The sequence below is a fragment of the Pseudopipra pipra genome, chromosome 1 (genome assembly GCF_036250125.1).
Source record: "Pseudopipra pipra isolate bDixPip1 chromosome 1, bDixPip1.hap1, whole genome shotgun sequence".
Classification (NCBI taxonomy): domain Eukaryota; kingdom Metazoa; phylum Chordata; class Aves; order Passeriformes; family Pipridae; genus Pseudopipra; species Pseudopipra pipra.
In genome coordinates, this window is record NC_087549.1 from 129,140,955 (window position 1) to 129,429,312 (window position 288,358).

At 38.1% G+C, this 288,358-nt stretch overlaps 1 protein-coding gene across 5 annotated transcripts; it reads right to left on the reverse strand.

Annotated features, from left to right (window-relative positions):
- Nucleotides 1-84,414: 84,414 nt before the first annotated feature.
- Nucleotides 84,415-228,221, reverse strand: NXPH1 (neurexophilin 1). Of its 5 annotated transcripts, none has more exons than XM_064676482.1 (3): nucleotides 228,120-228,221; nucleotides 227,007-227,168; nucleotides 84,415-86,347 (listed from the first exon to the last, which is right to left on the reverse strand). In XM_064676482.1, exons 2-3 carry the CDS (start codon nucleotides 227,058-227,060, stop codon nucleotides 85,586-85,588), a joined length of 816 nt encoding a protein of 271 aa, XP_064532552.1. In that variant the 5' UTR covers nucleotides 227,061-227,168; nucleotides 228,120-228,221; the 3' UTR covers nucleotides 84,415-85,585. The 5 variants fall into 5 exon arrangements, with proteins under 5 accessions (XP_064532552.1, XP_064532543.1, XP_064532561.1 ...); XM_064676473.1 differs by lacking the exon at nucleotides 228,120-228,221 and adding an exon at nucleotides 227,867-227,955; XM_064676491.1 differs by lacking the exon at nucleotides 228,120-228,221 and adding an exon at nucleotides 227,684-227,772.
- Between the last annotated feature and the right edge of the window lie 60,137 nt (nucleotides 228,222-288,358).

A 288,358-nucleotide genomic window follows, 5' to 3' on the forward strand; every position in this document is an offset into this window, starting at 1 on the left:
CTGTACATAGTGTTCCAGGTGTGGCCTAACAAGCCTGAGTAGAGTGAGACAATGACTTCTTTAACTCTGTTGGTGAAGTCCTTATTGAAGCAGCCCAGCATCTTGTTGGCTTTCTTTGCTGCATCAGGACACTGTTCACACCAGTGATTCATCTGTGAGCTTCTGAGTCTGCTCAAAACCAAGAAAAGTGTAGCAGAGATGGAAAAGTGGATGAATACCCTTTGAGAACTACAAGGACATAACCAGGCTGTGAAGAGACACAGAAAAGTAAAAGATCAGCTAGAATTGAAATTGGCCAGATGATGTCAAAAACCACAAAAAAGAATTCTTCAGGTGTGTAAATAACAAGCAGAGGCATAAATGGAATGTCTTGCTCCATTTACTTCCCTTATCGTTAAAGGGGATGAACTGTTTTGTGCTTTCAGGAGAGCATTCTTGAAAAACTCCCAGCACTCGCTAGCTCCTTTATCCTCCATGGATGCTTCCCATGGAATCATTCCCAGCTGAGCTCTGAGTGAGTTGAAGTTTGCTCTTCTAAAATCTAAAATTTTTTCTTAGTACTAACCTTCAGTGTGCTCAGTAGGATCCCAAAATCCACACTAATGTGCAGCCAAGGCTATCAGGAACTGAGATATTTCAAAGCAGATTTTCTTGGTTTGTGAGAGGCAAGCCCAGCAGTACCTCATTCCTGGTTGGCATTTTAACATTTGTATGAGGAAGCAATCCTCTATGCATTCCAGAATATTGATGAATGAGGTCTGGGCTGCTGTATTTTTCTTCCAACAAACATCTGGTTAGTTGAAATCACTCATAAGAACCAGGTTCCACTGACTCGAAGCTTACTTAAGTTACCCAAATATTGTTTCATTGGCCTTATCATCTTGGTTTGGAGATGGGTAGCAGATGTGTACTGCAAGATCCCCCTTGGAGACAATCCCTCTGATTCAGAGACATTTGATAGGACTCCCACAACTGCCATATTTGACTTCTATACATTCAGGGTTCTCCTTAACATAGATCACGACTCCTCATCCTCTTCATTCCAGCCTGTCTTCATGAAGCAGCTTATATCCATCCATCATGATCCTCCAGTCATGTTTCAGTTATTTTAATGATATCATACATTTCTGACTAGACAAGGAGCTCCAGTTCCTCCTACTTGTTCCCAGGCTGTGTGCATTGGTATACATACACTTGAGGTGACTGGTCTTCTGTTGTTCATCTTGGGAGGCAACTAAGGGACATTTGTCACTGCTCTGTCTGGCCTGGATTATTCCCAGGTTGGTTACAATGGCATGAGCATTGCCACTTTGTACTCTGCCCCCAAAGTCCTTCCGTTTAAAGCCCACCTCATCAAGTAGGTCATACTACTGCCAAAGATGCCCTTGCCTCTTCTAGACAAATGTATCCCAACCCTCCCTTGTATGTTTCAGTCATCAAAAATATCCTCTTGTCATAAAATCCAAAACCCTCAAGACAGGGTCAGCCAGAATTTGATTTGCATAATATATCTATTTCTGGCTGCACCTTTTTCTCTAACTGGTAAAATGGAAGAAAAGACAACTTGGGCACCAATACTTTGCTTGCATACCCAGAGCTTTGTATCCTTCCTTGATTCTGTCTGGGTTCTGGCTGTCATTTCATTTGTTCCCACATGAAAGGGTAGCAATGGATAGTAGGTCTCTGCTCTTGACAAGCAGTGACACCCTCTTGGCAGCATCTCAGACCTTAGGTCCCAGAAGGCAGCACACCTCTCATGACTCCCTTTCAGCCTACAGGTGAGCACCTGAGTGCCCCTTAACAGAGTCACCCACTACAGGCACTCATTGTTTCTTTTTTGCAGTGTATACGTCTGAAATATCTGTAAGGTAACAAACATTATTGTCCCCATTTCTGAGCAGAGAATTGAAGCACTAGGAGATTAAGTTGCCCAAAGTGATACAGGCAGTAAGGAATAAATCCTAGTCTTCTAACACCAACTCAGTGCTTTAGTAATCCTCTCAGTTACAGTTGCTATAAGAAAATAAGTCTGAGCCCTTGTAAATATTGCCTAGACCTCTAGATGTGTAATCCTACTTGAATGCATAATGTCTGTTTCATTGGCTGGAGAACTGAAAGTCAGCTAACCATATGAAGACATCATTATAACACTGTAACACCGCCCATGATCACTGACATTCTGCTGTTGCTGCTCTGGATGGTCACAGTAAAGTCAGGTCAGAATCTGCAGGGACATAAAGTTATAGATTATTCTATCAAAATGTTAAATAATGGTTTTGAAATTTAGTGCATATATAAAAGATTATATCTGTACATATACCAAACACAGTACTCAGTTTTCTTTTAATATCAAGAAATAGCTGCTTACTACAATTTAAAATACTCTCTTCATGAGCTAAAGGTGAAGGTCACCACATTGGTCTGAAGTTCTATGTCATGGATAACACAGCAAAAAGCAAAAAATATTCAATTTTGCATAACTAAAATGTGCCTATTAGCATTACCAGTTTCAGGGGACTGGTTAGTTATTGCCAATGTGAACCTCTGGTATTCAAGTTTGAGGTATATAAATGACTAAGCAGAGAATGCCTGAAATTTGCTCAGGTTATGACAGCTGAGACCACAAAAATATTAATGAAGGTAAAATCAACAGAAGCAGAATTTTAAAGCATACCCAGAAAAATAAAAATCAGCTAGGTAAGATTCAGCTGATACTAATGGGTATGTTGACACATTTTGAAAGCAGTGGTAAAAGGGCAAAATGTCACAAATTTGAAAAGACTTTGAAGTCTTTTTGAGTTTGATGTTTATAAATGGTATTCAATGGTAATGTTAGTTATTTGATCTCTAAGCTTTGCTAAATGATTCAAATTTAACCAACTAGAATAAACCTCCAGTGGTTCAGAAAGGTTAACTGTACAGTATACTGTGACAGGATATTTCACCACATATTAATGATCTCTCACTGTTTGCTTTCTCTTGTACCAAGTATTGTCATTTTAATTCCCAAAAGCTTCTGCTGTTTCTTTATTGTTCTTTTACCCTCTGATTTACTCTGGAACTCTTCTCCACTCTTATGCAGGGTTATTATAGCCACTGTTTTGTCTCCTAGCACAGAAATGGGGAACACCATGTCAATATATCTTTTCACATCTTTTCTCCACTATTTATTAATTCAGATAAGATATTGGAAAGTCACACAGCACAAAAGCTCTTCTCATGATCAATATGGGTAGCAAGGGTCTACACATTTTTCGTTTTATACTGCTTTTTCTGCCCTTAGACTTAATCTCAGCATCCATTTTGTCCCAGAACTCACCACCACAGTTGAAAGCTGAGCCCTGTATGTGTACTTCCTACCAGTGCTCCCCTCTCATATCTTCTCAGCAGAGACAGATAGCTGAAGATGTCTGCCCCAGCTTCTCCAGGCTGCCCAGTACCACCACCACCACCACCTTGTTAAAAGCAGAAAGCAATAAACCTCAAAGATTCAGCTGCAGTTTTGTCTGCTCCAGAGAGGTCTGTCAGCTCACCTAGAACTGCTTATATAGAATGAAAACAGATCAGACATATGAAAAGGGGCAACTGAGAGAAAAGAGAAGGTAAACCAAGGCAAATTTAAGGCTAAAATAAAGTAAAAATATTTGGGTTTTAATACCATGTACCAACAAAGACTAACTTGAAAAACACAAAAATTACCTTTAACTATAAGCATGGAAAAAATTAAATGGAGTAGTAACTGAAATTTAGCTGAGGTTCATCTGGAAACATTATTTTGTGATATACTTCCCTAGCAGTGATGTTGAGGGGTATAATATCTACCCTTCTTTACACAGAGTTTAAGAACTCCTTTGAGTTTTTCTTATGAAACCAAACCTTTGGAATAATAGAAATCTCTACCTGGGACATATTACAGCAGAGAACCTAAGTGCTAGAAATATCTTGGAGGGATGGAGAGCAAAGGGAATGACAGCATGCAAGTATGCTACGATGTAACATGCACACCATCAGCAACAGCATATTAGCCAACCTCACTGAAATCCTAGCTAAAAGTATCCACAGTCTGAAATCAAGATATTAAATACTGTCCTTTCCAAATCAACGTAATCTCAAAAGTTAAGAAAGACTCATTTCTGTGGGACAGAAAATTCCAAAGAATCACAGCACTTCCTGTGAAGGTATTAGAGTGGTCAAATAAGTTTTTATCAGGTCCAGGGATGAGAGAGAATGACAGAAAGTCAAACTTTTGAGGTTTCAGTGCAGCAGACACTGCATTTGGCCTAAACTACTTGATAGCATTTCCCTGAACATGGTGACCATGAAAGGTCTAAGGCCTGTTCACAGGAGGCCAGTGCTGACTTGCTGACACTGCCCCTCTCTTTGCCCCATTCCCCACAGCCAGAAACATGGCAACAAAAGCAGGTGCTTTTGTGCCTTTTCTTTGTGCTTCTTTTGCTTCCACTGCATGGAAGTCTGCGGTGTCCCTTCCCTCACGAGTACCCCACTGGCAGGCAAGTTTTACCCAGGCAGCATGAAGCAAAAGCTGGCAGGGAGATAAGTTGTAGCTGTGGTCTTCCCAGGTGTTCCCTATAAAAAGAATCTGAGAAGTTCCTATCATTTATTCCCCTAAATCTCAACATGATACCTAATTGTGTGGTAATGTGAGTATTAAGATTTTTTTTAAAGGCAATGAAAAGTGATGCCTGGATATTGAGGAAATGTATATACAAAGTAAAATATGGCATAGAAATATGACCTATATTTGCACATAACTACACGTGCTTTAGCACACTGCTGTCCCTGTAGGTTTGTGAATCCACTGTCTTCCCAAATCAAAAGTGTTTTGAGACAAACAGTGACCCCACATCTTTATATAGTGCCAGCATCAGCCTATAACTGTACAAGTATTTCCAGTAGGAGATTTGAATATTAAGCTTTTCCCCAAAAGGGAAAATATCAACAGACATTGAAAGATTTGGGACAGGAAATCATTACTTGACAATCATGTAGGTTGCCTTTATGCTTCTAATCATAAACTTGTCATCTTATATTCTGCCAAGAATTAATTGTCTTTAATTTAGTTTAAAGGAAGAATACAATTGTTTTGCCACTAGAAATAGAAAAGAGACAAGGAATTATGAATTTAGAATATATTACATGTCTGTGAGAAGTGACTGGAAAATAAAAAATAATTCTGCCCTGTCTGCCTCCTTATACCCCCTCTAAGGAGAAACAAGATCAAGAAAATAACAGAAGAACAACTCAATTTTTTCTATGTAAAGAGGGGATTGTTATCAGTAGTGATAGCTTGAAAGCAACAAATTGAAATTTTTTCAACGGCCATTATTCTGGGAGAAAATTTTAGTTCTCCTAACTAAAACTTTTTAAATTAACACAGCAGGAATTAATTTGCCTTGGAAAGGATCTTTAGGTACTTTAGAATTTTTATCACAACATAGCTCAGTAGTTGTGCAGTTACCTGCATACACGTGTCCTTTAGTTTAAGATCCTCCTTTGACCAATGCAGACAAGGACACTATTATATCCAAACTGAGTATCCTTGCTATGGAAATAAGATCTATCATATCCTTTCTTTATCACTGTGACATTCTATATAAATAACCCATTGGTCAGCCACTTAAAGACTGACCCAATGCTCACCGTATACCCTTGAGAAACAAGAAACAGAGACCCAAGCACCCACCCTGATAAACATTTAATCATTTATCTGACATAATCATCTCCAATAAGACCACTTGTGAAAGGACACTACATTCTGCCAGCTACTCTGCATATCTAGTCAGTAGGAAAGCCCTTGCTAATCTTGTTCCATCTATAATTACATGCTAAAGGAAAAAAAAACATGATAATAGACAGCTTTTTGTCCTAGCACACTACTTAGATCACTATAAAGGCTAGAAGAGTTCATATGGGAAATGAGGGGGAAGGTTTGAGCTAGAATTATTTATTGATGACAGTGATATATTTTTTTTGCTAATTTTTAAATCAAGATGTGGTCCAGGTTAAAGCAGTTATTGTTCAGGGAAATCTCACGGCCCAGCCTGTCAGGAGGGCTTATTAGATGATTACAGTAAATTCTTTGGGCTCTGTAAATTCAGAATTTTTGAAGATAACACAAAATGAAAAGGCAAGTCAGCAGCAAGGGATAATGAAATAGCTGTTAGTGACCGACTGAGCTGGTTACATTATGTTATTTGTTCTGAATAAGACAACTAGGAAACACTCAGACAGCAGCCAAAGTTCCTTCAGATATGAGGATAAATATCTAGCCTGAACAACCATATGAGATTATGGACAGAAAAGGATCTTTTGGGTTTCTCCACAAATCCAAAAAGAGTAGAGATCTGTTCTTTTCTTCCAAGGCTGTTTCTTATTTAGGCAGATGGAGCTGCCATGATAAAGTACTGCTCCTCTGTGAAGTTTTTCATAACCTGAATATTCTTCTTGTGTTGGATTTCCTTTAAGTCACCAGTATTTTGACCAGATTTCATAGTAGTGAAGTACAGCAGAGAGCAGGAAGTTCTTACTCTAGGTGTCTACCATGCAGCCTGGCTACAGCAGACTTACACTCAGAACTCCATTATAGTCTTAAGGAGGTAATCATTACAGTTAATGAAGTTTAAAGAACAATGCATCCGATCAAATTTAGGACAAGATGAACTGCTATCTAAATGCCATTGACTATATTGACTATATCTCCATTGACTCTAGTGGGACTTACACAATTAATTCAAAAATGGGCAGATACATTACATATAACCAAGGCAAGATAGATCTTAACTAGGACCTTTCCATTATATGGGTAATGAAAATCCTCATGGCTACATTAGGTAGCATCCATGATATGCCTGCACAAGATCTTTTGTTTAAATCTCTTTGTTTCATCTGAAATTGAACTGAAGGCTGCTCTCAGCCTTTATCATGGCTAAGAAATTGAGAGCAAGCAGACACTGCTAGTAGTACCATTCCTTGTGTGACATGGCGTAAAAGAAGTGCTGTACCTTAGTAATGCTATACTGGCTGGCCATCTTGGTTTGAGCAGACTACTGACTTTGATGTGTGCATGAATATGCATATATATATATGCATCCCTAGAAATCAAACTGTACCTTTATCTGCTTATAACAATACACCAAATTCCATAACACAAAGCATAGCTGTACTTCAGAGTTGAAATTTTCCAACATCTGACTGTTTCAGCTCACATTGATTGGAAATGAGCATGTTGGATCTACAGTATTCCACTATTACTTGTCTTGGATTTTAAAATGTGTTTAGCTATGTGTGATGTAATGCAATTATTTTAACATAAATCTGAATCCCAATACATAAGTACAAGAATCTAAATATAGGAAAAAAAAAGAAAAAAAGTACTATGGATGTTTTAGAAAGAGGTATGTCACAATATTTTAAAGAATGCTAGAAGGTGAAATGTTTCTTGTAATATCTGTTCTCATAAAGTATATGCAAATGTTCATTATAATGAATAAAAGATTATTAAACCCTTCTGTACCCTGAATCCATGTTTGGCTCGACCTTATCTCATTAAGAACTTGGTGCTGAAATAATATCTGCCAGATGGCATTATAATTCTGGGTCCAAAGAGCATGGGCTTATTCCTTCAGGTGAAATGTTTTCAGCCAGGATACATCAGTAGTGGTCTCCTGCTACTTTTAAAGTTTGTTTAGCAGAGACCAATAGCTTGTCTAAAAATACAGATATACAGTAATTCCAACACTTTAACTGATAGGAATACAATTTCTAATGACCAGCTGGGACATTCCATTTTATTCCTTGTTATTGATTCTGGCAGGAAACATAATCAGTGAGTTTTTCTCAAAAGTTCACTAATAAAATAATTGGTTTTTAGAGAATTATAGGGTTCATGGATCTTTTAGATTGGGTGTTACAATTAAATTGTTTTATTTTCATTGCTGACAATATGTCTGTAACTTCCTGTTTTTCAAAAATTCTATTCCTCTCTGGGCATAGATTATTTACTGACGAAAGTAAACAACAGGAAATTGTTTCTCCAAAAGCACAGGACAATCTTCAGTTCTTGTGCAAGACAGCAGTGAAGAGATTCTTTGTACTTTTACAGATGAATACATGAAACTTCAATGTGCAGACCATAAGCTATGTCATTTTGGAAAGAAATTCCTGTCATTCTAAGCATGGAGTGATCAAGCACAACTGCCATAGGTTAGTATGGAAACTAGAAGCAAAAGGATAAAGAAACTCCATTTGAGCTTTCAAAACCATAGGGAAGTAAAAAAGGCATATCTAGCTATTAAAAATAAGCATGATACATAAATACAAACCTCATCAATTTCTTCTTGTTTGAGTCGTGATACAGCAACACAGTAGGGCCAGGTGGATTACATAGACTATCCTGAGCAGTGGACTAATGAAAAGAAGTAAACTTGAAAATAGAAATGCAATAAAAATAAAGGCAGAAATGGGAGTTTGATAGTCAGGAGAGAAAGAAAAGCTGCCAAAAAGTCCTGTGTGAGCCACAATGACAGTCCTGTTATCCCAGACAAACTCTCTTCCACCTAAGAGTCTGCCCAAGGACATGAACACTGAAAACAGCTCCATGCAAATGTAAGGAAAGACTGAAGGTCTGTTTCTGGATGTCATCTCAGAGCCAGACCAACCAGCCAGTTGTGCCAGAATATATTATTGAAGCTACCAAACCTTTGCTTGTAGAAAGTATGTGTTTCAGTATGACAATAGGTCAGTAGAATATTTATTGAAAGTATGGCCACCATGAGTGAGTCACTCAAAACCTGGGCTTCAGACAGTATTGGAAAAGAGCTACTTTACCAGGAAGAATACATTTTGACTCATCAAAATTACTCTCTTTTTCAGTCAGCAGGTTCTCAGACAGAATGATAGTGCTCAGAAGAGAACTTCACAGGTTTTCTTTAAATACCAAACAGAGAGACTCTATAACTTGACCTGGACTGAAATCACCACAAACTAAATCTTTCTGCCAACAGAGTATACAAACACTTCTGCACAAATGATTCTGAAAGTCAGTGGACCTCTACAGGATGAAAAATTAAACACAATAAATCCATTCAGATATTCTAAATAATTATAGCCTACATTATTATGGTCGGGAATTATGACATATCAGACTGTAATCACTGACTATAAAGACATCAGTATGTTAAGTATTGTGGTTCCACTAGATAATACTGTGCTGCTACCCACATACATATTCATGTAATACACATATAACCTCAACATCTCAGTAATAGTAAAAGAGACTTGCAGAAACCCTTCATTTTTCTTATTTTTTTTTTAATTTTCTGTCTGTGTGTGATTAACACCATTGTGCTGATCTAGAGTTTCAGTCTTCAGGCTTTAAGAGTAACACAAAGCAACCAGAACTGATAGTCAGCAAACAGCAGGGAAATGTTTTCAGAGCAGGAGAAACAGAAGATATTTTTGATCATGTTTTTGACCTGTCCCAGTGACCCTGTGGAGCACAGCACAAAACTTCATGAAAAGAAATATTTGTTTAAAAAGGTCTCTGAATCCCAGGATGCTGTAGCAGAAATTGTAGGCTGCTTTTTTAACAAAAAGCCTCTTGAGGGTGTTAACTATATTCAGGGTGTATATTGTATTCTTACTCTGCACCAGTTCTTTATATTGATCGTAAGCATATACTCATTTTAGTGCCTCAAAGATTACCTATGAAAATTTAGCTTTCATCATGGTCACACAGGTTTGGGTCAGCCTAGCATGTAGACATAATTTTAGTTTGATGATGTTTCTTTAAGTACCTTAGCAAGAAGTGCAGTGCATTTCCAAAATGTTAACTTTCCATAGTTGTAAACACGAAAATAACCAATTCCATTTGAAGAACTGCAGATTAGAATAATGGTATTAAATCACATTAATCTTTCTGCTTTGATGTACACCTTCTTTCTCCAGCAACAGCAATCATCCTAGTAGGGAAGAAAGTAATAGTAGATCTTCTGATACTTAAGAGTTCAACCACAATCTATGAGGTTTAGCAGAGACCCTTAATTCTCTGAAGCCAAATTAGAATATAAGACAAACTAGTTTTATTTCAACTCTCAGTTTCCTGAATTTTTCTCATCTTTCTTTACAGCACTTACACAATCTTCCTGTGCCTAAGACCTTTCAATTCCATAATCCTCCCTCTAGCTGTAACCTCTAAATGCAAACAAGGGACCTCAGCTGGTGGTTCTGGCTGTCTGCTAAACAGTCTTCTCATGACCCTGTTACAAAGTCCCCTTGTGTTACACAGAAAATGCTCCCTAATTCACTTATAACTACCTTAAGCTTTAGAAAAGATCATGGCACAAAAAATTTGCACCAAACCCCTTCAGACCTGTATATTTCTGCAAAGAGCCACAGCAATTTTATACATAGAGAAGAGCAAAGAGGAATCCCACAGGACTTTGGATCTGATTCATACAAGTTCATCTGATGGGCCAGAGAACACCTTTGTGTCTGTCCCTCACTCCTGACCTTGTATATGAGCATAGTCCAGCTCCAAATTTAGAGGCTATTTTTTATTTTATCTGAAAAATTTTAAATTTGTTTCATTTTCACCAATCAAGCATAAATCCTCAGCAACATCAGATAATAATGAAAGAGAACCAAGTGGAAACAGTCAACAGTTCAGAAAAAAAATTAATGGAATTTCTCTACAGCGTAAGTCAAACTTTTTCTGTAAGAAAATTCTGTATTCTTTAAACTTTATTTCCAATCTTTCCTCTCCCCTTTGTTGTATTTACTCGAGTCCCATCCCAAGGGCACCAAAAAGGCTGACAAACATCAGCAACCTGAGGCCCCACAGGCTATTTTGGAATAACTCTCAGAAGACTAAGAACAAGCAACCTCTACATTGGATCATAAGACTGGCCATGGTCAGGGGAATTGACACAAAGTCCTGTTTGCCAAAGTGATTTTTTCCAGTCTGAGTTTCCTGCTGCAAATGCCAAATGCTTTGCTCAGCTGTTTATTAGTCAGAACTTAGCAAGTTCTTTGCAGACTCTGCAATATATTTTGAGCTTATATGGATGGTGCTATAAGACATCTACAGAATGGATCTCCAGATATTACTGATGACAGGTCACATGCATTGTTAGAATGAAAGTGAAAAAATTACGGTTGTATACAAGTGTCATGGTTGGTTGGTTGGTTTGTGGGTTGTCTTTCTTCCAGATTGTATAAGATCTAAGAAGCTGGTTTTCTAGTTGAGAAAGGGGATGGTTGAGTCATTTTCACTCCCAATGTGAAAAAATGAAGCAGATAAATATTCTTCCTTGGTAGGAGGAAAAATTTCATTTCCTTGAAGGTTAGAGGTCAAATTTATGCCTTCACCATGTAAAAAGCAATGTCTTTTTAATGGACATTTGACTACCTAATAATTTTTTGCCAAAAAGCCATATTCCTTAGAAACAAGTTAATTTCAGAAATGATGACGGACTGTCTGTTGGGAGGTCTAGCTTGCAGGCTACTGGCCTCCAATCTTGGGGAAGGGAGATGATGCTACTCAGAGCTCTGTTGTCCCTGAGTGATGGTGTACAGATGAAGTCCTAACATATAGAATAGGAACATAAATCAACATAGTTTTTATAAGATGTCAGGAGCATTTTACATTTGGGAATGGTTTTCTGACCTCTTCTTGTGAGGAAAAGAAAGTAAGTTCCTGCCTTGTTGATCTTTATCAAAGAAAGTTCACCAAGTTTCTTATTCTCATCCTGTTCTGCAGTGACTGATTGCCTCTCTAGCTCTGTTATGAGGCAAGCAGTTAGTTCTCATGAGCATAAATGTCTTCAGAACTACTCCAAAGGATTCAGAAGTTAGAATAGATAAAGATATTAGAGACACACATTTACACACTTCACATACAAGTTGTAGAGTATGACCACATGCATCTCATTCTCTGACAAGACCAGACTATAATATATTAATATAAAAAATATGAAGACATTTGTTTTGGAAACAGTAAGCAGAATATTTTGATCTGACTCATGCAGTCGTTAGGACACACTAATTATACAGGTTGACATTCCCCACAGGCAACGAGAAAAGGCTACCATTGCCAACAGCTTACATATATGTAAGATGACCTTTTGTATGGATGTATTACTTTGTTTGTGGTGGGACTAAAAGGATGTGGAAGCAAAAGAGTGCATACATTTTACAAGATTAAAGCAAGGTATCCAAATTCAACCACTCTCTTCTTCTCATTTTCAAAAAACTGAAAAAGACAATCTTGATGTCTTCCTATGTCACTGAATGGCTCTTTGTCCTAGCTTTTCTTCTGCTACTTACAAGGCAAAGCATCTCCTTTCTTGTAGAGTAAAAGAAAAAATAATCTCACCAGTTTTAACCAGGGAAAGGATGGACGAGTTATGGTACACTTGAAATTCCCAGGGAAAATTTTAGACGAAACAAGAAGAGAGTTAATTTCTCTGTATTGTCAGCAGGCATCCTTCACACCACAGTGAAAATTCCAGAACAGAATAGTAAGATCCAAATAACAAGGTAAATCATAATAATTATAACAAATAAATAACAGTATTAAGACATATCCCAGTCATCTCTTTTGCCTTTTATTTTGTCAGAGGCATTCTACTTTTTTTCTATTAAAATAAAACAAATAAAAAGCAACAACATTCTTTATCTGCTTTTAAAATATTATTTTAAGAAATGGATCCCTCTCAGCAATTTTATTAAAATAAAATTGCATATATTCTGCTTTTAAAAGTGGAAATGATGCTGTGCTTTTGATTTCTTTCTGAAGTAACAAATTGCACAGCACCAGAATGCTACTTACCATTACTGGTTCTGGCCTTAGGGAATGTTACTTTATTACCTTTCCAAACCATACTTCAGAGGAATTAATTAATTGATGCTCTTAGCAGTCTCATCCTGACAAAAACATATGATACTCAAATGTTAAACATGGAAGCTAAGATGAAACTGTCAGGAGAGGGCTGAAAGTGGTTATTAATATGGGTTTTGATAAATATCTTCTCAGGCTCACACTGTGCCTCGTCTACTTTCATCTTGGAAAGTAGTTAATCTGATTGATGAAGATCCTGTTTCAGATTGTCTCCACGCTGAGTTTAATAACTGTGCTTTTTTTTCCTCAAAAATAAAAAGTCTCTTATTGCAAGGCAAAAAAGCCTTGCACTGGCATGTTTTGCAATCATGTAAGAAGCCTAACAGTGAAACCTTTGGGTTTTTCACTCTCCATGCTCAAACAGTGTTGCTTAATTACCATCCCATCCCACACATGACAGCATCCAGTCCACTCCCTCCTCCCTGTGTGCTTTGCAAAGCAGACTCTGATAAGAAAATTGTCATATGCTGTTAATGTTAAGCCCTTGGGCTTAAAAGAGTAAGCTCATCATGGCATCCTATCAGGCCTCCGGCACAAAGGGGCGACACAGCAAGCCAGTTTTGTGTCATTACCAACATTCCAATGTTAAAAATGAACAAGCTGTGTTTTTCTTATTATTTAAATTCTTCTGTTTTAAACATATAGTCACAGTTATGCTTGCCAAGCTGAATAAAAAGGTGTACAGATTAACATCTGTAGACACACTACCATACAGTATGCAATTATTCATGTTAGAAAAAGCAAAACTTCAAAATAGAAGAAAGCTTCAGATATACAGTGTTACTGTATGGATACATGAAAAATAGGCAATGGGGTTGCTAATAATTAGTAAATCAGCTTTGCTTATGTCATGCAAGTGTCATTGTAATACATCTGCAAAAAATTCTTTAGTTAATTTGAACCTTAAATATTTTCTTCACAAATATTTTGAAGTACAGTGAAAAGGCGTAACACCTTAGCTATTTCTTCTATCATATCAATGCAGTTCCCCTTGCACTCTACTCCATTAAGATTACTTCCTTGAGACATTCCCTTACCTATATCACCTTTCTTTATTAATCCCATCATGAACTCCCCCTTGTCTATAATATTTAAAAGAAATTATTTTATTTGTATCCACAACTTACAAAAGAGACTGCAAATCCAACTCGAGCCTCCTGATTAACCCATTTTCATTACCTTCCTAGTATCACAGAATCACAGAATGCCTGAGGTTAGAAGGAGTCTCTGAAGGTCATATTGTCCCACACCTGGTCAAGCAGGACCACCTAGAGTCAAACTTTTTAATATCTTCAAGGAGGAAGATTCCACAGCCTCCCTGGGCAACCTGTGACTGATGCTGAGTGCATTGCACCCTCTCAAACATGTCCTTTACTGAAATGACGGGAGGAGCTTGACGGCCATTAGATTACTCCAGTGTGGAGATGACTGTCTGCCACAACAACCTGTATCACACCACTGCCACTCTGAACTACCCTGACTGACTCATGTCTGCATAGATTTGGGTAGTGACAAGTTTGTTTTTAGGGAAACAAGGTCCTACAATCAGAGTGCTGAAGATAGGATATATTCAAAACCTGCAAGGAAACTCTCATTAAAATATCTCCCAAGTAACTAATTCCATACATAATCTTGGATAACACTGAGGGTTACTGCAATATTGAGGCACAGTGTGAATCCATAGTCTAGCCAAGACTTTACAGCCCTTCAAGAAATTGTCTGGGAAATGTTATTTTGTATGAAAAACACTGACACATCAGAAAATAAATTTAGAAAAGCTCCATTTCAGCTGCCTTTTTGTTCCAAAATCTATGTTACAGAAAGTTCTTTTTTGTGTGTGTTTATCTGAAAGAGCTCTTTGTCTCAAATTTTAGTTGTTTTTTCCAATTAAAAAAATGAAGTGAAAATATATGTAAATAATTGTAAAAAACTTCCAATTCACTGAAACTTTATTGTTATACTGATACCATGGAAATATTTTTGAGAGTGCAGTAAAGATATTTTCAAATTGAAAAGAATTGCAGTATATTAGGATAGAGCCCCCTGAAGCCCTCTCTTAGCAACGTGGATAAACTCAGTTTTGATCCTGCAAGACCAGGGTGTTTACTGGGAGCAAATTACTCCTTGTCCTAGCAGCTGGGGCCATAACAGACATCTGAGGGGAAAGAGAAGATGTGAATCTGTGTACAGGGGAGAGGAAGCACCTGAAGAGCCAGGTTTGTCATTCCTTGAAGTGGTAAGGAACAGGGAAGGTTAGTATTGAAACCAGGCATCTATAAGAGGCAGGTGCTATTTTTCTCCACATACCCAAACACTTTATTGTTTATTGGTGTTACTGGCGGTACTGCAGAAACTGATATGGCTTTCCAGGACCTAAACACTGATAAAGGAAATAAGAAAGGCACACAATATCCACTGTTCATCAGTTCCCACATGTAAACTAGGGCTGTTCCTTCCTTCCCTCACCAGGGCTAGTATCTACTAGCAGTTATTTACTGTGAAGGAAGTCACACTACTACCCGAAAATGCCACATACACTGTGGCATACCGGTAGGAATCCGAGTGTGCTGCTAGTCAAAAGACTGATGATATCTCTGTCTCTTTTGAAATGGAAGAAAACCTTCTCACATACCCCGACTCCAACAGAGCACTAAAATCTAGGGCAGTGTGTATGCTTTCTCAAACACTGAAGAGGAGAGGGGAGGGGAGGGAAGACAAAAAAAATAGTTACTCTTTCCTGAAAGTTAGTGCCTTGATAAACCTATTGCAATACAACATGGTTGAACAGCACTATCAGATAATGCTGCTCATAGCAATTCTAAACATTACACAAGTGCCTTGGGTGCTGCAGCATTTTACATATACTTTCCTGGAGGAACAGCACACTGAGTCAACTGCTAGCAAATCTAGAACACAAACTTTGCAGGGAAGGGCTGGAAATACTCAGGCTGTCTATCTACAGAGGAGCAGCTGGTGGATTTCACTGCACATTGGTGTTGCTTGTTTTGTTTTGTGTCGTTTGAGATAAGTTACAGAGACTGCAAGAAGGAAAAATCAAATGATACTAAGGGCCAAACAGAGATTATTTAATATTAAAACAGAAATAAAATCATACTCTTCTTGCTTTACAAAAAAGGAAAAAAGGTGGGGAAATGAGTATTTTTATAATGATGCTGAGTCAGATTTTCTCTTATACTCTCTTTTTATGGTTTCACAACAGAAGGGAGGACAACAAGCAAAGGTATATCTGCCACTGGGAATTATCTTTGCATGGGTGTCCCAGTAGGACACAAGCAGATGTGGATTTTGTCCTAATGAGCATTGCCACTCATTCCCATAGCAGGGCTGATAGGCCTTGTATCAAGAAAGTAACATTAGGACTGGAATGACATGGGCTCATTCATTCATGATAGTAAAGATGAATTGCTGAATAACAACGTTTCATCTGCAAAAGGACACACCAAAAAATTTCACAACTGGTTACATCATCAGAATTTTGCTCCCCAAATTCTTCATGGTCAGCCCATTTTTCATATCAAAACCAAATTCATTTTTCAGAAGGGTATTTATAATGTGCACATAGTAAAGAAGATGTCCTGCTTTTCTGAGGTCTCCTCTGACATGCTGGACTCTTACTCTAATGCACTCTTGAAAAAAGGAGCAACCTGACTGTCTTTTGGTGGTAGTTTGATATAATAAAAAAGAGAGAGATGGTTTCCTCTGCTGAAACACAGAAGTATGAGTGCTGTGAGCACTGTAGGGAAAGAAAGTAAGTGAGAGTTCTGCATAGGAGAGAGGCAGAAATTATGGGGGAAAGAAAAACAAGGAAAAAAAAAGAAAAATAAAACAAAATTTAAAAAAAAAAAGAACAAAAATAAAAAAAGGGAAATTTCCTTTAAGTGAGAAAGGAATTCTTGGTGGATGGAGAAAATAAATTCCTTGGTAGAGCAAACCCAGGAAAAGCTAGTAAAATTAAATATTTTGCATGACAAATTTAAAATTATTGTCCTTTATAAGTAGATAGAAGGCAGTTTTTCTGTTTTCATTGGAATTTTCCTTAAAGCTGCTATGAATATCATCTTTCATGTGTGGAGGAGAGAGAGGGATGGGAAAATAAGAGGATTCTACCATGATGATCCATAGTAAAGAAATCAGTATAACCCCCTCCTCTTTCTCCCTATTAGTTACTGGACTGGTGCTCTTTTGTCTCTTCCTATAGCATTAAATGGTATGTAGCAGAAGAAACTCAGTGGAGGATCTCTTAAAATTTCTTCACCATCCATATCAATAATGACTATCACCCATCAACTAATTCTTCCCACTCTATCCTCTTATCTTCTGATTTGTTTTCTGTTTTGTCTATATCATTCTTACTCACCAGATTTTGTCCCATACCGAGGCTAGTGGGTCTTATTGAACCTGGGAAAATCATACAATATACAATTATGCAATCAATCAACTCCTCATCTTGGGATATGGTCCTTATCTGTCTAGGCCAGTGCTAAAGGAGCAAATATCTTTCGTAAATGAGCACATTCTATCAACATGGTTAAAATTTGTCTGCTAGCAGGAAAAGTCAATTGGCTCATCAGTTTGAGTACTGGGGAGTACCCTGCCCTTTTTTTTACTTTGCTATTGCTACATTTAATACAAAGACAGCAATTAGTCTTCTGAAAAAAATATAGCTGAGGTTTAACTTATTTGAGAGGAGAGAGGTGAACATTCCACACATCAAGCAGTAGCTTTGCAAAAAAAAAAAAAAAAAAACCAAAAAAAACCCCCAGTATACAGTTGGAAAATTACTATTAAGAAATGCAGTTTTAAAAATACAAATTGGTATCAAATTGGCTGCAGCTCTGAGAAGCTGTGAGGATACACATTAGTTACTTTAACTGCTATAGAAGAAATCATAGGCCTAAGTGTCTTGCTCTTGTTTGTATCAATCTCTGTGAGTGTTAAAGTGATAAGTATGTCTGACAAGTTTCATTTCAAAGAAACCGCTTTGTGACTAACAATGAGTTGATCTCATTACCTGCTTCTTGTATCAGTCTGGTGAAAGAGTAAATCTGAAGTTCAATTTGTCAGTCTTTCTTCTTAATCAGTGTGGAAAAAAAGTCTTTAAACTGAAGTAACTAATTCAGAAGAAAAAAAAAAAGAGAAAACTAGACATTCTTATCTTTTGAAATCTGGATTCTAGCTGGGGGTTGCATTGTTTTATTAAAATACCTTTTATAAGCCTGAGATATTAACTAGTCTAGAAAGAACATTCATCAAAACTTCAGTTAGTCTCTGAAAAGCAGTTAGGTCTGAGGGAAATAAAATTAAATAAGAAAATTCAGTGCCACAGAGGAATGTTCCCAAAAGCAAAAGAGAATATAAAAGTGCTAGTATATATTAAGTAGTCTACCACATACCAAATACCACACAGAACAAGCTATTACATAATTATAATTAACGTTGCTTAATTGCATTCCCACAATGTTATTACCAAAGACCAAGAATCAAGAAACCTTCACTCATGTATGAGTCTCATTCACTAGAATGCATCACCTTTGGATTTACAGGCTTCCACAACAAACTGAATCAAAGCACCAGATACTCTCTTGGTTCATCACTATGTTTCTTGTATCACCTTGTAAAATATGACCATTTAAAGAATGTATTGGCTGGCATTAAGTCTTCTTGCATTAGGTTAGGTCATTGTAAAGAATTTCAGTTTCAAATAAGAGGGTAAGACTCTCAAGAGTAGGGCACTATACTCAAGTAGTAGAAAATACAAGTGATTAGGAAAATAACAGCATTCAAAATGAGTCATAGAATGAGGAACAGGGCTAGATGGAGTGACTGTGGAGAATGTAATAGCAAAAGATAGTGGACAAATTAGAAAGAAAAGGGTTATTTATAACATCAGTTGAAAGAAGAGTGAAGATGAAGAATCAACAAGGTGACCTCAAAGACACTCAGTCAAGAAAAGGCCTGAAATGGGAAGAGGCTTAAAGTGCCTAAGAGCAAAAAGTCTCTCAAGGAATATCAAAGAGTTCGCGGTGATAACAAGCTAACAACCTGAACTAGAATTAGAAAATGCAACATTTAATGTAAAAGTTATATTTATAGTGTTCAAACATTATTATTTAGGCCTTCAAAGTTCAAGTTATTGGCTAAAATAAAGCAAATACGCATTTTTCCCAACTCCACATTATTATATATTGGATACGCTTGAGTTAACTATTTCAGTTTTATTTCACAAAATTGATGCACAGGAGAAGCTTTTCAGAAATAAAAGTTGAAACATATTTTTTTACAGAAATTCAAAGGAACATGTCAGCCTTTTCAATTTAAAAAAAAAATCAAAAAAATTGGCTTTGCATTCTGTAATGATCTGAAAAAGCATAGGGAAAAAATCCATGTGAAAATGAGTAAAAATTCCACAAAACAAAAAGAAAGTCTCTGTTTTGTGGGAATGGTTTGCTAAATACGGCACTGAGCAGTACCTATATGCCCTACCCCTTGGCATTGTCATTGACCTAGGTGGGACTATGTTGCACAGGGTTTAATTTGGTACATTTGTTCTATCTCACTTGTCTTCACCAAATCCTACTTTCAGTTCTAGCCACCCCATCACTTCACTACCTGTGCTTGACTTAGCAAGCAGACTTGTCCCCTGGCCATGTCATATATAAGTGGAGAATTTCTGCTGAATTTCTTCTTTCCTACATTATCTTTAGCACTTTCCCCATCTATTTTATATTACATCTTGAGACCTACTTGACAAAACCTTACTAAGTATTTTGATTGGATGCAAAATTATATTTTCTTCTATGAGCTTGGATTTTTTGCCAAACTACATCTTTCATAATAGACGAAGTTTATAGGGTTTCCAGTGCTTTCCAGGAAATGAGGCAAGGATGAGGCTGGGATACATTAAGAGGAATGTGGTCCATACAGAGAACTTAAACCACTAGGGAGACATGAAATAGGAAGCTCCAGGACTGTAATTGGAATAGTGTAGTTACTGTTGTCCCAAAATAAAATTTCTTCATTGCATTTGAAAATGAAGATATTTCAGTTAAGGACAATTTTTCTTGTGATGTTCCTAAACTGGAAAAGAATGTACAACCAGTTCCCTATCTTCACACTGACAATATCTTTCCATATAACAACCCTATGGCAGGAAGTATTTTGACAGAAAACTGCCAATGAGTCTTTCCTAGGAGGAGAGAAATAAAAAAAAAAAAAAAAAAAAAAAAATGAGAGAGAGAGAAAACAGGTTTAAATGTGCATTTTCACAAATTTACTAAAAATTTGTTTGAGTCAAAGTCATGATAATTGAGAGAGACTGGTGAAGGTTATTTAGTCCAGTCTTTCACTCAAAGCAAAGCAAGTGATGTTGTGTATACATCAACTCTATAAACCACTGGTCATTTAATGGAATGCAACCCTGTGAGCAAGGAAAAAAAGTAGTTTTAGGGATAAAAAGAAAGCAAAGATTTTGTCATATCTCTGGTACTCTGGATATTGTAAGTTTGTGTATAATATGGAGACGAAGATCAGTGGAGAAAGAGCACAACATGAAAGCATACTAGAAGACATTGAGACACAGTCCCATATGGAGGAGGAAGAAAGAATCATCATCATTCTCCTCCCAGCAAAGGGGAAGAAACTCTATCACCAACATCACTGTTTCTTCAGATACTAGACTCTGGTTATTTAGTGATAGCAATGGGTTTTTTTATTATTATTATTAAGAAAATATTATTTTCCTGAGAGTTGTAAACAATAACTTCATATTATGACCTAGGTTTCCTACACAAGTTAAAAGGCTAGATGTCTGTATTCATTTTTCCAGGAAAAAAATGAAAAATATAAAAGGTTTTTTTCAGTATTATATCAGTAACCTGATCTCAGAGAAGAGGGAGGCTGACTCATGATTTCTGAATGCTGAACTCCTGAGATTGGCCACACTGGTGATTAGAAGAAACGTTCCTCAAAGGCAATAGGAAAAAAGAAAAGAAATAATTGTATGTGGTTAATTTACAAGTATGAAAATGAAACAAAGATGCAGATGGTAAAGAAATATAAGGGCAGGAGAAACTGGATGAACATCAGTGTTTACAGGAATGGTGATGAGGGAGAAAGAAACAATGGCAGTAATGGTAAGTGAGAAACATCATCTATGGCAGTCAATACTCAATGAGAGCAGTGTTCAATCAATATGCAAAGAAGCACCTAAAGTGGCTACAGCACAACACTCAGCAAAGTGAAAATGGCTGTGGCACATACAGTGTGCATTTGTTAATCAACAAACAGCTGAATTTGTGCCATCTACTGTGACATGCATGAGGCAGGGAACAGGTAAAGGTTAAGTGAACAAAATGTGATTGATTATTAACAAGGCCAGCAAGCAGGTGAGAAGCAAAGGCAGTTAAGACTGAAGATGAAAAGCACAGTTCTTTGTAATGACAACAGAAAATGCCTAACACACACACACACACACACACACACACACACACACACACACACACTTGCAACTCTGCTCTGCTCAGGGCTTTTCCAGCCTCACACACACCAGAGGAGCTGCAGAGTGGCTCACGCAGGCTGAAAATCTCCCACAGTAATACCCCATCCTTCTGTCCCAGTCTCTAACTGCTAAGGAATCCCTCAAGCAAATTCTATCTTCTTCCAGGCATATCCTTAACATTCGTACAATACCACATTTTTACTTGTATATTAGAGTAGTAAGTAGGAACTAAGATTAGCTGCCACTACCATATACATTCTATATCACTAGCAATAATACACACTCTTCTCTTTTAGATCCTTTTGCTATACAGAGCTTGAGTATTTCTTTGGCCTGTTCCCTGTCTGGATCCTTACGTTCATTTGATACTTATACTTGTGGAGCTTACTTTTGTTGTCACATATAATGAAATAAATGCATCTTTTCAACAGAACAGAGAAGAACATACCAACAGTACATTTCAGTCAGTCTAGAAATGAAGAGTGAAAACATTAGTTACAGGCTTTAGAGAAAAGAAGGACAGCCACTGGATGTTCATAGACTGGGGAATAACATGCTAGAAAGCAGTGCTACAGAAGGAGAACTGGGAATCCTGGTCAATGGCAAGTTGAATATGAGTCAGCAGTGCCCTGGCAGCCAGGAGAGCCAACCGTGTCCTTGGGGGCATCAGGCAAAGCATCACCAGATGGACAAGGGAGGGGATTGTCCCACTCAGCTCTCCCCTGGTGCAGCCTCCCCTCAAATACTGTGCTCAGTTTCGGTCACTGTGATACAAGATATTGAGCTGTTGGAGAGTGTACAAAGAAGGGTGATGAAGATGGTGAAGGGCCTTGAGGAGAAGCCATTATGAGGAGCAGCTGAGGTCCCTTGGTCTATTCAGCCTGGAGAAGAGGAGACTGAGGGGAGACCTCATTGCCGTTACAACTTCCTCGTGAGGGGAAGAGGAGGGGCAGGCACTGATCTCTTCTCAGTGGTGACCGGAGACAGAACCCAAGGGAATGGCCTGAAGTTCTGTCAGGGGAGGTTTTCATTGGGTATTAGAAAAAGGTTCTTCCCCCTCGAGGGTGTTTGGGCACTGGAATAGGCTCCCCAGGGAAGTGGTCACAGCACCAAGGCTGACAGATTTCAAGAAGTGTTGGATACTCTCAGGCACATGGTGTGACTCTTGGGGATGGTCCTGTGCAAGTCTAAGGGCTGGACTCAATGATGGCATATTCTGTGATTCTGTGATTCCTCCAGTGATGATCTGGCAGTTTGCTCTTAAGGTTTGTATTTGTTTGTTTGGGGTTCTTTGGAGATGGGGTAGGATTGGGGTTTTTTTCAGTTTATGAGCAGATATATTATGAAAGGAAGGTGAACAGGTACAATCAATTATGTCAACATTCTACAACAGGATCTACCAAGACATTTGTAACCCATAATTAATGTACCTTGTTTATTTAGCAAAACTGGCCAAGATGGCTGTTCAAAAGCATTTTCTCAGCATCATCAGGAATCTGAATACTACCCTTTGAATAACTGAACATGTCATGCAATCATCCGCTCTGACAAAAAGAATAGTTATCATTAGTCTGTAATGGACATAGCATTTATGAGATTACAGAACCATTTTCTGCATGGATGACAAAATTCTACAACACATTATACATTTTAGATACAAAATATTCAAAACTGATATAAGGCCTTGAGCTTCTCAGTAAATCTGACTTAGTTTGCCCATAGTAATTTGAAGTGGAAGAGATTTAGCACAGGAAAAATACTGTACGTATGCCTAAAAAAGACTCATGCAAAACTTGCTTTCTCTGGCCTGAGATAATTTTACACCATGGTATTATAGAGTTAGATATTATAGATTACGTATCGCTTCTATTACTCTCCTGCAATAGTCAAACAGTACAGTGCACAATACAGAATCACATATTTTTCATAGGTATGCTGTTCTTGGAAATATGTTTTAAGTAGAAATAATACCAGGAAAATACTTTCCAAGTTTCTTTTTGATTATAAAACAACTTTTTCTTTTTATTAAAAATGAATATGAAACCACACTTGTACAGACCCTCAAAATTCATTCTTTTCTTAGAATCCTATAATTTGGAAAAAATCTTTTCATTAAATCTACATATAATCATGCTCTCTAGCATGTTTTATAAAATTGGCGTTTTCCTGGGGAAACCTCCATGAAAGTATATAAACTATGTCTTACTCTCAAAAAGTCTTTAGTGTAAAGGAATAAAAAATGAGCTGTTTCTGTGTGCTACTTTGTACAGTTTCTCTCAGGTATCATTACCAACTAAAACAGTTATTCCATATGATAATTAGATTTATCTATAGACATATGGAGTTCTGCACACACCTTCATAACTGTAGAAAAAATATAGGCATAAATATTCAGATAGATGGATATTACTATGTCCTCTTTTACCTGCAAGTGAACAAAAGAGCGTATAATTTAGAAGAATAAATGTTAGCAATAATGTCCAGAGTATCACAAGCTTACCATTGAATTTTATATTTTCTGTAACATAAACAGTGAGAGTAGAAGCCTGTAAATAAATTAAGGGCAAAACAGCCCTCTATAACAAAAGGCACATATTATGTTATGTTAAGAGAAAAAAAAAAAAGCCTTAATGAATGACAAGAAAATTCACACATCTTAAGGAGCTGTTTAGCAGAGTTCCATGCAGGTGTGCTTAAATCTACAGAGATTTGGGAGCACTCAGTAATGATTTTCAAATTTATGTGTTAATCTCATCCACACTGGACAGAAGGTAAGAATCTCCAGGATATCTGACAGAAGAGAAAGACATTATCAATGAATAGTGATGTAGGGATAAGGGCTGTTTTAGTGTTCAGCTGTTGCTGGTCACTGGGATTTGGTTCAACTGAGAGCCATTACAAGTTTCACAGTGTAGGAAGGCTACACTTGCTATTTCCACCTTACCAAACATCACATTATCCAGCTGCAAAACCCAAACAGAATTGAATTTGATTATTCACGCTTACAGAGCAAGTTTTCAGAGAAGATCACTGTTCTATATTCATTAACATAACTATGGATTTTTGCAACCTAAGCAAAAGTAACTTCTTGCCTATTATGGTACTAGCAATAGAGACTCTACAATGCTGTATGATGTAGAAGATGTCTAGATAGAGGCCAGGGTTTTGCAGGACACTATGCTCATGGAAAGGGACTTTGAGAAGGACAGATTGACTAGTCATTGTGACTCCCACAAGGTAAAGTTCACAAGTGAAGGGCGAATATAACATAGTCAGCCTCAGTGAGAAATTTGTCTACAGAAGGAAATGTGCTAGTTACTGGAAGAGATTTTCTCTCACACAGTTATGCCCATCTGCATAATTGTAAACTTTAGCTTACAGTTTTATTACCCAGCTACCCATATCTTAACATGGATTAAGATATTGGAATGTAAGGATTTAGACTTTATTCAATATTAGTCCATTGTGTTTCAACAGGACAGAAGCTGTATATTGAAAAGAGAGAGGGGAAAGGTAGTTTCATGTCTGCTGATACAATACAGAAAGGTGTGAGAGGGAGTTTCCCATTCTCATCTCCATGTGTCTGAACCCTTTACACAATGTGAGGTGACATTAAAAAGACATTTGTGTGAGCTGGCAAGGAAGAAAATGATGAAACCAGACAGAGGTCCAGAGATATAACGCTCTGATAGATAAGCAATAAGCAGCTATGGCAATCTGAGTTCATTACAGAAGACATAAATCAAAAAGACCTGATTCAGTGAGGGCAAATGGAGATGCCATGTAGCACAGGAAAAAGGCTAATACTGTGACCTCTCATAAAGTCAGAATTATTGTAAGGTGGAAAACATGGGGCTGCCTATGAAGAGTACTTGATGAAACGTGCAGGCAGGTTTGGCAAATTCTCTGAGGTACTGGGCTATACAGAAGAATTCCGGCCAAAGCAGTCCTCAGGAGAATGCACTGGTTACTGACCCTGAGCAAAGCTACCTCTGTATCAGTTTAAAAAGCTTAGCCTTCTCTCCTCTTCCCCACCTTCAATTTTCCCAAGGAGAAAATGCTGTTCAGATTCAATTCCAACTATCCCAATTTTACAGTTCCTGAATTTTTTTTTCCAACATTGTTATCTTGCAACCATATAGTATATACATGCAGAAAAATGCTAAAAAAATATGACAATATAGTTTCCTCAGATTTTAAGGGGAATTAACAATTATCCCCAAAGCAGTAATATTTGGAATGAGGAGGTATGTTTCCTTGGCATTTTTAATCCCCTTGGGTGAGATCTTAGCATATTCCAGGTAGGATTTCCTATGGAGGCCATATTTATATGGGCTATATTGGCCCTTAAAGAATAGTAAGTCATAGTGAGGTTTACAAAAGCATCCAATTTTATTGTGGGTTAAAATTATCAAACCTAGGCTGAAAAGCAAAAAAAGTGAAAAAAAACCTCTCACGGTATTTGAACACTCTACTCAACTAAATTGAATTTAAAAGCAAACACCACACGGAAAAAAAAAAAAAGTAAGCCTTCTGTTCCTATGTTATTTATGATCTTATGAAAATTCCACCTTTAGCAGCTGTCACTTTTTTATTTTGACAAAAAATAAAAATGTCTGAGTTCTAGAAGTAATTGCAACCTCATCTCATGTTTTCTGCATTAAAAAAGAAAATAATTAGGCATATAACACCATTCTTATGGTCACTCAGTAGCAGTAGTTGCCAAACTACCTTTGATAAAGTCAGTGAATTGACTGGGCTGCTTCAGTGATCATTGATGGCTGCTACCTATTTCCCCGTCTTTAGCTGCTGCAAAAAATTATTAGTCTAACTAAGACAAAAATAATGCTAATGTCCCAGAATTCTGTTGCAAGATAAAATGAGTGAAGAACCAATCTTATGTTTGGATCCTATTTGAAATGTTATTCATGACATTTTACAACAAAAGTTGCAATTAGTGTCATGGACATTGCTGTCATTGCATCGCAAACACTTTGTTTCTTGTCTGTCAAAATCCGAGCAGCTGTCACAATTCAACTAAATTAAAAAGAATTTTAATTAGAAATCCCTACCTTATAAAATTTCCCCTATACTTTAGCTAAAGTCAAAGTAGTAATTATACTGCTTAGATTTCAGTCAGACATGCAGTCTTCAAACTTTAAAATAGAAAATATTGCCTTTTCTGCTTTTCTGAATGTCAAGAGTGATTATAAAAAATGGAGGTTAACTGAGATTAAAATATTACTGTATATTCCCAGTATTAGAAAGTAATACTGTGAAAAAAAATTAAAATCACATATCTATTATATGTAATCCTCTATCTCTTAAGTGTTTTCTATGTAGAAAGTTGAGGCATTTACCTTAGAACAAATTAATTGTAGTGGGCACATTAAAGAGGCATTCAGAATCAGAGACTGAGTTTGCATAATAGTTTTTCAGGTACTCAGAGAGACAGATTCCACCAAAATTCTTGTTATTTAAAAGCAGTTAATGATTCAGAAAAATATCTAATGTAGCTACAGTCCCCACAAAGCTGCTGGTTTGGGCAGAATAAGAAAGGAGAGCTGGTTTTAAACCTTTTATCCAACTCTACAGGGGCTGTTATTATAGTGAAGGCGGTGCAGTATCATACAAATTATGAAAAGGCTTTCAGCTGTGACTGGCTCTATTAATTTATTAATTAGTCTAAATGTTATTTAACCTGTAAAACCAGGTTAATCCTTAAAAATAGTTTTCAGTAAAGTCCTATGCATTTTTTGCAAAACTTCGTAAATATTTCTACTTCTTAAAAAATCTTCTTAAAACTTAGACTTTATTTTTCAGCAGATACATTATTCAGCCAACTCTTTATTGTTATTTGCTTATCTCAACAAATTCACCAACACATTTCTTACAGAGTAACAAATAGATTCAGCAAAATATTAATAGTCAGGCCTCTGTCCAAAAATTTCTGCAGAAAGATAACAAGGTATTTGAGTAATGAGGGAGCTAAACTTATTCATGAACAGACATAAATGTTTAATTTTGTTGAATAAGTTATTCACTGTTAATCATTCTTTTATTTCCATGTATCCTTGATTTGTTTCCCATTTGACTGTCCATTTCATTTTTTTTAAATATATTTACTGTCTCCTTTTATACAAAAGGCCACATTTTCAGAGTTAGACATATGAAATAAAAGCACGCTGAGGTATCCAAGTAAGTGACCTGATTTTTAGAAATGTTGAGACTCAGCTTCCAGTGAGATCAATATATATTGATTCTACGTACTACATTCTCTTTATGCGGTTGAAAACATACCAATATTGCCATCCAGTATTTCATCAGGAAGCTATAAAAATTCTTAGATATCTGTATTATTGACAAACTGAAAGTAAGTGTCAAACTATAATTCCAGTGGTGCATAGTGTTAGTAATGCTCAACATTGATTTGTAGAGTTTGAATTAGAGAACTTACTTATGTATTCTCTGAAATGTTACAAAAGTTTTCAAACAGAATGTCATAGAGAAGTGACTCTTACCTCTCTGACAGTTCACTTGAAGTCTTCTTTCTTAGAGATGTAGTTACTAACAGTACATATTTATATCCTACATTTTGTGTAAAAACAGTTTCCCTCTGAAGCCAAGCCACTGATCCTGAAAGGTTTGTTATGTTTTGTTCATATCGTTCCTACCATCCCGAAAATGTCATAACTTCCCTCACCTATAGCTCCTACTGGATTATAAACTGGAAAAATCGACATCCTATCTCTGTTAACCTTTGGCAAAGCTTGAGGAACTATTTCTTGCTCATGAAAAAGCCATCTAATTGCTAATCTATAATCCTTTTAATATGCTCTACATTGTGGATTGATCTATTGCCAGCTGACCCAGCAGTGCCCATGGCTATATTAATCCTATTATTCACATGTTCCAATGGAACTCTTTAATGAAGTCTGAAAGGCTTGCATACTACTGATATTAAGGATGGTTACACTTGTATTGCACCTAGTAATGGAACACTCTACTGTATTCCCTAATTGTGCAAATTACTTTTTTTCCCAAGGCATAATTTATGTCTACTATGAGTTTTATCATATTGTTTTCATCTGTGTTCTTTGGTTTTTTTTAGGGGGACAACTTATTTACAACATAAATGCTATGTTTTTAATATCTTAATAAGCATTACATTCCTTGACCAGACTGAAAATAAAATTACGAAGGTAAACGAAGATGTTCTGAAAAGCAGGAGTCTATACAAATAGTAATAGTATCTTGTATAATTAGAATTTAACCCGATGATTTAAAACCACTCTAAAAACAAGGACAAATTGGTAGACCTTAAAATACTCTTTTAGGAAAACATATTTAACAATATTATAAATCTGTAGAGTAAGAAACTAATGAAACGTTAATAATAATGACATTGCTATCATCTGCCACAGTTCTTCAATCTTGACTGTCATTCTTTATCACAGAAAATACAGAAACATTAAGCTTTGCATTGACTTCTCTTTTAGGAGTTTGAAACAATTCACAACTGTTGAGGCTTATGTAATCACTTTCAGTGTCCCACATTAAAAACAAATCTATCTTTCCACTCCATACGTAGCACAGCAACTAAGCAAATCATCTGTAAATACAGCATCAGAAATAAATTTCTAATCCAGCCATCTGTAATCCAGTGCAATTTGGAAAATAAAGGCCCCTATTCCCTATACTGATGCTCTTCTCTGAGTCTTATTATGGTTTGGGTCATGTATCTCCACAAAACCTGCCCTGCAGTTACAAGAGAAATCACTTACCTTTCATGATGCCATAAGAAAAATAATTGCCTGTTCACTCAAAAAATCACTCAAAACAATTGTTACATGTTTCTCTGTCAACCATCCCAAGAAATAAGAGTATTAAGACACAATCTGTGTTTTCTAAACTGTATCTCTGCTATGTTAACATCTTACCCAAAAATGGCAGTAGTCTCCATTTGCATTGTATTGGAAATTAACATTTTATTATTAACCCCTAAAAATTAAAGAATAGTAAGGAATTTTTAATGTCTCAGCTGCTGATTGATCAGGAGAATACATAGGCTCCTCACTGGTAAAAAATTATTATCAAAGCCTCAACTGAGTAGTAAGCTTTAGCTACCTGAACTTTTACTCTTAGATCTGTTGCAAAATATTAAATCTATCCCATAAAGCATTACCTTAGACAAGTAATGTAACCATGTAGTGTTTATTACCTCCTTAGCCTTAATAAGGTTTATGTATTTATATGAAAATAAAGATTCACAACAAAATATGCTTACAATAGCCAGCTTATATTACACAATATTGTACAACTGGCTATTTGCTTGGGCTTCCTAAACACCAAGAAAACAAGGATGTATGCATGTTGTCTCTAAAACACTTCATTAAGATTGTCTAATTAGAATGCTACTTAATTATCCGATATATTTGCTACAAGTGCTCATAAGCAAGAGTCACATGTCTAATTCAGGATAATATTTTAAAATGCACTACAGTGATGGCTTTGAGTGTCATAACTATAAATACAACAACAGCAGTTGGAAATTACTCAACACATATGAGCATTCTTGGCAAAATACTGGTCTCACAAAAATCTCTTGAAATAATAATCTCCTCCAGCAAGCAGTGATGCTCACTTCCTCTATGGCTTATTCTTATAAGTCAACTGCTTTCCCTGGACATTCTGCCCAATTCCTTCGTGGGTCCTGCCACAGAGCATCCTTCTTTCCTCTCTGCACATGCAGCTGAAGTTCCTGACAAATAAAATCAGAGAGACTAAGGAATTCAGTCTGTCTTTTCACGGTGTCAGAAATTTTGGGCCTATTTCATAGGACCTCTGTCCTGCAGCATAGACCCAGACAGCATTTCCCATGACTGAGAGGCCAGGATCAACTATAAAATACTTTCTTATGCTATTTTGCCTCACTTTCCTAAGCTATAGAAGGTAAGTATCTATGCAACCCTCCTGAAACATTTCCCACATTAAGGGAATCACCTAGAAATGAGACATATGGTGATTAAAGACACTTGATAAGCCAGAACTGGAGACTGAAAATGCATCTGGAATTTCAGTGCAACCCAGCTACCCACTTTGAGTATTCTTTTGTCTTATCAGTAACCTCATTGTTATCCCAAAGAACCCCTGAATTAGGGGAGATTCAGCATGGACAGTAGCATTACAAACTACAACAGAGAATAGGTAAGAGAGGTAAGTGAAAAAATAAGTAGTTCAACTAAGGGAAATCAATAGACTGTTCAACCCTTGGCATTACATGCTATTAACATAAATGTGCTCATTAGTCTGCTAATAGATTTACCAGCCAAAAGCATTTTTCCCCTTTAGGAGCATGGACAACACAGAACACTAGAGTCTCTGACTCCCTTAAAGGAAGAGAACTGTGTGAATGTTAAATATATTTCCCTTTAACCAATACTAGCAAACACTCATCAAATTGAAAAAAACCAACCAAACAAACAAACAAACAAAACCCCACACCCCAAAACTGTCAAACTAACCAAACAAAAAAAGTTACAGTTGGCTATGCAGGACACCAACATTACTCCGCTAATACTTTAGTTAGAAGTTGCTCAATTAACTGAAGCAGAAAACCATCAAAGCAACCATTAAGGGGGTTGAGAACCAAGTTAGGACAATGTTATCAGTCACATAGGCTGAAGGGCAATATATGAAAGGCCCAGAAGATCATGGGTTACATGAAAAATGAAAACCATCTGTGGAAATGTATGTAGAAGTTGATTTATTTTCTACTATTTCAGATTCCTGAGATCCTGGCCAAATGCTTTATGTTCTCCATTATTAGGATTTAAGTTTCTTACCAGCTTATTTGTTTAATGTATTATCTTTGAAAGAAACTAAAGAAAGGTGGTTAAGATTTTAGTTTTGGAGGCAAGGAAAATAGGGAGGAAATTATTAATAAAATCTTAGATTTTGACTTAATGATGTTGATTGTCACTATCAGTGTATTTCCACATTATTTCTAAGATATCTGTGACAGTGTATCTTTAGCAGCCATATATATGCATCACTGATCTGATATGTTCTCTAGGAACTGTTGAAGTAAATTGACATGGATTCACTTGAATCTTAAGGTATTGGGGTTTTGTTTCACTTTGAGATTTTTTTCAAGCAATTTTAAAAAATTTTTAATTTCCCCTAAAAAAATCTTTATTTAGTTCCATGAGGAGTGTAATAGTTTCCTCATTGCTTTTTGAAGTTAAAAATGAGATGATCTTTTCCTAATGAATTTTTAACTCTTGAGGTTGTCAATTTGTAGTTTGGGTGCTGATGACTTTGAGCATCTTTGCAAGACTCTTCATAAAGTTTCTGTTGTTGATGATCCAGTTAGAGAATTTGAGAAGAGTGAAAGCTATTCAGATACTTCTGCTAATATACTGATTAGCTCTATTAAAATTATCAGATTCACAAGTGTGTTAGACATACTGTGTTATTCAGATGACTTTACTCTGGGAGTCAGCTAGTAGAGCTCAGTGCAGTCCTGACCTCCTGCCAGGCAGTCACTTTCAAATTTTTGAATAAAGTTGCCATTATATGTAAGATTAGTGAATCATTTCTCTGTTGTTTGCTGGATTACTTTCTGTTATTTACTTTCCCCAGAAATATGTATTAGAATTCACATATCACTAGTTCATCACAAAGATAAGTTATTAATTCTGCATAATAATTTGGAGGTGCAATATGGGATGCTTCTCTGTACAAAGTGCAGCACAAACTTTATTTAAGTTTCCCAAAATTAAATGACTGGCCACTGTATCATTTTCATGGTAGTATACTGTGTTCCTAATTACTACTAAAATAAAACAAGCAAGTCAATATTTAGCAAATAAGTGACAGTAAATTCACAGGTTAAGCACCCATTGCAAAGAACAGCTCAACTATATTTAAAAGTCCAAAATAAAAGTTAATTGTAGATTGCCATAACTATCTGATTTCGGAGTTGATCGATCAAAGAAACTTAAGCAGCAATATATTCCATAAAATTGTGAGAACCTTGCAGCAAAGCCATCAAACACAAATAGCAACATTAATCAAAAACGGCTCACTGCAATAAGTGAAGGTTTAATAAGTATAAATGTACTGAAGCAAAACATTTAGTTAACCCTACATGCTCTGCTGAATCAGCAGACTGCACCATAGGTTGTTCTAGTAAATCATATTTGTATCATGAAGTAATTGAAGGAATTAGTTCCTGTAGTGCTAACAGTCTATTTATTTCCATTGTGAAGAAAATTTTAGCATGGAAGAAGAGAGAGATTTATAGTTCATTTGCATCAGATAAAAATAAAGATTTTGTTTATGCTAAGTCCAATGGAAAAAATATTACCTGAGGAATAAATTCAAATACTTTCAGAAAAATCTTATATTTTTTTCTTAAAATCTGACCAAAAAAAGCAGGTTCTAGGTAAATGTTAACATAAAGGTTGAAAAATATTTAACTAATTTTTTGGGCCATATTTTCATTGTTGTTGTTTTATACTGATGCAGACTTATCAGAGGGGTTTTTTCTCTTCTTCCTCAGGCTAATTCTAGAGAACATTTCTTAACAGTCTAGTTATTTTGAAACAGTTAGTGTTCTCAGTGGGCTGTGTCTGAGTTATACTGTGCAGAGTCTAACCAGGAAGACAAAAATTTCACATAGGGAAGAGAAAAAAATCAAACTCTTTAAAATAAGTCAGTTTGGAATGTACTTTACTTCAAGACATACTTCATTAATTGAGTGGGGTTTTATTCCCTTCCTGTTAGTTACATTTAAACTCAATAAAACTCATAAAGGAAAAATATGGTATGATGGAAAAAAATGGGGGATGCGCTTTTTTTTCCCCTTGTGATAGAAATAGATGACATAAATTTGACCTTAATAATAACTCCTTCAATGCATTAAGATAAACTTGATAAAGTCTATGTGCAGTTCAGCTTGTATGCACTGTGAACCAGGCAGTAGACATACAGCAAATCCAGGCCCTGAAATGTGTGAATTTTTTCTGAAAAGAACTATGGTTGAATAAATATGAGACTTAAGATCATGAAAGTATCTGGAAGGACCCAGAAATACGGCTAATAAATAAAGCAACCTAGTGAGGATGGACACTGAATCTGAAGGGTTACTATTTTGTCCCAGGAAAGCTGAGGAACCAAGGAGCTGTGCAAAGAATGTGTGCTATGGAGAAAAGGGACATAGTTTCTCCATCTTCTAAACTTCTGAACTAGCAACTAGAAGAAATTTTGAGCATGCACCATGGATTGCAGTAAGGTGAAAACAGCTAATCCTCGGATGAGCTACCTCCCACTTGCAACTATCCATCCATCCCACCGATTTCAGGATATTATGGAGGTTGATGCTGTTATGAGTTAAAACTTCCAGAACAGGGAACTTTTACATCTCATATCTACCTATGCGTTTTGAACTGCTCCCAGTGGCAGCATCTCTGTAAGGGAAAAGATCTATTGACTCAGACAGTAATACCACAAAGAAAGCATTTATTTCCTTTTGTTCTTTCCTCTTCTACACTAGGTTTCTATTAAACTCTTCAAACCTTCGAAGAAAAATAATGTAAAAACAGTCAAAAATTTACTTATTGGATCAAATATTTGAGTGCTGGGAGACCTAAACTGAAACTCTTTCTAGATTCAGACTAGGGACTTGGGTACCTTTCTTCATATTACACCAGATGTTTCTCATTATCTCCATTTTGAATTCTTAGTGGTACAAAATAACTTCCAATATTGCAAAAATCCTACATAATAAGTTTATGTCAGTAATTTTAGAAGGAAGTTCATCAGATGAAGTAGCTGGAAATAGAAGACAGACTTTAAAAATAAGTTATTTCACGATGCTTAGCAAAATACCAGCAAACTCAAAATAAATCACAGTTTAAAACAAAACATTTTAGTTAAAGAATTATACTTAATGGTCTGAAAGGACAAGATAGTTAACTGGTTAAAAACAGTGAATAATGAACCAGAAAAGAGGCTGGAATGTGTCTGAAAACCAGTATCATAATTAAGTACATAAATCACAGTACAAATCAAAGTTATAATTTTAATTTAAAGATTTATTTTTGCAGCTTTTTTGTAGTTCTCTCTTGAGCATCAGTACTAACAGATTGGGAAACAGCTATTTTGTTAAAAATTTTCTCCCAGTCCTAGTTGACCAAGCAAATCCATTTTGACAAAAAGTGATTGCTTTGCTTCACCTGCATAGTTTCAACGTGGCACTGGGCACAGAAATATCACTGAAAGGATGCCTATGAATTTTGATGTTCCCTTTGGGATAGTGGAGGAAGGGATTGACTGTGCTGGCTTCAATGGACAGGTTTGCCAGTTATTGCTCTGATAAGGTCTGGTTCCCTATGATATTAGCTTGGTTGGATGTTCAGCTCTTGTGGTGAGTTTGACAAGATCAAGATGGTGTTCAAATTAAGAGAATTTTCTCTATAGGGGGAGAAATGGAGGAAGGTGTTTTAAAATACTGTGTTGCAATATCAAGTGTTATAATTCAAAGATTTTCATATATATTAGTTTACGTTATACCATGTGAAACCTAACACTACAGAGTTTGTGGTGTTTGTAACTTGTTTGGCTTCTGTTTTCTGCTTTAAATTTGTACATGATATTGAGGCACTGAGAAACTGATCCTTCATAGTTGTGTGTTTCTAACTGCATATTAATTGAACATTATTTGTAAATACTGCTTTATACTTTAAAGATAGACACTTCATTTGCCATAAGACTTACTCTTGCATGGAAAATAAGGCCTTATGTTTCTGCCATTTCCTAGACTAACTCTTTGTAGACTACTTAAATAGATAGATAGATAGATAGATAGATAGATAGATAGATAGATAGATAGATAGATAGATAGATAGACAGATATCAATGCTTGAGTTTTCACGTCTCTAATTTGGTCTGCGTTCCAAGAGTGGGCTGGAGGTTTGTCCAAAACTGACACAATAAAAATAAATTTAAAAATAAAACACACACACACACAAACCAACCCAAAACACAACACATAAAACCTCAAAATATTTGAAGCACAGAAACATTTCAAGATATTGCAAATACTTTCTCTTCTTCAGTTTCCTATCTCTAAAAGGACATCAACTTTATGACAGCCCTTGCTAAGTCACAGCTATATATGTAAACCTGGAGATAGAAAACTGCTTAATGGCAAGATGCAGAATTTGGCTTGATGTAGAAAGAAACAGAATATTGATTCCTCATAATGTAATGTATTTTGGCAACTAAAATAAGTGTAAGACCTAGTTTACTGAGCAAAAAGACCATTGTTTTCCTTATGTTTTGTATATTTAAACTACATATATAACTACATTCTTTTGTAATTGTACCATATTTTTTTAAAGAAAGCTTTTGGATTAAATTTGGAACATCTGTTTAGGAAAAGGCAATTATTCATCCTGCTATTTTCCAACATAAATAGTATTGAAAACAGTGAAAATGAGCAGAAAATATCATTTGAGCATGAAAACAATCTTAAATAGAAAAAAATAAAGTTTTTCTATTTTGTAGTATTCCTCATTTTCCTATTAAACATTATCCACCTTCTCTAATGCAGAATTCAATTTCCAGCACAAAAGAGATAAAACATTGATAATGGTAATGGATATTAATCTGAAATGGAATGAAGAAAAAATAGAAGCATGCATTAAAATATGCTAATGTTATTGTTTGCCTAATATCCATAATATCATAATATGTTTTTAATGTATTTAGGCAAACTGGAAACAACTGACATTAACAGCAGATAATAAATCCCTTTACTTAGTAAGTCCAGTTATAATTTACATGCTGAGATCATTGTGTTTCCTGTCACACATTTGCAATGAAAATAGCAGTGAAATAAATTAATCTAGCAGTACTGAAGTTGGCACCGCAGTACAGTCTCTCGGCGGTTTTGAGTCTCAAACACGTCCCAAACATTCAGACAAAAACAAACAGGACATACAGTATCATATATACTACCTCACACAAGAGAGTTCTCTTAACACACAGAGAAACTGCCAATATGCCCTTGGAAAATGTATTGCATTAAACATGTCGATATCAAACACTATCAGCGTAATGAAAGAGATGTTCAGGATTCCAAGTGGATTGAATGACACTGATAACTTCATTCACAAGTAATAGTCAATATAAAATATGATTTTCTTAATAGAGCAGAGCACAGTATTGATAATTAAATAAACTTCTAATAATGAATCTGTCACAAAGCAAGAAGTACTATGAATCATTCATAGTTACACGCTTGAGGCAAAAAGTGAAAAATGGCTGATTTTTTTTCACTTTTTTTCTCCCAGATTTGCTCTTCCAAATTAACCGGTCAAACCAGCTGAATAATGAGGTCAAATTTTTGACAGGGTTAAAACTTCAAAGGTTAGGGTTAATAAAAAACAATCTTTTTAAATAAGGTGGCAGTGTGACCTTAATGTTCACTAAATTACTCAAGATTTTTTAAAATAAGAAACTATGGTAGAAGTTACATAAGGTTTGCATTGCAAAGCTGGAGTAAATAATATCTGTTCTTAATATTTCACTCTAATTCCTCCAAATACATTTTCTTTCTTTAGTCCAGTCCAATCTAGACATGTCTCATGTCACTGCTTGGGCTAAGAACTGAAACACAGCACAACTCTCCCATAATCTCTCCACAGAGTTTTTGGTTTTTAGGTACTCCCAAGAAATACAATCATTCTTGATACAATAGGAAAGTTCTGACATTTCTGAGAAGATGGACTGCTAAAGATGCCTCAGGCAGGGACCTCACTCAATGCCATGCAAAGAGACAGAACTTCCTTGAAAGAAAGAATATTGAATGAAAAGAAAAAATTATGCCACATTTGCAAATGGCACCAAATTGGAGAAGACAGTCAGCAGGCTCAAAGTCAGGGCAGCCATCCAAAGGGACCTGTAGGGGCTGGAAGAATGGGCGCAGGGGCCTGTTGAAGTTCAGCAAGGACAAGTACTGAGTCCCACACATGTGGAGACACCACCTTGTAATGATACTGGCTGGGAAACAGCTCTGCTAAAGGGCCTGGAGCAGTTTGCAGAATGTGAGTGGGATGAGCACGAGCCCAGTGATAGTTAATGATGCTGCAAGGCTGTAAACTGGCCCTAGTATTTTGTTGTCCTGTCTCACTCCGCTGAGTTTTGTGTAGATGAAAAAAGACCGGGCAGGATAGAGACTACTCAGTCAAATAGCCAATGAAGTCTGGAAAAAATGCTGGAGACCCTGGAGAAAACACTAGTCCAAAGGAGCTCGAGTGCTCCAGAATCTACCCTTCTGTTATTTTGCTCCCATCTTCATCCTTCTGAGAGTCAAGTAACAACAGAAAACATTTCTATGTTGTGGTCTATGTAGTGTAGATTTATATATCTTATATAATTTTAAAACAAGTTAGCTTAATTTACAAAATTAGATAAATTAGCTTGCATTGTGTTCCACTCTGCTGTGACTAGTCTTCTTCCACTTAACTCACTGAGAGCTAACTTTACCATAGCGACACAATTCTGAAAACTGCAAGGGAAAAAACAGCTCTGGAGAGAAACTACTCAGTAGGTAATTGGTGACCGCTAGTATCGGTTCACCAGTGATGTGTCAAGCATCACTGCTATGCAACACAATTCTCTGCATGTTCCTAGATCTTGGACACTTTGTGTTCCCTAGGACTGCAAGGCAGGGTTAATAGTTTTGCACAGACATTTTCTAGTCTGTCTCATGTTCTTTCTCTGCTGTGCCATATTTCTTCATTTTCTTCATTAAAAAGAATTTACTTTCTTACAATCAGATTCATAGGCTGAGTAATGCAAGTAGCTCTGTATTATACTCACATTCCCAATTAGTTCCTCTCTATTGAAGAAGTAGATCCAGGACAGTTTCTCTTCTGCATGCATTTTCTACTTTCTGCATCATAAAGCTGTCTTCTCTGTATTCTAGGAACTACTTTCATGTTTTACTGTCTTCATTACCTAATGGGTTTCAAAATGGTTATTGTTAAGTCCCTCGTGAATATAGCAGCTTCTGTGTTTTAACACTTCAAGAGACAACACAGAAATTGTCCATTCCAAATTAGGTGACCTATAACAAATAAACAGAACCATTTCTTCATCAGACCCATTTATTTTTCAAGGTATATATTACCTCTAGCTGGTATTGTTTTGTTTTCTTATTTTTCTATATATTGATTCAAATAGTTTATTTCAGGGTGTATTTTCACTTTTTCTTTTTTTTTTTTTTGGTATTTTAATTCTCACCTAGGACTATGTTGGTTTATGTTTTCTACTGTTATTACGTTTTAACATTTTTGTTGCCCTTTGTTTTCTTCTCCTGACACATGTTGCATCTTACTTTTTTTACTGTTTAATCTAAGTAGCCTAGAGCAACTAAAAGATTTCTTTTTTTCTTTCAAATGAAAATTAACCATTTTACCTTGTGGGCTTTGCCAGAAAAGATGAAGATCTTTGTCATCTATTTGTATACATTCCTTTAAGAAAGCATGTTCTGTATATTAACTAACACATACAGTAAGGCACTGTAGTTGCTAGGAGAATTTTTCACTACAATAACAGAACAAATAGTGATTTGTCTGAATATAATTTATAGCCTCCCTGAGGCTGCTGTAAATTATGCATCTTCTTTTACTCACAGAATGTCTTACAAATGTCTACTGAAGATACCTCTTTTTCTACCTTTGGTTTTTCCTGTAATATTTCATATTTTTAATACTGAACAGCAATATTTTCATAAAAAATAATAACATGCTTCATTTTTTTCTAAATGCTAACATCCACAATTATGTATGATTTCCTTATAAGTAAGCTCTGTAAAGCAGCCAGCTTCTAATGACATAGAGTGGTTGCTATTGTCTAATCATTATGGAGCATAGTATAAGTTGTAGAATGTCCATTCTTTCTTTCTTCTCACCAAGGGCATTAAGGACATTTTGGATGTAACTGAAGTATTTCGGAGAATCACAGGATGAGTCAGGTTGGAAGGGACAGAGTGGGTCATCTGGTCAAGAAGGGTTATCCTATAGAACAAGTGCTAAGTTTTTGGTAATTTTAAAACTTCCCTGTGAGATGCTAAAAATCAAACCAGAGTAAATTATCATTTTTTTGTATTGGTTTCCATTCACAGAGAAGTGTTCTAACAAGCTCCCTAGAAAGAGAGCTCTAATTTTATGTCATACATCTTGGTCATAGAGTGGAACATCGGAAACTGTCACTTGCTCAATCACTTTTGGTTGTCAGAACTGACTTATTGACCTCTACTAAAATTTCTGGGAAACTTCATATCCTTCAGTTTACAGATTGCAAAATTATTTACAGAATAATGTTATCATGTACGCATGGAATCAATTTAAGCAGGTTCCAAAGGAACTAATAATTATAATTTAAAATAATCATTTAAAATAACAGTCTTACCTAAATCACATTTACAGCTTCCAGTAAGTTCCAGTGTTCTCAAAACAAGAAAACATAGGAAAAATAAACTCACAAATAAAAAAAAATGAAAACATGAGGTCTCTGGTATATAATTTGTGCAGTGTCCAAAAGTTAAGAATAGTCAAGTTCTTTAGCAATACTTGTGATTATAGTTTGTTTTCATGGTATTAATTTTAAAGATACAGGTATTTGCACCCAATGAAAAGGTAACTGCATTTTATACACTCATATAACATGAAGTCTGAAGGCAGTGGTATTTTGATGAATATAAAATATAATGTCTAAGGCAATAAGTGTCAAAATTGACACTCTAAAAACCATGATAAAAACTTATAGTAAGAAAATTTCTTACTTATTTAAATGATCAAAGATTTTATCGTTTATGGAAAAATGTACTTTTGACCTCATACTCCTAAGCCTATATTGTCCTCAGCTCATGGTAAGGCATAAAAGCCTGAGCAAATCCAAAAGTTATGTTGATTAAACTATTCATTTCAGTCATAGAGCAAGTGCAGTAAATTATACTAAATGCAGAACAAGACAGCAGAAAACAAAGGAAATAGCTCAGGAAAATGACTTATTTTAAAAGGCAGAATGGTCTTAAACTGTACAGCAAACCTTGAAGAAAATTCATAGCCATATTGGCTAGGTTATCTAGATTATTCCAGTGTAGGATTGTAGTGGCTTGACCCTAGCTGGACAATGGATGCCCATCAAGCTGTTCTACCACCCCCCTCCTCAGCTGGGCAGAGGAGAGAAAATATAAGGAAAGGCTCGTGGATCAAAATAAAGACAGGGACAGATCACTCAGTAGTTGCCGTCATATGCAAAACAGACTGAACTTGGGGAAATTAGTTATTTATTATGAATCAAAATCAGAACACAATAATGAGAAAAATAAAAACCAAATCTTAAAACACCTTCCCCTTCTCCTCCCTTGTTCCTGGGCTCAACTTTACTCCCAGTTTCCTCTACCTTCTTTCCTCCCAATGGCACAGGGGTTGGGGAATGAGGCCTGAAGTCAGTTCATCACATGATGTTTCTGCTGTTCCTTCCTTTTGGGGTAGGACTCCTCATACTCTTCCCCTGCTCCATGTGAGGTCCCTCTCACAGGAGACAGTACTACATGAGCTTCTCCAACATGAGTCCTTCCCACAGGCTGCAGCTCTTCATGAACTGCCCCAGTGTGGGTCCCCCACAGGTCACTGTGCCAGCAAATCTGCTCTAGTATCATCTCCTCTGTCTCCATGACTCCACAGGTCCTGCCAGGACCTTGCTCAAGTGCAGGATTCCCATGTGGTCACAGGTTTCTTGGGATGCATGGAGTCCTGTACAGGCTGCAGGTGGATCTCTGAAGCTGTGTGGACCTCCATGGGCTGCAGGGGGACAACCTGCCTCACCATGGTCTTTACCAAGGACTTCAGGGTCATCTCTGCTCCAGCACCTGGAGCACCTCCACCCACTCCTTCTTCACTGATTGTGGTGTCTGCAGAGCTGTGTCCCTCACATATTCTCACTCGTCCCTTATCTGTCTAGAGTTGCTGTTGTGCAGCACCTTTTTCCCCTTCTGAACTATGTTATCCCAGAAGTGCTACGACCATTGCTGACAGACAGGCTCAGCCTTGGCCAGCCGTTCATCTTACAGCCAGCTGGCTTTGGCTCCATTGGTCATAAGGTAAGCTGCTAGCAGCTTCTTACAGAAGCCAGCCCTGTAGCCCCCCTGCTACCAAAACCTTGCCACACAAACCAAATGCAAGGACTTCCACTTAAGTCTTTTTATTTAAAGAAAGGAGAGCAAACAGTTGCATCTAAACAGTTGATTTTTTTTTTCACTGCTGGTTTGATTTTCTTAACTGACCTCATTTATGTTCTTCAGGAGGATCATATGAGCATCAGATGCAACACAAACATGGTAGATGAGAACATAGCTACAGTGGCCAAGGGCAAAAGGATAGAAATATGGAGCATTGTGATAGAATGGCTTAAACTTCCAAGAGAAAACCACTTCTCCTGCTGTGTATGGAAAACCAAATCATCATATATGTTTTCAGGACATGTTTAACCTCTTGGGTCTGTGACATTTGATTTTAAACCCAACAATACTACAAATTACTCTGGGATTTTAGACTTGCTGTGAAAGAATTTTGAAAATATTAGCTAGTTTTTAAAGAAACATGCCAGTAAATATTATTTGAAGGCATGAGCACTGAAGAACAGGGTAAGAAATTATTATCTTAGCCTGTGGTGACTCTGCCTCAAATCAAAATTGAGACTTCTGAAGGATTTTATGGAAGAAATAGAGAGCATCTCCAAAGAATCATAGAATCAGCTGGGTTGGAAAAGACCTCTGAGATTATCAAGTCCCACCCTTGATCCACTACCACTGCGGTTACTAGACCATGGCACTAAGTGCCACATCCAGTCTCGTCTTAAAAACCCCAAGGAGAATCCACCACTTCCCTTGGCAGCCTATTCCAATGCTTGATTATCCTCTCAAAAGGCAGTAGCTAAGTGCTGCTCTTGTGGGATATGCAAATTGCAAATTCAAGATGTTAAGATGTTCTTTCCAAATGAGTCAGGGCAAAGATGCGAGATCTGTTCTTCCATACTGTTAGAGCATGGCTATCTCTTTGCAATGATAGGATTATTTTTTTCTAGTTTTGACAGAAATTAAATGCTAAATAAGAGAAATCTGTCTTGATTTAAAAAAACAAAACAAAACAAAACAAAACAACAAAAAAACCAAAACAAAAACCACCAAACAAACAAACAACAACAAAACAAAAACCACCAAACCAGTACATTCATGTGGGAAGTTCCCTTCCAGGGCCTCAGCATTTTCTACTGAAAATTTCTCAATTTTTAATATAATTTTTATAGGCCCTATTACTTAGTTCCCAGGGTTTTCAGACTACTAAAATTTGTCATAGTACATTATAAAAGTCCTCCTTAATAAGGATATGCTTAATAACAATAAATAATAAAAAAGGAGCCTAGAGTTAAAGATAAAAGATACTTCAACTGTAGCTCTGCAAACTAAACCATTACATGGGCTCAATGCTACCACTAACTTCAAGATTTTACTAAGCAAATCTACCTGATCTCTAGTTCTTTCTGCATTTTTAGGTTATAGCCAGTCTCTGATTCCTGAATTTGTGACAGCATTGTCCTGTGTATTACTTGTCCTCTATTGTATCTTAAAGTTAGCTTTCTGCAATGAAAATTTTCTCATGTTTCACACACCCAAAGAACGAAGGAGGTTCAGAGTAGTTTATAGCCACAACTGTTTTAGAATAAGTAGAGGGTTTACAGTTTTTGCTGATTTGAAACATAGGACCTTATGATACAAGGTCCAAGGTGATTCAAGGGAAAAAATTTCAGATGTTTTCAAGTTTTTCGAGTTAGTGGCTGATCTGCCCCAGTACAAAGGAAAATTTTAAGCATAGACTGAGACAGCCTTCACCTTGATCTCTGACACAAGAAGAAAAAGGGGAAAAGATTTGACTGTCAGCTGCTGAGGAATGTAAATGAAGGTTGCTGTTTTATTATTAACTTGATTGATATATTCTAGGTAAAAGCACTCTGGAGCACTCCTGTTAGGTAGTGATATTGGGTGAAATAGCTGTTTTGCATCTCCCCACTTATCATTATGTTAATTAAGTTAGTAAAGTTACAGCCTGTAGCTGTAATCGTATTCTTATGTATGTATCTTATTTGCCTCAGGTGTTTGAATCAACACACAGGTCTTATCAAGTCTGACAAAATACATATTTTTTTTACATAATTACTAGTTTAAAAGTAAGTTTTTGGGGTTTGGGATGTATGCACTTACCGGTACATTGAAATTTTTTCGTTTTTTTGGAACGATACCAAAGGGACATGTACATAACTTTCAAAGTACAACTGCAGTTCCCACATACAAACTCAGGTTACCTGAATGAGGACTTTTAATGAGCTCAGGATAGTGTAGACAATCATATTTCTTTTTTAACAGTATTTTATAGGTCGTTACTTCAAATAGATTAACCTCTACCTATTTAAATTCTTTTTGACTAATTGGATGAGAGTTTGCCAAATATCCTAAAATTTCTTATTTCCACCCAGATTTCAGAACAGTCTTTGTCTGTATTATTAACAGGGTTGTTTTCTGACCTTGCTCTAAATACTGATAGTGCAATTAGGTTTGAAATTAAAATACAAGTGAGAGGAGAAAATTCACTTAAGTCAAAGAAACACTTATAATTCCCATCATTTAGCAGTTCTGAATTAGCCTATAGAATCCAAAAGGCACTATTGAAACCTAAGAAAAAACCAGCTTCATCACAGTTTGTGCTGTTATAGTTTGAAAAAAATTATATTGAAATAGAAACATCTGTATAAAATAAACAAAAAAATTAGTTTATATATAAAAGAATTTTTGAGGACCTCTGGAAGAAAAGACTTGATAAGCAGGAAAATCCAGATTATTTCTACAGTATTTCTCATTCATCCCTCTGAAACATACAATTTCAGCTGCTATCAGAGACAGGCTGTAAAGTAAATGTTCCTTTGATTCTACCATATATCATTACATGGGACCAACAGGATTTAAAGAATCTTAGCCTGTTTAAGAACTTCTTCCTTATTTGTTTCTTCACCTCACCACAGACAATCAGTATAAATGCAAAGTAGAAGATGGCAAACAGTAGGCTGACAAGATGTATTCAACACAACCTCAATCTGTAGACTTGCACACCCTTGTGGAAGACCCTGCAGGCCTTTTAGTGTGGAAGACAAGTTGATGCGGTTGACAGGGCTGAAGGATGGGATGCCATCCAAAGGGACCTGGACAAGCTTAAGAATTGGCCCATGGGAACTCATGAGGATGAACAAAGCCAAGTGTGAGGTCCTGCACACAGTTTGGGGCAATATTCCTTATGAATACAGCCTGGGGTATGCAGGGATTGAGAGCAGCCCTGCCAAGAAAGACTTGAGTGTGCTGGTGGATGAGAGGCTGGACATGACCCAGGAATGTGCACCTGCAGCCCAGAAAGCCAGTTGTGTCCTGGGCTGCATCAAAAGCAGCATGGCCAGTAGGTCAAGGGAGGTGATTCTGGCCCTCTCCTCCACTCTGATGAGGCCCCACCTGGAGTGCTGCATCCAGCTCTGGGGGCCCTAGCACAGGAAGGACATCAGCCTATTGGAGTGAGTTCAAAGGAGGGCCAAGATGATTAGAGGGATGGAGTACCTCTCTATGAGGAAAGGCTGAGAGAATTGAGTTCATTCAGTCAACAGAAGAAAGGGCTCCAGGAAGACTTTATTGCAGCCTTTCAGTACGTGAAGGATGCCTATAAGAGATGGGGACAAACTTTTTATCAGGGTCTGTTGTGACAGGACAAAGGGAAATGGCTTTAAATTAAAGGACAGTCAATTTAGATTAGATACAGGAAAGAAATTTTTTACAATGAGTATTGTGAGACTTTGGAACAGGTTGCCCAGAGAGGTGGTAGGTGCCCCATCGCTGGAAATTCAAGGTCAGGGTTGGAAAGGCTCTGAGTAACCTGATCTAGTTGAAGTTGTCCTTGTTCACTGCAGTGAGGTTGGACTAGATGACCTTTAAAAGATCCCTTCCTGATTCTATGATTTTATGAAGAGACAATGGAAAAATCTAATTGGAGATTTGGGACAGAATATGTGGCTGGATGCTAGTTTGAGGGCGTGGGAAGATAAGGAGGTTGAATTCAGAATTTCTGTGGGCCCTTTGGGTCCAGAGCTGATTTGGCAGTTTTGGGAAAGAATGTGGAAAGGAGATTGTAAATGAAAGGGACATAATTTAAATAAATAATGGAGATTAAATAATGTTAAGTATTTCATATCAGGACTCGAAAATTGAAATTCAGAAGCCAAAAGACAAACACACAAAAAATTCATTCATTAAAAATAAATAATCTTATTATTTTGAAACTAAACTGAAAAGATAACTGACTCATGAATCTCCGGTTTGGAAAGTTAGTCTGGTTGGGCTTTGGGTTTTGTTTGTTTGATTGTTTGTTTGTTTGTTTGTGGGTTTTTCCCATAATACCCAGTGGCGTTTCCATCTTGATATTCAGTGAAGTTCTTCTGTGTTCATACATGAACTACTGAATGCAACAGAACAATCAGTTGGCAGACTATCAGTTGCAATGAGACTCTGAGTTGCAATGACATGATGACAGTGATAGCCTTGCTATCATAAATAAAAGCCTTTCTTTCTATAGAAACCAGTAGAGTAAGCAAATACTTTCTTTGTTTGAGATAGTTTGGATTCTAACAACAAATTTCAGACCTGATCTGAATGTCTCTTAAGGTCAATAGAAAGTCCAGCATTTAGGCTGGACTTCTAATCAGGTTTAGTTGTTTTTTGTGGGTTTTTTTGAAAGAGAAATTACATCATATTTTCTTCTGAAAGAAGTTCATTGAAGACAATAGTTATACTCAATGATGTATGGAAAACTGACAATGTTTTTATCCCAGCTAGTGCCTTGTTTCCCTCCATTCTGCAACTGCAGTCAATTTTATGTTTAACTATATTTTACAATGTAAAAGTTTAGCTAAACTCTTATATCATCCAAATTTTGCCCTTTAATTTCATTCTCAGAAAAAAAAAGTCTATCATACTCTAGTGCATGATTATTTGATTAGGTTGTGTCTGCTTAATTTTAATCAGCAATGCTAACATGTCAGGAAAAATTATCTCAGTCCAGCCCATTCTCAAAACTGTCTCTGACTCATAAATTCTTTGTTAGGATGACACAAAACACATGAAGTGAGTGTGGATTTTCCCTTGAATGGTAGATGGACCAGCCATCACGTGCATAGTATTGGTATCAGCAGTTCCACAGCGTGCAGTCTGTTCCAATTTTACTGTAAATGCCTTTTTCTGCATCTGATTCACCTAACAGCCTCAGATATCAGTAAACAACACAAGTGTTTATGATAGCCTATTTGTACAGTCATAATTTAAAGAAATACTCATCAAGGATACCAATTTACAGATGTTCTCATCTCCTTAGATTTAGAAAACTTACATCATGTTTGGGTTTAGTTTTCACTTTGGGTTTGACAATTTAGAGGGGAGTTCTTTTTCCAGTTCTCTGTAGGTCAGACAAATTAGCAATGTTAGTTCTAGTACAAATCACGAAGTTTTTGTATTGATTTCACAGACACCTCAAACAAGATTTTGAAAAAGAAAACCTATTAGGAAACTTAATCATTTATAGTAAAATTATGTTAGCTACTACTTGGCAAGATTGCTTTAGAACTAAGGCTTTGAAGCCTGTCACAGGTCTTAAAAATAAAATTGTTTGAGTAGTTGAGAAGAACTGTATTAAAATGCAAATTTCCAGCTGTTAATATTTCTTCAAAAACCAATAATCCCTCAAGGCCACCAATATGTCAGATACTTAATGGAAAAACATCCCTTAGGCAGAATGGCCTTTCTAAGTTGACTTTTGATTAAACTTAAAATACTATATAGCAGAAAAACTTAAAATCAAAAAGAGGATATAAATATAGTACTAGACTAAAATGTCATAAAGAATGCAATTGGAGGGGCATATTTAAGGTCACTAATTTTTAAGTAATTTTCTACCTTTTTTGAGGATTAGCCAAGGAAATAATTGCTAATTTAAGGTATACCTACAAATGGGTCCAGAGGTAACAGAAACTAATATTTTAACAGAAATAATATTTTTTCAAAGTAATACAGATGTACAAATAAAGTTCAGACATAGTTGGTGTGTAAAGCACAGAACTCAAAGTCTCCAATGCTAAACATTCATGCTTCTACTCTGTTGTACAAAACATGAAACTTGAGACTCAAAATTGTCATGTGAGAATGCAACAGATCTTATTTTCCCTGGCTACCAAATTCCAAGACTCTATGCGTCTCTGTCAAATACAGGACAAATATTTCCTTTGAAAAGTGACTGGATCAAAAGTCTACCCCTGTTCCCATGGAAACATAATTGTAAGAAGGACTGGGATCTTGGATCTTGGTTTGCTTAGGTTGCAGTACACTATGACTGAATACATCAAAACTTTGAGGAAATTAAATATTTTGTTTATGTTAAAATAAATATTATGTTTAAATATTAAATCAATCATAGAATGAATAACTGCTAGCATCTTGAATGACATCATTCCTAAATGTTGTCCTATAAAACAGATTTGTGGAAAAGAAATCACAAAATGTCGGTTTCCTGATTGTCACAGCCTGTGACAAGCGTGCTGCTGCAATATCACTCTTCACAATGAAAACTTTGAGGCAGCAAGGTAAAAAAGCATGAGAGATCCACACAGTTTGTAGTGTCAATGAGTGAAGAGAATATTTAGTAGCAAGAAAAGGGAGCTCCATGTGCCTGAAGTATAAACCAGGCTCAGTTCATCTTTAATGTAGAGCACAATTGTTTTGAACAGGAATTGGACAAGTGTTTTGGTCAGATAAGAAAATCTTATGTGATCATGACGAAACAGCAGCTGAATTCTCAGCTGGTGTGAAGCAAAATATTCCTACTAATGTATCTTGAAGATACAAAAATCTGTATCAGTGAAGGACATGACGTTGAATTGGATCTCAGAAGATGTGGTATGATGTTCTTAATCTGTAATATAATCCCAAAGAACATATTTTCAGTACTAAGGGTATCTTATAGTCCTTCAAAATATAATATTTGGTACAGTTTCTCTATAGCTTTGAGTCTTCAGTCAATGCATTAATCTAGTGAATGTGAACCAAGTAAAAGGAATGAAATAACTGAGTAAAACACTTGAGGCAGGAGCAACATCAGGCCCCCATTTTCAAATAGAACACTAGTTTTAGCAGTGCTGATCCATAAGCTCCCCGAAGAGTTACAGAGGCACCCTGAAATCTGTATTCCTCCCAATCAGTTCTCGATATCTAAGAAACCTAAATGCCCTAGGTCTCACCTGAAGGTGTCCAATCATCTTCCCATGTAACTTAAGCTCATGATAAAAGATTATGAATTTTTACCTCCGAGTTTAAAGAATGCAATGCATTTTCTCTCAGTAGCTAATAATCTAATCTAGTTATCTTTAAAGATACTTAAAAAAACACCTATCCTTTTGAAACGTCATGGGTTTAGTTTCTGGTGAGGACCTAGAGCAGAAAAAGCAGAATCAGGCATGGACACTTCATGTGATCATCAGGTTTCTAGTTCACTGAGTACCCAGTTCTACTCTGCAAAAAGAAAAAAAAAAGAAGTCTAAAGAAACAAGAAATTGTGTTTTAATTTTCTGTTGTCCTTTTTTTTTTTTAATCACAAGGAGGTCACTTGCTGGGAGTTGAGGACACCACATTAAAGACAAGAACCAGTCTTGATTATGATCAGTGACCACATAAATCTTGGCTGTGACCGATGAACAAAATGTACTTATTGACATAGTGTTTCACAGCAGCACTTCAGAGAGCATCAAAATAGCTATACAAACTGGAATCATTTATATCAGGTGGAGGATGAATAATTGTTCTGCCTTTGTTTATCTGTCAGGAAGTTATGACAATCTTTTGAAAGTTAGTGGTATTGCTCTTTTATTTAATCTACTTTCTGATTTTATTTTCCCCAGGGTCCATTAGGAGTTGAATTTTAGTTTCTAATAAATTCAAACATTCTCTGGTCACTAAATAGTTGTTTTGTTTAGTTTTGTTTAGTTTTAATTTAATTATTTCTAACAGGCCTTTTTACATTTTAGTGGACAGATGAGAAGACATTCTTTTCATTCGTTTACCTTTCATCTTTAAAAGATATATTTTGTCTTTTAGTTTGGTAAGGAAGTTGCTTGAGCATTGCCAGATTCCTAATTAATTCCCTAAATGATAGTGTTGTTTGGGATTCCTTTTGGGCTTTTGGGTTTCTTGCATTTAAATGGCTTTTTACTTTACTATCCAATTATATCATCAGATGGCTTTGTTATATTGTAGGTAATTTTTTTTATTATTCACACAGGAAGGTATTATGAATGGTTTACATTTAGACATATGGTATTTTTAACTACAAATTTCAAAAGAGCCTTATCTTAAATAGTTGAAAAACAATTAAATTTTCCATCAGAGAAAGAACATGAATAAGTTAAAAATAATGAATTTCTGTAAAACATATCCCAACGATCAGTGTTGTTTAAAAAATTAAATTCTTTGTCATTCTTATAAAAATTGTTTAAACTAAGAATTTTATTATGTTGTAAAATGAGGTTTTATCATCAAAGAAAGACAAAAGTAAGAAAGAAAAAGTCTGATAACTGACTTGGATTTACTACCCAGCAATAATGCTTATTTTGAATGTCCCCCTTGAATTACTATAAGTAATGGAATTTTTCTTGTTTGATCTGTTGAGTCACTGTCATTTTGTTGAGTGGGTAAGATTATACTTACCTGTGAAATCGACTGGTATATTAAAAATGAATTGTTTCCTTTGGCATCAGCTTATGATTTGCTTGTCTTTTGCCCAAAGTGGTAAATAGATTTACAACCTGTCATTTCCAACTATGATGGCCTGACCTTGGCCAGATGACAGATTCTCATCCAACCACTCCCTCCATTCCCCTCCTCTCACAGACCTTCTGACCTTCTGCTGGGGAAGACAAAAGATCAAAAAAGCTTTCAGGTTAAAACAACACCTTCCTTCTATCCCTCCTTTTTCCCAGGCTCAAATTCACTCCTTCATTCCCAACTTCTCTGCTTTCTCCCTGCTCCAAACAGTGCAGGAGGATGAGGAATGGGGAGGGGAGGTGGCTATTGTCAGTCCATAGCAGTTCCTTTCTGCTGCTCCATCCTTTTATTCTGCTCTAGTGTGGCCTCTCCATGGGCTGCAGTCCTTCGGGGAAAACCTGCTCCTGCATGGGGTCTCCTCAGATCACAATTCCTTTAGGAAATACCCACATGCTCCAGTATGAAGTCCTCCATGCAGTGTGGATATCTTCATCAGCATGGTCCTTCCGTGGGCTGTAGGACAACACCTGATCAACCCTGATCTCTTCCACAGGCTGCGCAGGATTCTCTGGCCCTGGACTATCTCCTCCTTCTTCTCTAACTCTCGTGTTCCTACTGCTGCTCCTCACTGGTTTTACATGCTCCTATTTGTCTGTTTTTTCCAAAGAGGCTTCACCAGCTTTTCTTATGAGCTCAGCTGTGTCATGTGGTAGATCCATGGAGCAGCTGGCAGGAGCTGGCTGTTTCCAGCATAGGACAATCCCTGACCTTCTCCCTCAGAGGCCACCCCTGCAACCACACCATTCACCATCAGATACTTCTAATAAGTATCTTGATAATCAATGTTCATATACATTTTCCCAAAAATGGAGCTAAGTTTTTTAGGAAAATAAATTGGGAAAGGATTCCTAACTAATGTTTAAAATCTGTAAAAATATATGCATATTTACTAAAAACTTTCTCAACTAACAAAGTACTATAATTTTCTCTTTTCAGTGCAGTCTTTTAACATTCCCTTATCTAGGCTGCATATCTCAGTAAACTGGCAAAGTCTGCCAAATCATATTTACATATCAGAGAAGTCATACCCTTTAAGTATCATCTGTAAAACCAAGTGTCTCTTTAAGTCAGAAAGTACACAATCAAGAGCTTAATAATACCAATGCCACAAAAATAAATTTGAATTATTTTATTGATAAACATTTTTGCATGTCTATTAAGATTTACTTCCTGTAATGGTTTTGCACAAACGTGCAATAGCAAGCAGCAGTTTCTTGCTGTAAATGAAAATAGAGGTAATGATACCAGATGGATGAGGAGACAAAGGGTCAAATCAACCATAAACAGAAGTGTCAGAAGAAATCTGATTAATTTTCAACATGTTGGTAAATGAATAAGGCCCCTTTGTTCAATTTGCAACCAAAACAATAGCTGTAAAACTACAATGTCGTAGGCAGACAAACACTCTGTACACCAGTATATGAGCATTGTGACACCAAAGGGGCAAAGATATGTGTAGTTTAATGTAGGAGGGATCCAGGTAACAACAAATCATAATTAAAAACAAAATAAGCACCAGAGACTGTAAATAGGCATGATATAATGCCAAATACACAAGAAGGATACTCACACATGAAGTAATTATTAAAGACTAGCAGTTATGTAGATTCAGGGATATTAACCAATAATTTGTGGAGGTTTTAATGAATGCATTTGTAATGTCTTTTTCTAAAGCCCAGAACTGTTATGTTTTGTCAGTATCTTAAGCACTCCAGTCTCCAGTTTCCTAAATTATATCTATATCTACATGTAAATATATTCTGTTGCAATAAACTTCATGGGATTTCTCCATCAACAATTTTTTAACGTGAAAATTTTAAACTTTTAACATCCAACCATTTCCAAAATGCCAAAGGATCACCTAGGCATCACTGCACAAACTCATAACAAGTCTGCTGAGTAAGGAAAACCAACACTGCTTCAAAAGCACCTCCTTAAACTCCTTTCCTGAGAGCATCCTTCAAGTTACCCTAATATACCAAGTGAGCAAAGTCAACAAAAGTAACTTAAGCAGGGGATGTTTTTTCCCTCTCTTTAGCCTAACATGGTGCTGTCACCTGCACTACCAAATCCTGGTCCCACAGTGGGAGTGAAGTTTGAGATACTAAGTCCCCTCAGTGTTCCTTCTCTACTAGGAGAAGCAATGTAGCTTGGAGAGGAGAAAAGAAAATTCAGATACATAGAACCGCACATAAAACCACCAAGTGTGAAAAGTCTAAGGCGTGAGGCAGGCAATAGGAAATCTAGGACAGATGGTGTGGTAAAGGCATGATCATAAGCATTAGTCCATTCAGGTCTCTGCTGCTACCTGAATAGCTCATGTTCAGAGTAGTCCCTGATGAGTGTCTTCAAGAGCTGGTTGTGCCAGAAAGTTCCTCAGTACCAACAATCCACGTTCAATTTCCACGATCATACTGGCGGCTTATGATGATGATGGAGATTTTCTGCATCCCACATTCCCAGTCTGGGGCAGAGAGTCAGGATGCAGTCTCCAGTGATCGGAAAGTCTCTGCATTTGGACTCCACAGAAAACATTCCCTAGAAAAATCATACAATGCACTTCCAGTGTCATCTCCATATAGTCAGCCCTCTCTGGGAAAAAAGAAAATAAAAATCAAACAACAGAATGAACATCATACAAATGGAACAAGTTTTGGTGTATGGGCAAGATGGGAATCCTGATACATCCAGGATCTTGGGATTTATCTGTAGGATGTGTATCCGCTGTACATAATTCCTAAAAGCAATCACAGTAGGGGAAGGCTGTGTCTCTTCTCTACTATTATCCCCAAATCTGATGCATAGATGGTTTTGTTAATCCTGTGTACTGTGTAGCATTTGGGAATTGGCAGTGTAAGAATATACTTCTACAGTATGTAACATGCTATGTAGATAAATTCTTATGTAAGAAAATTCTGTAACCTTAATTTTCCTTTTGATATACCTTACATTTTGATTTGCTGTTCATTCAAGTGACTGAAAGTTTCTCCTGAGAGCAGATTTAATAGAAAAAAAAAAAAGTGTGAAAAAAAGAAGAAAGAGAGAGCTAATGAATATGATGTTTAGTATGCTGTCAGCCATTTAAGGCTTATGCTGCCACAACTCCAGTTAGCTGAGCACAGCAGTAGTTATGAGGAGTAATGAGTTTGCCAGACATTTGGAAATTCTCTCCTGCTGTGTTCTGTCAGTTGAAAAAGAGGGAGACAGTGATGGTCAATTTAAACATAATGGATTAACCATAACTGGCACCTAAAGAACAATAAAGCAAAGACCAAATGGCAGGATCTGTCCAACTAGTTCGTAAGGTCCCTGAATATGACAACAATTATTTCATTTTAAGTTTTACTTGAAAAGGAAAATGCAGCTATAGATTCAGTAGCCAGAAAACACTTAATTAGAAATACTCATATTCTATCAGGAAAAAAAGATAATTTATGACATAATAATGAATATTAAAGATGGTTACATATTTTAACTCTTTTTTTCTGCTCAATTTAAAGTATAGAGGTATTTCTTGATAATTTTGAGCGATAGATAAGAAAAAGATGCATGCCAAATATATTTCTCCAGTTCTAGTGACACTCTTGTGAAAGAACAGAGATCACTTTCCTTCTGCATTTATCTCCTCAGAAAGACTGAAGTCTGAATTTTTAAAAAACAAAGTAGATCTTCGTAGATGTCACCATGCTGCACAGTCTGGATATTCGTTATTTTCTGGTGAAAGAGGAATTCGACATCAGATTTTCCACTCCAAAAGAATATGCCTCTGCCATTTGGTTGTTTAAATCAACTCTATATGAAAAATTCATCCTGCTCGAACTTTATTTTCAAAGTATTATTTTAGTATTAACAAGAAAGAAAAAAAAGTAAAAAGGAAAAAAACTCAAACTCACTAAAAAATGACATTTTTCTTCCTTTCGAGCGAGTAAGATTAAATAAAATGCTTCAGCATTATAGAATTAAGTCAAATTAATTTCACTTGTGTTCAGTTCTACTATTTAGCTGGAGAAAGTGAGTGAGCGCTATGAAGTTGTTTCTTATTTCAAATACAAACTAGAAGACTCATCAAAGGAAAGGATTTTCTTTTCCCACACTAAGGAACCCAAATCTTAGTTTATGAGGCTGAGCTAGTGTAACACTCTGGCCCCAGAGCCACAAGCTCATGGGCTCATCCAGGAGTCTTACTTTAATATATATATATATATATGGTTCTTTAATATGTCGAGACAAGGTCAAGCAAATAACCCACAGACTTATTCCCAAGAGGTACTTTTATTGATAATTTAGGGGACAAAATAGGTGAACTTGGCAAAAGTTCAAAAGGGCACCACACAAGCTAGACAAAACGTTCCACCACACTACTAACCCACCACAACACTTGAGTCAAAATCCAATCCCTCCAGCTTTAAGCTACCCAAAGCATCAAGAAAGGAGCAAAGAAAGAGAAGCAGAGAGATCAAGAAGAGAGAAGGAGAAAGAGGGAGAGACAAATTGCGCAGCTACCATTGGAACCTTTTAGCAGACCAGCTCTCACAAGTCCAATGGCAGGGCCGTGACATGAGGCAAACATATGCCTATGCTTTTATCTGCTCTGGTCCCTGTGGCCAACCCCCCCCAGGAGGGGTCTCTGACCCACCAGCCACTCTGGGGTTCCAGGCCAGGGTGAGGGGCGGTGTCCTCACTGTCCCTGCCAACCTGAGGCTGGGTTAGAGGCTCCAGGAGGTTTGGTGTGTTGAAGTTTCGCTAGGGCTGCTTTTGACTGGCAGCTGCTCCAGGGCTTCCCTGTGTGGGGTCCAGGGGCCTGTCATGAGGGATACGATGCAACCTCCCCTCCGTGAGGTTCAACCCATCCCTTCCCCCTCCACACACACACACACACACTTTTAAACCCCACTCAAGGTTGTTCCAACCCAGCAATTACTGACCTGGTGTCTAACAGCTTGTCCCTCTGTGATTCTGCTATAAACAGCAGAGGAAAGAAAAGGCACCTCTAGACAATTACTTATCTCCCTAAAATGGCCATAGATGGATCAGAATAATTGTATCTATTTTTGTTTATATTTGCTATAAAGGGAGTCTCACGTGTTTAATTCTGAATTAAATATTTAGTTTTTAGACATCTAAATTTTGTGCAAATTTTTTTGCCACCAATGTAGCTCATTTGATTATTTTTATATTTAATTTCTTTTGGGATAACAAAGAAAATTATTTTTTCCCTAAAATCCAATTCTACGTGATTTCAACGGTGCCCATTTTCAAACAGCGGAAGCGGGACTAAATATATACAATTTGTATCATGTTATATCAGTTAAGTATGCAAAGCAAACAAGTAATATTGATCATTCTTGACAATGCTCCACTGTTTAATCTGTGATATGAGAAATAACAACTTTCTATTTTCTTTTAGACCACAGCAGTGGCTTGTTGCAGGCATATTTGGAAAACTGGAAGTCCACAGCATTATGAGCCAACCCTCTGGGAGCACCCTGGGAGCCACTGGAATGCATCAAAACAATAGTGCTAGAAGAGATTTTAGTTCACAGATCACTAGCTTGATTGAATATAGAACTTAAATGGCTAACTATTTTCTTTTTATTTTTAAATATTAAATAATTATGGGGCAGATTTATTTAAAACCAAGAAAACAAGAATTGGGCATGCCAGGCTCAGAACTTCATCTGCTTTGTCTTCATCAAGTATCTTGGCTGTAGAAGAGGCATGCAAATGAGCCTCTGGAGTACCTGGATAATGTAAAAAGCTGTGCCAGATTTACTTAAGGGAGGTAGTGCTGAATCACAGCATTCAAATGTTTGTGTCCAACAGAAGCTCAGAGAAACAGAGTTAATGTAAGGCCTAAAACCTTCCTTTCCACATGCATTGGATGTAACTATATTCCCACTCTTGTCATATAATGGGAATACATGATTTTGTCACATCACTTGGCAGACATACAACTTGGTGCACGCCATATCAGGGTGAGCTCCTGTTGGGCATGCAGCAGTTCATGTTGTGTTTATGTGTACAGGAAGAAGGGAACTGTAATTGTTTACTGGCCACTTGTAAACACCTAATGCTACAGCACTGAAGCAAATGCTGGCATCTGACTTTCCCAAATAATTCCCTGCCTGCTTAACACACTGTCTAAGCAGCACAGAAGGACTGCAGCTTTTACAACTAGATAAGGAGAGCAGCTTACAGCAAGAATGACAATAGGCTTAGGTACCGTAATCCACAGCCATAGCTGTAGCCTAGACAGAGTTTTGTGAACTGCATATAAACCTATCCTGGTCTCACAGAGTGTTCTTGCTATTCAAAAACATTTCATAAAGTGCTTTTACATGTAGCTCTGTCACCCACTGTAATGTCTGAACTGTATCATCTTTTCTGCTACATGATTATTTTTTATCCAGGATTCCTGGTACAGTTTCTACTCTTTGAATGGACAACAAAGGAGTTTAAGGAGGCAACTTACAAGTGAAAAATAGAAAAGACTAATCCTCCTCAGATATTAAATATTTCTGTTAAAAATTCTCCCTAGCTTTTCTATTTGGCAATATTTTATGAGGAAAATAATGAATTTTCAAATGCTAATATGTAACAAACACAATAAGGGGAAACAGAGTTACCACAATCATTCACAAAAATATTCTAAACTGATTTTTCATACAAAGGCAATGCTCTATTTCACAGTTTTCTTTTATCACTCAGAGAATAGTACCTGTTACTAAACAAGGGATTCTAGGATATTTCCAGTATGGAATAATGAATAAGGTTTAAAGCTAAAGGAGAATCACAGAAGAAAACCAGCTGCTGCTTCCCAGAAGACAAAAAAGAGGCTCCTGCTGCCTCTTTTCTGATATTATAATGTCACAATGCACTGCAAAGTTCCCAAAGCATTGATCAGCATCTAGATGCACCAAAGAATGGAGTGGTGTGGAGGCACCACAGCCCCTCTTCCAAACATCTTGCAGGAAAAGAATATGTGTCATTTATCCATCAAGAAACAATAGACCCAGATTTATCAATTATGGCTAAAGTCACACAAACTCCAAGAAAAAAAAGTACAAGAAGGAGATTGAGATGGGAAAAGATCAGAGGAAGACTTCTATCAAAACTGCTGGGATTGCTGACAAGCTGAACCTGCCTTCCTCCCACCCTGTCCAGGGACGCTGGTCAGGTGAGAAACTTATTCTCTGTGTGCTGACTACTGCTTTTAAGGACTAGATCTTGCTTTCACTTCATATTTTAGTAGATTATTTTGTTTTAGAGTTTGTGCTTGTGCTTTGCTTTATAGTATTATTACATGGGTTTAAGTGTGGCTTTGTGTCACTGACAATCATTAACTTTTATTAGCTTGTCACAATTTTTATTAATAAAAAGTGTTATTCCACAAACTGCTAGAGTGAGTCCCTTCTAAAGGTGCTAACAGTTTGTTGACAGTGGAATAACTCATGGGAGATATTTGCTAAGGGATTTTCCCTTTCACTCTTAAGGAGCAGTCCCCAAAATAGTAATCGAATTACCCTAATCTTGTGATTTTATTTGATGAAGAATTCCTGTGTGGAATAACAGGCAGACTAGATTGGATTTATATGGTTTTATTTTCCCTGGGACACTAACAGAAAAATATATCTTTAAGGGTCCTGCATATTCCCCCCTTTTACATGACATCCAGCAAAGGGATTCCAAGGTATTTCCAGCAACCTGTATAATTTGTACTTAAGCACAACTGAACCCTTGAAGAAATAATTTTCTCTGTTTGGAACAATGTGAAAGAAACAATATGGTAGAGAAGGGCATGACCTTAATGCTCCAGTTTTTGAAAGCAAATACTCATGAGGTTAATCCAATTTGCAACTAGTTAAGAATTCTGCAGTTAAATAAATATAATACCCATACCCACATAGATGTCAGTGGTACAATAAACTCATATTGGCTGATTTAGCTGGCAGGAGCTGGTTTATCCTGGGCTGGAGAGTAAGTCTTTGTTCTGACATTGTTTCTAGTCCTATTTTGAAAACAATAAGTTTTCAAAGCTAGTGGGTAGCTATAGTTTTCCATAACTACCAGTGGGAAAGCAGCATGATTTTTGTGCTTAGAGTATTCACAGGGGCCTGACTTTTACCCTGGTCTTGTCCTTATTCTGATATGTAACAGGATGCCACTCACTTGTTGTCTGTGTTGCCATAGTCTGTCCAGATTCTAACATATTCAGGGAAATTCTTCTAACTATAAATGCAGAAATTAACTTCAAATTTCTATGCTTTGGGTGAGAGGCTAAATCTTAGAGCATATTGACTACATATTCAGACACCTAATTACAGGCACCTAATCTGAATCTTTATTCAGTTTTATCTGTGAACATTTTTTGCTGTGATACTGAAATGTCTCCACAAAACAAAAAGTATTTATTAAAAATCTGTCTGAAATTTGATAGCAATAATTTTATTGTCTGAACTACATTATCATCTTCCACTTTCATTCATTTCATGGCTCGGCGTCACGAACGAAGATTTAGGAAGACTCTATCCATGTTTGTTACAAGCACACTGGTGGCTTATGAGCCAGACGAGATAGACATACGAGATAGACATATTCGATTGCAAAAGGCACAGCAGAAAGACTCCTTAGGTGGTATATTCTGCAAGACACGATTCTTTCTGCGTTCTTCCACTTTAAAGCAGAGATAAATGCAGATTTCTGAAAGATGTACATCACTGTCACAAGATAGAAGACAGAAAGTTCAGAAAACAGAATGATCCATGTCTGGAGAAGCAAGAAGGAGACTTAGGAGTCAATTTCTTGCTCTGTCACTGACTCTGTTTATGTCCTTAGGCATACCAATTAGCTTTTTTTCCCCTCTGCTGGTCTTCCCTGAAGGATTAATAAAGTTATTTCCCTACCTCAGAATATTTGACAGATAATCCACACAAGACTCCGAAGCATTTGCATACAAGGCTACCAGTACTAGTCTACAAAAGGGCATTTAATAGAGACTCAGCACCAGACCCCTATTACAGACTCCTCTTCGATGCCTTTACTCGTTGCTTTTCATTTACATTAGCCCAATCCCCACACTGCACAGCCACACAAAGTGCAGCTACACAACAATCAAGATCTTTAAAACCAGCTTCCACACTTCAGTTCATATAACCAGCTGGATCAGTGCTGAAAACTTTTTAGATTTTTTTTTGTCTCAAATTTCTCTTATATGTTTTTGCTTCTTTTCTTTCTTGTTCCTCCTCCCACCTTTCTTTTCCATTTCTGATCCTGAAGCACACCGAGTTACATCTTGTAACACAGGTTTCTCAGACCTCTCCTAATTGGCAAAACCCTCCTGAGAGGATGAATTTTTAGCATTTCAACATCTCATATTATTGCTGTAATCTTTTACATAAGAGCTGCCAGACAAAAACGATTCAGGTTCTGTTTGCCAAATGAGATGACTAATAGGAGTGGACAATGGAAGTGCAGATAGACCTTTTTGTCTCATTCTACCCCACGAACCTGCAAATATATCACCATTTAGTTCAGTGGCATTTTTGAGTGTTGGCAGGAGTTATTTATAATATTTTTACACATTCAAACTAGAAAATAATCCTCCTATTTTCAAAACCATTATCTCTTAGAGTTTACATATCCTCAAAGTCATATTAAATCCTAGTGTAGGGTATAAAGACTTTTTCTAATTAATTCAATTTGGTTATGCAGATTTGGTTCTGTCTACATAATATTTTCACATAGCATTTTTAATATTACATCTTTTACAAAGAGATTAGACTTCAGAAATTAAAATAAAAATCTGTGTGAAAAACAGGATGATGTTGGTTTTTCTTTAACTTGAGCATCTACTTCTTCTGTAAGCTAATGGCTGCTGAGCAGACTAAAGTTCTTAAGTTGAAATGTGACTGCATAAATCATGTAAAACAATTCAAAGTTTCTAGGCATCGAGAGGCTTGCAGACTTGAGGTGTGATTGAAGAGTAATAATGTGCTTTTGTCAGTGAGTTAGCCTGGATCTGAAAAATAGACTAGCTGATTGAAGGACTTGACCTAATGATCTTATTCTTTTATCTCTACTCTGTCCTTCTTTCCAGTCCACTCTAGATTTTTGTTCCCCATTTCTTAGTAGACAAAAATGTTCCCTCCATTACACTTATGTAAATGAATTTCACTGAGCCTGTTAGTTTTAGTGAGATCACTTTTTATGGTACCTTTACTATTTTCAGTTGATGTGACAGACCTAGAAATAGATAATAAAAATATCTTTGGCACAGAGATGACAGACATTTTTTCCAGAAAATTCCAAATTACTCAGATCCAAAACTATTTAACTAGATTAACAACACTTTATATAAATATAGACAAGATTAAAAAAAAAAATTGTACAAATACCAAAAAGCATGAAAAAATATACCTACTTCAATATGAATATTTAGATTTATCTTGATTGTATCATGTAATGCTGTACTATTTAGTGTGCTTAGTATGTCCTAAATAATTCCCCATCTAGAAAAGACTATTATGGGTTTACCAGGACTTTTCCCAGACCATATTAATTATTTCACATATAATGTTATTATCTAAGGTACGTGCTAAAGGAGTACTTGAGATTTTTTTTTATGACCTGCACCATATTGTACTTGTCTTGTTCCAGCACAGAAAAAAATTCCAAGCTTGACACCTGAAATAAATTATTTTCTTCATTTCACCTAACATTCTCTATGTTTCCAATGCAGGTAAAGAACACTTAACATCCTACTAGACACTGGGAATAAAAGGTCATTTAAGGAACAAAAAATGCAATATACATTTCTTACATCTTTATAAGTTACCTTATCCATAGTTGTCATCTTTGTCATCAGAGCAGAAGGACATTCTGATGTTAATAAAATTTATGTGAATGGCATTGTACTGTCTCACAGGTGATTTCAGATTTTGATGTTCTTGCAGAAAAATGCAGGTTTAATTTTGAATGGTTAACAGGGAAATTAGTGAAGATGTATGATTTAAATTAGATATAACTGAAAATGGCTGCTGACAATTAGATGCCTTCCAAAAGTGCATTTCTTCTAAGCTGCTCTATCACAGAAAATAAAGAGATTACCATATCTTTCCATGATCCTCGCTATCAATCATTTACGACGTGCTTTGGCTGTTTAAAAATAAGAATAAAATCATTAAACTTCTTTTGCAAAAGATAATGCTGCTTGAAATTAAAGGAATGGTTTTTCTTCCTGTTGTCATTTTCAGAGTGCAACTAACAACTGATTTATTTTAGTATACATTTATAAAGTAGGGCTGCAATTTTTTAAATGTTATTTCTCTGTCTTAAGCCAATATTACATCTGTGTTACTTCCCACACAAGAGGGCATCCATAAGGAAAAAACCCTGTCTTACTTTGTTTATTTTTATATCTGATTTATTGTTTCTAGGGATTTAATCAAAGTTTCTGCTCGGAAACCTAATTTTTGAAACTAATTTACATCTTACTAGCTATTCTAAAATGCAACTAATCAGCAGAAGACTCATTTTGTGTTTAACTTTTTAGCTGAGAGGAGGATTTTTAAAGGGAAATTCATCCAGTACCAAAAGGTTTGCAAAAGTTTTGCACTCGTTATTTATGCCCTCTATTCAGGCTATAAGTGAAATTCTCAGTCCTGCTTGGTCGGGAGACTTTAACCCAATTAAAAAGCCCTTGACAAAATAGGCTACTGCATTTCAGGCTCAGTTAGCCTTGGGAAAAATCATCAGAGATAGGGACACAACAACATGGTCAATTAACATGACTTCAGATACATTAGCCCAGCTCTGCAATGCCATTAACTAAAATCAAGTGAACTAACACAATTAAATGGAAGAGCCTCTTTATCCATCCAAATATACCCCAAAGACTAAGAAAGATGACCCAATGTCTGCCAGATCTTTTCAGGGAAGACACAGTAAAAGCTCCATCTGGAGCACTATTGTATCTTTAGGTACAGCCATGTATGCAAGTTAAACTAGAAATCAGAGCTAAGTTTTGTACTAATCCTCTGTGTCTCCTTTTTTTTTGCATAGACGCTTACCACTCAAATGCCTTACAGCAGCAATGAAGCATCATCCCTCTTTATCTCTTCTGTGATCCATCTACACTGCATATTCATCAGGCCAGCATACAGCTCTGTTTGGCCTGACAGAGTTCAAGAAGCATTTGGACAATACTCTTGGGCACATGATGTGACTCTTGGGGATGGTCCTGTGCAGAGCCAAGAGTTGGACTTGATGATCTTTGTGGGTCCCTTCCAACTTGGAATATTCTCTGATTCTGCTTCCTAGTGACTCATTGAACGTAATATTGTTTTTATCCATGGAGAACCATCACTGTCAGTATATAATCAGAAGAAGGTTCTTATTCATCTAATTTAATGTTTTGCACAGTACCTAATAAGTAGGGGACCAGGTGGGGGAAGTTTAAGTTCTCAAGTAGCACAGATCATGAATCATAATATTAAGCCTACAGCATCAAGTACTTAAGAACTATTACTTATCTGCAATAAGAGAGGGCATTCAATCATTACAAGCATACTACTAATCAAAGAGAATTTCACTGTGTATTTACACAGATGCTCTCATATACCTACACATCTAGCATATTAAAAAGATGAAATAATCAAACAACCAATTTCATAACCCACAATATAGTCACAGGAATATCAATAGATACATGAAAATAAAACTACTTGCAAATATATATTTCAACTTGTCTTTGACTACACTGGAGAGATTTAGCATAAACAGCATCTGCAGAAAGTGTCAGTACTGTTGAAAGTTATTTCATAAAACTGGTTATCACTTCTTGTCAGGCTACAGAGGAAAACCTCTTCATCTTCTTCATACGCACTTACCCAGGTTGCCAAGTTTTAGTGAAGAAAAAAGAATCACCTCTTCTCTGTGAATGTGTGAGAATAATTTCTCTAGGTACCTATGATTGCAGATACAGAAGAGGTGGAGGGGTGGCACTGTATGTAATAGAAGGGTTAGAATGTATGGAGCTCACAGTGGACAGTGGCACAGTTGAGAGCCTCCAGGTAAGAATCAAGGGGCAAACAAATAATGTGGATGTGCTATAGACCTCCTGGCCAGGACAGTGATGCTGACAAATGATTCTTTGAGAAACTAAAGGACACTTCCATGTCAAATGCCCTTGTCCTTATGGGGGACTCCAGCTTGCAGGAAAATAGTTGCAAGCATCACACAGTTGGTACAACCCAGGCCAAAAGATTCCTAAAAAAACCTAGATGACAACTTTATGGAACACATCCTAAGAGAGCTGACTGGATAAGATGCCCTCCTTGCTCTGCTGCTTGTCAATAGAGTGGATCTCATGAGCAAAGTGAAGATTGGTGGCCTTCTTGGCCTCAGCCACCACAAAGTAATCAAGTTTAAAATCTCTGTTGACAGGAGGAAAAGTGCCAGCAAAACCTCAACTCTGGAAATGAGGAGAACAGACTTCAAGCTGCTCAGGGAATTAGTAAGTAATATCCCCTGGGAAAGTGTCTTTCCAGGTGATGGCGTCCATCAGTGCTGCTGACTTCTCAAACATCACCTCCTTAGAGCACAGGAGCAGCAATTCCCGAATGTCGAAAGTCAGGTATGTGAGGCAGAAAGCCAGCTTGGCTGAGCAGGGATCTTCTCTTGGAAATAAGAAAAAAAAGAAAGGTGTATATCCAGTAGAAGCACGGTCAAGTGACATGGGAAGAACATAGAGATGCTTCTTGCCACTGAAAGGAGACTATTCTTTTGGCCAAAGCTCAACTGGAGTGGAAGGTGATCAGAAATATGGGAGACAATAAAGAGAGTTTTTTCAAATATATTAATGGCAATAGACAATGCAAAAATAACATCAGGTGATTACAGGATGAGAATGGTCACCTCACAAACAGGAACAGAGACAAGGCAGAGGAGTTTAACACTTTCATTGCCTCTGTCTTCCATATGGATGACAGACCAAGGGGGTCTCAGTGACCTCAGCTGGAGGACCATGACTGCCAGAATGATCAACTCCCAGCTGACCATAACATTGTGCAGGATCTGTTGCTCAAGCTGGATCCCTACAAATCTATGAGGCCTGATGGGATTCATTCAAGAATCCTCAAACATTTGGCTGATGTCATCACAAAACCTCTCAAAGATTTTTGAGTGGTCTTGGGAATCTGGAGAGGACTCAGCTGACTGGAAGCCAGTGAACGTTGTCCAGATTCTCAAGAAGGGCAAGAATGAGAGCTCTGGAAACTACAGACCTGTCAGTCTCACTTCAGTGACTAGCAAAATTATGGAGAAGATTATTCTGGGAAATATTGGAAAAACACCTGAAAGACAACGCAGTCATCAGTCACAGCCAGCACAGCTTCATGAGAGGGAAATTCTGCTTATCCAACCTGATTTCCTTTTATAACAAGGTTAGCCACTGAGTTGATCAAGGGAAGCCAGTTGATGTATCTTTTTGGATTTCAGTAAAGCTTTTGATACTGTCTCTCACAGGATCCTCCAGACAAAATGTCCAGCACACAGATGAATAAACACATCATGCAGTGGGTGAGTAATTGGCTCACGGATCGAGCACAGAGGATAATAGTGAATGGGGTGACATCAGACTGGTGACCTGTCACTAGTGGGGTTCCACAGGGCTCCATCATGGGCCCTGTGCTCTTCAACATCTTCATAAATGACTTGGACATGGGACTGGAAGGGACACTAAGCAACTTGCAGATGATACAAAAATGGGAGGAGCTGTTGACTCCCTCAAAGAACAGGTAGGCCCTGCAGAGAGACCTCAACAAATTAAAAGACTGGGCAATCATCAACTGTAAGAGACTGAAAAGGTTTATGGCTTAAACATTAAAATCACCTAAGCTGACTCCCGGCCAGAACATGCCTCCGAGATTTCAGGGATTTGGGCTGTGATTTAAGTCTCCTGGTGGGAACTTCAGATAATATAAAGTTGGCACTATTGTCTAATCCTCTCAGGTTTAAGGGTAAGTAAACAAGTCTGGGAGGAGGCCATAGCCCACAGCCTCTTTTGCACACTCCCCCCCCCCCCCCCCCCCCCATTCCCCCGTGAGAGATTTGGCTGTTAATGCTAATGGCTCAAATAATCAGCAAAATGGCTGAGTACCCCACACCTCAAGGCTACAAGCTGGCTGTTAAACAAGATAAGGAAAGAGGCAAATCTTGTGATACCTGGTTGTGTTTCTTTGTCCTGACACAGGAACAATTCACACATAGCCTGAAGATATTCATCTCTTCTAATGGGCCATAATGGATTCACCTGTGCTGACCTAACAGGCAGCTGTAAGGTCTTAGCAGGTGTCAAAGACTCCTGAAACATCCTGTGATCCTGCATTACATCATCCAGTGTAGAACTCTCCGCCTCAGCAGAAATACCAGGGAACATTCCCACCTAGCCTAAGCCCAATAAAAGACCACACGTGGACTTAACACTTGGTTTTCCTCCCTCAGCATACCAGACTTTCCTAACACCCCTGGGCTTCACCACCAATGGACTCCTTCCTTGACCACCACAGATTTTTTCCCTCACCACCCTGGGCTTACCTTGACAAATCCAGAATACAGCCATGACTTTGACAAGACTGGGCCTCTTATCACCAAAAGGACCACAAGAAGAGGATCAGCAGGATGTTGGAATGCATGGAATGGTATTTTTTCTACTGAATCTGTCTCTCTGTCAATCTCTTTCCTCCTTTCTATCTTTTCCCTATTTCTTTCTATCTCTCTCAACTTCCCATTTCCAGTTACATAAAAATTCATACTATTGACTGTGGGATATGATCTTATTTGCACCTTAATTCAGGCAGAGGCATCTTTCTCGTAATTTTAAAGAACCTGATCATAATGCCAACCATATGAAGTTCAACAAGGGAAAATGCCAAATTCTGCACCTAGGATGGGGCAACCCTGGATGTTCGTACAGACTGGGGAAGGAGATGCTGGAAAGCAGTACCATGGAAAGCGACCCAGGGGTCTTGGTCGATGGCAAGTTGAATATAAGTCAGCAGTGCCCTGGCAGCCAGGAGGGCCAACCATCTCCTGGGGGCATCAGGCAAAGCATCACCAGCTGCTCAAGGGAGGGGATTGTCCCGCTCTGCCCTGTACTGATGCGGCCTCACCTTGGGTATTGTGGCAGTTTTGGTCACTGCAATATAAGAAAGATATTAAGCTGTTAGAGAGTGTCCAAAGGAGGGCAAAGGAGATGGTGAAGGGCCTTGGGGAGCAGCTGAGGTCACTTGGTCTGTTCAGCCTGGAGGAGACTGAGGGGAGACCTCATTGCAGTTACAACTTCCTTGCAAGGGGAAGAGGAGGGGCAGGCATTGATGTGTGGGGACCAGAAACAGAATCCAAGGGAATGGCCTGGAGTTGTGTCGGGAGGTTTACGTTGGATATTAGAAAAAGGTTCTTCCCCCAGAGGGTGTTTGGGCACTGGAACAGGCTCCCCAGGGAAGTGGTCACAGTATCAAGCCTGACAGAGTTCAAGAAGTGTTTAAATGATACTCTCATGCACATGGTGTGACTCTTGGGAATGGGTGTAGAGCTGAAGTGTTGGACTCAATGATCCTTGTGGATGCCTTCCAATTTGGCATATTCTGTGATTCTGTGATAATAACTGGAAAAGAGCAGACTGAAGAGATTAAAAGGACATGTTGAGACATAGCATGTGACAGTCTCCAAAGAACTGGTATGCTCTGTGGACCAGACATCATATTAAATCTGTAAGAAATTATGAACTGAGAATGCCAACAGTCTGTCAAATCTATGCAAGGCCAGCAGCACACACTGGGTTCAACAATAGGCTGTTCATCTGGAACCCCATCCAGAAAGGTGATGACTGCACACACTGCAGGACTGTGCACATACCTTAAGAAGAAGGTACCTTGAGGGACAGTCCATACACTTACCTCTAAACCATTGGTCCAAGAGGTTTCAAACTTTGAAAAGAGCTGGAGTCTGGGATTCCAGCCTACTGCCTTGCAGAAAATGCAGCAGGAGGCTAAAATTACTCAAATGATCTCAAATAAAAGCATGCATAGAATTTAAGTATCTTCAATCCACTGTGATTGGTAATGCCTAAGAATACATTTATGGAAGTGTTACTTTTGTTCCAGATTTTGTTGATAAGTTTATTAAGTCTAACTGCCCCCACAAAGAAGGAAAACATTTTTTCAACATGTTGACATTGAACGCATCAATTTGTTTTGTCCTAGATATCTTATTTTATTTACTGTTTTCATAAAGAAGTATTGACCTCTCCTGACAGTTAGAGAGAAGTTTTAACTTTTAAAGTCCAAAATAGGCACAAATTGCTATTTTGTTTTACTCTCTGGTTTTATATTATTGCTTTGAATTGTAATGTACTGCAATTTCATTTGCAGTCTGTACCATCTTTCTAGGGAGATCAATTAAAGATAACCAGGCAAATTCTTGATTACATTCAGGCGGTCAATTTTAATATTACTTACAAGAGGAGATTGTAATCTTATCAAAGATGTAATCTCTCCATTTTTTCTTTTGCTTTCTGGGAGACTTGAGCATTTTAATTTGAACCAATGCGATATGGAATATGAGCAAAGTCCAATTTAATGCTGTTCCATCAAATAAGTTAAATAAATAAGTGTAATGAAGAGAAATCAAAGGTACAAAAAATATTTCCATTAGGCTGCCCAGAAATGCAATGACATTTCTGGTAGCATATTCTAAGAGGCAGTGAATCTCAAAGTCAGTGCAGTGTGTCAGGGAAGTATCAAATTAATACCAATTTCAGAGGAAAATACAACCTCTTACTGGATTAAGAATGACTTTATATTTGTCTTTATATTCCAAAAATAGCTTAGTAGCTTTGAAAGAGAACAATGAGGTAGCTTGTCTCCAATAACTGCAGCCTTCTATGAATATAGAAATGTCAGGTACTTCCTTTTTGTACAACATTTCATGAATTGTTAATACCAGTACACTGATTATAAGGTGGGTGTGAGATATTTGCTTTAGTGAAAATCAGAACTGATATTTTAATGTATAATTTTAGATGTCTAAGTTGAGACTTTTGTAAACAAACTGTTGAAATACATAGATTATGTTTCTATCAAGCTTTCATTTTGCATACATGACTTGCCGCACTGAAAATCCAAAGTGTTTCTACTGAACAGATGTAAGCATTTTAGGTCTGCTGAAATTAGTTAAATTCTTCTGCAAACTAACATTTTAATATAAACAGGATTCAATCATTTAGCAACTTTCAAAATGCCTTGCTAGTCATTATTTGCACATAGGTCTAGGTAAAGGTGTCTGAGATAGGAAAGAATTATTTAATGTACTCTAGAGGTCTTAAGCATGCAAGGTTGATCCCACTGAAGTAAGTGGAACCATGCCAACACGTAAAGGTGGACCAGAGTGCAGTACTGTCAGTGGTCCAACACAGCTTTCGACTTTTGCTTGTTCTACGCTGAGTGCAAGACCCAGTTAAGCTGGCTTAAAATTAACAAAATAAAATTATGCAAAGCTATGTTTAATTATTTGGGTTTGGAGATTAGGCAGGAGTGAAAAAATATAGCATTTTGTTTATCTTTTGTTACATTTTTGTAAGCACGTGACTGACATTGCAGCAAAGAAGACTAAGTGTCCTGGCCTTCATTAGGAGGCATATTGCCAGGAGGTCAAGAGATGTAGTCCTTCCCCTCTGTTCAACACTGGTGAGGCCACACCTGGAATACTAGGTCCAGCTTTGGGTTCCACAGTACAAGACGACAGGCTGGAGACCATCCACTGAAGGGCCACAGAGATGATTAAGGGACGGAGGCATCCCTCAGATGAGTAGACTGGTATTGAGCCTGAAGAAAACTCAGGGGAAACCCCATCAAAGTGCATGAATATCTAAATGGAGGCAGTAGAGAGGATGGAGCCAGGCTCTTTTCAGTGGTGATCTGTGACAGACCAAGAGTCAATGGACACAGACTGAAACACTGAAAGTTTCATGATTCTGTGCCCCATGTATCCCATATTCCTTTTGGAAAGTATCAGAAGTATATAAGGGCTCTCAAGACCAGCTTTGGTAAATATGGGCTTCTGAAACCAGGGGAGTGGGAGGAATGAAAAAACAGGAGTCACAAGGAACTGAGCTCAGAGTTCAGCACTGCCATCTTTATGTGGGCCTGTAAAGCCCAAGTTCAGCTAGATCCCACCTCACAGATGCAACTTAGCCTCTTAGGACTTCATGATGCTACAAGGCCTGCATTTACTGAGCACCACTTCCACGAACTGTGCCAACCTGAAAGTCTAGTATTCACTGCAGGCCACAAGGATCCTCACATTTATCTGAGAAGACATCCACAGGACCACCTGGGGACACATGCATCTGTGGCAGTAGATTCTTTTACAAAAGTCTTTGGGCCCCATCTTTAGAAGGATTTAGGGGTCTTCTAGCTCAACAAACATGCTGCCAGTGATCCTAGCCAGATTTGACTAAGCTGCTGTGTAGGCATCCAGAATCTACCACATAGTAGAGTGAGAGAAGGAAGTAGAAAAACTGAGCTGGATTTGATAACACCAAGACAGATAACTTGTCCCACTGTACATCTCACATGAAATCAGGCTTCTCAGTCTCTCTTCCCATTTACAGTACCTCTTTCAGACACAGCTGGTGTCATTTGGCTGTTATGCAGATGTTCCAGCTGTTAAGGACTTTAATCTGGCCCTTCTGCTACAGAGTTTACAGGATAGAAAGCACTTTATGTGAATTATATATCATTCACAAACTAGATGTTCCCAGTTTCTGTAATAGTCCATCTTCAAAGCCTCAAGGCTGGAGCTAGTGTTCCAAGCAGCTAATCAGTAGGGAAAGTTGCAGCAGTGCTTTGGATGCTGTGAAGCTGCCAGTTGCAAGAGACTATACACATAGCTGAATTGGACACCTGGGAGGTTAGGCTGTAGTTATAGCTGTGAAAACAGCAGCCGTGCCAATACTATGAATCTAAGCACCAATCTGTTGTTCTGGGAGCCTGAATTATTTTGAAAGCCCTAGCAAAAGACTGTCAAGGAGACTTAGGGCTACAGCTATAGCTTGTGATGGGATGTTTCACAGGTACTTTCTCAGGTCCTGAGATAATCACATCAGTTCAGGTCCACTCCAATATGTAAAATGGGATGGTCACTTGACTTAGAACCCTGCTGAGACTGGTATAGCTGGTGAATGGGAGAAACTTCCCTTAGGAAAGAGAACTATTTTTCTGGTCACAGCAGTGCAGGGTAGATATCACAAGACTCCCATGCCTCTCAGTGACTTATGAAAAACTGACCTTCAGATTTCAAGTAATTTCATAGTGGCATTTTACTTCTTTTTCTCAGTTTCTAGAACAAAAATAATGACTATTCCACCAGCAAAGAGTAGAAGGTAATGATGAAGCTAAATATGGTACATGCAGGGCTTATGTTCCCATGAAACATCTGTCTCACTGCAATTATGTAAGTCTCTCACTTCCCCAAACAAAGCTAGAAATATCTTATTTAAAGCAACACTGTCGAAAAAAACAGTTTTCTCATTAGAGTGTCAAACATTACCTTCTGATACTTGCTTGTGTTCTTCCTGGTTGTAGCAAACTCTAATTTTAAAATTGTAGCAGCATTTAATGAAAAAACAGTCCAAAATTTTTCTGACCTACAACAAAGAGAGTTCTGCCTACCTCAATTCCATTTAGAGAATCTGATATATTTTAAACTACCTTTGAGGTAACACTAAAAGCCCCACATTTATTTACTAATTTTGCATAAAATTTACCAGTCAGCAGGGCTAGCTACAAAGCATAAGCCGTACTAATTTTTTTTTTTCTGCCTAAAATGAGACTTGTAATTCAATTATGTACTCATAGGGGGAGAAAATGATGCATGTTCCAGCCAGCAGCCCCCATTGTCCACATGTGCATTCTCAGATCAAACAGATCTAATAATTCCTTGTTAAAGTCATCATTTCCCATTAGATGAGCAACTGTGGCTGGTAAAAGGTAATGGTTACAGTGTGTTACACAATTAACACAGTGTGAAATGAACTGAAATATGTTTTCTAAAGACAATTTTCAATGGAAATGGAGTACTTAGATTCTGTGTATCAAAAATACAGATTCAAATGTGGACTGTGCTGAACACTTTTACAAAACTGACAGTGTTCTCACTCACAGCAGTTCTTCTACTACACGTAAAATTAGTATGCTGTCAAAAGCGTATTGAACATTCCTTAGGGCTATGAAAGAGAAAACTTGCATTAGAAGAAAATCATTTGAAGTTATGGATATGCATAAATGATGGAAATATTTTCAGGTATTATAATGGTTCCTGCCACAAAATGTACTAAAAATTCAGATAATCAGAAGGACTTCAACGGATAATAGATAGCAAGTTTAGTGTAAGTAGAGTGAATTAGAAAATTATATTGGTCTGAGAAAACATAAACTTGCAAACTCTTGAGTGAGCAGTTTACTGTGTTTTCTACATGACATGTTCCAAACTACCCTAAAATAACTCAAGTAGTCACTGAACCACGATATCCACCAGTTCATAGATTCAGAAGTTGCCTATCAAGTATTGCAGCTTCTGTCTGTCAATATAGAGAGCAGGTTTGGTAGCAGAGATCTCATCTGAATAAAGAAAACTAAGAATTCATATGTCCTTTCACGTTGTAGAGCATTTTTACTACCTGTAGACTAAATGCAATTCTGTAGAATTTGAGGAAATGAAACTACCTAGTATCTCACCTGGATAATGACAAACTGCTGGAAATTGATAGAAGGTGCTCCAGAAGATAATGTTATAAAATCCGTTCTTCAAGTGCATAAGTCATCACCAAAAGTAGCTGAGACTCTAGAGCCATTTGGACAGGTCTGTATGTGACTGTGTGCCTGCTAACAATTCTTGCTTTTTCAGTAGATTTATTTGTATGAGGCAGTCTAATCAGCTTTGAGCACTGTGAAGGTTAATGTACAAGTGGCAGCCTCTGACCATTTAGACAATTCCTGAGGTATTGTTCTACTCAACAAAGCAAATATCTAAATCTTAGATGGCCTTTAGGAATCTTTGGTGTCAAAAAGCACCATGTTAGAATCATAGAATCACAGAATGGCTTGGGTTAGAATAGAATCATAGAATCATTTTATCTTAGAAAGAGGGTGCAGTAGCACTGAGATAGTTTTGAGACACTAGGCAGTATGTCCTTTTCCTTCTCCTCCTCCCTTACCTTTTGGCATCCATAAGGTACACCCTCAAACTCCCATCTCAGTTTGACTAGTTTTTGGGACAGGGACTGTCTGTGTTTCTGGCTGTACAGTGGCTATGATCATATATCCCATTATGCAAATAGTAAGTAATATCAAGCAATAAATAAATAACCATATGACAAACATCAAAAAACAATAGTTCCATTCCTCTGTTTGCAATGGTCTGAAAAGAGACTCGTTTTGTAGGACTGTCCCTTTTGCAGTATCAAGATCACACTCTGTGTTCCCTGGGAATGGGATGAAGAGGTGTTTAATTTTTGAAGATGAGGAAGAAAAGCCACCAAGTAAAACATCCACCGGGGAAATCTTGTCTCTCAAAAACAAGGGAAAGATTGGTTCAGCTATCTTGTCTCATTGAGAAGATTTAATAATGTTAGTCTATGAGGCAGTCACACTTTTATTTAGACTGTGGTGTCTTTGGGTTGTAGTACTAGTCATTAAAATCCTGGCAGAAAATCCAGTGACTCCAGTGTGAATCTTGACACAAATTTTGGTGGGCTTGAAGTTGAATATCACATGAACACTTAGATGTGCATTTGAGACTGTTCCAAAACTGCATACTTCAAATAATGTCATTGTTTTTTATCTAAGAAAAGAATGTCAAAATTGCAGACCAAAAACTCAGTATGAACACTTAGAAGATTTGTTTCCCTCAGAGTGTAAATTTGACCTTGTAACTATGACCTCTGTGAAAGTGATGTAATGCACCCTGCCTGAACAGTGAAATTCTAGACCATGATATCTCTTTCCATAGTTGAAAATACACATAAAAGAAAACATAAACTCTTAAATCAAACACACTGTACCCTTTTGCGGATGATGTCCAGATAGGTTACTTCAGATGATTGGCAGACAGACACAGTTTACAGTCAAATCTCTTAGAAACCAACAATTTATTTTCAGTCTTCAGACCTTCCAAACTACTCTTTGTGACTCAGATTGTCTGTACATGATTTTTTCAATACACTAAAGGCATTTGATAGTTCAAACTTACAAAGTAGACATTGGCAATAATGATGCTCTTCAATAGCTCTTTTTCAGAAACTTCAAAACAGTGACCTGTAATTGTAGATGTTGGCATATCTCAGCAGAAAAGCTTTTCTTCAAGTGGAATACATACAATAAAAGACACTTCCATATTTGTCTAGAGCAGTAGTGAAGGAGGCAGAGGAAAATGTGAGGACCTTCGCATAAGGCATGCAGAAACATTTTTAGTTAGGAAAATAAGTCAGATCTATCTTCTCACTTTGAACAGCAGGAAGCAGCATGAGTGAGAAGAGACCACATGGAAGCAAGAGCTGATGCAGTGCCACAGGGAAGAGCTACTCAACAGTTGTTGTCTCCTCACTATGTCCAAAGACATAGTCCTTGGAAAGGAGAGGTTCCACACTATCTCCTACTTAGTCTGATGTTATAGAGGACTAATAACATAAGAAATACAACTAAGTGAAAAATAGAAAGACCCAACTCTGACAGAATTTCTGCAAGAAATGAGCCAATTTGTGACTGTCAGGCTGTGAGGCAATTGAGAATAACTGGAATTTTAGTTCTAATAGGGAACAATGATGCAAGTAAACTCTGAACATATTGACTGTTCAGTGAACAAGTAAATAGAGACAGAGACACTGCCCTCTGTTGCAATGTAAATGGTCTTTAATTTGTTTTGTTTAAGCTGTAGAGATTAGGTTCACAGAAGAACAAATGCATCTTGAAGCCCATCAAGCTTCTCCATATGAAACTGAACCCAAAAATTCACACAATTCTTGCTTAGCTGATCACCGTCACCTCAAATAACCAGATCTCCGAGATTAGCTCAATTGGTTAAAACTTGGTGCTAATAATGCCAAGATCATGGGTTTAATCCCCTGTATGGGCCATTCCCTTAAGAGTTGGACTTGATGATCTTTGTGGGGCCCTTCCAACCCAGAATATTCTGTGATTCTGTGATCCCCTTCCCCGAAAGACTTAGTCCAAAATTGTCGTTGTTCACCTGCTGTTTATCAGGAGAGAGGGTAAAACCTACACTTCTAACAATTTTAAACAATAAAACTCCAGGACACTTGAAAGCTTCTACTCTGCTTAAGGACCAACCACAATGAAATTTGAATGTGTAACCTATGCCTAAGCCCTAGACTTTTCTCTTCTTGAACCCTGGAGATGCTCAATCTGGTAGGCTTTTTCAGAGCACATAAAACAGAAGAGAAATCACAGCCTTAGAGAAGGCAGGTACAGTGGGGAAGTTGACAGTAGTAGGAAACTCTGAACTGGAATTCACATCTTCCACTTTCTAAGCAAGTGAGTAACCAGATGGTTCTTGTAGGAATGGTGGGGATAAAACCTGTATATTTTAAAAGGGAAACCTTTTTTCACCTATTTGAAGGAAATATAGAATGGAGGACTGATTCAACTTATACTGCAGTTGTCATGAGATCTGATTCAGAGAAAAAGACAAGACTGAGTGTTTGGAGACAACAAGCCAGAAGAAGAAGTAAAAAACTTTTTTTACCAGTAATCTGCCAAAACCAGAAGAGTGTTAAATGAAATAACTTCTCAGTTCCAGTCCAGGATCCACAAATTTATTCATGCACTTTTCTACAGCCAGGCTTGAACTGACTTCACTTGTCCTGTGAATTTACTTCCCTCCAACCTGAAAGCTGTGCAGCTGTATCACCTCAGTGATGTTCTCACATGTGAACCCATCGCAGAGGTCTATTAGCATGGAAGAGTGTGTTAATGCAGCTTCCTCCTTTTATCCATTCTGAGCAGAGCACTGGCAAAGTCTGTCTCTGTCTGCAAGTAATCAAATAGACCTGGACCTTTGTTTTCACACGAAGCTACTCTACATGTTATGATAGCCACATTAGCATCAGAGGTAAATAGCTAATAGTAAAACAGTGTAAAGGGTAGATGTAGGTGAGTTTGTTTTCCAAATATTTGTAGTAAAAATTTTATAAAGAAGAGTCAAATTCAGTTTAAAACTAAATTATGAAAATTTAATGATGAGCAAACTGAAATTATATTTCTAGAGCTAAATTCTTGTTTTGAGAAGAAGGTACCATTAACATATAACATAGCTTCTCTTAGGCATGTAGTATCCTTTAAAATGTGGCAGCTGATCTAACAGTTATACAAAAGCCATTTTCCCAAACGGAAGCCTCTGATCCAGGCATACTAACAGGCCAGAGGTAACAGGTGCTTCTAATACTTTAGAAACTTTCAACTAAGATCCCAAAGAAACAGCAAATATAATTCTCCAGAGAATTATTTCACTCATTAATATGTAAAGGAATTAGGCCCTTATTAATTGTCACCAGTTCCAAGAGAAACACTTCTCTGCCTCAACTTTACATGCAAGAATCTCCTTAAGGTTTAAAGTTTATGACCTTTCTTCCTCCCAAAAGATAAATTATAAAAGTAGCTCATGCCCCCAACAGATGAAAGTTATCTCTTCTGGTGAATAATTTGTTGAGTGTTCTGTTCAGTCTCCAGCTAATAATTTCTTTAAACTTGTGTGATTGTGGTCTAAAAACTTTAACTGTAAAAATGCCATGTTAGTTACTCTGGCAATGTTAAAATTCCACCTGTGCCATCTTGCAAAAATCTACAATATCATTAAAGACTACAAAGACCTGTAACTTTTAAAGGTAAAAGGGAAGGAGAGAATCACATTATTTAATACCAAATTTTTCTTGATAAATGTGGGGATTGCTCTGAAATCAATAACAAGAAATTCAATAGAGACAAGTGTAGAGTACTACACTTGGGTCTTGTCTACCCGAACAGATTAGTACAGTAAACTAAAGCATGAATTTACAGTACACTAACTTTTCATGCTGACTCTTTGCTAGGTAGTGAGTATAGCTCTGTGTGGTGTCATCTACTTCCCATGTTGCAGGAAGCCAACATTAGTGTGGGCTACAAGTATCCACAGGGGAAGCTGACATGGAGTGTGCTGTAAATTTATACCGTCTTGCTGAAAATTGGCAGTTGAAATTCTGCCAGAGAAAAAAATAACTGCACAAATGTGGAATAACAGGTTAGACAACATTACTGCATAAGCAAGTTGTATTCACCACAACCAGCATAGTCAATGTTAATGAAAAATAACTATGACATTGGTATTAATACTCTCTTTTATTCCTTTTTAAATCTATATCAGTCATGCTAAAATGTAGACCTTCTAGTGGCCTGTACTTGGCTCAAATATATTCTTTGCAATTAGCTGCAGGCCAGCAACACCTATTGAGTGAAGCCTGACAGCAAGTTACTGGGACTCTAATTTTACATCTGATTGTTTACCACCCTTTTTTCAGTGTCTCTTCTAACTTAACTTCCTCTTCTTTGCTACATGTAAAAAGAAATTTTAATGTTGTTTCTCATCATTGAAAAGAACAATAAATAAGTATGATAATTATAATTATATGTAAATTATCCTTATATTTATATGTGTTGTTTTATTATTCATTTGCATTATTATTTACTTGGCATTCTACATGCCTCCTAGTTATCCATATATACTTTGCATTATTGAATGGGTTCTATGCTAAATTTACAGCTTGGGTTCAACACATCCTATACTAGGACCCAGTTAACCCAAAACAATGAATCTTTGAGTTGACTGCGTTTCTCTTCCACAAAGATAGCAGATGGAAATGATCTTACACTGAGAGATGAAAAATCAACACCTGCTAGGGAAAGAGTGGAGAGCAAATTTAAAGTATGCCAACTGGATAACTAAAAGTTCTGGAAATTTACATATTAAAAACGTGAAAGTTACAGAAAGTTAATTGACTTCCGTTGGCAACTAGTTGTCAGATGTTCTAAGTCATATAAGAGTAACGAAAGGAACACAATGTAAAGCCTTTTAAAAATAATGTTAATAATATCTGGGGGACAATAAGATGAACTGAAAGTAATAGACTAAGCCTACAGGCTGGCAATTACAACTGTATATTAGCCTGCTACCTAGAAACATACAAAAAATAGAGTGAAAGTAAATGGAAATAGTGTGTATTTCCTCGTAATGATGTGAAATTTTATTACTGATTTTTTCTACCTCCAAGCAAATCACTAGTGACATTTAACACAGGCAACACATTTTTTTACATCGGTTCCAAGACCTATGAATAAAGTAACTACTTTTTATGGCATACTGAAGTCTGTACCTGAGATTAATTACAAGTACCACTACCACTTGTTGCTTAGTATTTCTAAATTAGTTGATGCAATCAGCTCATTAGCTCAGTTTTAGTAAAATACGTAATTATATATCTCATCCGCTCCTATGTGTAAACACATTAGTGCGGAGCACAACTAACATCTGATCTCAAACAGACAAAAGGACTTCAAACAAAACATAGAGTAAGAAGAAACATCAAACAGGGAAGAAGGCACATCAGAAATCAATCAGAAAACAGCAATAAAATACTTCTTATCTATGACATCGGAGCAGTTAGCTAGAAGTAAATCTAAGTAATGTGCTAATGAAGTTCACAGACAATTCTTATATCTCTGAGGTTAGAAATGTATTGAGAATGGGGATAAACAGGTAGAGTTGCATGAAGTAGTGGTGTAGGAAAGTAACCACTAATATATCTGAAGACTGCCACTTCTAAACTCAAATGATAAATGAGAAAGGATATTGAAAAGTAGTATAATTAAGGCTTGCCATTTCTACTAGAAGTAATAGCAGAGAGCTCATTAGCAGTGATTTTTTTGCAGTTTGAGACCTGAAAGAGACCATTGTATCTATGAATGTGGAGGAAGTTTGTTAAAGATGATGAGACTTTTTATCATTGGAATTCCATCTAAAACATTGCATTCATTTGTAGTCTTTAGTTGTAGTAGAGACTGAGGAAATAGGAGTTGTTCTGAAAAGACCAACACTATTCTTTCAGAGTGGTTAATGAAACGAAGCTTTACAGGTAATACTTGTGCAATTAGCAAAGTAAACTAAATTGAGAAAATTTGAGTGATTCCCATGAATAAACAAACAGGATGTTTTTACCTCAATAGGAGGAAAAATCTTTTGGGAGTGTAAATTCAGTAACAGGATAGTCTGCAGGGTAAAAAAAGTAGAAACTTGCTCAACACTTGCAGAAGAATAGTAGAAAAAGTTTTAGAAAATAATACTTCATTCAAAAATGAGAGATTACTTAATAAAACATTCCTCACAGTTATAGTTTGGATTAAAGAAGTGGTAAGTCTCTGATACGCAGACAAGAAATTATCATTCCATAATATGGGATGATACTGAAAAATTTTGGTGAGCTCTTGAGAAAAATACAAGGATTTGTGAAGAGCTACAGTTAACTTATTGAAGTTCATCAGCTAAAAGTTTTCTAACGTTGTTCTCAAGTCAAGGAAGATTCAATTGCGAATTCATTTGATATACAAGTTGTGTTGCTACAGCCAGTCTGTCCACATTATTAACTGGACATGACCTACCGGTCAGTAGCAAAATAAAGTCCAGAGCACTTGATGTCATATGCCTATATATCAGTTTGTTTCATAGAGTTTATGAGTAAACTCCACACTTGGAGTGTTAAAGTGAATTATTGCTATATAAATGCATTTCTTATACCTCTAGGTTTAAAAAAAAAACACACATAGAAACAAACAAACGCAGCAAAACAAACATGCAAAGAACTCAAGATCACCATGGTCCCTGCAAGTCAAGTTCTATTATTTCTGGTTTGTTCACTATCATCAATTACAATTCTGGATTTTACATGTAACCAGTTGAAAGGAGTCCAGAGCATACGCCACTGGAGGGAGTATGTTGCAATTGTAGAAACTTCCTTACAAAAAATTCCTTTTTTATTTTCAAGACCTCCCCACTCTATGACTAATCAAAATACTTTCATGCAAGAAATTCAAAAATGCTTTCTAAATATGGCATAATAAATTTCATCACAACTGTAGCTATTGGAGACTGAAATAATTAAAATGGCTTTTTATTCATGCTTCATAAGTGACCCCATTTTTCCCCAGGTTACCTGTTTCTACATAGTCTTTTGCATTTCATTTTAGTTTTGCTATGACCTAGATGAGGAACTAAAGATCTCATGTTATTTATGCCTAAGTCTAGTTTTACTTGTTTTCTAACGAACAGATCTGTAAATACGTTGGGCTTTTCCCAGAAACTCAATAACCCTTTCATAAAATACTGGACGTAGTCTCTGATTTTTTTTTGAGATAGCTAATTTCCACATCTTCAGTGATGTGTATGAACTGTTTCGACTTTATAAATTCTCTTTTGGTCCCTCTAATTTCCTGTTAACAACAGACAGAAGTTCATTTCACACACCACTAAAGCCTTCCCTCATAGCAATATTCTATTTGATACATGCCTGAAGTACACTTTGAACAAGGAATAAATCTCATACATGCTCCATCTTCTCAAATACTTTCTTTGACAACAGGACCATAGTACTCTTAAAATTAAAGTTCAGGTGAGTCATTGGCTTGCTCCTGATCCAAAGCACCTACAAAAAACTACATTTCTTTCTTCATCCCAAAGGCAAACTAATATAAAGGATTTAAGATTATGTATACCATACACAGAGCACTAGTCCAAGCTTAAACAGAGATCCACCAGATCTCACCGCCTTTCAAACAGAATTAAAAAATCTTATAGATATTTTCCAGTGAGAAAATTAACTCCTGTACAAAACAAAGTAATGTTCTTGTTAGTTTGGGTACTTTAACTAATTAGCATAGAATACAGGAAAAGATGAAAAAATGTCATCTTTAGCCATAGTATGCATCAAACCTTTTGAAGGGATCATGCTACATGTATTAGATCATATTGTCAGATATTTATTACCCAAGGAAACACAATATTCCCACAGTCCCACAATTTATTGTAACTTTACAAATGACAGTTTATTTTTAGTAAGCGTTCCTCTCATGAACAGAAAAGAGTGTTAATCATATACATAAATATTTATTTTCTCAATTTTACCTAGAAAATTATTTAGTCTGTCAATTTTAGCATAATTTCAGTAAGATATTGCCCCTTTAGAAAAGAAAAAAAAAGAAAAAAGGAAAATACTTTTTATTAGATGATACTCTGTGCTTCCACTGTCAAAATGTTTTTGGAAATAGTATTCATATTCATAAATTAAAGACATAACAGTAACTCATCTAAAGACTTTAGCATAAATTATAATTAAATTTTCCATTGCAGGAAAAGCTACACTTCCCATGAATTCCAGACTGAATCAGAAGTTTTGTGAAAGGTCAGGGTTGTTTATATGTCATTGATGTATGTATGAGATTTTGTATCTCATTTTATGTATCTCTCTTTTTTGTGAACTGTGTATATTTTCAAAAAAATCTTAAACAGTATGCTTTAAATTTATAAATACATGGTTCACAAGAACTCTGCAGTATACTGTCTTCAAAATTAAGAGTTCTGGCATCAAAATTATTCCTGAATAGATATCATATGCATTTCTGTATTATGCAGTTCCTAGCACAACAAATCTTTGATGCAGCCATTAGAGGTCTCTGGCAGTGCTAGACATGTAGTTAAGTACAAATCACTAGAGAAAAGCTTCTCTTCCATTACTAAACGAAGTCAGATACAATTTTGCTACCTCTGCCATAGAAGGACATAGACTGATCCATATGATACAAAGACCAAGGTTCATTCTCTTCTGGTGAAGAATAATTCTTCAGATCATGTTTCTAAGCCTTAGATTGATTTTACTGTAAGAGTAGTAGATACTTTTTAATCCTTGTTTTCCTACACAATTCTCTAACACATAATTTTCGGAGCAGTTTATGATATTCTTACAGAATTGCAAGTTACAACATAGGATTCAGGACACATGAGGATATCATGATTAATCATGGTAAAACTGCCCTCTGACCAAATTACTCCAGCAGTATTACTTAAATCTCTAGGCTAACATGAGTTTGAACACAAGAAGACTTCCATTCTGCTCTCCTATAAATAGAGTTTGAATATTTCTTAGTTTATTGTAAATTACTAGAGTAATTTTCAACATTTTCTGACATCATATCTTTTAAGCAAGGGAAACTTTAAAAAACAATGTCTGTGTAAAGATGAATTTATCAATTTGCTTACTATCAGTGATAAAAGGGGAGAAAAGGATAAAACTTTACAAGCAATTTCATGAGGAGGCATATTTTCTGTCTCATGTTCAAGTATTTTGACAACACTAACAAGGGAATATCTTACAGCTTTCCGTCACTGTTTAGAACTTTGATCAGTGAGTTTTGCAGTGGTTTTTTGCACACCTGTTTCCTATATCTTGGATTCCTTTTCTCAAAAGCACAGGAAGTTGCACATAAATTATATCACTGATCCATGCAAGGCAAGTATAATATACTGATATTTGCTCAAGTGCATGATCCATGTATTTTTGCACCAGGTTATTGGTAATTGGTAATTGCACCAGGTAATTGGTTCCATTAAAATATCCCTTTTTGTGATTTCTTTGTAGTGAAAATAAGACGCAAAGCATGATATAAATGGTAAAAAAAACCCAAAAAACAAACAAAACAAAAAACAGAAACAGTCTCTTGGTTTCTTAAAAATAAATAACTTAAACTTCTTTAATCCTAAAAAATATATCTTTAGAGATATACATCTTTATTATGTCTAGATTTAGTGAGTTATACTGTGGCAACATTTGCCTGGCCTAGCACTCCATTAAGGCATTGTTCATGTGCAAGACCCAGATACCCACACATACATTGTTTAACTGAATTACCACATTCACGTTCATTAAATTCCTTTTTCAAATGGCAAAACCAAAAACATTCTTTAACAAAGTTAGCAAACACAAAATATTTCCCAAATAGATTGAATGAAATGCAATAAACTAGCACCTAAGTTATACATTATCTATTTTGATATTAGATCACTGTTTCACAACCCAACCACCAAAAGAACTCTTTCAAGTTCAAACTCAAGAATGCTTATGAAGAATAACAAGTTCTTCAAAGGTTTAAGATTAAATAATAATATGACTAACTGTGATAGAGGCAGATAAAGTACCAACTACCATAATTAATAGGATTAAAATCATTGCATGACGAATAATTCTTTCTTTGTATGGATGTTACCTGAAAAGAGGACAAATATTTACACATTAACAGAATGTATATATTTCATAAATTTATGGGAAGTTTTAAAAATATAGAAAATAATGAAACTGTACCAGCAATAGTATTTCACATCCATTTTTCAGGAATATAAACAAGAACACAAAGTATGTAATGTTCAATTATAATACAGATTGCTACTATTGCTAATCATATTTAACACTGGAGTTCAACATACTATTAAATGGAAATTTATATTGAAATCAATAACAAAATTCCCATTGATTTAATAGACCCAAGTTTTAACTACTGGTAACAACACAAATAACTTATGGTTTATATTCAGAACAAGTACTTTTCATAGAGCACAAGTGCTAAACACTACCATTTTAATCACAATTCCTGTCAAATTAAAAAAAATTTGTATCTTATCATATTTCTGAGTGAGATCAGAATACGGATGGCATGGTTTGGACAATTTCTTTCTCCAAATCTGCACAGGGTCAAGGGTCACAAGTTTGTCCTGGGAAATGTCATACCTGGTGAAGAAATTCCCACAGGCATATCTATTTGAAGAAGCCAAAGCAATAATAATATGGAAGTCTCCTCTCCTACTCACACATCAGTGGGAAAACATTTACTTTCAATAATGTTATCCACTTGTTTTATTTCAGTCTCATTTAGATTCTGCACATTTCAGCAAGAGGGGTTCACAACTGGAAGTTGTTTCAAACTTTTCACTTCTTGGAGTGTTTATTGGGATTTTGGAGAAGCTGTTCATAACACTGGGCATAGTTGGAAGCTGACCCATATCTGCATTCACAGCTTTGACACAAGAGCACAGAACCTGCAGGTAAGGGAGGAAGGATGGAAGAAAACATTACCAGGAATGATAATTCTGAAAGATATGATATGAAATACTGAGTTCTTCTTTGGGCAGTCTTCTTTTAGGCATGGACTTCTTCTATTTGCTGGTTCCCTGGATGCTGGGTGTAAAGTATTCCTCTATACGCACACACACACACACACACAAAGAAAAAAAATATATGTATATAAAAGCTATGAGCTTTTTGCTTATAGGAAGAAAATTCCTTTGTACCATAAAACGGGATCTCTTCATTCCATAAAGAGAGATCAGTACCTCAGAGAAGGCTAGAATTAAGGCAAAGACAGGCCTGTGGACACAGAGAGTGGCTCCATGTTTTCCCACTTTTAAATCATAATGGATCATTTTAAACAAAGCCCTGCACCTGTAATTTGTTATCCAAGTGGGGGCTTCTACTCAATTAGCAAGACCCTTCAGTAATAAAATCTGCTTGCTAGAAATAGGGCTCAAGAAATTTTTACATGTTCAACATATATAAGTACTTGCACACACTCACGCACACACGTACATATACACGCACAAACATGCACACACACAAATTTATAGATAGAGGTATATATATATGTGCATACGCAAAGAGACAGTATTGAAAAGCATATTAGACTTGGAGTGTTATCTGCTTGTCAGAACCATTTAAACTACTATCTACACAGTACATATTGAAACTCAACTTATGGATTTTTTATTTTTATATACAGTTCATTTTTCTCTGGAAATAAAATATCTAAATACAGACAGACTGTAGTAATGTTGTATATGTATAGCTTTCAACAATACTTTAGCTGAATAAATGCTTTGTACATAGTTCTGTCTTTTAATGGAGTTTACAGCTACATTGATAAAATGGATTCCTCATTTCCTTGATTGTTTTTAACCAATAACAAGCAGAGAGACAATTACAAGTTAATATTAATAAGCAGCTCAAATAACACTGGTTAAATTATGTACAATACAAACCATTCATACAAATGAAGACTAGGATATTGAATTTGTTACAATATTTTGTAATAAAGATAAGACAGCCACTTATAACTTACATGTTCTCCGCCAGGCATTTTCCTTCTTAGAGATCAATTGCAGTTTTTAAGTAACTTGGCCTAAACTCAAACAAGTTTAAAGAATCAGAGCTTAAAGAGTCAGAGAAACATGAAACCAGTATGTCTGCTCACATGTAAATTCCAAATGTTTGCCCATCTTTACTAGGAAGAGGCTCACTCCACGGAAAAAGAGCCACCTAACACCACCTCGAATGTGCCTACTGTATGCTGGAAAAAGTCATGACGCTTTGCTGTGTTCATATAATAAGAAATACTGAGCTCTAGACACACATTTTTCCCATTTTAACAAGTATTTACTCCTACAGTATTGTTTACCAGTACAGCTACTTCAAGCAGTAGAATGCATGACTGGGGATTATTGATTGGCATGTACTCAAAGGACTTTCAAGGAGATTTCCATAACAGTCTGCATTAGAAACCTTGTTCTATCTAGTTAATCCATTTTGCTCGATGAGAAGTTATCCTTAAACCTTAGACATGAGACAATGAAAGCTTTCTTAATAGGAATCTCAGTAATGTGCACTGAAAAGTATGTGTCTCTGTGTATGTGTATGGTTTTATTTCAAATCCATAGTGATTTACACCTAGATTGATACATGGAGCTGACTGGGCAAAAATTACATCAGATTGTTTTCCACTAACATATTTGCAGCCATTTGACAGCAGCAGCAGCAGGTAGACACATTCCAGGCAATAGATGTGGCCTTCCTCCTTGAGGTTACAGACCTGTCATACAACCTCTTATTCCCCAGGCTTCAGTCTCAGACAGAAGTTGGTCCTCACCCTGATGGGAAGTAGGGTGTGTCACTGTGGTAGTTGTAATCAGGACACACCTTCTGTACTAGTTTATAATCTGTACTATAAAAGGAAATGTAAATACAGATTACTTTAAAGGGCTTGGAGCAGAGCCATGATACGTGGCTCTGGGTCTGCTCCTGATAACACGTTTTTGAAGGGTCATAGTTGCAGAGTGTGTTCTTGGTAGCCTTGTCAACCTTTTCATACTCAATTCGACAGTTAAAGGACTTGGAATCTTTGGCATCAATCACTGTCTGTTGTGCCAAGTCAAATTCCACTATTTTTGTAGGGGGCACTAGGCTCACAGATACATTCCCTTGACCAGTGGAGTTATGCCTGAAGTAAACACTAAATGTCCCATTGCCATGGTCAACGATTTTCCCTGTTATTAATAGATTTAACTTCACAGTCTTGATGTTGGAATGAAAATCTCCCCAGCCAAACATTTTCTTAAATTTCCCAGTCTTGACAATGGGCCGTCTCTTTGCTCTGGGTCGAGGCTCTTGCAGATCTGTGGAGTTCCTCAGCCAGTCCCAGAGATCTTGCTCGGAATAAGTTTCTGGGGCATCATATCGCAGGTCCAAATCTGTATCATTTTCCTTTCCACGAAAAGTCTGTGACAGCAGTCGGCTGATGGATAAGTCTTTGCTACTTTCTGTCCATATATGCTTCAGTGTGGATTTGGAGCTTCCTGATTTTAGTAGTTCTGTTTTTCCTCCATTTGTTAAATTTGCACAGGTAACCTGAAAAAAGAAGGGAAGAAGGAGAAGATATATTGAGATATGTAATGCTACCACTTGAGACCAAAATGACCATATTTCAAAATCATAGGGAATTTTTTTTTTTTGAGAAATTAAATTATATGTCTCTACTCAGTAAACCAAACCAGAAATGTCTATTTTCCTCTATTTTCCAAGGAGTTATTACTTAATTCTCCTTTGCCAGTTTTTTACACTGCCCTTCAGATTTAATCCCAAGACATTCAAAATATTCTCCTGTTATGATGTCTGTAAGTGATGAGTAGGTAACGAATTACTACAAAAAACAAGGTACATAGCCTTGTCATCCTTCGGTCTGTATGTGGCTGTATGGGGCATCTCAGAGTGAAGCATTCTGGCTTGAATGTTCTCTCTGCAAAGTGGCTGTGTTCTCCATTATCAGAGTCACATTCATTTTTTTTTGCTGCCCCTAGTGTCCACTGTCAGGGTGCTGTCTTGGTGGTGCCAGCCTGACCATGCTCAGAAGCCATGTCATTATGAATCTAATAAGAGTAATATAATTTCCCTACTCTTTTTATGAGTACACACTGGTCTGTGTTCTTGACTGGGACCCTCAGTCACAACTACAAAATAAATAAAGAATAATGAAAATTTTAATGAGTTTGACATCGACAGCTGTACATACTGTGTAATCCACCTCAATTAATACAGGAGGAGTCACAGTCTTTTCTTATAGTCCCTTACAGACTAGCTACTGATTTGCCTTGTCTGTATCTAGTATGACGTGCATTTCTCCTTCCTTGCTTCATTTCTTTTTTCACCATTTCCTCCCCAAATCAAATAGTGATCTGTGTAAGACAGAAAGCCTTTTGTGTACTTACAAGAAAAATAAGGCCACCAATTTTAAAGTACTAATGAAAAAAATTTGCAAAATCACATTTAAAAGAAGACAAAGTCTTGCACAATTTCCTACAAAATCATATATTTCAGACATAGTTTATCACAAAATTTACTGTCAGAGCAATTTGTCTTACTTATAGTTTTTCTCTTTGCCTTAATTGAGTGGAAAACAGAAAACAGATGCAGGCTCGCAGCTGTCTAACATGCAGCACTGGCAGAGAGCTCTGATGGAGTGTTGCAGGGAGTGCTGGAATTGGTGGGGCAGCGGGTGGATGCAAAGTGACTGACGACACGTTATTCCATTCCCTCTGAAAATTTTCACCACACACACTGCCCCATTTTCTAACATTTGCACTGCTCTGAAGAGGCCATCACGTTTCTTATTTCCCTTTTCACGGCTACATATGAGATTCTGAATATGCCTCCTTTATTCCTCTGATTTACATGCTTCTATCATACTTGCAGTTACATCTTTCTCTTCACTTAAAAATGAATTGAGAGCATTCCCTACCCAGGAAACCCATTGGAAACCAGATAGTATTTAAATCATGTCCCCTCCCTTCTGGTACAACTGCAGGTATATGTCACAGAGGATATCTATCATAGCATGGCCTTTTCATTTCCTAAAAACTCTGAAATTGAAGCATGCTTTCATTAACTTCAGTAGTTTTTCAAGGTCAGTTGAAGGCATATACATAAAATCAGTCTAAATTGTCTTAATACACTAATTAGATAGGAGATGTGCCCCCAGCCTTTTACAGTAAATACATAGATAATTAAGTCTGTCACACCCCACACTATACCTCCCCAGTTAATTTCAAGTTGGTGGGCCAAAAAGGATAATAGATAAAATATGGGTTTAATTCAGAATTTTGCCAAAGATATTACTTCTTCATCTTTTGAATGGACAGAAGGATTAAACACAGACTAGCATTTCGATAGCCAGTTCATAGTTACATTTTAGCATCAACACAGTGAGCCAGGAGAGAAGCTGTAATAAAATGCACTGATGGTGCACTGGTTAATGAAGCAGCAATGAAAATGTCACAGGAAGAGAGAAAGAGACTCAGAATATATTTTTTTTTTCTGTGGCATATGGGGAAAGAGGGAAAATAAGAAAAGAAATGTGGTTAAAAGGAAAAATGTGCCTGTCTAGCATGAATCTGTCAACATGCTATGAATCTAAGCAGTTAGCCAGCAGAGCTCGTAATCTGTAGGTAGGATATGGACTGCTTATCACCGTAGTTTTCTTTGCTCACAGTTTTTTTTAATCTTTGTTTTTCTTTCTTCATCTTCAATCATCTTCATCTTCAATTATTTACATTTCATAGGATTACACTACAACTTCCATGTAACAAGATGCAAGAGTATCTTCCAAGTAACAAGATGACTTTAAAAGAAGTGTCTCCTTTTTTTCAGATATATAAAACTGAACATTCAGGAAAGGAAGGAGATATTTTCTGAAATGATTGCTGACTGATCCAATACATTGAATAACATTGAAAAAAGTGTTTTTTTGAAAGCCAGCATATTTCATGGAAATAGACGATTTAGATTCCGTGCATTCTATACTGCTTCATACCTGATCTAACAGATACAATTGACTGTTACTGTCATCGATTTTGTAATACCTGAAAGACTTCTGGTCATGCAGTTAGCCCCGAGACCTCTGTTTGCAATTTTCAGTGTGGATAACTGGCTATATTCATGATTAAAGGCCTGAACCTGCCCTCCCGAGTCAAGTGTCTGTGTAAGCACTAAAAAAACAGCCCACAAGGGTTAATAAAAAAGCTCTATAATTCATTTTTCTTCGCTAACATTTTCCAACCAACTGCTTTCTCATATACTGTTAGTATACTATGTGCTATAGAAAGTAGCTATATGTATCCTCAGAGACTCACACACCCAATAACACAGAGCATTGCTGTGTAATAGAATTTCTGCAAATGCAGCACTTTTTTCACATGAACCGATCCACAACTTTCTTCGATCTCTGCTTTCCAAACGCAAGGCTGAAATAATACAGGAAAGAGTGTACAAATGCATGAGATTTTGCCCTTAGTAGTGTGAAACTGAAACATAGACCTATTCTAGTGGTGCATGGAAAAAGAGCTGATTTCAAGTGGATAATAAAACAGCCAGCAGCCTAAATTCTATAGAGGTTTTTTTTGTCCTCTTCCTTGATGGTATCTGCATATAGTTCAGAAACTTGCATACTCTACCTCATAAATTAGTTCACTATAACCAGAGTTGCCTTCTCTTCCACAGCGAAGTGTCACTTCTGTAATGAAACAGGAGGAAGTCTGGCCCACTTGTAATGGCTCTAGCTAGGATAGAGTCGATTTTTCTTTATAGGAGCTCATACAGTGCTATGGTTTAGACTTTTGACCCACATGCTGACAGCATGCTAATGTTCTAGCTCTGGCTGAACAGAGTTTTCCCAGCACCAAGGCCTTCTATTTTTCTCTTGGTCCCTCAAGTGAATAGACTGGGGAGGTGCACAGTGGATTGGGAGTGGACACAACTGAGCAAAGAACTTGAATTAACCAAAGATATATTCCATAATATGTAACATCGTGCTTAGCAATTAAAAGTCTGGGTTTAGAGGGGGTTAACCATCTTTTGTTCAGAAACTGACTGGTCACCACCCTACCCCTGGGAGTTAGTGAGCATTGACTTTGCATCACTTGTTCTGGTTTGTTCTCTTTCTCTTCTCACTTCTCTTCTCTTTCTCTTTTCTTTCTCTTCTCTCCCGCTTATCCTTCACTTATTAAGCTTTTCTTTATCTTGACTCCCAAGTTTTCTTGCTTTTATTCTTCCATTCCTCTTCCTCTGTCCCATAGGGGAAAGGTAGAAAGTAAGCAAAGACCTGTGAGCTACCTAGCTGCCCACCAGTGTTAACCCACAACCCCACCGCAGTGCAATAAATCAATGTTGCAAGAGGGCTGAGTAGGGGGATTTCCTCCGTGAATGCATAGTTAGAACTGGATTTGAATGATGATGATGGCAAAAATGTCCATATAGAAAAATAGTAAAGAAGCAAAAAGATCCAGAAATGCTTATCCAAGGGTGCGAATGTCATTGGAAAAGCAATCATTAAGCATGACAGACTGACATTTGGTTCTGGTCTTGTACTTTTAATAGAAAGTACAGATTTCCACTACCTAGTAAAGTCTACTGATATCCAAAAAGTACCAGGAGCTGACTGCTTGGTAGCTATTTTCCTATGAATAATGAATAATGAAAAATTTCTATTCCATTTCTTCTGCTTCTTCTATGGAGAAGCAAAGACTGTGGTTTCACTGGGCACTATATCCCAAAGCATCATTAAAAAAAGACAGAAATTGTTCTGTAATAAATTTTTGAATCCATTAAAATAGAATACTCCATTCATTCTGTATTCTTTGTTTTGAAGGTGAAAATTTTTTTGGAATGGTGTTTAACATCATTAAACATTTTTTAATGAATATATGTAGTTCTTTTAGGACTTCCTAAAGGAAAGGCAGTTTATTTGTCTCAGAAATTTTGGAATTCTCTTTCAAGACACTGAGCCCTGACTGTTTTGTCAGGTCAAACCTGAACATTTGGAGCAGAGAAAATGAAATTGAAAAAGGATCTTGGGAATCCATGAAAGTGTCAAGTGATGATTTAGGCCCTCTTCGCAGTTTAAAATCAACCATAGGTGTATCAACATTAATTTAAGGCTGATCAATTTAGAGATTAAAAAATTAGTAATTCAAAAAGGTACAGAATGCCTCTTGATTTCTCACTCTTTTCCTTTTATTCTAGCTCTATTACAGTTCATTACCTATAATTATAGTATTGGTTTAGAAATTATGCATTTATTCCTCCAAATGTGTGACTACTTGAGGGCAAATCAAAATATAAACAATCAATCTAATACTCAAGGTGATAAATCTCTCTCTTCAGGTAAATAACTAATCAAAACCAAGATTGTTTTTGCTGACATAACACTGCAAGAACTTGGCAGCACTGTGTTTGCATATGCTCTCTATAAAAGAATTTAGAATTTTCTTTCCTCAGTAAGATAACTCAGATAACAACACACGTTAAAAAGTACTGATGGACATTACAGTAAGCTGAACCATTATCGAGGCAGGACAGCACTCAGAAAGTTTTCAATGAATCCCATGTTCTCATATTAATCCTGCTTATGGAATGGGTGAAGGAAAATCTGGACCTAGTTTACTTTTCTACTCAGATCAATTTTTCTTCCTATACCTGTCTACACACTGTACAAAGTTACAGCAGCATTTAAGCATTTTATTTAATTAATAATTTCCAGACAAGTCAAATTCAATATTCTACAGGAATTTGATGATAAACAAAGAAACTGAGAATACAAGTTGATGGAGATATTACAATAAGAAGATGGGGGTGTAAAACACACTGAAGGACTTGTACCTGTTGCAAACTGACACTTTTTCAAAAGGGAGGACAAACACAAAAACCCACACATATTAATATTTCACAGAAACAAACCTCTCTGGTTTTAACTTACAAGCCTTTTGCTGCATGACTTGAAAAAAATTAAGGATGTGAGTTGGTCAATCAAAAAATGCAAACTCAGCTGAGTCTGAAAAATGGAACAGTAACTCCTGATCTACTGTGTCAAATGAGAACGCAAAAGTGGCTATGCAGGATCAAACCAAAGGCTCATTTAGAAAAATCTTCTTCTCTCCAAAAACAACTGTAAGAGATGCCTGGAGAAGAGCAAGAACATGGCCTCCTAAGTTCTTCCCAGCTGTCAATTCTAGTTTCCACTGCTAGGTATTGTTTCTGTATGTTTCAGTAACTCTCAATAGACTGCTCTTCTGTGCATTTGCTCACTCTGACACTTTGTAAACTTTTAATCTTCACAATGTACTTCAGCAATGAGTTTCACAGCTCTATTTCCTCATACAGTTTGTTTTGAACCTGGCTCCTGAAGCCCTTGGAGTACTTTTCATTCTCCAGATGGAAAATTCAGGCTCTATCCAAATTTCCCATGCTCCTCTTTATTTTTCTTTGCTGCTACACATTAAACTTTTTTTGTACAAATATCAGTGAGTGGAAAATTTTATGATTTCTAGCTACATACAGCATCCTACTTCTAGCCCACTAGTACATGTCTCAGTTGTATCCATTCATAATAGTAAAAAAATATTGAACATTTTTCCAGCCCTGACCCTCCTGGGCCACACAAATAATCCTTGTACATAAGCAATTCTATACATATACCTTTGAATTTCCTTTTTGTCCTTCTCTGAAGCCCACTTGGTTCCACTCCCAGTTCTGTCTTTAAAATGAGGAGACCAGAATGGAGCACAGTATCCAAGATTTGTCAGAGCCATGGTCCTGTATGATGGCAAATATGTCCTTCCACTACTAGTTCAGTCTTTTTTCTCAACTAATTCATAATATTTTATTTGGGTTTGATCATTAATGAACACTGAACTGATGTTTGTATGAAACTGACAACACTAAAATTTCAATCCTAATTATACATGGAACTGGGATTTATATTTATAATATGTTTCACATTACTTAGGCTACCACAGAATTTCATTCCGTAATTTACTGTCTATTTACTAATTCTGGTAAGATCTCTCTGCTGTTCCTCCCTCTTGGATCTTATCTTTTCTACTCTGAGATATTTTGCCATTAACAAACTTTCTCACTCACCTTCCTCCAGTCATTTACAAAAATGTATTGAACAGCAGAGGTCCTTGCTCAGAGCCCTGCAGAAGAGTTGTTGTGACCTCCTTTCATTATCGACCACAGAAAAAGAGGCATTTGAAGTTTTCAATAATGCTTTCTAAAGTAATCACTTAGAATCATTCACTTCAGCATAAAAATTATAATTTGTTGTCACAGAAAACAGAGGCAAGGTAATATTTTTTACTGTCTTTAAGTTAGGAAATTGAACTTAAGATACACCGTTACTAAAATTTTTGCATAGAAATTCCTTAGGATTCGTAAAATTCAGATTAATACTATCAACTGCGCTCAGCTCAGCTTTAAATTCTGTATTTTTCTTGTTTTAATCTGTGAGCTATCATTCTTGTTTCAAATGGCCCTTGTTAAAACAAAAATGTGGCTACCTGAGTTTTTTCATCATTCACACAGCAGCGGTTATGCAAGATGAGAAAGCTGATATAAATTCAGCTGACAACAGCTGATATAAATTCAGTAAAATCTAACATCATTGAAATGAGAACGCCTATATCAGTTGATATCTCTTTGCGATCTGACTAAGAATCAAAGACTAATTAGAAAATTTGCACCCACAGAAAGATGAGGGCAAGTATAAACCAACACTGGTTTTTTTGGAGTCATTATAATTCTTAACAGTTGTTATCATAAAATATTAAGATATTCCAGTGGCTGCTCTGCAAAAGAATAAAAACTAGCAAAAGTTACAATTTTGCAGTGCTTTCTACACAATGTAAGTTGCCTGTTATAAATAGATCTGAAAACTAGGAAGTCTCGAATAATTTTCAGGAAATACAAGGGTGATAAAGCACCTTAAGTGGTTGGTTCCCACAAGAATACTTAAGAACTACCATACAAGAATTTTGCTTTTGAGTTTCATTTTTTCTCCTTTGCATTCTTGTGGACTATGGCTTAAGCTGTGACACTGCCACAAGCCCTGCAAATGGTAACAAACAGATGAAAGAAAGTGGTGGCCTGCCACCTCTTAGGTCCCGATCAGACAATATTCTGTGCCAGTCCAGTCCGTGATCTAGGGTGGAAATCACCTCACTGATTACCTTATTCACCTGGAAATCTGGTCTGAGGTCTAAACTATTCATCTAGGTTTATTCCATAATCAAGAGAGAGAGAGAAACAGAATGAACTGCTTCCTCTCCCTCCGTGAGGTATTGATGAACATTCAAAACTGAATTAATGCTCTTTACCTAGAGGCTTAATGATGACCAGGAATAACCTGACCTATGGTGCATAGTTTGCCCTGTAGACAGTAATATGGAGAGAACCCAAAGGCTGCAGGCTGGAAGCGGGCCAATGAATGCTCTATGTAAATGCCTTCCGAAATGCTCTACTCATGTTCAAGTCCACTATACATCCATAAGCATGCTGAAGCCAGTGGTGTGTTACTCAAACAGCAAGGTGTGCAGAATTGCTGGTATTGTTCCTACTTATAGATATAGGAGATTTTCCAACTGGAGGTTTCCTTTGAGAAGCAGTGTCACTTTGTACTATTCTGTTATCTTTTGAGTTTGATTTAATCATATGAATAATTTTCACAAGTATTTAAAATCAGAAAAATTAGTCTTATCGAGCTTCTTTTGTTCTCTAACGACTAAAAGAACTTTAAAAAGGCTTTTAAAAAGTGTTTAGTCATCTAAGACAAATAAGTACTTTAAATCAGACTTAGATTGTAATTACAGAGACATTTCTTCTGGTAGCAGTGCCCTAACTGATATTTTTCTCTTTCTCCTTTTTTTCTCTGCTTCATTCTTCCAGTGCTGCCCTCTCAGCTGTGGCAGTCAGCTTTTTGTAAGATAAAGACTTTCTTTATCCTTTCACAAATTTTTGGAGTGGAAATCAGACTTGGAATTAAACATCCAGACTCCTCTATCTGCCTGGAGAAGATTGGGGACTTTTAACGAGAAACAAAAATCACAGATCCACAACAGGAAGTGATGAAAAGCCAGCCCTACAAAATGTTCCACCCTTTTTCTAGAAAGCAGGGATGAAGATACACACTGCTGTCACTGTTGTCTTTCAAAGAAGGAAGCTCCTTGTTTTTTTCCTTCAGAAATGTAGCTCTGAGAGAAACAAAAGCAAGTGATTTTCCTTGTCTATTTTATTTAAGAACTTGATAGCATTAGCAGGTCAAAACAAAAGTCCATCTAGTCCCATATTACACCTCCAACAATGGCTAAAAGTTGGGTTTATCAAGGAATACAAAATTAGGGAGAGAATACACCACATGTACCAGAAAATCTTTTCCATATTCAAATCTGTGCAGATCAAGGACTTCTTAAGCTGGATATGTGGCCATGAATTTTATAACTTTCAATAAACATCACTTACAAGAACTTGTCTTTTTCTCTATGAAACTTCCAGCATGTGAAACACCCTGCAACCAGCCATTCCTCATCTCTGCTTCAGACTCTCTGAGAATCTTCTCCTCCTGTTTGTTCTGAACAAGTCACATCCCAGCTTCATCTGATGCCACCTAAATTCTTGTCCAGTAGGCCACAACAAAATCTAGCAAAGAAGCAGCATTTTTCCTGTGCGGTTCAGGCAGAATTTTGCTGCCTGGACGCTCAGGCCAGGCAAAGCTGTAAAAATTTATGGTTGGCACGAGAGGAGCTTCCTGGTCAAAAAATAAAGAAGGTGTTTTCTGAGTTACAGGTACTTCCAGAACTAGGCAGCTCCAAAGGTATTAGTCAAAGGACAGCATAAAAGTGTAGGTTTGGAGTACATAGGAAACGTGGAATACATCCAATCAATTTATGGGCCAAATCATGACCCATCACTAAAGTCAACTATAAAAACTCTAGAGGAGTAGAAGGATGAAGATCATGGCTTGGCTTCGCGAACGAAGATTTGGGAAGGGCTCTACCCACATTTGTTAAAAGCACGCTGGTGGCTAAAAAGGCCAATACGAGACTGTGCAAAAGGCACAGCAGAAAGACTCCTTAGGTGGTATATTCTGCAAGGCACGATTCTTTCTGCATTGTCTTTTCTCCTCAAGGGTGATCCTGTGTGCGTTCTCAAAAGCATCAGCAGCGTTATAGATGGTGTGTCTCCAGACCTCCCCATTGGAGGCCAGAGTAGACCAGTTATGTTGATCAATATGGCCAAGGCTAAGATGTTGTTTCAGGGAGTCTTTGTATCTTCTCTTTAGGGCTCTTCTCTTGCTGCAGCCGGTGGCAAGTTCACCATAGAGCACGATCTTAGGGAGGCGGTAGTCAGAAGGATGAAGATAGTGTGGTATTATGTAGCTTAATTTTATTTTCTTGCCCAGTTAAGGCAGAATGGAAGGTGTTTTGTTTGTAAGACATCATTTCTCTTTCGATTTAGAAAACATCATGATATCACATATAATTGTCTGTGAACTGAAGGACCAAATGAGTTACATTGCTCTATGAAAATCTTCACATTAGAATTTTACAGCTTTCTGATTTTTGCCTTAAAAGAACAGAAATCAAGCCAAAATATTTCTAATAGCAAAGATGCAAGTGAATGTATAAAGATTTGGAAAGGGATTGAAATATAATTGTATGAAATATCCTATTAACTATTGCCCTAAGTTTTACATTTTTAGAAAGACTTTAAACTAAACTCTTGAAGCCTGCTGTCTATGTTGTCATTACAGATTTTTTACTTCAGTGGATTATGACTTTTGAAAATTCACCCCATCTCCATTCAGCAGGGGATTAAACTTCCATGGAATAAATTAAAATGAGTTAAAAATGTCTAACAGAGTTTTAAGACCCCTGTATTATGCCAATATTACAGAGTGCTGCTAACTTTGAAATGAAAGTCTAGCTAGGTAAATAAATTTTGACAAGGATCTATTGTTCTTGTTCCACATTCCTATAAGCCTTCTTTTATTAATATTAGCTTGCCATTTTCTGCATACATGTAGAAAGTAATATTAAATAAAATTAGATTTTATATGAAAGGACACAGAGCAACATTTTAATCAAAATTTGCACTATAGTTTGCTTTATACATAACACACTGAAGAAAACATCCATTTTCATAGCAGTAGGCATATCTTCTGAAGAAGGTGAAAAAGACTATAACCTGATATGTCATGGTACTATATAACGGACAAGACCACCGTACAATATTAGAATACTATTAGCATACTCTTAGCATACTCTGTTAGTATTACTAATTTTCTACAAGCAGTTTCAAATCATCCACTGTCAATGCAAAAGTTTAATAAAATTAAATGTACCCAAAGAGTTTGTGGCTCCCATGTCTGATACCATAGTTTTCCAAAGAAAAGCATTAGAATGTTGATACAGCTGAGTCACTTTCCATGTAGATATTCATGGGTGTATCCTAGAAATATGAATTTGAACAAAGATGTCTTTTGAGGAGATTTAACTCCCACTGATGTTGGCAGAGTGCATATTTCCACATAAAGAAATTTTATGTAAATGAGATATTTGTTAAATAAAAAAAAGGAGGCTTCCACAAGTACAAGAAATTCTCTTGCAAAAATATAAATTCCTTTCATTGAAATTGCTTGTTCTTCACTATGAGTTATGCATCTATTACAAACAGCTGAGTACTTCAGGAAAGGCATTTTAAAAGCACAGAGGAAGCTGTTCCAATGTTCAATCAGAGTTTGGCATATCCCTGCTAATCTTCATGCCTTCGTCTTCACCTTATGCCCTTGCCAGATACACATACTGACTTCTCAGAAGCCTTCTGTGATCTCAGAGAAGAAGGTTTTCTTCTCTTTGAATTTTAACCAGATACAGCAATATATTCCCTTTCTAACTGTGTTTGTTTGATAGGCATTGATCATTCATTCATTTGGTCAATGGATATCAACACCTATTAAAATCCATCTCTTAGGAAAGAGGTCTGTTTCTTTGATGTTGTTCTGGTAAGAAAGGGAAAGATAAAACAGCTTTTCTATTGCAAGGGTACTAAATTTTTATTGAGATTTTCTTGATGGTTTTGTCAAGGTCTGCTAATTCTTACTGGGATATGCTCAGCAGTAAGCAGCATGGGGGCACCAGCTCTGCTGAGCAAGCCAGGTGCTGCACATTGTTTTCCTGGCTATGACACACATAAACATGTTGCTATGCTCCTGAAGTGCAAAGATGTCAAAGAAATACAGATCGGCCTGTTGGAAACCAGGAGACACCACGTTACATATTTACAAGATCCAGGCAAAATTTAATCTTGATCCAAATCTGTGCAGGACTCTATTGTCAGTGTACATTTGCTTAGTCGGGATACAGGGAAAACAAGCAGCCTCAATAAAAGTACTAGTCCCACTTGCTTACAGAGCTGGTCTTTCTGTGACTGGACACACGTATTACAAGAGACCTATTATGCCATTAAGAGGAATAGAGCTACAGAGTACCAGAAGGGTGTACCATAAACCAATTTCTCTATTTCCTATTATATGGTAACATTCATTCAATATGGTGCTTCTTTGTAGTGACTATCTCTGAGCTTGCACAGAACTTTTTAAGGTCTATGGTAGCTTTCCGAGTTGATACAAACAGACATTGTAAGGGAAGCTAACACAGCCAAACAGAATAGAATACCCAATAGAAAAGCAACATTGTCTGTGCCTGACAGTAGTCTTGTATTTTCTCTTGCTATAGTATCACACCTAATTAAAACCGAAAATTAATAGCCAGCAGGATTAATCAAATTCCATATGCAAATAGTTGGCTCATGAGAGCCATGGTCCAATTGCTAATACTATCAGTAAGGTCATTAATTTAAATTGAGATGAGTTAAGAGTCCTTTGGGCATTGACACATAAGTTGAAGGAGGTTATTCATTGCTAAGTTTTTCACACTGTAATAAAAAAGTTAAGAAGAGAATACGTGAATATTGCTTCAGCAAAACAGCTTCTAGGATGAGCTTGTCTGTGGAGGACCATGAATCTTCTCCTGTAACATACAGTAGTTCTGATACATCTCTTTAAATTCATATTAAGATGTACTGAAGCAAGTTAAAGACAAGACTGTTCAAGGTCTAATAAACTGATATCTTTGGTGTTATTTTATGGCTGCTGACTTCTGCTGAGTACCTTCAAATTACAGAAAGACTTTTCTGGTTTTAAAGAAAAATTTGAGTACCAGTTTCATAAACCCTTCAGAAAACTTTTCCAGCCTTCAGAAAAGGTCAAGACATTTCCAATTAGTGAGAAATACTAACTCAACTTGTAAACAGAAATACTGGAGCTCTGGAGCAGTGGTTATACATGTGCAAATACAGTGCATTCTCAGCTCACCATCTCTTCAGCTCACCTCAGAACTAGCTCCATGGTCTTGATCTATCACTGCATTTCTAGGGATGACTAGAAGAAATGTAGTCTTTACAGGCAAACTATAATATAGTGATGTACACCTATGAACTTTCTCCAAGCGCTTACAGCTAAAATATTTTAAGTTGCATGGTAACAGAATGACTGCAGCATAATAAAGTAGTGATGGCATTATATTACTCTTCCTACATAAAGAATAAAAACATAAAATTTATTATTCTGACCTTGTATCACAAGGACTTCTCAGATATGTAAAAAAAATTTAACTGGCCTATCAAAATAGACTTAAACTAAAGGGGAAACCTGCAAAGCTTGGTTACCAGAAGGTTTCTTTTTAATTTAAACAGAACACTGAAGTCTGAAAAATTAAGGTGGAATCCTTATAAGTTTGGGCTTCATTGTTTACTCAAAGGGCATGTTTTTATATTCTTAAAGTATAACAAATTCAGGGTTCAGGGTGAATCAGGTATTATTGGTTCCAAATCTGCACAAGTCAGGAAATAAAGTGGCACAAAAAAATGGATTCAGGAACAGGAACTTTTCACACCAAGTTCCCGAAATCCTGATACTTGGAATCCATTCTGCTTTGACCCCTAACTGTTCTGATCATCACCACCTTGACCATACTGACTTATCTGAGCCAATTCTATCTGCAGTTCCACTCTTGCAGCCTTCTGCATGAACAGGATTTTGATGGAGTGATTCAGACAGGAATTAAGTGCTTTGCCTTTCTTAGAATAAACATTACTTCAAAGACAGGTCCAGATCACTGTTCATTAATATATTCCTATGTCTTCCCAAAAAAGCAAATAAAATTTTTCCATTGTCTCATCTTCTATATCTTTGTGGCTGAGCAGCAGCACAAAACAATTTAACATTAGCAAGCAAATATCATTTGTTACCTGCCAAATGCTGATACAAAAGATAACTATGAAAAAGCAATAATATCCTCATTCTAAGGCAATAGGTAACATGTCTTTGCTATAATATACCTGCTAAATAACATTCAATGAACTCATAAAAGCATTTAATTTAAATATAAATGCTTAGCAGTTCCATTTTTCGAGTGTAAATGACACTCCCACTTGTGTTTCTCCTAAGTGCATTTTCAGAATAGACATCCTTTCAGAATCTACATTTAATGTTATATATTATTACTATTACTGCAATGCTCACAAATCTCCCTGTGGTCAGGGTTAGGGTGTACTAAACATATATAGTCACCACCCTAGAAAGCTTTCTCACTGAAACAGATTTGGCAAAGACAAAGCTAAAAGAAGAAATTTGGTGATGTCCTGACTCCATTGCAGAGCTAAGAGTTAGTACAAATCTCTGGACTTTTCTTTCCCATATCATATCCAGGATGTACCAATAAAAAAGGTTGATTCCAATAATTGGTTATACATAACGTCATTAGCTGTTTTAAAAAGATGCAGGCTCAAGGAAACAAAGTCCGCTCAGAAGTGAGTTGTGTTATTAATCTCACTAAGTCCTTTTTAACAAGAAGCCTGAAAACCACTTGTAGACCAGTTTTCTACAGAAGCAGGGACAGCTGTCATTGGTAATAAGAAATGCTTGACTTCTTTCTCTGACAAAAAATAATAGTGAAAATAATCATACTAATATATTATATGATTATTGTGTTACAATGTCATTGGAAAACAAAAAAAAAGAAACAAAATTGGATTCACAGTTCAGAAGACATTACAGATGTCTTCCAAAATGTGAATCCCTCAAGTTCCCCTTTATCCTTCAGCTGTCAGTCAACAGCAGCTCTGTGTAGTCCACAAGCTACTTAGTGAATAACAAGAATATTTTTCTATTGTTTTATATTTACTCAGTAAAAATCTCAGGATAAAATTTTTGCAAATGTACCAGAAACCAGCAACATCTTACTCATTTTTTTTTTCAAGCTGTTAGCTTTTTAAAGTGTTTTCTTTCTTAGTTTGCTAAGAATATAGATGTCATGGGTTGAGATTGGCCCCCCTGAGAACCGGGGGGCTCAGAGGTGATTGAGTGCCAGAGCAGTGTTCCCTGAAGAGCCAATCACCACTCATCTTGTTCGCTTCTGCTGAAAAAAAATCATTTATACACAACCACCGGAAGCTGTTGGCAATTTTCTGTTGGTGTCTGCTGCTGTGTGTAGGTGTAGAAGGCCAGGGGGTGGCTGGGCCTCCTTCTTCCCCCACCTCCGGGGGTGGGTGGGAAGGGGAGCCCTGTGCTCCCCCCAGCTCTGCCTAGGCCAGAGTTAGTAGGCAGCATTTGGAGTGAGTGTTTGTGAGGGACGCGACTCACAACACCTGAGGTAAGAGGGAGGAGGCCAGGCCCTCTTCCCCCCCCTGCAGCCGCAGGACGCTCGGGACAGTGTATAACTAGACCGAGCTGTCTGTGGCCAAGGCTAGGGGGCTTTTCTCTCTCACTGTTAAGTGGAAGTGGATGCAAAGCTCAGCGTTGAAGCGGAGTCAAAGTGGATGGGCTGAATGCACCTCGGTGCCAGGGACAAGAATCCCAGGCAAAATTGGAGACAGGCCAGAGAGAGAGGCTCGGGAGTTGTCCTGCCGAGGTTTGACCGGGGGCAGCCAAAAACTGACTTGGAAGATGCTATGATAAACTGACTGAATTACAGCAGCCTGCAGAACAGAGGTATGAGACTGAGAGAGAGAGATCACACAGCAGAAATGATACAGAACCAAAGAGAAAGGACTCGGAGCTATCTTGGACTTCATGAAGAAGAAAGAACTGCAGCAAACAGCTGAAGGTTGGTGGGGGAGGGTTCAGGGGCCCCGAACACTCCCACGAGAGAGAGATTGGTTACCTATCAGCCTGAAAAGGCTTTTCCTGGACTAATTGAGGGAGAAGTTTGGAAGGGACTGATAGAAATGTATAATAATATATATATAGTTGTTTTTAGCTTGTATAGTATTTATTTGTGTAAATAAAATGTATATATGCTTCCCCCTTCCCCTGTAGAAGCCTCTGGCCTGAAAGGTTTCTCTTTGGTGTTGAGATAAATTGTAGGAAGGGGTGAGGGAAGCCTGGAAATTGGATTTTGGATTTCTAATGTGGCTCAAACTGCCACAATAGATAACTAAGACAAGGGAATTTAGGACAACAAGAAAAGTCCACTTGGTACTTGCTACAAGATCCTTTAAGCATTTTATCCACCCATTGAATATTTTTTTTCGTCCATTCATCTTATGGATTTTGTTGCTAAAATATGGAAGAATTTTCATCTAGCGGAATCCAGAAATATTCCTAGATGAATTAATAGAATAGATTTTCTGATAATTTCAGAACAGCATGTACACAGATTTGGCCTAAGAGATATTATGTTTACAAGAAAGACATTCTATCACTCACCAGTTACAGGACTATGAGAATACCAAGCTTTGGAATTTAAGGTTTTGTTATAGCATTATAGTAACCCTAAACAAATGCCTGAAGCCTAAGTCCCAACACCAAACCCTAATTCATTCTAAGTCCATAAAATATAACCTCTCATCTACCCTAAGTTAGTTGATGCCCAAGAAAGAGAAGGGCAGGCCTTATGTGTACAATACACATCATTTAGCTATGTTATACTTTCCCTAAAACTACTCGTGCATTTTCAATTATGATTGTGTACTTTGAGTAAAGCAGAATAGGATCTTTTGCCAGCTTCATTAATAATTAATAATAATTTTATAATAATAATCTTTCAGCAGATCCATGTCAGATTAATCCAGCTGAGAATCAACCATGCATATTTAAAGTTATCAGATAAAACCTGTCAGTGTTAAATTGCAGGTTATCCTGCATTCAGAGCACTTCAAATAATCTTCAGCTTTATTTGTGGTCCAAAATATCATTTGATATCACTCAGGATGAAAGATTTCCAAACAGAATACAAAAATCCCAGGCAGAGAGACTGCAATTTCAGCTTGTCCTTCAGACCCAAAATGGCAGTAATTTTTGTTATGGGGAATGGCAGTAAAGGCTGCATGGCAGTGTCTGTGCCTGTTCAATTACTGTCCATTCTAATCAGATTGCTAACAAGGGATCATTAGGAGTTTGGTGTTTATGATGTAAAATATCTACTAGGAATTGGATTTTGATCATCACTTCATTTTACATCTGTTTCCCGCTAACCAATGGAACAAAGATTGTTAATCACTCTTGACCTTTCCTGGACTTGAACTGGTAATTTGATTGCTAATCCCTACTGAGGGACTCTGGAGAACACTATAGAGCCCTTCAGGCATGCAGCTTGACCCTCTCTGTTCAACATTGGTTTTAACCAACAACATCATCAAGAATATGCTCAGATTTGACAATGTTAATTACAGCTTTGGCCATAGTTTCCAGATGAAGTATAGAAGAAACTGTCTAACTAGGAACATTAAAAATATCTGCTGAGCTCTAGGTGATTCTACATGAATCAAAAAAGTATCTCAATCCAAGAAGCTCTTACAGTCAAAAAGATTTTGCAGACTCACACTACTGCATTGCCAATTTATTCCTAAAAAACGCCCAACTCCTGGCAATTAGAACTCTTAAGGGGCTGGTCAAAATATGTTAGTTTTGGCTTGTTTTGAAATCTTCCCACAAATGGTAATATAATTCCAAACCAGCTGAGATTCACTTTGTGTTGAATTTCACTCTAAAAAAGGATCATACAGCAAAGTGAGGAACAAAAGGTTTTCCCCTCCTCAAATTTCAAGCTACAGCATGAAGAGCATTTTCTTTGTGTCACTTTTCTGAATACAGTTGGGTTATTCTAAGTTCCATATCTCTGAATCTAATCTTTTTCCTTGATTATTTTCAAATTTACATTCAATTATATTTCAAACTAACATTTACTAACTGAGAGAGAAGAAAAATAGTGGCATTATGATTTAACATGCATTCAGGTCTTATTGCAAAGCTTAAAACTGGAGGAACATGAACTTCTACATGCACTTTGTCTACCAGATTAAAATGACATTAAACTGATAATAATTTTCCTGTAAATGCCAGTGCCTAGTAGTGTTGCAGTTTCGTGCTTCTTACATGTGTTTGTCAATATATACTGGGTTTTTACAGGATTTAAGATCATATTTGTAACTGAGCTTAGAATCACATTTCTGTTTTAAACCTACCTATTGAAGATTTCTCTATTGAGTTACATTTACTTTTCTGTAATACTTAGAGCACATCATCATTGAAAACTTGAATGAGGTGTCTACTGACCTGACACTATACTGATTAATATCTCAGACAGAAATACTAGCAAGGTCCCTCAAAGCAGACAAACTGTTTGCACATGAAGCTGTGCAGAAGCTAATTAGATCTACCCATTAGAAGAGCTTATTAACTTGGGCACTGTGCTGAGCACTGATGCAGCTCTGTGCTTACTGGTTCAGGAGACAGCTCGCACAGTTCTAACTTAGAGGTCTGCACTGAATTTGTTGTATTATCAGGGCTCTCATTTTCTTCATTTTTATCCATTGAAAAATGTAAGTCTTCCAAAGTAAATACAAATCACAGTAGTTGTATGTGTTCACTGGAGGGAGTAATTTCCCATGTAAACTGAGTTTAGGCTTCACAGAGGGGCACCTGAAAGGTACCTCTGTTTGATGGGCTACCAGCCACTCAGGTTGCACCTCAAGGCACAAAGAGAACTGGTTTCCTAGTATGCAAATTATAGTACTAGTTGACTGCACCTTAGTGGAATTACTCCAGAACTACACCATCATAAACAGAAGTTCTAATCTGCCCCACATGGTTACTGAATAGACCAGTCAACAACAGCTTACTAAAATGAGTAATTAATGTTTGTAAGTACTGAGAACATTTTCCATTTCTTGCTGTCTTGGTCATACTACGGCAGGCCTAAACAAGTAACAAAATTTATTTTTAAATAAATATTTTGAGCAGTTTAAGCCAAGAAAATAAAAAGCTCTCTGCTCTAAAATCTCAGGAAGAGACACATGCAAGTCCCCACAGAAAGCTGACTGAGAAAGTGTGGTTTGTGTTGTGCTGGAAATATTTCCTTGACTAAGAAATTTCAAACTTTCCTCTAACAAATCACACATTGATCTTTCTTAAGCGCTCAAGGAACCAGCAAAACACAGCAAGAGCAATGAAAAGACTCAGTACTTTTGAGCCATTCCCAGCACTCCTTCTATTGCTGCAGCTCCTCCAGGAGGGCACCTTGCCAGCTTCCACAAACAAATCCCCAGCACAAGGGGACAGAGGTATTGGATGGACTCAGTCAACAGCAACTTTTGGCCAGTGTGCCAGGCCACCTGTTCTAGGAGGGATCGAGCCATGGAGAAGGGTTGAATTCAATTTCCTTAGCTATTCTCTTTACACAGCTTCCCAGCATTTATCAAATCTCTGCTACCTGGAGAAACTCTCTTTACGGCAAGCAGACAGTGGGGACAATGGTGTGTGGGGACAGTGGTGTGTTTCCCCACCCCATACCATATTCTTAATCTTGAATCACAGAATATTCTGAGTTGGAAGGGACCCACAAGGATTATCAAGTCTGACTCTTAAGCATATAGCCCATACTGGGATAGAATCTGCAATCAGCATTTTGACACTAGAAACCCCTAAGTAATGGCTACAAATATTACAATGGAAGTACACAGTTTTTTCCTCTGAAGAATGAAGAAATTTCTGGCAAATTAAGACAAAAAAAAACCCAAAAATTCCTCATTCATTTCTGTGAAAATTAATTAAAACTTTGGGGGACTGAATTAGTGAAACAGCCACAGCCCAGAGGGTACTTTCTATCCATTGTCTCAAATTATTTACCACACTAAAGCTCAAAAGTTTGCAGAAACTTAAACCCATTCACCACCAAAACTCTCCTTCTTAGTTATTAATATAGTCCAAAGACAGTGATCTCAGCAACAAATCAACAGTAACTTATAGCACAGACAAATGCAAGCCATATGGAAACCACTTCTTCCTTTACTTTGCAACATAAAGAACAATAAATACTTTGATATTATGGAAAGATATTTACATGATTCAATGCTAGTGTTGACCATTTATAAAACATAACAAAAATACATGATGTGAATCTTGTTATACTGTGGGAACATAATATAAAAATAATATCCTGTTCAAATACAGCACTTTTTGTTAAAGATATCTAAGAACTTTACTTTAGAATCATCTGTCTCCTACATACGAATTATCAAAGTAATGAAAGTTAAACAATTTTCTCAAAGCACCCAAAATTGTTCTGAATGCCACTTTGACTGCAAAACTTTAACATCACCAAAACCAATCCAAGAAGAACCAAGGACAGTTACATTGCATTTTCAGTGAGTGTAGTAATTGAAATGTAGTCCTAGCAGAAAAGAACAGACAATAGAATTTGTTTAAGTGGGATCAATTTTAAGCTAATAAATGTCTGCTTTGATCAAAAATTCAGGAAACAATTACAAAATTAAAAATAGAAAGTATAAATAACTAATAGCATATTTTGAAAGGAAATGTGTAAATTGAAATCCAAATGATGCAATTTTTCCCCCCCAGTAAACCACCTGAATTTGGCTCAATGAAAAATGAGACAAGACAGACAAGAATACAAAGTTTCCCAGTGCTGGGCCATCACTGGCAAAGTCACAGAGAGAAATGAAGGTTTATAGTTGGTTTGGACCCATGTGACACTTTCTGGAGAAGCAAGTTTTTATTCAGAAAAGGAACAGATGTTTTGGCAGATAGCATAGAAAGAATCCTGTCAGAGACTATAAACTAGGCTTGAAGGGGAAAAAAAAGAGTCTGAAAAAAATGTGAAGCATAAAACAAAAGAACCAAAAATGACACGGATAAAACAGAAATGCAGAAAAAAAAGACAAGGGCTTTGTTAAAATTGAAAAGAAAAAGTAAATGTGGTAAACTCTTTGTAACTTTGGAAGAAGTTTTAAGGCAAAAAAAATGAAACTTATCTCTCTTCCACTGACACAGCTCATTGCAGTATGAGACTGGGAGATTAATTTTATAGCTGCAGACAGAAATCAAATAAAAGGAAGAGTCAATGCCCTTTTTAAGCACCAGTAGAGAAAGATCACAAGTACACAGCCAATATTAAAATGCAGCCAAGGTTTATGGCCAACATTTAAGTAGATTTGTACTGGAAGAACAAAAAATAACCAACCCTGTAAACAGAGATGGGCATACTATCACCTTACCTGCCCTGCACCCAGAAATTTTCTTCTTTCATTTCTTGGCAATAAAGAAGCTCCTTCTGTACCAGACAAACGTTTTTAAAACTTGAAACTCAAAATCACCAAGCCAATTCCTCTCAATACCCTCAGTCTTCATAAAGAAGTGCTTTGTCAAGAAATTCTTAGCCTACTCCATTCTGAAATCTACTGCTGCTGGACAACAGCATTTTAAAAAGTCCTCTTTAACCTCCAAGAATAGCCTTTTCTGGAAGAATACACCTGTTATCAAGGTAGCAAAGCCCGTTAGGCAGTCCTGTCATGTGCTAAGAATGAAGACCCAGCAGAAGATACTATGGCACACCTTGGTACAGATGCCTAAGTTGCAAAAAAATGAGGCCATATGTGAGGTGTACTCCCAGCTGTGTGCCTACTGCGATGACACTGATCCTCAAACAAGTGTTAACAAAGGATTCAGATGTTGTATGTTGGCTGGTCCACAGTTTGAGCCCACACACCTATCCTTATCATGAAGTAAATTCAAGACATTTCAAGACCATTTGTGCATAAACAACACCAGAAAGTTATCACAGGGAAAAAACAAAAGTATATATTTTTATTACAGAATACTCAAATTCACACCTTAAATTCCACCACAATAAACTTCCTACATCCCAAAATGACACTATCTGGCCTGCAGGGATGCAATTTAAGGTAAGGTTCCTGAAAATATCAAAAAGACTAAAGTTAGTGTTTTAATTTTGTCCTGAATATGTTTTTGTTTTAATTTTGTCCTGTTTTGATGAGGAAAGACCCATACAATAACACTGAATATATTAGAAATTAGAAATGTAATATAAATGTAATTAGAAATGTAATTAGAAATGAAATATCACAATGAAAGTGTTACATACTTCTGTCTTTTGGATGATAACCCCTATATTGAGTCTTAAAGAGGTGCCATTTTTTGCACAGAAAGACATAGAGTATGTCTGTAAAAACAAGAAACCATGAGAAAATTTACAGTCAGAGAAATGTACAGAAGAACTACAAGGAATTGAATGCAATGTCCCAGTAAAACTGACAGGAAGAAATAAGAAGGTTCATCTGGATAGAAAATTGACCATATAAACATTTTTTTGCAATATATATTCCCATTTAGAAAGTTCTCTGTCTTCAGTCAAAACCAGATTTTCCTGTCTGGTGGACATGAAAGCTCAAATTCACCTCTGCAAATTAACTGTGTTCTTTCCGCTTCATACATCAACTATTATGTGCAACATTATTTCTGGATTTGTATCTTAGCTTACAATTTGATGATTATGGTACACCAGGGAGAAGAGAATGCACCTTGCTCTGCCACAGCAATATTTTTATTGACTCGACAGTACTGAATTGGGAAATTTCTTTTTGTCAGCAAAGTAAGCAGGTCTGTCTTCAAAGATTTAAAGAGTGCAGATCTGGCATCAGTGATCAGTTGATGCTTGCAATGACAATGGGATGGCAAAAGTGTCTGCTTTGTCTAGGAAGCTACTGCAACTATTTAGTAGCAGAAGCAGAAACATTTATCACAGAATCACAGAATATACCAAGTTGGAAGGGACCATCAAGGACCATCGAGTCCAATTCTTAGGCCTGTGCAGGATCATTCCTGACAAGAGTCACACCATGTGCCTGAAAGTATTGTCCAAATGCTTCTTGAACTCTGCCACAGGGACGACAGGGATGACCAGACTTTTGTCATCATTTTCTCTGGGAAAAATGTGTTTCTTCGTGAAAGGAGAGACTTTCTGCACCCTCACCACCAAACCACCACTTCATTTTCAGCCTGTTATTCATTACTAAGAAATAATATGAAGTAATCTCTACAATGGTTCCCACTGACTACATAGATTTCAGGCTTTGTGATATATGATCAGTCCCCCTGGGAAAGTTTATAGCCTCACAGTTAAGTCCTTCAGATTCCAGAACCATTAGACAAGATATGAAGTAAGATCTTTCAGCTTACTCTCTCACAAATTCTCTGAGGTATCTAGCAAGATCTTTTCTACTCCTCCCCCAAAAGACTCCTCAAAATCTTTGACTCTGAAAACTGGGTTTCTATCTCCTGAGAAACAAATTCTTCACTCGTGAAGTCTGATTAAAAGTAAATCTCCCTTGTTCTGTAAAGAAGAAACAACAGAAATCATTTGTTACTGAAGGAAAAGCCACAAGTCCAAAATGCCAGAGGACAGATGGATTGATCAAAAAGACAATGAAGTCTTTCCATTAACTTTGATAGACTTTGGTCTTAAGTCATTAATCAGCACTGTTAAGAACTGTGGATCTTGTAAAGAGGTTTTGTACTGGAAAAACAGAAAGAAAAAATACAATCTTGACATTTCCACTAGACAAGAAAAACTCAGGGGATGTACTCACAGTCATTCCACAGTTGCTAGATTATAATAACCAGTTTTATATTTAAATAGAGCAGGTCAATGACAAATTCAGTACGTAACTAATGACATTTTTTTATCACCAAGTTATATGACTGATTCTTGTCATGACTGGTGGCAAACACTTTTTTTTTTTTTTTTCATTTTAGAAATAAATGCTTTGGTTACAATAAACAGATCCATGTTTTCCTTTACAGAATTATTAGCTCATGTATTTTTATATGGACATTCTCAATGTATCAAGATATTACTAGAAGATTTAAAATTACGTAGATGATGTAAATGTTTGCATCACAGACTTTGTGATTTTTTTATAGCATGCTAAAATAATTTATATTCAATAGGTGTATTTATGGATCCTTGATGTTGCTTGTTTTCTTGCTGCTATCACATATTACGTAGAAAATTAGTTATATGCCTACCATTTTTTCATCTAGATCATCCTCCGATTAATGTTGGCTTGCATGTGACTATAGAGGATTAGTCATTTTTATACTTTTTATCTTGTTCCTCCTACAGCTTTCTTACATTTTTTTCTACCTGATATGTACAAACCAGTTCACTGAACCCTCTTCCTTATCTACTTCAGGCAAGGGTGAATTATTTTGCTTACTTGTACTATAATGCCAAATTCTTCACAGCTGCAAATCATTACTTCTTGCTCTTTTACTCACCTATGCTCCTCCTTCTTTGTGTCGCTCTAGTAAATAAAAATTAGCATAATGCTGATCCTCACAAAATGGTTCAAATAATTTGCCTTCATTTGTATTTTCCTTACCGGAAAACTCCATGACTCTTTCATCTCATGAAGATAATCATAATCTCTTATCCAAGTAAGCTGAACTTTTCAGTCCTTGTTGTAGCTGCCATTGGCCGAGATTTAACCCAAACTGGCAACAACTCTACTGAGGAATCTGATGGTTTCAAAGCCTTTGTGGTGCCACTGAACCCTCAAAATATTGCAAGGAATTACCAGCTGCGAAAATGAAGTCCCAGGGGCATATACATGCAAAACAATGTTGGCTGGCTAGAAACGCTTCTAAAAATCTGGGCTATCTTTTAGACTGTGCGTGGACAAAGCTTCTTAAAATCATCAGCACTTATGTACCTGTCTCTCTCTCCCTAGTTAACTTTTAATCTAATTGAGACTGGTGCTTAAATCAATTGAATGTCTTCCTTTCCTGAGTGAGTTCTCTCTTTCGACAAATAATGCCTTTCTGAAAGTGAATGTTTAGCTGTCACTGTCCTCAAGAGCAGGAACGATACCTAAATATTATTAATTTCCTGCCTCTCAGTTTCTACTCATCCCTTATAAGTCCACCAATATTTTCCCTCTATTATAATGTGATTTGCCTATACCTGTTTAGATTCTTGTGTTTCTCATTTCTGGGACAGACTCCATCTGCCCCTGGAGTTTTGCTAGTCTTTAGACATTCTAATATCCTAATCATCTGTTCAGGTATGGTCTTGATTTCCCTCAGTATTTCTTTTTCCTCTTGTAGGAAATTTACATCTATTTCCAGCATCTGTCACCCACTCTCTTGTGAATGTTAAGACAAATAATTAATTTAACGTCTAGAAGTTCTAACCATTAATTATACTAGCTTCTTACTCCTGCTGGTGTTCATGGACTCCTCATGCAAACTACTTTAAAATTACTTCACAAAACACCTCAGCATGTCTTCTTCCATGTTGAATTTTCTATAGGCTTAGAATTCCCACAAAGAATATGTATTTGCCTTCTTATTCTATAAAAAAACTAAAGTAGAAATCCATTGTGTGCACTAGTTTTCTTCAAATCTCCCATTAACTACCTGGGCTCAAATGGGTCATGTAGTAATTGCCTTGATCATCTGTATCAAACCCCTGATTTTCAGGGAAGCTAACCTTTTTTTTGCAAGCATTTTAATAAAGTAAGTCTTGAAACAGAAATTTTAATTGTGAGGATTATTTTAAAATTCAAAGTAGTCACCTGAAGCTTTGGAAAAAATCTGATGGGATGGCATAAATACCTGTCCAATAAAATCTAACAGTAAGTTTCTGTCACTATAACTACTCACACTGTATTTTTTTATGCATTTGTATGCATATATATTACTTTTTAACTTTCTCTATTGGCCTCATTCAGACAAAAGATTTTTTAGCTTTCCATATTAGAAAAGAGGGACAGACCGCACCACTGACACACTTGCTCTTGACAGCAGCCGGTGCTTCCCTTTTATCTATAAAAATTTGTCACATGTTCCTCCCATCATCTGCTTTGTAAACAAATCCATGTCCTACGTGATACATTTCAGTCTAAATTTTTTAGTTTCTATGTAGCATATTTAATGAATGTCCATTGATATTCACCCACAAAGCCAAAGGTCTTGTCCAGACGGTCATAATCCACTTCAAATCTCTACCCTCACAGCATCTGGTCTTCTGGTTAACTCTGATCCTCTCACACAGAATCTAAAGGAACAAAAGTGTCAGCCTTTTTGACCGCCTGTTTATGATTTTCTAAGTAATCAGATATAAGTTATTTGCCTTCATCTTCAAATTCTTTCTCATTTTTTATCCTACCTATCATCTCCAATGAGCTCTGTCTCATCAGGCCATAATGTTGGCTTCCATTATCCATTTGTCAGATATTTTTAAACAAGCTCCTCTGTGATTTTTTTTCGAAGCATCTGCCACACAACCTCATTATCTTCCTTCAAATCCCTCATTAAAACTCTCTTGCTGTGATGCCTACAAAAAAAAAACCACGAGAAAATGTTTAAGCTAATATTGCACTGAGGTGCTTTGTCTCATACTGACCAACATTGCCTCATTGTTTCCTTGTGCTCTTTTAGCTGTCTGGATCCATGTGTTGTCCCTTACATTTGAATCATAGCCTCCCCATGTGGTCTTGGTTTATGAATTAATGCTCTTTGGTGTTGATAACATAAATAAGAATCAGAAGAAAAGGCTTTTCCCCTCATTATACTTTGCTAGTTCCTGCAAACATGTTCACACTTCTCTTTTGTGTTAGTTTCTAGCAAGTAATTATAAAAAGCACTATAATATAATCTGAAGTCCTCTCTCCCTTTTCAGAGGGGAACACCCAAGTGAAGGACTAATTCATTCTCTATTCAGAAAAAAACATTTGAAAAGGAGAACTATGAGCAAGAGGGAAAAGCTAGTGTTTCAGCACTTTTTTTGCCACAGAGGACAGAGAAGTTCAACTCCATTTTCTTTCCATCTTGTTCCTTCCCCTTAGGACAGAACAAATAGGATTTGCTTGAATGAAAGGATGAGGCCTTTCCTGTGGATTAGTGATTTCCTTCCTTCCTTCCCTGACCCTGTTTGCTGGGTACAGTCAAAGTCCTGCTGCTTTTGAAGGTACAGAATCCTGCTCTGGTACCTCCCATGGAAAGGAAAGTATTTTCCTTCAGGAAGGGAAAGAATTATTTTTCCACTAATAGTGGAGAAAATAATGAAAAGCATATGTTTTTCTCTTTAGATATTTCACAGCATCTCAGCCCAGCATTATTTCCATTCTCAGGTCTTAAGTTTCTTTGTAATCTTCCCAAAGCAGCTCTGCACCCACACTGAAGGGAGCCCTTCCTAAGAATTGAACCTCCTCTGCATGGATCTGAGAGTGACAGTGAGGTCTGACATTCCTAGTTCGGCTTTTAAGTCCTCTGTGTATATAATATGTCCTTAGCCACTGTATCTTCCTTTTCCACCTTGTCTCTTTTTGTCCTTTTTACCAGATTAATATAACACTCATACATCGCTCAAGGAATGAACCCTGTTCACAAGGAGGATAGTTATTTCCCTAGTCTGACACATTATCACTGTGGATACTACACAGAGGTATAGAAATTAGCTTAGACAGAAATACAATTCATTAATGTGCTCAGCAGATACCTATCTAACAGCTGGAGAAAAACTTTAGCACCTTTCTGACGAGAGATACGCATGAAAGAAAAATATATAAATTTGTACACCTATCAAATTACCCACAGACATTAGTAAATCATACAGCATTTGCTCATTTTGACGTGAACAGTCAGTTTTGACAACTGTCTATCCTATATAGAAAAAAAACACAAAGTCATGAGCTTTGTATTGCTCAAGTGAGATAGGACTTTGGGAAAGTTTGATACTAAATTTCTCCTCTGTGTCTCCATTTTTTTAACAAAAAACACTGACAATGCAAGCTACCAAATTATATCACTTATGTTCATGAAAGACTAGACTCTGCATCCTGTCCTTTTAATCAATCTGAGTTATGGAGAAATGTTTTAATTATGAGAGCTTAGGCAGTCATAGAGATTTAGTAGTTCATTAATCCCGTAACACATCCATGGGAGGTAAGCATGGAACTGCAGCAAAGGCACTGGGCAGGGCCAGAGGCTATTCCAGGGCAGAAACAGCTTGGAGGCAATATGGCACAGGTGTAATCTTCACCTCTTCAGGAGGCATTTCAGAATTGCAGCTGTGGAGTTTCTTTGTGCTCCTGGGGGACTAAGGCAGCTCCATGCTGTTAGCATAATCTCACTTTGCAAAGACAGCAAATGCAAATGTACTGTCCCCCCTTTGATTTCGTGTTGACAACATTGTGTCAAGGCTGATCAACCAGTTTCCATTTCATTGTAATTTCTTATCTCAAGAGAAATTCAACTCTTTACAACTTTCACATCAGAAACCTATTGAAAAAATAATAATGAATAATGCAGCCGATCAGGAAGCTGGTTTTCCTATAGTTAGCACCTGCTAGTGTCTTACTAGCAGCTACACGACTCTAATGGACATGTTATAAAAGAACGGACTTTCTGTCCATGCAACACAAATAGGGCTAGCAAACTTGTCTCAGCCCACAAGAAAGATACTTCAAACTTAAGAAGAAACTCCTAGGCTCTTGGAAAAAAAAAAAAAAAATTTAAAAAATTCAGAAAAACCAAACCCAAACCCAAACCCAGCAACTATAGTCCATAGTCTTCCAGAATTTCTCTATTTTTTTTTTTATTTTCTTCGGTGGGTTTTAATTACTTTCCTAATATAACTTTCAACACATCTCATACCAATATCAGCTTCAATCTGTCTCCAAATTCAAGGAGACATCTTCACCTTAAATTGTGCTCTGATTTAGCAAGAAATGACCTTGCAAGACAGCATGACGGGCAATTTAAGTGAGCTGAAGAAATGTAAATTAACAACAGATTAAGATATTAGAACTTGTTTTAGATTATTTGTGTAATTATATGAATATAAAAAAAAACTTAATCAGAAAAGGAAAAGCAATAATGTGATCATGTAACAAATGAAATCGAAGAGGAGAATCAATTACCTGATCTACAGTCAATGGACCCAATTTGAAGATATGCACCATTTACAAGGATCTTTTGAATAATTCGCTCAGGGAAAAAAAGTTCAAAAAGTGCTGTCCAATAAAGCAGACAGTTTTACAGTTCATTTAAGCCATGTTTCTTTATGCACAAGTAGCCATATCTCCATTATGCATCCAAGGGTGCACAATCACAAAACAAGGTGGACTGTGACAGAAAGGGACATGACCTGTTCCAGCACACAAGATATATGCATTACCAGTACTCATTTAGTTGAGGAAAAGTAAAATAGGTATAAAATGTCTAACTGCATGATGTACCATAACTTAAAATAAATGCTCAGTACCTTTGAGGGCTTTACTCTGAGCTTTGCTGCAATAAAAATAAAGGATGAAGAGGAGAAGAAAGAAATGCAGTCACTTAGAGAAATTGCCAAAGAAAAGATTACAGAATCACAGAATCTGCTGAATTGGAAGAGACCCATAAGGATCATCAAGTCCAACTCTTAGCCCTGAACAGGACCACCCCCAAGAGTCACCAAGATATTTATGTTAAACCTGAGACATGCAATTTGCAGGTTTTGTGGTCCCATATACTTTACCAAGACCTGTCACTGACTTGTAAGATAATATAAATCATTACCAGTAAAGGTTGATTACTCAGATTTTGATGGATATAACAGGTACCAAACGTATAGATAACTTGAATACACAAATCCAGTGGGATAGTTTAATAAATTGGGCAAAAGCAACAGAAGGGATTTTTTTAAAGCCCAAATAAAATATAAATTTTATTAAAAAGAATAGTCAGAATCTTACTTCACACCATGTACTACAGTACCTGAAACCACTGGATAGAGAACAGACTAAACCGGCTGAAAGATCCCATCACCCCAGACCTTTACAAAATTTCAATAAAAAGAAAATTTCAAGGAAAAGTGTAGTAATGTTATCTTGTACATTTGGCAATGGCCTGAGAACTGCAAGAATGTAATGTCCCAGTCTGCTGTCTACATTTCAAGAAAAATGTTGATGAACTGTAGTCAGTTTAGAAGAGCCTTGAAGATCAGATCTCTTCATAGCTAAATACTCTAAGAGCTAAATATTTTTACAGAAGATGAGGAATTATTTCATCAACAGCTTATATGGGAAACAGAAATTTAACAATAGCTTCTCTGCTCTACAGCAGAGCACAATTTTAAGGACTCATCCTAAAAATCTTCGGGAAAAAAGATGGATAATAATACAAATAAAAGACATCAGCTTTGGAAAAAAAAATAGGAATTAAAAATCTGGAACATCTGATCTTACATAAGCCAAAAGTTTCTAAACCTTTATAGCACAACCAAAGCAGAATTGTGCACACATCACAGTTTTCTCAGAGATAAGGTACAAAGAAATACAGAAGGATCTACATTCACAGTGAAAGAAAGACTGCAAGACATGAAATGGGAACAGTTAAAATATGTTACCAACAGAAATACTTTTGAAGCCATTAGTGGACAAACATTCAATTAAGATTAAAAGAAGATAGCTCAGTATTGACTTCACCAATATATCTACTTTCATTGAAGGAAAATAAAGATTATTAGATGATGAACGCCCTGAATATCTTCAACAGCGGCAGGACATCTTACACTTTCTACAGTTTTAGTACAGAAAATGAAGAAGTGGGGGGGAAAAAAAAGGAAATAAAAGAAGTGTTTCATGATATTGAAACTAGATTACTTTGAACAGATTTTATGGAGTGCCTTTACTGAGTACTGCATTTTCTGCTATAACTACTCACAAACATCCTTGAATAGCACAGATGAGGTTACTATCAGCTAGAGTGATCGTGCACCTACTAAGTAAAGACAGAAAACTTTGTCTCTTGGCACCAAAAACCTAGAGGGAGGCAACAGTAAATTATATGAGTGTCTGTAAGAGAAATATAAGAAAAAAAATTGACATAGTAGAGAAAACAGAAAACATATGAGCACTTATATAAGACACACACACAAATGTGAAGTATTGATTGAGAAAAAAAATCTGGAGGCTGCTGTATTAAGTTGCATGTGTTGATAGCAAAAGGAAAGACATCAGAAAAACAAAGGGCAGCAGAAAAGCAGAGCTTCCAGAAGTATATCCACATACAAAGACTGTAAATTAGTTTAACTTTGACCTAGTACACAATATGGACAGTGTGCCAGTGTAATCAGTGCCATACTGAGGAATATGAAAAGGCTGAAGGAGAAGCTGTAAGACTACAAAGATAATACAAAGATAAAACAAGAGAATGGATCAGAATTAACTTACTAAAAACATGAATATCCTCCATGACTTCAGGACACAGTTAACTGCGTGAAGAATACTATGTTCACTCTTGAACCCATTGGTACAGGGGTCAGCCAACTGGAGTTAATCCAGTGGAATGACATGAAGATGTTTAAGGTGCTAAAGCACATGACATAGGAGGCTAAAAAAATTGGGTGTAGTCTACAGAAAACTGTAAGGAAGATTTCTACTACCTAAAAGGAATCTATAGAGAGAATGGAGACAGGCTTTCATAGGAAATTTTGTATAAAGACAAGAAGTAAAGAGAAATTCCTGTTGAACATAAAAATTTTCTCACCATGAGTATAGTCGAACATGGTAACAGGTGCTTGAGAGATTGTAACACATATATGTACCACACTGGACTAAACACAGCACTGCTCAATCTGATCACCTTCAAATTTAGCTCTACTATGAGAAAAAGATTGAGGTAAATTACCTCCAGAAGACAAAAGGAAAAGACAAAGCTATGGTTATGCAAGCCCTCCTTCAAATCAGTAATAGGAGTAACAAAATACAGGCTGAAAACAATTAGCTATATTTAAAAACCAGTTCAAAAATCTGAGAGAGAAGAGTTAATTGATACTGAAAAGTAGGAGAATTTTAGGAAGGCTTCAGGTGACAAGCTGAGAAGCAAAGGTAATTATTAGCTGGTTATTAGTGAAAAAATACAGGGAAGTTGGTGTAGAAAGAGTGACCACTGCTGTTCCATGAAATCTGTAGCTATAAGGCCTTTAGCTAAAAGCCTGTAGCTTTTTAATATCCAATGGCATAAGAAAATTTGCTTCCCAAACTTTTCTTTTGAAGCTATTTCATACCTTTCCTTTGAATACCAGGTCTGAAAGGTCAGAGAGGGAAGGAATATTTTGTGAGAAGCATTCACCCACTGGAAAACAAATTTTTATAGCCATTATTGTTTTTCTTTAGGAGTTCATTCAAGTAGAGATTTGTTGTTCAATTATAACACTTCCCCTCCCCAGTTGCCTTAAGGGCATTTGGCGTACCAGGTGAAATACATTATATTCTGGGAAATTCAAATACAAGATTCAGGACTTTTGATGGTTCCTTTGGAGGAGATACTTACTATGGTGTGATGGTGAGCATTGCAAATTTTACATTTGTTCCTCAGGCAAGAGTGGACCTTTTCAGAGGATTATAGTTTGCAGAGAATTTGCTTCTGATGACTGAGTTTAGGCAGTCTGAGACTGTTCAAACATTTTACAGGTGTATCAATGCATGAAGAAAAGAATATCAATAATAAGAAAGTCTAATGAAAGATAAAAATGGAAATAATTTTATTACAAGGAATGGAAGTACAGAAATATGGTAGGAGTGCTTAGACAAGCTCCATAAAGAAAATGAAAAATCTAACAACAAATAGCCACTTTCCAGGCTGCTGAGACAAATTTTGAAGAGACTCAAGACACAATCAGAACTGTTAGAAATAACAAGCACCAGGTGTTGCTGCTGAAATGTTAAAAACAAGAAGATGTAATCTTAAAGACCTGATCCAATAATTTTTTTGATGTGGTGGTCTGTGAGAATGCTAAGGGAACTGAAGAAAGCAGGCATATTTCTATATTCAAAAAGGAAGACAAAATGTAAAGTGACAGTCTGCTTTCTCTACTTATTATGATTCATAGAATCCTAGCTTTAACACTTTTATATAGATTTTGCCCTCAGAGGCAACAAAGAGTAGGAGAATGCAAGTGTTTCCAGGCATATATAACATTTCATAAATCTCATCTCTATGTATCAGATATTTTCAATGCTTCAGTGACAAAGAAAAATTGTAGTATGATCAGCATACATATTTTAAATAGTTTTTAAGAACCGTACGATAGTATTTTCCAACATGGTCTTTGTACTGCAGTAAAAGAGCTGTGAAATAAAATTATTAGTGTGGCACAGTTGTCTTTACATTATTTAAATTTTGACTATGGCATAGGAAATTCCTATGCAATTTGCCAGAAATATGGGATTATGAAAGGCAAAACATGTGTGGAAAAGATCTGGTATGAACCTGTAAGATTATGAGGAATATAGAATAGGGGAAAAAAGTAGTTCTCAATAAAATTCAGTAGCAAATTATACAGTCAGAACTCTAGGAAAACATTCAGTTACAAATTTCTTGAAAACTGTTCTTATACTACTATTTGAGGCAGAAAAATATGGCAAGCGCTGCTAAGAATCTATAATGTCAAGGTGATGACAGAGAAGAAATGAGAATCTGAGCTTGATTCATCAAAATGGTGTTCCAAATTTATAACAGTTGGCCTTCAGTGAAATTGATAGCTTCATGAGTATAATCTCAGTAGAGAGTCAGGATGAGTATAAGCTCAATAGTGAGTTGTGTTTATTCATTGAGCAAGAGCTTCCTTTGCTATAGTTGGTATTTGTAGCCTGTCCTTGGTCATACCTTGTTCAAAGTATATTTCTGAATTATTGTTAGACTTGTCTTGATACTGTATTTCATTACATTCAGATTTTGCTGATCCTGATTGTAATATTCAGATGCAAGATACAACTGTGCATTGTCTTTATTCTGTTTTAATTTAATAAAAGTTACTTACCTCAATCATTTCTGCTTTGCCTTTTGCTTTCAGTGACCATTTCATGCCCTTCTTCTTTATCTAGTAATTATCGCTCTAGGCAGTTGCTAGATCCAGTTAGATTGAGTTCATTACTAGTCTTGATTTGACGAGTCACGTTGTTATTTCAAAATCAGCAGAAGAAGCACCTTATACTCTTATTGGATATTAGCATATCTTACTACAGACAATTTCTCATTCTTTTTCCTTTTTAATAAACAATTCCTCATAGGAAGAAAGATGCAAATTGGCATCTCTGAGCCAAAAGAAGGGTAAATAGGTCATTAACCTTGGAAAGGAATCACATGCTATCACGTGGCATTTAATCAGTATGAGATTTCCTTCAAGAGGCAAAGTTTGCCCCTGCTCTCCTTTCACAGATCATCAATAGCTTTTTAATAAAGAAAAATTAGCTGAAGATAGTGTCATTTGTCTAGGGTTATGTAATGATCTTTAGAAATGTTTCCTGAACACAGTGTCAAAACTGAACGATCTCCATGTCGGTACTTTTATTTATTTTCTGTTTCTGCCTAATTTAACACAGTCTGGCTACTGTGTTATGAAAATTACAACTGAATATTACAGCTGAGGAAAGAATTGAAATATCTTTTTAAATAACAGAATAAAACTCTTCTTCTTCTGGTTTATCTTTAAAACAGATGTTAAATGTCTAGATCGGCCTACAGAATGCCATCAAGTTCAACAAATCTAGTTTTTGCTGGGCCGAGAGAATGAAAGAGATCAGAACCCAATTGTGTTACCAGTAAGATTTTTCTAATCCTTCAGCATTCAAATCAGAAATTATTCAATTAAATTGCTTCCTTTAAAATTATGTCTTTTCAGAAATGCTGTTTTAAATTCACCCCTAAAAACATAAAATTTATTATATAGAAAAAATGGACTGTACCTGCAAGTGAACAGTGCCATTTATGAACTAAAATTAATTGTATTTCTCACAAGAATCAACTCAGTAGCAACAGGATACTCTGTTTAGATGAGCTATACCTGAATAAGAGTGTGATTTACAGGGTATTTTTTCAAACAGCCAGAGTATAGTCATGATGCTAAGAGAGAAGTTCTATGCTTTAAACAAAATCCCTATGTTCATCCAAACATTTGTTTTGTTTTGATTTAGAAAGTAATAGTTTCTCCCCTTCCAAAGCTTAGAAATTAAAAGGTATAATCCAAATCCATAAAAAAACCACAATATAAATTAGGGAGATGTACTATTAGATCCCCTAAATAGATAACATGATCACTGCTCTATTAATCCAATCCAGCATCTGGCAACACTGACCACTTGAATTTTAAAAAAAAACCCAAACAAGTGGTTACTCCTTAAAATTGAACTAAAATTGCCCTCGGGCACAACTAGGGCTACTACTATAGCACAAATATTTGACAATGTAGTGAAATTACAAAGTTATATCATCAAAATAAAAGAAGGTGGTGCCATAAAAGTAAATGTAAAACGTGTTTATCATAGTTCGATTTTTGAGATCCTCCTATATACTGCACATTAGGATTTTGTTTCTTAGTTGTCTTCTGTATTCTTTATTTATACCTATTTTTTACTTATGTCTCTACATCATAAGATCAGATCACCTGAAGCTATGACTTCCCCAGACAGACAGAAGCAAAAGATATGTCACGAGTACTCTTGCATAACAGTGTACACACACCTACGCATATGCAAACCAAATGAAATAAGTATGATGAAGAAGCAGCATCATTTGGAAAGCAATATTGCACCTGATGTCAAAAAAATACACCCAAGAAGAAATAATATCATAGGTTTGGTAACTACACATAACTGGCACTCATAACATTTTAGGGAGACCAAGAAATTGAGAAAGTACATGATTGTTGTCCTTTTTCTGAGATACCTTCCTTTCACAGTTTGGAAATGCACAGTTTTCTTTTCCAAAGGCATATTCACTTAGGAACTACATAACTAGGAATACAGAACTTCCTGAAGGTTGCCAAATGTATCTGAAACACTGCAAAAGTGTCAAACTTACCTTATGTGTTTAAACGTAACCATCTAGTGCCATTTTAGATATACTAAGTTATCCGAGATATCAGATAACCTAAGGCAGTAAAAATGACTGTATAAAACCAAATTTTAGAAACAGGAATCTATCTCAGGGTGGTTACCTATACAACAAGTTCCATTTATCCCACACCATCTTACATCTAACTAAACGTACCTGGACTGTGAGTTTCAGCTGAAACACAGACATTTTGAAAATCATCACAAATAACTATGAGGTTTATAAGTCTTCCCATCCTGCTTCCTGTGATGTTTGTCTGTTCAAATGCTATTTATCTTGAGTCTTGATCTTACAATTAATTATCACAGACTATTTCCATTCTTGTGGAGAATCATGGGAGCTATTCACTGGTCTAGGAATTCAGTCACAGACTTGGTCCTTTCAGGATCTGTTATGAGTTATTTTGGGCCAGGAACAGATGACACTTAAGGGTCTTCAGGTTTATTAAATAACAAATCATCAGTTTAAAAGTTGCTGCCTTTTTTTTTTCCAAAATAGAAACGATGATTCTTATTGGGATTTTGATCTCTATAAAATAGAAATTTATCTTTGAAATCCATCCACCGCCATTTTATGTCATCTTATAATTTCCTGGATTCTGCCTCAATTGTAAATCAGTTGTAAATAGATTTCTATCAGTTTGTGGCACCAGACAGCAGCATACACTTCAACTTGCAACTCTCAACTACACAGTTTACCTAGTACAAACCACCTAAGGAAAAAAAAAAGGTCAGCTAACAGGCTGACCTGTTAGCAAAGATCTGAATACATATCTGCCAATGTATCTGTGTTATGAATTCTAGCTTTTCTCTAGATGATATCAAGATCTAACTCCAGCCTGGAGCTACAGGTGAACCACAGTGGTTGATGAAACTGAAGTAAACCCTGAGAGATTTATGTTAGCCAAATGCCCCAAGAGGCCAGCTGCAGGGATTCATCGCATCCTCTAGGAATATTTGGCTTCGCACAGAGACAGTGCACCACTGTAACGCAAACAAGAAACTCAAACTTTGGGAATAATGCTATCATCACTCAGCTTTTTAACTCACCCTGAAGAAGCAGCACAGGAAAGGACAACATGAAGGTATCAGCTGCATAATTCAATTGGTGCATAGTTTTCAGTAAGTAACCCCCATAGACCTATTATTAAAGGTATGATGAAAGGAAAGAATGCTTGATAATGAAACAGGGTAAGGGGGTATTTGAATTACTATCTAGATTAGAGAAGATCTTGCTCAGTGTCTGCTCCCAGAAAGAATTCATCACTAGCACAGCCTGCCTTGGGTCTAGGAAGACCTTTGCTGAGCAAAGGTGATACCTGAACTGAAGGGTTTTAGGATTTAAAATTGCAGCCTGCTTGGAGGGGGAGGCCAATTGTCACAGCAATAACTGAAGTAAAGATAGATTGAAATTTCACATCAGTATATAAACTAAGAGGAAATGCTGGAGGAAATGCAAAAGATTCATGTTACAACAGAGCCACTGCCCCCAGAACTCCTTCCCTCAGCCTGTTTTACTGCTTCCTATGTGACGTTGGCTCAAGAAGAAGGGACTCCACACAGCACTGCTTTCACCTGCCTAGAGTCACTTGAGTTCCCCTTGCAGGCTTTCTGCATCTACTTGTTTTTGCCCCAAACCCCATCATTAGTTCAGATGCCTGTAGCAGTTATTTGTAAAATTTCTTTTGAGTTTGGAACATGCATAAGAAACAGATTGCTGACTGCACTATCCAGTATATGGGTGTCCACACGTATTTGTCTCTTTCTTGAGTATATTAACTTGCTGGCTGCTCCATGTCCTTGTTTGATCAGAAAGTAAAGAAGATCAGCAACCAAAAAAAAAGCCACAGATAATATAGTTTATTCTTCTAAAGGAAGATCTGCAGTGTATTGTCTGGAAAATATCAACAAATACCAAACTTACCTAACTCACAATTCCCCATGCACTTGTACAGGATCAAGAACAGCTGGGCAGATGGGCAATGACAACAGTCTGCAGAAAAACAGGGTGCCAGCAAGATTCGATGGCAAATTTTGTAGAATAGGGAAGGTGTAAAGAGTGATCAAAATAAGTGAGAAATGTCAAAAAATCTAAAGCAAACTGACTGTCCTATATAAGTATAATTGGTGAGCTGTGAGTGTGGATAGAGGAACCATCTCGAAGAAAATGAAGATTGTTATCAAATCTTACTCAGAAAATGCAAATGTTTTATAAAGGACCTTGGCTCAAGGTATCCACAAGATGAGGAGCTGTGTAAGGCCTTGGTGGGTGTCAAAGGTTGGTTGTTGCACTGAGAGATGGGTTAGAAGTCAAAAGGGACAGGATAAGAAGGGGAGGTACTTGCCCCAGGTAAAGCTTCAGGGTGACTTTGAAGAGACCTACCTGATCACAGACCTAACTCTGCTGCTAACTTTGTGCCCTCAGGCAATTAATTTTGGTTTTTTGTGATTCTGTTTCCCTTCCTGTCTTCTCTGCCATCTATTTTGAACTGTATGCTGTTTAGGGTAGCAGCTGTTCTTATACAGTTCCTAGAACAATGGGGCTCTGATCTCACAGGAGTCTTCTGGACACTCCTAGAATACAAATAATAAATAAACTTAATTTAGCAAATATTTATTTAGTTCTCTCAGGTATTATAACTAATTACTGCCATTCTCCCTCAAAGAAATAATCCATCACTCTGCTGATGATAAAAGAGCTTTTTCAACAATGGATTTAAAATCTATCTATTCACATAAGTAATTTGTTCTTATTTCTTTCCTATCACTTCATGCAAATTATTTGCTTCCTTATGGGACAACTCTAAACTCTCTAAATAATATGAACTAAACAAGTATTGAGCAACTTCAGATTCTGTACAATATAAAGATGCAAAGAGTTATTTTCTATTTCTGGAGACGTGTACATACAAAATCTACATTCTGCTCATAAGTAATTAATGGAAGAGCTGAACTATGTGGGATATGACTATACAACCATCTAATTTGACAATTATATATTAATGGTAGCATCTCTCTATTTCCTAGATTTGTTATTACACTCTAGTAATTTTATGTAATCCATTTCTACCCAAACTATCTTTTAGTTGTAGAGCATATAGCTTAACTACACCTTTGGTAGATGTGAGAGACTGGAAAAAAATATTACTGGCTTGAAACAACTAAGATGTGTGGAGGGGAGGGGGAAGGGCAAGTCCTGCTGAGATGGGATGGTGCACTGCTCCACACCACACCCTGAGACAGTCCCGGAGTGGGTGTCAGTCACTGGAAGCAATGCTACCACATCACCCCACTCTAAGCCCACTCCAAGTCTCAATCCAGCCCCAGAGTGGCTGTCAGACTGGAAGCCCCACCTGGAGGCCAGAGCAGATAAAAATGGTGCACAAAGGCACACATGGTTGCATCCCTATGGTCTTGGATCCATAACAGTTAAGAAGCCTCAGGAACTGAGGTGGTAGCTATACTGCTTTCTCTTTCTTTCTCTCTCTCTTTCTTCTCCCAGCTTCCACTTACTGAAATCTGGGTGACTTAAATTTGGATGGGTTAGAGTTTGCAAAGTCAGTGCTTTGTGAAATGCTGTGTTTCAATTGAATGTTGCCTTTAAAATTTGCCAAGTTCCCTTATCTTCTAAAGTTTGCCACTAAAACTTTGTTATTTGACCTCCTGAAAATGTTCCGTGCACTCCCTCAGGGTATAAAAAAACCAAAGACTATTTAAGTAACTCAGTGAGAGAGTCTGGGTCTTTATAGTAGGGACATCTTCAAGAGTAGTCACTTATTTTAAATGGATTAGTTGGAGAGCCTAAATTTGAGTATTCAAGGACTTCTTTCTGTAATTAAACGGGACCTCACAGTCCATTCTCAAGAAAGAGCTAGAAATTCTGAAAGTTTGGCATCCTGAGTGGGAGGTTTACCTACCTACACACTGCTTACTTCAGCTAGTTAGGAAGGGCTTGCTCTAGTTATTACTGGGAAGATTCACATAATTTTAGCAGTACTTACCACAGACAGACAGCTAAAAAGTAGATATTGTCCTTTCTAGTAGAACAAGGAAAAAAAGTTTTATATTTTGTATTTTGTCTACATATGTCAAACATGGAATTCGTCAATACAAAAACACAGAAACCAACCTTAAGTTTCAGCTCAACAAATGTAATGTAATGTCACTGAAAAGGAAATGCTCTAAATAAATTCGTTATTAATTAATTTTGCAGAGATTTGAAATCCCATTCTATCTATATGCAACAATTTGAAATAGATATTATTTTGATATTAAGCTACTTGTCAACTTCCTGTGACTGGAATGAAAATTCTGGCTCATTTTCATAAATAAAAATTTATTCAGCATAAGGATTTAAGGAAAATGTTTAATATAACATTTCTAAATAAAGCTTTAATATAACATTTCTAGTTGGAATTTTAGAATTTTATCCATCTTTTATAGACAAGTCTATTATGGTGGTAAACCAGATCAGTCTACAGAGGATGCTGAAAAGAGAAAGATGTTGATAAGATATTTCAAGTAGTTCTTCACTAACCCTGTTCCACAGGTTTCATTAAGTCTCAGGGAGTTTAATTGGATACTAATCTAATGACAGAGGACTTAAAACCCCACATTACTTGAGATATACCGTGGTAAATGTGAGCTATGGGCAATAACCACAGGTCAGGTGATAAGATGTGGTTTCACTGATTGTTTCAGTCCCGGACTATCAAGCAACTGATGGTCCCTAAAGCTATATCCATTCATCCCACATAAGAGTATTTCTGGTGTGCAAGGCAGTGTCTAGCAGTGGACTGAATTTCAAAGATCAGGAAGCTAATTCTAATTAGGCTACCCTAAGGTGTGTAACCTTCAACACTTATTGTATGACTGACTTTTCCTTTTGACCTTATGCTGTTTAAGCTTCAAGCTTTATGTAGCAGGTATTGTCTCTTACTATCTATGTACTTAGCACAACATGGCCTCAATCTCATTCAAAATCCCTAGGTACTTCTAAAGCCAAAACCAACAGAATCAGCAGCTCCATCAAAACAACTCACAGTACCTCCAGAAGCGGGTTACATACACACAGACCTGCGGACCTCATTCACTTCCCAAGTTCATACGGAGATGAAACCCAAAAATTTGCTTAAACCCCATCCAAACACTGGAAGAAGCTTCTGGTTCAGTCACAACTTTTTGTCACCACTGATGTAGACATGAAGAAGGTTAAACAGAGAAAAAAGGAAAATAGGAAAAGAAAGACAATGGCCATGGGGACTGGAGAATCAGAGCAGTGGAGGTCTTTTCCTGTCCAGGACTATGGGCACTGGAAGGATGGTACAATATTTTTCTTGATAAGCAAGTTCAAGCAACACTACGAAAAAATAGCAGGGCCATAGTATTGCTCAGGCAACATTTTCTTTGGTTTCATAACATGTCTGACAGCCCAGACTTCTACACTTTAATCTTGCCTTAGGGAAAGGATGTTCTTATGCACTGCCTCAGTATTAGTTTGTTTTCAGCTGATAAGCTTTTGAAGTAAGCTCAGAATCAAATTGCATCAAATGAACCAGTTCCACAACAGTGGTCCAATCTCCTGAACTCCTGTTGATTGCGTTGAGTCTGCAAGGATCATAACAGGACTTGGAGCTCTTAATTACCTCTGAGAATCTAAGCTGGTTCCTCTGGATGACTTCAGTGTGGTTCCCACACACTTCCTGTGAAGATAAATCTGATTTTTATCCTATTCAAAAGTACAAATTAAAAGAACAGAGACTGATTTTCACTTTCAGCCATTGGTTTTCAGTATCAACATGACAATTACTTATGCTTTTAACTTTGTGCCTGCTACTGCAGTAAGTAAATATGCAATTATGTCAATGTCTTAAAAAATAGGACCAAAGGTCAGCAGGTTTTCCATAACAATAATAATATCAAGGTTTATATAGATTCAGAATAATTAGCAATGACAATAACTGATAGCAATAGATAGATTCTTAGTGATCTAATGACCATTTTTAATTTGTTTTGGACTTGTAAAATATAAAACTGTGCTTCTGAAGTGATGCAAGACTAGCAGAGTACGAAACAAACAAATTAAAAAACCACAAAAAAAATTTCTACCATTTGAGCATGAAGTTTGTTTAAAATATCCTTTTCTCTTATTCATACAAAAGCTGTCACCAGATGGAATGTTTTCTTGACTGCAATGCTCAAAGGTACTCATTAAGTCCAGGAAAAGAAAAGATTTCAGATGAAATTTGTACATAACCTTTGCCCACAACACTTGAGGTTCAGACTTATTCAGATAAATTGGGAGGGGTGTTTGTTTGAATGGTTGGTTGGTGTTTTTGTGATGGCGTTACCCTGAGTCAGGTTGGTTGTCTGACTGGCTTTTTATTTAACAGACCACAGTGACTTAGTAGTCAAGCAGTTTGCAATCGTTCATTTGTCTTCAGAATATTTTAAAATTAAAGGAGAATCATTTATCCTATTGCACAGCTGGAGAATGGAGTCACACATGACTCAACTCAAAATTGTGTTCAGTATTCAGTACAGACTTAAAATTTGCTACTGTCACTTAGTGCAGGATCACAGAGCATCATCTCACTCTGGGACCACCCAGGCTGAGTAAAGGTAGCAGAACTGCATCCAGATATATTAAGACTGAAACTTGGAATGTAGAGTTCCCTAGTGTTTTAAAGGAAGAAAGAACCTTCCTCATAACCTTGAGTAAACTGCTTCAAGTAAGCAGGCAAAGCCCACTCACCAGTACCACTTCAGACCTGGGCCAGTTGGGTCTTTGTAACTCTCTTCTGAAACAGACACTTTAATTTTTCGATCAGCAAAATATTTCCCTCTCCACCCCTGAAGCAGACAGCATGTTGGACAGGGATAGAAATATGGAAGTCTGTGCTTCCAATGCACAGCATCTCATCCTGGATTGACGCAGGTACTGAAAATTATAATCTAGAGCAAAATTAATGTTCTCAGTGTACAAGAAACATCACAGAAACAAATCCTAAACTCCTGAGTCCTGGTCCTATACCTGTGGCTATGATATCCCATACCTTTGGGCTAGAGACAAGAGGTGTTTTACACTTTCTTTGCCTCTCTCTTCAACATTGATGATGGACCAAGGGGGTCTCATTGACCTGAGCTGGAGGACTATGACTGCTAGAATGATCAATTCCCAGTCAGCCTTGAAATTGTACAGGATCTGCTGCTCGAGCTGGATCTTTACAAATCTATGGGACCTGATAGGATTCATCCTAAAATCCTCAAGGAGCTAGCTGATGTCATTACAAAACCTCTCACAATGATTTTTGAGTGGTCTTGGGAATCTGGAGAGTCCCAGCTGACTGGAAGCTGGCAAATGTTGTCCCAGTTTTCAAAAGGGGAAGAAGGAGGACCCTGGAAACTGCAGGCCTGTTAGTCTCACTTCAGTGCCTGGTGAAGTTATGGAGAAGATTTTTCCAGGAAGTATTGAAAAAAATCCTGAAAGACAACACAGTCATTGGTCACAGCCAGCACAGTTTCAGGAGAGGGAAGTGCTGCTTATCAAAACTGATTTCCTTTTATGACAAGGTAAGCCACTGAGTTGATCAAGGGAAGCCAGATGATGTAATTTTTTGGATTTCAGTAAAGCTTTCAGTACTGTCTCTCATAGGATCCTTCTGGAGAAAATGTCCAGAATTTAGACAGCTGGATAAACACATCACGTGATCGGTGAGGAATTGCTCACAGGTCAAGCACAGAGGGTGATACTGAAACAGGTAACATCAGACAACCTGTCACTGGTGGGGTTCTGCAGGGCTCCATCTTAGGCCCTGTGCACTTCAACATCTTCATAAATGACGCAGAATTGGAGAGAATATTAAGTAGTTTGCAGACAACACAAAACTGGGAGGAGCTGTTGACTGCCTCCAAGGCAGGGAGGTCCTGCAGAGAGACCTCAACAAATTAGAGGACTGGGCAATCACCAACCATGTGAAGGTCAATAAGGAGAAGTGCCAGGATTCTGCAGCTGGAATGGGGCAACTCTGGATGTTCGTACAGACTGGAGAAGGAGATGCTGGAAAGCAGTGCCATGGAAAGCGACTTGGGAGTCCTGGTCAATGGCAAGTTGACTATGAGTCAGCAGTGCCCTGGCAGACAGGAGGGCCAACCATGTCCTGGGGGCAGCAGGCAAAGTGTCGCCAGCCGGTCTAGGGAGGAGATTGTCCTGCTCTGCTCTGCACTGGTGCAGCCTCACCTCAAGTCCTATGGGCAGGTTTGGTCACAGCAATATAAGAAAGATATTAAGCTGTTAGAGAGTGTCCAAAGGAGGGCAAAGAAGATGGTGAAGGGCCTTGAGGAGAAGCCGCATGAGGAGCGGCTGAGGTCGCGTGGTCTGTTCAGCCTGGAGAAGAGAAGAATGAGGGGAAATCTCTTTGCAGTTACAACTTCCTCGTGAGGGGAAGAGGAGGGACAGGCACTGATCCCTTCTCTGTGACAGAACCCAAGGGAATGGCCTAACATTGTGTCATGGGAGGTTTTCGTCGTATATTAGAAAAAGTTCTTCCCTCAGAGGGTAGTTGGTCACTGGAACAGGCTACCCAGGGAAGTGGTCACAGCACCAAGCCTGACAGACTTTAAGACGCATTTGTACAACACTCACAGTCACATGCTGTAACTCTTAGGGATGGTTCTGTGCAGGTCTAAAGGCTGGACTCGATAATCTTTGTTGGTCCCTTCCAACTTGGCATATTCTGTGATTCTTTCTTTCCTGACTGGCTGCAAATAAGTTTGAAAGGCTGGTCTCAGATAATGTGCAACTTAATTCTGCAGGGGGCTTAAAATTAAGGGAATCTGATCTGAGATGCACTGAAAACACTGGGAGTGATTTTCTACAGGTATCAGTGGCCTTAATATTGCAGAGCAAGTATGTATACACAGCCTGCTTGTGACAATAAGAAAATCCTCTCCAGATCCATGTGGTCCATATACATTTCAAGGATGTAGAGTTAAAAAAAAAAAAAAAAACCACCAACCTCTCTCATTTTATTAGGACATTTGTAAAAGTCGTGTTATAATTTCAATTTCCCAGTCAGGTTGATTTATGGATTTCCCCACATGTTTATGGCTTTTTCAATGCTCCATTTTATAGAAGCCATGAATACATCAGGATTTGCACCAAGGACCTCAAATAAGTAGCTCAACATCAGCTGACAAAAGAGCAGTCTGATTTAATAAGATTTTTTTGCTCCAAGTTCTCTCAATCTGCTTTGCACCAATTACAGAAGGTAGGGTCAGAAAAAAGGCTTAACCTAGAATTTTTTTCAGAGATTTTAGCAACTCTGCATTCAGAACTGTTTTCCTGATCCCTACTATGTTGTTAGCCCAGCAGAGGGAAGAAACAGTTTAAAATATGTCACAGTAGGAGCTGTCTTAATATTAAGTGTTAGATCACTGATGGTAGGTGTGAAATATTCTGGCTTTGTTGTAGTTTTTGAAAGCTTATACGGAATTGCTAAATAAAGCGACATGATTTTACTTTCTTTTTCTTTTTTTAGAAAAATAAAATAAACATGAAGGGATCACTGCATGCCCCTGTTAATACAAACTGTGTCAAAGGCTGTGAATGTATCATGATTATAGATGCTGTAATAAATAGCTCAGAAAAAAGGCCTACTTTGCAGGTCTTTTTTTAAAATTGGGTCAGATTAGGTCACTCCTAATTCCCCAGACAATCAACAAGAGCTATTTTTTCACCAATTAAAAGTATTTATATGAATATTCAAACATGATCTGATTAATTTTCTAAAAGCCAATATCTTTTTCGTACCAGTGCACAGATTATCATAATTTTATTGCTGAAATTTGAGAAAAATCATGAAGTTCTAAATAACTTTTAAAAATCTTCAAATTATTAAATGGAAGTCCCCTATAAGGATAATAGCAAACAGTTTACAGGCTTCTTAAGCTAGAGCAACAAAAATATCTTTAACCTTCTAAAACTTTGAGGTATAATCATCAGATGCATTTATTCACATAAACTGGTATAATTTTTATCAGGACCAATCAGACAAGCTTGTGATTTTTTTTTTTTAATCCTTTAGACTTCCACAACAAACCTTTTCTGCTTTTTCGTGCTTTTATCTTCATATTGAAAAATTTGAAAAATAATATGTCACTGTGTATGTGAGAACAGTATACAGGCATATCAGCAATATAGAATAATTTCCATACATACAACAGATGCCAATTTTTATGTTTTGTTCTTGGTTACTACAGAACAAAAAATGTTAGCCCTATGTATGACATCAGTGTGCCTTCCAGTCCTCAGCAGTAAATATACCTGGAATATGGACAGCAGTGGCACTCAGCCTGAACATCCGTCACCATTTTGAGAGTTTGAAGTGCATCTGGTCCTTTAGAGTCTATTTCCTATGATTACCCAGTTCAAGTCTTTTCCAAAAATTGTATGTGTCATCAAATGACAGTAATGAAAATAACTGCAGCCATTATTATAGTGTTTAGGACTTTGCCATCTGTTGAATATTAGCCTTTGCCTTCCCCCAACTGGCATGCTATTATGCCAAAATTGACACATAAGCAGTGCACCATAATACACTTGTATACATTTGTATAGCTCTTTTGCTTACACATATCCCACAGAATTCCACAAAACAGTGTTAATAGAGCCAGTAATGAGCAATAAAAGAGGTCAGATAGAACAAATATAGTTTCAGCAGACACCCAAACACCATGGTGTGCAGATGTAGGGACTTCCGTTGAGATTCTCCATTTCACAAAATGACAGAACATGCTGAATTGGAAGGGATCCCACAGGGATCAATGAGTCCAACACTTTAACCCTGCACAGAACCATCCCCAAGAATCACATCGTGTGCCTGAGAATGTTGTACAAATGCTTCTTGAACTCTGTCAGGCCACCACTTCCCTGGAGAGCCTGTTCCAGCACCCAACCACCCTTCAGGTGAAGAACTTCTTTCTAATATCCAAAGTAAACCTCCCCTAACACAACTTCAGGCAATTCCCTTGGGTTCCAGCATCTCCTTCTCCAGTCTCTACGAACACCCAGAGTTGCCCCATTCCAGTTGCAGAATCCTGGCACTTCTCCTTAATGACCTTCACATGGTTGGTGATTGCCCAGTCCTCTAATTTGTCGAGGTCTCTCTGCAGGACCTCCCTGCCTTGGAGGCATGATTAAAAAGCTAATACATCTGTGTTAAGCGTATGTTAAGATCTGGCAGTGTCAAACTCAGATCCCAAGAGATTTTTTGCTTTGCGATCAACATCTGTAGAGTCTTGGGTGGAAGGTAATATAAGGTACTATCATAATACCTTGCAGGGCAAATAGTGTATTCATAGTCATCCTTATAAAATATAACAGTTTGCTCTCTTAAGGAACAAAACATCGGAAGTGTCCCAGGAGCTGAATGTCAGAAATGACTGCCCAGACCTCAGGCAGCAAAGCTTTCTCTTGTTTTGTGAATACTCAAGTCCCTTTGAAGATAAAAAGGGATAAAAATTCTCTGATATCGGAAATTCCTTGAGTTTAGAGAGCTCATCAGTCACAAGACTGCATCATCCACAATGCGTCATTCTTACTGCACCTGCTATGCAAGAGACCATTCTAAGCAAAATCCTCACTTTTGCATTCTCACTTGCTACATGACAGATGACTAAGTTGATTTGTAAAATTCACATGGTACTTGCTGGTAAATGCTAGATTTCAATGACCACTTCAAAGACAATATGTGACTATTAGTTTGCGAAAAAAAGTCAAGAAAAAGCAATGCACTGAATAATGTCAACAGGAAATCCATTCAGTGGAAAAGAACTATATCAGATATAGCAAAACAAAACCAAAGACCCTGTGAGAATGCATTCCCTGGCTCATATTGACTAGGAAGGTAAGGTAAGAGATAATGACTGTTATATGAGGATGAAAAAGATCTTAGGGAACATTCATACTAATCATTTTTATGCTTGGAATGTACCATCTGCATTACATTTATGTTCAGAGGTTATTATTTTGGAAAAAATTGGGACACTATGGTTTCATTCTCCAACCCATAAAAATAAACTGAATAGAGGATAAGATCTCAATCTATTGCCTTCAGCCATGGAAGTCAAGGAATTAAGAGTGTCACAGTAGTGAATTTGACTGAAGAATGAACACAATCAAGTGTGAAGGAAGTTCTTACAAATTATCTAATAGCCAAAGCTATTCTCACTTCTGAAAATTCATGTGAGCCATGTATATGTATAGCAAAAAACTACCACCTACAACCACAAACAATACTAAGAAAAGCAAACAAATTCTACAATCTCCAGGCAGACTGCAAGACATAAAATGCAGCTGATGTTTCCTGACAAACCACCTCCAGTACCATACTCAACTAATCAGAGTTGTTGGTATTACATTAAAATAAGCGTGCAGCAGCTTAGAATTCATAGCTTTGTCAAAAACCTACTGTTACGGTACTTCAGCAAACAGTCTGATCATTAAACGTGTAATATTGCTCTTTCAGACACAAACCAAAGCTTGTTACTAGTGCTACAGTGTTCAGCTGTAGAGTGGAGGTACTATGAACTGGAACTATTATCTCTGTTTTTGGTGATTGCTGATCTAGCAGCATAGAGCAAAGAGATTTAGAGCAACAAAAATCAGCTTCAGCAAATCTAATTCAGTTTGCTTAATTCAAAACTCTAGATGACTCTCATGTCATCTTTATAACCTTAAGTTTTTAAATTACATAAACTGAACAGCAGAGAAAAGATGCATTAAAACGTGTGGAACTATGGCCAGAATTTTATTTTGATTTTTCTTCTCACCTTGCCAGTACGTCTGTGCATCTCATCAGTATTTTCTTTATTATCATTATCCAAGCTTTTCATTTTTAAAATAGATTAAAAGTGTAAGATAGGGAGAGAGTAGCTTGCTTATTTCAGCCCCACCATTTTTGGAAAACATCATTTTCTCTGTTAGAGAGGTTGTAAAAAAAAATGAGCGAGAACAGAACATCCAAAAGAGTTGATATCTTGAGGTGCCACCAGTATGGTGAAGACTCATTTTCAGTTCCTTTTTATACTTTCTCCACATTGGTGCACTATGAGATAGCAGCTCTCTCTCCGCCTACCTCACTATTTTTAATCAGAAGTTCAACCCTAGAGGATAGAAATATTCTCAATTATGCTTGCTGAAATCTTTACATTACTGTGAAAAAAATTGTTTTCAAAATATTGGTGTGGTTTTAAGACATACCATTTCATCAAAATATGCCTGAAAAGTGTAAACCTTCAGAATCAGCTGAATCAGAAAAAAATGCAGGATAAAATCAGATACCTTAATAGAAGCAGAGCTACATGCAACTCACATTTCACCATAGTTCTGTGGGAACTGTAATCAGGCTAAGTACTGTAAAATGTAGCTGCAATTATTTGCAGATTAAAAACTCCAGCTACAGTTATTTCTTGATTCAAAATTGAGGCTGAAGAAGTAGAGGTCACTCTGTCAAAATAAGAACATTTTTGTGTAATGTTTGTCAAGGTTGTCTTGCTTAAGTTTTTTGGAGTTGCTTTTGTATGATAGGGTAAAAATAAATTCTATAAATCTGCACACAAATTCTAAATGTTCAAATGCAAAACCTTGGACAACTCAAAATGCTGCCAAGCAAAATAATACCACAGGCCATCTTCACTGATAGAAGCACTGCTGGATTGAGAACCTTCACTGAGATCTCCACTAGGGCATGGGAGTACAAAAATCAGAGAAATGGCTCTGTAAATGTGCAATGGGCAATCTGCTGTGATTTCTAAGGACACAAAATTGGATCAAATTAGAGAAAATTATAAATCTAGACTATTTAGCCATCTGTGGAGTCAAAATGAAAAGTGCTGGATTAGAGTAAAAAATCTAATAGTTTCATTAGACTTTGAAGCTGATTTACAGTTCACTATTTCCCCCAACCGTCTGAGAATAACCTGGAGACAAAAGTCTTTATCTCATGCGGAAGGACACTAAACTATATCATCCACAGCTTTAAGTATAGAGAGCATGCTAGGTGAAGGGGAAATATAATAGAAGCTTCAAAGAAGATAATAGAAGCCAGCTAGAGGGTAGTCTGTCTGGGGAATACCTCAGAAAAAAAAAAAAAAGGTTCTTTATACTGCTACTCTGAAGAGACGCATAGTCCATGTTTTCAGAAGCACTACATAAACATAAATACAAAATTCTAGTGTTAATTTCAACTCTCTGCTGGCTACTAGCCATAATATTAATCCCCTATTACAGATACAGACTTTCTGAAGAGAGCTCAAAATAGCTCCTGTTAACTGAGTCTGACTGACATCCAGACCCTGTGGATTTTAATCTGATACTGAAATATAAGTTTCTTATTTCATACCAAGACCAGTTTTAAAAACAGAAAAAGGATTAAATGCTGACTTCACTATTCCTTCTTGAAACTGAAACAAAGTTTCTATCAAAAAGAATTACTGTGATCCTCATCTGTTAAAGGTTAGGCAAAAGCCTATAAAAGAAGTTGCATTCAACAAATGTGCCATATGACTATATCACACATAAACTGAAAACTGTATTAGCACAAATTCAATCACCATGAGAGGTGACATGAAACCAGACATGCCTGTATCAACAGTTGCAAAAATTATCCTGAATTATTTAGTAAATACAGAGTTATTTTAAAAAAGAAAAGCATATTGCTTTCTTAACTGTGAAAGAGCTTGAGATCCTAATAGACACAGTGATTCAATCAATACATCTATACAGTCAGGAGGTATGGTAGTTATTACTCGTTCATTATGTAGCATTCTCTAAAGCCAAATTAAAAGGAGTGAGATATTAAGAAAGGGCTGGCTTGTAGATTGACACATGCCATTGTGCTATATGAGATCAATTAAATCATTCAGATAGTCCTTTGAGAATAAATGGGTAGATGCTCAAAGAACATATCTGTGCAATCTGATGAAGACATTGAAACAGCAATTCATCATTGCCTTCACTATAAATGATAATAAAGACTAACCAAATGACAGATGTTCTATACAAAGTCAGACATTGCAGAGGAATGCAAGAGATAAGACACTTTAACCCTTTCCAGTAATGACTGAAAAAACACCAAGCCAGAATTCCATGATTATAGAAATATTCCATTAAAAAAAATCTCTTGCTGTTGGAATGGGTCAGTCTGCTCTGCCAAACTGCCCTGAGCATGCAGTCTTGCCACAAATAGACTACAAATAAAGTTACTTTTACCAGCAATAAACCCAGTATTAATTACTTAGCCTTTTGGTTAAAGAGGAATGTACTAGCTGATCAAAAGAAGGCAGTTGACGTAATCTTTTGAGATTTCAGTAAAGCTTTTGGTATTGTCTGTCCTTCTGGAGAAAATGTCCAGCACATAGCTGGATAAACACATCAGATGGGGGGTGAGCAATTGGCTCGCGGTTCAAGCACAGAGGGTGATACTGAATCAGGTAACATCAGACTGACAATCTGTCACTGGTGGGGTTCTGCAGGGCTCCATCTTAGGCCCTGTGCACTTCAACATCTTCATAAATGACGCAGAACTGGAGAGAATATTAAGTAGTTTGCAGACAACACAAAACTGGGAGGAGCTGTGGACTGCCTCCAAGGCAGGGAGGTCCTGCAGAGACCTCAACAAATTAGAGGACTAGGCAATCACCAACCATGTGAAGGTCAATAAGGAGAAGTGCCAGGATTCTGCAGCTGGAATGGGGCAACTCTGGATGTTTGTACAGACTGGAGAAGGAGATGCTGGAAAGCTGTGCCACGGAAAGCGACTTGGGGGTCCTGGTCGATGACAAGTTGACTATGAGTCAGCAGTGCCCTGGCAGACAGGAGGGCCAACCATGTCCTGGGGGCAGCAGGCAAAGTGTCGCCAGCTGGTCTAGGGAGGAGATTGTCCTGCTCTGCTCTGCACTGGTGCAGCCTCACCTCAAGTCCTATGGGCAGGTTTGGTCACAGCAATATAAGAAAGATATTAAGCTGTTAGAGAGTGTCCAAAGGAGGGCAAAGGAGATGGTGAAGGGTCTTGAGGAGAAGCCACATGAAGAGCGGCTGAGGCCACTTGGGCTGCTCAGCCTGGAGAAGAGGAGACTGAGGGGAGACCTCTTTGCAGTTACAACTTCCTCGTGAGGGGAAGAGGAGGGACAGGCACTGATCTCTTCTGTGTGGGGACCAGTGACAGAACCCAAGGGAATAGACTGAAGTTGTGTCAGGGGAGGTTTACTTTGGATATTAGAAAGAAGTTCTTCACTTGGAGGACAATTGGTCACTGGAACAGGCTACCCAGGGAAGCGATCACAGCATCAAGCCTGACAGAGTTCAAGAAGCGTTTGGACAATACTCTCAGGTACATGGTGTGATTCTTGATTGTTGTGACTCTTGGGGCCTCTTCGGTACTCTTGTGACCCTGCATTCCTGTGCAGGGGTAAGTGTTGGACTCAATGATCCTTGTGGGATCCCTTCCAACTCAGCATGTTCTGTGATTCTTTGACTGTCTATTCAAGAACAAGAGTCATGGCATGACTGGAAAGTGGCTGGAAAGAGTGAAGAACATGTGCAGGTGACCCGCCAGTTCAATTTCAAAGTTAGTTTGCAGAAGTTAAAGTAGTCTCATGTTCAAATTAATCCTACAGGTGATTCTCCAAGAGACATTAAACCATCCATGCCTACTGAACCACCCTTGCATTGTTTGTTTTCATCCTGTCACATCTGTTCTTTTCTCTTCCCCAACTGTGCTTTAAATCTGTGAGTTGTGTGTCCCTTGAGAGCTTAGAAATGATTCAGAGAGAATCACAAGGTCCAAAGGGCTCATTTCTTGATGGTTTAAGCAAAACCAAAATTCCCCTGCAGCCAAAAAGAATGATCTTCTTTCCCATGGCCTCAGATTGCAATTTCCTCCTTTTCATCAGCTCTGATACTAAATGGAGCCACGAGTCACATCAGTCTACTGACATCTGGTTTTTGGAGGGTTAGTTTTAGTGTAAGCCATCACACAGTCACATGCTCAGTAGTGCCAGCACAACAAGCAGGCAAGGCTAGATGGAAGGGAAGGCCCACCTTTTTCTTAGTACTGGCCACGGGGTAGCATAATCAGAACAAAGCACAACTGCCTTAGAAAAAGATTATTTAACAGCGTTTCAGTTTTCTCCAGAGCAGGGAAGTGAAAACCTACTGTTGATCAGTAGCTGCAAGTGTCTACACTAGCCAAGGGACTAGTAATTTCTGGCAGAAGCTCAGATTCTCCAGGACCAAGAGCATATTTACTGCATCAGCCAATGACTGTCAGTCACCAGCCTTCAGGAACTGAGCTGCTGCCAAATGCACAGGTCACACAGGTGCAGGGGATACCAAAAGGGTCTCACAACTTCAGAAAGCTTCAAATAAGATGCTAACAGATTGCACGTAAAGGTTTAATGGTGTTTCAGCAGTCAGTGCTATCTCATAGAAAAATTTTGGCAGCCTGTAGTAATAACATTCAGAGCAATTAAAAGGTAGAATAATGAAATAAACTACAGAACATTTTATGCTTTCTCTATTCCCACATATTTCCTTGTTTCTCATTAGTTCAGCTCTTTTTTTCATGGGCATGTAGGCTAATTCTTCAAAGGTACTCACCAGCAAAGACCCTTTCAAGTGCCAAGGTTTTCAATTGCCAGAATCTAATTTGCCAGAAACTTTATAGGTATGTGTTATAACACTTGCCAATATCAGCTCAGATGAGAATTTTGATAAAGATGGACCTTAATTAATATTTAAATGGAGTATTCCACAGTAGAGGTGTTGATTGTAGTTTACTGTCTGCAACAGTCAGGACTTACCAGAGAATATTTATTTTTAATTGTCAAGCCAGGAGCTGACATATCCGTGTTCCAGATTTCTCCTAAGTGTGCACTGCGTTGGCAGGAGGACAGTCTAACTGTAGTGCTACCATCAACATGGAATACAAATGGGAGTCAGCTTAATATGTTAAAGAGACAATCAAAGGAAAGAAACATAAGCAATTAATTTTGGAGTGTTGTGTTTACCGAAATTACTCATTGGTTAAATATAAAATTATTGTGGGGTTTTTTTTCAGAAACTGAATGCTTTGGGGTTTTAATTATGCTTAAGTAAGGTCTCTGTAGACTCTGCTGTTAGCCTATTTATCACATATAACAATGGAAACAATATGAAATTCAGTATTTTTATCATATTAAATCTCATTGCATGAGAAATTATTTGCTTTGCAGTCAAACTTCTGTTCAATTGGTTACCATTTCCATCATCCATCAGGAAGATTCAGTCACTCAGCTCATTCTAGCTCTGTCCATGTATCATACCAGTACCACACTGCATCCTCAGAACAGGCAGTCCTCAAGCTCTAAACTGTTGGAGAGTAAAAATTCTGTTCTGAGTAGGCATCAGTATATGTTTCTTTTAGATATTTCTAGTCATCTGGTCACTGCCTACATGGGCAGATGCTACAAAGCCAGATGTACCTTTAGGTTTGGCACAGTATGGCACAGGCTAGACATCTTATGATTCACACTAATATCTGACCTCTGCAGCAACCTGCATTGTACCATAACTCAGGGATTGCAGCATTATTTCAGTAGTAGAAGAAAATTATTGAGGGTCCCAGGAGCAGCTGACCTGTAGCAGTAACGTCATTAGTGATACGCAGGTTTAATGTCCTAAGCTTATCCCAAGTCCCACATCAAGAGTTAACTTTTTTCCTTGAAGTATGAAATTACCACAAGTTAAGGATTTTCTACACCACATTGTTCGTCAGCTTACACCACTTTCATCTCACCACATTTACAGCACATTAGCAACTTAAAATTATTTATTTTCAGAAGTAGAATATATTTACTTATAAAAACTAAATATTAGCTTGTCTTTCTGTTGCAGAGCTATGAGGTGGTAATGCAACTTGCTAAAAGGAGGAACTGGAAAGTTCAGGCTTAGAGATGTGCATAGACCTCCAGGTAGATTAGCATTGACAGATATTAGGTCAGCTATGGGCAGATTGAGTAGTAAAGACTGTCTACTCTAAATGACCATGGAGAAGTACTGCAGGAACAGCATTTTCAGAGATAAAATGGCAGCTACACAGAAGCTGTGTTAAAAGGTACTGGTCTGTAAGGGTGTGCTGGTTTTGGCTAGAATAGAATAAATTTTCTTCATAGTGGCCAGTATAGGGTTGTGTTTTGTATTTGTGCTGAAAACTGTTTATAATTCAGAGTGTTTTAGCTATTGCTGAGCAGCATTTGCACGAAGTTAAAGACTTTTCTGCTTCTCTCACCACCCCACCAGCAAGTGGGCTGTGGGTGCACAAGGAGCTGAGAGAGGACACAACTCAGACAACTGACTAAAGGAATATTCCATACCATATGGCATCATGCTCAACATATTAAGCTGAGAGAAGAAGAAAGAGAGGGACATTTGGAGTGATGATGGTTGTTTTCCCAATCACCATTGTGCATGATGGAGCCCTGCTTTCCTGGACATAGCTGAAAATCTGCCTGCCTATGGGAAGTGGATTCCTTGTTTTGCTTTGCTTGTGTGTGAAGCTTTTGCTTTACCTATTAATCTGTCTTTATCTCAACCCATGAGTTTTCTCCCTTTTATCCTTCCAATTCTCTCCCCATCCCACCGTGGTGGACTAAGTGGGTGGCTGTGCAGGGCTTTCTTGCTGGTAGGCAATAAACCATGAAAAAGAGGAAGGCTCTCCCATGTCCCCAGTCTGAAATACTACAGCAAATTTCCCTGTAAAGCTTGCTTTCTTGTGTTTTACATTAGGACAAGGGAAACTTATTTTTATTTTTGTTCACCATTGGTATTTTATAAATGAGAAGTTTCTGAGAGTCAAAGCACCTATTCCATTTTATTTGCTGCAAGATTTTATTATGAAAACTCTATTTCAAGATTTTCCTACATTCCTAGTTTTGTAAATGTGAAAAGAAAAGCATACACAAATTATGAATCAAGCCCTAATTCTGTCTTTAAGGTCAAACAGAATTTTTGAAGTTGATGTATCTGACAAAGGATTATGATTACAAGAGTCATATTTGCATCTTAAAAGCAGATTTGAGAAATGCTAAATGACTCCAGTTCTAACTGCAAAGTCAAGGGAAAACACCTTTTCACAGAAAATTTCAGCTGTCTTCACTAATTTAGTAGATAGCGAGGATATAACAGTTTCAACAATGTTGCCATAGGTGTTGTGTTACCATAAAATAGGTCATTTACTAGTCAGCAACATCTGAGACTGTGCAAAAGATTACCAACAAAGACTAACAGACAATTTTCTATCCTCCCTCAGCACAATATATGAAAATAGCAACCCGTCTCATCTGCTTGTGACATTCAACAGCTTTAGTAGAGTTATATCACAGTGCCTTAGTATTTCACTATCTCCTTTTCATTCAGGGGAATGGGGGATGGGGACAGGGAGAAGGGGCAGAAACATGAGTGGTTTTGCTCTGTATTTTATTGTTCCAGATGTACTTTTCATGACTGTATAGCAACAAGACGTCCTCCTTCAGAGAAGGAGAGACAGCTCATTAAAGCAGAAAATCACTGAATGGCCCATTCATCTTGCACTGTTGAAGTCCCCTCACAAACAAGAGCATCCAATAACAACTGATATTTGGAACTAAATTATTTCTTCTTTACTCTTCTAAAGAAGCAGTTCCTAGAAATTTGATGGCCAACCCTCACTTGAGAAATTAGACAATTGTGCCTTCCAGTATATTAGTATAGGCTCTGCAGTAAACTTTTAAATTTCGTGTTCTTCATCAGGACTTCTGTCCTGGGGTGCAAAGAATAGACTTGTTTCTCTCTCAGTCCAGGTGACAGCATGGTACCATACTGGTTAGTGAAAGAAGAAATCATGTCTGGTCCTGCTACTGGCTTCTTCTAGGGGAAGGATGCATTAGCATTAGTGTGCTAATCTCTGTTGGAAAGGAAACATGAGATAAGAGCCTCCTCCCAAGGAGAAAACATTGAAAAGGTCATATTTTTATAGCAAACTGAAAAGCAAATATAAGCATAGAGGCAGTTTTGTGCCAAATCCTATTTTGAGTGCTTCTTTTTTGTTTTTCTGAAGTAAAAATACCGTCTGAACTGTTTTTTCACTTTTGTGCTCAGTCTGCAGTTTACCATCTTTCATGAAGAATAAAGTAAAATGTGACAATTTTTCATTTTAAAAAATGCCTTTTATACTATAAGGAAAATGTCCTTGTCATTTTTTGCATACTGTTTAGTCCAAAAAAGAGTTATTTGGCAAGTTTTAAGTGCTGTATGTATATAGTCAAATGGGAAGATTTCATACTTGACTGAGTTTGGAAGTAGCGGATAAGAAAAAAATGCATTAACGCATAAACCAAACATACTCTAGAACATCTATTGGCCTATGCAGAACAGGATATTTATAACAGTCCTGATTTAATGCTCCAATGCAAACGGAATACAATACGCTTAAAGTTCTATAAAGTCAAGGCTTCATGTACTGATCCAGTTCTGTAAAGTCAACGAGGGCTCTCTGGGTATTGCATTAGATATTAAACGCATGGAAAATGCATCCTGGCATCCTGGGAAGTGTTGAAATGCATGTAACATAATCAAAACAATTTCCTTGTCTTTTCAGCACTTTTGATCAAACCTTACCATTATGAAAACACAGATGTTGTTAGGTTACTGATTGCATGCTTAACTAGTTATTAAAAATCTTCAACACCATGCCATTTTCTTTATGATACTACACATCACAATTTACATGTTTACATTTTTCAAGGAAGAAAAACATTCTCTCTAAAAAAAAAAAAAAGGAAAAGAAAAGCATCCTTTAAAAATAATATTTTTGTGGCATTTGGTTAAGAAATTCACACTTGCCAAAACATCAAGAAATTAAAACTTATGATTCCCATGACAAATGCAACATCCACACTGCACATAGACCTAGAAATATCTTCCAAAGGAAGTGTTAGAAAATTTCTCTGCAAGGTGAAAGACAACTAAGTTAAAATTCCTATGAGAATCTTCACTTTGAATTCCTTGACTCCTCTGAGCATGTACATTCTTATCATGACATTGCACACACATACTTTTTTGCATTTCATACTACACTTCCACTACATTTGTAGCACTAGAATATTTCACTGTGAATGTTAAGCACTGGAATTCTAATATTCTAATACCTTGTTCTTACGGAAAAGGCTTACGAGAGCACAAGCTGAGCCATATTAATTTATTGTCATGATGAAAGGGATAGTGAGAATCAGAACTGACACTAACTCTTTCTATTTTCTCCACTACTTTTTGATTGCAATCATTGTGGTCTCTATGGATGTCATATCCATAACAAGCACACCAGCATTTGAAGCAGTTTACTGAGACTGGAAAACAATTCTGATAAAAATGTGCTGCTGCCAGAACTTGGCATATTAGAGTGTCAGAAAAGATTGCCAGGGTTGGCATTTTGCCTGTGTTGCCTAGGGCCATAGAAGATTAACACAAACTAAAAATAGTTGAAAAGATCAAATGTGTTTGTTTTTATGAGGCACTTTTTTAAAACACAACTTGCCTGTTAGACCACAAGCACCTAATACAGCAAGGTGCTGATGGCTTCAGGAATGGTGCTGGGGATCATGTAGGGTTGGTATGGTTTGAGAGCAGTCCACAGAACTGAATGTACAGCACATGTTGTTGTGTAAAATGGAATTCCACAAGGCGGAATTTTAAAAAAGCCAAAGAGTGAGAAAAGCAAATGTCAGTAAAAATCATGCAAATCATATAGAATTTGCTGGACAAAACTAAAAACAGACAGGGGATTAGTATTTGATCGAGTTTTTGATCAAGTATTAAGTTCTGTGGCCTTCCTACACCCACAAAAAATTCAAAACTCAAGACACACACAATCTGAGTAATAGTACATGGCACACAAATCTCCCTGATTATGAAGACCCTCTTCAGATTTTTAAAAACTTGAAATTGGTTTTGCCTTATGCCTCACAGGATCATTTGGATGGATGCAGACAGATATACACAAAATTATTCATTTGCTTTTGATTTTTTATATAATTTTGCTTTTAGTTTTTTGTGCTTTGCTTCTGTAAGTCATCAAGAACAGAAGTCGTACAGACAAAAATGTGTGCAGAATGCCAATTCCCAAATCAATTATAATTGACTAATTGGTCAGATGTAAGTCTCGCAGCCAATATGATATTCCTACAAAGGATTTTCCAGAATGTAAAGATTATATTTTTAATTGATCATTCTAGGATATGAAGGAAAGATAAGCATGGGACAGCATTATATTGAACATTTTTATAAATGGAAAAATATGTTCATTGAGTTCAAATTATTACTAACTGTGACCTGTTCACAAACTTTAGAACTTCATGCAGTCTTGGAGAAGAAGGAACATAAGACCAGATTGGTTGTGGCTCTGAGCAACCTAATCTAGTGAGTGGCATCCCAGCCCATGGTAGGGGGTTGTAACTAGATGATCTTTAGGGTTCCTTCCAACCCAAACCATTCTGTGATTCTGTGATTCTATCATAGACTGTACAGAGAAAGCAGTAGGTTGGACAATTTTCCAACATTTAACACCACTGCCAGCTTCTTGCCCAGATTTTTACCTGAATTCCTTTGAAACAGAAGAACTTTGTAATATACAAATTTGTATTGCATAACCGCAAAAATTCAGAGACATTTTGTGTTCCTTCTAGTAGATTTTCATAAAGTTGCCAGAATCTCCTGTCAGATTTTGTACATATGAATGGTATAATTGCTTCATACTAAAATCTGAAGATCTCTAGCACCTGAAGGAACTAAAAGGATAGAAAACCTTTCTACGATTTCAGAGAGGTAGCATCAAGACCAAATTTCCAGTAAATTCCAATTGAATTTTACATTAAGTTAACACAAAATGAGGTCTGTAGACTACATAATCTGTCTCTGTGGAATGATACTGAGAAGCAAGAAAGACACTCGCACTAGAGAACTGTTTCTAGTAACCAGTTGCAACAGGAACAGTACTGTATGTGAGGGACATTATGATTTCAAAGCCCCTGTCAATCAGCTAAAGAAGATTGTGCGTTCAATTTCGTTTTGGATCTGATACAAAGTACTGAGTTTCTCAAGAAAAATAAATAAGAAAACTATTGTGGCAAGATAAATTTCTCTGAAGAGCCAATAAAACTTCATTTCACAAACTTCGCTCAAATGCTGATCCACACATTTCTAGTTACTGGTTGTTGGGTGGCTGCCGAGTCATCACAGTGACTGACATCTTTTTCTTTTCCCTACACACTTTTAACTTTAAAAAATGCTTATTTGGTGCATCAGTAGCAGTTTTCAATACACGGGTTGCTGTGCCCTGCAGACCTCTGAGTGGAATTAGACTCTACTGGCCCATAGAGACAGATTCTCCAATTATAATTTCTGCAATGTATCTCTCCCTGCCTCTTGAAGAACAACAATGCTGGTGGATGCTACAAAGCACAGACTCCATCAGACTGTCACACTTACAGCTTGCTTCAAGATACTTACAGATATTGTGGCATAGATTAATAATAAATATTGCCTCTTCATGCTGTAGCACAAATACCTCTCCAAAACTCTTCATTCAGCTAGCCTTCTCTCTTTTTTTCTTTTCTCCTCAGAAAAGGAATATGTTTTTCTCAGGAACACATTTGATATGTTCATCAAGTTTTCTTCTTTATGATGTTAAAGAGTCACTCTGTGTCCGTGTTTGCATCTGCATGTTACTGTTCTATTACCTATAGAGATTTTGGACATATGTGGATGACTTTTACTACTAGAAGTGTCGTACTGAAATTTGGCCATATGGGAAATATCACCACAATTACTGGGAAAGAGGTTAAAATATCAGTGTAACTGTTGTCTCTGTTGATAGATTCATGGATTGTAAATTTTCTTCTCTGTGTCTCAGTATCTACACAGCTAGAAATACACGTAAACAGAGCAACTGTCTCCAGTCTGAAGCATTCAGAGACATCCTGATCCAATTAGATTTTCACTGATGAATTCATATTTGTAATACATTTTGGTCCTCAATTTGTATTCTGGGCAAAAAAATAATTCCTAGTTTCCCTAGTCCTACTTTCTGTAGTCCTGCTCCTCATTTCACCATATCTTCATAAATAAAAACATAAAAGCACAATAAATGCATGCTATTAGGGAAACAAAGGATACAGTAGTACTTTTAACTTCTTCCAAATTATTGCACAAATGCCAATAAAATAAAATGTTATTTCAAGGAGGTTATTAAAATGTTTTCTGTCATGAAAATTTGTAACATTTTATACCCTCTTTTAAAAGTATTAAAGAGTTTTCCTACTAAACCGGGTGTTTTGATCACAAGGTAACTTGAAAAAAAATTTGTGTCATGTCATATTCACGAACAGCACTTAACACAAAGGTTCCAGGGCTGAGGTCTCTGCTTTCAGTCAAAATACAAATACTAATGCACAGTAGATCTCTTTAACAGTAGCACATTTTCATAAGCAGCAGACTTTATCTACATACTCTTACACAGGATCCAGGCAATCAGAATATCTACCTTTGAGCCCATTACAAAAACTTACTGAAGCAGAGGGCTCAGACCTAAAAGCTACAAAAGCTTTATAACTTTAACAGCTATCACCTGAATCATAACACTCAATGTGCATATTCTAAGACTACTGACATAATGACAGTTAGCTTTGACTTTCCTTTGAGTTTTAATGCAAATCCCATTATCTTGCAATTTGAGTAGATTAAGAACATAGACACCAGCTGTGCCTGTTGATCAGATGAATTTTATGACTTTTGATCACTGAAGCACATAGGATCAAGACCAGGTCCCCAGGACTCAATACAAAGCCTGAACATAACTGTTGAAGCTTTATTATTAAATTACATAGGAACTAACTGAATAAGCATAATTAAGCACAAAATTACTATGACATAGTTTTTAAAATGAAGGGTTTTTTTCTGTTTTGTTCTTTTGTTATATCAAAAACCTATCAGCTGGATTTATTTATAGAAATTTAGTGGTTATTGTCTCTGAATCTATCAGCCCCTCAAATTCAGCCCAAGACCTAAAAGACTTGTTGTGGGCAAGTAACACAAATTACACCAGAATCAGATCTGACATGCTGGGATTTCTGCTATCTCATGCTTTGCTGCACACTCTGTCTTTAACACGCACACAGCACAGGGCCAAGTGCTCTTTCTTCTCCATTACACCATACCTTGAAATATGTTTTCTGAGCTATCACTCTCACCCACTGGAAATGGGAATTTTCAAAGTTTTTTGAGAAAGTTTGAGACCTTCATAAAAAAATTTTCTGGTGTAGTTGGAAAACCTACTGTGTTCTCCCATAGCTGCAGGCACTGAAGGTGAAACTTAGTCTAACCAGGAGAGCAATCAGGTATGTCTATTAAAATACATTTTTTGCTGAATTCAGCAAGAATAAAGTAGTTACTTGATCTCTTGAGAGCAGTTGTTTGGTCTCTTGAGAAAGGGCCAGTTTATAGAAATAGTTTTTAGTAGAAGTGTTAAGCAATGCAACCATTCTCCCTATAACTTGTTATTCCTACTGCAGCAAGTTCTTAACTCTTTGCTTTTGTAAACGATTAATACAGCCACTCACTAGTGCTCTACTTAACCAGGTTCTTAGTAAATCTCTCTTATCTAATAGAAAAAGAAGAAAATATGAGAGCACTTTATCATGGTTTATCATGGCCATTTAACAGTATTCGAAATGTTCCATCAAGAAATTGTAATCATCGTTGGATGGAGGATGGATTAATCAAAAAAAGAAAATTCCTTTAAAGGCATTAACCTTTGCAAAAAATTGCAGATCGCTGTAATGAGAATTTTTACACCTTATGTATTACATAATATGCGAAGTGCCTGATCAAGCAAAAAATATCCATATCTTTATGGACCATGTAAGCACTGGATGCTGGTTCCACAGCAGGTGAGTTGACATATTCAGATGAAAGGTCAAACTGCAACAGAAAGCAAATACCTCAAGTACAAGTAGTGAATGGGCTCCCTGTGTCCATCTGTCACCACCCCTGGTCTCTGGACAGTCTCCCCACTGAGAGCCATGTGAATTATGAGACTCCTGTTTCCTGGCTTCCCTCCTTTCCTCTCTCATTCCTTTCTTCTGTTCTTCAGTGCTGACAGCAACACACTGCTCCTTCACTACTTATCTTCACAAGTATCTTCTGCTTCCTTGCTTCTTAAATATGCATAGCCAATTAATACCAAATCCACTGGAACAGTAATGACCCGGGTTTAAAATCCAGATCACCATCTCAGGATAGTTCATGCTGAGACCCAGACCCAGCTGATAATAAATGCATATTTCTCCATACAAAAAAAGTTTTAAATGTCTGGACTTTTCATTATCATTATTCAGGTAATCAGAAGAGATCAGCTTTGTCTAACTCTTCATTCTCATCCACTTAAACTAACTACTTTGTGGTGCAACTGACACAACCTTCATCCTTGTAGCACATTTTCCTGTACAGTACCTATACCAGCAGCTTGTTCTTATTTAGCAGTAAAAAGCAGGAAAACTGTGAAAAGGTATGAAAGTAGCTCATATTGGCTTACAGAATATGATATCACCATGCTCAACTGGTGTGTGAATGAATGTTCCAAACCTACTCTACCTACAGCAGTGGACTGAACAATAATGTTCAGGGCACATCAGCTTCAAGATAGACTAGAATTATTCTAAAAATTACGCATTTCCTGTGACACTTCCCCATTCCTGCTCTGTCCTGGATGAAGGGAAAAAAAAAAAAAGGAAAAGAGAAGGCAGTAAAAAGTGAAGAAATATAAAGCACAGCTCATGAGAAATATTAAATATTTGCCCTGGGTTCAGTTGCAATTTTTGTTGAAGGTTTGTTCATATCTAACTCTGTTTGTCAAAGCTTGATTTTTACAGGGAGGATTTCTAAACATGGATGCCAGGAAATATTACTTTTCCTTTCTATAAATGCACACAAACATTTAAATTATGCATTTTAACTAGCTGTTGTTCATGCACATGTCTCATTATTGCAACCTATCGTATCTGTACAGGTAATATTAAAAATCTGCTCATGTACAAGGGATGCTTTAAATCAGCCAATTAATTACTTTTAGAAGTGGGGTCCTTTTTCAAAGATGAAAGAAAATATTTTAGTTAGTCAAGATATCTTATTACTTCTTCATAATATATGGAGCTATAGGGAAAGATTAGGTTTATTAAGTCAGACTCACAATGCAGGCTTTCAACACTGCCATTTTCAATAAGTACACATTTGTTTAATATTAAAGTTCCCTTTCAAAACAAAGTAGTTAAGCCTACCCTCACATTTATACATCTGCAGTTTGTTTGATAACTTACAACATAATTACAGGCTGTCCTCCCACTAAATGCTGTATTCAGACTTATGAAACAAGGTGGTAAAATATGCACTGGAGTCTGAGTACTAAGCCCGTAATTTACCACAAGCACTAGGAAGAAAAGAAACGGAGGGGAACCCTGCTATTTAAACTGCTCAGTTATCACGTTTTCCTCCCCCACACATACAGTAGCATGTAACCCATTCATATTTCAATTCTACATTTCCCAAACTGTCATCTTCTCATGTTTCAAGTTCATTTGAAATGCAATCTGTTTATCAGAGCACCAGTGAATGTTTTTGCAGATCGAGAGAGCTGTCTCTCCCCCGTAACAAATAGGTCTGTGCCACACGGGCTGGTGAAATAAAGCAGGTATTGTGGGGTTAAGAAAAGTGTCCAGAGAGATACGGATGGGAGAGGTGTCTAGCCTCTTTCTTACCTCCCATATTCAAGCAATGAGAGAGTAGCCTCCCTCTCTGTTGGAGATGTAGCTAAAATAACAAAGTAAATTCCCAGGTGGAACCGGAGAATGTGGAAAAATGAGAGACTGACCTCATTTCAGTCATTTCAGCCAAGTTTCTCACAGAGGGTGGCCCACCTGGGGGAGATGCACTGAAGAGGCCACCTGCCTGGTGTTCTGTAGGGCTCGCTGTGGGATACCTCATCGCCCCTATCCTTTCTCCAGAGCTGCTTGTTCATATGGAAAGCAGAGCTCACATGGTACCTGGGCTCTGTCCAGTCTCCTTCCAGCCCTGACTTGCAGGGCCCCTTGGGGCAGGAAGCTCCTGTGTTCCCCTTTCCTCAGAGATTGCAAGACATTAACCAGGAATGATGCTTTCAGGTAATCGCATTCTCTTTTCTTTTTTTTTTGTGTCCATTTTACTCTCCCATCATATTTAAGCAGCAATTACAGATTCTTAATTGGGATTTTCTGTGATAGGTGTATGTAAAGCTTGCCTTGCAGCAGTGCTATCAGAACAACTCTATTATGTAAATATGCCAGTTCACTTGGTCCAGACAGCATTTGCCTCAGAAACTACCTGAAACAGTTGCAAATTATCCAAGTTTTAGATTTTAAGAAATGAAAGCCACATCTTCACATGGACTATTCACTAAACACCTCCTGCACTATAAAAAATAATGACTATTAAAGGCATACATATTTTTCACTACGTTTTTTCTACTTTCTTTGCTGCCTCTCAAACCAGCAACATAAGTATCAATGAAAACAGATTCACTTTTAATTTAATTTTAAAATCTCTAAGCTATATTTGACACATTGCAAGACAAAAGAAGAGTTCATCTGATGTGAGAAAACAAGTAACACTGGAATAATGATTAAAATGTAGATATGTGACTTTCATAACAATGCCAGATTTGATAGGGAAAGGAAAGAGATAATATACTGAAACATGAGTCTTTTAGAGTCCTTTGTTTGCTAAGACATCTTCATAATGTGAACCTGAGAAACTTAGGTCCATCCCCACTCATTTTGAAGTATTTTGAAATGCCAAGAATATTTAAAAAGCATATTCCACCCCATTTGCTTGCTAAACTTCCTCTTAGTTCTCATACTGCTCAAGGACACCCACCTCGGATTTTTTCTGAGGTTTCAAAGAAAATAAAGGGTGTTTTCCTCATGCCAGAATCCATACTGGTTTTGTCAGCATACTAGACAAGCAGAAAAAACTTGTAAAGACACAAACTACCAAGAAGCTATTGAAATCTGTTGAAATTTTGTCTCCACCAATTACATCCAAAGTTGAACTCTTACTGAAGGTCTACCACCTATATGAACCAAACCAAAGTAGCATCTGACAACGTCTGAAATAGTACAGGGACCTTTAAAACACAGTTTGAAAAGGTTTTTGGCTTTTCAGACCTGTGTGGATGCAACATGTAAAACATGACCAAGACAGGAAGCTTCCAAGAGGTGTCCTTATTTCGCTACAGTCCTTTTAGTTGAGCCAGGACTTGTGTCAACTAAACATTCAAGTCCCATCACCTCCTCCAGAAAGTATTAAAAGGTGTAAGTGGAAGAGACAGACATATAAAGGGGAAAACCAGAGGAGCCTCTTCCATACTGCAAGCCTTTAAGTTTTGTATCATTACCTAATTAACATCCATCTGTGGATGGCAAATAGCATCAAAGCATGAATGTGATCATGGTCAGGAAAAGGAAGGAAATAGATTATAAGTGACTTCTGAAAAGACATTTCACATCTGTGAACTGACCCACCTGGCATGAAAAGAAGAACAAGAAGGCACAAATGAGACTTTATTTAATGGTCTGCCAAATTATCCAGCTATACCTTTTGTCCCATGTAACTAAGTTTTCTATGAGTGAAGAAATTGTGCTTATGGCTAAACTCACAAGGTCTACTGAACAGTATCTTTTGATGACGGGGAGTGTTTTTATTTTTTCTTGATTCCTGCTAGTAATAGGAATCATCTGCTGACAGATGTACTATAATTCAGAGTTAAATTACTAGCTGGCTGGGCACTGTATTGCCTGTTGCTTCTTCAAAGTTCAACAGCAATGATCTTTGGCAGCAGAGCTCTCTTATTTCCACAGCTAATGCACTCTGTTTCATGACAGCATCTTAAGTGCTCCATCATGGTGAGCTCCATGAAAACCTGTGATATGACAACAAAAGTGCAGCTAAATTCCTTTTGCAGTTCTTTAATCTGGAAGCCTGAAGTGAAAGGTCTGCTCTTGCTGTAACTAACACTCCTTACTGCTCCCAGACTAAAGTTCCAGTTGCAGTACCCAGCCACTATCTGGACTTCAGTTACATCCCTTCTCTTTGCCAGAAGGATGGCACAAGGCCTCCTACAAACCAGAGAGATTATTCAGTTGTTTATGTCTAATGATAAAGGCAAGGGTGGATGTTGTCTTCAGGGAACAGCATGTAAGGCAGAAGAGGTCAAAAAATGATGCTGCCAAGACCGATACTGGTGGTACACGGTTACCACTCTGCACCCTGGGTCCACCTCTTGAATGAGAGTAGTTTGGGAAGCCAAGGTCCAATGTGGTCTCTGATATAAGGAAAGGTTGCTGTAGTGCTGGTGAGAGAAAGGGATTGAAACTATACACAGTCAAGATTCAACTTTGTAGGCTGCTAACACTTTGGCAAACCTGATTTAAGTTTAGGGAAATCCCAGTGCCAGGGAAATACATATAACTTGTCCTATTTCAAGCTTTGCCTTTTGCCTTTAGGAAAGAGCTCCTTTTTTAATGTCATTTTTATAAATAAATCTATAGTTTATGCAGAGTGGGAACAAGTTTATAAAAGAAATATTTTTGCATTGTCACTTTTCAGAACACAACTGCATTAAGCTACAGACCCTATGGTTACATATTCACACTTATAAAAAGCAAAATTTTCCATGTCACCTACTGACTTGCCTACTCCTGGGGTGCAGTTCATAAAGAATTAACTTGGGTTAAGAAACATAGTATTCAAGAGTGAGTTTTCAATAATTTCAGATTCTATCAGCTACAGTAGAAGCCTGAACATGCTGTTAGACCTACAAAAATATATTCAGAGGCTACATCCAGTACTACTGATATTTTCCATTCATCATTATATAAGTTATGTATGAGGACAAAGCATGCTGAAGAGCTGTTAGGGAGGGTGACACTACCACAATGTTTTCAAATTCAAAGTAGACTTTAAAATGGATTGCAACAAGTTTGAGAAATAGTAGAACATAGCAGTCAACAAGCCAAGGATAAAGACAGTAATCTACACCCCAAATGATCCTTCAAAACAAGGCTAATCGGTCCATTGCCAATACTTAACAACCAAACTATTTCATTGTCAGCTTCCCAGACAGTCACTAATGCTGACTGACATGTAAAGTGATTGTGGAAATATCAAACAATAGTCCAGTTCCTGAGGTTCTTATTCATACATTTAACTCAGTTGTTACTAGGGCTTTTTTTTTTTTTATTGAAGTCAATCCATTCTGACACCCTGCTCTGAATGCTTGTTGGACTTAGCAACAATAATTCCTTCTGCTTCTTTTCATGTGTTATCCCTTCAGCCTTGATCCTTTCATCTGTGTCCCCTGTAGGAATGATGTGAAATCCCTACTCTATTTCCAATTATTGAGACATCTGGAGATGGCAGTAAGGAGCTGTGACAACTGAAATATAGCACAGGACCCTAAATTTAAAAAGCATTTTTACCTAGTAATTGCAGAGAGAAAAGATTGCTATGATTATAAATACATCATCTGAAAATCTACTCACTATCTGAAGTATCTTTAATCCAACTGAATGCAATACCTTTCCTCTTGCAGACCTTTTGGACTTGAATATTAAAATTTAAATAGCAATAGAAATTCATGAATTTTTTTGTTGAAAACAACTCTACCAGTTAAGAAACAAGTAAATAAATATCCCATGTTTCTATCAAACTGCTTCTGCAAAAATCTGACATCAATTTGAAATTTCAGCCACGTAAAGAGGGGGTACAAAACTAAGGACTATAGAACTGTTTTTCTTCTGCAAAAAATGGATATTGATGATTTTTTAAAAATTCTTGTAAAAACACTCCATGCAGTGTAATTGAAAGACAAAAAACAGGGAGATATTAGATGATGTTTAAATTCAGGATGACAAAGAAATACTGACAACAACATTTTAGTACCTTGCGTCACAGATAACGATGAAGACTACAGACCCAGTAACTCAGCAGAACATCGATGATGTGTGTGCAAAACAGGAGGATCGAGAACATTTTGTCATGCCTCCAAGGCAAACTTTTTAAATTAGTGTATAAGCCAGGTCAATTTGTACCATCAGAATAGGATATCCTGAGTGTTTATGGGTTTTAGGTAGTCCACTGTAACTTCAAGCCCACCAGGTCTCATTCTACCACTGTGTGCTGTAGCATCAGTGTTCTGCTCTGCCACTTGTCAGCCACGAGCTCAGAGGCATGACAGGCACCCTGCCTAAATTCTCAGCAATCACCTCCTTTCAGGGTGAGTGATTTGAAGGTTCCTGGATGGAGGGAGGAAAGCCTGCTTTATAAGCCCGTATCATGGTGTGCAACCAGCTCCCAGCTTTATGTCATGCAAACCTTAATCTCTTCACAACCTGTCTAGTTTCATCTTAGTCTGGTCTGAATATTGTCTCTCTGCTGAGGGATCTGGATTGCTCATGATCTAATCATATCTCCTGTCATCTCAATACAGGTTATTTCCCCTACATGTTTATCACAGATGCATACTTTCAAATGTCAGCTAAAAACAATGTGACAATATCAGCACAAGATTTTGCTTTACCAAGTGCAAACCAGCCTGTTGGGTATTCTAGCAAAATGACACCATCCTCTTTTCTAATTGTTAATCCTAACGTTTGCCTTTTCAATGTGATTAGTTCCTTCCTCCTTGCTTATCCCCTGAAACAGAGTGACAGTATGTTTCCGTACTGCACTGCATTTTCATAACTCATGTAAGCTCAAAAGTTGTTTCTACGTCAATTTTTTTCTGTCATTGACTACTATAAATGTAAATTTTCATTCACTGATACTCACAAAGAATTTTTGTGAATATCCTTTAATATACCTTCAAAAGTAATCATTCTTTCTTGCACAGAAGTGTAAAGGCCTTTTCAAGTACATAACAACCAAAAGAGAGAACATCCTTGGGCTCTGTGTGTGGTTGCTTCTTTCCTTTTCACTGTGTTTTTATTTCAATGTTTTATTGGTTTTTCCCCTCAGATCCAAACCCGTAAAACCAGAGGAAAAAACATCCTCTTGCAAGTGACAGAAAAGGAAAAGGGCAGCAAAAGCCCATAACAAAATCTGAAAGTTGAAGTGAGACAATATAATACAACTCTGTGTGTACAAGGCAATAAAGAGGAGAGCAAGCCTTCCTTGTATTTAACCCCACTTGTAGGAGAAAAAGAAGGGGCAGTAAACTCAGGTTTTCCCAGAAAACAAAGCGCTAGAGGGAAAGAGGAGAGACCTCACAGAACAGGCGCATCACTAGGAGCATGTTGTCCCCTGAAAAAAAAAAATTGTCCTTTCCCCAAAATGGGATGCAAGCGAGACACTGCCCTAAGGTCTGTTTGAGTGCGGTGCAGCCATACAATGTTTATTCAAACCTTTCAAAACATGCAATGTTGCCTTCAGTAAGACATTACTGTGAATACATGATAGCACAGTTATCAATTTAACACAACCATTCACAACCAGGCAGGCTGAGCACTTCATACATCATTCTATCTAGGGCTTTGCCTTTAAATCCTCTTATTTCACTACCTCAAAGGCACCTCAGTGTGTCCTAGTCAAAGTGTCTGCACAATTTATCCATAACAGTAGCAGCTGCTGCCACATCTTGCAGTTAGTTGGAACTGTAGCAATCCACCTGTAAGGAAACAGTGAAAAAATCAGCAATATCATCTCAGATGTGCACTGCTAACAAAGGCAGGGCACTGGTTTAGTGAGGCCAATAGCATGCTACAATATGGCAAATTTAAATGAATGTGACATTGATTTCTCCTGTAGCTCAATTCTGTAATTAAAGCTATAACCAAAGGCTCTTTTTTTTTTCCTCAGGCAAGTTCTCACTGCAGTCAGAAGAATCTATCCAATGAAAGACCAGGAAAACCTGAGTAGTAGCCCAAAGATTTAACCTTACTTGCTGTATTTCTAATCACTCTAATTTAGAAGGATAATTATAGCCACTTGACATGTGGTATGCTGTATACATGCTCTGACCTAGAATGAGAAAGTAACAAGATAGCCTTTTTTAATGGAAAATAAAAATCATGAACCAGAAGCCATAATCTCCTCTTGGCTTCTGCAGCATGCCCTGATTAAAAAGGAAATCTTTCTTCTGACTACAAATCGAGACAAAAGAAGACTACAATGCAGCATTCAGAGTCTGAAACTTACAGTGGGGCAGTGTGAGGCCGCTGAAGCCAGCCTCTGTACCCAGACCTTCCCATGCTCTCCCTTTGTTACCTGTCCAGCCCACCCAGGTACCTGTGGCACCCATCAGTGCTCTCCTTACCTGCCCTTGCTGTCCCCTCCCCTGCCAAGCCACACACAGGCAGACGTTTCCTCCACGGCTGAGAATTGGATTATTGCCCTTATTTATTTGGTTCCCTTTTTTCTAATCACTGGAGATGACTGCATGAGGTTGTCTTTGTCACATCATTGTTCCTGCCTTTTATAATTACAGGACACTGGTTTCACTGTGTAAATGCAGTTTAAGAATTAATGCTATTACACATCCTTTTCTTCTGACAGAGCTAGACTCTTTTCTCCATACTGTTACTCATTTACAATAATGTCTGAATTTTCACCTGTGGAAGGTACAGGACCATCAGAAGCAATCATCAATTAGCTGTGATATCAAAATGTCTTCAAAATAATGATAAAGTCTTAATGTTTATTTATTTTTAAAATATTCAGAAATTACTTAACATAGTTTAAAAATAACAGAGTAGGTCACTTAGAGGCAAAACAGTTTGATAAACTATCCGCCTATACAGCAAAATGTTAATGCTCTTTGGAATACAAAGGCAAGTGAGCTGTTCTATTTATTGTCTAGTGTTTTGTGCAGCTACAGATGCAGGTCCAGAAGTATTTATCCTTCACCTCAAAATCTGATTGCTGTGCTAATGCCATTTAAAACTAAATGGAAGAAAATTATACTCTCTACAAAAATTTGATTGTTTCCTTTCTTTGGATAGAAAAAGAAATAATAGCCATTTTTATTCACACAAAGTCTTCTGTAAAAACCTCTGTATATAAATCACATTGGGCCCTATAATTTGTTATTAGTTATTGGTTACAGCTGGGATAAGTGCATGGGAGCACTATTTATGTAATTGTAAGCAATGTTACATTTGGATTTGGGTCTCAGACCTCCTGTAGCTTTCTACAAATCATTACTCTTTCTCTAGTTTCCTCTTTTTCCTGCAAATCTTTGAGTTTAAACCAAACAAGACTACTGTTGCCAGTCACAGGAAAAGTCAAATTAATTCTCAGAGTGAGAAAAAACCCAAAAGAACTCAATATGCAGTCATATCAATCTTGGACACAATGTTTAAGGTGGCATTTGAGGAATTAAATGGACTGAAATGTTCAAGAATTATTCAAGTATTCAATGACCCATATGATGCCTGACTCAACATGAACACTCTTGAGAGAGAGGTCCAGTGTGTTTTCCTGACTTCTGACAAGATACAATCCAAAGGAAATAGTTTAATACCACACACCACGCTAATTTTCCATACTTTTCCCTCATATTCTGTCTTGTGATCTTCCCTATCATACTGATAGTATGCACAACATAGACAATAGAACCAACTTACTGATTCACAAGTGTGGAAGTCTTCAATCAAAAATGTTAATGATTGTGGGGGATGCTCATGTATCACCTTCTCAGATGAGGAAGGAAAGGAGTTGAGTATAAAGATCTCATCTTATCGTGCCCTTTCAGTCATTATCATTAGTGCATCTAGAAATTCACAAAGATTTGCAAGATTTCTTTTCAGAATCCTGTTCAAATAAATCAAATTTCAAGGAATATTTGAAGTTTACAGAAATGCAAAGCCATACTTGTTTTTCATGAAATAGGGGTCTAGAACAGTAAGATTTATTTGCATGTTCAGGTACGACAGGTATATGTTCAGATAGCTTATATGTAGATAGGAAGCTGAACACCCACTTATTAGTTAAGCTTACATGCCCCAGTTACAGACATTCTGCTTTGAAATTAGGTACTTAATTGCATACTCAAAGCCTTGATTTCTGTTTGTAAATCTGATCTTTGTCGGATTTTCCCTCAATAACAGATTCCCAAAGCTCCTACACCACTGTATAGTAAATATTTTCTTCCCCTTCCCAACCTTTAACTTTTATCTCAGCTTCCTTGGGGCAAATACATTGTTTACAATCTCAAAGCATGTTGCAGCTCACCTGATCTTTCTATTTGCAAAAGCACAGGAATCATTCTGTACATCTCCCAGTTGACACTGCCAAGAACAGTCCCTTCACATGGAAGAAGGTAGAGCTTGCACTCATGCCCAGGGTCTGTAAAGAGGGGTATGTATTTGAAGAAAGGTTCCCTGCTCCCTCACCTCCTGGATATATGTGCAAACAATGGGCATAATGTAAGCTGCAATGAATTATTTTTAAAGCAACAGAAGTCACTGGCTGAATCCGAACCATAACACAGAGTTCTCATTTTCCTCACACAAAAGAAGACCATGCCTCTCTGGATTCATTACTTTACATACACATGCAGATTTGGGCCTCCAGAACTAAGGATACCAAACCATCTTACATATTTTTCCAGCTTATGATGGATGCTACAGTCCACTAGGAACACATCTGAAATAATTATATTTCATTTCATCTCACGTCAGACAACAAATTAGCTTAGCAAATTTTAATGGAGTGGTGCACAGTGTCTCTTTCACTTAATGAGACCACATTTTGATGAGAGACTCTAGTGGGTTAAGGAATCATAACCATAATGAAATACAAGGTTTGGGGTTTTGGTTCATTAGGCAACAAGGAGAGCTCTTCAGAATACTTGCTTCCAAAAAGAAATACAGATGCCAAGATCTTACAGCCCTCTGGAGAGTTTTTCTGTGAACTGTCATTACTGAAGAAATATACTTGGAGGGAGAGAAATGCAAAGAGGGATTAAAGAATTCAACTGTGCCACAACATATTTATCCATCAAAAGAGGATAAAAAGTTGATTTCTCAGTCATGGAAAGAAAAAAAATAGTTCATTAATCTGGTTTGATAATCTTACACTGGATAAAGAGCCATTTCTATTTCCAGAATATCAGTTGTCCCGCATACACTCAATGTATGAATGACAATTGACAGTTATATGCATCTCATTCCACCATGTATACAAAAATACAAGCACAAGACATGGGTGACATGCATGTTTTCAACCTCTGATAGAGGTTTTCCTGGAAGAAATTAGTACTTTGACTTCACTAGGAGCAGATAGCAAGAAAAAGGGGACAAATGAGTAGTTTTGCACTATATAAATCTACAGAAAGTGTATTTCCACCTCACAATGAAAATATAATCAAGAAAAATTGAAGGTTACTTTTGGGACATGATGTGTTTTCATACGAATTCTCCTTATTATTATAATTTGCATAAACTAGCAAACATACTGGTAATAGAGGAGGAGGAAAAAGTTATGAATTATTTTGCCCAGAGATGGTCCCTCAGGGCAGATAAGCCAAAAAATTGTTCAGTTTGGAGGAAGATTGAAGCAAACCAGATAAATGGAGGCAGGAATTTATCCTTTGGTGCACTTGTGTCCATGCTTTTCCTAAAAGTTAAGCCATACACCTGTAGTACCAAGTAATTGTGCACATTTTAAAATTTGAACAGAAGATAAAAGAGGATTTTAAAAATGGTAAAAAAATCAATATGCCTTTCATTAGTAGTAAAGGAACACTATGATATCAGAATGGAGAGCTGAAAGCCCTTGACATTCCTTTGCTATAACCAAATGAACCTGGAGTCTGGAAGAGTATCTCTGGGAGCTCTACTCCTCTTTATATGTGCATGCCATGGACCACACAAAATCTCACAGAAAAAAGTATGATAATTGTGCAAGTTTAGGGCTGGCTTCCCACCAAGTCTCCAAAACTTGACAACAAAGGCCTGCTTCCCAGAGAGGGAAGAAAAAAAAAAAACGAACCAAGCAGCTAAAGCTATAGCAAAAATATATATATTTTACATATAAAACAGATATATATTGTGAGAATATTATATACCTATAACCCCAGAAACCCTAAATAGCTTCCTAAGAGAAGAGGGGAAGGGAGAAGGGAAAAGGACAAAATAGTTCACTTTGTGAACTACTAGAACCAAGATACAATGGACGTAGTTGAAGCATTCCCTTCAAAGGTTAACATGCAGACTGTACTAGTCCTCCCAGGCATAATCATCCAGCAGAAATCATAATTAAAAGTCATAATACATACTTTTTTTCAAAATCCCACACTTGACTTTGATCACAGCAGATTACAAGGCACAGATAATCAACAATATTGTCATTAAATTGCATCAAAGATTGCTGACCTTTTGGTGTAATCTTTCAGGTAAAATTCACAGTATACAAACATGTTTTAATCTGTGTGAAACATTTAACATGCATAAAGAAAGGTAACTTTTGACATCAACATAATTAGCCCTGGCATATTGACTCTACATGTCAGCCCTTGGCTGTGAGCTAACTTGTGTGAGATCTTGACATAATCACTTTAAGTGCTGCCAGTTTGCATAGCTGCCATGGATTAAACAAGAAAAATGGTATCAACAATGTAGGCGTGTGTTCTCTGCAGCATGTTAATGAAGCCATTTGCACTAAAATTTTTGATATTTAGAATTTCCTTTGTTTTAATTACAAAAACAATCAATATTATAGGATCTTTGTACTTTTTGAAATAGGCTATTAATTAACCTATTGATTATTGTGGAGAGTGAGAAATAATCTTCCTGAAAATATATTCCCTTTTTCAAGGTCTTCTGTGTGACTTTTAGGATGCTGAGATCTACTGACAGAATAATGTTGCCTTTTTACCATATGAATAAATAGCCATAATAGCTACAGCATAATTTACAGATTATTTCAGTTCTCCTTGAACCAAGGTCTGAAAGCTGCTAAAGCCACTCAATAAAGGAAACTTGCCATCAGATGAAGTTTGGATTTATTTCCACAGAAAGCACTGGATTTAATTTCTCTCAATTTTATCTGAAAGTTGCATACTGAGAGCAGGGACCTCTGAAGACTTTTCAACTTGGCCTGTCTTTGCATACTTGATCTCCTGCAATCACCTTCTGAGATCTCAGGGCAGTGTCATTTCTCCTAGCAATGAAAGATAAGAGGATGTACTTTGCACATTCCTTAAGCTTGATAACACTAAAATACTGTATCTTGGCATCGGTAGAAACATCATTGCAAATGTAAAACTTTGGGTTTTATTACATGCAAGGTTAAAATTATCCAATTTTGATTTTTTTTTTTATTATTCTAGATAAGATGGTATTAATGCTTATTTCAGCATATGTCTTGGAGCTTTGATGATCTGGGGCAAGGCAGCAAATTTTAATACATGTACAAAATAATTGAGACCGCAGTTTAAGGAACTGATGAAGACACATTTTGAAACTTGTCTGTATCACACACAGGGCAAAGTTTGACTTTTTAATATAATGATGTCATAATCATGAGCTACAGCCTCAGTATCAGCAACATCCCTTTTAAAAAAATCATCATTATCCTTTATTGTTAAAAATACACTTAATGAATACTAATTCCATATAAAATGACATTAGGAGTTGGCCAGCTCCAGAATTTTAAATGTGTCCACATCCCGGTGCCTTTCAGGGTAACTAGTTTTGAATATCTACGTCTGAAGCCACTCTAGGGTCCTAAGAATTGCTTCTGTTTGGGATATCATTAAAGTAAAATCATGCTTTTGCAATGATTTAAGCACATGATAACAGAAAATTCCATAAAAACAACTGTGATCCCACCTTTTGAAAAACTGTGATTCTGAATCAGTACATGAGTGCTACTGATCCAAACACAGCTATGAGGCTGGTACTGACTGAACCTGTACTGTTCTGGCTACAGACCTCAGCTGGAGCTAAATCCTGTTACAGTGATTGCCTTCAGAGTCATTTGCTGTATGAACTTAAATGCTGTGTCTTTATAAAGTACTCTTATTTTTTTATAAAGTACACTCATTAATTTTCTTCCTTTAGAAATAGATCAGAAAGTCAGTTAAATCTTTCAACAAAACTGATTCTTTTTAAAAGCAGAATTGGAACATCCTAATAACCTGGCTCTGCTCTGGAACAGGTGAAAGAGTGAGGAATCCTATTGCTCCCCAACACAGAATATTTTTAAGGTACTTGCTAACCTCTTGTTCTGATCTTCACAGATAAAACAATATTTATTTGCCTAGAAACAGGTATTTGGTGCCTTTGGGACGGCATAGGATTTCCTGCCTTGCATCCAGCTGCCACTCCAGAAAAGTGTGGGTGTAATGTAGGTCCTGTGCCACCTCTGCCAAATCCACACTGACATCACAGATTCCTGCAGTGTCTCCAGTGGCAGTAGGCATCTTGGTGTGGGCACCTGAACTGAGTGCCTATGCACTGATCCAGTCACATAGAGTAGAATTCAGCATGGAATTAAAAGGCATGTTTTTAGGTGTCTGCATATAAACTAAGTGTTCCAGGTCCTATTGTAGTCAATGGAAAGCAAGTAAAAATAGGCGATGGAGCCCAGGCGTCTCCTGACTGATTGGCTCAATGTATCTTTAGGGTCCAGTAACTGCACTTACTGCAGACTCAATTCAGTTGCCTAAAATTGGTCCCTTTGGCTATTAAGATGCACAAATGTGCTAAATGTGACATAAGACATAGGAAATCCAGGCTTTTCTGGACCAACAGCTTGCAGCAGGAAAGTCTGAGTTTCAAATGGCACTAGATAATGATGTTTAAGAAACCGAATCAAGCCCTGCTGATTTTATCGTGAATTTAAACTTCCAGCTGACATGCAGACACTTACTTTTAAGTACCTGATCTGGAAATAAATCCAAAAATTATGTCCAATGACAAATTCACTTCTAAAGCCCAGTTTTCTATGACTTTCACAAGTTTGAATCAAAAGAAGCACAAAATGTAAATTAAACTATTTTGATTTCCAGCAGAGAGGAGAACAACCTGTTTGACTTCTTTTTTCTATTGCAAGTCCCTTAATAGTATAGATTTTATAATTCTGCAAGTCATAGGCTTAGTCTTGCCACTTCAAGCACCAAATCAAAGCCAATTCTGGATTAAGTCATGAACATCAAAGAGATATTTTACTACTCCTCCTCCTTCCTGCACAGTATCTTGCTCAGCCATTTAAGGAATTATCTGCACTGTCCATGTACACCAAATCAAGCATCTGCAAAGGAATTTTTCTATTCTGCTTGTGCTTATTCCTTAGTAGGAATGAAACTCTGAAAGAGCTGTTGATATGTCTTACTACTTTGCATTATATTTATAAAAAGCACTTTACAAGCAGTCTTGATAGTATCAATATTTACTGAAATGGATTTCTTTTACTTTTTGCATTACCACACAGGTTATTGGTTCTGGGAACTTAGTTTAATTTATTTCCAAGTATCTCAGCATTTCATACATCATTTCTGTTCTCTTAATATGAACAGTAGATATAGTGATACCTCCAGGGTTCTTGATGGATCTTGGTCATAAAGAACAGATATTCTTTCTGCTGCACAGAGACGTTCAAAAGCTCAAAAATATTACACTGTGAAAATTTTTATTCATCATCTCTGCATAGATGCTAAACACACACAGATAAAATCATACATGGGTATAAATAAATGTTAATTGTCAGTTTTCTCTGGGGATCTTTGTTTGTTTCTGACTGCTTAATACACCAGCAGCTTTAGATTCTCTGACGAGACATGTATTCCTTCTCCAGGACTTCAAGGAGTCCTAGATAACACAAACAGCTGGCACCAACAACAGGTGGGTGTGTCAAAAACAAGGCTAGGAAATCCACTCCTTTTTTTCTGACACTATATTCTACAGCAGCATAAAAGGTGTCACTACTGAGCCAGAAGCTTAAAATTTCTCTTCATTGATCAATTCCCAAAAGGATAATTTGAGAAGTGATACCAAAATTGACTTTATGGGATTCCTAAAACTTTCAGAATTTCTCAAGTAGCAATAGCTGAATTCCTTGAAATGTAAAAAAGGGAGAAAGTTTTCCAAATGGTGTCTAACCCAGTCTTCTTTTTTTCCCAGTTTCTTTGCTTAAACAGAAAATGCTGAATGTTCAAGAAATCTCTAAGTCTTCTCTGTGTGAAACACATTTTCATTTCATTCTTTGATCTGTACTGAAAAACGGTATCAACATTGAGAACATTTCGAAGCAGTACATGGCTGGTATTCCAGACTAGTTTTTATTCCCTAACATATTATTTTCATACATGACTTCAAAACATTCTTTATCAATTGATGATTTCTACCTCCCTAGCATTGTTTAAGCTCCTTTTGTCTTCTTTTTACAAAAGTTCCATGTCATGCACTAATTATTTTTGACCTCTCTTTTGTTAGCTTTCAGTTATGTATAATTTCTGTTGCTTTTTTTCAAACACCGGAAACCTTCACTTCCTAGAAATCTGCACTCTGGCCACAAGTTAACCTTCCTTCTGAGTGATCAAGGAGAGTTTTTGCCCATAGGGTAGTTGTTTAGAAACTTAGAAAAGTTTTAAACATTCTTTCTGAGTTGTAGTTTACCAGTACAGGTAGGTGGTTTTGTGTCTGAGGCTAAATCCTGGCACCACTAATTTCATTAATATCACAATTTTACCCTATGAACCAATATTTGATGCCTAATCACAGGCATTGATTAAACAGGGAGGCATGCACCAAAATGTATTCACTCCAGATTTTTCTGGATTACCAATATATACAGATATATATACTCCAGTAATAACTGGCACCCTGCACATACTTGTTCTGCCAAACTGATTATCCAGATAATTAAACATGCTTTAAAATCTGATTTTTCTCGGCATGTTTATTTATGCAAACTTTATGATGTTTATAATAATGTAGATTCTACCACAGCCTGAATCAGATTTGCCAAAATGTCTTGCCTATTATACCTTCTCATCCCTATTTTGCTGAAGAAAGATGTTTCATTTCAACTCAAGTATGCAAGCTTTACACTGTGATATTACAGTCTGGTTTGTTTCTGATACGCCACCAAAAGCTTATCAGAAATGCAGTAAACAGCATGTATGGCCACATCTTTATCTATAGATTCAGTAACCCATTGAAGAAGCCAAGCAAACACATTTGATGTTGTTCTTCTCACAATCATTTCTATCCACCCCTGTTGGATTGTGAATTCTTCCAAAAATTTCGGCCTCCTTTCAACATGCCTACTACACTCTTTTGGAGGCTTATGATTAAGCCCTGCATAGCAGCTGCTCCCCATATACTCACTCACTGTCAAGAGGTTAACTGGTAGATCTTTATTTGCCACATTTTCTCCCAGTCCCTAAAGCCCTCATTCGCTCTGCAATGATAAACAGAGACCTTAAGAGCACTGCTCTAAGTACACACGACCCTCACTTCCATCTCTGCATGAGATTTCTGTTGGCTACTCCCTAACCACTACATGCAGCAAAGCCACATACTTTTTCCTGTTATTCAGGCACTGCGTGCCCCCTGAGTGGATGGAAATGCCTGGGTCTTCTTTATAATAGTTATTGTCAGAGCAAAGCTCACTGGACAAAGCACAATAATTTCACCTTATAAAGAATAAACACTACTATTCATGCAAAGGAAGGAAATGCAGCTAAGCCCTGAATGTCTTTGGCATTCAAAATTCATAGCAATCCTAGTACCAAAAATTGTGTGAAGTCTGAGATTTCTTATAACTAACCCTGGTTTTATGAGGATTTCACTCATCCATCACAACACTCAGAAAATCAGAGTTTACCTATGCTTATTTTTAGACATGAAGGGAAAGAGGATTTCATTTTAACAAGCTTTAAAGAACAACTTGTGAAGCCAAAAATAGTTTCCACTAATAATATGCTGAAACTTCAAAAAATGCTTAATGCTAAATCCTTAAAGTACTAGACAGCAAGTTTTACTATTTTAGTTACATGAAGGGTATATATTTGCATGAGGGTGCTATGGCCTTCATGAGTTTATCATTGCAACAGTCAGTTTCCAGCCTACCATGAAATGTCATAACAGGAAAGCACCTTGATGTATGTATGAAATTTGCTTACTACTTTACCCATAAATCACTATTTCCAGAGAGCATATTATAAGATCTCCAGCACTTGAAGTTAATTTGCTTAATTGTTCTGGTGGGCACCAAAGATAGGCAGATACACGTATTCTTACGTGTAGAAGGTATTCTGGACTCCATTCTTTTTTGAAGTTGTTTATATATCTGAAAATATTTTCTCATTAAGATTGTTTATGTTTTAGAAATCTGTTCTCTTATTCTGATCAAATTTGATTCATCTGTTACTGAAAAACGAATTAGTAAGTCTCAGTGTGTCATGACAGGTGAAGAAACACACAGGTAAAGACAATGTTTTTTCTGAGTCTTTGTGTAATACAGTTTTGGATTAGACTGCTGCCAAATTTGGTTCCTCAACAGCAGTCTACAAAACTAGCTTGTTCCTTCCAGTAGATTTCCAGTAGAGCTAAGAAAACAAGTTTCCTCTTCCTATACTGAACAGTTCATTTTTTCCTCTACTGAAAATGAAGAAAAAGTGTAAAAAAAAAATGGTTAGCATTCAAACTTTTAAATTGAATATGATTAATTTTGACATGGTCTCTAGACCCACAGACAGCTTTTGTAACCACTGAGATGACTCTGAAGGTGACTCCAGGATATTTTTGTATGTGGTGAGTTTTAAAATTTGACTTACCATTTTTCTTTGAACATCTCATTTTGCCATCTCAATAAAGAAACTCCAAACTGAAGACTGCCCACAATGCATCAGCATATTCTACCACAGTTTATTGAAATGTATTACAAAGATTGTATATGCTTCTTTGGAAACATATACACCATCTGGTATTTTCTACCAGTCTGAAGGGTTGATTTTTCAACTTTAGTAATCCTTGATAAATATCATTTCTCCAGAATGCATGAAAAGAAATCCTTTTTATACCAATAGCTAATATCATTCCTGTAAAGATTTATATGCATTTTTCTAAAGCAGTATCTTGTTTCACACTCATAAACAAATGTTTGTCTTCTAAATAATATATGATTAGTAGATATTATGCCAAGAATAAATGTGCTGCATGATAATATAATAAATCCATAAACCTCAATCCTTGCACAGTACCTACCAGAGTACCTTGTAGCAATCAATAATACGTTTCACATTATCAATGAATAGCTTAATACAATGAAAGATGCATGGAAGTCTTTGCTATACCAAATAAATCATGCTTCATAGCCAGATTTTGTTTGTGGAACAGGCTGCATCACAAACAACTCCTGGGAACTGTAAGTTCAGCATCATTTCTATAATATCTGCAGATATATTTATGTCAAATCTGGAACATAAGGCTCCAAACTGATTTGATACCTAAGGAAATTGGAACAAATGCTATATCAAGGGCATTTTTTTCATCATCATTAAACCTGATATACAGCATGCCACAGAGCTACACTAACATATATTTTCAAGGATGAGCCTAACCGCAGATAATAGAACAGATCTTGAACGTAAATGTTTTTATGCAGTGGCAACAGCAAACTTAAAGTACACTCTGACATTTATACTCTCTAGCCAAGGTAAATATAACTTTTGACAAACTTTCTCTGACTACTAGTGGCAAGGTTTCTTTATAGCACAAGTTAACAAAACACTTGTAGCTGTGCAGGTACTTCAGTTGAGAAACACCACTTATCTCAGCTATTCATACCGCATCTAAATCACCATGTTTCCTTCTCTTAAGAAGTTGTAAAACACTCTCTAAGATCCTGTTAAATTTGTCAGCCGTTTCCCACTACTTCCAGAGGGCAATTGTATTTACAAGAAAGAAATAATATAGTGACAACAGATTTAAAAAAAAAAAAAAAAAACAAAACTACAAAACCAAAGCAGAAAACAAAGAAAACAAAAGCCGTTTCATAGAGGAAAAGAAACCTTCATGCCCAGGGACTGTAGACCAAGCCACAAGTTGAGCACTTCTGTTTTCTTTACTTCTGGTAATATTCTGCTAATATTTCAGGTCTACAAAAGGAAATAACCAGCATGAGTCTAAACATCTGCCTACTTTTTTGACTGTCCTATCATGGTAGAAAGGAACTTTAAAAGGAGGAGAAGGAGGCATGTTTGAGAAAGGACAGTAAGAAAAGTTCTGAACCCTAGATTCCCATGGTCTCAATAAGTTTCATGGATGGTAAATGAATATATGAAGACCCTGTTTTGAAGGATCTAACAGAGTCTTTCAGGTAAAATAGGCAAATTAATGCCTTTTCCATTGGCCTCAGTTATAGATATGAGTTTTGTATTTAGCGTTCATTTGGATCAGGGCTCCAACATTAAGATCTGAAAGCACCTTTAATTACCTTAGAGACTGAGGCGTCATCTCTCAGATTTAGTGAAAATCTGAGGGAAGGGAAAGAAGGAGAAAAGAGGATTTAAAAGGCACAAAGCAAGTGACCTTGTGAACCCTATCTCTCAATACATAAGGATAAAAATTTTCAAAATTACTGTAGGAGTCCAAATAAAGACTGTGATGAAATTCACTGAAACGTCCATTAGAAGTGGACAGTGTCTATGATATAAAACCAACCATTATTTCTATTTACTTTTTCAACAGCAGAGCCCTGGAAACCCAAGCTGCCGCCACAGAAGGGCAAGTTGGAATGCACCAGGCAATATTCTTTGTTGGTGGAAGAGTCTGCTCCACCTTAGTAATTGCTTGTGACAGCAAGACCAATAAACCAAGTTCTCTGTAGCTCTACATTCTCTCTGTAGAGCAATTTCCCTCATACTCTGAACCTTCTCCCTAATTCACTGTTCCCCTCCTTCTTGCATAATAGTGGGGCAGAGCTAGAACTCTAGTGTTGATGCAAAAGAAATCTCAGTTTTGCCTGGGTCTCATAAGTCTATACTCACTCTCACTTGTCATGTGTCTTCCCTGAGGCACTATGTGACAGCTGAAACATGGGCCTTTGATGGAGCACGAGCAGATGTCCTTCAAACTCAAAATACAATCTAGTTAAAATTTAAGTTACCCATTGCAAATGAGAGGTTAAGATCTTGCATCACAAAGATACCCAAGTGCACACAACAATTCCAAGCTCTGATTCCTGGTTTGATAGAGGAGCGTAGCTTGCAACACCTCTCTTTTTTGATGCTAACCTACTGAGTAACTTCAGCATATGAGCTTTTGTGACTCCCAGGTGAAGTACCAAACCTGCTTCACTCTGTGTGTGGGGAGCCTTGGCGTTATGAATTGAAGTTGCTCTGCAAAGATCAAGTACCAAGGGAATTTAGAAGCTAGGGCCTGGATAACAAACTTGTTTACATGGTTTGAAAGCTTTCATAGTCCCAGAATTGCTTGGGGCATATAACCTATATATGAGTCTCTTGCTAGACTATCGAATGGAGAAAAAGCATTCCCTGAAAAAAAGAGAATAGCTGAAAAAGAGTTACACTGCATGTTTGCTTCTCTACTGAAAAGTATTATATGTCTGAGCATATTTATTGTACATTTAATTACATCTTTGTTTGCTCTTCACAGAACTGTCTACCAGCACAGATGTCCTGTGTTGAAAAATATGACAATTTTGAAATGAAATTACTCCGCATATATAAAGTCAACAGATGTTTTGAAAATACAGAAATATATCCCATTTCCACACTCAGCAGACTTCTGCTTCTTTTTCCCACAAAACATCCAAGGTAACAGAAGCCTTATGAGGCTAATGGTTTTGGAGCAGCCATCAGCCATCCTGGAGGATGTTTAGTTGTGAATTGATGGTTGTGGTAGGTTCAAACATGTCCAGACGAAATTCTTTTGACAACCAGCTTCCTATGCCAATATTAAACCAGCCTGTCAATGACAATATCATGACAGATTTCAGCCACTGTTTTAAACTACTCTACCATGATTGTTACAAAATGTGTGTCCGCTAAAATCCATTCAATCACTTACCCATGTAGGTTTGACTCACTTACATGAGGCCTCTTTATGCTAGCTTAGCAGTGCAAAGAAGTCATAAAACGGATGTAAATGCGAAAAAGTCTTCCTCCATGCTGTGTCCATGCCATATCTGAATAATCTCCCTAGTCGTAGTGCTCTGACCTTCCCCATTCCACTCTTTTGTTGTCCCTCTTAGAGTACCCTGTGTGAAAGTAAATCATTAGCTGCTTAGAGCAGGGACATGTAATTATGGGTACTGAAAGCATACAGAGAATGCACTGAAAAAAAAGGTATTCATAAAATACTCTGCTAAGGACTAACTGAGAATTTCCTCTCATTGCCAGTTGATGGAAAAATCTTAGCTACTGTTTTTCCATTACAGTGTTGCCTAAGACTCACAACTCTGTTTCTAATCCCTCTTCCATCTCCTGGATGACAGTTCTCAGAGCGTGCAAATTGCTTTCTCTCCTCTCCTCCATCCCCACACACATCTCCTGTCAGTTACATTTTGTAAACTGATTTTCTCTGAGGAAGAACTAAGATTCCACACCTCCAGATAGTTCACACCCAGGTAGTACACCCCAGTGCTTCCCACTCCACAATACCTGAGATGTGCACGGACTCCTCTACCTTCCTAGTCCTCTGAGTATCCTCAAAGAGCCAAATAAAGATCTACACTAATGTGATTGTAAAGTAAATTACGTGTGATCTCTGAAATAAGTTTTCAGGGTGTGAACCAAATCTGAAAGAACAATTGTTAAAATATATATTTCTATCTATGAAAAAGGCAATCTGGTCTTGGATGCGGAAAATTACCACATTTTTTTTTAAAAAATCATTAAAAATGCAGTCTTAACCCTAAATGTCCTTTAGAGATATGCAAATAAGTGATAGCCAGCAGATAATCTGAAAAGACATTACCAGGGAATTCATCATGGGGCACAAAAGCAGAGTGGTTAGAGTATTCTGGTGTTGTGCTTGACATGAGCCGACTTCCTTATGGACTTCTGCTGTAATCACACACTTCCCCAGCCAGTCTATATGAATGCAGACAAGGTCACAAGCATGGGGAATCCAAGGACAGACAGATAAGATATTAATCACATCACCTTCTTGCCTCTTATTAGTATGCTTAAACCACGTCAGCCCAGCAAGCCATACTTAACAGGAGCCGTAACCTCAAAACTTCACACAATGCTCAGATTCAGGGAAGATGGTTCAGGACCATCACTTCCTTTCTTTATCATGTGGGCTTATTTCCCAAAAAAATCACAAAATACATATAAGATTTTCTGTTTTCATTCCATCCCTCACCCACACATACAAATGATAAAAATAGATATGAACCAATTAATACCTATTGTTACTGTCCCTTACTTTAGGAAAGCAAATTATTTCCTTTTTTAAAATAAATAAAATGATACAAAAGTATGTGCTAACTCTCCCATATTATTTTAGAAGGGTTTTTTAAATATTCTCTTTATAATATTTGGAATCTGAGATTTCAGAAAGCATCTGGCAAGTCAAAGTACTTACTGCAACTTTTGAAGGGAGTAGTTTTACATCTGACTTTTCACCTCTTTTCTAAAACCAATGACACACAGATGCTCCAGTAACCTAGACAGCATGTAGTGCATGAGAGAAAGTGAAAAACAAAATTCATAAGTAGCAATTTTTAAAATAACCTGCTCACAGAGATTTTCTTCCCCAGGCTGGCAAACGTGCTGAGATCTGAGGGCTTAAGTCTCTGATTATTTTATTGTTTTTTTGTTTCCTATTTAATATCCTGAGAATGTTTGCATTGTCTACATAAATACCACAGATTAATTATTATCTTTAAATGTATTTCCTTTCATCAATTTTAATTGCAGAGGCTTTCAATTTCAAAACAAAGTCCCTTTTTGATGAAATCTTTAGAAAGTAAATAGAAGCTTTGGATTTAGCTTCTTATTAATATTCACTATCTTGTATACCTTCATTGTGTCTTTCTTCTTTTATAAAATTCATTACTTCATCTCTTTCCTCACATCAAAATTACTTCATGATTCTCTCTGGTTTTGCAGTGTACCTGTTGGCCTTTTCTCATTTATATGTATATGGCTTCATCTGAGTATAGAGCTAATAAAGTGATGGTACTATATCTTTATATATTTTCTATGTTATACTATTGTTCTTCACTGATCACTGTGGAGATTTATAGTGAGCTGTTCAAAGTAGCCTCCAATACTGTGCTTCCAACTCCACGGTCACTTAATAGAGAAGGCTTAATTATATCAATGTCACATCTGGCATTTCAGCTGTCTCCGATTGGACTGTCTCATATGTTACAAAAAGAATATGCTTTATTCATTGTAGCTTAGAGCCAGATACTCAGTCACCCCTTTTGAGTTCTAACCAGTTGATATCTTATACCTTATTGATCTCCTTTGTTTTTTTTCATAGAAAATAACTTGGTCAGGATGCTGATAACATAATAAATGTAATAATCTGTGAGATAAAGACAGTATTACTGTAGGCATTACCACATATTAAGAAAGTGTATCTCCCTGGAGAATATAAAATAATGCAAGTGTAGCACTACTCTAAATTTGATGGCTTAATTTTACTCATTATGAATAGTCAAATCCAGATTTTTAAACATTTTATTTCTATCTTTCATTCTTTCCTGTTTTGGGAGTCTTCTTACCACATGGCCAAATAATCAAGTTCATATACTTAGCCTTTTTAGCTGAGCACAAAGATATATATGTTTTATTTTATATTTTGGCTCTTTTATTTAGCTTTGTGTTCTGACATGTCATTAACTTTTCAGTATACTCCTTTGTGAGCAGAACCCATTCCTTCCCCAGTTCAATTGTAATTTTCCTTATCTCATATGACTGATGTCTTTGGCAGATGTCTTTGTCTGACCTGAAAACTCTTTAGCACCTGTCAGCCTTCTCCTGCTCCTGCTTTATACAATTTCCCTAAACATTGTCATTTCTCTGTATTAGCAGTTTCACCCTTTTAGACAAAACTTCTGTCTTTACATGTGTTTTCCTACCACAGTTCTCAAATTTTGACTATTCGTCCTGTGCTGCACATGTTGGTAAATGGGATACATTTCATCAAACTGTGGCTTAGAGAGGCATCTTTTTCCTGTTACTTTAATTTTGATTTCTAAAGGACTCATTTCCCTTCCCACTTCCAAATCATAGGTAGAAGTTCTGAATCTTCCCAGAAGGATCTCTCAAATCTTGCCAGAATTTTATTGACATGTCAGGAAATAACCAGTCTTGATACCTGTCCCACATACCTTCCCAACCATCACCTACCCAGTAAGAGACTTACTCTGACTAAATTTCCTGCTGACAGTTCCATCTCCTGATGTTACAGGAGTAACAATTTCACCACTTACAGAGGGTCTAATCTGAACTGCTGAGATTGCTGAATTTTTCAGAAAACCAATCACAATGAATGAGCAAACAAAATGTGCAGATTATCTTCCCAGAGTCTCTCTTTTAGGAAGTCCCAAATTATTATGACTGGTATGGATTGCACATTTTAATTTTTTTGCATATTTAGATGATTTTGTATTCTTTGAAAACACCACAGACAAGGAACTGAATTTTAAGTGGTGATGGCACAGTTCTCCATTTACATCCATTTTTCACATAATTTTCCCTTGTGGCAGTTTCCCTCAGGCTAGAGCACAGGCAATTAATCGTTCCAGGAACAAAACTTTGGATTAAAAGGTTTCCAAGTCCACTACAGAAGTACTAATGAAAGTATTTACTTTCAAAGTCATATTTAGCAACCAAACACAGTTCCTATTCAGGCTGTATTCAGTCTTAGAAGTAAGCCAAGGGCTGACTTTACAGTATAAAGTAAATATTCTGCAAAAGTGTTCTGCACATTGAAAGTTCAAAGTAGTCTTCAGTTTCTCCAACTGCAATTCCTAGCTAGAGGTTTGCTACTCAAGACAACATTTCACCATTTCACAGCCTCTCGTGTATTTACAGTGACTGGGAGTATCTTTAAACAAGCAGTAAAAATGGGGGAAAAAATTTCTTCTGGACTCAAAGGCATCATTAAAAATAAACTGAATTGGCTTACTATTCCCATAGGTTAGGTTGACATTTTAAATTGTAATTTGGAAAAAAAGAGGGAAGGGATATTATTTACAGGAAAAAGGATGAAGGGAAATGAAGAAGAAAGGAGTAAAGTGAAGCTGGGGCAAGAAGGCTGTGAAAGCAAAACGAAGAGATTTTCCCTTTACCAGTTACTTTCTAAAATATAAATCACTAGACTGTTTCTCTCCTGTAGAGATAATCCTGAATTTTTTCTTCCTCTGTAAAGGCCATATAAAGATTTGATAAAAATATCTCCCACATAAACTTAAAGTTCTAGTCTTTACAGGTCATCTTTTTAAATTTTCAGTTTCTGAATCTTTTCAATTTCTGTCAGGTGTAAATAGATAAAGACCAGATCTTAGCTGTTATAAACATCATAGGCTGAAGAGAGCATCATCAGTCCAACTCAGTTAAAGGAAACTACCCTTGGATATCCCATAGATGCCATTCATCTGTTCTTGTACTGTTTTTTCGATACTGCAGCAGAAATAATCTTGCCCTTGTGCACGTTCTGAAAGCTTACTCCAGCACTTCACAATTAGGTCCTGATGTTGCAAAGAGCTAAGAACCCTGTGCAGACCACAAGAACTGAGGGGTTTCAATACCATGAGGGACTGACATTTTTAATCATCAAAGCTAGAGTCCTTGGGAAACATGATTTCCTAACTCAGAGATATTATTTCCAGCAGTTCTTCTGTTGAAGTATAAGCAAGCAGCTCTGGAGTCTTCTACGGAGTGGGAAATTTAGAAGTAGTTTCATCGCAAATTATTTCCTACAAGTAAAAAGGCACCAATAAACACAAAACTGTGATTTTCAATTTTCAGAAATGGCCTAATGAACTGAGACAGTGAAGTTAATGTGCCCCAATTACATCAGGGAGGAAAGAGGGGAGGAAGAAGAAATGAAAAAACAAAGAAAGGACTCTGATTATAAACGGTTCTGACTTCACCCTTCTGAACACCCCATTTTAATTCACAGTGAACTAGTCAGCAACTGAAAATAGACTGTAATTTTCTAGCCACTGAGCTAGAGAATTTTAAAGGTGCATGGAAGGAGTATACTTTGAAGTCAGCATGGAAGAGCACCACAGCAAGTGACACTGAAGGCAGTGTCCCTGGAGCAGGTAAAAGATACAGTTGCATCATCATCCTCTTCCAGTCTACAGGATGCACTTCTTTTGTGAAGAGCCTGCTGTATAACACCAGACATGTCACTCAATGTAGGACATAGCTTCAAAGGTGCTATCTCTTCTCTTAGTACTTCCTTGAACTGTGCTTGAGATACACACCCTCGTCTCCCCAGACACTTGACAAAATACATGTAACCAATCTCTGGTTTCCATTCCTCTGCATGCTCCTCTCCTGCTTTATGGTTTTAAAGACATATTCTAGAGCTTGTGCAGCTAGATATATGTTGCTTCACAGAGACATAATGGGGTCCTCTTGGTAGACAATGTTATACACTTTAGTTTGGACTTTCTTGGCTTGTCTTTGACTCTTTTAGTGTCTGTTCCCAGAATCTTCTCCCTTTGCCTTCATTCCCACTCTGTTGCCCTTAGCATGCTCAGTCCCTTTCCCTTCGCCTCACTTCATTGTACCCTTCCCCTACATTTTTGCATTCCATTTCTCTCATCAACACTTGACTAAACCCTTTCCTAGAAAGTTCCAAAAAATTAATATACCATTTGCCACCTTCCCATTATCTGCTAAGGTACTTGCCTCTATTCCTAATTTTTTTTTGCTTAGGTTACAAATTTAGCAGGCCAGGAATCATTTACTGATTTTACATGAATGCAGGACCTAAAACAAGGGTCCTCCTGCTGAGGAATGGGAGTTTTTCTCCCTCTTCTTTTCAAAGATAAGAAGTAATGGAATAAGAAACTTTATGTGAAGCCTTAGAAAGCACTTGCTAACAGTAGGATAAACTTTTCTTGCCCTCAGGCTCAGCCATAACAAAAGATTATTACTTCTTCTTATCCAAAAGCATAGACTCATGCCAGCAGAGATGCGGTCATTGTACATTGCCACCCCATAGGAATACAAGTAGAGGAAAGTCTGTAATCCTTTCCTGTGTTATCATACTGAACTAAACACAGACAGGCTCTGAGGTAGGAGACCTCATTTTTTACTATTAAAAATGAAACTGGCAATTTGAAGTAGTGGTCTGAAATCAATAGGATGCAATTCAGTAAGGACAAGTGAAAGTGCTGCAGTTAGGTAGAAGTAATCAACTGTGCAAACAGAAGGTGGAAAATGAGTCAGCAGGAAACAGTTTGTGGCCTATGGGGTATCACAAGCGAAACAGAAACAAACAATCCCACCTCCTGAAAACACTATTGCAGAGGTTATATATAGGGAGTAACATATGTAAGATTTTCCTGTGGTTGCTCCAGTATCAGTAAGCATCTAATGTACTGTATGCACCTTTAGGCACTGTGTTTTAAGAGAGATGCAAACCCCTTGCAGCAGTCCAGGGAGAGAAACAAGGTAGATTAGAGGCCTGAAAAAATGATCTGCAAGTAAAAATTGAACAAAACCAGGGTTGTTCAGTTTAGAGAATGAAACACTTAAGAGGAAATGTCATAACAGACTTCAACGGTATCCTGCTGAAGAATAGGAATCAATTGTTCTCCATGTCCACAGGGATTAGAACAAGAAATAATAGAATGTGGAAACTTTAGATTAGGCAGTAGAAAAACTTTCTAACTTGATGAGAGCAAAACATTGGAATAGATTGCCTGGAAAGACTGTAAAATCCATATCATTGGATTTTTAAGAATAGGTTCCAGACATGTTTTATCAGATTCTGTGATAACATTTGTAATAATAACACCTTATAGTTCTCTGCCGTGTTTTATAACAAAGAATCCCAGGGTGCAGCTACCTTCTAAGTAAAACAAGCAGACAGGAAAAATTTGCACTCTGCTTTTTCAGGCAGTGAGAAAAATGCCTCGAAGTAGTTGAGTCTCCCACTTACTAAGGTGTAGGCATGCCCTAAAAAAGCCATTGTGCTAGTAATTTAGGGTCTCACCTCCATCCTCCCATCAAGCTGTGATGACTCCAGTGAGTCTGACTTACCTGATTAGCCTACAGATATCTACAAAGTAAACATCTGTAACTGGACTTGTCATTGTGAGCTCCCTTCGTAGTCAATGAGAGAAGCAGGTATGTTTAGGCAGTGAATCACCTGGTTGCTAAGGTATACAACATAAGCTGTATCTCACTTTTTCCCAGGCTGGGAGTGGATGCACCAATTAGGAATCTGAACTTTCTGGCTCCTCACTTCATAACCCAGGATTTGAAATTCTGAAGTGACATTTTCGCATATAGAAAAGTATGGATGTAACCTGGTCATTCTTGTTACATAGTTGAGGTTACTATGGAGCAAATTCTATATTCAGGAGAAGAAGCAGGAAACATCCCCCTTCTGCATTTTAACATGTTAACAATTGTAAGAAGATGAACTGACTGCTAAAGGATGTATGATAGATGAAGATGGTCATGGGAATACGATCTGTTCAGCTCTCGTGTGATTCTATAATTTACCACGTGGTCCATCCTGCGTCTATAAAGCGGAAAGGATTTTTTCAGATGTGCTAGAATAAAAGTCAATTCTAGTAACAGCTTTCATATTGCCTTTCCCCCAGAAATCAATCTCCTTTCACACTAGACTTGTTTCACAAATACAAAACTTTTGTCCTCGTCTACTTCCCAGAGTGGGTTTTTTGCTTACTTCAAAAACATCATCTCTTTAATTTCAAACTGTCTCTCTCTCTTTCTATCTCTTTTAACCCTCATTCCTAGCATGAGGTCTCACCCGTAACTCTGTCAAAGGCTTTTAGAGAGACCTGACAAACCTAAGAAAGGATGGCTTGTTTTGGTGGCAAAGTCAATCTTTCCCTTGGGACCACAGCACAGTTCAGGAGCATTATTAGCTAGGCATGCTAGTGGAGGTGTTCAGGCAGAGGACGGAAGCCTCTGCCCCCAACCTCCTCTGGAACAGGTTAGGGAGGTCATTTTGCAGCCACAGGGTGGAACATTGCCAGGTCAACTCCAGGCACCAGACACAGCAGCAGACCAAAGGAAGGTTAGTAAGACTTAGCAGTGCTTAATATGAACTTCAAGGAGATGCTGAGCTATAACATTTTGGTTCTGAATCCCTCCTACCTTCTGCTGTGCAATAGCAAGTGAGCCCCCATTAAATAGGGTGACTCATCTGACCAGTGCTCAGCTGCCTAACACTGAGTGGCTAATTTGAAAACCATTTTGTTTCATGGTGTTTAGAGAAGGGGAGGCAGTATCTATTTTTAATTTCTCTGTACCGGGACAGAGTCAGAAAAGGGGGGGGAGAAGCTTCCATTTTGTTCATAAATTTAATCTATTTAATCTCAGGCCCTCCAGGACATGTGGATACAACAAAAAGAAATGTCTGAAGTAGGATTCTGCTGACAGTGTCTCTTATTCCAAAAACACCAGCGCAATCACAGTATTCATTTGGCTTTTGGTTTTTTTGAAGACTTGCCATTATTGGTCCCTTTGGCCACTTTCTGTCATTTTCTCCAAAAAAGCCAACTAGCTTGGCTACCCTGAGGGCTAGTTTGGCAGCTGTCAAATTCCAGATTATACTTCTTGAGCACTGGCATCTGCATCTGTGACCGGCCCTTCCTCTAGCCTCTGCCCTGGCTTTGTTCCCAGAAGCACAACAGCCCTCAAGCTGGTGCAGGGCCAGCATGCTGCTGGAATCCCTTCACATCCTGGTGGCTGCTCTACTTTGAGTCCACCTTGGTAATAGAAAATATGCTTTGTAGTAGCTGCTACACTTGCAAACAAACTGAATGGGCTGCATCTTGTATTCAAGACAACCACAGTCCTAACACTATTTGAAACACACCTGGAAACTTGTCATTGCCGCAGTGTGGCTGTTAGATGTGCAAATCATTGTGTTTGTGCTGCCAAGCCTTTTCCTCATAAACAAGGCAGAGATTTTATACCTGCCCTGTTTTCAGATCCTGTTTCCACAGAAGATTTCTTGTGTATGGTAACACAATTGAAAGTAATAAAATTGAGTTTTCACCCTTCAGCAGATACGTAACAACTAACAGACTCTTGTCAGTACCCTAAACCTGGATGAATCGACGTAACACGTGAATGCAACCCACAGCCATTGTTATAAACCTCTAGAAAACTCTCTAAGTCCAGAGTTTGCACTTGAAATGGGAGATGGAAACTCATAGGACACAAATTAATATGAACATGGATTTGGTAGGTAGAGATCATGAAAGCCCAAGAAATCCTGCAAAGGACTAAATTCCACACCATATATGCAGCCCATGGAATTTTAAAAATAAATGCTCAAAGCTGGTGCCAGGTGCTTCTCAGATCACTAAGCCAAGTCCTGTCGAAGACCAAGATTTCAAATTAAATCAGTCTTACTATGTTTTTATAGTTGAAGGCTAACTCCCAAAACATGCGTGGGAAAACATGGTAGAACTTTCAACCAGTGAAGCAAGCAGTGTGTACTCTGTGTGTATTTCATCTTAATGTAATATTAAGCATGCAAATACAGAGTTAGTTTTCTTTGGGGTAAGTTCAAAATGCAAAGTGCATGCAAAGCCCCCGAATTCCTCATTTCTTACAGAGTTCCTCTGCACAGGAAAGAATCATGTCAGACACCAGACTGGCAGAGGTTGCTACCCTATCTCCTGGGTCAATTCCCAGCACCATCATCCGAATCCTTTGCCAGAATGGAACACAGTAGTCAAGAAGCAAGGAATAGGAATGTAGAGGGACAATGACAGACCAAACCAACAATTTGTCTAGCCCCTCCCTCCATGAAGTTTTGATATGGTGTAGGTAAAGCATTACTTCCCATCAGATTTAATTTCCCTGTCAGGAATTGTAATTATCTGCTCAAAACTCCTTGCTGACCAGACACTGGTCAGATGATGTAAAAGTTCATTCTCTGTGTGTCATGGTCTTGTAGATAAACACATTGAATCTCAGTTGTAGACAGTGTGCCAGTGACTAGGCAGAGTCTGATAAGCTGTTCATCAAATTGAGGATACACAAGGTTTGGGTTGTGTGATCCCTTCAGGGACATTCAAGCTAGACCAAACTATGCTTTGGAATCATTTCAACTTTGGCCACAGCTGATATCCACTGAACTCAGATACAAATGAATGAAAACTCACAGAGCAAACTTGTCAGGCATATCAAGGATATTCAGCACTTACTGTGTAATATTAGTTTTTTGCTTACCAAACTAGAATTTACACGGGCGAGTACATGTAATTTGGTCTCATTCCAGAAGCCAAAAAGGTGTCACAGGTAACCAGATGCTTGATAGTTTTTCCATTAATAGGAAATCTCCAAACAGGATAATGCTACATACCCTCCACTATGCCATCTCCTACATTCCTTTGGCAGGATGTGTAGTAAGGAAAAAGTTGCAGAATAGCTGCATTTATCAAGCTCTGGTTCATCTAATGTTCTCTTGAAAGATTTCAGCTTCGAGCTATTCTAGCTGAATTTCTGGCTTCAGAAAGATCACAGATACCTCCCTGACCCTCCCTTAGGTCTTCACCAAGCAGAGTGAATTCATATGAATCCACTAACCCTGATTGTAATTAAGATTTTTTTAAATCTCCTATAGTCTCTACAAAGCACCATTTACATTTTAGATTAGGTGCTGCTATGCTTATATGGCTATGCAGTCAAAATGAAGTCAGCAGTATCCCATCAATTTCAGCAGGTGGGTTTAGTTCTTATGGGTTAGAAGGCATATTTGAAAAAGAAGGACCCTAATAAGCTACTACAGGCACCACATCCCATTATGTCTTTCAGAACTGATCAAAATCCACATTAATACCAATTAAATTCTTCCAACTGGTCAGATGATCCAAATTCCACTTCTCTGATTGCTAAAGGATTTCTAGCCTGAATTTACTAATGGGCAGTCACAACACATTGATTCTTATGGCAATGCTGGTGTTTAGCTGAAGGAATGGTCTCTTTCTTCCTTTATATTACACCAAGGTGTATTAATACAGAGCATATATAACCTCTTTCTCCTAGGCTTAACAAGCCACCTTTTAGTCTCCTCTCAAAAATTAAAAAAAAATAGTCTGGCATTTCCCTGAGTCATCTATTTCTTCCTTGAATATGAATTATTAGAATTGCACATAATTTTCCAGATAAAATACAAGTAATATAATTTCCCATCTCACTAGACGTACCTTACCTGACTTGCCTCTGGAATATTTGATCTTTTTCACGACTAAATCATATTGGTGTATGTCGGTCAATCTGCGACCATTTGATTCAACCAAGCTTCCTTTCTCTCAGTAATTTTCAAAACATGATTTCTCCAGCTTACCAAGTAACAAATAACAAATAGCCGCTCACAGTGTAAGAGCTTTCCAGAAAGCTCTGCCCATATGGATTGGACTTCCACTCAATACCAGAGCTGGACTTCTGCTCTGTATCAGGCATTTTACTCACATCATCTCAATATTAAAAAGTAAAAAGACTTTTTTTATTACCAGAGTGGACAAAACTGTACAAAACACATTGCAAGAAAAAAAAATAAATCAACAAAGAAATCAGAATAGTTGATTTGCTTCCCACTGTACTGATGACTCTTTCATCTCTTATTAAATACACAGTCAAGCTTCACAGTCCCAAAAGATATTTTTTCAAGCAATTTTGTCTTTTAACGTCAAGCAAAGATATAAAGCATCTCATAGACGAGGAAGCTGAAGCAAAAAGCCATGATGAGACCTTGCCTAGGCAGGTAAAATGCTGGCTGCAGAAATCACTGCTGCAATACCTCTTTAGAGGAATGCATAAAGAGACTTTGGCTTCACTGAGACAAAGTTTTCATAACATATGATCACTAAAATAAACAGCATTCTAACATGAAATTCAGTCTCTGGTTTTATTTTCTGAGCCTGAGTTTTGGGGGGTTTTGGGTGATTTTGGTTTTTTTCTGTATGTGTAATGAGGTTATCGTGGTTTAGTTGGCTTTTCATTCAGTTGCTACTCAAGCATCACTTTAAGTCTTCCAGAACTGATGATATAAGCTTATGCTTTGTTGAAAACCCCACCAATGAATAGATGAAGAGGAAAATGTACTTTATCATGCATATTTCTACTTTGATTTAGTTTAGGTCAATTTAGGCCAAAAATACATTGCTACTATTCCTTAGCAGGTTATTTCTCTCATTTCCAATAAATATTATTTTTTCATGCCTCACTATAACATTCATCAATTACAATGTAATCATGATAGGCAATTAACTTCTGTCAAATCCCAAGCCAGGGTATTTATGTCAGAACAAGGTTGAACTATTTACTGTAATCATATAATAGAGAAGCTTACAGTGCTACCCAGGTCTCTGCCCAAAGCAAATTAAACTCTCCTGAGCTCTCATTCTATGAATACACAATGGCTTTTGCATATCATACAGAAAATTGCTAATATTCTTGTAGCATCTCAAGAAACATGAACTTTAAAATAGAAACTGTCAGGTCAGGGACACCACTCAACAATTCTTTATTTGAGGAATTTACCTGAGACAAGATGTTGAGACACTGAGTAACAGAGGTTCATTCTTGCAGAAGATGTTTGTTCTTGTGATTTTGCTGTGCAGATATTATCCAACACCGAAACACTGAAAGGTTCACACAAATTCCCCCCACTTCCTCTTTTATATAATTTTTCAGGGTTTTTCCTGGCATTTCATGCCTTGGGTATGTTCACTGTGTAAAAAACTGACTCAGCCCAGAGAGCGGTGGTGAATGGAGTTAAATCCGGACAGCAGCCAATCACAAGTCGTGTTCCCAAGGGCTCGGTATTGGGGTCAGTCTTGTTTAATATCTTTTTCAACAATCTAGACAAGGGAATCTAGTGCACCATCAGTCAGTTTGAAGGTGACACCAAGTTGGGCAGGAGTGTTGACCTGCTGGAGGGCAGGAAGGCAGGAAGGTTGGGAAAGAATGGCTGGAAAGATGCCTGAGGATCTGGTCTAGAGCTGGCTGAGCATGAGCCAGCAGTGTGCCCAGGTGGCCAAGAAGGCCAATGGCATCCTGGCCTGTATCAGAAATACTGTGGCCAGCAGGACTATGGCAGTGGTCATCCTCCTGTACTCAGTAATGATAAGGCTTGAATCCTGTGGTTTTGGGCCCCTCACTACAGGAAAGATATTGAGGTGCTGGAGCGTGTCCAGAGAAGGGCGACAGAGCTGGTGAAGGATCTGGAACATAAGTCTGATGAGGAGGGGCTGAGGGAGCTGGGGGTGTTTAGATTGGAGGAAAGGAGACTCAGGGGAGACCTTGTCATTTTCTACAACTACTTGAAAGGAGGTTGCAGCGAGGTGGGGGTAGGTCTCTTCTCCCAAGTAACAAGGGACAGAACAAGAGGAAATGGAGTCACGTTGTGACAGCAGAGGTGTATGATGGATTATAGGAAAAACTTCTCCACTGAAAGAGTTGTCAAGCATTGGAACAGGCTGCCCAAGGAAGTAGCTGAATCACCATCCCTAAGGGTATTTAAAAGATGTGTAGACGTGGCCCTTAGGACATAGTTTAGGGATGGACTTGGCAGTGTTAGGGTAATGGTTGAATTTGATGATCTTAAATGTCTTTTCTAACCTAAATGATTCTATAATTCTATGATTTTATATGCTAGATTGCAGCTCTCAAAACCATGAGTTGAACTAAGTGATTGAGTTTTTACTTTGCATCTTGGAGAATTCTTGCTGGACGATTTATTCAGAGTTTCTTTTCCTTCCTATACACAGCAGGAATTCTATTACAGAATTGGTGCAGGCTGTGCTGGACAACCACCACTTTCAGTGTTAGAAAAGACTGCAAGACTTTTAAAAAAATAAAAAACAAATCTTCCAGGTCACTTCAGCCTTCTCCTATGGCTCCTATGGTGTAGATCCAGAGACCCTTATGAGCCTGAGGGACAGAAAGGTGGGGTGAGCCTCTGAAGGGGATCAGCAGTGGCAATATTCAAAAATAAAAGCTTCAGTCCAAGAAAACAGTAAAGTAAGGAACAGAGTTCAAGAATTAGGTCATTATTAATCAAATTACAGATCAGTCCCAATAACTACATATTTCCTTGAGCTTGCATTCAACAGCCCTTTTGTAAGATATTCAGAGAGTAGGATCAATACCTCTCTGGAGGTAAGTGACATAAATTATATCTCAACATATACACCACAGGAGTTTTACTGTTTGTTGTATACAGTAATTGCATTTTATAGATGACTGTGGAAGGTTTCAGCTTTCATTGATTTTTATCATAAACTAAATGGCAGCAAGAAGAAAAGAACAGCAGTTTATACGAAGAACCCAGTCAGCTGAAGCTGCAAAAGAAAATGAAAATTTGGCATATTACGTGTGATCAATCCATGTTTCATGCAGAAATGAATGCAGATATTCAGAGTAGCAAAAATCTTGAGAGTGACACAGAAATCCCTGTTCATCTAATAGCAGTCAATTGTGCTATCCATCAGCAGGGCTTAAGACTATAGGAAGTCTTTCTAATTACAGCACTTTTAACACTTCTTATACCATGAATGCCATCTGAATCATTTATGAAACAAGGAAACAGGATGTGTTTTCATTATCACACATAATGTGACCGCATTCACATTATAATTGAGGTGAGGGATATAATTTAAAATCATCATTCTATCTAATATTGGTAACTTTCAAAAATGTATTTTTAAAACAGTCCTCTTCTGATTTCCTTCTTTTTTCATGTCCTTCACAGCAAGCAATTCAGAAGAGATGTTAATGCAGCATAACAACTCTTTACCCTTTTTCAAGGCCAATTTTGCAATATGGGCAAAATGATTGGAAATGGAGTCCTGAAAAAGCTTAAACCATCTGTCAGGGACTCAGTTAAGAAGATCCACACTGTTTCACAGCCAAAGATGTGGATAAATTATGCCTGGCTAGAAATGTCCAAGGCATGCGGGTTACCATTCAAGCTTATTAGGATGAATTGCAATTTTTTTATTGTTCATTACTCTAGTAACATAATCTTTTCAAATTATAATATGCAATAAGCCATGCAGACGGAAAAGCATGCACATGGTAAACACAGGCAATAATTATTTTAAAAGCTCTGTGTCCTGATATATCAAAAAGCCATGTATGTGTATGCACTCAACTGCGTATTTGTTTGCCTCTGTTGACACACCATTGTCTATATTTTTGTGCTCCATATATATTTATTTATGATACTGCTCATGTTTAACCACATGTCATAAACCACTTATCTAACTCATTCCTGAAATGTATTTTACAAAAAAAAAAAAAAAACAACGTAGAGATGAGAGGTTGGTGTTGCTGTGGTTAAGTTATATGGTTTAGGCTAGCAGACATAAAAATAATCTGAATGTTATACTGTTACTGTCTTTATGGACAGTTGTTATCCCAACATTTTTAAACAAGGATTTTTCCAAAGTCTTTTATAAATATTTTCAGTCTAAAAGTGTTTAAAGACCATAAATATTGCGTGAAGCTTTTATCAGAAATATGAAATTGATTATTACTTGAGGGAAGGTCTCTGGAGAATATACAAAATCAAAGTAAATCAGATTTGCCCATCTAAATTACTATACTATGATTTTTAAAACCCCCACGGACATTGTAAATGTTGAAAGGTATGTGAAGATCTATGCTTATTATATATGTGAGAGTTATGAGAATTATTTGATAAGCAACAGTCCTTTTGCACACAAAGGCCATAACTAGTGCTTAGCCATCTGAGATTTTCTCCAGTATTTCCTTCTACAACTATTAAAAAATTCTTCCAAGTCCTAAAATTCATCCCTTACCTGCTTCAGAAATTAGCACTAATTTCACCTGTGAAAGTAAATGATCTGTTAACCAAGCCCATCCAAGTAAATCTAACAGAACCCTAAATATCTTACATTTATGAGTATTACATTTATGAGTATTTTACGTTTATGAGTATTTTTTTCTGATTAGTCTCTTAAGGGTCAAAATAATGTAACATTTGATTTTCTCACACTGTTTTCACTGTCCAGGAATGAAAAATGCTAATATACAGCCCATTGAAAAGGTGAAAGCAAACAAACAAACAAAAAAAAGAAATTATCTGAAATGCTGATGCAAATAAAAATCTCAAACCTTTCTCCTTCTTTCACTTTATCACAAAAAGTTTTTGCATGTTTGAAATCAGACTTTCTTTGGAAAAAGAACAGAGGATTAAGAGGGGCAAAGAATGATCCTTTAGAGTGATGGCAGCAATTTGGTGGAGTACCTGCTGTAAACCCATGCAATGTATGGCATACAGGCACACTCACAAAATCCGAAGTTTAGTGGATCCCTCGGGTCCACTCAAAGCAGTTAACAGGCCACGTTAACTGTTTTGTACAGGTGTAATCAAGTGGAAACACGCAAACATCACCAATTCAAAAAATGGATGCCATGCATCCAAATTTCTTCACATAACCACGTTGGCATCCACATATCCTAAATGGTTTTTATTATATTTTCACTGGATAATAAAAGTGATGTAAAATCCATTAATACAGCAAGAAACAAACAAACAAACAAAACAAAACAAAACAAAACAAAGCAGCAGCTGGCACATTAGGTGCTGTTCAGGTGCCAACACAGCAGTCTGCAACTAACAAGATTATTTTGTGTTTGTTTTGCTGATTATATTCAGTGGAAAATAGATTGCAAGCAGGAACAGCAGCTTCATCAGTGGGGCTGACTGGAGGCTCCATTAGGCTTTCTGCAAAAAGTCATCTGAGTTGCTTTTTCCTCATATCACTTTGGTTTTTATCTCTGTCTCCATTTTTATACTGGCAAAACAAAGACATAATTTTGTGTTTCCACTTACAGTATCTGACAGTACCCCTAGTCAAGCGTGTCTAACCTACAGAAGATTGAGCCAAGGGACATCTTGGACCAAATTTGACCCAACGACCTCGATAATGGAAAATCAAATGACTTTACAGTAATGTGGTAGCTAGGGCACAGGTTAGTTTCAGACACTGAAAAAAAAACCCAAGGAAAAATATGGTGCCCTTTCCAGATTTTATTTATTTGAGCAAATTTGTGCATCCCTGAAAGGTTATCCTCTTATATCTTTAAGCTCCCTGCTCCACTATAACAATGAGCGAGTTGAGCTATCATTTATCACAGTAGGCTAAAATTGTCACAGCTTTGTCTGACTGTTCAAGGAAAGAGGAAAGGAAACTTCTGACAAAGCCATAGGTTCTTGCCTTGTTCTGCTCAGAATATGAATTTCTCTGCTGTGAAAAGGGCAAGAAGGCTTCATCCAAGTAATTACAAAAGGGGAATTAAAAGATGTACAACCCATCTCCAGCCTTACCAGAAGGATATGAGGAGTAATTTGGTCAGTAAAACATTGTAAAGCATCTTATCCTCTACAAAGAAATTAAATGGGAGAGGAATAGAAGGACAAAGATGGAAATCTTACTGGCAACATCCTAACATACATGCCAACATACAGTCCACAATCTTAACCCCAAGCTTAGATTTTCCTTTGTTTTTTTCCTGGAGTAGAGCAAGTACAGCTGTCCTGTCTGTTTTCCACCATCCCATGACAGACTGTAAAGCCCCAGACAAGAAAAAAAGACCCTTTCTTTTCCTTCTGCCCCTACAGAAGCGTGAATATTATATTAGATCTGTAAAATAACTAGATAGAAGCATTACTGTGAAAGGTCTATAAAATATCTTCTAATGCACAGGAAAACTGTTTTTGAGGTCAGTTACCTTAGCTCTGTTTTTCTGTTATATAGAACAAGTTTCATTTGCCCAATGTCAAGCTCTGAACTGCACTAGCAGCAAAACATTTTTAAAGCAGCAACTTCTTTGAATAGCCCAACACCTGCACCTCTGTTTCCTTTCCAATATACCTTCTATTCTCCTACTCTCCACTAACTGCTATTTACAGTAGACTTTGGGGGCTATTTCTGGCATTTGGATTGTTTATTTGTTTTTTAAAAAAGAAATAAAAGACAGATGACAGAACTTCACATTCACAGATCACCAAATGAAAGACTGAAAATATGCAGTGAGAGAATAATTGTTAGAGGATAACAAAAAAATGCCCATTTTTTATTTAGTTTTTCATATATCTGGCAGTATTTAAATGTTGACTGTTTTATGATCTCATGTTTTGAAGTTCAAAACAAATCCTGAATGTAATGCAAATGAGCTCATTATCTCACCTCTCATCTTTATGTATCTAATTTCTTGATGACCTGTTTTACTTTTCCTCTGCCTTAAAAGCAAGAAATAATTCAGAGACAGAGGAATATTTTTACATTTTTTTTATGTCTCTTACCCAGATCTGATTACTAATCACAATGAATAAATCATTCTTAAATGAATACTGGATAGACACAAAAGACTGACTAGTCAGTAGTCTCAAAACAGCAAGATATTATTATGTGGAATAGAAAAATAAAGCAAGCCTCTGGTAAGTTGTGAGATGTTACTAAAGATAAATGTCTGTAGAATTAAAATGATGTTCACCTGACAAAATGACAAATGACAAATGTTAATCAAAATAACCTTTTGGTTTCATCTATATAGCAAGTTAGTTAGCAAAATGCTTGTTTTAGACACTGAATTATGAACTTCAGAAGTCTGCATCTATATGAATGGATCAGTTTACTGCTTCTCATTAAACTCTGGTCACAGTACCCGTGTTCATCTCCTCATTGTGTGGGGATTTACAAATGGAACACTACTACTCAAAGCACTTATATGCTGGTTTCGGCAGTAATTGAAGTATGCTGAAGATGAAAGAAGTTGACCACAAAACATGAAAAATATTGAAGTAGCAACCTTGTTGCTAACATCTAAATGTGAGGATCTTGAATTACACACACTTAGGAACTGTCAGAGGAAAAAGAGCTTTAATTCCAGAACAGACTGGAAAAAGCTCACACTTGTAAGTCTACAGTCACTGGCAAATCTTTTCTATTCCTTTTTTTCTCCTCATACAATGCACAGGCTAAAGTGAATGCTCAAGTTCAGGCACTGAGCAGGTAGATTAAATGAAGATCTACAATAGTTTCTGGGATCTGCAGTTTACATCAAATGTTAGCTGCTATTCACTGAAGTCTAAGGAATGTATATGCCACAAAGGGCTGTGATTTAGCAGGCTCAGGTTCATTGCCGACCTGCCTGACATTCAACTGTTGTGGATATTTTCAGAGGCCAATAAGCAGGCATGCCTAAGCGCTAAGAGCCTTTGGGAAAAAGGGAATTATATATTTGAAAAAAATAGTAATAATGCAGAATATACATATTCACAGCAAGAAGGGCTCCTACACAAAACTGAATTCACTGGTATCCTGAAGCTCAGCTGCTACACGGCGGAACACAAACACCCATGGAGAAGAGGGTTCTCATGTGTGGCTCACAAAGCCATTTCATGATGACCAAGAGCTCCCCTGCAGATGAGTGAGCTCAGATGCTGCCCTTGAATTATCTAGAAAGGGACATGGAAAATCTTAAATTTTCCCAACCTACACCAGCTAGCAGAGTTCACTGTCAATGGAAGTATGTTGTGCCCTCCTCTCTATGTTCTTGTTGGGGATGTGTGGGTCTGTCAGATTCATTACATGTTTCAGCCAATGGAACTGATGACTACATTTGAGAGAATCCCCTTTCCTGCCCACTCCTTTGTTCCAGCACTGAAATTTGCTTCATATAATAAAAGGGCTGTTTATGGAGATAAATTATTAGAAAAATTTCTCTATATTTTTTTTTTCTTGAAGGAGGTGGGAAAGGGTTGATAGGAAATCAGACACAATTCCCTAATTCTCTGCTTTGGCCCTGATGTAATTCAGACTAAACCTATATTTCTGGCAGCTTTGCATTACTTCAGTAGAATTGTATAATCCTATCTAGTTTGAAGCACTAGCAAATATGTTTTATAATCCCTATGTATAATGAATAACAAAATACATTTAGAGACTTAGACTATTATGTTGATGGATAAATTAACATTCTGGCTATTAAACAATAGACTAAAGCAAGACACTGATGTCAGTAAACAACACTGCTGAAAAGTAGCCTAATACTGGAGATAAATTGAATGCCTTTGGAAATTTGTCAGCTGACCTTCTGATATTCAGTGTTAGATACAATTTGGCTCTCTGCACCTTAATTTACCTATAAGTCTCATCTCTGAAAAGCCAGTTAAAGTGATGTTTTATGACATAAGGGATGTATTTCAGGGGCCTCTCTGTGGTTCTTCACATCCTAGAAACAACCACACCATCTGGCACAATAACCTCTGCACATGTAGTCAAAGTACACAACTTCGCAGCAGCTGAGCAGAACAGTAAGGGAACGGTTGCCTGACAATTTTCTCTAAGTAGAGCTCAAAATAAGAATGTTAGTTTCTCACATGCAGGAGTGCATAATTAAAATGAGTAATTGGGAATGAAATAAAAGGAAAAACCCAAGCTACATGACAACACCACTGCTACAATGTATGAAAATACATTTACTTTTTAATTGGACTTTTACCATTAATTTGAATTGTGGATATGTGATCCAAAATAGTCACAGCATGCCTACGTGAATTGGCTAATGAGATGTCCACTGACTGCTGAGCCCTTCAATTAATCAAATAGCTGAATACATTGAAGGTAACTAAGTATTCTTCTCTCTGGTACTCTATTAAAACTCAACATTATATCAGACATTTTCACGAGACTAAAATCTGAGTTGATGTTGGGATAGCCTTCAAACAAAAAATGATGCTCATTTAGTGATTCTAACATCTGCTTAATTATCTTTATTACTCTGCTACATCTTAGGAGTAATATACCAAGAATTTGACTTACAAAATAAATTACCTTTAAGACAAAGAATGGCAGATTAGTTCTGTGGTTAAGATACCTGGGAGAGAAGTGGGTTTAAATCCCAGTTCTACCATTCTTTTCTGTCTGACCTTGACCATGACATTTACCTTTCTAGCCTCATTTTCCTCATCTATTCAACTGAAATTATTGGTGCTACAGAACACACACACACAAAAAAAAAAAAGTAGTGCAAATTTGCCTTCTGGAAAATTTAAGATTTCTAAGATGATGGTTAGCCCTTCCATTCCTACAGCAAGTTAGAAGCCATGGAATCCCTGTACAAGTGGTGCTATACAATGATGTGTTAAAAGATATCCAACACTTCAGAAAGGCTTAACGAGAAGCTACTGTAAAGAAGTAACTTCAGAGCACTCTTATACAAAAACTTTCATTCACATATGGAGGAATTCTTCAGGGAACTTTCCAGACTGTCTGTCTTAAGGAAACAGAATACTATTGAGTGAATTAACCTTTTTATGTCTCATCTTATGTTTTTTCAGATACTTATGTTTGCCTATGAATCCAAGCCTCACCTCACTCTGTCAGTTTTTAGCTAAAAACACTATCTTCTCACATACCTTCTCTTTTCATTTCTACTGACATGATAAACCAGCTTCCAGAAACAACTGCAAATTAGTGGCTACTATCATTACCATAATAGCAGTCATCTCTGCAAATTCTAGTGATCAAAATAGTAAAGGAAAGGGCAGAAATCTGGATTTTTTTACAAAAGACACCATTAGCTACACTGTATATTCACTCCCAGTTTGCTGCATATGACCTCAGCGTTTCTCCATGATGCTGCTAGATTAGTGCTGTGGATCATTTCCTGACCATTCTACAATGGGGCTCTTCTGGACACCTCTCTTAGTCAAATGAAAATCTTATAGCTGAAGGATCTTTTTTTCCAACAGTAGAGGTTCCTAGTCCCTCTCTTCAGCATTACTTGTGATTGAGGAAGTGTTCTGTTGCAGCATACCTAAGCTAAAAAGCAGAACTTAAAAATAAGAATATTCAGATAATAGTGCTTACATCATTCAATATTGATCAGCAATCCTGACCTAATTAGAAATTGTGGTGAGATGACCCCATCTAATAGCTAAGTCCCCATCCAGTCAGTCATTCACTCTCTCTCCAGAAGGATGGAAGATATAAGCAGAAGGGCTAAAACAAGAGAAACCTTGTGGGTCACAATAAAGATAGTTTGTTAATTAAAGTAAAAAAAAAAAAAAATCACTCAACACCTCCCACCAGCAGGCCAGTCTCTAGCTAGTCTCTGAACAATGTCTACTTTGGAAAAACTATCCTTCAGTTTTATTACTAAACATAATATTGTATGGAATGAAGCATCTCTTACATGGTAAGAAGTATCCCTCTGGTCAGGTAGGGCCCAGTGACCCAGCTGCATCTCCTCCCAATCTTATTCCCATCACCAGTCTACTCACTGAGGTGCAGAGTGAGAAACACAGATTGCCTTGACACTGTTCCGCAATAGCTACAAGAGTGGTGTGTTATCAGTAATGTTTTCATCACAAATCCAAAATGCACCAGCATACAGGCTGCTTTAAAAAAATTAACTCCATCCAAATCAGATTCAACACAGAAATTAAACATTCCCATGGTTTTTGGGAAGCCCTACAAAAGCCACATCCTGTTTTCAGTCATACAAGATAAATTTTCCATTATCTTTCTCAGCATAATTTTCAAGTGTGGAAACATGACTCTTTGTTGAATATTTGACTAATAAGAGGAGTTTTACAAAGTAACAGCTTCTCCTTAGACAAAGTCATGAAAAAGTTCCTTGGTTTCAATGGGGAAACAAATAAACACTCTATTACTCCAGCACCCATCCAGCACAGAAATTCAGGATTCCTAAGAGAAAATTTATTCCAGACTAAAAGCTGAACATCCTCCAGGTTCCAATTCTTAAAAATGCTTGAACTGCAATAACAATGAGACTTTCTGAAAATCTTGCTATTCTGTGTCAGTTCCTCAGCAAACGTGAAGTAGTATTTTTCGGTCGACCTAATTAAGTCATACTACATTAAGTATATTTCAGCTGGAAAACTGAACTTATCTGATTTTGCCTGCTTCAACAGCAAGATGAACATGAAATATTGTATCACTTATTACGTTGTGAGGTCACACCCAAGACAAACTTCCTCAGTTGTTCACCTTGCCTTACTGTCCAGAGGAAATCACCAAAAGGTAACAAAACAAGAAAAGCATTCCTCTCATACAAGCAAAGGCAAAATTAAGTGACATAACAAATGTTCACAAGAATCTTTCATAATGAAGATGATATTCAGCTAAATTTAAGTGGCTAAATGTAGGTTTGTGCACATGAGCCAAAAATCCAAAGTTTCATTGTGACTGATGGGGATTTACCCTACAGGATCAGTGGACCCTCAAAAAATTCTTCACCAACTGAAATAGACACATATTATTACTTGGACAAGCCTGGTTGCTTTAGTCAAAACTCTAGAAGACAATCTCCTGATATTTCCTGCTCCATAGAAAAACATTCTGTTGCGAGAATATTTTAGGTTGCTAAAATCAAAGAATAATGTAGGATTTTGCTTGTGCTCCTTGTCTTTGTCTCCAGATACCAATCGTGAGATAGACCCACTCTATTGCATGGGCTACTTTGCAACAATGTAGGAAAGATAAGGGCAAACAGAAAAATGTTTGGGCAAGTGGTTAGTGAAAGGGCAAAAAAATAAGTTTAGGAATATAAACTGTGCTTCAGCTTAGGTTTGTGAGGCAGGCTGTTCTAGTTTGTCTAGTTCATCTATTTCCTACTTGTTCATATCCTTAGACTTCTTAATAATATTGAAGTCTTATTCTGCAGTGCTGCTTCTGAACTTGCCCATTTTTCCTTTTAAATTCCTCACTCTGGCAGGAAGGGCTATTGGCTTGATCTTCTTTGAAGATAGATTTGCTTGTTGTCACAGTTGATTTAGAGATTCCCATGACATTCAGTTCCCCTCTTGTTTCCCATATTGCAGATGAGCAAAGCTTTCCCTTTGGAGGCACTGACAGGTAGAGCTAATTTGCAGTTCCCAGTAATTGACCATTTCTTAAAGACTAATGATGCAGTTCACACCTAACCAGCCTTATAAAAAATGTGAGAGAGCAAAGCAATTCAGAAGAATGTATATTTCAAACCTCATTAAAGGGCTTTCATTGGCAATTCTTCCATAAGCTTGACAAAGTTTCACTCTCTTTTATGTTGACACAATTTGTAAACCTAAACAACTTACTCAAGCTAATCGTATTTATTGGACATTTTAGTGCATAACTACTATACTTTCTATGGATTACTTTCTGTAAATTACAAAAAAGTTACTTTGTTAAACAGAAAAAAATTCCAGATCATATCTACCTATATTCCTTTTTTTTATCACTGCAATGTAAGAAATCTATTACTTGTACTCTTGAAATAAATGGACTCACAAAAAAATTGTATTTGATTGTGGTCAGTGATTACTATACATTGTTTTTCTGCAATTTCTCATACGCCTTCAACGAAACCTGGGACAAAATCCACAGAAAATAGAATGTCATAAGACTGAGAAAGTGGAAGTAAAAGAAATAGAAGGAAAAGGGTTAAACAGTCACAGAAACCAAGACAAATAAAAAGATGTGTAACAGGAACGTTATGAAAAAAAGAGAGCAATAATGAACCTTGAAGGCAGAAATGGTACAAAAAAAATAAAACCGGGAGAAAAAGTCTTGGGAAAGAGTTTTAGAGGAAGAAATTGAGATTGGAAAAGAAAGAAATAAAATAAATTAGCCTAACAGTACAAAACACTGCCAAAAGTCCTTAGAAAAAATGGTCAAATCCCAAATGAAAATGGGTGAAATGAAAGAAGACAAAAAAAAGACAAATAACAGCAAAACGTTGTTTTGCTGATTTCTAATCTGTAAGAGGCTCATGCTAACCATCATGTTTGATTTCACAGAAATTCATGAGCATACACCTTCGACATGCTGTGTTGTTGATTTTGATAGCACTTTTGCATGTGCAGGTACTTGCAGATATTTACAAGACTAATAGTTCAATCTTCCTCTAGATTAGGTGGATCATATTCGTGTGGAAGTAGCATTTCTGATGATGTGATTGTTTCATATTCAGCAGAAAAAAAATCAACACCTGTGACCCATCTTACATTGCTGTGACACACATCACTCCCCCCCAGTGTCTCATCATCTTCTCGAAGTCTTCTTGGTGACACATGCATCTAAATTACATGGGAAACATTTCATCCAGCTGCAGTTATCCAGTGCTAGGTAGACAGTCACAACACACTACTTTATTTGCATATAGATTTTGAACTCGTTTCAACTAACTTGCTGGCAGCTTTTTCAAAATACAGACTCCAAGACTTTACTTCGCTCAGCAGTTGCATAGGTATATTATTTATTCATGACTACCTTCAGACTATATATTTCTCTTTTCTCTACCAAGAAGAGAAAAGACTCTGTGTTAGTAGAGGGAGAGTTCTCTCATAATTCCAGATCTGACATGAAGAAAGCATGCTAACTGGGTATATATTACTCATCAATTCATAATCTTAATACAAAATTGCTAGTGACATTGACCTTGGGGTGATCACAGAACATGTGTTAATGTTAAATATGATACCATATTTTACCTGATGGAAGTATTTTCCTTCTTTATCTGTCAGAAGACAAACTTCTGAAGTGGAAACTTCTCATTCATGGGGGTTTTACAGTATTAGAAATCATCTATCTTTGTGTCAACAGCACTTCTGGTAGCTAAAGTATGAGTTCTTCCCCTCTGATCTACTGAGAAGTTACAATATGACCTAAAACAAGGTATTAGTGGGAAAGCAACCTTCCTTATGGAAATTAATTTTCCAGGAAAGTGTTGTTTCAGGCAGCTCCTCAGCAGAGGCAAGCAACCAGCAGAAATGCCACAATTGTTCAACATCAAACACTTGACATAGTACCAGCACAGAGTCATCTAAAATAAGTTTTAAAGCATTCTTAAATTAAAAGGCAAATACTTTTGATAGCAAGTGCATACTGAGTCGTTTAATGCTCCATGATTTATTTATGAGGATTTTCACCATAGTAAGGAGAAAACTCCATTGAAAAATAAATGAAAACCAGCATGACATTAATATGACCAGAGAGAACCTCTTGCTCTTGCCTTTGGGATATGATCAAAGGGCTCACTTCTGTGAGAATAGTTCTGAAAAATAATCATGTCTGACAGTCAGCATATGGCCTCAATACTTAGTTGTACTTGAGCAGCACTCACCACTCCATCAGTGCAAAGCAAGCCTAAAGACAACACAGCCTTCTCCTGCAGCAACTATTTAAAATGGGGAACTTCCAGAAACACAAAGGAAAGCACCTTGATTATCCTCATAGCCTACATGAAGGAAATGCATGGGATAGAGACCAGGATAAAAGGTCATCCCTAAACTAAACAACTAAACAATGGCTTTTGGGGACCTTATTGAGATGAACAGAGAAGTCAAAGGAACTTGAACCTCCAAAGCTACAGGAGATTAGGATTTCTCTGAAACAACCTCCCTTTTCTCTCGAAGTTGTGCTGTTCATCCCAGTGACACAGGTGAAAAGCAAGGGCTTCCTCCCAAAGACTATACACACTATACACAGACTGCTATTAATGCACTCTGGGATGAAGCATATAGACCCCTGTCCACAACTAGTCAGTTGAGGACCTACCCAAAGCTGATTGAAGTTCCCCCAAAGTTCACGTGCCCTTTCTTCTAGGAAAGGGAAAGCATAGGAATGGAAAGGAAAAAAAAACTGGCAAAAAAAAAGAAAAAAGAAAATGTGTTGGGAAATGGCCAGGTCATGCACACAAATCCAGAAGCCAGGGAGTAATTCTTAGGTTTCACAGATTTGATACAGACTATACAAGTAAGGAATCATGACATACACTTCCATGAACATTTCAGACCATTTCCTCTTGTTCACTGAATAGTTTTGTCCTTTGCTGCATATATTTTCTTCTCCTCCTTGTCATATCTTTATATCGGTTTGTTCAGCAATCATATCAGCACAAAGGTATGTGAAAGGAAGGTCTCTGATTCAATGCCCGCCATAATACACTCTTCAAAATAGTCTGTCACATTCACTGAAGGTGTCTGGAATGTACAGTTGAAGCCACAAATTCAAGTAAAAATCTCTTGCTCTTCTCTTCCAGAGCTCTTCCTCACTATAAACAATCCTATTCAAAAACCACTTGATCTTGTGAAATTACACCTCCCTCTCCATGTCCCTTCCCACTGCTACAATGAGGATCAGTCTCCATGTCACTATGAACAGCAAGAAATGGCTAGAATTGGCCCCAGAATTCACAGCTGTTTCCAACACACTGTGAAAATACCAGAACTGTGATTTCTTGTCACTGGTAATAAAGACGTACTTACACTATTGAACAATCCGAGTAATTCTCTATCTTATTCCTCAAGATCTGTGATTCTCCCTAATTTAACTGAGTTAAATTAATGGAGTATAAATAAGTTTGTCACATCTTCAATAATTTTCATTAAGTGTTTTTGCTTTAATTTGTGAAAATATAATTTGTATGCGTTTTAAAAGTCAATATTTCACTTCTTATACCTTTTCACTTACATATAGAAAGACAGAGAGAGAGGGAGAGAGAGGGAGGAGAAAAGACTTTTCCACTTCAGGTTCTTCACCTGGGACAATGAAAGGGGAGCAACATTTATTGAGGGAACCAACACTGAAAATTTAGAAATTGTTCAACATGAAGTAAATTTATTTGCATCAGTTTCCCACATATATTAATATAGTTCTGTTTTCATCTCTATAGTCCGGTGCATATTGTAATTACTCAACATGTCCTGATATAAAGTCTTAAGTGTTTTACACATACACTCCTCATGTTTTTAAAATTTCCTTTAATAAGTAGAAGTGAAGGAAGTAAAAATGGATCAAATAGTTACAACTTATACTTATGTTCACAAAACGCTCATACTGCAAAAATAATCACATCCAAATATGTTATTCTGTTCACTTTTACAGTGGTTGTAATCCTTTTCTTTATTATTTTCAACACCATTTCCAGTAGAGATCTATAAATGCATAGAAATGCAAATATATGTTGCATTTAGAATTCCATACTAGGAAAAGCAAGCTTTTTTTTTTCTTTTTAAAATAAAGAAGTAGACTCTAGGGCTACTTTTGTTTGCAAGAAGTACTAAAATACCAAAATAAAGTATAAATTTAGACATCTCTAGAGAGTCCTAGATTTTAAAAGGTACTTAGATACATGATTTTCATTTCAAAAGCACAAAACAGTCATAAGTACCTATTGTAGAAAACAGAAGATACTGGATTTTCACCACCTCTTAAAACTTGAATTGTTTAAACACAGACTGAAGAATCTCATTTTAGGCTCAATCACTAAGGAACAATCACTGTTCCTTAGTCTTCTATTTGCAAGATAAGCACTGACCTCGATTTATCATTCTGGGCTTCATATAGTCATTTACGCTCACACAAAGTAAATGTAATACTGATGTTTTTCTAATCATTGTTCCAGCCAACAAATGGATAAGTCAACAGTGGTGTGAAACAGTAGAAATAGATCCATCTATTTTAATGTAGCTAAAAACACATTTCAAATAAAGCTGTAACACACTGTATGGAATAAAATAATTTGAATTATTTTTTTACATACACACATTTTCTATTTTGTGTCTTTTCCTCTATGATATGTCATCTTCTGAACATGAAAATGGAAAGAGTCATGTGTACAATTACACTGAAACTTCTACATAGACCAAGTTGGCTGAAACTTCAGTTTAAGCTTTGAAATAGTCACTATCTTATGAAAAAAGAAATTTAAAGGAATTTTGTGCATTTAAGAATACCCACAGTGATTTTAGAAACCCAAAGAGACTGTAAATACCATACAGATTTGCTAGATGAACAACATATCATATTAGAACTAGAAACAGCGTGAAAAAAAGTACAAAACTTTGTGTCAGTGAATATTCAGCAATACATATTTAATAAATATTTTTAATGAAAGGAAGCTGACAGAAGAGTAAAAGAACAAGTTAGATTAAAATTAAGCCCCAATGAGCTTCTCATTTTTCAGGTGGCCAATCTCAAGTTCAAGATCATCACAGAAAAATGTTAATTTTTTTTAGAGTTTGCCAACTTTATTTTCTATCAGCTAAGTCAGAATATTTAATCTCAGGAGTAGAGGCAGATGTTTCTTAGATAACACACCTGTTCCCTTTAAGTTGGAAAATATAGTCAAATTACATTAGATTATCCACCTGCATGAGCATATTTTAGCTGCAGAAAAGAGAATTGTCTGCAAAGAGTTGATTACACTTAGCTTGCGGCAGCTCAGATGCTTTTTTCTGCTTCAAGGGATGGATTCAGGCATGAGAAGACTCAGTAGCTGCATTCCATCTCAGGATGTGGCACAGAAAAACCATTTATTTTCCTACCTCCACCATTCAGAGGAAACTAATACTAAGTGAGGCAAGTTCATGACCACTTCTATAAGCACATGAGTCAAAGCAGGCAGGTGAGACCAAAGGTCTGTTTTCAACACCACCAAACAAAAGGTGCTTGGTGAAGAGTACAAGAACAAGGCAAGTCTGTAATAACACTTCCCCAGAATATCCTTCCAGCACCTAACCATTTGTGTCTCAGAGATTTCCTCGAGTCACAATATACTTTTTTCTGGAAAACACCACCCCGTGCCTCACCTCAGGCAATTTAAAGTCCAGAAAACCAACGGTTACCTCTACTTCAAAAAAAACATGTCCTCATTGTCGTCCTAAAAACCTCCTTTCCTTTCCACTGACGTAAATCATCAGTTGCTCTACACATGTTTTGTACCCTTCTAAAATGACTACTAAAGGCAAATAAGTCCTAGCTACCAACTTGTCTCAGTGATCATTGCAGGGGACAAGTGAACCCATCCTCTCCTTTTTCCATTATAGATTAGCCAGCGTTTATGGCTAGGCAGTCATAGGATTCCTATAAATCTCTCTGCACTTCACTCCCTGCTCCTTCTTCACAGGACCAGGGACAGCTGAGCAATCCTTCTATGTGAAGAAAGCCAAGAATGCTGGTTATTTTTATTCCATACTCTACATAATAGTAGTATTAAAAACTACAATAGACGCTGTGTTCGCTTTGCACAGAGGATGTGCATTCTTTGTGCTGTAACACAGCATATGCACTCCAAAAGTCTACAAAAGAAATAACTTGACATTTGAATAATAGACACCAACTATTCTCCTCCAAGCCTCTCAGCAGACGGAGGAAATAGTGACTATTGATAAAAAGTAGGTAATTTCCTCTTAATTCCTATTCATAAACTCCTTATGAATGTTAACATTGTAGGTCTTGCATATGATTGAAATTAAGATTTCTGCCCGGCAATACCTGTATCCCTGTAATGCTTGGCCTACAAAGACTTCCAGATTTTTACAATAGTTTGCATACGAAGAGAAGATTCACTTTATTGTGAGCCATGGCAGCCTGGTAGGCAGATAAAGCTTTACCCTAGACTGGTGTGTTAGTTTCTTTGTAGTTCTGATCTCCCAGTTCATTTACTTTTTAAATAGTAGAGTAAATCAGATAAAAAATGGATGTAACTGCAAATTATGCATCTATCATGCTTACTGCCTAGCAGCAATCTCCCTTTGACTTTCAAAAGAGTGAGATGGTGCTCTTTCAACCTTGCAAAAGGTAGAAATGTGAAATACAAGCTTTGCTTAAAGTAGAGGCATTGTGAAATGATGTTTATTTTAAAACAGGGGTTTTGTGGTTATTTTTTATTATCTAATCAATTGGATTTCCATGAACCAAAGTCCAAATCCTGAGCAAAAACCACAGAAATATTTCACAGAGAAGGGTTAGTGTATTCACGTGGTTTCTGTTAAAAGGAGTATAATGAGATGCACTTTCCAGTGGGCATTAAACTTCTCCAGCCAATGGGACTACATGCAAATGAATTACTTTTATTGCATTACTATCATATTCCGTAGTGGCACCCTGGCTGTCATGCCATACAAAAATCAGGTGTTAGAACTGAACATCGTGATGCCATTTACATCATTCACTTAGGTTTCTACCACCAAGAGGAACCCATACTACAGCCCTGTAGGCAGCTATCCCCATTTCTGACCACGCTGTATGAGCTCACACTACACATGTCCTGACACACCCTCAGGCCTTCAGCTGTCCTCCCACAAGGCCCTGCCTAGAATTCTCCATGTCTTTGACAACTGCATTATAAGACCAGACACATAACTTAACTGCCCCTGCCTGAGTTTCAACCCTTGATTAACTTACAGCAAAAAGTAAAGGAGACCAGAGACTGGATTTTTATCAGCTTTTCACTGGGCATATGTGCACATTGTATTTGGCAGCCCAAAAGGGCTGCATACAAAACAAGTACCCGTTTTCCCAAGGACCTGGGGCCAGACCACTCCAGCAGGCACTGTGATCTGCATTTTCCTCAATATAACTCATGGTGTGATGTACTGGAGCAGTCTTCCCCCACTGAGAAAATCCCGAGTCATCAGACGTCACCAAGATGTAAAAATACAGCACATGGGACAGAGCATACAACAGTGGATGCAGCTTTCTTTAGTTTGTATAAAGAGATAGGGAGGCAGGAGGAGAACAGAGCTAAGGCCAAGGTTCTCTTCCCAAGTCATATAGAGAGCAGATGAGCTACATGTCAACAAGTCACATGATTTTTAATCCTCAAAAAACCTTTACTCTTTTCCAAAACAAAAGACTTTCATTCACCTCAGTCCACACTTTGCTCACTTCACAAAGAATGAATTCTGACAGCCTGCTTCAAGGAACAGCACCCTGAGAGCTCTTATGTGTTTTTTGTTCATCTGGAAGGCAAATATGGCCCTTTTCACAAAGGATCCTGTCCTTAGCACACCCTGTAATGTTTTCAAACATGGAATTTGATGAGGAGCCACACTTCAGCTGTCCGAGGTCTAAACTGAAGGCTCCATCAAAGACAGGCAATGCTAAGAATTCTCTGCTGGTATGGATTTTCACAAAAGCAGACCAAGTTAATTGTCAGTTATACACATATATTTATATGTATTTACATGTGTGGACATATATGTCCTCTTTATAGTTAATTTTGATCCAAAGAAATATTGATCTTTACTGACAGAAGTCTATGTTCTGTTCTCCCTGGCAGATCTCTGAATCAAAATTGGTTACCACCTGTCCAAGAAATCCTGCACAGTAATCTGGATTAAAAAACACAAAGCAGTCTGCTTTCCAGTAAGAAAATTCTTGATAAAAAATAGCACATGAAAACAGATTCTTTAATATATACAGCTTTCCTTACCAGCCTCTGTACTCACCCATCACATTCTTCCAACACTCAATACCTCAGCCCATTCAAGACTTGCCCTGTGCTTGAGACACCTTAATGGGGAGTCCTTTTCTCACATGCCTGTTCCCAGGATAGCAATCACTTGACTTGCTAGGATTCACTTGGATAGCTTAAGTTTCTCCCCCCTCACACAGCAATGAAGGAGAGGATAAATCTAAGGTGTCCCAAAGTACAGACAATGGCTACATAGAGTAATAACAGGTGGTTACCCAAGAAGAGCAAGTGGGACAGAGGGTGAGAGAGCAGAACCCCAAACAGGAGAGAAGCAAAGCCAAATCAAATATGTGCACACCTTGTAATCATTCACAGATTATGATCTTGATTTTTTAGTCCCTTCAGCTGCCAGGTGAATGACCATAACCTAGGATACTGATTTAGAGAATGTGTAACAGTAAGTGAGAGCAGGATAATCACAGAAGCAGAGATGTGACAGCCATCATCACAATGAAATTTCTGTATAACCAGGGAAACTTGCTACTAGATCAAATAGGTCATGTATCTTTCTAGGTGTCACTCTCACTTTGTCTTCTGCATGAGTATTTATGCTAAAGCAAACAAAATAATATGAGACTACAAATATCCACACTTGGAAGGTATTCACTCGCTACACCTGTCCTCTACAGTACCAAATTAAACCAGTTTGTATATGTGTTCCTGAACGCCCTAAGAAGGGAGGAGAGAAACCATGTGGAGGGAGTTGGGCAGGCTTCACAGCATGAAGGTGCAGCTGAGCTCCTGACTGAATATTGCTTGAGCGTGGGCAGAGACTGACAATGGACAACATTGGTACCTGCATAAATAAAGCTAGGACTTGTTCCACTGGTTGACACGTGAGGTAAGCAGAGGCAGGACCAAGCTGAAACATCCACAGACTTGTGTGGTAACTGTGGGAAGTCAAAGTAATGTCATACATCTTTCTGCATGTTGTGCTGATCACCAAAAGCCACTGTAAATGTCAGGTGTCAAGGGTTTGCAAGACCTGGTAGGCAAATCTGGGCTATATTTTTCTCAACACTTGGGTCAGTATCACCAGAAAAATCATGCAAGGCAGAAAGACGTTTTCTGTCTAAAGCAAGAGCCCCAGCCACATCCACCAGGGAGTAGGCTCTAGTTGCACCAGATAGGAGTCTCAGATGAGACTCTGGATGGTGTAACCAAGGTCACTTCTCATAATCTCTTACTAAGTAGTGGACAATCAGCTTTCTCCAGCACTGAGCAGGGTTATTTTGCCATATAGACCAGAGTTTACATTAGAGAAATAATAGATAAACAGAACTCTGAACAAAAAGCAAATAAAAGAGACCTCTTACTTTCACTGATGTGTAACTGTAGTGAGTTGACACTGGTTGGATGCAAGGCACCCACCAAAGATACTCTATCACTCCCTTTCCCAGCTGGACAGGTGAGAGAAAATAAGATGGAAAATGAGTCATAGGTCGAGATAAGGCAGTTCACTAAAGCAAAAGTGAAAGTTTGTATGCACATAAAGAAGAGAAAAAAATAGGTTTGTTCTCTACTTCCCATTAGTAAGTGGTATTCTGCTACTTCCCAAAAAGCAGGGCTTTAGCACACATTCTGGTTGCTCTGGAAGGCAAACATTGTAAATAACGAATGCCCCCTCCCCCTTCCTCTTCCTTTCCTTAGCTTTTATATCTTAACTGACATCATATGGTATGGAATATTCCTTTGGTTAATTTGGTTCGGTTGGCATAGTTGTGTCCCCTTTCAAGGGGAGCATCTGCCTACCTCTAGCTACTTCTAGCTACCTCTAGCTCACGGAATCTTGCCCAACCCCAGCCTAACAATGAGTGGAATGTTGGAGAGACAGTGCTCATGCTGTGCCAGCACTGCCCAGCAGTAACTAAAACACTGGTGTGTTATCAACACCTTTCTAGCTACCAATGCAAATCACCAGCACTGTGAGAGCTGCTATGGAGAAATTAACTCCATCTCAGCCAGACCCAATACGAGTTCATTGCACCATTTTCTCTCTTGTTTCAATAGCTTAAAATTTACGATAGGCTTAGCATTAAAACTGTATTGCAGCTGGTTTTACTGAAACCAGATAAGTATTTACTTCCAAGCATCTGAGGGCTGAATTATTTCTCAGTATCCACAATAAGTGAAGACTAGATAGAAAGAAAACCCCTCACCCTTCATTTATCGTACTTAAACCTTGCTTTGGATAGCACCAAAATCTTCTGTGGGCCTTGCTAAATCACAAAAATCCTCAGCTTCTGTGGTGTAAAAAATCATCATTATCCCTCATCAATCAGATACCCATCAGTAAGTTAGGTAACAAAGATGTAAGACACAATATAAAATAATAAACAGTTATCTTTGTTAGTTCTACTTCTGTAGTTTAAACCCTCAGCCTGTTGTCTCAAGAGTTGTATGCAATTCAGGCAGTGGTTTGTCATGTGAACTTTGGCACTGCTCAGGTGTTTAGATTTTAATTCACAGTGGAGAATAATGAGGCAGAATTACACTACTGTATTATGATGTCATCTTTCAGACAGAAAATTTGGATATTTCCATATTAATTCACTGGTAGTACAGGAATTTAGCCTTAAATCCATTTTTACAGTACTCAGAGATGGTCTTACAGTACATATGCCTTAATCCAGCAGAGGATGGAAGCAAATGTTTAAAAGTCTCACCTGTATTGCATGTTCAGAATTCAGCATATACTTTGGTGTTTTACTTGGATGGCACTAACAGGGTTTCCATATCAGAAAAAAAAGTGACATCAAGTAATTTCTCTTCATCACAGCAGTGAAAAATTAACACTAAAACTCTGCCTGGCTCTATTTACAACAGTGCAATGGAACATAGGCAAAGATCCTTTGGTTTATCTGTTATTATCTTCAAAATAATATGTAAAGAACATAAGTAATGTGAAAAGACTTGCAGGGAACTCAGCCTAGCTATTCATCTTAGGTCAAACACAGCAAAACATTTTGGCATCTAAATATTATGGCACAGCTCTGCTAATACCAAAAAGGGGGACTGTTCACCATGTTTTACTAGGCCTCTCTCATTGGCAATGACATATGAATAGCTTTCTAAGACATTGGATTTTTTTTGTGTGTTTTTAAATGCTTTTCTGAGTAATATTTCTCTTCTCTTGGCCTTTTATTACAGATGAGTTAGATACAAAAGCACATAATATCCCAAAACATCAATCTGAGATGGCATAATGAGAGCAGGATTCATGGAGTGTTTCTTTGATTTTTTTTTTAATCAATTACTGCCAAATCAATATATTATGCTATTTCTGCCTCTCTGTTTTATTTTTTTAAGGTCTGCAACTTCAGTTAAAGATTAAATGTGTTGAGTTATCATACTATTAATTGTTCTTAACTGAAGTGTTTTGAGTTATATATGATTGTCCTTGTTTATGACAGGACAATTGGCTTACACAGAGACATTGCAGCTGTAGTATGATGTCCCACTGAGTATCCAGCATTACTGTTGATGGTGAGTGTGTATGGTTAGCATGACTTGCAGGGAACTGCTTTGCATCTCCAACTTCATCACCAGTATTCTTGTGGTTAGTCACTCAGATAAGTCACGTAGCTGTTTGGAGCTGGTTCTAAAACTAGATCAAGATGGGTAGTGTCTTTTACTCCCCTGCACTTCTGATTTATCTGTTTGTTGTGAGGGTTTTTTTTGGGGGGAAATGTTTGCGGGGGGGGGGGTGTTGTACTTTTTACAAACTCTGAAATCTTTTTTGTGGAAAACTTGTTAAACTTGCCTAGAGGTGTTGGGGAAAAATGTCCAGTCATCTCATCAATGGGCTTTAGATCAGACTATGTTTAGCAAATACTATAGGCAAATACTATACTTTGCTTCACATATTTACTGCTTTTTAGAATATGTTGAGAGTACATTTTATAACCCTTCGGGCTCTCTCCTCCTTGTACGTTTCCTCAAAGCGTTGGCATAAAAAGGTAAAAGGAAAAAAAAACAAGAAAACCCCCAAGCTTTACTTCTGCAAACCATGTAGTAATCTTGATTATAGTCAACACATTTCTTAGATCTCATTGAGCTTTACCAGAGATCTCTTTTAAACACATCCATTCTGAAAAATATTCCTTCTTGGTTAATAAACACAAGAACCGTTTCCTTTAGACTCACAGGCTTGTTTTCACATATCTTCCTTCAAGCTGAGATTTACTGTGAAATCTTTACTGAACACTTTATTTACTACAAATGAACACTGTCCTCATATCCCTTACTGAGCCGAGAAATACCTTTGTAAGCAAAGATCAAGAAAAGTAGCCTACAGGAGGGAAAATGAGACAATTTTGGAAGATGGATCTTTACTCCTGTGTCTCAGTTACAATATTCATCTTGTTCATTTATGCTGAGGCTCAGGACAGAATTCACCAACAGTGTATTTGTGTGGTCGAATACAGAGCATTTCTTTGTCTCTATATGAGTGATTTCCAAGCTGAAACCATTTACATTTGTGCACAGCTACACCCATGCTTATAGTCCACCTAAGAGGCAGTACTTCTTTGCTCAAATACTTTCATTCTTATCTCAACTATGTATGTTCAGGATAAGGGATACTTCCTGCTCCCCTAGCTCAAAAGACAGGCTAGCCAAGCACATAAGTTATCTGCATCTGGCTATGCACTTGTGTTTTAAGAAAGAGCCCCAAGTATGTTCTTTACAACAGCTCTTTACAGACATCTACTTCATGAGAAGTACTGAGTTCCCCAGTACCAGTCACAGTGACAACTCCTTCTGTTCCTAATATAAAAGTTATATGAAATCCCACCACAAAAGACTAAGAATAATTTTGTAAAAATGTAGTCCACAATGTCTTTGCTTAATACTACAAGTCAGATCTTTTTAGAGAGCCATGGATATCTCGGGGGAGTCTGGGAAGTGTGTTCCATCATAATTCTACTGCCATAAAGTGTTTGTAGAGTCTAACAGTGGTTAGCTTTTACCAGTTATCCTCAAATAGGTTGAGGTAATCTCGTGGTAATGTATTCAGTGTGTTCCGTGGGATACAGAAGCAAAGTAACTGCCAAATCTGTTCACCTAATCTAGTGTCCTGACTCTACCTATGGCCAACATCAGATCTCTAGTGAAGGTGTAAATAATGCAGCATATAAATATTTAAGAATAAGATATTGTTTACATTCCAGAGAAAAGAAAATCTATTTTTTGTACTGAGCAAATGCAGAATTAGTTGCATGTGGAAAAGTCTTGTGCCAGCATTAAACATTTAAGGGTTTGTTTCTGTTTCAAAGCTTAGCAGTTTACACACTTTCAGAACAATTTGTCTGCTAGCCAAGAAAGGAAGCAACAGCAGAAGGTATGTGCAGTCACATATGGCCAGATCAGGGGAGGCCAGATCAGGGGAGCCATCCGGACCTAATATTGGCTGCAGCTCTGGCGAAAAAATGTTCAAGATATCCAGAGAGAAATCTGTGGGCACTTGGGTACTCTGCATTGTGACAGAGAAACCTCACACTGATTCCCAGGTCTTGTATTGTCAAAACTAGAAAAAAAAAAAAAAAAAAACAAACATCTAAATTAAAAGTGTTTTTATCCATCTCCACCTCTAAACAGCAGGCACAGTGGCTTTTATTTGCTTTCAATTTTAGGAGAAAAGAGTTTATGCCAAAGCTGCCACAAAGATGATCTGTGAGAGAATTGTGTGAGATAAGAACATAGAAGTTAAAAGTAAAAGTATCAGAGAGGCCTTGAACTCTTCTGCTAGTCATTCCTCCTGTCTTTTACAGTACTCAATCTCGCCATTGTTACAAGACTATAATACAAGATGCCCTGGCATTCTAAAAACCTTCTCATTTGATACACAGTCATTCTGTAAATAAATCTGCAATAAAGAGCTGATTTCTTACTTTTTAGCAACTAGGCACAAAATGTTGGGCTATAAAGTGCTTACAAATTAGATTACTGGAAGGGAATAAAATGCATTCTTATCTACTGAACCAATGATGGGTCAAATGGCAGTTTGAATTCTCGTGGTGAATATGACTGTGACCTTCACATTTCCCATTGACAGAAAACAATTTTATTTACATTTTTAAATCCACATAAATGTGAAAGATGGTACCACTACAAAATGAAACATTAAATTTGTTTGTCTCAAGGCATAACTAAGCTCTCCCAAGGTCACATATAGTCAGAAATGAAGCAAGACTTTCTTAAACCTGTTACCAGCACATTTCACCCAAATCTGATGATGCTGGTGAACTATTTTCATTTACCAATTGAAAAATCTCCTAATTTTAAGATGGAGAAATAAGAAGTAATGAGAGACTGTTTCTTTTGTCCCTTAGCTGTTTCTGCACAAACTGATCACTAATTATATTTGAGCTACTATAACAAGCTACATGTTTCAGCTCTACAGATTAAAAAGGTCTAACCATAAAGAGATGGCAGGGTGAAAAAATCTTATTCAAAAAGAAATGTATCACACTCTCCTTGACCAACAGTACAATAATATCTATACTTCTAGAACCATATATTTAGAAAATAATTAAAGCTATGTATAATTTGATACAATCTGCACATTTAAACACTTAAAGAACAGCATTTTCCTTCTGTGCATATCAAATGACCCTATGCATAAGAAATGGCCATTTTTAATGTAAAAAAAATTTTAAAAAAAATAAGATCTATCCATTACATCCTAGTATTCCCTCTACACTTTCTAAGAACCTCATCATGAAAAAGTTATTACTAAAAGTTGTAGACACAGTAGGCAATGTTATAAAGAAATTATAAATAATAAGAACTGCATTCTTCTCACCATTCTGTTTAACACTTCCAGCTTCTCCAAAGTACAACATTAAAAGAAAAAAGCTCAATAGTTATTTACAAGATAACACCATTTTGGAGAGTACTGTCATACAGAGCACCTAGGAGGATACATAGTCTATAAATTACAGATGGTTCTGGTAACAATGCCTATGATTAAGGCAGCCTGACACTTTCTATAACAAAACCTTTTTTCAGTTGCTTATAAGTTTGCTTATAATTTTCCCTGCAAGGTATCTACCCGAATATTTGTTTAGTCTTTGTGGAAAGTTTAACATAAAGTGGTTTAGAGAACAAGATTACAGGAAAATATACCTTGCTTTGAAGGGAAAAAAAAAACAGTTCTTTGAGAAGTCCTAATGTTGCATTTTTGAAGAAAGAAAAACCTTTGAAATGTGGTAGAGCATGACCTTTTTATCAGGTATATAATTTCTCTGATTACTGCAATGCCAATTCAAAACCGGTCTAGTTTGCTGGGTGTTTTTAATCTCACATCTTAACTACTTCCCAGAATCATCTCAGCTTCTACAGCCAAAAATCATTAATATTCTTCACATGCTTTAATACTCAGAACTGTTTTCGTGGAATAACCTATTCATGTTTCAGCTCTGCAAAACAGAGTTTGCTTTCTTCAGCCTATAATGCTGAATACACCAAGCTAGAACATCCCTTCAGTCCTTGCTCTGGATGTCCCAGACCAATAAAATAAGATGCTGGAGCCAACTTCTCCTATATTTTTCCCAACAGTTCTTACCGGTGCTCTGAGAATGACGAGGAGGTTAGACATAAAGATAGCATGCAGTAGCTTGTTACAGATCTTTATGCATGGATGATAGATACAAATAATTAAACAAAGCAAATTATAAGCTTAAAAATGATGGATGGAGACTGAGGGTAGTGGTCCTGAAATTGGTAACTGGTTTCAAGCTAATGATATGCATCCACAGCTAAACCTGAGTATTGCTCTTCAGGAAAATTAAAAAAAAAAAAATAAAGCTTTCAGGATCTTGGGCACATAAACAATTTTCTAGAAGTAATTAGTTAACTGTGCTATGACAGGCTGACAGGGTTTTTTAAAATGCAAGACAAGAATTGGACTTGGATGTAACTGTGAAGATAATGGAGGTTTAGCAAACAGATTAAAACCAGGAAATCAAAGACTGCTTGTACTTAGTGCTAGCAACCTTGGAAGATCCTCCAGGCTAGATCCAGAAGTTGCCTATAATTACTACTATGAAGTGCTTGCTCTGTTTGTCCAAGGGACCTGTTAAAATTCATAATCTGGAATTAGCTGCTCACATATTTCTGCTGGCAAAAGTTTCCTGAGAACATAATTCGCAGAAGCTACTAAACTGCCCAAACAAAGCAATCAAAGTAAGAAAAGAAATAACTTAAACACTTTCTGACATTTCTGAAGCATAACTGCTCCTAGAACTAGGTACTTTTTTTTACTGTTACTGATGAATAGAATTGCAATGGATAGAATTGACAAGGCAACATAATTTCAACTTTCTGGTTCAGGAATTTCTTACACATCAGAATAAAGCTTTTTTCTGATATAGGGCTCTAAAAATTTGAAGGGCTTCCACTGTGAATGAACACAAACACAGAAGGCCAAAGAGCAAGAAAGACTAAATAAACAAATATCTCAGAACGTACCTACAATGAGATCCTGTTTCCTGAGTAAGGGAGTCCCTGACTGTATTAAACCAAGCAGAATAAAATGAACAAGCAAAAGCAAGAAAATTCCTCAGACTATTCCACCAGGTGGTCGTTAAAGCAATTACGTCTGAATAGTGAGGTTTGGGTTCATATTTCCTGAGGAAGAGAAGAAATTTAATCTCTTAAATGACTGACAGAGGCTTCAGTCACTGGGCTGATGAGAAAAATACGAATAAGAGACAAAGAAAATGGACATTGAAAAAGTCCTGTGACCCTATAAAATCTTTTGTAAGTCTAGTGTGTTACACCCAGATAGAAGTGCTTCTCGGTGGCCAGCACAACCCTTTTTTTTTCCCTTTCATGTATCTATGTGAGTCAAGAGAATCAATAATAGAGAAGTTATGGTATTTTAGGATGAAATGATGGAATTTAAATTAAAAAATAACCCAGAAGTCTAGCTATCACAGCTGATACTAATTCTATTGTAAGTAATAGCTGAATGTGAGGTGCAGTCATTTATCTGCCAGCAGAGCTTAGCTGTGTGTTGTTAGTTTCTTACAACTGACTAATAAGATGCTTGAAAGTGTGACTGCGGCTGACAGCTGATCCTGGGAGGATCAGGCCTGACTTATATCACCCATGGAAAAAGTACCGTACAGTGAGGATATGCACACTGAAAAATGTCCAAGGAATATATTCTGACTGCCATGAACTGAAATTACCACACTAAAGAAAGACAGAGTGCATAGCTGATGTGAAGTAATTATGAAGTAATTGAATATAAAGTAGTTAAATAATTAAAGGTAGAAGCTATGATACCAGACAACACAGATGAAAAATAAAGAATGTTTCATGTAAGAGAAACTTTCTGCACAGTCATCTCGTTGGACATTTGCAATGGTTTTTTGCTGTGTTCAGTAGCAGTAATACTGTATGAGAAAAATGATCCCTAGATGAAGAGTTCAGCCTTGAACCAAGCCTATGACTGAACTAGAGTTTGTGGGTAACATTGACTCAGATGCCAACAATGCAAGATGTAAACAATTTTTAAGGAGTCAAGAATGAAATAGAGGTCCAGGCTCAGAGGAGAGAGACTGTTGTAGAAACAGACATCAAAGCTAAGCAATTGGGACAGGATGACTCTTTATTCAGATTCTGTTTTCTTTGAGATTTGGTTTTGATTTCTAAGAAGGGATTTGTGTTGGGATTGCCTTTTGATTACTGTACTTATTTCTATGCAACTACAGTGACTCATTCATATTTTAGAAGCAACAGTATTCCATTAAAAATGAACCTCCTGTTTCTTTGAGTGTGAGAGGTAACAGCATGCATTCCCTACCATTCCCAACGAGTCCTCTAACAAAAGCAGAGGTGACCATTTAGTACCATTGCTTAGGTACTAAGTAGGTCAAATCATGTGACTTTTAAAAATGATAGCTCCCATATCATGTTTGTTTATCATGAAAATAAACAAGAGCACAGTCTCAAGTATATTTTGTAACCATTGGAGGTCACTTTTATGCTGACATTTCTGCTAAGAATTCTCTGCCTAAGCAGTGATACATTTTACATCCTTAAGTAACTTGAAATTACTTCCATTGTCAAAGAGCAATATCTTGATTAAAAAAAAAGAGATAGTTGAGTCCATTTTCTGCCAGTCTATCTTTATGACAGCTTTTGTTTCCTAAATACATACTCAGAAGGCATTGGAAACTGAGATAAATTAATCAATGTAATTTCAGTTGTCTAGATTTTCCATCCCCACTGGGCATATTTATTGGAATCTGACTGTAGCTGGGCACATTTTTAATAGCAAACAATTTATTTGATTAATTTACCCTACACTTCTGTTCATTAAAAAGCCTCTCCCATTTTGATTTCTGCTTTTTTTTTCCCCCTAAGCAGTCAGTGAATATTTTCAGCATATTTTAGTCTGGATTCTGTTTGGAAGCTCTTTGCTTCATCTAATCACAATGATTATTTCTTTACTGGAGATGTTGTAACTTTAAATCTTTAGTTAGTGTTGTCTTATATCCCCTAATTGACTTTGCCACTCTAAGTTTAGTGTCAGGAACACCTCTGACATGATTAGTGAACATATAGTATTATATTTGAAGCACTGACTTACCAAAGGATGCACAAATCCACAGGGAAACAATCTTTCTCTAAACCTTTATCAGACAAAACAGGTTTACATAGGTGTATGTTGAAAAATGAATATAAAAGGATAAGAATACAGGAGAATAGAAAGCTTCTGAGGAGTGGGAACTTTTATAAGTGAATCCTCATGTTATTATCCCAACTCATTTCAAGCCACTCGCCTGTTATTCTGATATGTTTTCCCAACACAGAATGATCCTTCATCTAACCACCTTCATCCTGCTCCAACTACCACATGATCAGCTACAGTCAAATCAAGGAAAAAGGAACATGGGCAACATGGCAACAGTAGTCCATGAAATGAGAATTACAGGATGTATGAGCAATGAGTTTGTTATTTTTATAAATATTATTAACATATGTCCACTGGAACTAGTCTTATCTACACATGCTGAAGAGAGAATTATTCCAAACATTTCTACAGTATTTGAGATGCTAACAACAAGTCAGGGCACAAAATATCAACCATGCAAGGTGGACCATACTCAAAGAGGGCTAAGTGGAAATACTGTCTTAGACTCCATCAAATTTCTCCATTAATAAGAAAAGCTGAGGTAAAAAAACTCCCAAAGGAGCCCCCTAGAAGCATCACATTCCCACAAATTAACAACTACTCCTGTTGAATACATAGTCACATGTGCCTCTCATTACCTGAAGTGTTTTACAGATCAGGAGGTTAAAAACTTTCCACAAGCAATGGAAATGTAGGTACAAATTTAAAGGATGTAAAATACACGAGCAAAATTGAGTCAGGGACCTGCCCAGCTAGCGGAATTTTAGCCTGAATCAACAGGCTAACGAAGTCACAGCTCCACCTGTTGAGCTAAAGCAAATCATCCACCTGTGACAGCTGGCAGCACAGGTTCATTTTTGTGCCAGATGTAGATGACTAACACTGTGCTGCTTGGATGAAGCAAAATACAAAAGTTTAAGGACAAACCATGCCATTATTACTCTAGGTGGAGGAGTACTGTAGCCATGGAGTCATTCTGTCAGAGAACAAAAGGGCTCAGTTCTACAGGAAGGATCTCACGGCAGACCAAAGACAGGATGACATCATTCTGGGTAAATTTACTAGAGCATACAACAATGAAAGACACACTAGAAATAAAAACATATAGAGCCTGCTCAGCTCTTTTTGACTTCACAGAAAACTAAGTTACTCTGACCAAAAGCTATGAATACCACATAGCCATACATATATATTCTTTCACATTTATTACACGTGCTTACTACTTCTTTTCTGTGCTAGCTGTGAACAGCCAGCTCACACAAAGCAAATCGAGCTAAAATTTAATGAAATATCATTCCCAACCACCTTATAAAAATGGAAATATTTATCAAGCTAAAGACCCCATTTTATAACCAGAGAAATCAATGGCAAAGTTCTCATGAGCCTGAATGGTGTTGAATCAACATGCTAGTTTCCTGTGGAAGAATAAATAAGGATATATATTTTGCCTTACATGGTCATTATTCTGATACATTTTTCTTCTGAAAGAAAAAAAAAGTATCTGCAGTGGTCTGCAAAAAATGTACATCAATAGTGCAGTTAGACTTCAAATTTACAGCACAAATACAATACCACATACAGGCCACACATGGCTTCTGAGGTATGCCACCATTTCCATTTCTTTGTAATTCTAGAAAACAGTAAGTGATGCTGTCTGAATGCTTTAAAAATACACTTACAGAAAAAAAAAAAAAACAGAATGCATGAATTATCTATTTGAAAAGCCTAACTTTACTTTCATTTCAAAAAATAAAGATATTTCGCAAACTGTTTCTTCAGAACTTGGATCAGTAGTCAGAATGAGTCACAAATCATTATTTAAAAATTCAGAGTTAATAAAAAATAGTTATTATCCAATAATTATTGGATTTTTAATTATTCAGTAATTATTATCCAATAGTAATTGGATAATAATAATTTTTTAGAATAAGGGATAGTAAGTAGTGCTTGGTTATAGAAACAATACTGTAATGGATCCTAAGTAGCCTAGAGATAAATTCAGCAGGTTCTTGGCAAAAATATTACTTTGTAACATTTTTAAAGGCATAGATGTGGGTTTTTTTCTGTCATGGAAGAAGAAAGTTTTATATCCTAAAATAAAAAATGCCAAAAAAATACTGCGTTCACTTTCTCCTAGTTCAGTAAAGCACTGAAAAGTGAGTGAGTCTCCCAACTTCAGTTAAGCTTGTGTTTTGCTTCTAAAAAGCAGCTACAAACCATTGGCCTCTACTCTGAAGTGTCTGCTACAACACCACAATTTCAGGATATTCTATAAATTGTGGAGAACAAAAGCAGCACTGGCACCTCCCCTAGCGTACTTAGTCACATATTTCCATATTCACTTGGATTGCATTATGCTGGAAGACTGAACCATATCATTACAATCTGCTAATCCACACAATAACTTTTCCAAGACTCACAGTCTGCTCTAGATAGTAAATATTCTGTGCCTTTAAGATGCAAACACAAAATGTATTCTGATATATTTATAATTCACTGGGATAGCACCTTATTGCAATGACTAGGGCTAGCAGAGGTAGCAGACCTCTCACAGAGGAAGGAGGTACATAGCAAGGGGTACCCCTGCTTGAGTCAGCACAGAGAGAAGCTGAAGATATGGAAGATGATTCACACAGACCACAGTCTTATGAAGGACCAGAAAATGTCATTCCTTACTCACTCTGAGTGACCACTCACAGAAAGGATTCTGTGAAGTAATGGTTACCCTTTGTGCAAGTAACTACTCAAAATACTGAAGTTTTAACTCAGATATTAAAAATAGTATTGCTCAAGGGTCCTAATCTCTCTCCCCTCTGTTTGCAACATGTACTACACTGCCACCTACTCCAAGGAAGCCAGTAAGCAAATGTGGTGGTTTGTGGAAGCAGGGAGGAGAAACAAGTAGGAATATAAAATGTGGACCTTGTTAAGGTAATACTCATTGCAGATAAAGGTAGCAGGATGGAGCCCATCTTTTTTAGTGGTGAAGGTTTTCATGTACTATTTATTATGCACATCTTTTATGCCATATCTCTGTAGTCTTTCTTATTTTCCTTCTCTTTAAAGACCTATTCACTTGTCAGTTGTGCTTCACAAAGCTACAGTATTATTGCTATGTTTTACTTATCAATATTGCTTACAAAATCCTCTCAAGGTGCAAAGCATTTCCCACATAAACATTAAGAAAAATCTCTGATTGTAATACAAAGCAGTTGCAGTAAGTGAAAGCAGAAATTACTCTAAATTAGAGTCAAATTACAGACTAACATTCTGATTTTAAACACACCAATATTTTACAATACTGCTACTGACAGTGCAACAAGAGTGAGGATACAGTTTTAATATTCTTATTTTAAGTCAATACCTTCTTTTGCAAGACCGCAAATGCTACGGATGAGATTGTAAATATAAAAAGCAGTCCATTAATTTTATATAAGCAGTTTTTTATACCTGAAGGCCTATGACAACATTTCTTGACAAAATACCCTAGCAGAAGAATTGTTTTTCTAAAGTTCAATCAAGAATAGCTTATAAAAATGACTGTGCAGATAAATATTATGGTACAGGTGGTCTGAAGAACCCATAACAGAAATTCCATTAGCTAAAAATTTTTAAGAGCTGCCAATTACACTTTCAATTTGAAGTGGCATCTGAATAGTGACAAGCAATTCTCGGTAATAGAAATGACCTACTTAATCTTCAACAGGAGACAGAATCCGTCTTCCTCGAAAAAGTAAACAAATCATTGATTTGCATAGGAATCCTATCCTGTATTACAATGCAGAATCAGGCCATAGGATCTGCCGTGGAATAGTCTTTGTTTTTCAATAGTGCACTCAATGTATGCCTAGAATGTCTCTTCTTTTTACTTTTTCCCAGTAGCTCATATGCACCTCCAAAACAAGTGCAGGAAATATCGTGCCTGCTGAGAGTTAACTCACACATAATGCAAGGCTGACATGGGGCAGAGGAAAGAGGGAAGAGGATAATAAAACATACTAGTCTGTTATTTCTGACATATGCATGCAACATCAGGTAGAAGCACTATACTCATAGGGTCAGATCCAAAACTACCAGAATTGTTAGAAATCACCACTGAGTTCAGGGATTTTCAGATCAAAGCATGTTCTAACAAGGAAGGTAAGTAGCATCTGTTGTTTTTCAACTGAGGATACTGTCTTGGTTAGAGTTACATGATTTTCTAATTTTCTTTCTAAATAAATAATATAATTTAATATATCATATATATATATATATACACACATATATAAAAATTTTAGTTACAAGTCTTTCAAAGAACTAAGGCCATTAGATCACTGTTTTCCTAGTATTATTTTGGCTGTCAGCTCTGCTGCTAAAAGTCTGCTGTACAGCTATCACTAAAATTTTAAGGAAACATACAAAGAAATAATGTAAACATATTTTCTTATCAGTTTTTCAAAAGATCAGAGAAAAAAAAGAGCATTCACAAGTGTATACAACAAGAAACAACCAAGCTACACATCCAAAGAAGCAGACAAGCTCTTTGTCCTTTAGTTTTTTGCAATTCTAGATTAGAAAATGAAATCACAGGAAAACAGGGCACTAGTATCATAATCATTTGGTAAGCCTAATTTCTCCCCCATCAAAAACCTGCAGATGTAGAAAAAGCAGATTAACTTTCCATGCACTTGTCAACCTGTCATCATCGAAGTAATCAAACATATTAACAGGAGAGGTGATACTCCAAGGCACTAACTTGTGAAAGGATAGGATAGAGATCAACTAGTGCACAAACCTTTTTTCAACAGATGCAGGGGGCAAGGAAGTAAATATTACTAAATAAAATATTACTAAACCTTTCCTTGGAGAGGAAAAGGCACAGGGTACCTGGAGAGATGGCGCAGTGTGCAAGGCAGATGAACGTCCCTGAGACATTTGTCACTAGCTGGACGATGAGACATTGACATTAATGAGGGTGGCATTTGGAAGATAAAAGCAATATCTCTGCAGCAGACAATACCGTTTCAAGACACCACACATGGGGAAATGGTGTAATCAAAAGAGACTGGAGAGTGTTCACATCTAGCAAAAGCATCACAATCGCTATTGATATTCATGGGAGAATATGGATCAGGAATAAATGGCTTATGGTTTTGTCTGGAGGGTTGGTGGGAATTGTGGGCTGTTTTTCTTCCCAACCCAGTCAATTCCCATCACATTCCTTTATTGAAGGACTCTCCATCAGTCATTCACTTATACCTGCCTTGCCAAAAGTCACTGTTTCATTGACAAGTGCTTTTCAGGCAGCAGAGCTCTAGAAGACAGCTTTGTCGATAGTGAGTGGGGATTTACAGGGATGGAGGCTCTTGCCCGCAATTATCTCCTCGTGAAAGCAAGGAGAGAGCTGGGACATACCCTGAGCACTGTCTGCCAGGACACAACCAAGTGTAGACAGCAAGATCTGGCTGCCCCTCACAGATGCCTCAGAGTGCCACTAACCCAAAAAGGACATCAGCTGTGTCTGAGAGTCACTCCTGCCATTACTCATGGGATAGAAAATGTCATTATTAATTAATCACTCCCTGTTCTCTTGTTTTGGTGTCAACCATGTCTCACAGCTCATTTTTTGCTCCAATGGTCTCGAGTATCTCTGATCTCTCTCCAAAAGGAGAGGATGCTGTGGTCCTAGGATAGAATGAGACAAACCTGGGCATCCTAGAACAGCCTTCCTGATCCCCAGATTCATTCTGTCATCCCTGTTCCACTCCATACTCACGTATTGCCCCTCTGATCAGTTTTTCCCCAGAAAACAAAGCAACTGCTACACCACTGAGAGAAAGCAAGTCAGCAGCAACATCAATTTGCTGGTCCACCTGTCTACTTCTTCCTTCAGGAAAACGGCTGACAAAGCCCAAGGTCAGAGCCTGTTGCGGGTGAGGTCTAAGCAGCAGCGGCCCGAAACATTGACTACCCCGGGACGAGGCGCCTATGAGAGAGTATTTTCCAGGGGCCGGCGTCGTCCCCGGGTCGGTGCGGGGCCGGGCGCTGTCCGCGGTGCTGCCCCCGCCCCGCGCGTTCTCCAGGGTCCTGCACGGCACTGCCGGGGCGGCCGGAGGGGCAACGCCAGCCCTGGCCGGGGGGGAGCGGGACACCCCAAAGTGAGCCCTCCCCTAGTCCGACTGCCAGCGCCTGCCCGCTCTCCCCGCAGTGCTCGCACCCGCTGGAAACACTCAACATCTCCAACAGAGGGGGGAAACCCACACTTAAAATAAATAAATGAACAAACAAAAATCACATGGATTAATCGTGCAATGAAGAAGGCTTTAAACACGGAGCCAGCGATGAGCAGGAAAATAGTAACCCAAACTAACCCGATTTGTGATAAGGACAAGCTCTTTCTGCATCCTCAATAATGCTGCCTGCAAGGACTGCAGCCCCACACGTGAAGGTGCCCATGTCCCCGTCCTGCAGCAGAGTACTGAGAACCTCCTGGTTGTACTTCAATACCGTCTCTCTCTCTCTCTCTGCTTCAATTTAAAAATTGAAAGAGAATGGGGAAGTGATAGAAGAAAGCTGATTGAATCTATCACAAACAAGCCCAGCAAGATGGATTGTGGGGAAAAAAAAGCTGTATTCCTAAGCAGCGACCGGTGTCACAGTAGTTAAAATAGAACAGAAAAGCCTCTCACAAAGTCAATTCTTATGTAGATGAGGAGACATAAGAGCTTTTCTCTCATCGCGGGCTTAGTGAATTTCTAATTTGCCCAAAGAAGCCCTAGAGGAATGAGGTAGAAAGGGTGAGAATATTGGGATTGCTAGTCATAACAAATATAGCCATGATCTGGATTGTCGCCTGAAAATGAGGGGATCCAACGCCATTGTCTCAGCCGAGTTATTTCTCTTGACCTTCAGCTTTGTCCATCCAGGTTCAACAAACTTCCTGCAATGAACGTCGCCCCCTCTGTCTGCCAGAAACACAACTTTGGTCTCTCTAGGTCACAGAAAGGGAAAGAGGATGAGAGGTGCTTTCCCCTCCAAAAGAAAGGCACTCGTAGAAGTTTAAACAGCTAGAAAAATGTAGGGTTAAACAATAAACTGGGAAATGTGCTGTCCTGCTGAACAGAGAGCAGTTTGCACAGCATTGAGAACCCGCCAATATATATCATATCAATAAAAAGAAGCTCTTCGAAAGCTTGCATAGTAATTGAGATTGGAGATCTTTTTTGATATGGGTTGGCATTTCCTCATATCAATCTGACAGAGCCAACTCAGGAAATTGCTGGTAATATTCATCTGGGGAGCACTTTCATTAAACGTAATTCATTCGACTTTCACAATAAATTGAGTGACATCCTTACAGCAGAACCTTTTTATCCTTGATGAAGTGCTTGCCAGCCTTTGGTTTTCCACTTTATTGTCACATTCCTTAAAGCAGAATCGTCAACATGTCAATCTGCTGCATGAAAAAAATGCTAAAGCTGTATTTACAAAGCACCCAGGAGGTGGTTTAATGCTGACTTACAAGAAGAGCGACTGGGTGTTAAACTATCTGATAAATCACAGCAAAACTTCCCCCAAACCCAATCGGGAGAACAGAAGCCAATCCTAGGAAGAGAAGGATGGCTCACACATTCATTTTCTGCAAGTGCTGGCTATTCCAAGCAATTGGTTTCTTAACCTGCTTCACCGCACTTTCCAAGAGGATTGGGGAAATTGGCTTTTTGTTAATTAAAATGGCAGTTTAAAGATGCAGGGAAATATCAAAGAAGTTAAAATGGATACCTCTAGATACCTTACCGACTTGGAAGATGTGTCTAGTAGAAGAGAGGCAGGGATTATGTTCAGGTACCTCCCTAAAAGGCGAAATCTGTTCCAGACTGCTTTCTCCAGCTATTTAATAAATAGAAATAGTGTATACTAAACACCAGGAAAAAGACATTTCAGTGCGGGGAAACCCCTTCTTAAACTAGCACAGGTCCCTGGTGATTAGGAAGTAGGGAAGCCCAGAAAAGGACGCACCATCCTACGTTAAAAAAAAAAAAAAAAAAAAAAAAAAAAAAAAGTTTGTTTCGCCTACAAGAGATGGGAGTCCGGTTGTTATTCCCGCGCCTTCCGAAAGGGTAATTTCCCCCCCCCCTACTCCACCGCGACACCGTTTCTCTAACTCCTTTAGAAAGAGGGAGAAGGACCATCTCAAGGCTACATAAACCCCCCCGCACAAAAAGCCACTTCTCTCCCTGCTCACCAAGCTCTCTCCCCCGCCCTCCCCGCCTTCGACGTCAAACTTAAAATTGCAAGAAATCGCTCTTTTGGGGGGAAAAAAGCAATACCCGAATGCATTCAGCACCAAATGCCTCTGAGAAAATGATTACCATAGGACAATGCCTTCTCTCTCTTTTGTTTTCTCTTTTCTTTTATCTTCGCTGCCTATAGAGGTGTGGTTTGTTTGGGGTTTTTTCTTCCATGACAAAGTAGGACACAGCCAGCAACTATCTTTAAAAAAAAAGAAGCAAAAACAAATCAACTTGTTTTCGCTAGCACATGATATCTCCTCACGTTCACCACAGCTTTCATTAACCGAGGTGAAATGACCGCAAACAGTGCGACACACAGCGAAATTAAATGTACACAAACTCTGGAGCCACTAACCCTCTGTTTACCCCCTCAGCAAATACCGTACCAAGTGTGCCACCGCTGAGGACAATTTTAAACCTCTATGATTCACAACGATTTTTCAGGAAAGCTCCTCTCGGCTGCCAGAAGGCCTCCGAGCTACAGTGGCGGTGTGGAATAGACCTTAAAATCCCAGCCCGGCACGGGGAGGAGATTAGCAGGCTGTTTCCAAAACCCCTCTGCCAAAGCCATCGCCCTGTAAAAGAAGGTGCCCCGTGAGCTCCGCAGTTCTACTCTTCTGACAAAGCACCGCGCAGAGAAGCTCTCCCTGCGAAACAGTTCTCGTCGCGGGGGGGAAAATCACCCCTCCTTTTGCTCTCGCACTGCTTAAGTTCTACATGGAGTTAAAGCGCTCTGCCAGCCGGCTCGGGTGTGTATCCTAATTAACAAACCCACTGGTGAATAAACACTTCACTGGGAGAAGACAAGCCAGGCTGGGGGTTGAGGAGGGGAGGGATCCTTACCCTAGCAGCATGCCACGCAAAACTCCGACTGGTTTTAGTTCCGTACCCGCTACTCCGGGTAAGGAGTACTTAAGTAACGAGCCAAAGTCCCTTCGAGCCGGGATAATCCCAGCAAAAGAGGTGCGTGTTACCACTCCATGATTGTACTGCGTGGGAAGATCTCCCTCGAGTGTGCGGGGGTAAAGCCTGTGACCGTGATGGGGGATGAAGTCCTGTTATCTGCGAGGCACTTTGGCCGCGTTTCCCGAGGGTGCGCAGGATGCGGGCGGGGAGCGGCGGGACGCGGCGAGCGCCCGTCGCCGCCGGGAGCTGCCGGGCACAGCCCTCCGGACCCACCGCACCGACGGGCTCCGCAGCTGCCGGCACGGAAACGATCTGCCTCCTCCTCCGAGGCCCTGCTTGACCTGTCCCAGTGAGAAATAACTCGTTAGGATCCTTGCCGTCCTTGCTAACAGCCCGCGCGTTCTGTAGTCGCTTCTACGGCATGCTGCTTCCACACAGGGGGGATAAAACAGGAGGAAAGGAAAACAAACAGCCTGGCCTTTTATTGTCCTGTGGTGTCGAACTGGAAATTCAGCGTCAGCTAGGCAGGAGGTACAACGAGAAGGTTTCCGTTACGGGAATGGTATAAAATCCCGGTGTCTTTATAAACAGAACTCGGTCCTGTGAAAGTCTGCGATCTTTTGGGGTTTTTTCTTTACTATTTACGTGCTTCCTTACTGACGATTTTGAGCTCAGAACAGCACTGTTAGTTAATGAAGTATTATCCATTAGAATTAGACTAAGATGCTTTCGAAAGAAGAGCAGTGGAGTGTCGTGGTGAATAAGACCGAGCGTAGGTGTTTGAACATTTTCTGCAGCTCTCTAAAAGTAAAGAAGGAAAACAACTGCAAGCCTTTAAAGGTTAACTCCTAATTCTACCAAATAAGTACTAAGTTATCCATTTAGGCCAAAAGAAATACATTTCCACTGCAAATCAAATATAACATTTTCAATACACTGCACAGCTCAAAACAAGGAAAAAAATACACGTCTTGCGAAGGACACCTAATGTTCTTATCAATAAACATAATACGGCAAACCATCTCTAGCCCAGCAAAATTCCTACTCGTTTTGATCGGCTATGACCTCTATAAATTTCAGGCAGTGAGGTTGGATGACATATGGCTCTATTAAAATGGGGGAGAAAAGCAGAAACACTTTTTTTCCCCTTCAAGATTTCATTACAAAGAAGTTTAAAGGTGGAGGGGAAAAAGGGAAAGGAAAAAAAAAAACCACACACACACAATGAGCAGCGGTTTGCTGGGTGAAGCGAAATTACGAGGCAGGCAGTGTCTGTAAATTAGTAACTTCGAGGCAGCCCAGCCTCGTCGCAGCAGTTCACTCTCCCTGAACACCTCCTAGTTCAAGCAAAGGGGAAACTGGCTATTTTCTCTCTCACCTATATTGTTAACCCCTCCCAAAAAAGGGTTTTTTAACAAACTCGGTAGGAAGCTGTTTGTGCTGCCATTTCATTTACCCTTCCTAACAGTTTGAGCACTGAAAATTAAATTCCTAATTTGAAACTGTTCTAGTCCACACAGAGTGATGTGCACACACGGATAGGCACAACAAAATGCTGCACCTTGCTGCTTTGTGGCACCGCATTAAAGCTTTAATCAAAACTTCATGCTTCGCTGCTAATAAACAGTTTATTATCACGCGATGGCCTAATGCAAACTTTCAGAGTCACTCCCGAAATACAGAGAACAGGAAGAGATTGGCATAAACGTGGAAGTATCGATTCAGAAGGAAGAATCGTGTTAGGGAAATCCTTTGGATCCTCCCCGAATGTTTTGGCAGAAGACACAGCCCAGCCGAAGGACGCGTTCCCTCCCCCTAGCTTGTCTTTTATTCACGATTTTTTTTTTTTTTTTGGTATCATATTTCGCATTGTTTGGAGGGGAAACTGGAAAATCGTCTCCTTCACTCTGCAATGCCAAACCCTCGGAAAAGAAAAAAAAAAAAAAAAGGAAAAAAAAGAAAAGCATTCAGGTAATGAAGTCTGTAACTAAACGGTAATTGAATCAGCATAATTTGCACACTGAATGGTTTTCAAATGCTCCCAGTTTACAATTAAAGGAGAATTAATGCGGTTGTTGTTCAGACTGCAGCGCATTAGAATAAATCCAGCACTGTTGTTGTAATGAGTCCAGAGCAGTTTAACTGCCAGCAAACACATTTAAAATTTAACACGACGTATCGATCTCGCTCCGGCTTTTTTGATGGATTATTTGCCACGCACTTTTCTCCCCATTTCCCCCACCCCTCTACCCCTCAGCCCGGGCTATAAAATTCGCAGGGAGGAGAGACTCCCGCGACAGACGTGGCACCGCCCGGAGAGGGCAGGGCCCCCCACGTCGGGCGGGCACGGGACGGCGCGGGATACGCCGGGATACGCCGGGATGGGCCGGGATGGGCCGGGATGGGCCGGGATACGCCGGGATGGGCCGGGATGGGTCGAGCGCGCGGAGGCTGCGTGGGCGCGGGAGGGGCGCGCGCCGTCGGCCCCACCACGCGCCCCCGCGCGAGCCGGGCCCGCTCGCGATTGGCTGCCCCCCGCTCCGCGCGCCCGCGATGCCCCGCAGCGCCCCCGGGTGGCGCGGCCGCGCCAGTGCAGGGAGCGGCGGGGCGGCAGCGCCCGGCGGCCGCGGGGACGGGGACGGGGCCGCAGCCGGAGCAGAAGCCGGAGCAGGGCCGCCGCCGTCGCCTCCCCCAGAGCAGTCCCCAGCTGGGATGCTTCTCTCGGCAGCGCTCCTGGAAAAAGGTCTTTTCCCTCCCCGTCGCACGGGGACGAGCTGCCGCCAAGCGTTTGCCTGCTTAACGCGTCGCCGGCGAGAGAGGACGCGGGCTGCAAAGGAGCAGCCTGCCTGGTTTTTGTTCCTTGCGGTCGTAGAGGGAATAAAGTGTGTGTGTGTGTGTGAAAGGAGATAACGCCGTTGTTTACTCGTGTTCCCCCGGTAATCTTAAAGGAGATTTGCTACGAAAGTCAATGACACTTCACGCGGAAAACACTCGCCGCCGAATGCCCTCCCGCCTGTGCCGCGCCGCCCGTAGTGGCACATCGGGAGGGTTCCCTTCCAGAGGGGCTCCCACCCTCAGGAAGGAGCAGAGGGCAAGAAGTTGCCTCCATCCCACAGCCTGTCCAGGAGCCCCTGCGGAGGGACTCCGGTGCCCACGCAGATGCCGAAGGACCCGGCCCGGGAGGTGGCACCGGGGGACGCGGCCCGGGACTCCCCGACCCTGTTCTAGCCCCCCAAGGAGAAGTTACGGGTCTGCCCCGCAACATCCCCGTGTCCTGCCGAGATTTCCTGGCCGAGCCCCGCGCCTCCCCGCCCCTGGCCCGGCCCGACCCCGGGACGGCGGGGCAGGGCTTGCTACGGGGCACAAGTAGTTGCCGTGAGTTTGTTCGTTCTCCGCCAGGTTGGTGACCTCCCCCCGCCGAGCTCCCCGCTCCCTGGCCCGTGCGAGAGGCCGGGGGCACTCACCAGGTAGAGGGTGGGCTGCAGCAGAAGGACCGCGTACCAGTACACAGCCTGCATCCTCGCCGCTCAAACTTCCCCCGCGCTGCCTTCGCTGCCTCTTTGTTCCTTCCAGAACATAGATCCACCTGACATCCACTTTACAGAACAAGCAGAGCTCTCACCAGCCTAGACAAAAATGAAATTATAGACCCCATGACCACAAGACAAGGTTAGGCTTGAGACAAGGGGCGAAGAGAGGTGTGTAGGAAACGGGGTGGCGGGGGGGCGGGAGAGAAGGAGGAGATGGGGGGTGTGAATGGGGGTGGGGGAAACCAAAAAACGATTAAAATCGAGTTAATCCAGCGTCAGAGCAAAGTGATTGCACGGTCCGAGGTGGCGGCAGATCGCCTGTAGGCAGCACTCCCCAGCGCTCAGTCCTTTTACTGGGTAGGAGAGCCCCTTGGTGTCGGCTGGGATGGCCCAGGGGTGCCAGCGCCAGCCCTGCCTGCCTGCCTGCGCTCTCGGTGGGCTTCGGGCGGCAGCCACCCGCCACTTGGCCGCGGAGCCCCGGCAGCGCGCTGGAGAGCAGAGCGGAGAGAAGGGGACCATAGACGCTGGAATCGGGGCTCCGGATGCTCCTGGGCGCTTAAAGCCAAGGCAGAGAGCTTTGCCTTCGGTACGCTGGAGCAGGCTTTGCGTACCCCCACAAGTATCCACCTCCCTCTGCCTCTCCCAAAGGCGAGCCGTGCCTTGCCCCGGACCGGGACCGCGCCCGGGGGCGCCCCGACGGGCGAGGACCCCCATACCCGGCCCCAGCCCTCCTCCGCCCCCGCGGCCCGCGGACAGCTCCGGCGCCGCGGGGGGGCCGCAGCGGGGATACGTACGGCGTGGGGGATCCGACGGCGGCCGGGGCTCCGCGGGGCGTTCCATGGGCAAGCCTAGAGGGGCTGAGTGCCGCGGTGCAGCCCACCGCCCCTGCGCATCTCCTCGCCGCGCTCCGCGCCGAGGTGTCCCGCGGCCGCTGTGCATCCAGCGCAGGCACTGTCAGGGCGGCGGGGCGGCTGGAAGGCTCTCCCCCCCTCTCCTCCCCTTCTCCGCACACGGCCGCGCTCCGGCTCCGCCGAGCAGGACACTTACGGGAGCAGGGAGCTGCCCGGACTGCCCGCTCGCCTTCAGCGGGGGGCGAGGGCAGGAGCGGCGGCACCGGCGCTCCGGGGCGTCCAGGGCGATTTGTCTCTATTAAAAATGACTTATTGGCGAGAGAGCGGCGAGCGCCCACTATTTAACTTCAGATAAAATCTGTCTGCAAAGACCTTGGCCGATCATCTTAAAATAAAGCGCTGGAGCCGAGCACTGTCCGAGCCTCACTGCTTGGGGAGAGAGAGCGAGGAGTGGAGGGGGGAGGAGGGGGGGGGCTTGCTTGGCGAGGGGGAAGGGAGGAGGGAGGAAGGGGAGTTTAGCGGCGTCCCATCCTCTCCGCTGAACGGGGTGATGAATTAGAGCCCTCCCCGGGCGGCGCGAGCTGCCTTGCGCTGTCTGCCCTGCCCGCCCTGCCCGCGCTGCTGCCTGCCTTGTGTCCTGCCCTGTCCCTGCTGCCTGCCCTGTCCCCGCTGACTGGCCTGTCCCTGCTGCCTGCTCTGTCCGCCCTGCTGCCTGACTCTGCCGGGGTGCGGGCGCTGCCCTTCCTGCCCGCTCTGCTGCCCGCGCTGCTGCATGGGCACAGCCCCTTTCCTTCTCTGCCTGTCCGCGGGAGCCGGCTGTCTGCCTGGAAGGAGCATGGGAGAGCACCTTCTCTCTCTTTCTTCCCCTTCATTGTAGTTTTTCCACCTCCCTCAGGGGTGTCCCGTGCACCCACAGTGCTGCTTCGCCCGCGAAGGCAGCGGGCGCCCGCCAGCCGGGCACAGAGGCGGCGGGATCGCGGATGCGGGAGACAAGTTCCAGAAGGAAAGGGTTGCTTCTCCCACGCAAGCAGGAACCTGTAGCTGAACAGCCCCTCGGAGTGAAGCTCATCCCTGCCTGGTAATGTGGCTTATCCTACCAGCTGTTACTCAAAAGGAAAGGTCTCATTGACCTTGTTTTCCTTCTTCTTTACAAAGAATCCTATGGGGTTTTTCATACCCTCTTCCATCCCCCAAAATGGTGTCATTACCAGTGTGACACCGGGACAGGATGAAAGGGAGGATACCAACAGCACAGGGTAGCCTTACCAGATGCCCAGATTCAATAACAAAAGTCAAATTTATCACCTCCCATAGGGGAACCAATAAGCAAGAGAGGGAAATAAGAAAGAAAAGGGAGACTTCAGTTGTCCTGCCAAATCCTTGCTTCCCTCAGGGAACGTAGTGGTAATTAACATCTGCAATCTGAGACTTCAGTATCAAGCTGTAAAATACTGTTTTAATTTGAGGGTCTGAGTTTGGAACACTATAATAAAAGGGGATCGGGAAAAGAATGGAGAAGGTAACGAGTACTCTTTGAAAGAGCTGCACCAGAGCTTTGCCCATGGCCATTTCTGCTCCAAACACCTGGAAGATGGACACTTCCATATGCTTCCACCACCATCACTCTTCTAGACATATGGAGTGCTCACATCACAGCTTTGGACAGAAGCGTGCAGCCTGCAAGGAATCAAGCTGTCATCCTGCCCCTCCAGACAGCCTCTGCATTACAGTGTGGGCTAAAGATGCCTAGACACTTCTTGTTTCAAAAGGATAACAAACAAAAAATTGCAGCTGACTTCTCCCTTGCAACTCCCTCCTTCCTATCTCTTTCACTCTTACTTCTCCATAAGTGTGGGGATTGAACCACACTTAGTACTCAATCTAGAGATATATGACAGAGAGAGAGAGAGATTGCTAGATAGATATCGCTCTCTTTGCATAGAACCAACTTGCCATCAGCTGCACGGAGCATACAGTTGATCATTGCAATAAGCTGCTGTTTAGACTCAGCACAGTTACTCTTACCTTAGATATGAAATTGCCAATGGCTCAGGTTCCTGAAGAAGACATCATTTCTTCAGGAAAGGAAAACTCAGCTCTACTGTACGTATAACTTGAATCAGTTTCTCCAAGTTCTGGTCACTGTCTTCATTGGAGCAACAAGGAAGTAATCCTTGGAGAATAATTATTCCTTCATCTGATCAAATAGAAGAAGGCCCTCCTGGTCTTTCTCATCCATATCCTTACACCTCATCTAGGTGAGAACTGTGGTGGAGCTTCTGGTTCCACTGGAATCACAACCAAACTCTTTACTTCAGCCCACTGAAACTTCTTCATGATGTAAATTCAGCACGGTCTCCTCTAAACAGCCTGATCTGTGTGGCATCTACTTAAGTTGTGAGCAGGCTCTTGAGGCAAAGTTGTTAAGGATGGATGAACATGTTTTCTGTCAGGTTTGAACAGATCCAAGGTCTCATTGACTTCATTGAGGGCTTCTTTGCTCTTCAGCTGACCTCCTTAGCAAAAGGCCACAGGGACAAAGTTTCCAACTAGAATGGAACTGAGCTTTCCTTCAGAAATGCTGCTTGAACTGCTCCTTTCCTATATTGTCACTCCAGAAGAAAGGAGTAAGAAGCATATGGGAGTCCAGATTGATCTTTTTTATTAAAAAAAAAAAAAAAAAAAAAAAAAAAAGCAGACTCCAAAGTACTCCACCTGTGAACAAGTAATACTTTTTCAAAGGGAATACAATGCATATGACAATCTGACATTTAGGATTTTTGCACTTAGTCTTTTGACTTTTATGTGATTCTGTAATATTGGTAGAGCACCTTAAGTGGAATATTAGATTTTTTTAAGTGAATTTTAATTTCAAACATTTGGATGCTGTTTATAATCTTAGCAATAAGGTCCCCTTCAGAGCAGTGTCAGCTACTGAGGCTTTAAAGGATCACAAATTCTGGGCTTAGTAATGGACTCTTAAAAAGACCAATTAGACTTTAAAATGCAATTGGACTATTTTTAAAGCTTTGAGATACATTCTAAGATGTCTTTAGACATCTTCCCTGTTTCTGCAAAGATAGCATCCTGACTTGCACAATTGAAAGGGTTGCAAGCAGAAAATCCAAAGACAAAGGCAAGTGATTAATAACTGCTACAGGTTCCAATGGAGGATGGGCACATGGTTTAATTGCTTGAGGCACTAAAAGAAAATACAATGCTGTAATGATAAATATCAAATTATTGTGCTAAACTTACTGCACAATGTAGCTAACCTGTCTAAACATGGACAGTTATTTATGAAATAGTAAACAGAACTGAATCTCATGCAATCCTATTTGTAGAGGCCATGTTTCTTATTTTGGAAATACTACTTGGGAAAAAAAAAAAAAGAAAAGAAGGAAAAGGTGAGTCAGAGAGCAACAAAATCTTTTTAAAACGTGAAGATCTAGAGGGATAAGAAAAATGGCCTGATGAACGAATGTTTAACAATATGAAGAATATTTCAGTAAGATTATTTACATGAGTGATGTGAAGCATCCGGCCTGTATGCTGCATAGTACATATGTAGTGCATATGCAGCTCTAGTATCTCATCTATATGCATGTTGAAGTACTACTGAATTCAACTGAAGTTGTATATGCACTACAGTGACAGATTATGGCCTCCACAGCTTTTCTATATTTGTACTATACAGTGTGCAGGCCAGATGCCTCATATCAGTCATGTAAATAATCTTATTGAAATGTTATTCATATTGCCAACCATTAATTCATCAGACTTTCTCTTCTTATCCCTTCCCCTCTTCACATTTTAAATAGATTTCTTTTGTTTCAAGGAAATCTTTATGTTTGAACAGAATATTTTTATGGTTGGTACAAATACTACAAAGAAAGTCCCTTGTCACATTTTATTTCCATTCTTTCAAGGTCAGAATATGACTGTATATACCATTCATATTTCTAAATATAAAAAGATATCTGTGAAAGTTTTATTTTTGATACACAGATTTCTGACTACTTACAGTCAAAGGCATACCATAAAGTGGTGTTTCTCTGTATGCCATAAGGAAAAATACAGGAATACTCCAACCACTTCAAGAGAAGTGTCTTGTATTCATGGTGTTCTTAACTAGTTCTCCTGATGTTATGTCATGAGGACTCAGACAGTATTGGAGTGAGATGTGACATTCAGCATTGAAGAAGACTAAAAGGTAATGTACAAACAGCATTGTTTCAACTACTCAGTGCTTCTGTGATATGAGCAAGCCTACAGGCTTCACGAAACTTATTCCAGGTGACACTCAGTGTGCACATACATACTCAGGATTTCCCCCCAAATTACTTGAGATGAGGTGAGACATAAAATACTGTCTGTATGAGTAAAACTTACAGCCAAGTGAATCTACAGGGTTTTCTCATTAATAATGCCTTTACATTCCAGGGAGTGAGTCTTTGGATCATCAATATAAGAGATAAAAAAATCTTTCTAACCTTCTTTTCATTGGGAGCTTCTTTTCTAACATAATATTTATAATAGAGATTTTTACTTGCATTCAACTTTTATTTCATCCATTAGATCTTGACAATTTTCTACAATGGCAATACAGGAAATAGAAGAGTTTTAATAATAACCATAAGAAATAGGAAAAAAAGGACTTAGAGTAATGGAAGGAGTCTGTACTGAGTCTGTATGTTGTCCAGAAAATACCACAACTTGGATGAAATTCCTGAAGACATAATTAGATTTCAAAAATAGTGTAGGTCTAAGTGAATTTCTTAATTAAAATCCAATTATTGGAATATTTCATGATGACCACTCTAGGGATTATTAGCTGACAGCAACACTTGTTGGAATAATAAAACTCGATAACAAAAGTTTTATTAAAATTTCTATGTTGATGTGTTTGGGTTTTAATTGCAAAATAACACAGTGTATATCATGTCAGCTGGGAAGGGTTCATACAAGAGAGCTAAAATATGAGAGTTAAATTGTCTTGAAGTAGGAATTGAAGTGGGAGAGAGTCTGCAAGTCCAGTTGTCTTTTCTTTCAGTGTGATGGCGAGGAAGAAAGCAGGAAAGTCCCTGAAGGCTTCTTGGACTGCCTGCACAGCCAGAGGAAGGAGGGATGCTTGCAGCCTAAGGCACTGTCAAAGCAGCTGCCCTTGGGCTCCTGGGGACAGCTTGCTCTTCAAGGCTTGAGTCAGAGAGCTGCAACAAACCCTGAATGTTCAGGGCAGAAGGGCACTTCACAGAGAATGAGGAAGAATGGTAAAACATCACCCCAAAAGCCTGCCACGGTAGGACATCCTGGCCCTACATCCTGTGTGCCAAAACAACATCACGGAGCCACATCTTCTGAAGCAGGGTGGTGAAATGTTCTCCATTCACTGCACTGTAAACAGCAGTAAACTCTCTGATGCAATGTTATGGTTGCTGAAGGCAGATCTCCCAGTATCTTTTGCTCTGCCTTTTTTTCTTATTCATTCTGGTTGCATACACTGAACAGCAATGTTGTCCTGAAGCCAGAACTTACTTGTCACTCTACAGACTGGCTGCAGCAGCAGCCAGGCAGGTCAGGATGGTAGGCTACACGGCCAGTCAGGCTCTTCTTGGTGCTGGAGCCATCACCCTGAAGGCTCTGAGGGCAGCTCCTTCCACCCATCCTTCCATCCCCCAGGGTTTGTGCCAAGCACGTTGGTGCCAGGCCGACTGGCAGTAGTGTGTGTGGGTCTGCTGCTCCACACTCATCTGCTCATGGGGACCCAGGCTGGGGCTACAGCTGTTACACATTGCAATAAAGAGCCTCAGAGCTCTGTTGGCCTCAGGAAGGGACATACAGGTGGTAAATGACTGGAATTGCTGGTGTCCGAAAGGAACATTATTCTCTTTTAAGAAAGCTGCTGATAAAAGGATAAATGATCTCAGTCTGAGTAAATTTGGGCAACCAGTCTGTTTGTCATCAGATAAGTCAAAGACTTCCTTTGAACAAGGTGGAGTTGAGTATATGTGAGAAATCTGCTCTAGATACCTCTTGCAGTGACAAGAATTTTTAAAGACAAATTTTGTCAAAGTCCTTCATCTAGTAAATTATTTCATGTGGCCAGGTGTTAAGACCAGCAACATTTTTTAAACCATTAAAGGGTTCAGGATCGGGATTTTACATTGCAGCTACAGTAATTAGGGTTAAAAGGCACCAACAGAGTTTATTTTCTTTGTTATCTAGAGGGGATTCTCTTAGTCATAATTGTAAATTATAATCTTCAGTCAGACAACGGCCTACTCGAATGACATCACGTTACTTTACTGAACTATGAACCAGCTTCAAAATTTGCAGTATTTAGAGAATTAAAAAGAAATGTGACAATATGGGAAGGAAGTATATGCTTTGTAAAACTATCCAAAAATATGTCTAATTCCACCTGTAATAACAATACAATAATTAACAGCTTTTGCTTACTGAACCCTACATTTGGTATTAAAACAAAGTAAGATATTTTAGATCAGAATATTGTGAAATCTAATAAAAATTAACAAACCTTGGTAGAGCTTTCACCTTTGATGAAAACCTGAAACAGATTTTCAACTGTACTTTATAAGGGAAGAGAAAGCTTGAGACAACATATCAAAGAAATCAGAGGAAATGAAATTCCTACTTTTACATTGCAGTTACTGCTGAGGTATGAACACTTGGCTACAAAAAGAGAGACAGCTGTTAGGATCACCAATATTAATGAATACATGTTTAAAAACAAAGGGATGTCTATTCGTCGAGTTACTTTGTTGTGACTTTGCAGTAGCTACACTGCACACAGATGCATTTCCATTTTACTCTTGAGAAAACTTGACTAAAAATTTTTAATGAATCCAGAAATCAGAAGGAAGAAAAATAACCAATTCCCATGGTTTACATCATTTAATGTAAAAAATTGTGCTTTCTCTGACAAAGATTGGGGGGTGATGGTGTTAATTACGCTGTATTATTGCAATCTTCCAGTGCCACCTTGTGGCGTAGCGTAATACTGCAAGAGGCATCCAACATTACATTCGCCAAGCATAAGCGGCCAGTTATCCATGAAACAATCCATAAAGATAACAAATTGAGAGCTGGAAGAAAGTTTTCATCTTGGATACTAAACAACCTTCTGCCCCTGCCACAAGAAAATTTCAGGTTTTGCTGGTACAGAGTACCACCCATCACACCTAATGCTAATATTTTGGCATTACTCAAAGGATGCTCCCCAAAGCAGTGTGCAGAAAGACTCCCAGGGAGGCTTTACAACAGGCCATGTCAAAGTACATTATCACTGCTCTATGTTACACCATATAATATACCACCAAGGACGTATTTCTTGATTTAAACCACTGTTGTTATTTCGCAGCGTAATGGAATGCATCACCACAGGCAAGCATCATCACATTTGGGCACCTATTCCAGTGCCTTACTACTCTCACTGTGAAGATTGTTTCCCTAAGCCCTCCAGGATTTGTCTTGCTGCAGTCTGAGGCTGTGTTATCAAATCACGCTCACAGCAATGGGATCATGGTTTCTGACTAGAGCCCTTCCACACTGCTATGGAAGGGCAGTGCACTGCTATGCACACACACATAATACTTTGGTGATAAGTGCTTTCCACCAACAGATAAGTGGACTTCTTTAAGCTGAAAGTTAAGAGATATACATCATCCAGAAATAAAACCGATTAATATCATTGACAAATATTCCAGAGGACGTAATCTTTTTGAATAGGGAAGGCATATCTTTGAAAAGTGTACAAGGTAAATAGATGTCAGCAGCTGTGGAAGTCATACTGGCAACAGCTACAGACTGGCTCAGATTGGTCCTGTGAGCTGTGATTTGGGGAGGGTCAGTCCAGCTCCCCAGGCTGGCTAACCTCACATCCTACTGTGAAACTGCCCATATCAGCTATACAAGACTTGCAGTGATGGCAAAGATATTTGGAGGACATAAAAAATTAAACCAGTGGGAACCAAGTGGCTTGATTCCCATGAGTCTGAAAATCCATGAAACCCACAAATGACACGAATGAAAATAATCTTCAGGTTGCTAAGGCAGAATTTATTAATAAGATCAAGATCAGTCCTGGATAATTATGTCTCAGATGATCATGTGGTGACAGCCAAGCATTATACAGCAGGCCTTCTATTGGGATTCCTGTTCTGGAAAATCAACCATTTACCCTACTGACAGATCCATCTTTTACTTTTCATGCTGTACTTCTTACAGTTCTGTGCTGACAAATCTGTTGTTTCTTGTCATCTGTCGATAGTATATATTATGTCATTTTCAAAGGTGCTGAGCTTATGTAGTGTACCACTCATAAGGTAATAGGATCATAAAATATAATTGTAAGAAGCACATTTTCAGAAGATTCATCTTCCTCTTGAGGACATAAGATGTGTCCATGGTTTTATATCCCCACATAGATTTAAGGAGACTATCAGATGCTGACAGAGGCCTGATTTAAACAGCAGTGGTGTTTAAATCTAGTAAAGTAGCCATCATCATTCCAGCTTCCCAGGTAAATTGAGGCTTGCAGATCTCATTTTTGTCTTTATAGAGAGGACAATTGTAAGATGAATGACAATACTCTTCTTAGACAAGCATATGCTAAATACATAGGCAGCAAAACATGGATTGTACTGGTTTTTCAAGTTTGGATTATTTTCAGATTCAAATATATAGTATACAGGGTATACTCTGCAATAACAACAGAGTGTTTAGATTAAAAACTGCTTATCTGAGCTGGTTAGTTTCAAATACTGCAGTAAAATACATTGAGTAAATTTGGATTCTATAGATCAGCTAGTCTTAAGGCGGAATTACATTTAAATTCAAGGCAGGGTGGGAATTTTGTAGTTCAATTAGGTTTAAAGTTCAGCTAATTTAAAACATCACCAGCATGGTACGGTATGCTTTGACAAAACAGATATACAGCTTTAGAACTTGTTCAGTTTAAGCACCACCGACTAAAATTTAGTAAATCCTCGAGCATGGTAGTTCAAATTCCTAGTTTGAATTAAATCTACAGATAATAATGTTTAACTGGATTCAGTATAAAACTGGTCTGAGAGAGTGATAAATAGGTCACTGTTTGCTTTCCATTTGAGTGCTAGGCACTGCAACGGTAGATTAATTACCCTTAATTAACTATCTCCTTTGTAGAAGCTTGGAGCAAACTGTCTAATGAGACCAGAAGGAGAACGGAGGCTACTTGATTCACTTAATGCACAGGTATCATCTGTACAATTATCTGCCCTTTGAGCAGATGGGGTGCGCTCACAGCAACCGAGCTCCTGACCCTGGTGAACGTGACAAATTGAGGGAACTTGGGGAGACAGAAGAGCCCCACCAATACACATGGAGACATCACAGCCAGTCTCAGCCATGCACTAAGAGCACCTATGCTACTAAAAGTGCTACATCATGGCATCATTCATCTGAAAAGGAGCGAATATCTCCAGTAAATGGGTCCCCTGAACTGTAGGATGTCCCTATATTCTTTTTCAACAAGGATATCCCTCAGTGGACAAGGAACCTAGCTTATATTGTAAACAAGATACACTACAGAAAGATTCAATTGTCAGGGACACAGATAATCCAGTTTCCAATGCCATGGAAAACTGGCCAGTGTTTTCTATGCCACGTGTAATAGTGTTGAACCTCTGAATGCTTCTAGATAGTTTCTTATACAACATCAAGGAGGATATGGTAGCTGTGGACCATGATGTTAACAGTATCAAAGGAAGAAAATGTAATCTTTTGTGCTGGGGAGTAAAGTGTACTCTGAAATCGCCACAGAGCCAGAGAAAAGATACATTTAAAAAGCATGGCTACAAAAGCAGCAAAGGCATAAAGGTTAATTTTTTTAACTCTTTGGAATAGCTGAAATCTATGTAAGAAGGAAGGAAAAACCAAACTGGAACCAATTCATTGATTCATCTAAAGCTATAGAGAAGTTTTTGAATAAAAAACAATATTTAAAAAAATATAATAAAGAAAATAAAAGTCAAGGAAAGTCAATGCTTGCGAAAAAACACATACTCTTTCCAACCCTCTGTAATGTTATCCCTCTCTCTCTTTCTATCCAAATGAATGACGTTCCCCTTCACCAAGTCTGCAGCTCTGGCAAGGCACCTGAGCCTCTTGTGTGTGATATCTGACTGCCATGCTTTTTGAAGGGAGGCTTTCTCCGCTCTGTCCCTCTGAGGACTCATAAATTCCCATTAAGGAGGGGTTATATGCATGACAGCCCCTGGGAGCAGAGCTGCCTTGCCTTCATGATGACACGCCAAGGGGATTGAAACACCCAGAGCACCTGCAATTTCCAAGTCCTTTCACAGGCAGCAGATACTCCTGTTCATGACATAAGGCCCAGCTCCAGAACTGACAGCTGAGAACAAACAGTGCCTGGTTTCTTGAGAGAGTATCCTGAGATGGGATTAGAGTTGGAGCATCCAAGACTTTAGGACATTCTTGAAAAACACAAAGCCTGCAAGCACCATGATCTTGAGGACTAACTGAAGGGTCTGTTCTTTGCTCACAGCCATAGCTAGGGAAACGAAAAACAAGGATTTGTTCTTAGTAAGGAGTCACAAGGAATAAATGTGTGGCATTAGATAAAAATTTCCTCCTCACTGGACTGGGAAAAGACTTCTGCTCCTGAATTTTCATTTACTTCAGATGTTCCCTGCTTCTGCTGCAAGATTCTGGTGGATAAATTAGGAAAGACCATTATAGTATAGTGGTAGGATGTAATCATATAATGTGTGTGACAAAGCCAGGTCAGTGAGCTGTTGAGAGCCTTCCCAGAGGTGCTCAAGAGTCCCAGAAACTGCTGTTGTGCAGAAGGGTGTCAGAGGTACCTGCTGTGTCCTATTCTCAGGACTGCCTTAGAAAACAGTGTAGACATTATCTACTTATGATTGCATAACATAACAGTTTGGAGAGCCCACAGAAAAGCCATGATTGACTCAGCTCCAAGCAGTGACTTGCAAAGGGGCCATAATATAACCTTGTGTTACATGCACAGTGACTATGCACATAGGACCAAAAGAGTCCTATGAACATAGGACCAAATGCCAAATGAACAGCATTTGACTTCAAAAACAGGAACTACATGAAAAAGAGAAAGATAGGAAAGAGGAATGAAAATATAGCAAGCAAAGGGGCAAAAATATTTATATGGTGTGGAAATTGTTTTAAGATGTCACATTAGAGGCTCTTAGTAAGCTGGTAACAACTATCACAAAACTTTAAAAGGAGTGAAATCACAAGTCAGTTATAGTAAACAACACAGTGAAGAAAGATTTTAAAAGTAAAAAAGAAAAAAAAAAGACATTCATCCAAGTGAGGAAAAGAGATAATAAAAACTGGTAAGTTTAAAGAAAACCACAAGGAAGCCCAAAATATTTTTAGGAGCAATTTACTGAAGGCATAAAAATGCTTCATAAAAAACTCCTTTAAAACACCTCAGAAGTAGGAAGGCTGCCAGCTAGTTAGTCAGGCAGATATATGATCAAGATGTAAAAGGAATGCTCATGGAAGATAAGGTTGAAAATGTTTAATGAATTTTTCCACTACTGTTCATGGTGGAGGATCTGAGGGAGGCTCAGGCACCAGAGCACTTTATATGGGATAAGAATATGATGATCTATCTCGAACATTAGAAGAAAATATTAAAAAAAAAAAATTACAAAATAAGTTGTAACAAATCAGTTTCCAGAACTAAACAGCATTCATCTGGGACACCCAAAGGAATTCAAGTAGGAAATTGCTGAAGAGCCAATTTCATTTCTTGTCTTAAAACATACGCCAGCCTCAGTTTGTGCCAGACTTTGATGCAATTTTTTCTAAAATACTTGTTGACATGAACCTAGGAAATCTGTTTTCTATCATAAACTGGTAGAAATTACATTAAAGAACAAAATATATAGACTTAGAAATCAGCAAGGTACATTGTAGAAGGGTCAATATGGTGGAAAATCATACTTCATAAATCTACATTTCTTTGAAGAGTCAATTAATATGTAAACAAGGATACTGTAGTGCAGTAGGAATTTGTGGATTTCTTAAAAACTTTAGTTAAACTCTCTCCATAAGGGCTTTAAAAACATAATGTTTGCCTGGAGGAAGGTGGAGGTTCTGTTATGAATTGAAATTTTTCACAATGGTGGGATTTAGCCATGGGGCTCATAGGGATCCGTGTAGGCATTTTTGGTGCTCAAGAGATTTGCAAATGGTCTGGAAAGATCATTATATTGATACCAAATTATTCAGGACTGGAAAAAATTAAGATAGCCATGAAGAGTTATGAAGTGATCTCTTTTACAAGTGGTTTGCATATAGAGTGGTAAACAAAATGTAAAGTGAAGTTCAGTGCAGGCAAATTAAAATTTATTTTATTTAAACATATGCTCAAAACAAGCTTTTTATTCTCAGGAAAGAGACGGGTGGAAAGTTCAACGTAACAGTCTGTGGAAATCATGAAGACAAACAGATCTTAAGCACCAAAAAAAATTAAAAAAAGAACAAAGAAGTTAGAAAACAGGAGTACATTGCTCACAAATAGTTACTACATCCCCATCATTGTGCATAGGTCTGTTTGCTTTATCAGCAAATGGCTTTAACAGAAGTAGAAAAGCTGCAGCAAAAGGTAAGGTCACCACTGCGTTGCAGCTTACACATAAGAAAACCCTCTACAAACCACCTCCTCTGTAGTAAAACCAGAGACAAAGGAAAAAAATGATGTGAAGAAGGAAAGCAGACCATGATTTTGCACTCTTTTAAATACAAGACTTGCTAACCCAGTGAAATGAGAAGACAAGTGAAGGTCAAGATGTAAGTAAATTCTGCAGCTCATAACCAAAGAATGTACAGGTTGCATATGAAAGAACTGAAAAAGAAACAACTGTATGGAAGACAGAGCCATCAGGCTCACTGTTTAATAGTGACTATAGCCCAGCTACACCCTTATAGGCCAGTCAGTATTTAAATTGCTGGTTACATGAAGCTGGGAAAATTTATTCTTGTACACTTCCTTTCAGTATTTACTGTCAGAGACAGACTTTCAGGCTAAACAGGTTTTTTATGTGTCCAGTTATCCTTATATTACAGTAGCACAGGTGCACAAAACATGAGACTAGAAGAAACCATTTGAATCACTGAGTCCAGTCCTCAGAAGGACAGGCCTCCAACAGCAGCTGAGCTCTGCCCAACTCCAACAGGATCTGCTGCATTAGCAGCCTCCAGGAGCTGTAAAAATATGCTTAAAGCATAAGCATACTTATGCTTAAACCATAAGTAAAAGTCAAAAAGACACAACTGCAGCGCATTGCCTGAAGAGAACAGGAGAGATGAAGAGCACCACCTCTCTTCTACATCCCTACCCTAGCAAAGTAGAATTCAAAAACAGATGATACTACATGACACAGGAGAGAAAAAACCCAGAATTTTTTTGCTGATCTACAGTGGCTGAAAAAAAAATCCCCCCTTGAAATGCATCAAGTCTTTTGTTCTTATATTCCAAAAATACAGATGCCACTGTTAAAATGTCTGATCTCACTTTTTCCTTTCTCTGTTGAAATTTTTGTTTGGGTGCATCTGGGTGACTAAGGCAAGAGAGATGCCAATTTCTGTAAAAGGAAATGGAAGTGCTGTTATTCAACTCTGCTATATGATCACTAAATCTTAAAGCTTGTCTCATAGTAGAGGAGCAGTGAAGCAGGAAATTGCTAATGCAAAGTGTATAAGAGAAGATCCACTACAGCAGGATTCAGGCTTCATCCCAAAAGCCACTGTTGCAAAGAAAAAAAGAAGAAATACATGAGCAGAGGAGAACACTATGAAAACTAAACAGTTTTCCAAAGCAGCAGGAAAAAAAAAAAAAAAAGGACCCAAACTAATCATTTTACTACTGTAATTAAACTTTAAAAGTTTGTATTATTAATTTGTGTGCAGTGATCAGTCTTCAGTATTGCACACAGCTGACACACAGCTCAGCTCCCCAGAACCAAAACCATATCAGTTTTAAAGATTTCTAGCTAAAAGTAGCTCACTGTCCCTGTGGGGTTCGTGTGACCCTGCATGCAATGCTGGTGGGCAGTTCTGGGGTGTTTCTGCAGTCTCACTCAGAACATATAATTCTTCAGTGCAATTCTATGTGAAGAGATAAGTTTCTTAGATCCCTGCATAATCCAGGGCCTTTAAGCACCTCCTTTAATTCAGCTCACTTATGCAGTAACATACATCAATGGTACTATTAGTACTACTTATATTAGGCACCATTTAAATGCTTTCAGAGTCACAGCTTGTATACCTTCAGATATGTGACCAGCTGTGTCTGGCAGGTATAGTCAGGTACAACTATGTAAGATGACTGGCAACTGCAGCTGTGCATCTGCAGAAGTCTTCACTACAAAAAGCCCATGTGCAGAGAAATCATGTCATCTTTTTTCTGAGGTAATGTAAAACATAAGATTCCCAATCAAAATTGACTTCACACTATTTTCACTACCCAGCTGCTGTAGTTTCTGTGGTGAATGTTTTCATCTCTTCATGACACTGCACAGACCACTCTGTAAGCCCATAATGGAATCTCTCATATCTCAGATTGCCTCTGGTGTCTTCTCACCAAAGGGAGGCTGGGCATCCTTCTAAAACCCTGCTTACTGGAGATATATGCTATGAGCAGAAGTTTATCTATATTTTGGATTAACTGTAGTATCATTTGGGGTTTTTTTGTTCTTTTTAATTTTTTTACCTATTTATGGAAAAACACGGAATCCTCCATAGAAATAATTTGCTAAAAAATTCAGCCTTCAGGATGTAGCTGCAGCCACAACAGACAGTTTTCAGAGTATTTATATCTGTGTTATGACAGTACTTTAACAGACCTTAAATACAGAACCACATAAAGCACAGTGCTTCACTCTCAACTGTGTGATGTGTTCATGTGTTTTAATACTTAGCATGTAGAGAGATTCACAAACGTTAAACAACTCATTCTCACAACAATAACTAAAGCAGAGAAGTCTGGCAAGGGAATTGCAAGTTGGAAAATGTAAGGGCTTGAATATACTCAAATCTCAATAGAAAAACAAACTCTAGTTTATTCAACATAAAGCTGTATCTGTCTGCAGCCTTAAGGTTAAACTGTGGTTTGTACCCGTAGAAAGTGACTAACCTGGTGCACTGTTATGCCAACAGATGCTGCTATGGGTGAAATTTCCAAAGGTTTTGTTGAGCTTGCGATACAAAGCAAAAAGCTTCATATTCTTCATACCACTCTGAGCACAAACCAGAAGCATCTATTTCCAGAGGGACTGTTCAGTTGATCCTTCACTCTTAAATAGTGTTTTCAGTACAGAGGGCCAAAGATACAAAATGGATGTAGTTTGGGCAGTATTTTCATAGTTATCGTTTCTTGAGGGCAGCCATCAGAACTCTGACCTGCCAGCTTTCTTGGCTTCACAGTCAAAGGACTAAGGCAGAGATCTCCAGAGAGCAATTCATCTTGCATAACTCAAACTGAAGATTTAGAGCTCTCTGACATTTGATTTATCTTTGTGACAGCAATTAGACACTTACTTAAGTCAGAGTATATTGTGGTTTCAAGATGCCATATTTCTCCATCAGCTGAAGAAGAGAGGACAAAATAGATTAGATCCTAGCTTTCACACAACCAAAGTTGGAGAGTGTGAAACCCATTTCTTGTGTCTTCTAACTTGTTGGAATCATTAACTGTGGATTTTAAACTACGATATCTAGGCAACCCATTGCCTGAATTTGGTTCCAGACACTAATATCCCAACTTTAAAGCCCAAATTACTTAATGGTCAAAAAGGCCTGAGGTACCAATCTGAAATCACTTCAAAGATCACACCACAAAGCCTTTCATTCTTCTTCAATACGAATGTTAAGCAGTCATCAGTTAAGGAATGATGTAAAGCTCTTGCTCAGATACAGGCATGTACATCATGTCACCACATGTATATGTGGAACAAACCAGGAATATTTACTGTCAGGGACAAGCAGTTATTTTCAAATGCAGCCAAGGTGTTTTCAGCAGGGGAATTACTCACATGCTGTTTTATGTAAACAAGCAGCTTTTTTATAAGCTCCCGGGGATAGTTATCTATTCTGCTAAGAAGCCTGTCCACCTCAGCCACCCAGTTAAAAATAAAAGAAGAATATAATGCACAAAGACTTCAGGGGCACTTTTGCCATCCTAATTCTAGGCAAAACAATTTCCCGTTCAGTGTTTAACACAACAGATTTAAGTGAGTGAGTAGTGTAGTCATACACCTGCTCTAAATACCACCTTGGACTCTGCCACAAGCCAGTACCTGGAAGTTCCCAATTTGGGGATTTCTGTCTTGGGTCATTTATTGCTCTCTTAAACTGAGATGCCCTAGTAGACATGAAAATAAACAGATGCCACGACAAACGGTCCAAATATGGTAAAAACCAGTGTGGTGAAGCAGCAACTCAAATTTATGTAGCATTTGGCCTCTTCTAGAAGAGGAATAATAGATGAATTGATTAATAGACTAATATTCACTGTGTAGCTCTGCTGACAATCTTTCTTCTAAGTCAACATCCTCACATGGGGAAGTAGAGGGGTAGGTACAGCTCTCTTCACACTTGTGACCAGTGACAGGACTTGAGGAAACAGGACGAAGCTGAGTCAGGGGAGGTTTAGTTTAGACATCAGAAAAAGGTTTTTCATCCAAAGGGTGGTTGGGTCTTGGAACAGGCTCTTGGGGATGGTTCTGTGCAGCTCCAGGGGTTGGACTCGATGATCCTTCTGGGTCCCTTCCAACTCAGGATATTGTATGATTCTATGATTTTACTGCTGTCAATAAGCAAACTGTGTGACCTGTGTACCATTTGGCTGTTATATGCTGCCCACTTCACTCATCCATTGTACTCACTAGGAAAGCCTGAAGAAAAATCATTCCACTTGTATCTATTTCTTATTCACAATTCCCACTGGATCCTCAGCTGTCAAAACATCCCTGTGTTTAAAGGTATTCAAGCATTTCTGAACTCAGATTTGAATTTTCTCCTGTGTTAATTACAGGAACAACATGCTGAGCTGCTCTTCAATCAGAAGTCTCCTTTTTGCCCCAGGAGAATGTGTGACATGCAGCTTACGACACAGGAAAAGAAGTCACAGCTGTATTTAGCACTTAAATGAAATAGAACTTGCATGTTTCAGAGACCACTGCAAAAGAATTTAAAATAATCTCACAGAACCAAAAAACATAACTATAATCTGCAGAAGCAGGATAATGTTGGCCAATCTTCACTCATCTTAGCTTTATGCTTTCTTCCATGGAGAGAAGTGCCAAAATTCTGAATTTCCCAGTTAGCAAACCTGCCAATGACACCAAGCTGTGTGGTGTGGTTGACATACTGGAGGAAAAGGATGACAGGCATGAGAGGTGGGCCCATGAAGACCTCATGAAGTTCATGACCTCACTGGGGCAATTCCAAGCACAAATACAGACTGGGCAGAGAATGACTGAAAACAGCCATGTTGAAAAGGACTTGGGGTCCTGGTGGATGAGAGGCTGGACATGGCCCAGCAATGTGCACCTGCAGTCCAGAAAGCCAATTGTGTCCTGGGCTGCATCAAAAGCAATGTGGCCAGCAGGTCGAGGGAGGTGATTCTGCCCCTCTACTCCACTCTGGTGAGACCCCAGCTGGAGTACTGCATCCAGTTCTGGGATCCTGAACACAAGAAGGACATGGATCTGTTGAAGCAAGTCCCAAGAAGGGCCAGAAAGCTGATCACCGTTCTGGAGTACTTCTTCGGGATGAGAGAGCTGGGGTTGTTCAGCCCGGAGAAGAGAAAGCTCTGGGCAGACCCTAGAGCACCTTCCAGAACATAAAGGGGTCTACAAGAGAGCCAGAGAGGGACTTTTTACAAGGACATAGTGATAAGACAACCTGCCCTCTTTGAGTTTACAGTAATCATCCCTTGTCTTATCACTATGTCCTTGTAAAAAGTCCCTCTCTGGCTCTGGAACACTTTGCCCAGGGAAGTTGTGGATGCTGCGTCCCTGGAAGTGTTCAAGGCCAGGTTGGATGGACTTCAGAGCAACTTGATCTAGTGGAAGGTGTCTCTGCCCATGACAGGGAGGTTGGAACTAGATGATCTTTAAGGTCCCTTCCAACCTGAACCATTCTATGATTCTATGACTGTATTTCTATGATCCTACTGCAGGTACTACTGTGTAGAGGTGAAAGGAAAAGAAAAAAGAGATATAAGCCTAGGTCCAAATAAAGAGGTAACAACACAGCAATGAGATGGGATGTGGCACTGTCCTTGCAAGGGAAGAGAATGGAGATGGACAAGGCAAGCGAGATGAAAGCAAAAAATGGTTTATGATTGTAAACAGCTTCATTGTAAAGGGAAGTGAAAAGGTCATTGGACTGGAATCAGTGACTGACAAAGATGAAAGAGAATGCTGTGTGATGAAAGGATTCCTATTATTTGTAGCAACAAGTTCTTGAAAATGAGAATACTGTAGTCCTGTGTATGTGCTGACGCTAGATGAGCTGCTAGTGAAAGACTGTATGAAAGTGACACTACTCAAGGAGAAACAGGGCAAAAAAAGATTGAATGAAAAGACTAGTGCATGTATGGAATTGCTGCTAAACTTCTTAAAGAACTAGGAAAATAAGAAAGTGTCTGCTACTGTATGCCTTTATAAAAGTGTTACATCTGTTCATCAGAGCACACTGCAAAAGCAGCCATCGAGAAAGTGCTACAAGAAATCAAGAACTGCAAGAAAGCAAGCAGCAAGAGTTTGTACAAAGTTCCCAAGAAAACAAGTTATTCAATCCACCACTACTAGAAGATCAGCCTGTGAGAAGGTGTTTGTGGCTTAGCAAAAGGTGTGGCTAATGTTTGTGGCTTAGCAAAAGTATGTCTCCAATGATGCTGGTAATGAGATGTTGGCTTGGAGTCAATCATCCTGCAAACCCATGGAAAGAAGGTATGCCAGGCTACTGAAGAAAGTCTCATGGAGCTGGCAGGTAATTGCATGGGTTCAGATGTAGCCCAAATCTTGTTACAAGGGTTTCTGCTCAAGTGTCTGTCTGAATTCCACTTCAATTCTAGACAAAGAGAAGAGAAAGAATAGGGAGCACTAGGAGAGTAAGAGTAAGAAAATAAAAGAATAAAAAAGAGTAGTACATAATGAGAGAAAAAGACTGTAAATGTCTTCAGAGTAAGCAGAGCTGTGCAAATGGTGGTATTGCCTCCTAAATAGCTCAGTGGTAAAAATGTGAGGCATTAGTAGGTAAGCTCAGTCAAGCAGCTGTGGGATCAGGTGAATGAGGAAGGGACACAGGAGAGGAACTGCCTGCAAAAATGCTGAGTCGGGGAGAGAATACACAGTCTAGAGGAGTCTGCAGATTGCTCTCTTGCCTTCCTCTACTCATAAGCCAGAGCTGCAAAGTTTGAATGAAACAACCCCCTCTCCTTTTTCATCCCACAGGAGGAGCTGCCAGAACAGAAGGTGTTTCAACGTGTGCAGGTCCTGTAGGTCCTGTCACTTTCTTGTAGCCTTTCATGAGTCTAAGTTTGCCTGCATGTTCGTGCCCACATAAAACAGGGGAGTCAGACTCCAAAGACAGTCATCTGTCTTAGCTAAGCTAAAAGAATGAGAGATGCTAGCTAAAACAATGCCTGAAGGTACAGTGAGATTAGTTTGTAGTGCTGAGCCTCAGCTGGACTCTCTGGAAGCTGCAGCCTCTGGGTAGTGTGGCTCTGAATAATAAACAGGAAGAAAACACAGAGGTGTCAGTAAGATTTTCACCTTACAGAAAATGTATTAATTGTGTCAGCTAGCTACTTCTGTGCTGTACTGAAAGGGTGGTGAGACCATCTCTTACCATGGTGCTTCCAAACCATAAATTATCTGAAATGCCCTTGGTTGACTTTGCATAGAGGTCAGATGTTCTGTCCTGAACACAGTGACTGACATTGAGTCCCTTTGGATCCAGGTCATCACATCACAACATCCTTCCATATTACACCTTCTGATGATGGCATCTGTTTGGCTTCCCTGAGTAGGAGTGTGATTACCTGAGAACAACTAAGTAACAACAAGTGACCTATAAAACTCCTAAATGAGCTAATATTTGGTCAATATGCTTCAAAATACCTGTTTTACAAGGGAGTCCTGATTATCTCAAGCAGATTACATTCATGTGAAATGATATATCAGGTTATCCACAGTCCTATTTTAACTTTTTAAATTTTTTATTGATCTTAAACAGAAATTTCTTTTGCCTTTGCAGTACTTTCTTGATTCTTCATTGAGCATATAATAAAATATGCATGTCTATAAATTCTTTGTTTGTTAAGTATCATAATGATTTCAGGATGATTTGTTATGACAAATGCAAGATACTCTGTGCTACAACTATTTTGAGAGAGCTGTGAGCATCATCTGGCATTCTCTGAGTGTATTTCTCATTACATCCCATCATTTTATTGCCTTTCAACAATGATGTCCCTTGTCTTCATTCTAGTGTTGCCTTGGGGATAAAGTAATGAGTCCTCAGACCATTTTCCTCTCTTTCTAAAGGGAAAGCAAAGTACCAGACAGAGAAGAAGATAAAAAAACTCACATAGTAGAAAGTAGAGATGGAGATGGGACTATACATCAAAGAAATCGTGAGTAGATTTGATTCACGCCAGGTCCAGGTATCACTTGACTGATCTGTAAGAGACTCCAGCTTAGTCTCTTCTGCAAAACTCCATTGAAATAAGTTCGGGTTTCTCATGCTAACTGATCGCGTTCTCTCTGTCTCAGTTGCTGGATTTCAAGTATCCCCCTGAGTATTTGAACATGGATTCAAAACAAGCATTCAATCTATTAGAGAATTGCATGATAGACCTTGGCATTTATGAAATAGAATGAAAGGCAATAAAATTTTGTTTTGTTGTTTACACTGCTAGTTGCTGAAGACCTTTCCATGGCTATGGTATCATCACTAATTTCCAGCATATAATACTGAAATTGAATTATGGATAACACATAATTTTCTACATCTTTAGATGCCAGCTCTTGGCAGTCCTGTGAAAACTGTACACCTTGGACTCTCCAGCATTTTAAACACGGTATTGTCTCTGCTTCAAGGACACATCTCTGTTCCCTCCTTTCATAGAATCATAGAATATGCTGAGTTAGAAAGGACCCACAAGGATCATCAAGTTCAACTCCTGGGCCTTCACAGGACCATCCCCAGGAGTCACATCATGTCCCTGAAAATGTTGTCTAAACACTACTTGAACTCAGAGAGGTTTGGTGCTGTGACCACTTCCCTGGGGAGCCTGTTCTAGTGCCCAACCATCCCCTGGGTGAAAAACCTTTTCCTGATATCCAACCTAAACCTCCACAACTCAGCTTCACACCATTTCCTCAAGTCCTGTCACTGGTCACGAGAGTGAAGAGATCAGTACTTGCCCCTCCATTTTCCCTTTCGAGAATGTAAGACTGCAATGAGGTCTCCCTTCAGTCTCCTCTTCTCTAGACTTAACAAACCAAGTGACCTCAGACGCTTCTCATACAACTTCCTCTCCAGACCCTTCACCAACCTCGTTGTCATCCTTCGGAGGCTCTCTAATACCTTAATATCTTTCTTATACTGTGGTCCCCAAAACTGCACACAATATTCAAGGTGACGCCGCCCCAGTGCAGAGCAGAGCAGGACAATCCCCTCCCTCAACCAGCTGGCGATGCTTTGCCTGATGCCCCCCAGGACACAGTTGGCCCTCCTGGCTGCCAGGGCACTGCTGACTCACATTCAACTTGCCATCAACCAGGACCCCCAGGTCCCTTTCCATAGTGCTGCTCTCCAGCCTCTCATTTCCTAATCTATACACACAACCAGGATTGTTCTGTCCGAGGTGCAGAATCTTTGCAGACATTACCAGAACCATTCCTTTTCTTGTCCTCTTGGCACATCTCCATCTGCTTCTCCTTTTGTAGATTAGGAGAAGGCCTTCACTTCTAACTGCTGAAAGGCAAGTTGGTCATTGCTTCTCCCAGCTCTGCTTGCTTTGCTGAAATGGGGTCAGATCTGGCCCTCCCTACCTTCTGTTTCTGCAGGACTGACCCTGGTTTAGGGCAGCTGACAGTACAGCTGTGGGTGCTGCTGACGTGGCTTCCAGTTGAATGAGTGTTTCACAGAGACTGACTTGGTCAACATCTTTGTGCTGGATCCCCAGAGGTCTTTGTTTTCACCACCCAAGGGGTATTTCAGTTCCCACTTCCTATGACCAGGAAATAAGTAATACTGGCTTTTCTCTGTGCAACTCAGAAATCAGTATCTGTTTGAAATTGCTGCTGTTGTCCTCTTTAAACTGCAGAACATGTGACAGCTTTATGCCCTAGCAACACAAAGCCAGGCAGACTATGCCATTCAAAACAATTTCCCCTTGCTGGGAATGAGTAGAAACCACTTGTGATACAACACACACCTTCTCACCATGGTACTCTGCAGCCCCACAGACTTCCTAACCCATGAAGAACATTCTAGGGAGGCTTGGAAATAGCTTGGGAGCTATAACTTGACATGGGAGGTATGAACACCACTTGTCAAAAGTACAGCAGATTGCTCAGATTTACCTAGGGAAGTCAGAAATAAATGCATGATTTATGGAAGAAGTGTACAAAAAGAGAGGTGGTTCAAGCTCTGAACATAGCTGTTGTGGCTCGTGATGAATCATTCACAGAAAAAGACACTCAGTTTCCTTTCAAATGTAATGAAAAAGTACAAAAGAGAGTTTCCATAAATTATTTTCATCCTCCTTTTTATGTATCCAAACCATTGCTTTAACCACTTACTGAAGGACTATACTATAAAGCTAAAGAAGCCACACACAACCACAGTGGAAGAAAAGGATACAACTATACAAATAAGAATAAAATATCCTGCCTTCTCATTTTGCCTTCATAAAAGTACATCTTGAGCGCAATTCTGATTTTCTTGCAATCAAATACCTATGGCTGTTAGAGAGGCAGGGTTTCTTTGGATCCCACCCCAATGCCACCAGTCTGGCCCTTCTCATCAAACGGGCTCTGCTCGTCTCTGCAGCTATTTCTGTCTTTAACCCCATCAAGTAATTTCTCTGTGGCCACAGCTTTACAGGGGATCGCAAAAAAACAAGCACAGCTCAAATGCATCATTTACTCCTTGTCCTCACTTCCTTCCTTCCTTCCTTCCTTTCTTCCTTCATTCCTGTCCCTTCCCTGTCAATCAAAACTATATATTTTTGTTCCCATTGATACTGCTTTTACTTTTTCTTACACCGTGGGCCACTTTGAAGCTGTGGAGTGCAACTCTCATTGCTTCATCTTCAGCTGGTATCTCAAGTGCAAAAGCTCATTCCCAAGGGGGGAAACTATCCAAATGATCCTAAGACATCTAAACATTTCCAGTCACTATAGAACTATAGGTAAACAAGTAGATATGGGTTGTGAGACTCTAGGGAACAAGAATAAACATTTTTGGGAGATAACCTTTCCTCTAGCATTTTTCTGCACTGGCACTTTCTAACATCTGCTGCATCCTGCCAGCTTTCACTGTGATACTGTTATAAATTATCAGTGATGCCCAGGTGGTGTTTGCATTACAAACCTCTAAGGAATATCTAGATTCTTCAGGAAGAGAAAATGTAAATTTGGTATCTTGCATTTTCCCCTCTAACATGAATTCTCAGATTGATGTTGCAGGACAATGTAAAGAGCACTGACCTGCAGAGGGTTTTGTCTTCCAGATAAGACATTAAGCCAGAGTCTGCTACTTGCAGTCACTGAAGATACTGTGACACTTTTGTCTAAGGTGTATTATTTCCTCTACTCTTGTGAAATCCCAGCTGTGAACCTTACATTCATCCTATCTCTTTTCTCCTTAAAATTAAATTGGATAGGATGGTTTTCATTTCCTGTCCCCTCACTTCTTGTGTTGTGTGGCTACAGGCAGTTAAACAACCACAGTGTTTCACCCTGGAGGTGCCTGTATCTCAGTAAAAGGTGAAATAATCTTCTATGAAAAGATTTACCTGCCTCGCAGGAATGTTGTGAAGTTTAAGCCGTTTTTTTTTCTAGGAGAGGATTGAGATAAAAAGCACCAAGAGTATACAGATGACCTGTATATTTACAATGAATTGACAAATTTTGAATGCAATTAAGATCATAATTTTCCAAGATTCCAGTTTCCTTCATCATTATTTGAGAGGAAAAATCAAAATAAAAGCAATTGAAAGGTAATCCAGACAGGAAATTAAAACCAACCACAGTGCTTTTCTTTAAAGGAAATAGCTCTTTCTGCCAGGCATGACCTCTACAGGATATATAAAAACTATTGTGAAGGATGGCTGTCATATTAACGCATTTTCAGGTCTTTTCCTGCAGCTACTTTGAAGACATGTGACTCAGCTGTATTTCTTTCAATTCAGCAAAACTAGTGCTTGCTTTGAATACCAAAGGATTTTAAAAAAAAGAAACACAGAGAGATCTCTGTCAGCAGTCACACAGTCAGTGCAGTTCCTGATGAAAATTATGGCAGATGCTTAGGCTACATTGGTACCTTGCAATTTCATTCCTATTTCATTGAGTTTTGCAGACCTGGAGACTTGCCATTTGAGAAAAATTAAAAGAGGGAATGTGCTTAAAATTGGGTGCTAACATTGTTTTCAACAAACTTATCAGAGCAAGGGCATGGTTAGGTGTTATTCCATGCCCTCCTGGCAGAGGGAGACACCAGGAACCTCTCTAGTTATTACACTGGAGGATCATCTGCCTTGGAAGGATAACGGCTATTATTAATCCTGGCAGCATCCAGCATGACTGAGATTCTTTCAAGTGCCAAGAAAGATCAGTCCTTATCCTTATAGTCTGAAATTAAATTCAGTGTCAGAGGTAAGGGGAAGTAGTACAATGTACAGAGTGCTCCTTAGGATGGTCTGAACTGCAAGACAGCCAGGCAGTATCATGAGTAGGAATAACCTTGAGAATTCTCCAGTCTATTTTAGTCATACAGTGATTGTAGAAACTGAGTGCTTCATTCTTGATGAGTTTTGTCAAGTACCTTCTGTGAAAGTAAGTATACACACTGTAGGAAGAAAATCAAGTGCAGTCTATTCTCATTTATTTTCAGGAGAATTTTTCAACTTGTAGTTTATTGAGACTTTGCAAAACAAACCCAAATTCTTCCTATTTAGACCCTCCTTTTAAAGTCTTAACTTTCTGGTTCTTTTTTTCAAAAGTAAATATAGGAACTACGGGTTGACCTCAAACCATAATTTACAAATATTTTATCTTAACCAGGTGTTTATTTTGTTTGCATTTTCTCATCTCTTTCTTCCCTGGATATTTGAGGATTAGCATATGTTGTGGACAAGATCAAAGAGATCAATTTACAGTTTGTGAGCTTTATAAGGGAATAATTTAATTTTTGCAAACACGACACAGCTGTTATGCATGCAAAAATCTACTTACTGAATGGTATGTAAAGAAAAGATTTCTACCTACTCTTTTGTTTGAAAGAATTGACTCTTCCATCTCATACAAAAATCAATTAAGAAGAAAATGCAACTGGACTGTAATTTTTTTTAATCAATAGAGCTCCATGTCTCCAGATTCTATTGAAGTGGGTTTTCAAAGCCCTTTTGTTCTCACCTGTCTATGAAAAATCATTCACAGCATCCTGGGTCTCAGCTCACAGTGACTGCCTGAATCCAAAAGGTAAAGCAGTCCATCCCTGTGGAGGACACCAGCTGTCTCATTGATTCTGCACGACTCTTGGCTGATGCTGAAGTAGCACTGGCATAATTTCCAGAGAGAGATGTATAATGAGGTAGCACCATGTTAACTATTAGCAGGAAGAAGTAGAACATCTGGTCTGGAGGAAAAGAGGAGTCCAGAGCTGAGCTACCAGCATCAAAGCATGCATCTGTGGGGCGGTATATGCCAGGATTCACTGTCTAGAAGCAACAGATTTGGGGAGGAAAAGAGATGCAAAAATAATAGTAAAAATTATAGGAAGAGAAAATTCCTTTTCCAATGTATTTTTCTTCTAGAAGCTATGGTCCTGATGACTTAAAACCAGCCCTGTTAAAAGAAAGGATACTCAGAATAATCCTCATATAGTATAAATGCACAGTTATTTCCTCAATTTTTTTTTTTTTATATATGTCTCTATGCTTTTCACAGACCAAGCTAACACTTTTATGTCATCCCACTAAGACACCAGCTTGGTGCAACATTTTCTGTCCTTTTCAGGTTGCAGTTCTACAGCAGGAGTTTACAAATGCCAAGAAGCACCCAGTCTGTGAGCAGGGAGCAATCTCCTCATATGCCTCTCCCACAGTCCGGAGGGATGAGGATGTAAACATTGAAAATTATTCATCAACACTTGGTGGAGACGTGGGGAGTGTTTTAAGAACAGAGACAGGGTAAGAAAAGAAAGGAAGTCACCCCACGCAGCCCTTGCTAACAGGTGCATTCACACCAGGTGTTGGCTCTGTTCTCCACTGACTATAACAGCAGGACACTGGCAGTTTTTGCAGTGGTATAGAAATGCCTGGGTGTCTTTCAGCTTTACTTTTGTTGGATTCATACTTTTAAGAAATATTGGTTTGTATCAATGAAACAAAAGGAGCAGGGAAGTGTCTTCCTAACATTTGTTAGGGACAAAACAATCTCTGCATCAGCTTCCAGAGTACAGCTTTCTCTTTGGCTGCAGTGTCAGATACCCAAGTGAGTGTATGGTACCCTCACAGTTCTCTCATCATCATTCTGGGCATGCTCTTTGCTGAACAAAGTTGCCTCCTAGAGGACTTATGCTGAGGAATCTGGTCAAGTACCCATGATGCCAAGTCCTAGTGACAGGCATTTCACAATGAAATCAATTCTCTCTTACCGTCAGGTGACTCTGACCTGAGTTTTGCTGTTTGCTTCGAAAGGGTTAGGATTCCCAGCATTGCTCTGTCCCATGACTAATTTAGAATTAACTGTCTGATTAACACAGCTTATTAGTTGCGTACCAACACTTTGTCCTTTTTGCCTGTTCATCCCTGAGTTGTGATTTTTGCAAAGTATTATGAGATTGATTGATATTTTCTTACAATGCTGAATATGGAATAGTTAAATCTGCCAAGGACCTTTTAGACAGTATCTCTACCAACTTTCCTGCTGTCCCATCTGGCTGTTCACAGTATGGATTTGCCATGACCTGCTTTAACTGATACAACAAAGAAAAGCGTTGTTAGAACATAAGACCCCCATGACCTCATTCAACCCCAATTAGGACTCCCTGAAGTCCCTTATTTCACATTGCAAGTAGTCAGATGCACAGCAGCAAGTTATCAGCTCCTTAGTCAGAATAATAATTTGTCATCCTCACCCATTTCCTCCTCTTCTACTCACAAACTGCTCCAGGTAGTTTCGGACTCTAAACTGCCTATTCTTTCTCTACTCCCCCCTCTGCCTGCTCAGAGCAAAACCTCATCTCCTTTCCTAATTATCTTTTCTTATCCTACTTTTGAACTTCAAAATATTCTGTGCCCTTGGGGATTTGCTAGTCTAACTTTTCCTCTTTCCTGCTCACTTACTCTTTTAGGTCCTCCTTTCTTTATAAATACCAGGAACGCCAAGGGTGGTAGCATGTATGCTCTATTCCCCAATTCAAGCACTATTAGTCTATATATGTATTACTGGGGATGTAAACCCTGTGAAACATCTTCTTTCCTCATTCCTTGCCTGTTCAGAGTGGTGGACCTCTTCATGTAAACTGTGTCCCCCCCTTTCAGCCAGTTCATGTGAATATGTTTTTTGCATGGACTCTTAGGCACAACAGGTGGGAGGTATTGTTCCTAAGTCTTACCTCAACAATGGGGTGGGACACTGTTAGTGAGTGCCTCCATAGCCAGAATTTGCAAAATACTCCAAAATCCTAAGGTAGAGATATAGCTGGCAGGGGGGTTGGGAAAGCCACTGCATTAGAACAGGCCATATTAAAAGGTTTTTTACAGACCCATCTGTATGAATATAAGTGGCTGATCCATTTCTCTATAACAACTCTGGTATCAGTCGCCTGACAAGTCACTGGGGGGGGGGCAGAAATAACACACCATCAAAATGAACTCCTTGAGTATTTCCATTTCGGTGCACAGAACATTCGATAAAAAGAGGCACTTGTCATCACTTCCTTAAACATAGTCTTCTGCCTCTTTTGTTCAAACCACTAAAAGCTAGATAGCATATGCACAGGGAGTAAATTCTTCACAGGCGGGCATCTGGATTAGTATATTGAAATTGAGTCTATTTTTAGACAACTGATGCTAGCTTCCCCATGAAACTGCATATTCGTAGTTTTCAGGCTTTCTGAAGTGGATTCTTGCCATAAATTGATTGTAAATCATTTTGAGTGCATGGGAGGAAGGGCCTTCTCCGAAGTCTATTGAAAATACATTAGAGCCTTCTATTGATTTGAAAAGCTGAAGATCAAGCCAGCAAGGATTCATTCTGTCCATGTAAAATACTGGCAATTTGCATTAGAAATGCAACATAAATGTATTTCTTATGCAAAACTCAGCTGAACAACACACTTCACTGCCTATCTAGCAAATTCCACAGCTGGAAATATTGTTCTCTCTTTTACATCCTTATTCTTCTTATCCAAGTAGCTAACCAGATATTTGGGGTTTTCACAATTGTTTCATTAGGGGGATAAATTGATAAGAGAGTCTGTGATTGCTCTGGTACAACCCATTTTCTTTACTAGGAACAAGCATAAATCTCTGATACAGAAGGACGAGCAACAGAATGTCATTCTTTTTGTCTTTAAGCATTCTAAATCTGTCTTTTTAACAATCATTCTGACTCAAAAGCTGCTTTTTTTTCCCCTTTGGCTTTCCTTCAGTCATGCCACATGTATTTCTCTGTTACCTGTTTTTCTGGTCCTTTCTGCTTGTTTTTTTTTATGGCTGCTGATTCTCTGCTTTATTCATTAGATCCTTAGGCTCTGAGACCGCTTTCCAGAAGTTTGGGGCTGCTGGGATCTGCTGTCAGTGTTCATAGTGACAATTCCATTGTGTCAGTTGCTGCTTAATACCTACTATCACTGTTCTCATTTACCTTAAAAGAGAGTGATTGTCATGCCCAGGAATTTCAGTGAGGTCTGTGATTGTTTCCAAATCAAAAAGTTAAGGTCTGAGATCTAGTTTCAACATATAGGCATTTCTCTTGCACTAGATGATCCACAATGAGTGTCTAAATATCCTTCCTTTTAGGTTATATCTAATACATAGGAAATTCATTTAGTTAAGTTCCCAAAGAGCGCCATCCAAATCAAAATACATTCTATATTGACTCACTTGTTCTCAGGCCACTGAGGCTCAGAGAAGGCTATATATAGATCAATAGGTTCACGTGGGGTTAAATGAGAGGGGCACATGGTTTTAAATCTCTTCAGGAAAAATTTGAGCTACCAGTCAAGCCATTCCTCATTCTGTGAACTTGTATTACCTTGACTGATCACAAATTGTGAAGCAATGGATATTTATTAAATTATTACCTTTGGGGGACAGTGTTTATTGTCTAAGCCACACACTGCTAGGATAAGAGAAATTCAGTGTCCAATGCAATTCTGTTACATTATTTTTTCTCTCAATTTCAAATATTTTTATTTATTAAAGTCTTGAAACACGTGCGAAGTCAAGATATATTCATAGAATTTATTTTAGTAAGTAAGTGGGATCATGAAGGGAATAGAGATTCCTGGTGTTTATTCTCAGGTCAATCACCAAATTACAGAGAGTTTTGAAAAAAACTCTTCACATTTTAGTTTTTAGTCTTGTGTGATGGCCTGGAGAATATTTTTCAGTAGATTTATGAATTCTCATTAATTTATGAACTCTGCTTATGACTTATTTTCAACGTGGAATAAATTTATGCAAAAAGAGACCCTGCCTGAGAGACAGAAATGAGTCTTCAGGGCCTTGCACTGCTTCTCCCCAGGAAAATAATGGAAGTCACTACCTGACCCATTAACTCTTCATAATTTTAAGTGTCAAATTAAAGAAGTGATGCAGAATAGAAACAACACAGAGGAAAGGCAGGAGGAGGAGACATTTAAAAATTAATTTTACAGGCAATACTCTAAAAAAAGTGGCAAAAATCCCCCATTCTAAAACAGGAAAATGGTCTGGCAGAAAAAAAGACAAAGGACTTTAAAAACCTTAACCATTATATTAATGATCCTTTAAAAAATCCTAAATAGTGCATTTTATTTTTTTTAACATCTACAATTCTTTATTTTTCATTTCTTCCATAAGCTCTTTTACAAAGGCCGAATGTGCTTAGCTTCAGCTGTCACAGAGCTCTGCAGAGTTAAATAGCCTGTCAGAGCTACCTCAGGAGGGCCTTGATGAAACCAAAATTATTTCAGCAGTGTACATGAGCACAGTAACATTCTAATGTTTAAAAAGTAATGCTTTTGTATCCAAGTTTTTTATGCCTCTTCCCTCTTACTGCTGAATAAAAAAGCCTATTTACACCGAAAGTAATAAATTGTGACATTGTGCTCATAGGCAAAACTACTGAAATTAATAAAAAAAATACTACAGTATCTCCAGCCTTCTATATGAATTTTACCTTCCCACTTATTTTGTGTCTTTGCTATGCTTTATCAAGACAAAAATTTATACACACTTACAAAATCTGCTTACCCAGGTGTCCTGCTCCCTGATGGAAGGCTTTCACCACTCAACCATTACATAAAAGATGGGCACTATTGTTGGCCCTGTCCTTTCTCTGCACCTTCAAAAAAGAAAAGGGTGTAATTATGTGTTCTAATGAGTTGACTGGGAGGCATAAACAAAAGGAATCCCTTTCTGAGGGGCTTAAATTTCTCCATACATTAGGCACCTAACTCAAATTTGTCAACTCCACTCCCACAGCCAGTTCAGTTTCAGAACTGAACCCAACTAAATGTGCAAAGCTAGGCATCAGAGATTTGACCAAGGTTATGCTGAAGTCTGGGATGGAGTGAGGGATTCAAGTTTTTTCTTCAAATGCCTTGTTCCCATCTAGTGCACCTGAAATGGCACTGAAGACAGAAGCACTAGCTATTCATATAATAAATAACCCTTTCACTGAAAATTGCTCCAGGCACACTTGGCAGCGGGAACAAGGGTAAGTGGGAGGACCAAGCTAGCTGATAACACTTGGTAAACTATTAACCAGCCCACACATGGGCTTGAAAGGTTTGTACCTGTATATATTAATCTTTTTGTAAACACACAGAGGACAATTATGGACATGGGGGCTTACACTTCTAGTGTTAAGAGATTGCTGATCCAACACGATTTTTACTGCACAACTCCCCCAGATATCTGGGGATGTCCTTTAGGCTGAGAAGGACATCCCAATCTGGAGTGTTTCTGTACATACGTATGTATATAATGGTGCTTGGTTCACACTGACAGACATAAAAAATATCACAGAAAAGCTCTTCATGACACCTAATAGAGAAGATCATCTTGACGAGTGTGTGACTTGTCCTGACTTGAGTCCGGTAACTCCAGCACAGAGGCTTCAGTTTGTTTGCAATGGTTGCAATAAGAGCTTCAGAGTCCTGCTCAGTGGCCCTAAGTTAAAAAACAAGTTTGTCTTATGCAGACCATTCATATTCCATCCTCATAAAGCCTGAATACTCAAAAGCAGAGCAGATCTCAATGAGAGCGTATAAGTATCAAAAAAAACTGAATATACACGAGTACTGATGTCTCTGCATTTGAGAACATGTTCTGTCTGTCCTGGAAGCCCCAAGATCCCAGGAAAACTGTTACATCCTGATCCAGTTTCTGTGGGCATTCTGTTTTAAAGGTTGTATGATATTGCTGGTAGCTTTGAAAAAGGTCTCCATTTCACCCCAGAAGTACATCCATACAAACTCTGAGAAATGTCATTCCTCTTTACATCATAGCATCTGGCTTCCTTTTGCAATAACAGGTGCTGTATAGGGCAAGATATGACAATCTGAGCAATAAAATTAGAAATTCTAATCTCTTCACGCTGGGTGCAGAAAGAAGTTCATAGAGGCATTGGTTTACTGTAGTATGTTATCGAACTGTGATAATGCAGATAAAAAGGGAATGGAAATGGCAAAGTTATTAAACTAACTGTATTTGCAAGGATATTAATTTGATTTATCTCACTTACTATTATTGCCATCAAGCTCAAATGCAAATCCTAAAGTGTGAGTTAAATAGATGACTGAATTTAGTTAGGGGGATGGAAAATAAAGGATTAACAATTATAAATGCTACTTCCTTACATGAATTTGGAAAATAAAATCTTTCTTCTAAGTGTTCTTTGACATTCTTCTTGTTTTCCAATTTTCTTGGGTATTTTTAAAGCTCCCATTTTAAAGGAACCCATAAAGACCACTAGCATGTACATTTTTGCTTTACTGGACATTAATATGTTTGCCTGATACTAACTTAATTCTCTGGTGTTTCAGTAGATGCTCAGAAGATGCTCAGAATCATATGGAAATCAGAAGACTTACTGACCTCAAAGAAAAACCTGAATTGTTATTTTTTGCCTACAAATAAACAATGTGCTTTATTAAGTTTTAAAATTTGTTTTAGGTTTTTGTGGTGCTAGCACACCCCCAAAGAAGAATTAAAAATGTGAAATAAATGGTTTCTGGCTCATGTTTCCATTTCAGTATAAGGGATTTTTTTTACATATCACCTTTCTTTAAGGAAAGAGGTGGAGTTGTGTTAGGTTTCTTATATTGTACATCTTTAAAAGCCCGTATCCAGGGGTTAGAACAATAAACAAAATTCTGAATAGTGTATTCAGATACATTAAAAGGTATAAATACTGGAGTCAGATTATTAACCTCATCCCAACTGAGGATATAACTATAATATATACTACAGTTTAAAGTCACTTGCTGAAGGTAATTTAGGCTTAGAAAGACCATTTTATTAGGATGACTATGTTCATCATGGTGTGGAAGCAATTCACCAGCTGATGGAATGAGTGAAGAAAGATGGGGAACACCATTGGTAGGACATTTTATTTGGGTGGTTGACAAAAGCAATGGGAATTTTTAACATAATGTTGCAACCTGTGATTATTTTTTTAATATTAATCTTTCTGCTTTTCATTTTGGTAATCAGATTTTACATTAAGGTGTGGAGAATTATAGAGATGTTACCCCCAAAGCTTAGAACTAGCTTGTAGAATGCATTTGTCCCTCTGTCCCTCTGCTCTTCTCCCTCTCATCTTCGTCTATCTTTGCGGTGGAGAAAACTTCCATAAAATGGTACCCTCCAAGCCTGGGTGGCACCCCCAGGACCCTGGACATCTCATTGGCCAGACCAACACAGCTGGATCAATGCTTATCAGCTGGATTGATGCTGGAACCAGGAGTGATGATCTCTTTTTCTTTCTTTCTTCTTTCTTTCTTTCCTTCTTTCTTTTTCCTTTTCTTTCTTTCTTTCTTTCTTTCTTTCCTTCTTTTTTTTTCCTTTTCTTTTCTTTCTTTCTTTCTTTTTCTTTCTTTCTTTCTCTCCCCCCCTTGAGTTCATATCTTTCTTTTTCCCTTCCCTTTCACTCTACTTCTTTATCCAAAACCCACTGCTGTGTGCTTATATAGTAGGTCAGGGAGTAACATACCAATTTCCGCGCCAAGTGCATAATTTACTAATAAAACTTCCTGATTGTTTGCAGACCCTCTGACTTTTGTCGTTCCTTTTGACCACAAGCATTTACAAATCTTAGCTCTTCCTTTCCCTTAAGGGTGGGTCGTCACCTTTTTGGCTTCAGTCAAGAGACCTGCTTCTGTCATCTTTTTGATCTCCCTGTACTGTTTCCTTGTTGGCAGAGTGGAAGATAGGTCAGAAGTCAGAATTGGGCATAAGACATGAGGTATAATTTACCTTTATAAAGTTTTATTAAATTCTTAAGTGCAAAAAACTAAGTAACAAACCAAAGCAAGAAACAAAGCTCAAACTTCATTTGGTGAATTATGTAGCTCTACTAGTCCAATTTCACCTTTGCCTCTTTTTATTCCTTGTCCCTATCACTTCTAATCCCTGGTAAAGTATTTGTTTTCAGAAATTAGAATATCATAGGCACAGTCCACTGATATATTTGTTCATACTTCAATTGAAAAACTTCAATTGTTCTTGTTTTTATTAGGAGGCTATAAATAGAAAATATCTGCCATTCTCACCATAACACCTTTCTAAAGAAATTGTACTCATCCCTAGAACCCAATGAAACAACAGGGAAAAAAAGCAACAGTATAGATGATGTCCTATGGATTTGGGTTTTACAATCAGGTTCTCTGGTATCTTTTCAGGCACCAGGTCTATGCTCACACTGCAGCTCTTTCTCAGGCCCAGAGGAAGACATTTCTTTCTGTCTCCACCCAGCTACATATTTCATAAAATGTTTGGAAATTTATCTTTGAGATTATGAGGAAAGGCTGAGAGAACTGAGATTGTTCAGCCTGAAAAAGAGGAGGCTTTGTGGTGATCTAATTGTACCTGAAGGGCGCCTACAAGAAAGATGAGACCATTTACAAGAGTATGTAGTGACAGGACAAGGGTGAATGGCTTCAAACTGAAAGAGAGGAGGTTCAGATTAGATATTAAGAAAAAATTATTTACTATGAAGGTGGTGAGGCACTGCAACAGGTTGCCAAGAGAAGTTGCAGAAGAATTTAAGGCCAGGTTGGATGGAGCCTGAGCAAGCTGGTCTAGCAAAAGGTGTTCCTGCCCGTGGCAGGGGGGTTGGAACTAGATAATCTTTAAGGTCCCTTCCAACCCAAACCATTCTGTGATTTCATGATTCTGTGATTACTCTTTTTCTCTCAGGGTGGTTGGAACAGGCCAAGAAATTCAGTGGCTATAAGGAGATGAGAGAAAGGAACAGTAAAAGACACGTACCCACGCACACATTAATTCAGCAGTGATTTCATAAGCCTCCTTTCTTTAGGAAACTGAGCTGAACCTGTTTGAAACACCTTCAAATAGTATAAGAAAAGGAATAAACATTCAGAATTGTAGGGAGGTTGATTCACTTCTGATAAAAATCCAGCTGTACTGTATTATACCAAGTCTTAAAATCTCAGTCCTGCAAAACATTTATCATTCATTCTTAAAGTAATGTGTTTAAGATGGAATACATGCTTAGAAGACTTGTTAAATTGCCGTCACACTCTGCCAAAAGTTAGGATTCAGATCCTATGAATTTAAAATAAAAGCTAAGCCAAGGGTAGCCAAGGTTTATTATTATAGCTGTGTGCAGCATGGTAATCAAACCTGTGGAAATGTCTGCAACTGTATCTACAACATCCTGTCTGAAATGTTTCCTTCACTAAGCTGAGATCTTGAAATAAGTGGATTGTTGTCTACCATGCAACATACACAGAAAGAAAAAAAAAAACAACCAAAAGAGAATAGAAAGCAAAATATTGTTTTGGCTGCCATATCCCTAAGTTAATAATCATTGTAGGAGCACATTTTAGTATTAAAACAAAGAGTTTGATATTATAGATTATAGGGAGACTCGTGAACAAAGTGTCAGATATAGACAATCGAAATGTCTATTGAGGCATGGAGCTGCAATACAAAAGCAATCAGTGCAGAAAGCAAAGCAGTGACAATACAATTTTAAATCCATTTGACAGGCAAACTATATCTGTTGAAACTTCTCAGGATGAATGAGTATAAAACTCATTATCAGTATTGCAGCATGCCTCATGACACCACTTTATTTATTCGGATGAAGATTGGAGAGCGTGTGTAAATACAGCATCCCTGCTCTCTAAAATGTCTTTGCAGGTAAATCCTTTGCCTATATTTGTTCTTTGTGCACTTTCCATGAGCCTCTCATGCAATCTCCCTGTCCACTGTAGGAAATCAAGTTTTATAGAAAGTACAGGGCATGTGAGTGAAGTGTATTTACCATTTAGAATGGTCAGTGAACACATTCAGGGTCTTAATGATACTGGAAAGTACTGAATCCTTAATCTTGGCTTTTATCATTTAATGTTCATGGTTGACTATCTCAGATATCTGTGAAGCACTACAGACTAATCAGTAGTCTGTACTCACCATGCCTTTAAATGGTGAGCGTTATTTGGCTGGCACTGTCCATTCAGTCACACTGTGTGGTAACATACTTTGCATCTGGACACAAATGTTTGGGTTTTACTAGGTAATTTCCACATGGCAATTTTCCCACAGGGACTATGGATCCCATGCAGTTGGCATCCTATTTCAATCCATATCACTGGCCAGCACCTTGAATCCTAATGTAGGCTGATCTATTCTTCTCCTCTCATTGGAATACAAAGAAGTCTTATAAATTAACATTCCTGAAATATTTCAAATGTACATGACCAATCACATTTGTACATTTTTCAAGATAGAAAAACTTTTAAAAATCACAGTGTCAGTGATTACCAGTGGTTTAGACAGTGATTTTTTAGCCCAAATCCAGAACTACCCCTGATTTGATAGTATTTGAAGCCTGGATTATCTTGTAGCACTGGTATGTGGGCATCTGTGATTTTCAGTGAGCTTTGAGTCACTCACATGCAACAATTACTATTGTTTGCTCTGCTTTGTGGTGGAAAACTAGTGAAGATTCAGATTGTTCTTTTTTCTTTTTTTTTCCTCTCATCCTTGTTATAATATCTGTAATTGTGACAACAGCAATCTGAACCTTGCCCTTTTCTTTGTTGAGTAATTGATTTGAAAGAAACTCCTAATCCCAATTTCAGTAACCTTAGAGAGGAGGTGAAAGAGAGAGGTCATTCAAAATACAGAGAGTATCAAAAGGTTTAAATAACAGAATCATTAAGATTCTATAACTGCCTCAGCATGACAAAGATGGTAATGAGAAGAGGAAATAGCATACTATGCAATGTATTCATTGGGAAAATTACTGTAATGAAACTTAAGCACAGGAAATAATACAAATGTAGCCTATTCTCATTATATTCTAAAGATTGACATCTCTGTATCCCTTTCTTCCTATCATTGTTACTCCTGTATGAAAATCAAACCAAGCTTTCATTTTAAAAGTCACATTCTGCTCAACATACAATAAAAATGTGTCACAGAAAATTGCTAAGACCAGACGTGTGGTCAGGCAGTCAGAACATTTATGTTTATACAGATTGGGAAAGAAATCTTATGCTCCAATCTGTATGCAGTATTTATCAATCATTACAACTATATTAAGATTTATGAGGTATAGAGCACGCTTTGGAAATATCAAAAGTAAGTCTCTATGTGCAATCATTAACCATTTATAAACTGGTGAGACATGAAGTGAAATCATGAGTTTTCCTGAGGAGGTTTTTGTGCAGATGATTACTCCAGTCATCCACCATATTTACAGGTTTGTTATCTGCAATGCAAAATGAGCAAGATGTTGCAGATACTTCCATAGCACAGTCTCCTCGGTGGTCTTGGTCTCAACTCTTTCAATCTCCTACAACCATAAGTACAGAAGGGACACTGGTGTGGTGGGGTGCAGTACTCCTTACCTCATAAAATCTAGTATTAACTCAATGCAGTGAGGCACATTGTAAGTAACTTTTTCATAATCTTCATCTAAAAATCAATTAAACAAACAACAGGCATGTGTTAACAAAGGATTCTTTGTGCAAAGGCACTAACATATTGGAAGCAGATGCTATTCCTATTCTTTAGACTCACCTATGATGATGCTACACTTGACAGGTGGGAATTTTTCTTCTCTTCCCATCTCTCTTGCTTGCTTTGAGCAGAATTCCAGCACTCAGTGCCTGGGCGCCCCTGCATCAATAAACACCCGTATGTTTCTATTGTTATATTTTCACCTGACATAGCAACAAATGAAAGTGTTCTTCTGTATATCCAGCTCTGTTTCACATAGCTCTGGCAACTGCCAGTTGGAATAGGAAGAGACTCTCTGATTTCAATAGTTGACAGAAATGATACACAGAGAAAGCCAACCAGTGACAACTGAAAAGGAACAGGACGTTACAGAAAACCTGTATGTTAACACGAGAGTCCAAGGCCAAATAGAGCACTAAATAAGATTCAAACCTCACCCTTCCCTTACCCCAGCTGTCACCAGGCATCAGACCTAAACAATTCCCAAGTTCATGTTTTTCTTTAGTGACTCATAGAAAGTGCTCCTGTGCATGGATAGCACAGTGGCTGTCAAGCACAGATCACATCGAATACATTGTAGAAAGAGAGGGGCAAAATGAGTGCAACTCAGTATCCATCTACTTTCTGGAGATCAAACTCTATGAATGCAAACTTGGGAACAATTCCACAGGCAATCTGGGATACCTAATGTACCACACAATGAGGACTTGGGATCCTGCCTACAGCCAGAGGTTCCAGCCCCCCTACACACAGCAGCAGTCTCAACCATTGCACTCCTCCAAACAAGGACCTGTTAAGAGAAAACAGGAATGTGAAACAAGTGAAAAGACCTGGATACTCTTCATGGTTTCAGCTGTTCCTCTTTTCTTCTATCCCAGTGATGACGTCTGCTCCCAGTGAAGAATGGAAAGAAAAGAGAAAAAGAAAGAAAAAAACTTGAGGACTAAATAGAGTATATACAGTGGGCACAAAATACATTTTCCTAGAGTAAAGTCTCATCTTACATTGGAATAGTGCTTTTTCCCCATTTGAATTCATGGCCACCACTGCATGCATGCATCTATCCTTAAAAAGTGGAGGTGTTGCCTTGTAGGTACATCTAAGGATTTGGGGAGACAAGGCAAGGACAGGGGATTTGTCACAAACATTTTTCCTCATGAAGTCACACATTTTGATCTGAGTACAAAAAAAGGCTCTGTGACTCTGGTAAAACATGTAGAGCTTGCTGCAGATTTCACTTATATTTATTTCTCACTCCCTACAATTTCAGTATAGCAAATTTCAAGGCAAGCTTGTCTAAAGAAAAATTTTAATGTGTTCAGAAACTTCTTTCCAACACTTCACATGATATTACCAGGCACGTGACAAATTCTGGATGGAGAATTTATGACACCTGACATGTAGAGCATTCACATGCCTTTTCAATGACAGCTGCCAAGAAGAAATAGCATCCTCCAGCTGCACAACTTTATCCTTCCCTCACTTGTGAATTGAGACGTTTGGCTTTAAAGTGGCTCTCTGTACTGTACTCTTAAAACTGCAATTGTCACTTGATGAAAGGAAGCCAAATGCTCCATCAGTGACATCTGACAGCAAATAAAAATCTCTTTCCTAAGGGCATAATGGGCAGGATGCAGCCATATCATTCTTTCCTTATATTAAATCACTCTATCCATGGGATTAGCTATCAGATAGTAGACACATGGACTCCACAAAAATATATAAAGCAGAAGCAGGGTACAAAAGGCAAGCACACTCTCCTCCTCAGAACTGAGCATCATGACATTCCATGAATAAATTAATGTGATTACTCCTCCATAGAAAGACCAAGGAAAACAGCTGGCACTAATGCAAGGCCAGGTACCCCATCACCTTAAGCCTGGCCTTCACAGTGGGATGAAACCATGGGGGAGGAAAGAAACAGCAGTTCCTCACTGTCTGCCTTCACTTGCAGGATACATTTTAAAGAACACCACAAGCATATGCACAGATAGTTAAACAAGGATGAAAAGCATGACCAGATGAACAAAAACTTTGAGTTTGTTCATTCTTTCCTCCCACAGCTGCTGTCCAGCCACAGTCTCCTTCTCAAGTTTAATTAGCAGACCAAATTACACTCTCATGTTACTCTGTTGAATGGAGTTTGCATATGGCATACATTTGTACTAAAGTGCTATGGTAGAGATTTTGTTAAGTGACTCTCTACTAGTATTTAGATGCTGAGGAATCTTATTTCAGAAAGGGCTGAGTGTCCTGACACACATACAGATTCTCTGTACAAGGACTAAAATGTCAAAGACAATCCAGAGTAAATCAACTAATCACAGCTCTAGAGGCACTAGATCTACTGTGGTCCCCATATCCGACCTACCAAGCACACATACCCTACAACATCTTCAGTGACACTAGACATTCATGGTTAAGAACCTTAAATGTGCCCCATAAGCCAAACAGAGATTTTTGGATTTTATGTATGCTGTATCCAGACATAATGATCCTGAGTTATTTATCACATTTCTTCAGCCTAATATACTGAAAATAATGCTGCTAATAAAAATCAGATTAAATACTGGTAATAGTTTTTTGTTACTTTTTAATATTTCCTTTATTTACTCATACAATACTATTTGCAAATTATAGCTCAATTCCAGAGGAGCCACATGGGACTAGCAAAAAGATGTCCTCTTAAGCATGAACAACTGCAAGGCCAAGGACAGACCTCCCTTCTCCTACCACTGGGTCAAAGAGGAGATCCTCACTGTAAGAAGAATCTGACTCACACTCTATCCATGTCCCTAGTACATCCTCCCTAGAGAAAGGCTGACCATATCTCCTCTTCAGCACAAGCAAGAAAACATGGGAATCAGCAGAATCCTTCCACTTTTATCTATCCTCACTTAGAAGGATAGGAGGAAGGGGTTCTCACTGTGAAACCTCCTTTCTTAGTTAGTGATACAGCCTGGATCACTAAGGCACAACATTCCTGTTTCTCTCTTGCACAACAGAAGGCCAAATTCTGTGTTGTACAGGATACGCGATGAGTGTATTTGGGCTTTCCCAAGCAGATATCTAGTGCAGAGCTGAATTTAGGACTGTTTCACATAAGAAGGACTTAAAAGCAGGGTGAGGAAGGAGAGGACATACATCAGTGCACTTTTCTCTGACTACAGACTAGCTCAGACCCCAGTGCTCCAGTTAAAAGCACCATGCAAATTACCTTAACTGACCCCAGTTTATTCACAGAGCATTTTATTCTAGAACATGCATCCTGTGAATCCCCTTGGCAACTAGCTAACAGCCAGCAAAATATTCCCTGCCAAATGCCCATTAAACTTCACATAACGTTCCTACACCAAAGAGGCTTTATCTCTAGTTTGTAGTCTCATTTTTTTAAGCACCCTGTAGTACCAGATAAGCTTTTAAAAAAGGTGTTCATTATTTGATGTTTTCTTTGTTCAGAAAAAAATGACAACAAATAAATTTGGGAAAAAAATCACAAACAGACACCACTTTCATATTTTCAGTGGTGCTATTCACATGACGAAGAAAAGATACATTTTTAACATTCATGCTCAGAATATCAAAGTCCTGCATTTTGCCAGAGAGACGATTTGGGTATAGAGAGTTTCATTATCAAAGGTCTCAGCTGTTCTTCTTGTCTGTGCCTTCCCCAACAGCATCTTGGATGTCACAATCACTTTCTGGGAAAGCAATTTTGATCTTCCACAGAAAGCTATTAAAAGTAACCTGGATCTTACAGATACAGCACTTTAACCTCAGAATTTTGAAAAAAGCAATAGCCCTTCTTAATTATTTAATAAAGATTTAGCACTGGGTATTAGCTCCTGGCAGAGCTGTACGTCGAGTATATGTCGTATAATTTGTTACTGAAGAATGAACATTAATGTCTGTTGCCACCTTAGGAGACAGCTTGACCCAGGTAATACTTCCCGAATAGTTTGTGGGGTGGAAGGATTTTGAATTTCCATCATTTTTAATGATTCATTTGTTCTTTAATGGGGACCCAGGTTCACTTCACATCCTTGGGCCATTGCAGACATTTTACCCCCCTGTGTTCATTCCCCAAAATAAATATTCATACCATTCAAATGCAATTTTTAATTAATAGCACCAGCAGCATTATCATTATTACACCTGAAAGATCCAAAGCCAGATCAGAGAAATGTTACCACAATAGAATTCGCTAAATTCTGCTCACATTCCCTTCTAAGGCTGATCACCTTTAAAGTAATGAGAATAAACTGTGGGATAATATAAGACAGATCTAATTAAGATAATGAACTGGAGATTATGAACATTGCTACTCCATGTCTGAAGAATTTTAATATATTAGTCTAACAGAAGGTTACGGATTTACAAAAGGAAAGATAGAGAAATATACAATGTGGGCTTTTTGGACAAAGCTTGAAATTTGGCACCTAAAATGTATAAATAAGAGAGATAAAAGGAAATCAAGGAGGATATTTCAGAAAACACATATCATAATTTTTTTAAATTAATTTACTTAATACTTCCATAGAACGCACGATGAGACAATTCTCCTATAAAGTGAGGAATAAAAAGAAAGCAGGCAGGGAAACATTATGAGAAGCTGAGAGGCACTTATAAGGCTATACTGTGGAGAGTTTTATCCTAGCTTCCATCTGATATGGCTATTATGGCCTTGGATGAATTTTTCTTGAGGGAGCAGCCTAATTAGCTTGCCAGCAGCAGCAAGGAAAGGAAAGGGAGGGAGGCAAGCAGAGAGGAAGGGGGTAAATGAGCTGTTAGGTAAAATAAAGTCAACATCAATAAGACCCACTGTTCAGTTTCTGTGAAGTTTCATCTTCCAAAACAAGGCAGCAGAAAGACAAATGTTTGAGGGTGAAACTAGAACTCAACAATTTTCTGTAATCAATAGTATATTGTCAGAAATCATCCTTCTCACATTTGCAGAGGTATATTCTTCAAAGCAAGTGCCTGGGAACCGCTGCCTTGGAAAGGTACCCTCAGATAATTCACTGTAATTATTCTGCTACGGATAAAATTTCACTCCAGAAAGAAACATTATTATCTTTCTAGACTAGAAACATCAGGTTACTAGCATATTTGTTGAGGAGTAAGTAAAATTAGGCCAGTCTGTGTTGGCTCTGCATTGTACACTGAGTGCACAACAGGCCTTTTCTGGAAAAAGGGACATTGAGAAAACTGAAGTCTTAAGGGGTAGGTCAACACAAAGGCGTGACTGCAGCCCAGGTAGGCATAACCTGCCCATCACTGCTGATGACAGCAGCATGTCTGCAGCAGCACAGCTTCCCTCAGACTGCACTGTCTTGCCTAAAACTGCAGGTTGTGCTGAGCTGCGAAGTCTCAGCTGCCACAGAGGGGCTGCTTCTCATACTCTAGCTAGCTAGTGTTACACCCTGGCCCCTGTGACTCTTCATGGTGTGAGGAGTGACACAGCTCCTGGAGACGATTTGCTCCGTGTTGCATGCTGCTACTGTAGACTAACAGTCCTTCGATGTGCCCCAGTACCTGTGGAAGTATAAACATGACAAAATGTCCATGGCGTTATTCTGAATCATCACACACTCCTTCACAGAGCTAAGATAGCATTGCTAGTGGGAACAAGAGACATCAGACCCTGCACTCAGGGGAGTGCATAGCCCTTAACAGAGGCTGGTCACTGGATGTGATGGGGGAAGTAGTTACTGATAGCCAGCTCTGAATGCCATTTCATGTTGTGTTGCCATAGCAATACAAGATAAGGAAAAGGGAATAAAATTTTGCCTGATTTAAGACAAGGTTTAGCTTTGAGAATATCCTTTGACAGAAAGAAGTATCTGAGAATAAAATGGAAGTAATGCCATTCTGGTTCATTTTTACTGCTCCAAACAGGATGCCATAGACAATACATAATGGCTCCAACATTCATTTCCAAAATGATAATTCACACTGGTGGCACCTGTCAAATTTTCATCTTGTTCCAGACACAGAGGTTGTACTATAGATAAGCCTAACTGTCATTGGCTTCACTGAAATACCCCAAACAAACAACAGCTTTTTCTCCCTAAAGCAGCACAAAGAGAATATCCATAACACAATATCTACAAAGAGTAAAGCCTGTCTGTGAAGCAGACAGATCCCAGAAGCATGTTCAATGCTTGGGGTAAGCAAGAAAATAGGGACCTCACAAGTCTCACTGAACACAAGCACATTGCTTTTGCCCTCATTTTTCTCTTATTAGCGCAATATTAAAAATAATACCAGAGGAAAATATTCAGCTGGCACACTCATCCCCCAAAGGAGAGAGCGAGAGAACAAACATGCACCAGCTGCTCTTCATGCTGCTCCATGCTCTCCTGCATGTCACTCTGGTGCTTTGGTCATGAGCTCAATATAAAACCCCAAAAGAATAAACTGGAAACCAAGACTGTCCTAATATCCTTGAGAAAAGCCTGAAAAAATCAGAACAAGAGCACTGAAGCAATTCTTTATAGGTCTGCCAGCTGTCTACCACACACCAGCTCACTGAGAGAGGACAAATTAAATGAGGAGTCATCTTCACTCCTTGAATTTTAAAATAGGCTCTTAGGGTATGACTTGAAAAAAAATCAGTAGACTGTAGAGGTGGGTAAGGCTGATCGTCTAGAAAAATCTGTTTTATATGAATGACTTGTATTGAAAATGCACTGCAATGAACTGTTAATATTGTCCTGATTTGTACAAATTTAATATGGGCACAAAACACGAGACACTTCCACTGTGACTGTGGGGGCAGAGGGGAGTGTGTTGAAACAATATGATGTTTGCACAATGAGCAAGGCAGACAGTCAGTGAGAAGACAAGGCACCTCTGTAAACACTTGGGTGACGGGAGGTTCTCTAGCCCTAGGCAGACTGTCTCAGCCTGCCAGTGAGCCTACAAATTTTCCTTCATGAATGCAGGAGATAAAGCAAGAAAAGGAAAAGGTAGCTAGAAATATATAAGTACGTTTAAGCAGATATTGGCTGGTGGGGTTGAAGAAGGTAGGCCTGCCTGCTTTTAGGAAAAGGAAGTATTATTTCAAGGAGACTAAGAGACTTGTTTAAAAACATTTTTCTCTACCTAGTGTATCAACTTGGATTAGAAGTGACCTAGCCACTAAACTCAGGCTTGTCAGTGTTCAGTGGAGACCTAGTCAAAGTGCAGGTTGGTCACTTGATTTCATACCAAGAGTTTAAGGTACAAAAGCTAAACCATGAAATCTGATAGAGAGATAACTTGAGTAAAGCTGCCCTTCCAGATCATTACAGTCTAGTGAAAAATTTAAGTGAGGAAAGATGCAAAATAATTCTATTTTCCTGTATTATATTTCTGATTTTTTTCAGACAGGTAATATAATTACAGTTTGATCATTTTTAGTGTAGCTCCTAATCATCATGGGGAAATGGTGCTGCACTTGTCATCTCTGGTTTGCAGAGCTGAAATATTTTTACTTATATTTTCCTTCCCCAATATTCAAATCAATAGTTCCAATTGTTATTTTACTCTCCAATTTTTTTTCCAACTTCTGTTGGCCTCAAGACCATATTCTTATCCCATGCATATGCATAGAGATTAAAAGATCAAAAGATATGAGCTCATTCAAATCTCATCATCTGTCTTATATTCAATGTACCATACATTAATGGGGTATTAAAGTTTTTTAATTAAATCAAGGTAAAAAATTCAGTTATGATGATAAAGGCTGCTATAATCCAGCAAACACAATTTTAACTGCTGCATGAATACTTGAGTAGAACATATGATTTGAATAACAATGGGAATATTGACAAATACTGAGTTACTATGTGAAAGTTTAACATTTAGTATGGTAGAAGTATTTTGTCAAAAAGTGAGGGGAACATATATGTTGCCAGGTTGAGGACAAAGTTTGATTTTGTCACTACCTGTGTACTGATCTTTAATTAGTTCTATTACAAGCAATCTCCAGGTGCTAAAGTGTATCACTTTACAAAAGTTTTAAAGTCCTTCGATATTTTGTGCTGTTCTGTTTAAAGTAAACTAACTTAAAGTATCCCAATCAGAAGAAGCTAAAATACTATGTAACTCTCTTACCACTCCTCTAATCCAGCAGCTACCAAGATGACTTGCATCAAAATTACCAGGACAATGAGCTGCAATTCATTCTCCTAAGGGGAACTTTCCAGAAGCCTGGACTTACACTGTTATTGTGGTGACATTTCTGGATGCTGTCCTCACAACCAAAAGTCACCATAGCAAAAATGAGTTATCTGCTGCCCCCTGTCCTTCCACTCCCAAAAAGTAAAAATTACTTAATACAGAGTCATATACTGTGGTTTTGAGTAATTTTCCCTAATTATTTAGTCTCCAGCACTGTAGAAGTCCCTATAAAAAAAAAAAGAGGACCTTTCTCTGCTAAGCCCAAAGCATGGAATAAAGTCCAAACCCAACTCAAAATCCAAACTTGACCTAAGGGGCTTACAGTTTAGCAACAAGTCTCAGGCATCTTATACCTAAGACCTAGAGGTATTAAAGAGAAAACCCTCATTGTCACTCTTATCCATGCAAAAAGTAATGTGGATGCCTAAAGGGGCCCCAAAAAACCTTCAGAGAGACACTATGAAAGGATTCAATAAGGCTGATTCCTTACATCCTTTCTCAAGGTCTTGTGTAAGGAGCATACTACAGTTTGGAGTGGGGACAAAAGAAACCATATTACAGCTATTTCAGCCATGACATTTCTATTTCATGCAATCCTATTTTGCATTCCCATAGGACACAGAAGGGGCACCAGAGTTTGAGCTGAACAGATCACACTAGAGCTTCCACCAGATCCCAGAGCAATTCAAGGTTAAAGGAGCTCAGAAGAATCTTGAAGCTACTTTTGCATCTCTTTGTTCTGGGTCATGATTTCTGTGCTTCTACTCTAGAGACAGAACATCGAATTTTACTCTGATTTGTTTAAAGATGCAGTTCCAGAACTGATTTCAGATATCCTGATTTCCCAGTTTGCCTGATTTACAGTGTAAGAACTGGGACTTGCCCAGCCTGGAGAAGGCTCACTGGGATCTTACCACTGCGCATGAATACCTGACAAGGGTGAATAAAGACGACCCTTCTCTGGGGTACCCAGTGACAGGATAAGAGGAAATGGGGAACAAACTGAAATACAAGAAATTGCACTTTTAACACAATGAAAACTTTTTTTACCTCAGCCACCCTGTGATGCTGAGAGTTCAGGAACCTTTCTAGACAATAACTTGACGCTTACTTCACTGCGAGTAACTGAAAGTTATCAGCATCTGTAATGCTTACTTAAAAATATTTTTTCTCTGAAGGAAGACAGGATGTGCTGACATGGATGCATGGAGGTTGAACACAGTGCTGAATGAATTTCTTCCAAGTTAGTATTTCTGCCTGCTCTAGTACGATTCTCAAGGGCCCCCGAGTGGAAGAAAGGCTGAAAAAACTTGGAACTAAAGAACTTTCATATGCTCCTTTGTCTTCAGTGATCCTCCAGCTTTATGCTTAACTATATACAGTCTTTGTCAGGAAATCACTCTTAAGAGATGCTCTTCTCTGAGGTGTGGGTGGGGTGAGGTTTTCATGGGCATCTGAGACTTTAGGAAACCAATTTACACTTAAAATTGAGACTTGGAATATCCTTTTCTTTGGCCAGGGAAGAAAATGCTTCCCACCATATTTATTCCTTAATGTATATGATTCCTTGCAATGAGAACTACAACTTCAGTGATGGGAGACCATGTTAGCTTCACATAATAACCAATAGGCTATTGCAACAATAACCTATTGTGGTTCTTCACATCGCTCCAGATGCTTTTGTCAAGTAGCTCTCCACTTTAGGAGTCACAGGCATCCAGGCTTGCAGCATGTATCAGATAATGAACAGAATTTTTTTACCAGAAAATAATAACCAGCTGTCCTAGTTAGAACAGCTGGGACCAATTCATCACTGGATGGGTGTAACCCAAAACTGTGTATTCTATAGCCTTCCATGCCATTTCCCAGAAACTGTTATCAATAGAGCATTTACACCCTCTGCCCAGAGCACCCTGACTCCTCAGGCTATAAACTGGGTGTTAAGAGGCCCGTGAGATAGGAAGATGTTCCTGTCCTCACACCCTTTTATGGAATTCCCTGCTCTGAGGGAAGGACTGAGCATTCCTGCCTGAACTGGAGAATATATAAACTCGGAGTTTTGGAACCTTTTTTACCACTCATGGGATCCAGAAGAAGACTGCAGCTCACCGCTCTCAACCAGACTGAGACCACCACCCTCAACTGGACTGCAATCACCACTTTTGACCAGACTGCAACAGCTCTCCCACCAGCAGGTTTTTCCCCTCTCCCTTTACTTTGGACTCAGGGGGGGCCCAAGGAACACCACTTTGTTCATGCCCCAGGGTGCTCTGTTATACATTTGGGTTTTGTGGGTTAAGACCAATTGTTTGTCTGCATAATCGTACTTATTGTATTATTTTATTAAATTGTTATTCTGATTTATAATCTCTCTTTTGAGTTGAGTTCATTTCCCCTGCTGGTTAACTTTTAAACCAGCACACCAGCATGGTCAGGTAGTCAGGAGTTCTAAAATGATACAGTTCTGCAATAGCAGATGATAAACCTATTGGGATTTTTGCACAGCACCAACAGGGCTGACTTTCTCCTTACCTTTTTTCACAGTACCTATAACATCAGTCTGTACCCCCGCCGTTTCCTCACCTTGGCAAGCTGTCACAGAAAAGTACACAAGTTAGGAACTCTGTGATGAGCCACATATTTTGTACCTAGAAATATGTTTAAATATTCACAGTGGCTTGCCCCCATCCTAACAAAAAAAAAACCAAACCTCACCTTTCACTTTCCTCTCAGAGTCCCAGCCAAGAAAATATGAATTACATGTATTACCGGCATCATGGAGTTCTGAGCCCCAGAAAAGCAGGACATGTGAGATCACTTTATTTAGTACTACCCTATCCTGACACTAGGATCTATGAACTTCAAATGGAAGATGAAGCAGGAATAGAAAAAAGCAAAAACAATGTCTGTCAGGTCTGCCTGTCACAGATAGGAGCTTCTTTGACTCTGCTGCAGAGCTAACAAACAGAAGGGACATTCACAGCATGCACACACTTAGCCTCCCCTCTCCCCTCCTCTTCTCTCTTTGAAAAGCCAGAGCCCTTTGCATCTATACTGCATCTCTAGCTTCAATGATGCTCAGTTTCTTTGCCTCCACACTGATATTTCACAGATTCTTAATGACCCCTTATTAAACCAAAAAGTGCAGTTTCATACATGCTAATGAGAAGAGCATAATGTTAGCTCAAGGAGTGGGAAGTACAGCTCCACAATGAAGCATTTTGCCAAAATACCTCAGTATTCACATTGGCAGGTGAAAAATATACTTGAGGACAGAGTAATAACAAAGTTATATTCACATGCAAGGACATCTGAGCATACATGGTGTATAATGAATTTGTGTTTAAACATCTGAATGGAGTGCCTCTGCATAAAATGCTGTGAAGGGATTAAGCCAAAAGAGTCATGTGGCAGTGACTCAATAAGAAAGATAAAGCACAGTCTTTTAGGCCCCAGTTTCCCCAAAACCTTAGCTTCAGCTGCTCAGGCTTCATTTACATTACCACATCTTGTGCCTCAGCTATTAACAGCATAGCACATTGTGACTGGCCTTTTGTGGGGACACAAAAAGAACGAGTGGTCACAAGGAAACCTTTGTGCCTCTTCCACAGTTGCATAGGAGAGCCAGTCCTTGCAGTCCACAGCTGTATAGGGAGTTTCAGAGTTAATAATACCAGCAAGAGAACACTTTTCAAAGGAAAGTGGAGCAGAAGGGAGGGCAGTTAAAGCTCTGCTCTCTTTCTCTCACATTAGCTACCAAACTAAACAGAGGGAGTTTATGCTATACCCCCACAAAGGAGACGTACAAACTACTTGTCATTGGAGAAATCCCTTCCATGACACTGAGACTGTCTGCCTGCCCTTGAGAGCTGACAGGCACGACGCTTTCAGGAATTACCAGCACTGCAGTGCACCTGCAGTTCCCCCATGATTTTGCTGTGCCCTTGCTAGTGTCGGGAGAATAGGCATCGTACAGGATTTATGCATGTCCTATTGCTGGATTTATTTATGGATTTTTAAGCACTGGCCATATGCATGATGCTTAATAAGGCGTTAACTCTGGCTGAAAGAGATTATTTGCTACATATTCCTTCATTCTCTGCCTCAAAAAATAGCAAAGAGTATTTTAAAAAGAATATAAAAAGCCTTATTCATCCTTGAATCACAGAGTCCATCAGCATGCCTAAATAGACACCACTGAATTTGTCCTAGATGTCAAACTTTATGAATAAGCAATCTGGATAGTAAGAATTGGGAGCTTGTTTTTACTAAGGATATGTTTACAGTTTGTAATATGAGCCATGAGCTCTGTATAAAAATTGTTTACAACCTTCAGAAAGAAAAGGATAAAATAAGAAATAGGAGGGGATGCCAGAAAACCAAAACTCTCCAGATGTAGAAAGAATTAAATAGACTATTTTAAATAAAGCTGGATGTGTCTCGAATGCAGAAAATCCATTTGTGCCTGAGAGAAAGAGCCGGCAGGTGTCAGCCTTGCTTTATCCAACCAGCCTCTCTCTGGCTCCCTAGCAAATTCTTGCAAATTGGTTTGCTCTGATTATTGACAGTAATTTTCTTCTGAGGAGTAACAGTTACACAGGTTAACTGTATTATCAAAGAATTCTATATCCAGCCATATTTATATAGGTTAAAATATTGAAACAGCTGTTACCATAGCAACTGCTGCATCAGATGGATTATAACTAGGTGAATGAGGAGACTGGAACAACTTCCTGATGAGAAATTGAATTAATATGCCAGCGTTTGTAGGCAAAAGCTAAACAGCAATTCTTCTGAGTTGGCAGTCACATTTTACATGTGATGTTTTTCTCCAAGAGGGAAATGATGACCGTAATACCTTTATGCTTCCTTCACATTTATATGTATGCTTGTTTTCAAGGCATTCCCTTGAGAAACATATTTATTTCCTTTACACCAAATTCTAACTGCTGAAATGATGTGTAGGCTTCCATTGAGTATAACCACATCACACAGGCAGTGTTTTGTAATGTCAGTGATCACTCTGCTGTGTAACAACGTGCAAACAAAATAGTGTTTCCATTGTTAAAAAGCATATAATACCACTTTTAACCCACAGCTTTATCAAGACAAAGTGCTGTAACACACCCTGTATGCTAAGGGGGAAAAAAGCGCAGTCCTTGTGTAATTTAGTTTTTGAAAGGTTCCTTATCTCCTGCTACACTGCAATTTCCACAGCACGCTGAATTTCCAGGGATGATGTCAGTCACTCTGATGGGTGCAGCACCCAACCCTGTTTATTTCTGATGATCCTTTAAACCCACTCGCCACCCCCTCCAGTAGTCTAACCCGCAGGAAGCACCTCTAAGGAACAGTGCAAAATGTGTCTATGGAAGACTCCTGACTCTTCTTTTTCTTATCTGCTCTAAGTCATGCCATAATTTGATTTAGGGACCAGTAATCATTTCTTCTGAGATCCTCAAATAATTTTTTAGTGTATAGTCACGCGAATGTGCCCCTTGGGTCCAATACTTTAAAATGCTTTAATCTGCTTCATCCACAAAACCCTTCAAATGTTAGTCAATACCCATGCCATCTTGTTTCCATTTGAAAAAGAAATGTAACACATTACTCAGACTATTTCCAAAGTCTCATGCTTTTTTATAACAAGCGCACACAAAGAACATGCATAAGTTTCTCGGAAGCTGACATGAGGGTTCCCCACTCATAAATTTCAAGTCTGGATTTTCACCTGATCATATGCTCAAAATATGCTTCCCTCTCTCTCATAGGACTTCCACCCAGGACTACATTCATGGTTCCCCTTGTTCTCTAGTTATTTTTACTTTCCAATTCCTATTTATCTTTAGGCTGACAACTGCACCAAACTGATACATCATACCCTGAATTTGTGGTCAATTTTGAGGCTGTCTGACTGAAAATCTACTTGGGCCTTGTCCAGCCTGACACTAGTTTCTACTACTTTGTTTATCACTAGAAAGAGTGAGATTCAGAGGCTTCCCCATTTAGAATAAAGCAGAGGTAACATATTAATACACATCCAACAATACTTTTAAGGTCTGCCAACAAGCACCAACATCAAGCAGAGCAAACCTTTGTGTCACACCGAATATGGTCAAAGTGGAAGTTCATAGGAAGCATATACTACTCTACATGAAGTTTGATACTGTAATGAATAAATCAATGTCAGTATATGACCTCTGAAAAATGTGGTTTTCTCTGAGGCTGTGCATTAGTGCCTCCTTATTACCCCAGTTCTGTGAATTTAGAAGGTTTTCTATGCAATGACAAGTACTAAAAATAGTCCTTAAAACTGGTCTGTTAAATTCCGATTGGTGGTATTTGCAGATAGTTGGGATCAAAAAGTATGTGAGAGAAAGATTAGATGAACAAACAAGACATTGGATGAAGACTCAGCTACTGCAACTCAGGAGATTTGCCTTCTGTTTTCAGCCTTCTCACTTATGTCTGATGGGACCACAGATAAGTCATTGCTTTCCACTATAATTGCTTATTTTCTGCCATCCTTTTTCTGTGTTCCCTGTTAAGATTATTTAGAGTCAGATATTGCCTTCTATTTTATTTACACTATGATTACATAGAAGAGACCAATATTGTCAGAATGTTTGAGTGCTCAAGCAATGCAGTTATTCTGCTAACAATTAAAACAACATTATTAATAAATCATAGATACTATGGCAAATGTCAACTCACTGAAAAAGACACTGCAATTCTGGTCACATAAGCAAGGCTAGCTGTGCTTTTTTGATTTTTATTTTTTTTTACAGTGTTACATTAAACATTTCTTGAAATCAGACAATTTTTGTCCAAGTTTCCTTTTCAGTTCCATTTATGCACTCAAAGAATCTGGGGAAAAAAAATATGTTTAATTTGTAAAGAAATAATTTCAAAATCCAGTCATATTGGATGTAGGTAATTGGTGTTTGTACATTAGAATGCAATAATGAGTTCATTAATTGTCATAGTTTAACATCAGTGCAGTTTCACCACATTTCACTTGGAAGTGAAAGATGTTGATTTCAATGACACTGAAGCATACGTGGGTTTCTCATTATGCGGGTTTTTACAAATGCATGTAACCTGATTTGAATTTGTACGTGATGTAAAACCAGAATAAAAGAAAGTTGAATCAAATCAAATGGGCAATTTTGGTGACGATAAAGTATTTTTCTGTCATGTTGGCATCCATAATAATGAATTAGAGGATAATGTATAAATTTTAACTGCTCTTTGGGCATATTTACACCATGCAGTCTGAAGACTGAACACAGAGGCCACAGCATAGCTAAGTAGAAGAGAATCAGAGCGCTATCAAGATGCCAAAAAAATGCTTGCCTCTGTTTTATCTTGTTTCATTAGCTTGGAAGCAAGCATGACAGCACAATCAGACATCACCAAATATGTCTCAGCTTGGTGCACTATACAGAGATTGCACAGCACAGGCCAAAACGAGACTGGACATTTCTAGTAAGTTCCACTTTGCTTTCTAAATATATCCAAAGAAACTGGTTTTGCTGAGCTGATGCTGTGGAGTACCAGCTCAACCAATAAAAATTGATGATTACTAGCACATTCTACTGTTTATAAAAAGAAAAATCAAAGTCACCATCTCATATTCATTTGTCCTCATCAGCTGAAAAGGTTCCGCATAAGTGAACACAGAAGGTTTTGTGAAATTCAGGGACTTGTTAATAGACCTCTTTAACCAGCTCCTTACAGATTTCTGCTACATCATTTCATGCTAAACATCTTTCATAATCTGCTGCCATTTCCTGTCTGTAATTATGAATCTTACATCTCAACACAGTCTACTGCTCCAGATCTCTTGTCATTCTTTTTTTTTTAATTAGAATTTTTTCAGGTTTAGTTTGCAGAAATATGCCAGTGTCTATAGACCATATTTTTCACCCTGTGTAAAAGTACATAAGTATGGGGCTTTTTTAGTGGCTCAGTTGCAGAAAGCCTTAGATCTGTCCTGTTAGCTGGTTACCCAGCTGTCTTTTGTGCCTTTGAAAATATCCTGTGGGGCCCCATATTTACTTTTCTAATTATTTAAAACAGTTTGGATCTAAGCCATTAGGGTTCATTAAGAGGCACTCAACCAGGTCCTTCATGTAAATTTCTAACTTCTTTATAAACACATAGCACAGCAAAGACAATATTAAGAAACCAGGTTCCCTTTGGATCAGTCACAATCTCTTCTCAATTAAAAAATTCAAACCAGAAATGGAACACCAATAATTATTTTTATAACCTTATAATTTTCAATTTTTTCCTCATGGTACTTTGTGGAAGAGAATCCAAAGCACTGTACTAAAACTTGTTATTGTCCTATGACTCCACAATCAATCTAGAAATTATTTGGGTTTTACATTTTGGAAACACAGCTACGAATAATGAAGTCCAGAGAAGATGATGGGGAAGTTTAAGGAATTCTGACCCAAGCAGATGAATGGGTACTCTTATAGCCCAACGTTAATAAAAGTAATAAAGGTAAAAGCGACTTTTATGGCAAGGGAAAAAAAGAGGTAAGCTTTCATTTAATGTGCACCTCTTCTCACAAAACCAGACAAACTGGCAGGTGGTGTGAGAAAAGGGATAGAAAAAAATCAGCAAACATCAGAAGGCTGTTACACAAGCCATAGAAATAGCCCTCTCTCTGCACTGGGTGTGCATCTCATCACACACAACGTCTGAAGAAGTTCACTGCACTTACAGGGCATTCAGAGAAGAATGAAAGAAATAAAAGAGGGAAGGAGTTTTCCAAAGGGAGACTTAAAATATTGATGTTGCTTTTCTTAGAAAAGAAATGAGATACTGCAAAGGCATTTCAATTCTACCTCTTAGTCCTTACCGTGTCTACATACTAGTGATATCAGGGTTATAATGGTCAATATCAGTAATAAATAGGTAGAAGTAAAAAAACTTCACAGTTGTGGTCTTAAATTGAGGGATTAGGGATCAGGCTGAGATCTATAGGCGACCTGCAACTAGCTCCTGTACAGCTTTTGCATCTTCCCCTCAGTTTTTGCATCTTCCCCTACTGCTGGCCGTGGCTAGACACAGGACAGCACACAGATCTCAGCCAGTAGTACAATTTCTTTGCTCCTTTAGCCAATGGACACAATCTACAGAAATGTGAAAACGGGCATATTCCCAAGGCTATGAACTATAGTCGTTAAAATGAGGAAATTGCAGTTACAACACTACTCAAGTCTGACTAACTTTCATTCTTGGAAAAGTGAACTTTAAAATCATTCATAATGCATCCTGCTTCCCTCTTCAGCACAGACATTCCTTCCAGCTCTTTTTCTTCAAAATTCTTTGGATAAAACCTGCAGGAACTAAAAATGACAGCATTAGCTCATCCCCACACTCTGGTCAATGAGTTGAGTAATGCAGACCTTATGAAAATGTACGTTTAGAGCCCTTGCAGATGAGCTGTGTAACACAAGCCATTAAACACAACTCTATTGATCTAATTTTATTATTTTCAGCAAACTGGAGTTTAGAAATCATGAGCTCCACTAATGAATACCACAGGCGAAAAAATGGCTCTAATTGATTAAATCTTAGTTGAAAACACCTAAGATGAGATGTTTGTCATTACAGATAAAGGTTTACTACAATGTAAGTCTATGTTAATGCAAAGTACTCATAGCCTACTTTTGTTCAAAGAGCTAATATGTAGAAGATGTAATAATTCTTTCACATTGATATACTATTGTTTTCTAGAGATAGGGTTAGAGAATGATATCTTTCTGGAAAAGTATACAAGATAATAAGTTAAACACAGTCAGTATAATAAGCTCATATGTGCATGCTGAAATAAAAATGAGAACTTTTATATGTTGTAATTAAATAAGCCATTTTTTTTCAGATGAGGTGGAGAAAACTAGACATACAAAGCAATTATTTCCTCATCACAAAACAGTACTATTTCTTCTTGGCAAAAGAGGCCTTCCTCAGTCACAGAAGCTAATTGAAACAAATTAAAATTCATGTTACAAGGATATGTGGTTGTACTGCCACGACAGAGTGTCTAATCTTGCCTCCCATCCATGTTAAATATCAGGACTTCTTTCAATCAGTTCCTACTGAACTTGAGTATAAGCTTTATAAAAGAAAAGGTCTACTGGTCTCTTTGTGATTCTCCACAAAACAGTCACACTTTCTTGATAAATTCAAGATCATTGAATGTTTTTTGACTGTTTTGGTGTTTGATTATTCTAGCTTCACAAGTCAAACACTGGCTTCAGTTAGAAACATATACCTGAAATAATGAAGTCCATTGATTTCACATTTATAGCAATGTAATAGAAGAATTTGGCATTGATGTGATGAAAGAGGGAGCAAGTAGAAGTGTTTACACATTTGTACAACACCAAAATATATGTATTTTTATGCTAAAGTTTGTTCTGTGCTTTTGAGCAACGTGACATCAGGTAATGGTATTTTCTCCAAAGGTTGTAGCCAGTTGACATGATTGTACCATTAGTAATCAAATCCTGGCATGACTGAAGTTGGCGGAAAAACAGTTATATTATTGCTTTTTGGAAACCTGTCTATCAAATCTGACTATACTGGGTGCAGCACAGTCATTTTAAGATGCATTATGCAGTAGGTGTTCTGCTTCGTATCTTGAGTGCCAGACAGGGCATACCATTGTTCAGAGATTTGAACCATGTCACTGATTAATAGTTCTATTAAACAGGAATAATGTTCCTACACTTATAGCACTTTATCATAATTAAGTCATACTGCAGAATAGATAATAGACATTTCCTGAAACAGACAGTTCTGTCCTGAAGTAAATCTAGTTATATGCACCTACTAGTTAAGAAACACACGTTAAGCAGCACATCAACCCCTTTCTCCAGTCTTTCAAGATGTCCCTATACGGCAGCTTTGCCCTCAGCTGTTTCCTCCAACTTGGTGGCAGCCATGAACTTGTTGAGGGTGTTCCACTCTACCATCCAGTATCATCCAGGTTATTAATGAAGACATTAGCCCAGGATCAACTACAGAAGAGCTACACTGGTGGCTGCCTGAACTTTAAACCACTGACTCTTTGAGCCTAGTGATTAAGCCAGTTTTCCAGCCACATTGTAATCCATTCATACCTAATTTGGCTTATGAGGATGGTCTGGCAGACTTTGACATAAGCTTACTAAAGTAAAGGTATACAACATCCATTGATCTATCTCAGTTACCAACAGGGCCAGCTATTTCAACACAGAGGACTATCAAATTGCTCAGGGATGATTTATCCCTGGCAAGTCCATGCTGGTTGTTCCCAACTACATTATTTGGCTTTAAGTGCCTGGAAATGGCCTCCAGAAGGATTCGCTCCTCAGTCATCCTAGAGACTGAGGCCAGACAGAGCAGGCTGCACCTCCCTGGTCACCTTTTTAAAGGTGTGACGTCTGCCTTTTTTCCAGCCATCAGAAATACCCCTAGTCATCACAGCATCTGACAAATAGAACCCTCTCCATGACCCCAGCCAGCACCCCATCCTGTCCAATGAACTGGTGTGTGTTCAGCATGCCTAAATGGTTCTTAACCCAGCCTTGCTCTGCCAGAGGTAGGACTTCCTTCCCTGTGATTCTGCCATAAAGCACAGGTACTTGGGAGGCCTGCAAACAGATCTTGCCAACAAACACCAATGAAGATCCTTATGATTGTACACATTCTTCTGTAGCTCAGAAGAAAAGCTTTATAAAGGGAGATATAAAACCAATAGGAAAGGAGGCTTTTAATTGTTTGTTTGGATTCTTTTTTTTTTTCACTTGGCCATATTTTTTAGTGGATGTTTGGCATGGCTCGATATCTCTATGTCTTCAGCATTACCCATTTATTTATTTCTGCATAGTATTTTCTGTTTCAAGAGACATGAAAACCTGGGATATGACATTATGGACATCATAAATGCATCTTGATTGAGTTGAATTTACAATATTACTGTTTGTTTTAGACTGTTTACATTGCATTTCTTTAAGGAACTAATGAAAAAAACATAGCTAAGGGACTGAACTGAGCTCACTGGGCCTGAAATTTTAAAATTACTTAAACAGAAAGAGCACAGGAGCTTGAACTAGCAGTCATTGAAGTCATTGAGACGTCAGATTGAATTCGTAGTTTAAGGGACTCAAGTGTTAATTTTTTTCTTAGCCACAATGAATACATTCAGTGAAATTTTGCACTGTCATTACTTGCTCATCCCTGTAACACATACTATCAAACACAGAAAGATACATAGCTAGCTGAAAAATTGTTAATTGCATTTTCTAAAAGAAACAATAACACCATGTGCCTCTATCAGAGCAGCTAGGTTGTGTAAAAGGCTTGCCTTTGTATTGATGAGCAAGTTACTTAGATCTTGTATTCTAGTATGTAGAAGTAGTAAATATCACACTTTGCACTGCAGACTCATTGGGAAGGAGAACAGATTGAGTTCTCTCTTCTTTACACTGCACAGGAACCACTTTTTATAAGGGAAGCTAAAATAAGCTGGTGTACACCAGAGGGAAGCAAGACCATACGACACCAGAGGAGAGCATCACAAAGGCACAATGTCTTCAAGCTGCACAGATTGCACATCATTCATGGATCAAGGCGGTGCTGAAAGGAACAGTCTAGCCCTGAATATTTTATTTTCCAGAATTCAGTCTAATGAATTCTTTGGCTGTAGAGGCAACAGATCAGAAATAGAGTTGTGAGAAAACTACATATTTTGCATTTCCAAATGCAAACAAATTAAAAACTACCAACAATATGTATTATAAGCCAAATTTTAACCTGATGGGAATTGAAATGAATTAATTAGGATCCTCCCCAAAAAAAGGATGTGATATTGGAAAAGCTGACAGATCTTTCATTAAAGCAGCTCAGCACAGAAATCTACCGTGGTACAAATTGCTGAGCTGATCATGAAAAAACCAGCAAATTTTAGCAGGCTTTATCTCTAAAAGTATTAAGATGATCAATGATTTTGATAATTCAAAATGACAAATAATTAATCTACTGTGCTTACACAATAAACAAAATAATATGATTTCTCAATATTTTAAGTTTTCATATTAACAGTACCTGTGGAGTTTTTAAACACTGTATCAGGAGAGAAGCTGAACCTCAAGATTTTAATGTACATTCCAAATAAATGTTTATCTCTCTTCAGAAGGAATGAGCTAAGCACATCAATCTAGTGAGCAAACTCATTTACTTGTCACTTTCACTTTTGTTAAACGTGCCAAAGATATCAAAATACTCCTCATAGAACCAGACTGAAGACAATCTCATAGCAACATGCAGGAAATGTACTAATATTTAGTTCTGTGGAATATATATATATATGGTATGGGAAAAAAAGAACAGCACAAACAGAAAATATTGAATCTCTGTGGGAAAATAGCTTGTCTCCTTGGACAAATGATCCGCACTGTTCACAGAAGAGGAAGGGAAAAATTGCTGAATGAGAGATGCAGCAATATTTTGAGGAATTACTTTCTCTGTTTAAAACCACTTCTACCATTTTTTCTCAGTTCAGCTCAATAGTATTCCTATGGTGAGGTGAAGTGCTTTTCAAAAGCTTAGTATGAAAAGGGTTGGAAAATTTTCAGTAACAATTGATATTTCCAACCACTTAAAAACATGCACTTTAGAAAATTACGTGTCTTGTTTTTTGAATGCAAAGATGTACTGAAGTTAGACTAAGCAGTACTTTCAGAATAGCAGCCTTCATGGCTGCATTTCTCATTTGGGGCAACTGAGAAAAAAAAAAAAAGATTGGTAAAGGTATCTCTGTCAGGAGATCTCTGGATACTAGAAGACAAAACTTCTCCAATGTTCTATTCCTCAATTTCAAGCAATGCCACATTTTTTCTATCAAATTTTAAAATAACATAAAGTCTATATATCAGAAGGAACTGAAAAGTATCTTCTACCTCAACATGGCTATCTTGGGGCAGCCAGTTCAGATTGTCTTGGAGGGCAAAGTGATTATACAGCACTGGAGGATCTGATTAAAACTGTTGAAATCTCAGAGACTATTTAAATCATGGTGTTTGATTTTACTTCCATTCTATCACTAAGAATTCTTTGGTGAATTTTACAAAGGTTTATCGAGCACAATGACTTCATTTTAGTTTCTTTTAAAGCAAATGTGAAAAAACTGTACAAATCCAAATATTAACATCTTTTGGGGAAAAAAAAATCAAATATTTTAAATTATCTGCAGATAGATATTTTAGGATGCTCAATAGGAACCTGAGATATCAAGCCATAGTATTGCTTGCTAAGTATTGTCATACCTTCAAAACAGTATGTATTTTAACATAGAAGTGTTTATATGATACATGAGGGGTTGAAAGTAAATCAAACCAGTTGCTTGCAATAATTATTGTGTTCAAATATTTGTTTTCTGAAGCAGTAGAACTACTCTCACACTTCTGAGAATTAGCAGTATCTACAGTACACAGATTTTTTTTAATAGACTTTCATACTAA

Excerpts from the sequence above, each read along its gene's own strand:
- NXPH1 (XM_064676482.1), bottom strand. The coding sequence starts at position 227,060 with ATGCAGGCTGTGTACTGGTACGCGGTCCTTCTGCTGCAGCCCACCCTC. Across the intron at positions 86,348-227,006 it reads TGCAGCCCACCCTCTACCTG|GTTACCTGTGCAAATTTAAC; the intron begins GTGAGTGCCCCC and ends TTCTTTTTTCAG.